The 233629-nt window shown below is 44.0% G+C and overlaps 2 protein-coding genes across 8 annotated transcripts; one reads left to right on the plus strand and one right to left on the minus strand.

Annotated features, from left to right (window-relative positions):
• The first annotated feature begins 82428 nt into the window (after positions 1–82428).
• On the plus strand, positions 82429–187995 carry jarid2b (jumonji, AT rich interactive domain 2b). Of its 3 annotated transcripts, none has more exons than XM_034600235.1 (19): positions 82474–83115; positions 132441–132567; positions 140480–140606; positions 156492–156718; positions 167159–167383; positions 170377–170621; positions 175850–177275; positions 178169–178713; positions 181217–181309; positions 181481–181599; positions 181709–181779; positions 181880–181994; positions 182143–182248; positions 182526–182708; positions 183599–183729; positions 183989–184175; positions 185002–185109; positions 185290–185374; positions 185408–187995. In XM_034600235.1, the coding sequence occupies exons 1-19, from the start codon at positions 83068–83070 to the stop codon at positions 185557–185559; spliced, it is 4320 nt and encodes a 1439-aa protein (XP_034456126.1). In that variant the 5' UTR covers positions 82474–83067; the 3' UTR covers positions 185560–187995. The 3 variants fall into 3 exon arrangements, with proteins under 3 accessions (XP_034456125.1, XP_034456126.1, XP_034456128.1); XM_034600237.1 differs by having other exon boundaries at positions 185414–187995; XM_034600234.1 differs by having other exon boundaries at positions 82429–83115; positions 185290–187995.
• An 840-nt stretch (positions 187996–188835) lies between these two features.
• Positions 188836–218693, minus strand: dtnbp1b (dystrobrevin binding protein 1b). Of its 5 annotated transcripts, XM_034600248.1 has the most exons (5): positions 218570–218690; positions 218288–218363; positions 196064–196231; positions 191359–191502; positions 188836–191007 (listed from the first exon to the last, which is right to left on the minus strand). In XM_034600248.1, the coding sequence occupies exons 2-5, from the start codon at positions 218331–218333 to the stop codon at positions 190667–190669; spliced, it is 699 nt and encodes a 232-aa protein (XP_034456139.1). In that variant the 5' UTR covers positions 218334–218363; positions 218570–218690; the 3' UTR covers positions 188836–190666. The 5 variants fall into 5 exon arrangements, with proteins under 5 accessions (XP_034456139.1, XP_034456138.1, XP_034456140.1 ...); XM_034600247.1 differs by having other exon boundaries at positions 218288–218693; XM_034600249.1 differs by having other exon boundaries at positions 191359–191493; positions 218288–218691.
• Positions 218694–233629: the final 14936 nt, after the last annotated feature.

Below are 233629 nucleotides of genomic sequence, written 5' to 3' on the forward strand. Positions count from 1 at the left end.
TGGAAAACCTTATTAAGTGGAATTATTTATTTATTAACAGTTAAATTAATGGAGATAGTTTTCCCCTATTGATGAAATAGAAGGTTTTGGATCTGGACAGGAGGCTCACAAGTGTCTTTTCTTTGTGTCACAAGAGATAAATAATAATCATCTGTTTATGTGAATATTACAATATTCGGATCTGTTTTTTCCTAAACCTCTTTTTAGAGAAATAAGGAGCAAGATACTAGATAAAATCAAATCTACTCTTTTCTTGTGAATCTTAATTTTACCTCTATTTCTCAGCAGCTAAATTAAGAACTATGAGAAAATAGTCTAATTCTCATATTGATCTAGATTGAGCTCAGTTTTTGTCCAGGAGAAAAAGTCAAGACGATGCAGAGATCTTATTTTTAAACGTCCTTTTCCTGTGGGTGGTCCTCGTTGCAGCTGCCCAGTTGTCATAACATTTTAAATGTGGACGTTGCGGCATGATTCCCATTTAGGCCTCCTGATATTTCTCCCCCAAACCAGTCACCCACTCCCACAGCGTAAGAACTTCTGTGAACCAGGGTGATGCATGTCTCAGACTTGCTGTCCTGCTTTACTACATTCCAGGCTCCCTGGAGCTGCCTGTACAACAGCTGCAGGTTTCAGTGCCCCCCCCCCCCCCCAAGCTACCGCTTGTTTACTCACTACAGGAATGTGTTGACCGGTTACAAACCTACAGATCAGTCATTGTGGCTGCACCAGTGTGGCCTGTGTGATTTGATGTAGTGGTGGGTTTGGTTTCATGTCCGTGTTTTGGATCCAGGAAAATTATATTACGTCATATTATTATTATTATTATAAAGACTGAATGTCATATTGTTGTGTTTTATTTCAAATCTCGTACAGTCAAGAAAGAATGTAAAACTCAGACATGATGATATGATTCTGGAAGATGTGACATATGGAGAATAGGTTTTCGAGCCTCCTCAGCCTCTGCAGCATGATTATTGTGACTTTTAAAAAGATTTGCGTTCATCTGTTAAAGTTATTTATCTATAATTTGTCAAATCAGACGCCCTAAACAGACACTTATTGCTTTAATACTCGAGCAAATAACAATTGATGCATATAGATAATAGTGTAGTAAATTGTGTGAAATGTATCTATTAACCCTAATTCACTGTATGTAACTTTTATATTGTATTGAAATTGGGTAAACAAGCTTATAGCGCCTACCTCAGGCTTATATTCCCTACTGCAAATATCTACTACAGGCTCCACTTTAACGATGCTATTAAAAAGCCTGCACGATTTTATGTGCTGCAAAATTAACTGGGTATAAGATGACATTTAGTTATTTTCATCATATTTTTTGCAGTGATTTCCATCAACAATTTATATCAACAATTAACATTATTGCAAAACGTGGAAGGTGGAAAGTTTGATAATGCACACATTTTTAATGATATATTAACACATTCTGTGCACACACATCTTTTGTTAGTGAACAAATATTTGATACAAAATTCAGAAGATGTAGCTGCTAGTTTAAACTATTGTACTAAATATAAATATATTAGAAACATATATATATACTTGATTAACTTTACCATTTTACCAAAACCTGGTAAAAGATATCAGTGGGGAAAAACGAATTTTAGTTAAAGTATCAGCTTTAGTTTTGATATAAACAACCTTCCTCTTAAATAAAGTTCCAGTCATACCATCAGATAAAAAACAATGTCCATGACCAAAATCACATTAAAACTGTAAGTAGGAAACTCTGCACAGGATTAATCGTAAGTCAGATCAGGAAGTAGCCAGGGAGCGGGGCCTAATTAGATCTCGTAGCATTAATTCAGTATGACTGTAAATCTCTTATAATTGTTTTAAAACATGACACAAGATGCTGCAGCTGCTTCGGGGTAAAAATCCCTTTGCAGTGAGGTCAGCACATCACAAACATACATGTGTCATAGGAGTCAAGATGAATTCTGACTGAAGCTGCTGTGACACATAACAAAGTCTAAATCTATTTACTAATATATGCATCAGAGAGTATGGAACTATTTGAGACTCAGTTAATTTGTCCCTGATTCATTTTTATAGGATGAATCTCACTTGTCTCTTTTTCCCTGATGGAGCAGTCCCACGTGTGACCAGCAGAGGTCAGCACACACCCACTTAATGATTACAGGCCTGTTATTCTTCTTTTTGATTAAAAAGGGCTTTGTCAGGTTCAGAGAGCGATGACGCAACTATTGCAAAGAGTGATTCTTCACTTTAAAACTCAGCTTGTGTGAGATTGATGCACAATAAAAAAAAGAACATTGAATAAAAGTTCAGTCAGAAGAAAAGGCTCCTTGTTGTTGGAGAGAAAGAAGAGATGGGAGAGTCAAGACCCAAGAAGAAAATAATGAGAATCTGGACCAATATAAGGTATATTCTTCAAAGTGTAGCATCTAATAAAACTGTGTAGGAGAGTGGTTTTCCTGTATAAACGATTTCATATGTACTTCCCTCTCTATTTACCTGTTTTGTATAGGTCCTGATCCTATATCAGTGGGTATGTGAACCAGATGACCTGAGATCATTAACGCTGTAATGAAAGACAGACGGCGAAGACAAGGAAATAATCCGCTGAGGAGGAGGAAAAAGAAGGGAAAGAACAGAGGGAAGACGGGGTTTGTGCAAACAATGGAATCAGGAGTGTGAGAGAAAATAAACAAGTGGCAGGAAGGATAAATGAAGAAAGAGGAGAATAAGGAGGGAAAGTAGGTTTTAAAAGAAAAAGGGGCTGAGTGAGTCATTGCATTCATTGTGTGCATGAGGAGCCCGGCAGACAAGTCACTTTATATTCGCAGCCCTGTGTGGTTTTAATCCAGCTCCATATGTCTGAATTCAGGTGGGCCCCTAGTGGTAATGTGAGAGGAGACGATTACAGCGAGATGAAGAGATACTCGCAGTAATCCATCGTCTGCGCTGAGACGGAGAAACATCAGGAGCTGGTTACAGGCGGGTATTTAGACGGCAGCAGTGCCAGCCTGGAGTCAGCCAGAGCTGCAGAAAGGCCCCTGATTCAACCCTCCGCTCGGTTCTGCTCCACTCGCTCTGTGATTAAAGAGAAAGGAGGGCACACACACACACACACTCCAACACACACTCACACTGCCTTCACATGCATCTCCAGGGCGAGCCCCGCATCCAAGTCATACTGAACAGATATTGCGGTTGTGTCTTTATAACGTAAGCAGAGCTGCAGCCCTTTTCCTGCGGACCACACTGAGTCATGACACACACCATCAGACTCTCCGATCGCCGTGCTGCCCTCTCACTCCTCCACTGGCTGGACAAAATGAAACGCAGGCACGGGGCAAGTTGCAAAATGGAAAAGTAATCTTTTTTTCTTCTTTCTCCTGCAGTTTCCATCACTCTGCTGTTCTCTCCTGCTGTGTAGCCCTCAAAGTGTATATGTCTGTGTGTTGGAGGGTGGAGAAGAGGAGGAGGAGGAAAAAGAGGATGGTGAGAGTGTGTGATGGAGGCAGAGGGAGAGAGGGAGAGAGGGAGAGAGGCAGGGAAATGAACACATGGAGTGTTGTTGGCAGAAGCTGTCTGGAGGGCTGTCACCTCTGGTACGGGGGCGACTTGATAAGTACTGCCGGCCACACATCTGCTGCCATTGCATTATAAAGAAAAAGAAAAATCTGACGGCTACATTTTGGTACAAGTGGACCTGAGTGCAGAAAATGAAAATGGTGGAACGTACTGCACATATAGGTCAGCAGTATGTCTTTCTGTCTCTTACAGCATCCGTTCTCCCTCTGTTAGAATGAAGACATTTCAATTACAAGGCCCCACACATGTTAACCAGTGAAACTTTGCTCAGGACAAAAGTGTCTGTTACATGGAAAATGTATTTTTCCCCCTAAGGTGGTCAAGTGTGTTGAGGGTGGGGACTCTGCATTAGTTGAGGAGCACACACACACACACACACACACACACACACACACACACACACACACCATACCATACCATACCATACCATACCATATATAAACACACAGACCACCGGAATGCACGTACCCTCATCACAGACTCCACCACCTGAGTGTGCCATTGTCATTCCAATAGCTACTCATGAACATGTGCTCAGGCACTTACACAGCGCTGTGAACTGCCCCATACTTTTACTCTCTCTCTCTCTCTCTCTCTCTCTTTCTCTCTATCTCTCTCTCTCTCTCTCTCTCTCTCTCTCTCTCTCTCAATCTTTCTCACACACACACACGCACACAATGCCACCTCTCACACGTCGCCGCCTGCTTAGTCTCAGTCCTGTTTGGACGTCGCCTCTCGTCCACTCTGTGATTTCGGGAATCTTTTGATGTGCTAAGTGGCGCCGACCTGCAGCTTGATCTGGATTCTGTCACAGTTCCCGAGGTCAAGCAAAGTCTGACACCAAAAAGCGAGTGTGTGTGTGAGGGCACGTTCACACTTGAAACAAAGTTCAAATCCAGCTACGTACATTTTGTTTAATTTACTCTTTTCTGACACGAGGTTTCTTTTGCACGAGAAGCTCCGAAAATCGTCAAGCAGCAGTTTCTCTCATTAGCAGAAATCCATATTTTCAGGTAATGTTATATCCCATTGCTTTCCTGGGAACCTCATTTCTTGACGCGGAATACAAATGCACAGCAGCCGGGCCTGATTCAGCAATAGCCCCATCTGATCCCCTGTTGATAGACAAACACCTCCATCATCCTTCAACACACTCGTCGTCCTCCTCCTCCTGTGATGCTGTGCAATGTGCTTCATTTCTTCTCCCTCCAGTATGAAAACATCAGCCATCTGGTCCAGGGGTGAAAGGTTAAATCTCAGGCTGGTAATGAGGATGGCGTCGCTAGGGGGATGTAGGAGGGGTGTGTGTGTGTGTGTGTGTGCGTGCGAGCCTCGCCGAGCATGTCTGCTTCCTGAGTGAGCATTAAACATTAACGAGCCAGCTCTGTGAGTCTGCAGCGAGGACGAGAGACGACATGAGGAGAGGGGAAGAGACAGCGCACGGACAAAGTCACTTCAGAGGGAGGAGGAGGAGAGCGAGGCAGGGAAAATGTGCAGGTAGACACTGGGCATGAATGCATGCACCCAGCACGCTAACACACACACACACACACGTGTACGATACACAAATGGAGAAAAAAAAGATGGAGTGCTTGTAGATACACTCCTTCCTTTCGCTCGCTCCTCAAAAAGCTTTTCCTCTTGTTTATTGACTCAGCCTTCTAACGTTCAGTTCATCAATAGCTCTGGTCGATGAGGGAGGGAAAAGGCACAGAGGCTACTGCTAGGAGGTATGAGGTGTGTGTGTGTGTGTGTGTGTGTGTGTGTGTGTGTGTGTGTGTGTGTGTGTGTGTGTGTGTGTGTGTGTGTGTGTGTGTGTGTGTGTGTGTGTGTGTGTGTGTGTGCGCGTGCGTGCGCGTGCGTGTGCATGTTCACCAGCCCTCTTCATCCAATGTATCCCATCATTTGTTCCAGTTATTTTCCACCATGACTGTGTTCATTTCCCCTGCATCTCTCTGCTGCCAGAGAGACGATAACATGCAGGTCTACAGGAGGACAAACTGTTAGATCATGTAGTAACAGGTCTCCTTTGGCCTCTGCACCACAGCGGCCTAATTGGTCGGAAATCACAAAGGGCCCCGAAAGTGAAAGTCAGCAGCGTCGTCATGCACAGTGAGCTCACGAGCAAACGGAGTTATGCTTCTACTTCCTCTTACGCTCTATCGAGACTATTCCTGTGTGTGTGCGCGCGCGTGTGTGTGTGTGTGTAGTTGCCATGGAGATGCAAACCCACTCTACCAGTAACCTTTGGGTGTGATGTTTCCGACTCTGTCCCCGACCGCAGAGCAGTTTAATCATTATATATGTACAGCAGAGGGTCCCTACATACATTACAGGTGTTAGTGCAAATAGTGATACATATGGTGTGAGGACAGACGGCCTTATGGGAAACGATTGGGAGGCGATGGGGCGGAATCCTCGTGCTCATCTCTGGCAACATCTGTGTGTGTTATAGAAAATCCAATAGAAAGAATGAAATACTGCACAGAACAACTAGAAATACAGCACATTGATACTGTACAGCTCATTCTACTGCATCTATACACTGGTGCAACAGGTTACTACAATAGAAGTAGTAGAATAGAGTAGTTGAAGCAAGTGTACAAGTAATATAAGTGTTTTGCAGCAATATCACACAGATCATGGATCTGCACAAAATAGAATGAACCATCCCACTTCAAAATATAAATTTCTGTTTTCATCAATTTCAGAATGCATATTTCGAATAATGCATTGGATCCTAAAACTATTTATTTAACTTTAAGCATTTTTCAGTTTTATTGACCTATTAAAGAAAACTTTATTGTTCACTTTCATTTGATAAATCACTGTAAATATGTAGGTTTTGACTTGTGGTTGTTAAGTTTGGCTCATCACTACGTTTGCTGTGAGTTACGGAACTCATAAAATATAAATCTGGATAGATGAATACCAAAACACTTTTTATATTCAAAGGTTTATTTATATTTTAAAGATATAATTGCACTCGATCAAATTTCCGGTGCTTGGTCTGGACAGTTTTTCCACAAGAGTTGAAATCATGTTTTTCTCTTGCAGTCTCGTCTAAACTCACTTGCTTGTACCCTTTAAATTTCAAGCAGGGACGACATTGTTGCAGTATCAACAGATTCTCTTACTGCTTTGCAGACTCAAGGGGGAGCTGAACGTCACGAGTATCTTGTGCTGATGCTGAGATGTGAATATTTGCTGTACCAGTGACAGAAAAGGCTTCTGTGAAGTGTAGCTTAGTTACTTTTTTTGCATTTATTGAGGAAAAGCATGAACGACTTGTAACTTTACAATGAGGCAGACAGATCTGCTCCATTCTTTTCTATTTGGCTCTGGGCTGTAGAAACAAAATCTCTCTTTTAAAACGTAATAATTAAACTACAGTATTTTGGGCTGATTTAACCTCAAAGTCCCAAACTAACGATGATATATAAACTTTGGATATTTAGTTTGAACGTCATTTTTATTTAACTGGATGTCCTATATCTGTTTTAGCAATTAAAGCAAATATAAGTCAAAGAAATAACTGATGAGAGAAACAATAGGTGGAGCAGTTTTGGAAAGTTTACATGCAAACCGCTTAACGGAGAAAAGAATGACAAATCAACAGTGCAGGATGTCAGCAAAGCAGTCGTGAGAATCTGAGTATAAAACAAAACGAGATATCAGAAATGTAAATGCATTCGGTAAATGTTAGAGAAAATGAAATCTGCCATGCATAGATGCATCTTAATTGAAAACCTGTCTGTACCACGTCAGCGTCTTAAAACAGCAGGAAAGGTGTTTACTGCTCGAAGGTTCCTGTCACTTGGTGAGAAGATCGGAGACGGAGACGGTTTGGAAGCCGACACAGTGTCTGGGTCCGTCTTCCTCCCTGCACTAAAGAGTGTTAATGTGAGGAGTCTGCAGTGTGAGCGCGTCCCACACGGCTGCCTGATTGAAAGAAAACAACATCAACCTTGCACCCCCCCCCCCCCCCCCCCCCCCCAAGGCCTTGAAATAACCGGCAGGCTTTAGATCAGATATCCCGTCCCCTCCCTGCTGACTGGACACACACAGTGAAGCACAAGGTTCTGCACACAAACACACACTCATGTTGTTTGTTGCCTATCACCTGTATGATATGAGTATATGTATATTATATAGGAATATCTATAGATTAGGGTTAGGGTTAGACACTGTGTGTGTTTGTCCACAGTGTTGTGTGTACCCACAATTCAAATTCTCGATTGCACCTATCATCATCTCCTCCAACACCCCCCCCCCCCCCACCAGCAGAATGTATTGTGACCACTTCCATTCATCACCCCCATGATGCTCAAGTGTCAAGGTTAGAGTGTGCCAGTTCTCTCCCTCTCTCTCTCTTTCTTTCTCTCTCACTCTCACTCTCTCTCACACACACACACACACACACACACACACACACACACACACACACACACACACACACACACACACACACACACACCTGCCAACAAAGAGAGGGGGCAGCAGAGGAGTGAGAGAGGCAAAGAAAGGGAAAAGAAGGAATAAGCACGCTTGAGTAATTCTTGTATTCAAAGTCGGTGGGTCCCAAACCCACTCTCTCTCTCTCTCTCTCTCTCTCTCTCTCTCTCTCTCTCCTCTCGCTCTGTGTGTGTGTGTGTGTGTGTGTGTGTGTGTGTGTGTGTGTGTGTGTGTGTGTGTGTGTGTGTGTGTGTGTGTGTGTGTGTGTGTGTGTGTGTGTGAGAGAGGGGTGGGAGGATGATCGTAGGTGTGGGCTGGAGTTTATCTCGATTTTGGAGCTTTATTACTACGCTGATGTTTACATGCATGATCTGAACAGAGTAAACTGAACAACTCCCTCCCTGAGCAATAAGCTCATTTACTCTTGGGTGTTTTTTTCATATTTTACTTGCTTTTCCACTTATGTTCGAGCGTAATTGAGCGGTAGGACTCTATTTTAACGATCTAAACTCACGGTATATATTTAGAACGTGTCCAAATCCATTTTTGCTTTTGTAATAGCAGAGAAAAAATGCTGCTATGCCCGGAACATGGTTTAGTGGTGTTGCACTTGTTTCTAATAGGCGATTAACCAATCAGAGTGCCACCTCACACTGGATTTATTTTACTGTAACAAGCGCTATTTCTCCGAATAGATTAATGCAGCACTCTGGACATTAATTATCTTCCATTTTTAGGAGAGAAGCAGAGGAGGGGAGGAAAGGATGCATATGAGGTTGAAGTTGTTCTTCATCCATCACATGAACGACACGTCTCCACTTCCTCCCACTATCCAGAAATGAAGCTAGATATCCCAGATACGAATATCTTATGCATTTTGAGTCACGACCATCGAAACACATGCTTGACCAATTGCGGCTCAGTCTCAGCTGTCAATCATGACGTTTCACCTTGTTTTTATAGCATCAAATAACCAATTAAAATCAAACTACACAAAACTAGATACTACATGAAATAACAGAAACCAAAAAAAGTGTATTTTGACTTTTTGACCTTTGGCCCATGTCCCATCCACTAACATGGAGGAGACAACTTTTTTTTTTTTTTTCACCTATACTGCAACCAGCCACCAGGTGGTGAGTGAGACGCTTTGGATTCTCTTCTCTGCAGCTTTCATATCGCACATCTTCATAAACAGTTTATTTGGGGCCAGTATACTTCACTACATACGCTGCCACTATGTAAGTGTGATACCACATTACAGGATGGCTTGTTGTTATCATCATGATTTCATTGAACCTTCTGACAAATCAAAAAGGGGCCTTGCTTAAAAAACAGGACCGTGGAGGACAACACAGCCTCCACCTCCCCCTAAATATCTAATTTTATCCCCCCACCTCAAAGTCCTCCCCTTTCCTCTTATACCCTGGTGAAGACCCCCTCCTCCCCCAACCCTAAAGCAGAGCCCCCCTAGAGAACAGAGGTAAACATGCCCCTGTTCCCTTCACCCCCACCCAGCTCCCATAGCACTCCTCCTGCTCCTCCTCCTCCTCCTCCTCCTCTCTTCTGTCTGTTTGCCGTTGGGCTGCTCTCTGGACTTTTTGTCCGGCGTTAACTCGGGGCACACTTTGATGCTGCTGTAGAAAAAAGGGCAAGATCAATTTGTATGAACCTTACAACTTAAAGTCATTTGATAGTAACTGAGGTGTGAATCCAGCTCTTAGTCATTTTCAGGCTCCAAACAAAGGAACGAATGACAGGAAAATTAATAGATTAAACCTTTAAAGCCGTAACTTGCATTATTTTATTTCTTTGAGAAAATATTCAGCATTCACTCAAGTTATGTTGACCCGAATCACTGTGACGACCAAGTCCTATTCTTTTAAAAATAGCTGACATGTTTACTGTATGTTCATGCCATGGTGAAGAGTAGAGGCTGTGTACGAGAGAGAAGTAAGCGTGGGAGAGACAAGCGAAGAGGAAGGAGAACTGCTGTTGGGGAGATGTGTGTGTGTGTGTGTGTGTGTGTGTGTGTGTGTGTGTGTGTGTGTGTGTGTGTGTGTGTGTGTGTGTGTGTGTGTGTGTGTGTGTGTGTGTGTGTGTGTGTGTGTGTGTGTGTGTGTGTGTGTTGTTTTCTTCCCTGAAGTGCAATTAATGCTCACACCTAGAAATAGAAAAAAAAAAAGAGTTGTACCACTTCTACAACACAAGCAAAAAAACCCACAATGCTAATTACAATGAAATCAAATTGTGATTTTATTCTAAAACCTCGTCCACATTTTCAGCTGTTCAGCAAAGTGCTACATGTGGGAAAAAAAGCAGTTTTGAAGTCACGAGCTTATCTTCTTCTCCAAGGGAAAGAAACAAGTCTGCATGCGTGAGCTCCTCACAAATTTGCATCTCATCCGTCTCCTGTGACCCCCCCTACACACACACACACACACACACACACATGAACACACACACCTTCACCGCAGATGTGGAGATGTATGAGACTTCATGCTGCATCTCTGTCACACAGTAATGCAGTCCGCTGGGTTACCTGGTAAAACAGCCCATATGGTGGGAGGTTTTTGTAACACACACACACACACATGCACACACACTCACTCACTCACTCACTCACTCACACTGTCACACACACACACACACACACACACTCTCATGCAACGAGAGAGGCTGCAGCTGTGGACTCTGCAGAAAATGCCTTCTATTTTTTTTTTTAAATGGAACATGATGCAGACCAGTCCCCACCTCGTCCTACACACACACACACACACACACACACACACACACACACACACACACACACACACACACACACACACACACACACACACACACACACACACACACACACTCACACACTCTCTTCAGTGTTATGAGGTGTTGCTGGTTGAAGACAGACGAGGGAGGTCTGGTTAGGATTAGTTCCCCACAACCCTGCCACCCTGTCCCAACAGTCTGGACTCGGCCTCCTTGTCTCACTATCTTTGTTCCACACCTGTTCCAGCGCTGATTTGTACGGTAGCTTTCTCAACACTTAGCTATTACATTTCCTTTGAAGCCCCAGTCTTGATTTCATGTGTGGATATTTTGCGGCTGCGGATACACAGCAGGGATTCGGAGCATTGGAGTTTAACACTTATCTGCTGCTGAGAAGTTACAGCAGCTCGGTGCGAGCCCTTCGAAGGGTCCCTGCAGGCTGAATTTATTTGCTTCAGAGCCTCCAGGAAACAACCTCCATTGTTCTAAAGGCTCCTTAAAGGCTCTGGGGGTACGCTACCTCATAAAAGAGACTGTTAATGTACTCTGACCTGGGGTGGGATTATTATATCGACAGTCTCTTGGCACAAGGGAAGTATTCAGCTCGGAGTGCGTCCCGCCCGGCTGGATCACTCACAGCCGGTTGGACGACGTGCCATCGAACCGCAGATGTGCGATCAAGCTATCAAAGAAAGCTAACTAGGTGGATTGGCTCAGCTTGTGACACGGCACGTGAGCGGTGGAGCGATGGAAATGAAACAAAGGAAATATGTTCAGAGGCAATCTGAGGGTTCTGCACATGCACACGAACAGAATGAGACAGTTTTCTTCCGTCTGCGACTGACTCTACTTTCTTTATGGTGTTTCCTGGAAGAAGGTTCTCTGGCAGTTCAGAGGACGTTGTGGCTTTATGTTGTCTGTGCACCAGACGCATATAGTAGTTCGCATTAGTGATGATACAGTTCAGTGCAGCATGGTGTAAAAACAAGTGATTATAAAAGAAAAAAAATACATGCCTTGGTTTTGCTAATTTGAATATTAAAAAAACTATGTAGGTGTACTTAAAGAAAAAAGTAACTTTTCTTTTTCAGATGACAATTTAAGAACAAGATGAAAATGGTTGATAATAGTAATGAACTCACTCCTCTCAGCTTCATAATGAGTTTTCAGTTGTCTCATTTCACTCTAACCACTTCCATAGTACTGTTTTCGTCTGCAGCAGACATCTGTTTTTAGTGAAAAGGCACAAACACTGCACGCCTCCTGTTCAGCATCAAATGTTGGACGGACAAAAGTTGCAACTTGCTGTTGAACACAGTGGAGCAAGTGGCAGCTAAAGAGCCAGATGATTCTGTCAGGAGGTGTTAGAGACCAAACACAAAGCTAAAAGAGAGTGAATGTTGGACCAAGATTCCACATGAATGGATGAATGAGCTGCTTATTTCCACTGCTGGATGTGTAAATAACAACTTTTAACCCACACACGGACCAAAACTTCAGTTCAGAATGTAATTAGTTCTGCAGAGACATTTCCCTGCACACCCTGCTTTGTGACCACGATGGTGTTTTTTTCCAAGTTACGCTTTCACACAGTGGCAAACTATTCAGGCAGTTTTTACAACACACACACACACACACACACACACACACACACACACACACACACACACACACACACACACACACACACACTGTGCTGTCTAAATGATATAAAAACAAATTCCATATAGTTTTCTACTGTTCCTTTTAATTTGAACTGGCAGAGTAGTGTAGAATTAATCTGCAGATTACAGTTGTGATACAGAACTTTTTATTTCTTTTTTGTGTGTGTTTTTTTTTAAATATACAATACAGGAAAATGTAAATTTTACAATATAGGGCCAAATATATTTTCATATACTTGTTACTGTTAAAGCTTCAACTTAAATATTCTAAACTACAAACTTTATAGAGAAATGAAATGAGTCATCAAACTATGATTTAGAAACAGTTGTTTCTATGTGTGATTTGTGCATTTCTTTGTGTTTGTGTCATTGCGTGTCTGCCTGAGTCTGTCAGCTGCACCTTCACTCACGTAGCTGACCGCACTTCATACAGCTTCTGGTGCACCTCGTCACAGGCTCACACACATACACTCGAGGTGCCCCTTGAGGAAGTGGTTTAAGGCTTTCTGGTTTCAAATATCTTTTTCAGTGTGTGCGCGTGTGTGTGTGTGCGTGCGTGTGTGCGTGCATGGCAGAGATTAAGAGAGGCCCAGCTCAAGGTAAAAAGACAGACGTGGTCACTCCTTCCTTTGTCTCTCTCCTCTGTTCTTTCTCTCTCTCCACTTCCAAATCTTTTTTCTTCTTTCTCCATCTCTCTCCCCAGTGGCACAGTGATGGATGGCAGACTGCAGGGGTGAAGGTGGAGGAGTGTGTGATCAACAGCCAGGCCTCTCCGTGTGTGTGTGTGTGTGTGTGTGTGTGTGAGTGTGTGTGTGTGTGTGTGTGTGTTAGGAAGTTCTCTCCAGGAACGGCTGTGTACGGAGGTAAGCAGTGTGTGGTGTGAAACCTGTAATGATGAAATGAGTCACTAATCACAGTGATTAGCGGGTTGATGAGGGGGCGGCGGTGACTGGCTCTGGGACGGCGCTGCTTTCAAACACGGGCACATATGTGAACAAAAGCTCGGAGACGAACGGCACACATGAACTTCTACCCACTGCACGCACACACACACACACACTCACACACACACACACACACACACTCTCTCTCTCTCACACCATTTAAATATGCGCAGACAAGTGTATGTCCTCCAAAGATTTAACCACTTAGAAGCCACACACACACACACACACTCACACACACTCACACACACACACACTCATGCGCTTGCATAAAATTAATTCATTGAGCTCATTTAATGGTCTGTGGGCTTTATGCTCTCACGTGTCACCATCGCTTACAATGGAAATAAAACCTGAGCACATTACACTTCAATTAGCCGTTTAATACGTCCCATTAAACGACTTCTATTTCAACGGGTGTATGATAACAGTTTGAAAAGTCATATAGGGTTTTATGGGCTATCCTCAGTAAATCTATATGATATCGGGGGGCTAAGGTGGCCGAGGCTAAACGTGGTGAAATTGAGCGGCGGCGGCGGCGAGGCTTGGAGGGGAGGCCACGCTAATGGAGAGTCATGAGTTCTAACCTGATCCGACAAAGTGCTGGTGAACCTGAGTCACTAATTTATGAAACGCTATTTGTTAAAGCTACATCTTGATGAGATTTTTAAAGAGGACTGTGAGAGAAACAAGATGAAACGTTCAGTTGTTGGTTCTTGAGTTCGTGTAATGTAAAACTGAATGTATGTACTTGTACATGTAGCTACTTACACTTACTCAATATCTGTATTTAACCACAATTTTAAAGTACTTGAACTCTACTTGAGTTTTTCCATTTCCTATTTTTCACTCAAGATTTACACAAACCCCACATTGGACATATACTGCACAGACTGTGTATATAGATGAATCACATGACAGCTCCCCAAAAGTGAAGCCGAAGAATCTTTATCGCTCCCTGGTGGATGGCTGCAGTATGCCTCCTCCATGTTAGTGGATGGGACATGGACCAAATAAAAAAAGTCAAAGATCACGATGAATACCTTTTTCTCAAAGATGGTTTGTATCATTCTTGGTAGTTCTTATCACACTGACGTGTTCGTTTTTCGGGTTAGTTTGGTTTTAGATATTTGATGCTTTAAAATCCGGGTGAGACGCCATGATAGACGGCTGAGACTGATCACGTGTATTAACAGGATCTCACCACCGCGGCTCCATCCCCCGATTGCTGTGCAGATTCTGGCTTTAAATGACGTGATCGGCACAGGAATGCAATGTTTGTTTCCGGGATATTTTGGCTTCTTTCTACAGCGGATAGGTCGAAGGCAGCGGAGACGCGTCGTCCCTCTTATCCTAGATACACCTATTGTTTACTTTTAAAAAACATGATGCATTGTTGTGCACTGTACTGGAAAAACTGCCAGACTATCTGTGATGAACCTGCTTGGTGTCCTGACTACACCCAAACTATGAATCAGATAAGGTGGTGACTTAATCTAATGCTTTGGGGCAGGATTTGTTTTTCTTTTTTTCTGGCTAATAAGACCCCATGCTGCTTCATATACTGGTATGGCAACCCTTCTTTACTTTAAGATGTGTCTTCAAGTCAACTTGTAAAATGCATGTAAACACCTTTATCTCACACAGGCTGCGCCTTACATCCTGTGTGTCTGTGTGCGTGTGTGTGTGTGTGTGTGTGCGTTTGATCACACGGGCGAATATATGTCAAACCACTGCAGTGTCTCACCCACACCTTAAACACACATGCTTCTTTGCAGATGCACAAGCACACACGCACACAGGCACACACACACACACACACACACACACACACACACACACACACACACACACACACACACACACACACACACACACACATCGATCGTGCAGCCGTGTAAGCAGCATGCAAAACAAGCTCTGCCGCCAGCAGCACCACCACGATGAGGCCTCAGTGTTGAACAAGGCACAAACACGACTTTCAAATGCCAAGCGGAAAATAAGCAGCTATAAAGATACAAGCTTGTGCCAAAAACACTGAGTGGTTGCTCCAGTGTGTGGATCTCACAAGCCGAACAAATGAGAACAATGTCCTGGGCAAAAATAATGTGCGTCACTAAATGATGATCAGTGTAACACATTTCCATTGCGTGTGTGTGTGCGTGTGTGTGTGTGTGTGTGTGTAGAGGCTGGAGGTTGTGTTTGTGTACGTCTCTGGTGATTTTTCATGCACCTACAAGGCTTTATGTATATCTGTGTGTAGTCATGTTTGTGTGTGTGTGTGCAGTTTATATGGCACACTAAACAGAACAGCGGGAAACAAACTGTGATCAATTGATGATTGCCTGCGGGCTATATTTATTAACATCTCCATCTTTGTGCAAATATTTCAGCACATATTCTCGAGCGCACACACACACGGAGGAGAGTGTGAAAGTGTGTGAGAAAAATAGTCTTGCACCATAATCACAGTCTGTAAATCAGCTTGACGTTTTATTTCTTTTTCCGACATCAGTTTAGCCTGAATTAGTCGATTTCCAGCACATTTTGTTTCTGCTGCCGGAAAGATCACGCTGTCTAATCAATCCTGTCACTCCCACCACTTCCACATGATTATGTTGTTATCACTTCCCATCGTATATTAATTTAGATGTCATTTGCCTCAGACAGCACAATAAGATATTGTAGTTCTTGATCTTATCCGGAGTTAACGTGTCTCGTGCAAATCAAAACCGCTCTGAAACAAAGAAAGACTTGACAGTTTGCTGATGCTCTAAAAGGAAAAAGGTACATTTGAGTCTCCGCAGTGAGTCGTGTTTTGACTGAACACAGGACAGATGTGCCTAATCTGAGGATCTCGTTTTCATTACCCACACTTTTCATACAGATGTTAACATGCACACAGTCTATACCCACATATTTACACCAGCACAGAGGGAATTCAGCACCAGAGGCAAACCTGCCACGCTGTCCCAATGCGTGAACGGCATTAGATGGATTACGAGCGCACCTCAGACATACCTGCAGGTAGCGAAAGGAATCCATTTTGGCACAGACCATCAAGCATAACATTTTATTTCGCTCATAAATGAAAAGGGGCCGCTAATGCATCCATCTTTATTCCCGTGCGGCGCTGCGAGCGAACAGCGTCAGACCCGATCGCTATCTGCAGAGGACGAGCTCGACAATTCAGAGCTCGTACGTCCCCCGTGGAGAGAAAACACCGAGATAAGAGTGAGGCCTCGTGGAGGCTGATGCAGCGAGCGGTGCGGATTGTGTGTGATGTAATTTGGTAAGAGGACACCGGAGTGGATGTATGGAGACATAAGGATGGTGTCGGGAGGGAACACGATTCCTAACCTGTCATGAGTTTCCAGGAGAGAAAGAATTGTGAGTCAGCTGCAAAGTCCCCGAGGAGCAGTTTACGACTCATGACATCGCCCTCACCTCCACAGGACACCCATTTTGCTCTGAGCTGTTTATGTTGCATAAAATATTTAAACTATAACAGAAATAATGTTTGTTTTCAGCTCAGGTTGCTCATTTTATCACTTCCACATCTTTGTTTTTATGAAAGGCCTAAATCCAGTGCTGGAGCTTTTGTTTCAATAAAAGTTGAACACATCTGCAAATTATAATCTAATCTAATATGTGATATATCTAACTATAAACTGTTTTGAGATTATGGAGACTGAAGCGCTAAATCCATTAACCGTATGAAGAGGCACATGACAGCTTCTCAAAAGTGACGTCCAATCATTACAGTCGCCCCCTAGTGGCCGGCTGCACTATAGATCATAAACCCTGCCTCCTCCATGTTAGTGGATGGGACATGGATCAAATTGAAAAGTTAAAGTAAACACATTAAATGTATTTTCTCGAAGATGTTTACTGTTATTTTAGTTCTTATCACACTGATGTATGTTCAAGTGTTCATATCCGATAAGCTTGATTTTAACGTCATGGTTGGCAGCTGAGACTGCTCAAGCGTGTGTATTGACGGGACCTCGCTACCATATGACGTCAAAAGCACAAGATGGCGACTCCTATCCGCTATAGTTTAGCTATACTCATTTTTTTTATTAAGTAGAAACTTTTTATACATTACCAAAATAAAATCAATTAATAAATGTAAATTCACATTATTGCATATATTTATGAAGAAGTCGCACCTACAACTTGCTCTTTTACTTTACTGGTAAAAGAAAACAATAGGCTGAGGGAGGAACAGTTTACTGTTGCTGCTACTCGTCCGTCAGTGTCCCGCAGACATTCCCCAGCTCACCGACGTCCTCCCAACACGCACTATTTTCCTCAGGATTTACGCCTTGTCGTTGGCAGACATGAAAAAAAGTTTGAAATGATGGATACGGCAGTGTATTACCTACGCTTCACTTGTCAAACGTGATCTCGCCGCCCTGTATTTGTTGATGAAAGGCCGATGCTGGCAGAGGGAAGTAAATCTAATTCCTGCTTAAATTGAGGAGACTGTCAGAGCAAAGTGGAGCTGACACACAGTCACAGGAAGAAACCCATCACATCCACTTCCAGGCAGACGGAGGGAGGCGGATGTCAAAACAAAGACACATACAGTAACATCGTTTTTTTACAGTACCTCAATTACATGAAGATATTACCTCACCTGAAAGCACAGGCTTCGTGATATTATTCAATCTGCTTGGTCTGCAGATCTGTGATGCACAGAGGAACTGGAGTGTGCGGCTGAAACTGACACTACTCGACTCCTCTGCTCTTCACACAGAGAGAGAGAGAGAGCGAGAGGGACCTGACTCTGCAACATAATACACGTTAATAAATAACATCAACTTAATGCAGCAAAATGCATAAAAGATTCAATCCCTTCTACTGAGAAAGACCTGTGTGGATATTTACATGAGGTGTAAGTGGCACCACCCAGGGAAGAAACCATTAAATTCTGGAGCAGATTTGGCTAAATGGGCGGATTCAGGAAAGGTTTTTTCACTTTCTTCAGCATGGCGAGATAGGGCTTTAGCCAGGGTGGACGAATATGCTCTCCGAGTGCCCTTCTTAGATTTTTGTGCAGCACACCAGATGATTTGGAGGTTTTGACTTTTTCTCTCATGTTTGATTTATGGAGATACTGGATCCTTTGAACATATATATTGAAGTAAAGTTTAGTGAAAGTCAGTAAAGGCCGTCTTCTGTTGCCTTCCCTCTAAGGGCCGAGCCCAGTTTCCTGCTCATTTACGTTTTCATCCAATCCGAACCTGACGTGCTCGCTTTCAGCCGATCACTTGACAGCTGTCAAACTTTAGAAACATTCTCTTATCCTCTCTTTCTTTCGTTCCTTTCAGTTTTCATCAGGATCATTGGGTGGTGACCCTCCTCCACCCCTGCACCGCCTCTACTCCGGATGCCTGGTCATCTTTTATCAAACCCTCCGATCGGGAGCCTTTCATGAGGCCCTGGGCTTCATTTCTCATGGGGACCAGTTACGGCATCAAAGCCTAATAGGACATTTTTATCATTTTAATTCCAACTAGGATCATGGTAAATAGAAGAAAATGCAAAAATGGCTCATGATCAAATATGAAAAGGTCTCTCTTCAAACAAAACAAAGCCATCTTGGCTCGATCTTCAACAGATCGAGCCAAGATTTAATTTGTTTCCTAAAATTTCCAAGTAAAAGTCATACAAGTAGGTTGCAGGTCTTATCTTTGCTATTCCGACCTTTCACATGTATGATATGAGTCCTTTTACATGACCTAGTGTTTAAGGACTTTTATTTTTCACCATCCTAATTTACAGTCTTCAATCAGTCAATCTTTTCTTGAAAGTCAATACCACATTCCGCAAAAGCTGAGCGACAACAGCGGTGCATACACAACAAGGAGAATCTGGTTACTCATAAACACACCACTGTGTAATATAAACATGTCACTTTTTCTGCTGCTTCTGTCCTAATTTATACGTGTTTGTTTCCTCCTTGTCGTGTCACCGGCGAGCGACATGCAAATCTCATTCGTGCCACCTGTATACCTCCTCAGTTTCATTTTCCTAACACAATGTCACCTTTGTCACCCGGGTCGCTATCCGCCATTGTCCCGCTGTCACCCAAACGCTCCCTCGGAGACACCTTTGTGTCACCTGTTAGTCTGACACGTCTGCGGCACAGCTTGGCGTCTCGTGTTACCGCGGAGAGGAAGGCGACGAGATAGAGAGAAGTCCTCTTCTGTCGTCTTCCTTTTGTCTCCCAGCGCCTCGCTAGACTCGGTCCTCCACCACCACCACCACCTCCACCACCTCCTCCCCACTGTGTCCATCTGTTCATCTCTCAGTGGAGCAGGGTGAGGAGGAGGTGAGACATGCATACACAAGCACACAAATACTTACATGGGCTGTAAACATGTCCGCTCTGTTGGCATGTGCACACACACACACACACACACACACACACACACACACATACACACACACACACACACACACACACACACACACACACAAGAGGCTACAGTAAAAACATCTACAATGGTTACTTGTTATTATGAAATCACTGTGTTGCAAAATCATATCAAACTGGGATAGCACTCAGCAGAGCGCATACGTCCACCAAGGCCCAACAGTCCCTTTAAACTCAGTCAAGCTGCACCAGACTTCACACACTCAAAGATCAGTTTACTGAATATGTTAGATTTTTTTCATCAAAAGCCATTGATTTTTCTTTAGGAAAATTGTGAAAATGTCAACATAAAAAACACATTATCATGCAACGTTAAAGAAGGTGAAAAGCTGTTTCTGGATCCGACCCCTGATCCGGATCCGCAGCCAAATTCAATAAGTTCGCTTACAAACAAAAACAAACCAACAAATAAGCGGAAAGGGGTGAAAAAATCTACTTTCTGTTCATATAGTGGTCTTCTATGTGAAACTTCATGGTAACACAGTTTTTTTTTCATTTTAACATCAACATCTTTTTTATTTACACACAAGTTAAACATTACTTGGACGGTGAGTTAATAATTAACGAGGATGAAATACTTCTACAGCATCTTCTAACACCACAGGATACATGTGTGGGAAGCCACTGGCAAAATAAAACATCTTTAATTTAGTTTAGTTTAATTTAGAGGCAAATGTGAGAGATGCAAAAGTATATGTAAGCGACCATCAAGTGATTTTACAAAATATTTTAAATGAACTAGACTGAAAGCCGGATGATCAGTGAAGTTTTTTTTACTTCAAAGAATATATCAAGTACTGGAAGTCCTCATCTCCTTTGAGCTCAGAACCTTCAGCGGCCCCTGTTCACCACACAGTCAAACTTGGGGTTAAACTGTATTAGTCAATTTCTTAAATTAGGACATTCTCTTTCATCACTTAAAGATAAATCAAGAAAAGAAAAATAAATGTATGCATCACTAGTTGGATTTAGTAACCTCACGCTGGTGGGAATATCCCCCCCCGAGAGCGATGTTACTACGGTGATAAGGCCGTGCCCTTTGCACTCTGGCCCCTGCCCTCTGCTGCCTTGGAGGGGGCATGTGCAAAAGGACCCCTCGCTCACGGTGTCGAGAGAGAGAGAGCCCCTGATGGAAATGGATGGTGCTGAGAGAGATTGTGTGTGTGTGTGTGTGTGTGAGTAAGGGAGAGAGAGAGAAAGAGAAAGTGTGTGTGTGCTCTTTTCTGCATTCATTTTTGAATGTGTGTGCAAACCATATACACATTTTATTCAATAAGTGTGTGTGTGTGTGTGTGTGTGTGTGTGTGTGTGTGTGTGTGTGTGTGTGTGTGTGTGTTTCGCACATGCACACAATAAGAAAGGGAAGGAGAATGCAAATATTTGATCAATTGACAGCTGCTTTAATCTGTGAGCCAGCAGCCAGGCAGCACAGGAACACTTCCTTTGTAAAATGAGATTCTTATTTCCTTTGCACACGATTGTTTTCCCTCCGTCGGGCAGAACCACACGTCACATCCACTCCGCTGCTCCACTTACGGCACACACTGAAGGTAATGCGAGCATAAATCACAGGAAATGTGTAATTGACATTTTCTTTAATGCAGGGATATTTTTCCTCCTCGTTGTTGATGAGGATCCTGTCACCGCACATCGCAGGATAAAGCTGATCAATCCGAATTGCTCTGAAACATTATTATGTATATTCTTTTGTCCGGACCACATACTGCAGAACGCCTCTCGCTCTGTTAAATGGTGTAATACACTCAAACTGGAAAAGTAATGTAACGTGCAGTTCAACCAGACTGAGGTGTCGCAGGATAATAACACTAAAATACCTTTTTTTAAATAATTAAATATAATAAAATAACAAAATTATAAGTATTGAATGAGATTTGTCCTCAGCAAACTGCTCAAAAATGAATGACAACACAAGACAAACAGGCCAGTTCCTGGGATCATTTAAATTTACTGTTATTCCTCATTTAAACGTACAATATGTAACATTGGCAGCTCAATCAATACGGTGAAAAAAGGCCCAGTTTGGTGACGTTGTGAAGCAGGTGTGGGATCCTGGGAGTTGATCACAACTGTTTCTTGCCCCATAATCGCCTCGAGTCACTTATTCCCCTGTGTTACTGTGTCTGCACATTACTGGGAGAGCTTTGGGGACAGAACACGCAGCAAATGGACTTAATGATCGTGATCCATTACGAGTGACCAATGACAGGGCAGAGACGGGCAAAGCCACGAGTAAAGTGGATATGATGCAATTTAAAGGCGACCAAAATGAAATGTCCAGTCACCTTGAATAAAATCAGGGATGGGTTTGAACATTGTCGGAAACATTTAGGAGGATGTACATCTACAAAAGTCAAATAGATATATAACATAGTCATTATTGGACATTTTAATGAACAATTTATACCAAACTTTCTATTCTAACAACGACTCCTCTTGTAACTTCATTTTGCACTTTTCAAAGTCGATTGAATGTATAAGAAAGAATATTTTAAAGTTGATGCACAGAAGACAAACAGATGAAATTTAATTCAAAAGAAAACTTAAAAGTGCTCTGTTAAAAATAAGCCTATCATGTCATTGTGGTGATTTTCTTTTGTACTGATTTGAATTCTCAGTATATTATTTGACCATTATTTTTAGGTTTTGCTAGACGGTCAAATATAACTTGGAATTGGGATTATAGGCGATAAAAGTATTCCAAGATGAATTAATAACCAAAGACAAATAATGTTATTTCTATTATCCTCTTCTGCCTTTACACTTAGAATCTGTCCATTTCTGATGCATATTTATAAAACAATCCTCGGTATTTGACCACAAGAGAAGGAATAACAGCAGCTGTAGCACGGTTACTATACGTCGACGTTTCTGGCAATAAAAAGATAAATTATGAGCAGGAATAGGAGGCAAGCGACAGGAGTGTTTTACACAGGCGATATAATACAGGAGCATAATGGTTTGTAATAGCAGCCTGGAGTCTGGCTCCATAATTTGGTCTTTGTTTGTTTGTGTATTTGTTTCCACGTCCTGGTTTATGTGTGTGTCGAGGAGCAGATTTGGGAAGATAAATTGATTTAGAGGGAAAATATTGTTCATGTGTTTGTACGTGTTTATTCGTTCGCCCGCTCGTAAACAATCACGGGCCGCTCCTTAATTTCGTTGTCACACATGCCCGCGTAAGAAAGGGAGGCTGCATGTGCGCACAATGAGCACACACACACACACACACACACACATTCATACACACACACGTGCACACACACCACTCGACCGCTCCTGCCATGGCACTAGCAGGGAGTGTGTGTATAATAAGTGTGAAAAATCTCATTAATGCAGTGCGGCTGCTGAGCTGCGGCTGCTGCTAAGTCCCTTGTATTGTCACTTTTCTCCAGGGCCCCCGAGCGCAAGCTAGCTAACTAGCATCATTGCCATGGAGACCCCAGCAGCTATGCCTCCCCACTCATCCTCGACACTTTCACCCTTACCACGCACACACACACACACACACACACACACACACACACACCCACACACACACACACACACACACACACACACACACACACACACACACACACACACACACACACACACACGTACACACCTTCGCTCTCTTTCTCCGTCTCCCCTGCCTCCCTCTCCCTTTTTGTCCTCTGACAAAGCTTGACAAACCGCATGTGACTTGGAGGGCTTAGCACTGGGGAATTGTCAGAGACCCCTCCACCCCCACCCCCATCTTCAATGCACACACACACACACCCACGCACACACACACAGTTCAAATTCTAAATAAGCAGCCATATTGATTTTTAATGATGCCAGCCAGTGGAAAGACCCTCTTCTGCTGCGAACCAGGGGGAAAGGGATGAGGGAAGGAAGTGAAGTGAAAATGGTGGAGCGGGGTCGCTGCTCTGCTTTTTTTGAAACAACCAGAGAAATGATTCATGACTTTTTTTGTTGTGTAAAGAGCGACAAAGGCCATATTAGGAGGAGGAGGTTGGGGTGTTCATGGATCGACAACACACAACTTTCACAAAGAACATCATCAACACATGGCTCAGGTGGGCGGCTGTGGATCAGGGGATCCAGAAGTTCAGCGGTTCGATCCCAGTCTCCCTCATTCTGCGTGCTGAAGTGTCCTCGGGCAAGACACCGAGCCCCAGATGGTCCCTGACGGCTGCGCAGGCAGTGTATGAGTGATGGCTGACAGAGGAAGTGCTGCACATAGATGGCACTTTAAGCTAAAAAACTACTGATATAAATGACATTACATCAATGTAATGTCACATCAGTGTCTGTAAAACACCTTCTGCTCATTTCTATCATCTGCAGACAAACATTTATTCGTTTATCTCGACTTTTTTGTTTCTTGCTGCTGAGTCAAAAGAGTTTGAGGAGCCCACATCCATCGTATACGGCTGAAACCCAACGTGTCGTCTCCTCCCTACGTACACAAACTACCTCAGTGCTAAAGACAAAGTGTGCGACGCATATGGAGGTGATTTAGATCAAAGTGTCGCTACAGCTAATTAATCTATATCAATGTTAATTAATCAACTTAACCTCAGGCTTTACAGGCAACCCCTAATCAGTGTGTGTGTGTGTGTGTGTGGGGGGGGGGGGGGGGGGGGGAGAGAGAGAGAGAGAGAGAGAGAGAGAGAGAGAGAGAGAGAGAGAGAGAGAGAGAGAGAGAGAGAGAGAGAGAGAGTGGAGTATTGTAAGAAATCAGTCACCACTTTGCCTTTTAAATACAAACAGATGTAATTTGCAATTTAAGAGACTTGGCGAGACAAGAATTTCGAGGAGAAAAAGAAAACAGCACATACATGAAAAACCCACACTTTCATGAAAAAGGCGACGAGGGGGGAAAATGATTAACCTCTGAGACATTTACCTAATTAATTCTGTCCGTGCTTTAAATGAAGCCGCTCCGTAGCAACTCATGTAAAATGTATGTCACCCTATAATATCGCGTCCGCTTCTTAATATAGTGACACATGTAATCTTTATTCAACTTGGACCCTGGAGGCGCGCGGCTTTGTTGCAAACGTGGAAACAACTAACCCTTCGCCCAAAGCTGCTGCTAAATATACTGACGTTGTATTGACACAGGTGGGAGCCTGTAAAACCACGTTTGCATGTAATTATGAGTGTTTATGTCGGCTAGAATCACTATTAATGACTAATAACAAGGAATTCATCAGGAAATGAGAGTGAGAGCTGGTATGTTGCAGATGTGTATGTGGACTGACTGGAGACCAGTGTCAACATCAAGAACTCCTTAAATGTAGATGCTTTAACCTGTAATGTAACCTGCACTTTATATCTTTATTCATAGGAACGATAAATATATGTTATGTTAAATGACTGATGGAATGTGGTGGAATCAAGGTATGGACTGTGCAGTGGATTTGTATATAGGAAAAACATGCAGCTTCAGATTAAATGAGAATAAAAATTTTAAAAAGTTAAATAACAGAGCTAAAACTATTTGGATTATATTTGAATAATCCATTTTATGTTTTATATACTATGAAATTCACTGTTTTGGCTTCTCAAAAAGTCAGGGTGAGTTATGTTTCTCAATTTCATATAATTTAAAGTAAAACAAAATTGGAAAAAATATTTAGTTTGAGGACATCACCCTAAACTCTAATTTTCCCAAATTTTCTGAAACACACACACACACACACACACACACACACACACACACACACACACACACACACACACACACACACACACACACACACACACACACACACAGCTGATTGCTGCTGCCGAGAGCTGCGGAGAATCTGCCTGAGAATTCCTGCGGTTTAACACTTTGAAAAACAAGAAATGACCAAGTCTCCCCCCCGGAGCAACCCGCCCTACGCCTCACCATGCCAACCCTGAAAACACTCCAGTGCTTGTGATGTAAAAATCAGAGAGAAGCTGGATCCTGCCCCCTGGGAAGGAGTTTTGATGTCAGTTGTGTGAAAAGTTCAAAACTGTGAGGTTCAGATTGGTCACACAAATTTGGAGAAAGATTTGTTGTCAAGTCAAAGGCCTTTGATGCAAGTCTCTCCACTCTGACGTTCTGATCTGATCTGGAGTCTATCTGGTCTGAACTCTCTGTGTTATAGTGAAACTTCAGTTTGGTACAAGTTGTCATTGACAAAATATTAAAATAGAATTGGGGAAATATTTATAGGAAATGAAGAAGTATTCCCAGTATCTCTGGCAACTTCCTCTCTGAGTCTCTCATGTACTGTATTTTTTATCTTGGAGAGCACATGAGGACAGTGTGGTGACATCTCAGCTGACTGCCGGCCATGTGTGTGTGTGTGTGTGTGTGTGTGTGTGTGTGTGTGTGTGAGAGAGTGTGACCACCCAGCACAGATAAAAGAGTCGACAGATGTGGACCATAGAATCTCAAACAATAGTAAATACATCTGGCTTTTAACCCATTCTGCATGTGTGCTACAAGCATCTAAAAATTCCAGATTGTGCGTTTTTTACAATTTGGCACTGTCACCTCAAAGTAAGACGGTTTGAATCCCGGCTCGACCGGGGCCTTTCTGTGTGGAGTTTGCATGTTCTCCCCCGTCTCTGCAGTCCAGACACATACAGACTGGGGTTTGGTTAATTGGAGGCTCTACATTGACTGTAGGTGTGAATGTGAGTGCACGGTTGAATTGCTGCCTCTCTAAGTTTGCCCTGCGATTCGCCGGTGATCTGTCCAGGGTGTAACATGCCCCCCAATGTCAAGGTCTTATGAATAGATGGAGGGGTGGAGGGATTGCTGTGTATGAGCCTCTGATAGATAGATAGATCGATAGATAGATAGATAGATAATAAAAGATGCGTCAATAATTTTTTTACCTTGTTTGGTCCACAGTTTGGACTCATATGACTGTTTGTTAACTCACATCTGCTTAGTGTGCGAGCAGCACTCGTCACAGCTGCACTTCGGTGGTTTCTGAACGCTGCTCTGAAGTGACATTATCATACGACAAATTTCTCTTTATTTAACTCGGCAGCACCGTTAACTCCCATCTGTTCCTCGCAAACACTCACCCAAAGTATACATAAGACACGCAGCCCTGACAAAGTATTAGTGTGTATGAGTAGGTTAAAGGATATGTGTGAATGTGAGTTAGTGTGTGTGTGTGAGTGTGTGAGTGTGTGTGTGTGTGTGCATGGGGGAGTGTGTGTGGGCGGAGAGGGTGATGTGTTCGTCAAAAGAAGAACCAGTTGAAGAGAGAGCACGAAGGATTTGACGAGCCCTGAGAAAGCGCCTGTGTTTGTGTGCAAGAATCTACACAGATTGACACTGAAAAACAACTTCCTCATAAAAAGTGACTAAATGAGAATATACAAAACATGTAACATGTTCCCCGTGGAGTGGAAATCGTCTTAAAGAAGCTCAGTGCAGCTTTAATAAATCCGTTATTTTCTTATTTCCAAGATTAGACCTAAAATCAGCTTTTACATCTGTAGTAATGTTCTTGAATCAGTCAACAGACAGAGCAGGAGCATTTGAAGCCCCAGGGGAGGTCTGTCAGAGTGTCAGAGAACATCTGTCAATTTTTTTATTCTTTTCATATAAAAACCTGTCTATTCTTTTCACCAACAAACCAACTAAAGATTCGTCCAAAAATAAACTATTGTTTCCTCATATTTGCTTTGTTTGTTGTTGTTATTTATCGTACGAGCGTTCAGTAATTTCATCAGCACACTGACCTACAAATTACCATCGCTCTGGATATGCCATCACAGAATTGCACTGAATAGCTGACTTTGAACCACAATAATTATCTTTTCCGATCTTCAACTGTGACTTTTAGTTGATTAACCGTAACCAGACTTGAGTTCATTTTCAATAACCACAATCCTCCACTAACCTGAACCACACTGTAGTCGCTGTGTACAGATAATGTAGATAGTAAGTATTTTGAAAAACGTTGGCCGGGTAGCAAAAGAACATAATCTGAGGTTTTGATATCAACGTGTCTAGAGAGAGCAAGGAGTTTACTGTGAATCCTGGTGAATACACACAAAATGAACCCTTTGACAGCCTGATAGTCAGCCTACTTTCCTTTATGTCTTGTGTCTTTGTCCACAGACTTTATTCTTAGTACGCCAACTTGTGGTTTTGAGCATATTGCCACGTGCAACGCGTTGACCATAAAACGTCTGTATGTTCATCTACGGAAGCCTGTGCACATATAAAAAAGGCTTAAGAACGCAGCGATTTCCATGTGTAAATCCTTTTGTGACACAATCACAGAAACACGTTCACGCTGATTCTGGGTATCAAAACCAATCCACGGGCAACTGTGCCACTCAGAACCACACAGCCTCCGTGGCCTGCCCCCGCTGCTGAGGCGCCGCTGCACCGCCTGCTGCAGGGGTTGGCACGGAGGTGGAAATGTCACGCTCGAGGCCTCGGCTGCCAGAGGAAATGACAAAAATGTGTTCAGTTTGACAGAAGAGGTGCGATACACTCTGCGCCGCTCTGCTGCCAAGCCGGCAGTGGCGAGAATAATTCACAGGAAAAAAAATGGAAATGTTCACTGAGACAATCTACTGGATAATTTTTTGGTGCAAATGAATCTGCTCCCCTCTCACTGGCTGCGGTTGTGGAATTATCTTCCAGGCCGAGGTGCACGCCGGCTCCCGTTCTGGTCAGACAGTGGTATTCTAATTTAATTTAACGGTATTGCATATTTAGGAGCCGCCGCACGTCTGCTTGAGGAGATTTCAAGCTGCCTGGCACCGTCGGATTAGTGGCATTATATCTACATTACAGAGACATTAGATTTCCTTATATGACTTTCAGTGGCAGTGATAAAAGCCCCTTTCAGAATATATGCACAGTGCTATCCTGGAATCAATCGGCTGATTTACATTTCGGGATGGGTACACAGCCCGTCCAATTTCTATTCAGGTCAGGCCTTGTGTTTTCCCACATGTTATGAATTCATTTAGAGTGGAAACGCGCTTATATATCTCAAGTGTGTGGTGTGTTTTTTTTTTTTTACGCTTCTCCCTTAACGCACACGCACACACACACACGTGCATCGACACATCATAATGGCATTTTCTAGCAGTTGTGCGCTGGCTAATTGTTGTGTTTGGCCCACTTCTCCGAGTACGAGCAGGCAGGTGGCAGGTTATGTTTTATTTTTCTGCAAATCTAAACAGCATTAAGTGTTGGAGACAGACAACTTCCCCAATTGAGCAGCCTGCAGGAGTCAGTGAAGCACAAAAGCTTTATTGTTTGTTAGGGAGGAAAAAGAGAGAAAGAGAGGGAGGGAGGGAGGGGCGGGCGGAGGGAGCGAGAGAAAACAAGGAGGAAAGTGGGAGCTGAGAGTAGACGGCGTTCGTGTGTGTGTGTGTGTGCGCACGGCCGGTCCCTGAGTCTAATCCCCCTCCAATCTCAGACCATAATGGGGGCGTTTGGTCCCCCCAGAGCCGGAGGCAACGTCCACTTCACTCGCGGGTTGCCGGGTGCAGAGCTGAGGTCGAAGGTCATCATCTGGATAGTTTTAGCTATTCGGGAACGTCCCCTTTAGCGCTGATTGAGGTCATGCCGCGCGGCCTCCAAACCTGTGACCCCTAATCCCCTCCGCGGTCATCTGGCTGTTGGCATGGAGTTTCCGCGCACAGACGAAAAGACTTTCTGACAACGCAAATAACTGAAAACCTCACGAGTGAGATCTGGGAGAATTACATTTTTTAAATTTTTTATTCTTTATTGGATAAAGATGTACCGTGGCATTTATGTTAGCTCTCTCAGCCAGAGGAAAGATCTCCAAAAGGAGAAACTGCAGGGGAATATTGAATTTCCTTTGTGAAATGGAATGATGTATTCCTTTGTCATGTGATCGTTTAGCGAATGCACTTTGAAATAACAAGCTATGGCAGAAAATGTTTCATACTCGCAAGACTCAAAAGCGAGCGGACCTATGGTCGTGCAGATTCCTCTTCTATCCTGAGATCAGTCTCCATCACGAAGGATTGCAGATTAATAATTGATTCCTTTTGGAGATGCACTAATTACCCAAACAAACCCGACGGAGAACGACTGACCAGCATCGGCCTGAGTTCCCCCGTTTGCACCAGCCAATGACCGATTGAGCTTTGGTGTTGCTTTATCCAATATACTTTTATGTGCTCCCACTGTGTTAATAACACGAAGTTTATGGAGTGTGCTCTGTAATTAAATAATGCAGGATGACTTTGAGGGGAGCACAGTGGATTTTTTTTTCCTTCTCTTCTTCATGCGTTCTGCACCACGGCCCTCTCGTGGCTCTAATGGGATGCAGATGGTGGCCAGAGTTTTGGCCGACAGGCGGTCGGCACCGCAGACTGAGACCAGCGGGGAGTGTCCTGAAACTTGTTCACCACATTACTGTGCCCCCACATGCCATGCCTGGGGCCGCTGAGTGTGTGTGTGTGTGTGTGTGTGTGTGTGTGTGTGTGTGTGTGTGTGTGTGTGTGTGTGTGTGTGTGTGTGTGTGTGTGTGTGTGTGTGTGTGTGTGTGTGTGTGTGTGTGTGTGTGTGTGCTTGTGTGTATAAGAGAGAGATAGACTGCTATTCTGTCAAACATCCGAATCATGCCAAAGAAAAAAACATGGTGGCAAAGAACCAAACCTCAATCTGAGAAAATAAAAAAAAACAAGTGTCACATTATATGGATCAGTGTTCTTTATTGGTATAAGATTTCATATAGTGGCACTCCATTAACCCTTCTTTAGTTCTGTCAAAGATAAAACAATTTCTTTCTATCACTAAATAATAACTGTTTCCCCTCGAGAAATGAATACCCTGGTCTCCCTCCACCTCCATCCCACCTCCCTGGCCCGGAGCGAGGCTAGACCATTAAAATATATTGCCACAGAAGCATCTGTTGGGTGGAAGGCATTAAACACAAACAACCTGACAGTAAAAGAGCCAATTTATCTTGAAATCCAGGCTACCTTGCTACTGGCCCACAAACCTGAGCTCCAGCGGCGGAACACCCCCTAATTGTTAACCTATGACTCCCGCCGGTTATTCTGAGATTATCCAGACTGTGAACACTTGGGTTGGATTTTTGATGAATGCCGTGCAAGAGGCACATATATTGAACGAGGTATCACGAGTTTGCGAAAGAGATTTAAACATTTCTAGCAGGAGTTTGTTTAATATGATTTGTTCAGGTCGGAGTATCCGTTATATTTCGATTCCAACACGCAGGATTTGACTTTAATGGCGGTATAAGTCATTATGATGCTGCTTTTTTTATCAGCAGCCGTAATTTGAGAAAACCCTGCTTTACTTTTATTGTATTATTTTTGGTTTACAACACTGAAATCCCCACCAACTGTGTAGCTGAAGAATAATGTGATTGTTTCTGAAGCACCACAGGCTCTTAACAGCACCAGCACATGTAGGTGGTGCTGTCTATGTGAAGGTTTATGAGGTTTCCCACTTATTTTCTCTGTGTCAGTACCTACATTATTTAATAGCCCACAAGTGTTGTGGAGGCATGAAGTTAATTTGTCGCGTCGAGTTGACTCACGGTGAGACGGAGCCTCGTTCTGGGGACACCGCGGCGAGAGGGGAAAAGCCTCTTTGATTAATCATACAAATCCTCCTCCGAATGCTCTAGAGCACTGATGAGATGTGGCGTTTCAAAAGATCCCCGCGGGTCAGAGAGCCTTTGAACTTTGACCCCTTGCACTGTGGCTCTTCACAAAGGCCCGGGGGGACAAAGAGGGAGGGGGGGGGGGAAGTTGCACCTCCTGCGCTTGCACAGCAGGAGCCTGCTGGAACAACAAGAAATCAGACATTTGGTGCGCGAGGAAATAAGAGCTGAGGAAGGGAGAGCGCCAAGAAGCTGAAAGTGCTGCAGCATCAGATGCAACGTTATGATTTTGTCGCTCAGGCTTTGATGGGATTATATTACTAATTGAAATGATGAAAACACATTCTATCAGCTAAATGGTGTGCATGTTAATCGTTAGATCTCATGAATAAATAAAGAAGAGATTGAGAAGGACGACTGAGCCGTTTTCAGACATGACCTGTGGGTAAAATCCGAAGAAATTGGCAACGGAGTTTACCGACGCGTGCACAACATTGGATTTCTGCAGACATTATACTCGGAGGCCAGGCGGAGAAAGTCTGCAGAACCTGCGAAGCGTCTCACTCAGACATTCGGGGTTCACACATGCAGGTTCTCCGGAGAAAATAGGGAACTCCGCATCCGTGCATGTCTGCAAGCCGCTCTGGAGACAGCTCCTGTTTGATTGGCCATTAGCCTCTGGTGATGGAAGTCACAGTCGGAGCGTCACTCCCTTTGATTACAGCACAAGAGAGCGCACTGGAAGAATACATCTCCCCAGCCAATACACATCACGTCAGGGGGCTGATTTGGCTTGTTGCTTTTTCACTCCTGCTCGTGTTCTAATCAGACGTGCTGTCGTTGTGGAGGGGGGAAAAAAAACTCCCCCATGATTCATAATTATACACAACCACAATAAGTAGAGTGAGAAGTTTTGAGAGGAAGGAGGTTGAGAGATGCTGGATTCCAAAAAGCTTCCTAATGAGCCAATAAACGCTCAAACTGTTTTTAGACGACGATGTTGAGAGAGACGAAATTGACAGATAGCTTTGCACATTGGGGGTAATTTTCGTGTGTGTGTGTGTGTGTGTGGAGGGGGGGAGGCCAAGTGCATAAATCAAAAAAGTCGGGGGTGTGAAAGTGAAAAAAGGAGGACAGGCCGAAACAACAGAGCAGATGAGCTTTTAGGGACCTGCCCCTGCTTGACGCTACACGGCAAAGCAACATTTTTACGACGCCAAGGACTTTGTGTTGACTTAATAAAGCTTCCCCCGTCAAGTAAACAGAACACTTGTGCCAAAACAGACAGAAACGGCTGATTATTTTCGGTCGGGGCTGTTTTCAAGAACACTTTACTTTCTCTCAAGGCCCAGCTTGGAATAACGGCAACAAAAAATTTGAAAAATGACAATAACTCCCAGCCAGCTCCAGGGCCACTGCTCCATGCTCTCATCTTCCTGAACGAGAGCTGGAAAGGAAAAAGAAAATTCTCTTCACGGCGTCAATTGAGGAAGCTCATTAATATAGAAGCCTAAATGAAAACATGTTGTAATTTTTGGGGGGGATTTTGACTGACAAGCGCAAATGAGAACACGGCAAATGGTTCGTAAATGATGCATCAATGTTGACGGCACCTGAGGTAAATCTTTGGCATGTGATCCCGTCCAAGATGGATTTTTTTTGGCATTCTTTATACTTTGGGAGAAGTGCAGCGCAGAGCACAACAGCTGGCAGTTCATGCCCCCTGCTATTTTCTCTCCAACACACCCCTAATTTCTTCTCGGCTCCCCCACCCCTGCTTTCATGCTTGACTTGCAGCAGCTTTTGTCCAGTGGCAGAGGGGCTCCTCGGTGAGGGAGGGGGGGGGGAGGATGGAGGTGGTGCTGGGGCCCACTAGCTGGACGGTGGAGGAGGTGGAGGAGGTGGAGGAGGCTTCCCGGCGCTGCTCACACCACCTTCACATGTGCAATCAACACAAACATGCACATTTAATTTTGAGGCCTAGAAATCACAACATCTGTCGGCAAACCCCCGAGGTGTTTCCCTCGTCCCCTCATGCTTTCCCTTCTACCCATCTTCCAACTCATCCCTCTTTCTTTTTGCTTCAGGGGTGCCCTCCTCTCTACATTTACCCCGTTACACACAGAAAAATACCTTCTTATTGACTGCAGTAAATTCCTGAATTAAATGGATGCAGAATCGTTGCTCCACGTCTTTTCCATCCACCATCTGCAGTCCCTACAGATTCCCTGGTGTGCATGCTTGTGTGTGAGCGTGCATGTGTGTGCATGTGTGTGTGTGTGGGACATGATAGCCTAAGGGCTACAAGGCTGACCATCAACTCACCAGATCTCCTGAGGCATTATCTTCCAGGGTTAAACAACCTGAGTCCTGAAGACCACTGTCAGTGTTTACTGGTGAGATGATCGCACATGAGGATCTTCCACTAGAGGCTGATAAAGCTATTACAACTTCTCTTTATGGCTGCTGCTCCACCTATTCCAGTGAATTAAACTTCCTAATTTAAATTCAAATTTTTACATTTGCTCTTATATGACTCATATCCCTTTTAAACTGGAAAAATCTATTCATTAAGGGTGAAAATGTCCTTACATGTGATAGTTATAGGAAGATGAGGCAAAACAGCATTTTGATGCAGCATCTGGGAACCACGAATGTTTGGATAAAATTCTGCGCAGGGAGATCTTGTAATTCACAAAAGAGCCCTCATCCTCTGGGGACCATGAACGCCTGTATCAAGTAGTTTGTGACCTGACTTTCCCAAAGCCAGGCCACTGTAATGGCTTTGAAAATGCACTAAAAGAAAAGCTGTCTCCAAACGGGACAGGAGCGAGACAGAGGAAATGGTCGGGCCGTTTGCTGACCCGCTCGTATCAGGGAGCACCGGAGTCAGACGAGACCGTAAAAGTGCCAGTCTTTAAAAGGCTGCGGCGGCAGCAGGACGTGTGGCTGTTAAAGGAGAACAGCCAGGTACACACATGCAAAGCAGCACGCACGCAGATGTACTGACACACACTGAGGACGTGGACTGCATGCAAATGGGCCAACTTTGCACCCCCTCCCCTCTACAGCAGGCCGGCCACGTGCTCCATCCCCACAGCATTGTGGCTAATTCCGCCATTGACAGCCAGTGCGGCGTGCTAAGCCATTACTAGATGGTGGAAATTGATTAGTGTGCAGAAGACTCCCCCCACGGTAATGAAGTTAGAGCTCCATCAGCTAATTATGCAGCATGTGACATATGTGTGTGTGTTTACATGGACGCAGACAGATGTGTGGATATTGGCAAACATTACACGCGCAGACATGTTGGTGTTCACATGTATGCTTGGACGTGCACGCAGCTGCATGTAAACATAAAAAAAAAGATTCCAAGGCAACATGATAGCGGCTAAAAGAAATTCCATCGGGAGCAGAGCAGGAGGCTCAAAGTCACGTCCGCTCTCACGCTCCTCGCCTTCACTGTATATCTGTCCGCACATCTCTTTCTTTCCCTCCACTTCTTGTACCTCTTTTTCCCCCCCCTTCCTCTCCTCCTCAGCGCGGGCCTGGCCGTCCATCTCCAGTACTTTAAGCCAGTCAGCCGGGCGTTCCACACATCCTTAATGAGCTCACAGGGGACGTGACGTGACTATGGCGACAAGCGCCCACTGCTGCCCGAAAAATCAGCATCCAGCTGCTCGCGTCTAATTGTCAAGTAAGTGGCAAATCATTGTAATGTGGCAGACAGTGGGGAACCCGGGATTTTACAGGTACACACACACGCGCACACACACACACACACACACACACACGCTTACACATTAAAAGAAGAAAAGGAAAAATACCTTATTTCCTTGATTGTTTTAAATTTATTCACACGTTTTCCACATCAGATGCTTCTATTTGCCATAAATTTTATAAAAAATAATAATTTACTTAGTGCGAATTCCTACTACAGCTCATTTCTTTTTTTTTTCCCGATTAAATCACAGTGAAGAAAACTGTCTTCACACTTCTAAGAGGCTTCTAAATAACTGAGACATGATGTGTAAGCTGTACAAAAAAAAACAATTCAAGACACTGTACTACAGCCTCGGTCTCGCTGCCCTGTTTCATTGAGGCTTTGGTTTTTGTTTTTTCTGCTGGATGCTGGCTACGACTGGACTGGTCACCATGGCAACACAGTCATAATTTATCATAACCAAGTGGCTAATATGCCCATAAGCACTCGGTGATCTTTGACCCCACTCTTACTGGCTGAAACACTTAATATTCCCATTCCATTGTCTGCTAATTCTACTCCCCCCATCGCTCTCTCTCTCTCTCACTCACCGGCTCTCGTTAAACGCATGTAATTGCCTAATTCAACATGCATTAGAAATGTAGTGTTTAAGTAATCATCTCAGATAAGATTGGGATAACATTTCAATTACCTTGTCGGTGCGTTATCTTTGCCGCAGTGTACATAACAATTAAATAATCAGCGCGGCTTGACAGCAACAGCTGCTCTGTACACATCACATGTACTCACATATTCATAAATCTCATTTTATGGGATGAACTTTGTCATTGTTTTCTATTTTAAAAAAAGTAACAGGAGTGAAGTTCGAATATTAGAAGCTGTCGATCAGCTCCACTGATGCTGTTGCACCAGATGCTGTGGAATGAGGATTAAACTGTGACATTTATTTAAATACCAAAAATGTTTTGCTTACATACTTGAACAAAACTACTTACAAATAACTGACAAAACAAAGAAACAAGAAATTAAATTCCCAGGCGGTTGATAAGAACAGATTTGAGAAAATCTTGTCGCAGTCCCTCGACAGGAAAGCGTCCTGCTGTTGAAGACGATCTTTCTGAGATGTAGTTCCCCTTGAACTTGATGACTAAAAGCTGCACAGACGACTTGCAGAAACAGAGGCAGATGTTTTCTGTTTAGCTGGGTTAACCTAAAATAAGCTCGGGTTGCCACTTCCACTCCGTCCCTGCCTCAGCTATACGTTTTATTAAAAGAACATGTGAGGAATGTTGGATGATGACTCGCTTAAACAGTCTTGTGACAAATCTTTTCCTGGAGATGTTGATATCAACGAATGCACTGCAATGGCATTTTGATAAGGCAGCAATTAACCCCTCACCTGTTACACACACACACACACACACACACACACACACACACACACACACACACACACACACACACACACACACACACACACACACACACACACACACACACACACACACACACACATTGCTTTGAACTGTTTCCTTTATGTGGCTCCAAAGCTGCTTACACTCATGCACTGAAGCCCGGACATTTTTCTGAAACTTTCCGAAGGAGCCGTATGTGAAAACGGAAACATCCGAGTCAGTTGCTCCAGACACTATCCTACCAGCCCACTGTCGTGTGTCTGGAAAATTCACAGCAAGCAAGTGGACTTGTTTATGACGTTTTTTGAGATACGAAAACGAGTAGAAAACAAATATTTCTGCATGAAAGAGAGGCGTCATCCACGTAGAAGCTGCAGATGAAGATGACAACTTGGAAAGACGACGAGATTTGAGGTTTTTGTTGATGTGAAGTTGTGCAGCAGTCCTACCCCCCCTCGCCTGAATGTTCTGAAATTTTTTCTGTGTCTGATCCGCACAATCACCTGCTGCCTGCTTCAGATGTGAAAGACAAACATATCCAGATTTTCCTGAATTCACCTCTGAAAACAGCTGTCGAAAGTTAAGAAGAGAGAGCAGGGGCCGTGCAGAGAGATGAAGGTGTAGAGATATGATGGTAAAATCTATGTTTATGCCAGTTTGATAAAACCAGCACATACTCTGAAATGATCGTGCCGAGCATGTGGGTCGGGACTGTTACAGCCAGAAATCCACTTCGACTTCAAAACTTGTTCTTGTTTGTTTTCAACATGCCTGAGAGACTGATAGCGATCTGAAACTGTTCACTCACAACTTCAAAGACGCAGGAGAGGGTTGGTATGAGACGTTTGAGATGTTTATTCTGAAAAGGTTCAGCCGCGTTGTCTGTGATCGCGGCGGCGGCCAATCCGGCGTCAGCGTTGGTGTTATCAGGCAAAAACAAAACGCCCATGAAAACCAAACTGGAAATAGAGTGGAAGACTGGGTCAGCAGATGTGGGCAAAAACACTGGTTTTACTGTTTAAATGATAGGCCCACTACAAATTGGTAAAAAGCCAGTGAGGAAGTTCTATTTATGGATTGACAGAAACACACACAGGCCCACATGCTCACTCATTTAGTTTGATTCAAAATGTGCTTCGTGTTGTCATGTTTACGGGAAAATTAACAGAATTTCATAAGACACAATTGCCCATGACTTCAGGGACATTTGGCACAATCGCAGAACATTAGTCAAAAATAAATAAAACATCGTTTGCTTTAGTACATTATAACTGCGTCGTTAATAGAGAAGAATGAAGAACGATCATTCACTTAATAAAACATACGATAATTATAGGAAACAGAGGAAGTCCCGAGGAGGAGAATATGTAAATGTTTTCTCCTCTCAGAGGAATCCTTTCTTTTTCTCTTAATTATGAAATCTAATTTGTTGCACTGTTATATTTAGATCATGATCATTTGCTCTGTGACAACAAGTCTTTATCTTTACATTTGCCGCAGCCAAGCTTAACGTGCAATGAATTTGAGAAGAGATAGCTACAGGTTTAAAAAGGTGTCCCCCATACGTTTTCATAGTTTTTATGTTTGGCTTCTTATGAGCACAGAGGGAGAAAAAAAAAAAGACACACACAGAGCAGTTAGTGGGTCCGACCACAAACTTATATTTAGATCAGGGAAACCACACTGTCTTGTTTCTCAACCGTCTCTTCTTCTCTCACATGCACCATGGAAAGAAATGTGCCCTTCGATACATCGCAGCTCTCTTTATCTCCCTCCGTCTGCCTCCCTCCCTCGTTCCCTCTCTGTTTGTCTGTTTCCTTCTCACACATTCCACCTCTTTTTGTTCTCTCACCTTCACGGACTCCGCGCGTCCTGCGCCTTCGCATCTTTGCTTCTCGCTCGCTCACCGTTTCTCTTGTTTCCTTCGTGGGGCCGACTTCTCTTTCCCCCTCAGGTCTCCCGTTCTCCTTCCATCTCACCGGGCTTTGTCATCCTATCTTCTTCCTCTTCATCCGCAGCTGCGTCTGAAATGAGCTGAGCACATCTGCCTCCGGAGAAACCTTAAAAAAATCAGGAGAAAAGAAGAAAAAAGAAAGACAAGGTACAATACTCGAGGGTCGTGGCCCCTGAGGGTTCATCACAAACTAGACAGAACGCACCAAGGGCCTTTGCCTGGAAACCTACTGTTCTCGGGCCTGTTTCGGGGGGAAGCGTGTGTGTGTGTGTGTGTGTGTGTGTGTGTGTGTGTGTGTGTGTGTGTGTGTGTGTGTGTGTGTGTGTGTGTGTGTGTGTGTGTGTGTGTGCGTGCGTGCGTGCGTGCATGCGTGTGTGTGTGTGCACCTTAGGCAGAAGCTGAAAGACAAAAGGATTTAAGGGAGCACATTACCTTAAAAGGAAGGAAATCAGACATGTTTGACCTGTGAGAAGGTGCAATGTCCACAGCGCCTCTCACCGTCCTTCAACCTGTTTTTTAGTAACGTTTGCTCTCCCTCTCACAGGCCTGACCCCAAATCAGTAATAAATATGCAACTGTTCAATGTGATGATTTTTCTAAAAAAGGGGGTGAGAGATGAGGAGAGAGTGAGAGAGGCAGTGATGGGGGAGGGAGGGAGGAATGCACATCCAGTGATCCCATGATTTGCTCACAGACAAGCCCTCTATAGCTCTTTTCAATGCAGACACAATGAGCACTCTATCGAGGAGCTAACCAGCCATGTCAAGCCATCGCCTGTTTGATTAAAGGGCAAGAAAGAGAGGCTTTATCTGCTAATGATCGGGGGGAGAACAAAACTTATTCTGTTTTCGATTGGTATTGGCTTGAGGAGGACTTTTACTGTGCAGATCTTTTCTTTTCTCCTTTCTTTTCTAGTCGTGCATAAGGAGAAAAAAAAATGTCAATGTTTGACCCGATGTTTTTCGGTGGAAGGATATCGTGGCTTATCCGCGCAGAGGTCAGCGCTCGAGCCCAAGAAACGTCAATATGAGATACGGAGATGTATGCAGGCATTCAGGCTTAAGGAAACATGCTGTCGGAGACAAACACACACACAGACCCCTCCGAGCGCACAGTCAGATTCTGTCTGCCCCCCCCCCCCCATCGGTTTTCCCTTTTCAAATACGTAAACCGATGCATAATGTTTACACCGCTAATGATGTTCAAGTTTTCTCAGGGTATTTCCACTCCAGACAGAACAGCTTGGCAACACGAGGCTCCCATCAAGCCACCAAATTACACTTTATTCATTTATATTTTACAAATGAATCATCCTAAACTAGATTTTTTTAAGGTATTGTTGGACTCTATGGCTTTTATTAATAGGACAGAGTTGAGACCTAAACGTGCACCTGTCTCCGTAAATCCTAATCTCAGTTTGAACTGGAATTTAAACTTCTTACTGCCAGTCAAACCTTTTTTAAATGAATATGTCGTAACCTAATTCAGACCTAAATTAATATTAAAGTCTTAAATATTGATCTTAAGGCCCAATACTTACACTGTTATTGCTCTAAATTATAAATTCAACCGATGTTTTTGACTCGGAGGTGTCTTTTTCTTTGACTTGTCACAGAAGGAAAAGCTCAGGTGTGAATAATAGAGGAAGGACATGACGCATAAATCTCACTGTGCAAACCACGTAGTTTGTTTACGGCACATCTGCATCTGTGTCATCTTCTCTTCATTTAGTTTTTTCAGTTTTACATCCATAGATGTCATCAGCACACCCACTCGCTTGTTGTGAATTATTTTCTACATTTTTAATCTCACATCATTGGGACATTTTAGTTGGGGACTGGCAGGAAAAGATCTGGAAAAATGTCCAGAGCAACTGACTCGGACTCTTGCGTTACAACATGCAGCTTTACATTTGGTTTCCTGTTGTTGTGCAATGCGGCCGCGCTCTCCCGCCGTCATGGCTTACTGAGCACTTCTGTAATTACTCACATCTGATCTCTTCCTATTACAAGTCAAAATGTCAATTGCTCAAAGACACTGACACATCTTTTAATCTGTTATTACGAGCTGACATTTTGCCTCCCGTGATGAGCTCTGAGTGTCTTTACGGCTCCGACAGAGACCGGAATCTGTGTATTTAATTACTAGCTCTCTAATCCTAATGGGACCTTTAACTAGAGCCTTGTTGAAGACAGGCGCAGTGGAAAGGTCACTGGTCATTTAGATGGTAAGACAAATATATGGTATATTTGCTGTGGATTGATATCTTAATTAAAATAATGTGTTTTCTTCCTCACATAGTTTAGGTATTTACAAAATGCACATTTTACGTCCAATATTCAGTGTGAACAAGTTGCAAAAAGTAGATTTTATTAAAGCTTCTAAAAGTCCACAAATGCATTGGGTAGAAAATGAGCAGTGCCTTCATATAAAATGCAGACACACACTTTTCAAGAACAACCCATAGCTCTCTGAACTCCAAGCGTGTTGCGACCTATCTGCATGCAATATTAAAACCACTCTTTACACAGCGATGCCCCTTTGCTCTGCAGTCAGACTCCTCTTCCTCTGCCACACACTAAAAATGCCATCTCCTCAGTCTATAAATCACGGTCACCGACCTCCAGCCTTCCGACTCCTGCTGCATACATTTCCCCCCGTGCTCTTAAGTTCCCTCCACTCCTGCAACAAAAGCACTCTGTATGCTTTGCACATAATTATCCTCCGGGCTGTGTCAAAGCTCCTGCCTTGATGATAAATGTCTCTAATGTTAAGTATGAAGTTCTCTGATGTTCATCAATACCAACGCAGAGACGCAGCACTTCATACATCTCCTGCAGGAACAGATGGTGCCAGTCGCTTCGACGATCCTCAAGCTTTTATAACACCTGTTAAAATTAAGTCTGCAATGGGAATGGATACAATGACTCTTTTGTAAACAGCTACAGCTCTGATTGACAGTGACGGAAACATGTGACGGGGATGAACGCGTTAATTTCCTCTTCTTTACTCTGGCAGTCTAGACTCCCTCTGCACCATTTCCGCCACAATATTATGATGCACGTTGAACTTCCGGGTGTTGGCACATAAATATATCCATGAAAATTTGTGTACTTATTGTTTTTTGACATTTTGGGAACATGCAAAAGCTATTTTCTCTTTGTATCATGTAAGATGCAATACTGACAAGACAGTGTTGGTTTCTGACGGGTTGGTTTTCTGCAGGTGGTTTGTTTCCGTTGGTTTGGTTTTCAGTGGTTTGTTTCCGATGCGTTGAACATGACTCACTGGGTGGATAAAACTGAAAGGCAGACGTCACTACTGACAATGGGAAAGGTGTCAATTACCTTTATTTAGCAGGTTAAAATAACCTCAAATTTCTTCTAAAATTGCCCATTCATGTCTGCTGGTAGAGGAGCTCCCTGACCTGTTGGACAGCCGTCGCCTCAGAGTGTTTCTGCGGCCGTCATGATGAGTTGCGATGCAGAGGTTTGACCTGCAGGTCAATACTCGGGCAAAAGCCGAAAGAAAAAAAAAGGAGATAACAAGCAGATTGATAGGCTCGTTTCTGTCTTCAGTTCACGCTGAGAAAAACCCACCAACTTTCAGGATTCTCTGTTTCATTGAAGTCATAATGCTGCTGTCAAACGCTCCAGTAAGTGTGTGTGTGTGCGTGAGAGAGAGTTTGTATGTGGTGTGTGTATTTGTGTGCCTGGGCTATAATTCATAGTCTACTCACACGCATATACTTATGTCGGTGAGTCATAGAAATTCAAACTCGTCAAACTTAATTCCTAAGAACAATACTATTTAATGACATCATATAATGTCATGAAACAGTCAGAACGCATCAAGCTAAATGTGTGTGTGTGTGCGGTGCAGGTAGTCGTGTCTTGCATTTCATTTCCTTTCAGTTTATGTGTCGATGAGTGGCAGGTTTCTAAAAGCCTGTTGGCCGTCGGGCTGCTGTCATAACCACGGCAGATGTGTAAACACTCCTGACTTCCTACTGAGGGTTAAACGTTGCGACGTCGCACTAGTGTGAGTAATGACACGACATCTGAACTGAACATAGTGTGGTTTGAAAATTATGGGGGATAGATGAGAGGATCATAGGGAAAAGGGTCATTTTTTTTCTTAGAGGAGTGTAATTTATATATATCTCTGATTTAAATCTAATCAACACGAACAGATTTGAACAGAATTGTCTTAATCCAAAAATAACATGTCAGCGGAGGTGGAGGTCACAGCAGCTGTGTGACTATATATCCTCCTGAATTAGTATTTATTCTTCGATATTTTGTCGTCTGCTTATGTTGAACTCTTTATTCTTTTATTTAAATGAATGTAATAATATATTTAAGATATCAGAATTTTGGAGTAGATCTGGATGAACGAGAGAATCCATGATTTTTTCCCCACTTTTCTAAACAAGGTGAGAAAGCCCTTCTACTTTCACTTGTGCTCGTCTGTGACACTTCAAACTCTTATTTAGTTGTTGTCAGCATAGTACTAACTACAGTCTTTTTTTCAACATACCTTAAAGAGGTTCTTAATTTTTTTGACCCTCAAACTATTCCAGGAACACCCACATATACGTCCCTTGGAATAAGTGGACATGAACTTTTCTTTACACATTTACTTAGTTATGTCAAAGAACAACACAAGAGAAATGTCCTACAAATAAATAAGACTTTTTACCACTCAAACACAGAATACCCAATTTATCATGATCATTTCGATGGATGTCCTACTAACAAAAGACAAATATAATCATAAATGCACAAATGATGCATTATATAAAACCTGCTGCCCAAAGGCTAAAACATTAAGTAAACCTCAACTGCTGAGCTAATACTCCTCGGTGTATTCATGGACTAGCACTATTGAAAAAGAGCTCAATCTTCTTCATGATGTGCTTGAGTGATTTCAGGAGGCCACGTGGTTCTGCAGCCGCCGGTTTGTGGGTGTATCATTTGAATGAAGCCATAGGGTGCTTTATTTTACAAGCTGGGCCACTGGAGAAAGTTTTTTTTTGTGAGGAACGGGGGCCGCTCATTTGCATTTGAAACGGCTTTGCCCTGCCCCCTTTTTTCTGCCTCTCACCCTGCCTCCATGGCCCTGGGCTAATGCTCTCTTTTCTGTCCAGAGCCGGCCTGTGTGCACCTGTGGATCACGCACACACACACACACACACACACACACACACACACACACACACACACACACACACACACACACACACACACACGCTCTCTCCAGGGTCCAGCTGTGGGCTGTAGTGCACCGCTCGGTTTAGCTAAGATAGTAGTCCAGGCCTAATGATTCACGACGGGCCATCTGTGATCCTCTGCCCCGTGCGATAGGGAAGAGATGGAGGAGAGCAACTGGTCTTCCACTTCATTTAAAGGAAGCACCGCTAATAAGGTCTACAAAATAACTGCTTCTCTGTTACCGCAGCTAAGTTCGCTATGTTTCCATCTGTATTTGTTTGTTTGTTAGCAGGTTTACGCAAAAACTACTTGACGGATGAAACTTTTATAAGGGGACTGTTGGGCCTTGGTGGAGCTGTTTGCTCTACTAAGTGCAATTCTAGTCATTATAAATACAATGGTAGGTTTGAATGGAATAACATTCAAAATCACGTTTGAAAACCCTGATTTTCAACATCATCATCAACTGAAACCCCTTTCCAGAATGTACTGCAGCTCTTGACATTGTAACTCCTATTGTTGGCCGCCTGTTCACATTCATCACTTATTATTGTCAGTTATTAACACTGTTCTCTCCCTTTTTTTTATTTCAACAGCCCTAGTTGTGGCAAAACAGCCCAAAGCCAGATTTATAGGGACCATTCAAACACAAGCTCTCCTGTCCACTCCGTCAAAATGAACTCATTCACTTGAATGGAAACGCTCCCTGTGTCACGCGCCTGTACTTTTCCTCGCTGACACTAATGTGATTCAGGGGACCACCTCGCCGTGCCAGTTGTCTGAGTGCCAGGCAGATTGGCACTTGGGGCACTTAACCATTTAGGGCATTGGTATGGCACCTGTACAAGGCCTCTCATCCATACGTCTTGGCGCTTGCTGCCACTCGATGAAGCCAAAACACAGAAGCCGGCTCCTTCAGGATGGTGTTTCTGCTCCAATCCATTTAAGGAGAGATTTATTCAGAGCTTTCATCCACAAAAAAAATGAGGATCTGTCCTGTCCTTGCACTTTTCCTACTGAACCCTCGAAGCGTCTGTATCGCTATTATCCCTTCACCCGTCTATCTCCAATGAAATTGAGCTTCATGTATAGTGTTAATTGAAATGCTGTGTATTTTTCTTTTCTAAATACACACGATGCTTTCAGAGCTTATTCTTTAAAAAAAACTCATGAATTGAAACGTCAAACATAGTGAGAGACTTCATGTACGGTAATTACCTTTAAAAACCTGCCCCATCTTTTCTTTTATCCACAGCCGACTGTGGAAAATCAATGGCTTTACATATGGGTGTTAAAGGAATGCCTGGCCAGATGTGGAATAATTTACAAGAGCCCATGTGGCCTTAGATGTAGAGTCAAGGAAGTAGAGACAAATGGTTTCCATGTATGCCGTGATTATTGACCCCATGTGGGAGTGCAGCAGGAAAAATGTCTAGAAAATGTACAGCAGGTGAGTTGGTGTGTTGATGACGTTTCTAACATTGAACTGACGAGACACTGGAAAAATACAGAATATCTATGAAAAACAGGAATCATACACTAAGAAGACGTTGATGCAGAATTAACAGATTGATAAAAACACAGTCTGCACAGTGGCAGGATAATGGCTGTGGGCTGGGGAAGATCTGGCCTATTTACACACAAGTGCCTGCTGATACACACACACACACACACACACACACACACACACACACACACACTCACACACACACACACACACACACACACACACACACACACACACACACACACACACACTCACATCTACTTCATCTTTTCTCTGTCACTCTACTGGCAGGACACGGTGCTTCTTACATTTCAGACAGTCGATATCCACGTGCTTACACATTCTATAGCAACATGAGCAGGCCTGGATTGATGAATGCTGCGTAAAAGTGTGAGAGAGCTGCGGCCACGTCGAGCTCCGAGCCCTGGGGGGACGTCCGGCCGCTGCAGGGGGCAGGACAGGAATCTGCTGCTGCTTCGCTCCGAGGCTTTTCTCTCCACTTTCTGTGAGCCTGTGAAGCATAAACAGACAAAGTGAATGACCAGAACACGAGTTTCCGTTTCCCCCCTGAAAAAGCGAAGCAATTTATGCTGAAATATCCCAAAAGATTTCCTAAGATTTATTGGCCTAAATAAACCTAAACAATACATGTCTCATTTTGATAATGGGATTGGGGAATATGGGACACGACTATGGGACAGGGGAATAAATATTTAAACATCTTTCATGCTGGTCTGGAGGAGATATTATTTTAAGCATAAAGTTTACAGCAACTTAGACTGACTTTTTACAAAGGAGCCGGCATGTTAAGTACATTTATTGTCTGTTTCATATGATTTGGACATTTATGTTCAAACAGCTCTGCTATGTAATATCTAGAAAGGTTCATTGTGGCGCATTGACTGAAATGAATCAGCCGTCAGCTTTTTAATATATCTGCTTTCATACTGAGATTATAGAAATGAGTCAAAAATGTTGTCTGGACCTAAAACACTTACATAAAGAATCACCCTCTGTGTTCTGTGTGGAGAAACATTACCTCGTGTAAACAGTGTAATAAAGTGTAGGCTGAACAGACGACAGAGACACAAGCTTTCATCTTCTAGCAAGAGAAGTCTGAAGCTCGGAAGTCTGAATTTCTAGTTGTCGACTCGTTGCCGCCTTTCTTCCTGTCAAGTTAAGAGAACAAGCCAACTGCTGCTCCCTCTCTCTCCAATCATTTTGGAACAATTACACAAAGAAGTTGGAAGTGTAGTGGCACTATGATTTAAGCTGCCATCAGTCACCGGGTCTTAATCTGTTGAGTCCTGCTCAGTATTCCTTTGGGAGAGAAAGCCTATTAGATTTCACTGATCTGATCTCTCACAGTAACAGAAATACCAATGGGCCGACTGGGATTTCCAAAGAACTCTCTCTTCTGCTAACACGTTAGAGCCGAGAAGTCTTTTTACATTCCCAGACACATGCGCAAGCGCACCTTCTCTTGTTCATACACATACATACATGTGTGCGGCGGCGCTGTGAACACAGCCGCGCCGGCGTGTTACGGCTGAACAGCTGTACCGAAGTGGCGGATTCTTACTCGTGTTTTACAGGCTCAAAACTCAGTGTGAAGGATTATTTCTGCTTTAATGATCTATGCACCGTGGCCTTACCAAGTGTATATGAAGTGCAGAGCTCTTATTGCAGTCATGCATGAAAAGCCGTCGCTTCAGATCTAAATGAGGGTCTGGTGTGTATCAGCTTACACTTCCTGGCTTCAGCGCAGTGGTCATCCAACCACCAACCTAATCCCAAAACCCCAAAAGCCTCAGCCGCTCCCTTCAGGGAAGGTCACAGGCCAGAAATCACTCAAGCAAGACACAAACATGAACAGTTCCTTTCCGCTTAACCGCCACTTCTTCAGGCCAGAAGAAGTTTCTTTCCTTTTTTGGATGTGTTAATTTTTGCAGAAGAGACAAATTGAACTTAATTTCAGGAGAGTGTGCTGGATGACTTATAAAAATATAAAATATTTAGGGTTCCTCCTCCTCTGAATGCTCTGTCACATTTGCATCTCTCCCCCATCGGGCTGTCACAAAGACCAATGAAACTGAATGCGGGCGTGTCAGCGGGACAATGCCGACCCCAGTCCATTTATCTCCATACGTCAACAGGCCTGGTAGAAGAGAAGCTTTCAGTCGGCCACATTCTGGCCAGTTTAAAGAGTCGGCTCCAGCAGACATGAGTTAATGGGCTACTGATGGACACTGAAAAGCAGGTGTTGTTTTTGTTGGCTGGGGCTTCGGACACAAAGCCAAAGGCTGCTTCCAGACTTAAAGCTGTAGCGCTCGCAAAGAACTGTGCAATCTGGGGAGATCAAGCAATAAACTGAAAGAGAAAGTCTAACAGTGACTTCAATATATTGTTGAGCTATTTACTTATATTTATCCAAGATGTTTCCAACAATGTTCAAAGCTAGAGAAATCACAATTTTTTTTCCAGGTAACGTGACGTTTTGTTTTTTCCTTCCACGGTTTTTGTTGTTAACTCTTTTGTTGTTATTTTATTGACGTCTTTTCAGCATTTTTGAAGAACGTCTTCGTCTTTAGCTTTGCTGAAAGGGAGACCAGACCGTCTCATCTCGGTTCGGCCGACCCGGTCTACGCAGCAGTTAAAGGATGCAGCCGATGTTGGCTGCGTAGACCGGCTGCCGCTGAATTGAGACACAGCTTTGGTCTTTAGCCATTGATTTCGATTGAGAGACCCCTAGTGGCCGAAGTTACATATTTTATTTTAGGTTTAAATTGAAAAGGTCATATCTGGAGAGGTGACATGTAGAGCGTGATCAACATGGCTATAAATATCACTACATGTTGTTAAAACTTCAGCTTAAATGACTGAGGCAGTGGGAACAAATCCCCAACTTCTCTGATTGCACATCGCAATCATCACAGTCGATCACACAGTTACGCAACGCACTAAAACTCAATCCAAGATGAAACAAGGAAACTGCCAAGACAATTTGCTAACAAAGACCCGGGGAGACTAACAGACACTGATTTACAACAGAGAGAACAATTAGTGTTGAAAAGGCTCCAATTAAAATGACTCCCTTTGATCGGCACAGGGAGAGGCTCCGCCGCGCACACCATCTGCAATTGCGCAGTCAGATCAATCTGAAATGAAATAATTATGGCAAATTAATGGGTGTAAAAGTCACCGATTGATACGGCGAGGGTGATTTCATACGTCTAATTGGGCGAGGGAGGAGGACGCGCACGAGCAGTGAGACATTTTACAGGATTAAGGAGACGGAAGGGGAGAGACTTCCAAGAAATAAAAGAGAAAGGGATAGATGGATAGATAGATAGATGAAAGAAAGAAAGAAAGACCCCTCTCCTCCTCGGGATATGTCTGCAGACAGAACATTGAAGAAAACCAACCCTGTCACCGCAATATTCCATAAAGGTGCGATAAATTCATTATGTATTCAAGAGAGGCTGTAATGCTTTCAAATCATTCCCAATACTCCCGTGATCAAAACCAACAGCCGCAAATCAGATTTGGGCCAAATAACTGTCAGGAGACGCAGATTAATGAACGCAATACGAGCCCTTTGACGTGAAACGATGCGGCGCGAGAGTTAATGCCGGAAAAATATGTGTTCATATCTACTTTGGAAAACAAAGGAAAAAATATACAGCAGCTGCCAAGGACCGTTATTGGCTTGTATATTTCTGCTTGTGCGCTCACCTGAAAGCTGTGTGACAGTCCTGGTCGATATTCAAATGCAGACGCTCAAGCATTCTGCGAGGGAGAAAAAAGAGAATAACTGAATAGCTAATGCACCTGACAATGGTGTTGACTTGTTTTGTCGCTTGCTTTAGACACTGAGAAGAAAAAGAATCTGGAAACTATGGCTGGGAAGAGAATGAATGTACGGGGGGAAATCAAGCTGTTCAGACGGAGGAATAATCAGCAAATGAAAACCAGATTTGTACGGTGTATTTACATTTAATGCATTCCTGTCATTTCTGATCAAATTACCTCAGTCTCAGATTTCCACGCTTCCTATTTCTGGAATTCTCTCTGCGTTTTTCCCGCTCGGCAGAGACGCACGGGAACACCTGCTGACTGAACAGGTGTGTAGATCTTTCAGGAAAATAAATAAATAAGTAAAACAAGCTCCCGCACGCTTCCTCCGAAGGAAAACCCAAACACCCCGAGTAACTGAGGTGTTAATTAAATAGAAAAGGGAGACTGTTAAAACAGTAGGAAAAAAAACGCCCGCTTCCCCTCTTCAAGTTCAGCTTGGCTTGGCAGACGGCTGAGCCGGGACGGGAGGTTCATGCTAATTGTCGCGGCCTTTCATATTTCGGGGGGTGGAGGCACGTCAGAATCCTCAGTGGAGGCTAATTTGTAACTTTCCCTCTGAGTACATTCAGTCGCTCCTGTTTTATGTCATGTCACTTTTTTTCCCCGTGCTTTTCTCGATTTCCACAAATAGCCCAAAGAGAGCTCTGATCTGTTACGGTTGTGGATAAATGGGAAATTCGAATAAGATGCAAAATCTGAAACCTCCTGGATTTTCTTGAACTGCACTGTTTTTCTCTAGCTTCGTCGCTTTTACTCCTTTTACAGTAAAATTAACTTGTATATGCAGTTTTTAAAAAACGGGGTAAACATGCTGAAGAGGCAATTGACTTTTATTATCGTTGCCAAAAGATGAGATTTGCCTTCCTGTGTTTTTTTCTGGTGCATCACGTTCAACGTCTCAAATTTGACAGAAAACAGGGTTTGTAAACAGTAGAACGCAACATGGAGAATAATGACTGTGCCTATGCAGTTGTATTTTTCTTCAGTCTTTTCAAACTCAACTCTGACTGAACGAAGTGAAAGCGCTGCCTGAACAGAGATGTTTAATCTGCTGCTGGCTGATGGGTAACAGTGGATTACATAATGATTTCGAACTCACTGCTGTAGATGGAAAGTCAGCGAAACATCTTTTTGTTCATCTGACAGTTTCTTCTTTCGGCCAAGAAAGAACTTTTGGAGCCGATTCCATAAAGAGTCGGATCCAGGATTTTTTTCTTCGATGTTGTGAGATAAGGACATTTTGAACATTTTGATGGATTTCTCAAGAAATGATGCTGAGATCTTAATAAAAAAGATTCTATATTTAGAGGACTGGTATCTATGAGTCTGTACATTTCAGTGCGGCTTCATTGAATTGGATTGTTGGGCCTTGGTGGAAGTGTGCACTCTACTGAGCGCCATTCTAGTTTCTGATGCATTTACAAGAAATATTACTAAAAGCCTCATGGCATCTTAACCTCAGCATGGATGATTCAACATCATTTGAATAAAAGGGAGTTTGAAAGGTATCTCTACCCATATGAATATCACATTCATGTATCTGTCAGTATCAGGAGCCACTATGATTAGGAAGCAGTTGGTTGCAAAAATACTGCGAAGGATTTATTTTTTTTCGCACTATAATCACGATTTGAAACTGTTACCAAAAATGTCGGCGAAGCTTGGCATTCACCGTTGGTAGTTGAGACTGATAAGACCCAGTGAAGATGCAGACGTGGGTTTCTGTCTCACCTTTTCCAAAAGTCTCAGTACTCCAAACTCTGGATTAGTGACACCAGGCATAAAGGTAACAAAGAGATATGCTGTCAAACTAACTCAGTCTAACATTTGATTTAGTTCACTTATAGTTGCCTAAACTTGTGGCATCAGTGGTTACGCAACCTGCAGCTTCACAACGTGCACGACATAGGTGCGCTCCAGTGCTTCAACAAATAGCACTGCACCTCTGGAAAGGGGCTTTTGATAAATCACCACAGTGCATCGCTTTCAATGCCCAAAATTGCAGCGTGTGCATGTGCATGTGCAACCGTGGAGACAATTTGCTTAGATGGAGAAAGAGCTTCATATGGTCGAGCCATGTCCAGCTGTCAGGTGATTTATCAACATGTTTGCAAGGATGGAATTGGGAAAAGAAAAAAGAAAGAGTGCCAAGAAAAGAAATGAGAAAAGTTTTTTTGGGGGGGGGGCAGCTGTGATGAAATGAGGCCCGTGAGTAAATGAGGCATATGTGTGTGTGTGTGTGTGTGTGTGTGTGTGTGTGTGTGTGTGTGTGTGTGTGTGTGTGTATTGGAAGGGTGGGAGGGTGACATCATCAGCGCCACAGAGAGGTTACCACGTTACTCAGCAGCCGGACTCTGCATTTCATTCACTGGAGTACTCGGATCAGAACACACACACAAACACACACACACACACACAGACGCAAGTCCTCCACTAAAGGAGTTCCATCATCAGCGATGTGGGAGGCTTGTGTGTGCGTGTGTGTGAGTGGGGTTGTGGTGAGCTGAGTCACTCATGCTCACATGGAGGCAGGTACACACACACACACACACACACACACACACACACACACACACACACAGACATAATGAGTGTTATAGCGTAGTTAAATTGTGGTCGTCGTGCACCCCTCACCCCTCCGCCCCCCCCCCTCCTCTCCTCTGTCTGCCTCCTGTTTACTTTAAGCTCATGTTTTCCTCTGTGGCTTGTTTGAAGGGGGGAGGTCTACCCGCGGAGCCGCACTATACCCCCAGGAGCATGTGTCTGATGTGGCCTGTCATCCATGTACATGTCCTCATGTGTGAGTGTGTGTGTGAATATGGTGGCTTTTAATGGAGGTTATAAACATCACCTCAAATGATTTTTTCTCCGCCGCTTTGGAGTGTGTAAACTCTGCCCTGCTCTGTTTAATGTCAACTTTGGAGAGCACGCAGTCGATGTGTCATTTAATCCTCATGTATATTTCTGTTGTGTTTAACAACAGAGGACAAACACAGACATGGTGGCCAATCATCCCAGTGAAAGCCTGCTCACGCTTCATATATCCAATAAAAAGATTTGTTTTTTTCGGTTACAAAACACGCGCAGATTCGTGTCTTTTCCTGACCAACTGCTCATGAATGACACACAGCTCTTAAATATCTGTTTCTAAATATCTGTCGGATCAAATCATTCAAACTTTAAGAGAGAGAATAGATTTTGAAGAAGCTTCAGCCAGGTGGTGGCAGCTCTCTCTGTGTGTGTGTGTGTGTGTGTGTGTGTGTGTGTGTGTGTGTGTGTGTGTGTGTGTGTGTGTGTGTGTGTGTGTGTGTGTGTGTGTGTGTGTGTGTGTGTGTGTGTGTGTGTGTGTGTGTAATGCCATTATATGCATCTTTGGAACACAAAGCGTCACACAAGCCTGTCTCTTAAAATTAATATTCAAATACCAGTAAACTCTTTTCCCGAACTCCACCTTGGTGGCAACTTTGGCTGGATCAGGTTCAAGAGATATAAATTCAGCACTGACCCATATGTGTTAATGGAAGCAGAGCTACATGGAGGGTAGGCTGATGGCTGCATGAAGTACATCACACCAAAGATCAGGATTCACAGTTGGGTTTAGACAGAAAATCCCTTTGGTTGAAGTGAGAGAAAGATCATATGACCTTATGTAACCTTAACCGAGTCCCTAATCAAACCCATAAAATGTGTAACAATGCACGTATTGTGACTTCATGTGGAGCTGGTTTCCCTTTTCAAAATAAAATTCATGTTGAATGTTGCTGCTTATTCTTACTCTTTAATGCTCGTTGGGTTGCTGTATAATTTCCCCGTCTGTTATTTCTCCAGTACAGAGCAGAACTATAAATCAATGTATACATGCACATGCAACGGTATGTACAGGGTGTTATTAGCTGTGGGTCCTTCCAGGATAAACAACATATCTTATCAGGGTTTTCTGAGGACTCATGTGGAAAAACAGGTGTTATATGTTGTCAATAATTACTGTGTACACCGCTTCCTCTCACGACTGTGACTGTGTGTGTGTGTGTGTGTGTGTGTGTGTGTGTGTGTGTGTGTGTGTGTGTGTGGGGGGGGGGGGGGGGGGGGGGGGGGGTCCAATATGGTTTTGATGGGTATTTGGACGAGTAATAACATGCCAAAAAACTTTAAAGGAAAACAGCAGGCCTGATGCATTCCCTTATGGGGTCTTTTTGGAAAGAGCGATTTTATCTCACAGCCAAAGTTGTTTGTTTTGTTACACATTGTTGTTGGTTTTCATTTCAAGTGTGTGTGAAAGTGTGTGCGTGTTTGATTATGTCGTGCATCTCTGGATTGTAAGAAGATGAAAAGAAGCTATGAACTCATAGCCTTAATGCCTTAATCCTATTTTTATAATACAGTACAATACATAAAATGCATCAACTAAATCCTTTAATAACTTCACAAATAAATATTTTAGCTGGCAGCTGTGTGTAAAATTGCACAATAAGGTAACCAACGTCAGGCCAGGCAGCTGAACTGTGATGGCACCCGCTCAACAAGTGGAACCACAAGCATCCCAAAATGACACTAGGCTCTGAATGCAGCGCTCAGTGTTGAGTGTAACTTTTTTATGGTCTGGCATTGTGTGTTCTCATATGCACACTTCCTGTAGTAGTCTCTCCAAAACAAAGCCAACAATGCTACTGCTGGTACAACCCCACCTCCGCCTTCCACGTGTAACAAATACTTCCCCCGGCGGACTCTCCCTCGGTGAACACAATCAAATAAACAATACGGCTTCTTTTACTGAAAACCAGAGTGCCTATTAGAGAGAGCAAACGACCTGATTGTTGATTGTGTTAGCATGTCTGAGTGCCTCGCTAAATTGCCCACAAGGGTTGAGCGCAGGAGAGTGAGTAGGTACGGGAGCGAGCGGAGAAAGAAAAGAAAAGAAAAAACAACAAAACTCTTGACTTCTAGATGAGAGGGAATAAAACGAGTGCTCGTTTTTTTCCGAGACACAGGAATAGATTAGCCGGGGTTGCGGGGCTGGAGCGTGATTACAGAGCTATTGTTGTTGTTGTTGGAATATATCATATCGCAGCGTCTCCTGCAGCCTCGGCTAAATAAATCTGTCGTAATCCCCTCGGTGAGCCCCTCGGCTCCGTGCGCGCCTACTTAACCAGGCTAATTAAAACTCTTCCCTGTCTCGCTCTCCCTCAAATTTACATGCCAGCTTCTGCCGGTGAGGTTGCGGAGGCTCCATTGGTGGGATGCATCTCATGAAGTGAACCCACCCCCCCACCCCCTCTCCTCCTTTCCTTTCCTTTCCTCACTCTCACGCAGGAAGAAAAAAAAAAGGAGAAACAATGTGATGTGAAAACTTGCCAGGAAAATGTGCAGAGGAATCGTCCCTGTGTGATCTAAATATGGGGCATTTCATTGATGACCCACTTTATCAGGAGGCATGAGAACGAATGTGGAGAGCACACACACACACACACACACTCAAGCACACTATCACTTCAACAATTATTGTCACCGGGCTAATTATGAAAGGCAATTAGTACTGCTTACATGGCAGGGGGGCGGGGGGGAAGAGAGGCCTGTTTTTTTTTTCATCCTCAGCACAACATTTAAAGACGTGCATCTTGAAAATTGGATGGCGGGGAAGCGCCGGGGTTTCCTGGGAAATAACGCATCCTCACGTGGGAGTGCTTGTCACTTAATCATCTGGATTTGTTCAAGGTGACATGGCGAGGCACTTGGGAGCCCGTGGTCCAATTCCTCCTCCGGGGGCCGAGGGGCTTAATGAATGGATGTGTCCTCGGGCAACCTGCGAGTCCCACTCCTCCCACCATGAGAGATGGATGAGGAATTTTATGACATTGTTTTTTTTTTTTTTTCTTAACTTATTGCATTGTACACAGTGGGGAGAGACGAGGATGATGGGAGATAAAGAGGATGACATGTGGTCAAGGTCGTGTTTCAGGTCTTAATCCAATGGACTGAAAGGGAAATAACTGTCGTCTCTCATCAGGCGATCCCGACCTGATAGGGGAAGGGATTTTTCTGCCGTTAGAAAAAGCAACGTGTATAGTTTTTTTAAACAGTAACATTCTTTCAAAGTTGTGTTGCTGCCTGTTTAATGAAAACGGCGTTCAACCTTGACAAACTGTCAGGTGTGGTGACATTCTAAACTCCCGCTGCCGTCTGACAACAAAGCAGAACAAGATGTCACAGAGAACAACTGTAAACATGTGTTCAGCTTCACTGAGACAATGATCACAGACAGTCGAGGATTTAACCTGCTGAGACTAAAGCCATTTTCTGACATGAACTCTGGACATTTTCTTGACTTTGCCTTTAAGAACAGCGCAGCAGGAGATTCTCCAGGTCAGACGTGTTCACAACAACAGGAAAATGTCCAGAGTGTTAAAATGAGGGCCTGTGCTATAGGGTAGAGCTTAAAAGAAATAGGACATGACGTATAAATTCTGCCGTGCCAATAACGTGGACACCTTCGTCTGTCCTTGTTGCCAAAAGCTCTGAAATCTCCTCGTCTTTTCAAGTTCGTCGGCTTCTATTAGATGTATGGCACTTCTTTTATCATGAAATATAAACTGTCCCGTTCTAGAAACGTCGTCCACTCGCTCGCAGTGAATTCTCCGGACATTTTACTGGGGGGGGGGGCAGCAGAACAAACTCTGGAGAATGTCTGCAGCACCGGACCGAGCGATCAGCCCCTCCAGATAATTTCAGGAGACTGTCCAGAGGTCAGTGCATGGCTAAAAGCAGCTCAAGTGGATTACCCAGCCATGACTGTCACGATACTGTGTGCACAGCATATATTGTGTTACTTCACACAAACGTCCCACTAGATGCTCTGTCTTGATGTTTTTTGTGAGCTTTATACTAATGGTGCTTGCATGTCATCATAAAAGAGTCACAGGGAACCGATAAACCCACATGAGCCGATTCTTTCTCCTCTGTTCTTCTATTAATCGTTTGCACCCTTTATTTAAAAAGTGACTCCGCAGCCTCAAGCTATATCAATTTTGTTGATTTGTGATTGTGAGTGTACAGACGAAACAAATATTAAGTGCCCCATTAGATCCACAGTTATTTACGGCTGCAGTCGTGCCACACATGTGTAAATGATTCCTTCGTGCACGGGGGTATTAAATCTGGACACACAAGACAACTTTTTTTTTTTTCTCTGCCTGTAATTTCAATCGTTAATCTTCAGAAGAATAGCATCTCCAGGAGTCTCTGTTGATGTGAGTGTATGCGTCGCTCTCCAGAACAGTAGCAGACAGTCGCCCTGCAGTGAAAGACAAGCACAGACCAAACATGACAATGTTGATTGATTGGACGATAGAACCTCAGCTCCCTGCCAGACCCCATTGTGTTGAGACGTAACAATGGACCATGATGCAAAATACAGGGCGATTGCACACACAACACCGTCACCACCTGATCTGAGCAGACAGAAATAAATAAATAAATAAACAAAAAGCTGGCCTGGACTATTGGTGGAACTGCTGCGCCTCAGTGGAGCGCCCGGCCTAATTGGAGCGATTGGAAATGGACACTCTCCGCCATCAATCACAACACCTCGGACGGGTTCTTGGAAGGATTTCAACAAGGGAAGAACGAGACTTATGGGCGAAGCTCGGGCAGTCAGGTGTACGCGTTTAGTGTTTGCGTGTGCAGAATGTGCGGCCCGGTGGGAGCCGAATCTGACGCCTCGCCAAAGCAGGATTTTCCCCGGGTGAAACCTGATACATTTGAAACAGCGGGCTGCCGAGTCGGCAGGCCTGGAGGTTTTAGGGTCGCGGTGCTCGCCGAGGTTGGGGGGGGGGTAGAACTTGTCATCTGTAATGGAGGAATGTGGGGCCGTCTCACTGGGGCAGGGTATTCCCTTTCACACTCGGGCTGGAAAGAAAAAGGAACGGGCAGTAGGGCTGGCTGGAGCTGGGCCTCTTTTCTCAGACATTGGAGGGGCGGACGTTGTGTTCCAGTGGCCTATTTTCACTTCCTAGACAAGCTGCGCCCGCTCAAGGATACACTGCTGAACAAACTCCTGACTAATGCCATCTGAGCCCCCACTACACATTCACTTAAATCTGTTACCGCAGATTTGGTAAATTAGAACCTTTTTGGTTTATTCAAGTCTAATCAAGTTAAGTCAAACCTGACTAATCATTTCCTATCCAATCAGTCAAATACAGAGTACGGCACAAAATGTGGTCAAATATATTAAAAGCAACATTCGTGCAATTCATCCAAAGCAAAGCGATGATGCTTTGACAACATTAAAAGAGTAAGTTTGAAACAGGCAAGCTTTTATTTTTGCATTTATTTAATATGGTGCAACCCTGGAAAAACATCTAAATATTTTTAAACCATTGCAGATAAAACTGCAGCTCCCACACTGGTGACAGGTTTGCTAGAAAGAGAGAATGAAGAGCTACTGTCTGTGCTCTCTGGAAGACACCAGCTCTGATTCCTCGATCGTTGCTTCAGAATCACTAAAACACTCACACGCACTCGGCCTCAGCTGCTACGGGACAGTGAAAGTGCAGCTCGGGGTTTCACAGAAGATGTCCCACAGATGTGAGCCCACATGTGTTTTTTGAAGGATGTGTAAGCGTCAACAGCTCTGGATCGGCTCCCAACGTGGAATGCCATTAACAAGATCAATGCCTTCCTCTTTGAATATGGCATGTTTTCATGTTTTACGGTTACGGGTTTGAAGATGGAAGTGGCGATGTCAGGTTGAGTGCCAGGTTGTGGCGCGGGTTCATCTGTGGTTCATTTCATTTGAGGCTTCCTCCTGCGCCAGCGGCTCGGCGTGACTCTCCTAGGTGTGTGTGTGTGTGTGTGTGTGTGTGTGTGTGTGTGTGTGTGTGTGTGCGTGTGTGTGTGTGTGTGTGTGTGTGTGTGTGTGTGTGTGTGTGTTTGGCTGTGGGTGTGTGAAGTGTTCAAACCGTGATTCATTGTTATCTGTTGAGCCTCTGTATCTCGATATGCCCACTCTTGCTTTGTATCCTGCGTAACTGACACACACACACACACACACACACACACACACACACACACACACACACACACACACACACACACACACACACACACACACACACACACACACACACACACACACACACACACACACACACACACACACACACTATCCTTATTAGGACTTTGCATTGACTTCCATTCATTGTTGGTTAATGCCTTGACCAGCCGATTGTCCTTTAACCTAGCTGCTCAACCTAGATGGCTCAACGTTCTGGATCCAACCTGAGAGGCTGAGCCTGAACGTCGGAGATATGATTTGGTAGTTAGGTGATACGGGGATGGAGCGATATCGACTGATGTGCGTCGGCCAGTGCGTTGCCTTGGCTCCACATTTCCCAGTCGATGGACGAGGCAGGGGGAGTCATGAAGAAACCTTAACACTCCCTAACCCTGCCCCTAATGCTAACCTAACCATAACCATGACCAATTCATGCCGCACCTTAACCTTAACCTAACCACACTTCACATCTCACCCCTAACCTTAAGCAGGACCTCAGAAATTCAGTTTTGTCTCATTAGGACCAGGCTTTGATCCCCGTGAGGTCCACTGGTCCAGACAAGATCTGTGTATAAACTGGAAAAGGTCCTAAAGAGGCATCACAGTACACACACACACAAACACACACCTCTCTCCTTTCATCGTGCTCTTTTAATTCTGCATGATTACTTTTAGATAAAGATAAGGATAAGATATGCAATGAAATGATTAGTAACACTTTTTAACATGTGTTTGGAAGAGTAAACAACAACAAACAAACAAACAAACAAACAGGAGTTCTTCTGGATTGGAGACCTGCACTTACAACCTTCCGACCTGGCATCTGTTTCCAAGATCAAATGAAAAACTTAAGAAAAATGCAAGCGAGTTGTATTTATTTCGGTGTAATCATTCGGATTAAGCCGGTGCAGAAACGCATTAATTCCTAATCCCTCCCGTGTCCCCTCTCCCTATATCCCATCGTGTCCCTTGTTCCCTCCTTCTCTCCTTTCTCCACCTCTTTCTTCCCTCCCTCTCTCGCCCGTGCTTTACAGCACCAAAAGCTTTTAATTTGTCAGGGAGGGATGGAGGAGCCGGGGTGGTGGGGGTCTAGTTAGAGGCACTCGTTCAGAGCAGCTTTGAGCCTCTGCCAAGCTCTCGTTCGCATTGTGCTGCTTACAGCTGGGCTTGCCCTCCGTCCCCTCTCTCTCTCTCTCTCTCTCTCTCTCTCTCTCTCTCTCTCTCTCTCTCTCTCTCTCTCCGTCTTTCTCCCCTTCTGTTCTTCGTCTCCCTTTCTTTTTTTCCCCCTTTTCTTTTTTGTGTGTGTCTGCTTTTCGCGATGGTTTCTGCTACAGCGAGTCGGGGAGAAGAAGGGGGTCACTTGTCATGGGGCCAACTTTCGGGGTTTCCATCCCCTGTGCACGGACGGACAAACACACACACACACTCATGCATATGCACACACACACACACACTCATATACACACAAGACCAGTGGCAATAAACACCGGGGAGGCAAGACGGGGAGGAGGGACACGGGCTGTGGAGAGAGACAGAAGGGGGGGAAGAGGGAGGTGAAGGGGGCAACATGGCACACTCTCTTTGAGACGGCAGCTCTGCTTTCACTTTCCTCACTTTCTCTCTTTCCTCTTTCGTTGCTTCCTCACTTCCCCATATTTTTAGAGAAGTTGAATCAAACAGTGGGAAACATAAAAACCTAGAGTGGAAGAATCTAAAACTAGTAGTAGATCGTCAGCTCCTTCGGCCCTTATTGCCAAAAGCTCTCGAATGTAGTTATCTTTCAGTTTACATTTTTGTTAACGTCTTCTTTTTCATCCTGAGATACTCTACTCAAAAAAATACCTGGGCCTTTTGGCACCTCAGTAATACACTTATACCTTTTCTTGACAGTTCCCATATACACAGTAAATTGGTAATTTCGTAAATAGGGCTGGGTATAGATTCTAAGGCCACATTTGCTATTGTAAATTATTCCACATTTGGCCCAGCTTTCCTTCAACACCCAACTGTGAAGCCATTGATTTTCATCTTTACTCTGGGGCTGGCAGGAGATGTTCCGGAAAATGTTCATTTGCTTTCTCACACATCACTCCTCCAACTCCATTTCAGGAACATGTCCAGAGTTTAGTGAATCACTGAAAGCAGCTCAAGACAACGACATGATCGGAGGATGGAATAAAGTGAGAGGATGAATGAAAGAGGCAGTTTCTCAGAGACAGGAACGCTGCGGCAGAAAAGACAAGAGATAGAGGGGGAGACAGATGAAATGAGAGAGATAAAGAGGGCAAAACGAGACAGGGAGGCAGCAGAGAAACTCCAATAAAGGCCCAGATCAGATAACGGCGTCTCTGAGGACTTCCAAATGTCCCTTTATCTCGGCAAGAAAATACTGATATTAAAAACCAGACGAAGATAGCACTCCGTCATTTACTGCCTTTACCAAGTACTGAGTTATTACTGTAAATTGGATCAGAGAAATACTCAGCGGGCCTCGTCTCCAACACGCGCAGTGACTAAAGTTTCCTCTTCTGACGTCTCATCGTGTCGTTGTGGCAACGTATAATAGCTCCGGAGGAAAGAGGCCTGACACATTAGCTGGTTGAAAACCACAAACTTTAGTCAGGGCTTACTGACTCACTCTGTGGGCTGCTCTGCCAGTCGGGTTATCCCACTGTTTGCTCTGTTGGATGCCAGATGTCGCCTACAAATGTGAGAGTCACGTTTAGATCTGTTGTTAAAGAGCAACAGGGGAAAATGTGTTATATCAGAGGAGATTATGTCTGATTCAGAGCTTAATTTACTTGAAAATCCTTTAGCTCTATTGTTAGTTAATGATCTAATAGGTGAGTAATGGTTGATTTAGTGCACGATGACCCAGGATTATTTGAATGGTCCATCTATGCACCAGTGAATCTTTTTTGTAAAATGTGTGACATCTTTAAGATCAATTTAATGTCTGTAGTTTTCAGCTGCTTTATTGTACTTATATCTTTTCCATTCTATTTTTGTGAATTTAGAGAATAGCTTTAAGGAAATGGAGATTGCAAGAAAGCTCACATGACATCTTCGTCAAATTTGTCTACTTCTTCCAGTTTCGTGTCCATCGCATGTCATGAAGACGGCCACTGAATTTTCACCACATTTTCACATTCCCCGTTCAGACTTTTTTACGAGGGGGCCGGCAGGAAAAGCTCTGAAAAAAGTCCAGAGCAACTGACCCCTCCTAAACATTTCAGGAAATTGCCCAGACTTCAGTTCTTGGAACGCACAACCCAGCCTGTGCCCTTTGCCAAGTGGAAATTCTATTTTACGCAATCTTTAACATGTTTTTTGCAAAAATCAGCAAAAAACAGATGGCTACGAAACAGGAACAACATACCGTGGGAGCGACACCATGACTGAGTCGCTGTCAGTCAAAGTGATGAGTTCCTCAATGTAATGTCTGTACAACCATCAGCCGGTGTAACACATGCAGCGCAAAGTCTGACTGCCACAGTAGAGGAAGGAAAAAATCATAGATTCATTTGAATAACAAATGAATCCATTTCGTGGGAGTGCAGCAATTTTCCTCAACATTTGTCGATAACGATCCGACTTCCTAAGGGGAGTCAGGTAAAGGTTGCATTACCATGACAACTTGAGGAGGCGGCAGTTGGAGTGTAGGTGCAGATTTCCCTGAACACAGACTCATGAGAGTCAGCGGTGCAGGACAGTGTGGCTTCGCTCGTAGGCCAGTGTCGGTCCAGGCATCAAAAAAACAAACAGAGAATCGTCAAGTTTACAAGCAGATGGGTACGCGAGTCCTGACCTGACTTTCTTTTTGCCTCGCACTTTGTCGTACGACGTAGCCGCAGCTCGCACATGTAGCGGCACCGAGGCCTAATCAACGACGTAACACACACGCACTCAGCAACGCATGGGGGGAGTTAAATGAAACAATGTGCTCGGCAGCTACTCTCATGTAAATTTCTGGCTCAGGTCAGCTCGGCTCAGCTCGGCTCAGTGCAGTCCGTCCCTTCTCCTCTCGCTCTCTCTTTCTCTCTCTCTCTTAAAAGCGCAGGAGGAAACATGACCGTGCAGTGACTCCTCCAGGCTTACACTTCGCTCTAATCGCCTGGGAAAACAGGAAATTGCGGTCTTGGAAAATGTAATGTTTATACTTAGGTCACATCTATACTAGAGCCCCCCCCCCCCACCCCACCTCCATCCAGAGCCTCCTTTTGTTATATTTCTTCATCTTCTTGTTCTTGATCTTCTCATTTTTTTTTTTTATGCATTTGAGGTGATTTTTAAATATGCCCCCTTTTTTCTTTTAACGACCCTACAAAAGTTGTTAGAAACCAGATTTAAAGGCAATGAGAGGAGATAACTTTGATTGCAGCAGATGCATCTAACTACGGCAGTGGCTTTGCACAGGAAATCAAGTAATCCCCTCTAGCTCTGCTTCTAAATGAATTAAAAACTCGCAAACTGAAACCTTAGACTTCAGACATGATGCTTCACTGAGGTGCGAGAGGCTCAACCTTTCATGCAAACGTATCATTAGTCAGCGGAGCATGATTCGAACCTGTTGCTCCGCTTTGCCATCATGTTTTTCATCCTCTCAGGTTTTATACTTCCACGAGAGGCTCCAGCTCCCATGGCCAGAGTTGGCGCACATCCAGTCACAGGCTTGCTCCGTTTCTCTGGCTACTTAAAATCATTTTTAGTTTTTAAAACACATAGATGTTTTACATCTGGCATCCCGAAAGCTCCTGAAACAAGAAGTGCTGCAGACCTGGTTTGAACCATTGCATTCACTTCCTGATTGGTTCTTATCAGTCACCACTCAACTGGCAGTGAATGCAAATCACTCTGGAGATTTAGCTGTTGTTGTGAACACATCTGACATGGAAAATCTCCTGGTGCCTACTTTTTATGTGAAAGGCAAACTCTGGACAAACTCCTTTTGTGGACATTTTCCGGACTTCATGTCTGAAAAGGGCCTAAGCAGCCAACTGCAAATAGATAATCTGCTTCCTGTTTACACCAGCACACGTCTATATTTGGATATTTGGGTGTGTAGCCTGTGATTCACTCTACACTTCAGTTCTCACCAAAGTCTTTCCACAATCTCCATTAACGCGTGATATTTTACTCTTCCTTCTAGTATTGTTTCTCTCAGCCATTACTTCATATGAGCCTGTTTTCATTTCTTAATCCAGATTGTTGCCCGTATCTCCGCCCACATCCCGCGGCTACCTGTAACACTACCTGCACCACTTCCTGATCCCTGCCATCAATCATGCCGCTCCCTTCCTCTCCACAGCTTTCACATTGGCCCAAAGCCCTTACTCCCCATTTCATGGATCACGGACCTCCTGCATACTTGCATGCACTGTTGTGCGTGTGTACGTGTATTTGCATGAATGATGAGAAACAGAGAGAGAGAGTGTGTAACGTGATCTCTGGACATCTTGAGTGCCTTGCCTCCGTTTTGTTTTCCTTGAGGGGATTTGAATGGCAGACAGGTGAACACACCTGGAGCCCTGCGGCATGTCATGCACGCACACACACACACACACACACACACTCCCTATTCCCAAGCCAGCTCTAAAGCCTCTCTTAAAGCCCTGGAGTTAAAGGGCCAGTCTCTTTGGTGTCTCTTTTACAGGGTTGTGAAGTGTTGACAGTTGCACATTATGGAGACAAATTGAGGCCCCGCGTTTGGTGCGTCTCCAGACGTCGTAGATGGATGTTTCAAAACACTCCGAGGATAATCTAGATGGAGCCTCAGACATTTTCGGAGGAATCTCTCTTTGCTCGCAGAACGCCGGAATGACGAATGATGACATTGATACAAAAACATCCAAATGATTTTCTCAGTACAACGGAAAATACCGAAAGCGATGTGGAGCGTACAAATAGAAGTGGGCAGAAAAAAAAGAGAAGAAGCAGAGAGAGGGCGATGACAAAAATCAGAGGAGTGAGAATGTAGAGCGGCAGTGAAAAACACAAATCTTTTAGTTTGATATATTGATTGAGGTTTTTTGGTACAGAAAACAGACTGTCTGGGTATTATTTTTACTTCCATGGCTGAAGTAAAGTGGGGCTGACTACATGGAGGTCAGGTGGTCCCCTCACATTTGCATAAAAATACAGAGAAAATTTTATGTCGGTGGCAGGGGGGCGGATGAGGGTTAAGTGGTCGCGCCGTGTTGGTTTACCCAGCGAGCCTTGATTTAGTCTGTGGCAAAGGACAAAGCTATCATTAGGAACTCACCAGGCTCACCGCCACTACACACTGATAATACACCAGTCTGCGGGAGAAGAGCCGCCCAGAGCGAGTGTGTTCCATCGCCACAGAATTTTACATTAGAGTCTGTTTTTACACAGAAGAAATGGTCACTAAATCTGCAGTGGTTTCTCTGCTGGAGTTTTTTAATAAGCTTTGTGATGTTTATAGAATTTCTATTTTCACTTCTTTTCATTTTTTCCCATATTTATCCTCCAACAGTAAAACTGGTGATTTTTCCCAATATTTGCTCATAATCTACAGTATATTTTTTAATTCTACTTCTTTTACAGGTTTGACAAGCAAATAAAATAGTTTTTTGTTAATAAGTCAATTAACAATGATACAATGCTCATATGAATTGTTGATTTACATTTACATTTGTTTGATCGTCTTTCATTCAGTTGTTTAAAAGAGGTTCAAAGAAAGTTGTGTTAAATAATTAATTTTACTTTTGAACAGACAGAAGTGAATCAGGTATGTGCTGCTCTTTTCTTGATCTCTCTTCCTTTGGCATGATTATTCGTGCCTCAGTGTGTGTGTGGGTGTTAACCTTACCACTATTTTACAAATTACAATAATATTCCACTTTTTAACATGTATTTTACATGTTAAAATACACGTAATTATTCAAATTCCCCTCCCTCTCTCTAAGGACAGAATAGAAAAAGAAAAAAGACAACAAAACCAAAACAAGGTTAATGAATTGCGTATCATATGAGACAACATAACTAGACATTGGATATTTACAGTTGCAAAGTGATTCCCTGGAAATGTATCAAAAGTTTCCAAAGCTTTCTCAAGTTCACAGTTTTCTAAAAATGTAAGAAAATATCTCCAATGTTTTTTCTAATCCAGTGATTACTGAATTCGACAATGAAACTGTGTAGCAAAAAGGCCACTTGATGTTTATCAGTCACATTAAAGATGTTAAAGACGTCACCTTTTAAGGAAGAAACAAATAAGATTGAATGAAAAGCAGTTAATTATTTGTAAATACGTTTTATCTACAGTATTCATAGCCAGAGCCGCGTGTTGATTACAATCAGAGCATTGTATCTATGTGTGGAAGCAGCACATTGTGTGTGTGTGTGTGTGTGTGTGATGTGTGTGTGTGTGTGTGTGTGTGTGTGTGTGTGTGTGTGTGTGTGTGTGTGTGTGTGTGTGTGCGCGCTAAGGGACATGGAAGAGCTTTTTCCTGCCCTTTAGCACCTCTCTGCCTTTGTCTTGCGTTTTTAGAGGGTTCAAGCTCATCGTCGACAATAAACACTAAAAGAGGGACTCACCATGGCCTCCCTCCCTCCCTCCCTCTCTCTCTCTCGCTCTCCCACACACACGCTGCTCCTCAAAAGGCATAATTTGAATTTAAATAGACGTGTACAGTATTGTGCACTGGTGAGTAAAGTGCATCATCCATTAGTGAGGACATCCTTAGGTCTCCTTTAAATAACCCTTTGCTCTGCCTCGCCTGTGCTCTCTCCCACTCCGGCTTTGTTAAGAGATGACAGGACAACAATGAGAAAATTATCACAAGCCTTATTCAGGGGTCTTTTTTTCTCTCTCTCTCTCTCTCTCTCTCTCTACTCCGCTTGCTTAATATTAGATTGTATTAAAATAATTAACCTGGGATGGTAGAATTAAACAATAGTCTCTTTGGAAACAAACTTGGGCTTTGAACACGAGGCCCAGGCGTTGATTTGAGTGCTTTTACTTGATCTACCTCACCAGGCTTCACATATGATTTACATTATCACTGACTCTGAACACGACTTGACCGGCCTGAAATATGCGTGAAATCCAATAAAATTATTCAATTCTTGAGTGATAATATCAGAGAATCACACTTAGAATACAAGCAAAAAGCAAACATGGAGATCTTAGCTAATTCCTGCAGTATAAGAGTTGTTCTTTATCTCTGAAACCTGGTGCATAACTGAGAAGAACTTAGGTGAACGTTTCTTTACAGTCAAGCAAGTTTCCCCTTATTGGAAGCAAATGGCTGCAAAGAAGGTAGAGTAAGGGTTAGGGTTAGGAAATAATCAATTAAAGCAATAAACCATAAAACCATCTTTTTTTTAACCAAGTATTTGATCATTTCTAGACCTATGCAGACTGGGACTAACCCTATCCCCTGTCTCACAACCTTAATTGCATGTTTATTGATCAAATAACGATGAAGGGCGGTGCGGTGGTGCCTCACAGCAAAAAGGCTTCTGGTTCAAATCCCCTGTCGGTCGCGGCCTTTCTGTGAGGAGTTTGCATGTTCTGCCCGTGTCTGCTTTGAATTCTGTCGACCACGCTGGCAGCTCTGGCTCCCTCCCACAGTCCAAGGACGTGCAGACTGGGGTTAGGTTAACTGGAGACTCTAAATCGAGCGTCGGTGTTAATGTGAGGGCAATGGTTGTCTGTCTCTGTATGTCAACCCTGGCAACCTGTCAAGGGTGTGTCCAGCTTTCTCCCCGGCCCACCAGACCCTCAAAGGATAACCCGTCTAGATAATGGAAGACGAAGGTCCAGTTGACGCGTCCGTGTTGCCGCTTATATGGTCAGTAAAAGCAGCTTAAAGTTGGAGTTGAACAGTAACCTCTTTGAAAATAAGGTCCTGCTTTTCTACATTGAGGCGGACCCCTCATTACGCCGCCTTCACTTGTTTACACTGAGCCAAACAAAGCCGGCCCCCGTGTGTGATTTTCGATAGCGTGCAGGCTTTAGGATTAAAGACGTGTAACACATCAGCATCTGTCCTGCCGTTTACATACTATAGATGAATCTGGATCCGTGACAACCGTAGCTGGAATAACAATGTCCTTCCCTACTGTGTTTGTACTTTTTATACAGAACAGCAAGGCAGACTAGAGGCAATCCATTCCCGTAGAAGGGGAGAGAGAGGCTGATATTCATAAAATAATATTACAAAAAAACACTGGATTATATTGCATGGATCATTGGCTCTGAATCCCCAGTGCACAGATAATTAAATTGAATCCATTTCACAGTTGGTGAGGACTCTGCCACTAAACCAAGTATGAAAACTATACCAGAGAGAAATAATCACAGAATTTAAGCACATTTAATGGCTATTGCTGATAAAATACTGAAACTTGTGTAAAGGAGAAGGATTATAACTTTAAATATACATAATGAGGTAGTGCAATAAAGCATTGAGTTTAACTGCAGATGTTTTTTTTTGTTGTAGCCTATATGCAAGTGCTTGGACCCTGTTCTTGTTATTTTTTATTGTCACACATCCAGGATGTTTTCAGTTCAGGGGCAAATGTTTTAAATCACCAGAGAGAACACAGATGTCTTTAACCCGAAATGAAAAAGACCAGAGTCTCTTTCTTACCCATCGGCCAAAAACCCAAACCAGATCACTGTTCATGTCTCTTTGTTTGAAGTGGATCACATCAATGCTCGGACAATATACTCCAGATTGTGATCATTTGTTTAAAAGCCTACATGCACATGTATCTTCTGCACTGCGCTAACTCCCCCCCAGCCGACCCAGATTGACGTTCTGTGGCTAAAATAATGTCAGGGACAGGAAAAAGCTGTTATGTTATCTTGTCAAAGCATAGGGGCCGCGCAACAATGGCGAAACGTGTCCGCTGCCAAAGGAAACGTTTTATACGCAAATTGGGGGTCGATGACACATATTTGATGACCGGAAACGGTTTGAACTATGAGCCTGACACTTCAAAGCGATCGGGTTTCCTCACAAGTTTATTTCCAGTTCCTCTCTGCAATGAGTCTTTTAGTAGCGTGGGCTTGGCTGAGGGAGAAAGGGAAGGAGAGGGAGATTTCGCACACAAGGATGGACAGATGTACGCTCACACACACACACACACACACACACACACACACACACACACACACACACACACACACACACACACACACACACTCAAACATGCATGAGAGCTTAGACAGAGTGCTTGCACTTCAAACAAATGGGACTTCATCAGTGTACATCAGTAATGGTTTCAAGCTGCACCAACAGCTCTAATCATTTCCAGAGGGAGACATTGAATGAGAGAGACAGAGATTTTTTTTTTTCTTAAGCTAAAACCTCTGTTGTGAGTGTACGTTGAGCAAATCTAAAAATTAGAACATGTGATCATAGGATGAATTCTGGCCTGCCAGCGGAGACATGTGAAGGACACTGTGAATAGAGTGTAAAGAGGTGTGCTTTTGATTCAAGGCATGCACTCTCTGCGGAGCATTTTCTCCGTCTGCGTGTTTTGGTGTACGTTCAACCCGTGCAGGATGCAAGGTTTTAAACATAATCCCCCACGGTGACTACAAGTTAACCTCGTGGTAAGTCAGGTAAGTCGTTCAAACAAAGATCGGGAGAGGTTGCGTTCAAGAAACCGCAAAGGAGCTCATTGCTGCGAGCAGCTGGCCGTGTGCGATTCAGAACAAAGTGTTGTCAGGTTTTGCCTTGAATAGCGAATATTTGATCTGAATCCTGCTGAAGCAGAGACGTCCTTTTCTTTATGTCCAAAACAAACACTGTGTTTGTCGTCCCTGGGAAAGTTAATGTAGTGTGACTATCCAGAGCAGGATCTCTGTATCTACAACCAAATGAAGATATAAATGACCAGGTGCTGTATATACAAAAAAACAAGTCATCCATCGCTCGAGTCAATGTGGGCTGCAAACAAAGAATGTGATCGTGTTTGTGCACCTGTGGAAGATCTTTTATGAAGGACACACTGTGGTCTTGATTTTGAGTTTTTGAAAAAGAGGAGAGTGGGATGTCCTCGCACTTTCATTCAGGCAGTTGGAAAGCAGAGAGGAAGGCACAGGAGAGCTCTGGCAGGATTCATCGCCATCAGGGGAGTTTGTGCAGCTCGAGAAGCAGCAGATTGAAGCACTTAAGCATCTGAGGCACAATATGTAGGTACACACTCAATGTGCGTACAGGATGAAGAGGAGGAAGAGAATTCGGCTCCTGTTAAATTCAACTTTTTAACTGGAGGAAGTAAAAAAACGACAACAAGGATAAATGGATGCGTTGTTCCGCAGACACAAATGGACAGATTTGAAAGAGAGAGAGAGAGAGACCATGTGTAGTGACAGTTGGTTCCCCCCCCCCCCCCTGGCAGAACAGTGAGATGTGGGTGTGCTGGTTGGCTGGCTGGCATCGCCGGTTCATGTCTGATTGGACAACGGTCAACGACACAGCCACACCCCTCTGGGAGTAGGCTAATTTCTAGGTAGCAGGTCCACAAGATAGAAGGCAGTGTGTTTGTGTGCCTGCATATGTGTGTGTGTGTGTAAGAGAGAGAGAATAAGAAAGATAGGAGCAGTGGAAACTTTCCTATCTGCACACACGCACACACACACGCAAATGCATTATCTTCTACACCAGCCACCTTTCCAGTTGTCATCCATCCACATGTTTGTGGTTACAGCTCCATTGCCGTAAAAAGTGACAACATAGAGCAGATCTTGACAGTAAGTTATTTTCTCAACTTGGCAGATGAGGGAGCAGTGAGTGTCATCAAACAATGGCTGTGTACAGTGAGCTGTGTTTAAGGTGATGTACCACTCAACACATTGTCTCCGCTCAGCCGTCATGTCTCAGCTTGTTTCTCCAGGTTTGATTTCAGTCCAGCTCAGTCTGTCCCCTTTTATTCCGTAAATCCTTTCTTTTATGTTTCTCTATTCTCTCCTTTCTTTTCCCAACGACAAAGCGTGTACATTCATTTTGTGTATCGTACAACCAAGGAAACTGTTTTCCACGATGTTTAGATAAAGCCTCGAAAGCCTTGAAAGCTAAAGAGCCTTGAAGAACAGCAGGAAATTCCCTGAAAGCACTATATATTTGTCTTTTCTTTTCTTTTCTCACTTTCTTTTACTAACAAGGAAAAACTGGAATGTCCCTCAGTAGAGCTCAGACCTCCACCGAGGTCCAACAGTCCCTTGAAATTCAATCAAGCTGCACCAAATCTCTCATAGATATCAGTTCCCCAAACATGCTGAATTTTCTTTCATTTGAATACATGAATTATTCCCTGGGAAAATGTTGAAAATCTCTCAAAGTAAAAAAAGTCATTCTGGATCTACACCAAAATTGGTTCTTGCCTGACCCTTATCGTATCCTTCCACCCAGTATCATGGTAAACCGTCCGGTAGTTTCTGTGTTGTCTTGTTTACAAACAAACAAACGGACAGGGCTGAAAACATAACCTAATAAGTCCTTGTTGGAGATAAAAAAAGCCAAAGTTTATGGAAGTTAACTTTGATAATGTACAGTGTGAAGGGGCTGGTCATTTTGTTGACTGACCTACATTGTGATCAAATCGAGAGCTGGTTAGTGGCACACTTTTAATTAAAATAAATAAAACTCTAATTCTAAACTTTGTGGTTCTTAACATCTGGAATGGATGCAAAGGAAAAACGTAATTTTCCTAATTCATCAATTAGAGAAAACCTGGTGAACAGACCCACTGAGCCGTCACTCACACTGTATTTGAAGCCATCAGGTCTCGTTTTGTGTCTTCAAAATGACTTAGTCATGACATTGAGAAACTCATGTCCAGTTTCTTCCTCTTTCTCTACCACAGCTTCTACTTCCTTCATCAATGGCACTTCCATCACACCCTCCCACTATATTGCTAGTGTGTGTGTCACGCTTGTCACACGCTCTCTCTGACACGCCGAGCGCGGCTGCTTATCTGGCCCGCTCGTGAAATTGGCCACGATGCTCCAATGATGTGGTCGGACAAGCCGGCTGTGCACAAGACAGGCAGGGGCAGAAGGCGAGAGAGAGACAAAGAATCAGAGTGCGGAGGCCTGTTTCCTGAGAGGAGTATTGATCTTATCGTCTCTGCCTCCACTCCTCCAGCTCCAGCGCCTCCACTTGGGCGGCCGGCGGAGGAGGAGGTTGAGTGACAAAGACAGGGGGAAGAGGATAGAGACTGAGAAAGAGCGGAGGAGACGGCGAGGAAGAGACAGATAAGGGGGTGACGGCGCCACAGCACTACTGTCTCTCCCTGTCGGGCCCACAGTTCTGCACTATGCGATGGCACACGGAGGCAGATTAATAATATATCCACACAATCTCTCAAGTGGTGTGGCTCCCAAGCGCTCCATTACAACCACAAGTGCACAAGCTGCAGTGAAGCACTTTAGTCAGCAAGCCTTCAAAATTGCTCTATCTGTCCGTCTAAAACGCACACTCCTCCTGCTCAGGTCCATCTTTATCAATCACGAGCTTGGCCAGAGGAAAGAAGAAGAAAATAAAAAGGGTCGCGGCGGATCCCTTCAGCGAAGTGCATTTTAATTGATGCTTCCACATCCATCCTTTATATCCCCGCGGTGCAACGATGACGTGATGTACAAGCTCATCGGGAGGAAATTAACCAACTCAACAGGCCCCGTTTCGTCCGGTGAGACAGACCGAATGAATATCCTGAGCCATCTGACCGATCGCGTTACGGCGCCCAGCCCACTTCCTCTCACTCTCTTCAATTTAGTGCCACGAGGGAGGCAAGTGTACACTCTCAATCATCTTTATAGCAGCATTGTCAAAAGGATCAATGTACAGCATTAGAATCATCAACTTCACTTTTGCCTGAGATAAGTTTATATGCAGGATGGTGATGCCGTGGAGTTTGCATGTTCTCCCCATGTTCTGTTAGATTAACTGGAGCCGTTTGCAGACATGAACTTTGCCTTTCACATATGAAGAACGCTGCGTTGCATGACCAGGAGATTGTCCAGGTCACCGGCATCACCTCTTATCACCTAAAGCTCTTGAATCTCGTCATATTTCCAAATTGACGTCGCTGTGAATTCTTCAGACAATGTCCTGCTCACTTGGGCCTTACTCTGACATTCTCTGAAGTTTTTCTTGGGGGAACTGGCAAGAACTTGGCTTGGACATTTGCCCCCTTCTGATAATTTCAGGGGGATATCCAGAGTTTAGTGCAGCTCAAGTCTCCAAAAATATGTCTGGTAATGATTAGCACGCAGGAAAATAATGCAGAACCCTCAACATCTCATTGTAGTTTATATTGACGTGCACCAAAATGAGTAGAATTAAACTGTCATACCGATTTGGAGAAAACAGACTTGAGTCGCCCACCTTCCAATAAATTCAAGCCTTTTTACATTTCCCTTCCGGAGGTCATGCAACAGTGGTCAGGTCAAAATGTAGCTTACATTTTAACTTGTGTTTCACAGGAGGAAGAATACATGTTGGTTGGACTAAGGTTAAAACATGAAAAATGACACCTAAAGCTTATGATACACAGTTTTAGACACGAGACACAAGCGTGTATGACAACTTATACATGAAACTACGCTAAATACTGAAAACCGGCTGCAGGCTGGGTTAATCAGACCCGACAGGTTTACGGGCCCATTTGGTGGGGCCAGTCCTCCCTGCTATCAATGGCCCTCGCCCAATGCCGCCTCTCTGAAAACCTGAGCCTGTCCCCCTGCTGCTATTGGCATGCATGCTGCTAACCTGTAAACAATTCATGAGGGCCCTCTCCATATTTCATGGGGCGGAAATGGATGTTTCATGTCAGGAGTGAGGGGAGAGTGGAAAAGGGGGAGAGACAAAGCAACGAGACCGAGCGAGGGACCGGCGACAAGGTCTTGAGCAAAGAAATGAGAGCTGAGAGAGAAAGAGGAGAAATGAAATAGGAGGTCGGAAAAAAGGGTTGGAGAGAAAGAGAAAGAGAACTCGGGAATCTGTACAATCTGTGCCATTGATTCCCTCACAGCTCATCTCAGATCTCACCACAATTAACTTCCACCTCACCTCATTCATTCACCGGCCTACCCTTGACAAGTATGTGGAGCTCCATGGACTCGCTGACACCGGCATGGTGGAGGAGCGAGGACGGAGGAAAAATAGCAAGAACGAAACAAAGGCCGAGAGAGGGGGGGAAGAAAGAGAAGAAGAGAGACGGAGATGGAGAAGGAGTGAGACCCAATCACTCTGCTCAGCTAATGAATGTACGGCGGCGGGTGGCGGCGCCTCCACAGGGAGCTGCCCTCATAACCGACAGGGCCTGGCTGGGTGTAGTAATTGAAAGTAATGATAATTAATATCATCGGCATAATCACCATTCGTTATTACAGAGGGGATGTTTATGGCTTCTTCTCTGAACGGGAGGAATAAGGCACAGTTTGTTCAAAAGAAGGGAAGAATCCCATTAACCTTTCAGCCATCCTAATCTTGTTTAATATCGGGAAGCGGGGAAAGTGGTGACGGTTTCTGCAGGAGCGGCGGGGCTGTTATTAATAAAGATTAAAAAATATATAACATTAATTCATATCCAAGTGCTTTTCCTCTCTGTTGAACTGAGAATTGATGTTAAATCTGGATAAATTGGGTTTGATGTCATGGATAACAAGTTGGGATTAACACACACGAAGACTCGCACCGGTGGAATATGCATTTGGCAGATATAGGCAGCCGTAACGTCACACAGCCGAGCATTTGAGAGGCAAATCATGGGAGTCAAATATAGGAGATAAGCAGTGGGCTGTGACCAGGAACAGAGACGGTCCTCAATAAATGGTGGCTCCATGGTTGGTGATGTATCAGCCCCACTAATGTTGTCGGAGTCTCCGCGGTGTCGCCAAGGAGAATGTCAAATTTTGTGCAGAATAAGCGAATGCATATCATGAATACATTTCCATTTGTTTGAGTCAGATATATTATGTATTGCCATGGGAAACATGGAGGCAGATTAGTAACATTTTGAATTCGGGGGGAATGTCATGCTGGCCGTCGGTATATTTATCACATGTGAGCAATTAAGTCGACTCCACTCACTGTATTTTTCACTATTCCCAGTAACCACCCGAAGAGGAAATGCATTGTGATTGATATCCCACAGAGAGGATGGCACTCAGAGCTTGAATCCAGCATAGAAGAAAAAAAATCTTTCCCCCTCACGTACCCGAAAAAAAAAAAAAAAAAACTATAGTTATTCAGTTAGTTCAAGTACAATTACGTGCCTTTCAATTGCAAATCAGAGCAGACCTGTGAATCCGAATAGACAATCAAGCGAGGTCGCTTCCAAAAACACAAACCTCGCGTTAAGCCAACTCCAGCCTATTAGGGAAGGGACATATGTAGCTAAATTACACCGTGCACCCCGGGGATATGCAAATGTGCAGGACCTCCCGCATGACTTACCTTCTTTTTCTTTCCTTTTTTTTATCATGCAAACCATGTTGGCGTAATAAGCCTCCTATGAATGAGCACGGGGATATTGCCGCACAGTTTGCAGGCGAACGTTTCTCTTTTGTGAGGAGGTTATCAAACGCTTTCCTAATAACCGAGGCACGCTAACGTTGCTGATGCCAAATTCAATTACATTGTTCCGATAACAGCAGCTTTTTAAATGGTCACTGCGAAAGGTGGGGAGAGGAGGTGAGAGTGATTATACAACTTTCTGTTTAGTTCATGTGAGCGTGAGGTGAATAGAAATAGTCAATTCTCCGTTCAAGCAAAACGGAAGAAGCCAGTTTTTTTATAATTATCGTCCAATCTTGAGGTGTCGTCACTGATTTTAAATATTCAGCGGTTTGTTTTTGCTCGTAAAAGTGACTTCCCGTGCATTTTGAATTACACCTCTTCTGCTAATGAGTCCACTGGAGCAAGAGCTTCTTCGAATAATTAGATATTGACGCGTATCGATTTGCCATAATTGCAGGGATAAAGGGAAAACTCACAAATAGCTGCTTTCCCCTCAGCTGTTTTTCACGCCTCCTCCTTTTCTTCCTCCACTCTACCTCATGGCCTCTATTTTCAACGTCGCTATCCTAACCCAAGCCCTCTCTGTGTCTTTCATTCGCACTCATTTCTCCTCGGCTCACACCCTCTCTCTCTCGCTCCCCCTCAGACCACCCAGACAGCCGTCCCTGTGTGCTCCAGCTGTTCCCCTGCTGTGGCTCGAGTTTGTGTTACTTTGTTTCCGCATGGCTACGATGGAGGCAGTGCACGCCCAACCCCCAACCCCCCCAAGTCCATTTCTTTCTCCCCCTTTTGCTCCTGTTCTCACCCACGTCCCTTTCCTCTCTCTTTCTCTGCTCATGCCCTCGAAGAATTGGAGAGCGATGGCTTTTGTGTCCGGTGCAGGTGTCCCTGGGCGGGTGAAAAGGGGCGCCGGGGCTGCGGCTGCCTACTGTCAGGGAGGGGAGGTTATTCAGCCTGGGATCCCCCACCTGTGGCAGGTCCTGACCCACATGAGTCAGCCAGTCTCTCCTGGGCTATTGAACCTTTGTGGCTGGACGCTATTACTCTCTGTGTGGCTAGATACACACAAGAGACCTGGCAACGCTGCAGCGCTGCCTGTTCCTCATGAGTGATTTATGCTTAGCTACTCATCCACGCCGTACACTCCAGTCCAGACTGGTTCGAGGTGAGAGAAAAGGGAACGAGAGTGTTGAATTATTTCAAACTGAATGGTGAGACTGGAACTACAGTGGAATGGATGAATAAATGCAGATGGTAAAAACAGTGTGCATGAACGAGAGCCACATGGTGATGTTATTAGTTTTCAAAACATTGGATATGTAAAACAAAATTGAGGCATGAACTAAAATGAGATAATAGATTGTCTCACAGAAATGAGCTTGTTTTTTTTTTACGGCCCAGCAAAGTGTTTCTGACTGTCTGGCTCGTTGGAATTAATGTAGTAACATTACCAAGAGGTGTTGCTCATAAAGACAAGGACAAAGCCAAGAAGACTTAAACACGGTGGGTGAAGAAAAAGCTAAATATCTTTCCTTTAAGCCTGAACACCATTTTTCAAGTAGTATGCTAACTAATCCAGATCACTCTAACGTCTGCAGTTTACCAGGTTAGTCTTGTCCAGGTTTGCAGTCGCAAGGTGAGCTTGGGGATCGCCGCCTCATTAGTGAAACACAACAGCAGCCTTGGGGGCAGAAATGACAGCAAGTCGTCCCCTGACTCTGATCTTCACACAGTTTTTGCGTTTAGCTTCAAGATGGGTCAACTTAGGGCGCGGCGAAGTGTGCGCTGAGCCTGGTAACATGCCCCGAGGACAACTTCACCCTGGAGCCCGAGGGCGTGGATATTCCTCCTGCTGATCGCGCCCCTCCACACCACAGCCGCCGCAGCTCAGGAAGTACAGACGTTCAACATGTGAGGGGAATTAGACCGAACCACGCCAAAGGGGTTTGAGTGTATCTTTCAAATCCAGAGCCTTGTAGTTGAGGTTCGACCGAGCCTCGGTCTGTCTCCGTCTCGTCCTCGCTCATATTTGACAAACTTGATGTGAGTCTACGCGGCTGGTGCCCGTTTTGTTTTGGCAGGGGATTTCTCATGCTGGAGGTGTCCAATTATCCATGGTAGTAGAGTGGGGACTCTCAAGTCCCTCCAGAAGGGGAAGTGTACATCTGTGTGTGTGTGTGTGTGTGTGTGTGTGTGTGTGTGTGGGTGCAGGAGTTGTCGAAAAAATAAATTGTGTTTGTGATCTCAATGAGTCCCTGAACACTGTATCGGGAGAGGTGGGTGGGTGTGAGGTGGGGGTGGCTGCGGAGAAGGTTAACCTCGCTTTAATGAGAGTACTTACGAGATTCAAATTTCAGCAGAGTAATTTAAAGCCACCATGACCCCCCAGTCTGTCTACCTACCATCATCAACACTGCAAAAAAAGAAAATGACACCGGGATAGAAATGACTGAATGTGTTGAAACAGGGATAATATGAAGCCTCTGCAAAGCACAGTTTGACTAGAAGAGTTCCTTAAAATGCAGCTGCAACTTTAGAATTGTGTTACAAGTGTTAAAATGTTTCCTTTCCTTCAGAGTAGGCTTTAAGTTACACAAACATCTACAAAAATAAATATTCTCTTCCTCTTGTTCGGAGGAGTGTCACTGAAAAGGATCAGCCTCAGCACTTCCTCTTAAAAAATGTATTTCCCAGAATTTGAAATTAGCCTATTTTTTTTATTTCAAATAAGTATGAATGGCAAAGTTTGCTGACTCTTGTTTGAAAAAGCCGCCAAAATTTTATAATGAAATGATTATTTTCAGTAAATATCTTGTGTGTTTTATCGAGATGCCCCTTGTAACTATTTTAAAAACCAAACAAAGACTGACAGTACATCATTTAAAATCTGAATATCCGCCCTTACTTGGATGTATAGTTTTGCAGTGTAAAGCTTTATTCTCTCTCTTTCCATTTGCTCTCTTACTCTCTTTCACTTATACGCCGTATTCAATATCCTCAGCGCTCGTATTACTTAAGAGTTTTAACAGGCGCCGTGAAAAGGAGAGTGTTCTATAAGCCACGATTTTACTGCTTCCTTATCCACCCAACCTGCCCTGCCAACACTGAGGCTGGCTTGTCCCACAGTATCACACTCTGCGAGTTAATTCCATCGCCCACACACACACACACACACACACACACACACACACACACACACACACACACACACACACACACACACACACACACACACACACACACACACACCTTTACTGTTATTGAACAATAAACATAATTTTATGAACCCAGTAGACAATAAGTACACTGAAGAATAAAAGGCAGGACTGGATTTCATGACTTCTCCAGTATATGTTATATTCCATTTCATTTGAGTTGTTCTTCTACTCCATCGCTGTACTAACATCTATAGGAACGTTTGAACTCTCAAGAACTTTTGACTGCAACATTAATATTTTCTTCTGTTCACAGTGTCGTAGGAATTTCTTTAACAGCTGGATTCTGCAGGGTGAAGCTATTGTTTTTACGGTGTAAGTTCATGGGAACTGATGAGTGATTAAAACATCACGTCATTGTCAAACTAAACCCAAAGGAAGCATCTCCTGAAAGAGGAAGCAGAATTTGCTGTGATAAAAAAAAAGACATCAAACCCTGTTAATTACTGGCGAACAAAACAATAGTTGGCTGGGAATTTTCCTGTCTTTATTTCTTCTTTTATTTTCAGCAGATGTGATTACAATCGCTTGATTTTTTATTTATTTTCCTTTTCTTTTGAAGGAAACTCCTTTGGGTTTATTTCCACAATGTGCAATATTTAACCATTCAATCTTTCAACATTAATTTGGGATTCGTTGTCCCCCTTCCCATCCATTCTGCTCAGTAAATCAACCCCACCCACCCAGCGTCCCTCCCTCACTCCCTCCAGCACACACACACACACACGCACACGCACACGCACGCCCTGACTCCCCCTCTTCTTGGCTATCGGACATCAATCTAGCCAGCACCGTCTGCTAAGCCTCACTGGGCAATTAACCACATTGAGAGTGAAAGCTCTAATCAATCCCTGGCCTTCTCCATCACACACATTTACGCACACAAACACACGCACATACACTTAAATTCATTGGCGTAAATGTCTCCATCGCTTATACAAGTGTGCAGCAGTCCAAACAGCACTCGAGAAACCTGCCGTCCCTTCAAGGACACACATAAAGACGACAAGGTGAAAACCCATAACGTTGGACTGGAGCTTGTATGGACGTGTGCGAAATTGAAGATGAAACTATTTGTAAATTTTTCCTCATATAGACATAAAGCTGTTGACAGACACACGTCGCACTTCCTGATGATGTAATCGTACCTGCTCCACTAGCCAATGGTGTTTCTTCGTCAGTCAGTCAGTTACGGCAAAACACAAACACACACATCAATCTTTTGTGGTTTTTACTTGCTTGGATTATGAATAAAAACAGGCCAGTCGTGTAAATCCTCACCTCCAACAGGTTTAAAGTTCATCATTTACTCCACACATCAGCCTCTAACGTACACACTGAGTTATTTTACCCAGATACTTAATCTTAGTCTCATAAATGGTTTCGATTTAGTCAGTGCAGAAATACAGTTCTTCTCCGAGTTATGTTTTACACCCTCTGCACAAGAGGGATTCAGGCTAAAATGTCTCTAATTCCCTGCTTTTCCCTGCACATGGTGTGGGCTAACTGTCAACCGTGTGAGGAGGGTTATCTGCTGTGAAATTCAGGCATCCCTCCACAGCTTGTCTCATTGATTCATGTGGGCCTAAATGTCAGCACCAGCAGGGCAGAAGACCCTGGCAAACCCCCTGAGAGCGCGGGGTGATGGGGGCTAAAGGCAGTGTGTTCCACTGCGTCGTCTCAAAATAGCCTCCCTGACTTCCACACAGCCAGAGGACAAGACATCATTGATTAGAGGCAAAAAGAATACGCTCATATTAAAGGGGCAGCCGAGATTTTACAGTTTTTTGACATACACTGCCCATGGATTTACCTGTAAATAAAAGATTAGGATTCATTTTACTATATATTAAACATGCAAAAAATATTGACCCGTCAGCTATTGATTTGGTGCCTTTGTTCATGCATTCATGGGTAAGTTTAGTGCTTTGATCATTTGCCGCGTTATGCTAAATCTACATCAAACACAGGGGAGCGATCGATGGCTCTTCCTCGTTACAGGAATGATAATGAAATCAGCATGATTGTGCGGATGCTGGTGATTGATTGTAGGAATGTAGCTTCGAGGGGTTCAGGGTGATGCTGAAGCTGCTCTTAACGTTTCTCACTCATACCCATGAGCTGGTTTCCTCAGAGCAAAGACATGTGGGTGAAGAAGTTGTGATGTTGGAGAACTGCCTGTGGATGTGAGTGTCCGGGCCTCAGCCTCTCAGCCAGCAGGAGCTGCAGGGAAGCTTGAGGGGGCTAAACATCCTCAGACTAATAAAGAAGCAGACTCACATGAGAATGTGATAAAAGAAAAAATCAAGCTCATGATGTTCTAGAGGAAAAGTCAGGGGCTCACTGAAACTCTGTAGGATTGATTCTCTTTGAATCATGTCAGTACATTTAATTTATGGTGTATCACCATGGTGGATTGACAGACAGACGGTCTGGTGCTTATGGATAGATTGGAAACTTAAATACAGTTTTCACACCAACTTTCTCACCACACACACACACACACACACACACACACACACACACACACACACACACACACACACACACACACACACACACACAGTCATGTCTCAATGACTTCAGAGGACACTGACTTCATTTCCTGGAGATATACTCTACCCTTAAACATACTACTTGCCTATGCCTAACCTAAATGTAAACCTAAATCTAACCTTACTCTAACTTTAAAACAAATCTTCACCTTAGTATTTAATTATTTATGTTGTGGGGACTTTCTTTTTGTCCCCGGCAGGATGATGATAATGTAACTTGAGTAATACCTGGACCACACATGCATAGTGTTAACTTACCTCCAGGATTCATAGAGCCATCCTGCTCAGTATTACCAGCAAACTGGGTCAGTTATGACATTACCAGTAATTTGAGTATAAACTAAACAAATAGGCACCAGCGAACATACACATGTTGTCTCAAAGATGTCAGTGTGAGCTAAGATATTCTAAAAATTGTGAATATATAATTGCACTTGAGTAAAAGCAAATAAGGCTAACAACGTTCTCCCTGACTTTAAAACAGATTGGGGAGTAGATACCACTGGGTGTTCTCCTGTCAGGCTCCATAGGAAAGAGATTCATCTGAAACAGGAAACACATGTGTAAGAATTACTCTAAATTAAGAATCAAGAATAATAATTATGGAATTCAGGCAAAACTATATGTAACTAAATTAAGTGTTCTGCAGTGAAAAGATCCCTGAAAGCACAGCCCTTCTCAAAATGCAAGTCTCTGCTCTAATGTGTAACCGCATGGTTAGGGTTTGTGGGGGAGGTGCGGGGGTTGGGATCGGACATTTACATAAGAAATTGTGAACCTCCACTTTTTGTATACCTTTTGTACCCCTATAGTTTCTTCTGAATATTCTTTAGGTTTTTCACTAATAGAATACTTATAGGAGCTTGACGAAAAAACTGGACCTTTTGGGGAGGGGTATTTATGATCAGAATCTAGTGCAATTAAATCTGGTTTCATAAGGGCCTTGGTGGAGGTATTTGCTCTTAGGGTGCAGAGATATGTCCCTAACATCCGCTGGTGGTCACTAGCATCCACTCACATCAACTGGTGGTATAGGCATTAATTAGCACAGTAGAACAAACAAGGGATATTCTCCATCTTGTCCTATGTTCTAAAAGGGGACAGTGTTTACCACATGGCTTTCACAGTACTGCCATACAAGCCAGTAGCAGATTTACCTTTAGCCTCAAATTCGGCCTGTGTTCATTACAAGGCCAAAACACTTGATGACACAACTGAATTTATGTCCCTAACATCGGCTGGGGGCCACTGAACACCGAACTTAAATTGTGCAGGGGAACTTCAAGCATACAAGGGACATTCACCATCTTGTCCTGTATTTTAAATAAGGATACCTGGAAAATATATTAAGAACTTACATTATCTCCACAGATATAGGGACACAATGAAAAAAATGGATTTAAAGAATGAAATGAATCATGGCCACATTAAAGTGTAGAGTAACTGGGGGACCGATCAGAGGACATTTAGACTAAAAACATGGTGTAAATGACGCCGTGCCAAGTCAAATGTTAATGTCGGGGCTTTTGGGACACTTGGAAGACACCACAGGAGCAGTGTGGGGCCATTTTCTGTTATTTTCTGTCGTTTTTTTTACATTTAAAGAATTGGTCGCCATTTATTTCAATTGTATTGGATTTGGCTGCAACGCTGTTTACCCCTGAATCTCCAAAAGTGTTTTGTGGACTCAAACACTTCACCCACCCCTCCATTGGCATAGTGGTGAGTAGACAATGAGTGGAATTTTCATTTTTAAGTGAACTATCCCTTTAACCTTAAAAACTGACGTTATAGGGATGCAATCTCACCTTTTCACGTGAGATCACTGTACACAGTCTACCCCAGATACCATAAATCCAGTACAAATGCACGAAGGGACCCGGTGAGGGCAGATTACGTGGTGTTCAGTGTCAGACGGATTTTGAAGTTGCCGCTGAGTGGTGCAGGATGTGATAGGCTGACGGGGGCCGAGGCTGGGGAAGAAAGGAGCTGCTCTCCGTCAGTAGAGCAGTGCCGCTGGAGAGCTCACTCCCGTCGACCGCAGGCTCCAGCCTCAGAAAAAAAAAAAAAACCCAGAGAGAAAGAAAGGAAGGAAGGCAAAGGACGCGAGCTTTTTATTTTTTAATTTTTATTTATTCGTTTCTCGTCGCAAGATGTAACTTGTTGACATCACGTCGCGCACATACATGCATTTGAAAAGAGCCGGGAGCGAGTGCGCAGCGACGAGGGGAAGAAGAAGAAGAAGAAGCCGCCGACCGAGCCGCTGCTGCCCCGGCGCATGGAACTTATTGTTGTGCGTCCTGTTTTTGACTATGTTACCCCCGAGTGAGTTTGGGTCTCTGCTCGCCGTCGTCGACCCTTGAATCGTTATCTTTATTTTTTTTGTGTGGGAATATAGTCGAAGGAGAGAGAGACGCCGAGGGAAGGATTGCGAGAAGCCAGCGATCTTTTTTTTCCTACAGAGCCGGGGATTTAAATCGTCGCTTGTGGCTGGTGGTGCTCCGGGAGAGAAAAGGAAAAGACATTCATGTGGCCATTCTCTGTTTATTTTAAACTCCTGGGGATTGCATGATGAGCAAGGAAAGACCCAAGAGGAATATCATTCAAAAGAAATACGTAAGTACCCAACACCTATATCCGTGCAAATGCGCTCGCTCGGTTCAACTTTGGCTTTTTAGCTCGCCTCGGCGAGAACGCGTAAACTTTGATCGGGGGGGCTGTGAAGGTGACCAGCACCACCATCGCCTGTGCTCGATGTGGGTCGAATACCATTTTCTTTTTAAAAAGACAAGTTCAACGTGTTTGCACTTACATGCCTTTTGATTTAAAGGGACAGGAGTGTTTATCCAGTGTCCGTGTTGCAGCGTTTCTTCGACACCAGACATGTTTTAGGCTATTTGAACATTAGGGGGGGGGGGTTGATGAGGCTATTTTGACCCGTTTCTACAAGATGTGATGTCGTGGTGGGGGGTGTGTGTGTGGCCCATCGTGTGTCTTGGCTGCGTGCTAAAGCCACGCAAGGGGGTTCGAAATGAAAGGACTTGGCAAAGTGTTAACAGGAAAAGGGGCTTTTGTTCGCTCCCCCGCCGGTCCCTTCCCTATTCACGGCCGCGAAGACGAGCCCGTGTCGGCCATGGCTCAGCGGCGATGTCGGCTTTCATCTCGTCCCATTCTCAATGTTTTCCTTTTTGTGTTACGGACATAACAAAAAAAAAAAAATACACCCCCACATAATAGCTCACACCTTGAGTTCACGGGAGCGCTGCGTGTTCTTTCCCCCGGTGCACCGACATGTTTCCCGGCTCCTCCAGGCAGAGCCGGGGCGAAGGGGGTCAGGCGATTCAGCACATCCGTCCAGTTTCCACCACTTGGGGGGGGGGGGGGGGGGTTCGGCGGTTGTGCGGTTGTCTTTGCACCTTTTTTGCCCCACGAGGGTCCCTGAGATTTCTTTCTGCAGGTGACCTCTAGTGCAGCAGCCCTCCGAGGGGGTAACACCATCTTTTTTGGGGGGGGGGATTAGCTCTCACGCGTTTGGGTCTCGTCCCCACTGAATTCACATGGCTGCATGAGACGGAGCCACACGGTTTGTGAACGATCAGTGTGCAGTCGCATTGCAGGGGCTCATGTATGAAGCGATAACCCAGAAGAAGAAGAAGAAGCGACCATTTTCTCTCCGCAAACACATTCGTGAGGAAAAGGGGGGGTTTGTGAGATAAAGTAGTCCCGGCCTCATCTGGGTTTGAATCGTAGTCTCGGTTCAGGTTTTGGTCTGGTGAACACATGCATCCTCCTCCAGGATTTAAAGACAAATCAGCATTTTGCTTCCACTAAGTTGCCATGTATCCCTTTTCTTTTTTTTGGTCACGAGGGGAGTGGGCTCCGTGTCGGGGCTTTAAAGTTTGTTGCACTCCTTTGATGTTCTTCTAAAATTGTTGCCCTCACGCGCCCTCGTGGACACATTGTTGTGTTTTTAATTGCACGAGGCGTTTCTTTACCCCCCCCCCCCCACCCCCTCTCTCTCTCTCCCCCCCTCCACCGACACTTACCTAAACAACATGTGGAGCTTCTTTCAAAAAGTCTGCTTCTCCCTGCAGACGCTTTAAACTGAATCGACCCAAAGCTGAACAATATATATCTTTTTGTTTTTGCTAAAATGAAACGACACACAAAGACAAATGGAGCAACAGGTTTGCATGAGCAAGCAAACAATTAGAATTTATATAAAGAACTTAATGTGTTTAATCTGAACTTGCTGGTTTTTTTTCTGTTTCTCTTGTAAAATGAATAAATTTCAGGCAAAGGCAATTAAAGCAGTATTTCTGATGGCAAAGGTCAAGAACATTTTTCAGTATTTGAAGTTTCCACATGGTTTCAGCCTATAATATTTTACCAGGTAAATATATAAACGTGTAGATCTGACAACACCAGAAGAGCACTTCATTGAGATTTCAATTGACTGCTTTTGTATAGGTTTGCTGACCTACTTCCTGTTATGCTATTATCTTATAACAGAAAAATGCTCCACTAAAGGGAAGCAATTTAAACGCATCTCTCATGCTTCTGAATACGCTCTGTGTATAAATAAATTTATGAGCTTCCACATTTATTTGTTGGAGAGTGACACAAATGTAAGTCACTCCAACAAAGACACTGATCTAACATGGCACGCTGCATCTCTCCAGTGTATTAAGTGTTACTGGATGCAGTCTGCTGCAGACATAAACATCCCATAGTGTTCCTAAGTCATAGTTGGCATTTAATTTGTTTAATGTTCATCCATGACAGCTATGTTTTTCAGGTCATGACCAAGAGGTTTCAGTTTAACCAAGTATAATTTCCATGCATTGAAAAAGTGGGTGGAAATTTGCAAAAATGTAGATCCTGTCAAGTTGTTTTTAAGTCTTCCTCTGAATTGAGGAAACAGGATGTGCCATAGAAATAATGACTAACTGAGACAAAAGTCCCCACTTTAAATTGAGCCAGACTACGACGGACAACAGTGTCACACTCCCTAAAACTGGATGGGTCTTTTTTCTTTATTTGTTCTATTCATAACTTGGTGGTATAATTAGAACTGGAGCCAGAGAATCAGGGTTAGGGAAATGATGTGTCTGTGTGCCCTACTGCAGGATGCACGTTTCTGTCGTCTGTGTGTGTCTGTGCACGCATGTGTGTCACATCTGTCGTGTTTTCGGCCTCTGCAGCTGACGCATTACGTCTGTCCTGGACCAATAAGGCTCACAAACGTGCATTTCTGCAACCAACCTGGAGGAGTCCAGATCCCCAAGCCCCCCCCTCCAGGCTTTGAGACAGGACTCTTGGCCCCTACTGATACCCCCCTCCCCCTCTCCTATCCCCCTTTAATTAGCGTAAGACAATTATACATGCTTGGCTTAACCATTTCCCCTGAAACATGGGTGTGAGTTGTTACCCCCTCCCCACCCCCACCTCATGCCCAACAAACACCTACTTTCTGCGAATGATATTAAAATCCATCAGTCATAAAATTACACAGAAGAAAAGGGGAGGGGGGTCCTTAATAAAAGCAAACAAGGCGAGGCAATTGTCATTTTCCACTAGGATTGATTCATTGTGAACAGAACCAAAAAGTAAAGCCAGATTGCTCCGTCAGATTTTTTTCTCCAAAGATGCTTCGTCACTAACGTCAACTAAAAAACTCGGAGCTCCTTTTTTGAAATAATAATAATAAAACAATATTTGTTTGATAGTGTTTTAGGGGAAGATGCTGTGTAATGACTGAGGTACCAAGAGCTAATGTGCGGCAGTGTTGTTCGGCCTAATGAAACATGACACACTGTGTGTGTGTGTGTTTGTGTTTGTGTGTGTGTGTGCACGTGCATGCATGCATGTGTTTGTGAATGCATGTAAGCGAGAATAGCAGAAGAGCACGGCAGAGTGCAGCCAGGGCCATTTTGTGCCGAGTCTGCTCTTCCTGTAGGCCCCAGCTGGGGCTAGGCCTCTGATTCAAAGGTTGTGTGCGAGTGTGTGTTTGTGTGCATGCATGGTGTGTGTGGGACAAGCACAGCTGCTGCAGGGGCCTTTACAAATGTAAAGAGGCTGTCAGTGTTTGTTTCATCAGGCGCACAACTGATGAGGGCCAAGTTGAAAATCCATTGCACTGCGAGTGTGTGCGTTGAGCATGCACAAAAAGAGGAAACAAAAACAGAGAGTGGGGGCAGAACGGGGAGTGCAAAGGCACAGACTCTCCCCCTCCACTCCTCCTTTTCCCTCTCTTTATCTCCCTCTCTCTCCCCGTCTCTCTGTCTCGCTCTCTCGTTCTTGGGCTGTCCAAATGAAATGTGGGCCTCATGTAGGACCATGAAGAGAGGGTCACAGGGTTGTTTTTCCACCGTGCCTGGGCGTCAATGCGCTTCATTTAACCTTATGTTTCAATGCAAATTCTTCTTTCATAAGCTCCCCTCTCCTCACGTGTGCAACATGGCAGGGTTCACTTTTCAACCTCCCCGTCACTATGGCTACCAGGGCAAACCAAAGTGTACTGTGGCAAAAGCGATGTTTTACTGCCTGTTTATTTGACTACGTCCATTACGGTTATATTCCACGTGGCACCAGTGAAAGTCACCATGGTAAAAGATAAAGTGCTCGTTCAATTTCTCAGTGTCGCTTTTTACAGGACAGTTTTTCCATGAAGGAATCCTCGTGCAAAGTTTAAGGTGATGAGTGTATTTCAGGTTTTGAGACAAGCAGGATGTAGCGGGACAACAGGTTTTAATTTCAAAGTAACATCAGCCAGCTTCATTGTTTTTATTTTAGATTTCAGTCCGTGGGGGGGAAAAAATCAAAGCAGGGCTACTTTGATAATGTTGCCAAACTGTATCAGTGAGAAACTGCCAAGAACATAAAAAGTCCTCATGAAGACTGCCAGCAGTTGAAACACAATGGAGCCGTTTCTGTGTCACACATACTCTGCAGAGAAAACCTACTATACTTCACTGTGTGGACGAAGCAACTCGACACATAAGCAGACGTGTTCCGCTGCCATAGATCTCACAGTACTGAAATTTGCCTGAGTAATTAATGATTGCCAGGCCTCAGTTCATGTCCTGACCTTACTGTTGGGTTAAAGCTTGGAGGAAGCCGTCCTTCCCACGCTGCAGGCACAACCTCACGTCCCTCCGGCCTCGTCTCTCCTCTACGCTGGGCCTGCCCACTTGACAAGCACTGCCTCTGCGAGCCCAGCCTCTTTTTAATTCAGTCTTATTTATGTATTTATTAAGTGCTCAAAGGACGAGATGGGAAAACTCCCCCCCCCTTTAAATAATGTCTGCTTTGCCAACAGAAAGTTTACTGCATCATTACAAGCGCTCTGAGAGCTGCCTGTTGCAATTTGGAACGCCGATGGATGTTCAGCGGCCAAATGCATCAGCGCGTAGCTTCTTTTTTTCCCCCTTATGACATGAATACAGACTCTCTCCATGTTTACCCTTTACCGTCTCTGCCTCGCTGTTCTTCTCCAACGCCTGTTTCCTCCAGAATTATGTCACATACATGCCACAAATTCCCTGTTATGCAATATGACCTTTTCTTTTATCAGCTGTTGGCACTGAGAAACCATCTCCGGCATTTTGCTGGCACCAGCGCACGCTCGCACACAGAGGCAAAGGTCTCTAGGTGTACACATGCCGGCAGCAGGTGAGATAAACCGGTTTCAAGTCCAACCTCGTGAGCTGTCAGCAGCGTAGGTTCAGAGGAACGCTGACATAAAACGGGGGCGTGACTGTCTTTGTTGGACACGACGTGTGTTACCGTCACGAGCAGTTTGTGAGTAGGCCTGTGTAGGTGTGTTACAGCATATGCTCCAAATGTTGGACACAAGGCATGGTTGGACCCAGTGTGAAAGTGGGCGGCCAACGCAGGCGCGCGCGTGTGTGTGTGTGTGTGTGTGTGTGTGTCTCACGTACACCACATGCGCTCCCTCTGCGCTCGTCTTAATTCTGCCGAGTGATTTATATCCTCCTGCTCCTGTGGGTTTGGATGGAGATGGGGGAGCAAGACAGCTGGTCAGGCCCTGAGAGGCTGTGTGTGTGTGTGTGTATGTATGTGTGTGTGTGTGTGTGTGTGTGTGGTTGCCACAGCTTATCCGTTCAGGATCCCTATGAAGCTGAATCAACACTTTAGCTTTGTCTTTGGTTCGGCCTTGCAGGCTTTATAGGGGCCAATGAAGGACGTTTAGAAGTACAAGACAATTAACAGTCTCTTTTATTATTTACTGTATCTTTCTCCAGGCGTTTTGAAATATCTCTTTTTGTTCTCAAAATATACACAAAATAATCAGACAAACGTTCAGGTACTGTTGTTTGTAGCTCAAATCAAATTTCAGCTTAGCCCCTGGCTTTCCTCTAAGCTCTCTAAAGCTGGAATAGGAGACATTAAGTTTTTTTTTTTTTTTTTCACTCCTATTTTTTTTTTAGAATCACCAAGCTATTGTAGCTTAGACTGGCATTAGCTTTTAATGACCATTATGTACATGTTTGAGACAACCTCTCGACCGATCTGCGCTCGGCTTTCCCCCACGCTTCATCTCGGCTACATCAGTTTAATAAACACTCCTTACATTTTCATCCTGTGGTCAATCCCATCTGATCCCCTATTGTGACACCGTCGTCTGTACACATCCAGTGAATTAAGCCTCGGGGGATGAAGCAACAGCGCGGAGGCTCAGTCGGTATTGATCCTCCATTACTCCCTCTCTTTCTGCCCGGAATACCACAGTTTCACCGTCAAACGTATGCCGACAGGGCTTTGCAGGCAACATCCTGAAACATCTGGACTGTGCCGCTGAGATTAGTAAATCTTTCTGCCATTTGTCTTCTCCGGCAAAATGCTGAATTATTTTTGTTCTACCAGTCAGTGTACATTCATAACTGTTCTTGTTATGATGCAGTGTTTCTCCCTGCCAACAAGCCACTGGCCACTCCTCAGGTCCTCTTGGCTGCCTCGTTCAATATCCCATGAGGGTATTTTCCCGTGATAACTGACAACTTGTTTTTAAATATTTAACTCATTATCCCTCTTTTATTTTTTTGGACAGCCGTGATTTATTGCTCTCCAACACACATTGGCCAGTTGTGGAACAGTGACCTCCCTTCTGTTAAAGAGCTCTCGAATGCAACCCTGTTTTTTTTTTTTTTTCACAGAGCATTTGGCCTCTTAGTGAGACCTTAATTTGGGGTGGCACCCCCCTCCCTTCCCATCCCACCAACAGAGTAATGAGCCAGCGGTTGGAGTGACCACAGTTGCTGCTGCAGTTCTACTTTTCAGCCCCCGAAAAAGTAGAACTGTGGCGAAGGTGTCATGGTGTAAATAGGTTATATGCAAAATTTGTTGATTCAAGGAGGAATGACCGTTGTAAATCTGACTGAATACAGAGAAGGTGTTAACTGCATCGGCCCCCACTCATGCTGATTATGCAGTCCAGACTGTATTTACAGGACTGGGCAGGAGCACGTTTTAATGCTGAAACATGGTACGAGGGGAGGGGGGGGATGGGTCTGCACTGCTGCTGCTGAGTTGTCGGATGCGCTGGTTCACATGTCAGCTTATATGTGAGAAAACAGGAGGTGGCGGTTGGTGGTTGTGAACTAAGAGGCAGAATAAAGGGTTTATTTGATTTGTAGGTCAATATATACGCAATTCTGTTTGCGTCCATCCCACACCCTCATCCTCCCTCTGCCGTGAGAAATGCTTCGACCCCCCCCACCCCAATCTTGTGTTGTAATAGAATACCATGTGCATTTTTTCCCCTCCGTTGCACTCTAGCTCTCTCACCTCCTCCCGCTCAGCTCTTTCAATCTATTACTCAGCGCAGCTACAAAGTGAGGCAAGAGGCGTTGGGAGCGGTGCTGTGGGATAGCGCTGGAGAGAGGACGGGAGAAGTGGGGCTATTTTCTCCTCGTCGAGCTGCAGAATTGACTCGGTTGCAGAGGTGGAGGTCGTGCGTGATCGGCAGCACCTGTTCCCTTGTCTTTGCTTTAGTTTTTCCCAACGGGCGATTTTGTGCGATAATTGTTTGCCTGAAAGATCAGAATGCTGAGCGACATGATTGCTAGTTTTGCAGCTCCCTCCTCTCTGTCTCGTCGCACTCAGTGGGCATCTCGTGTTCTTTCATCCGTTTTGTTTTGATTTGGTCCGCCAAAGGAAACTTTAGAATCCCTCTCCAGTTTGATCCTGCACAGCTGTGTGAATTAACCCCCTCCGCCAACACCCTGCAAGACACACACACACACACACACACACACACACACACACACAGACACACACCACAACATACTAACATACATGCAAATGCATAATTTAGCCCTCTGTGGTCATTTTCCACACGGGAAACTACTTTCCTTTTTGATGCTTCATTGCACACATTACAATAACAGTGTTAAATGCCTATTTTCTTGCCATTATCAAACACGGTTTATCCATGCTGTGATCTTCTTTTTCATCTTATGTGGTGCACTTTGGTGGTATCCTTCCCCTTTGTTCCTAATCTATTCATATAAATGAAAAGCAGTATTAAAAACAGTATGAGCTGACAAGTCAGTTCAGTAGCATTGATTTTTCTATTCTTTTTTGCCTATTGATTTTTCTTTTTTTATGAGCAGTAGGTGCTTTTAAGTTTTTTCCGCAGAGTGAGTCAAAGGTATTGTTCCCCCCGTTTTTAACCTCTGCTCAATGGATGAGGGCTTTCTATTCTCCTGGCTGCATGATTTCCTCCAGGCCTCACAGCAGGGGGCTAGAGTGCATGGTACACTGAGGGAAGGGCGCCATAGTCTGGGCTGAATGTCTGGCCGGCCTCCCCTGGCCCTGGATCAAACATCACAAGGCCCACGGTGGGGGGAAGAGGGGGCCAGCCCTGGAAATCACAACCTGTGATTCAAGAAGATAGAAATAATGAAATTAGGCACCATCCCAACTGGAATATCCACAGTGACGGCAGTATAGGTGAGGCCTGCCTGCTGATCGGTGGTTATAACAATATACAATGCAGCACATGCAAAGCTCACTCAGCCCTTTGCTGTTTTGGGGAGTTTGGACAGGAAATGAGGTAACCACTGGTTGACTCAGAGCCTGACTGTCGTACATTCACGCTCACTTTCATACATTGGAAATGAGTAATGCATGTGTTGTGTAGCACTGTGTAGCACAAAAAATCGAAACAAACTTACTGTAAAGCGTACTACAATTTGAAAGCCCACAAGCAGGAAGTTACCATGGTGACAAGAAAGTACCATCACCCCCCTCTTCCCCATCCTCCAGCCACTTTGCGCTCTCCTCTATGGCGATGTTGTGTATGTGGGATGTGAGTGAGTGTGATTGTGGGGCTTTCTATAGAAACTGACAACATGCTGCTGACAAGGTTTCTGAGCGAGTGGAACAGCTCTTCCTTTTTGTTTCAGCTCATGAGGGTGTGCGAGAGCGGCAGATGAAGATTAAAGTTTTATTGTTGTTGGAGCATCTGGCTCCCGGCTGCTTTCTGGGGAAGTGACTAGATCTGTTTTCCAATCACGCGAGTCTGAGAAATCAGGTGTGAGGCACTGGAAATGAAAACGGAGAGAAAGCAGAAAAGGACATTTTCATGTTCTATCATTAGCATCCTATGTTTGTTTAATTTCTTTCAAAATTTGAAGTAGAAATGTACAGATTCAAGACTTGATCTTTTTACTAAAACTGATTAGAATCGAATGATTCATTTCTAGATTCTCTTCAGAGAATAGAAAATTAGCCCAATGAGACAAATTGTGATTTGTGAATATGGGCTGTGTGTATTTTATAATATTGTTCCACATTTAGCCACCAGGTCTTCTTGTATAACCTTGCTGCTGTGACCTCTGTTCAGCAAATTTCCTTAAAATACTGGAAAGCAATTTTTTTTGTGACCTCTTTGGACAAACACCTTCACTACTCTGATGTCAAGTTGTGGAATTTTGTATTACTCTTAACATTCAGTCAGAGAGGACAGTTGATTTTAATCCTGGTTTTAATTCTTGTCTTGTTCCCGAAAAGGAGATGTGATGCATGAATTCATTACATGTCATCCACTAATGCATTAACAAATAAGAATTGGAACCGAGTAGTTTAATGATTCATTCTGGTAATGGATTGTCGACTGGTTTCCACAACTTTGGACTGGAATGGAGACTGCTTGGTCTAACCTTTTTTTAAAGTTTTCTGAGTCGGCTCCAAACTAATTGAAACCTTGTCAAAAAAGTCGCTGCATTTGGTTAAAACACATGCCCAAAAAGCTGCAGTTCTCAACAACCAGCCGTGCACATCATCAAACACAGACTAACTTCTCTCAGTTACGATGCTGAGACTTCGAGGGTGAACGTATCAGAACTGGCATATTTGTACACACTGGAAAAATGTGGTCATGAATAAAATGGCAGGCCTTTGCAGGAACAGGTGCAAGCAGTAAACCTTAAGCACTGGCCACAACCAGGGTGGGCTGCAGGTCTGATAATGAACCAGAGCTTTGACTCTCAAGGTTTATTATAGTGCCTGATTAACCATTGATAAATTAGAATGAATGAGACCAGTGTGATGTCTTTTTCTGTTTGTTTACCTCCAACATCATAATGTATTTATTTGAAAGGCTCACTCATAGAGAATATGCACATTCCAGTAATGATGTTATGTAATTCGTAGATGGCTACCAGTAAGCCAAGTGACTCATTAACAAACCCACTACTTCTACTTGTCATCAAAATATCTCAGAAGTAAAGATGAATCTCCACCTCGCTGAGCCCTGCAGCTCCAGCTTGAGTTGTTCCAAGGTTGACATTTTTTCTCTCTTCTCTGAGCTTGGACCTAAATTAATTAATTTCACTTCCAATCCTGCTGCCCTTTCAGGTCAATTACCAGTGATGGAAGCTGCTATCGGCATGTGAGCACGTCTCTCTCATCTTTAGGTTGCTAGCTATACACGGACACCATCTAATTGCCCCTCATGCATCACCCTCCTTCTTCATCCCCGCTGAACTCAGGCCATTACTCACAGCTTTCTCATACTCTTTTGCTTTCCAATCCACTTCTCCATACACTGCATGTTTCTTCGCTTTTGCAATAAAACTTGTCTCCCTGCATTCATGCATCCAGCTCTCTTCTTGCCATCTCTCTGTACCCTGTATCCCATCAGTCTCGACCCCTGCCTTCTTTTTTCGGGCCCCTCAGGCACCAGAGACTTTGCCTTTGTGTGCAGTATAGTGGAGTGAGGTGGGGTGGAGGTACGAGGGTTTTGTCCCAAGCTGCGAGGTGAAAATCATTTCTTAATTGCCTCTTGTCTGTTTTTGTGCCGGTGGCTGTGCCAGGGAATGGACTCCTGCAATACAAGTCCCTTAACAGAGGAAGTCCCTCGCCTAAGCCTTGGCTTTGTTTCATAATGTTCTCTGGCTACACTGTAATCTGCAGACACACACACCGACACGCACACACACACACACACATGCACACACACAGCTTTAAAAGGCTTAAGATGTTGGACACAACAGAATACAGAGAAAATAGGCTTTGGATGTAGCACTATGAGGTCTAGGTGAGTTGTAAATGAACAGTTGTGCTGCTTTGTAAATGGACTCCATGTGGGAAGCACAGTGTTTATAGGTGTGTTAGATGTTGAGTTGGCAGTTTGAGTCTTTTGCATGGTAAATTTCAACAATGTCTGGGATCCTGACTAACACTTGTACACTGTTGCTGATGTTGTTTTGTGATATTTTTGTTGCCTATTTTAAATTCTATTCAAAAAAGTTATCCATATTGTACAGCAGTCTATTTTTCATGGCTTCCATCAGTGATTTAGTTTCTCTTTGGACAATTGTAATCTGGTTTTAAATCTAGACTCAATGTTTTACGCCCTGTCAACATGACTGTGCATATTTAGCAAAACTAACTTCTCCCTCTGCATTTGGGTCCCTGCCCTCACAAAAACAATGGTGTATCTATGTGTACATGTAAAAGGGATGGATTGGGAAACGATGACTTAAATGTTATTTAGCCGTTCAAGTTCCAGCTCATGTTCTCCCACGTCAGCGATGGTTGTGTCGCCAAGGCTCTTTCACATTGACCACAGAGGCAGGTTAAACTCGTCACCGAATGTTCTAAAAGTGGGTATTTTGTGTGACCGTGCTTTAAGGCCCCGCTCCTGCTTTTCCTGTCAACTGTCAGTGCAGGGCTGCGGTGGCTTCTGTTAACCACCACACTAACTTGTAATCTTATCTCTCTGACAAAATGCATTAGGCTCAGCCTGCTGCTGGTTAACCCTTTCCAGGCCACAACGCAAGTTGGTGGTGCAACAGCGAGAGGAAGCGTTGTCGTTCTGAGTTTAGAGTTTGACTCGTCGAAGCGGCCCGAGCTTCGGTTTGATTGGCAGGTCGTGTTCTGCACAGGATCAGTCTGTCATAACTGCTTGGACATAGAACGAGTTTCTTTCTCCTGAGTCATCCTGCTGTCAATCCCATAAAGAGGGTGTATACTTTTAACAGCCGGCTACTTGCTAATTTCAGTGAGCAGCAATTTACTTTAACCAATTTCTATTTACGAAAAAAATCCCAATTTCACTTGGCTGCAATGTGCCACCTAGACCCTGATTGTTGTTTTCTGAGCACCGGGGCAGTGTTGCTGAAACATAATCATTTAGTCTCCCTCCTGTAGTTCTGGCAAACTACACGGCGAAATCTACCCACTGCTCATTTTTATGGGGAGCAAATTCACCGCAGCTACTGTGACTGCTGCTGGCTCGCCCCCCCCCCCCCCCGCAAAACATTTGCGAGACGACACATGTTATGTTCTCGTTTAATATTCCCCCAGAGGTCATGCTCGTGAATTTGATTACCCTGGCTGAAAAATGATGGTTGTGATATCGAGTGACATGGCCTATATTTAATGTTTTATCTCAGTGTTAACTTTCGGCCTACATCAAGCATTTGCTTTTAAGGTTTGAATGCAACTGTCATTGTGGTGTCATGAGTGGAAAATACAAGAGGTTGTTGAGGTGATAATGTATTTTTTTCCCCCCGCTCAGGTCAGACTTGTTGACCCTTATTTGATTCAGCAGAGCAGTTAAGCCTGGTGACGCATCATCTCGAGTGGAACTAGTGGCCAAGGTGGTATCATGGGAAATGAAGCTGCTTGAAAACGTGCCGTCTGCTCCTTCCTTCTGCGTGCACACAAATCCACCCGGCCTTTTTCCTCAATATGTCTTTTCTTCCTATGAACGTACAACCGCGCACACTCACCTTTCCTTTCCCTGAGCATGACACCAAATTTATGTCAATCATCCGTCCGAACGCTCACTCGCACGGCTCTAAATCTCTTATTCGCTTGTCTTGTTATTGCGTCTGTAGCGCAAGCTAAATCCCATTGATTACTCCTTTCACTCGTGTCACAGACGGGGGGCGCCGTGTGGAGAGCGGGGAACCTCGATCGATTCAGGGGGGCCCAGAGCTGCACAAGAGCCCTGTAACATGACAGGGATTAGATGTTTATTGTTTTAGACCTGGAGTGAGCTGTTGACAAGAGGCCCAGAGTTCCTAGTTGTGCCTGTGGTTACGAGATCATAAGAGTGTTTTAAAATCTATTTATTCCTCTAAACTCTGCTGCAGCGAAGAGAGTTAGATTTAGTTTATTTCAAGTAAAATTTAACGTCGGCCACATTTAGCTCTATTCCATGTCAAGACTTCAGAGCTCTCCAAGTTCCTGCAGTTAATCATTCTCTTTCCTCCATAAAAATCATCTTTTCTCCTGCACTGAAAGAACAATCAAACAATCCCGAGGGGGGAATTGAATGAGTCAAACCCTTGTAAATACATCTTGTGCTCGACGGCATGTTTGCCTATGATTTCCATAAATGAGGGCGTTGATGTATGAATAACCTGTCAGACGGATTGATTCGCCAAGGCAGCTGTCACTCAACGGTGGAGTTTATTCTGAGCGGGCCCAACCTGACCCGTCGGCGGCTGACTGACTGTGTGATTGAGTGACTGCATGGCTGACTGATAACCAATGCTAGTTATATCTGCATCCACCGCTTCCTCTTTTGGGTTAATTTCAGTACAGCTCAGCTTTTTCAGGAGTGGACTGTTTACGTCCTAATGAGAGGAGAGAGTAGTTTCTATGGGGAAAGTGATCGGCAAAGCACAGAGGTGAATGAATATCCATTGACGGGCTGTGGTGCCGTTTTCCTTCCATTTCTCTTTGTCCCTTCTGTGTGCCTTCACCCTCCCCTTTTGTATCTCAGTAGCCCGGTAGGTGTTATCGCTGCAGCTATTGTCAGGGTTTGAAAGAGCAGGGGGGGAACTCATGAGACCCCCTGACAATGGGCACATGCTCTCTCCCCCCTCTGTGGGCTTCCTGTGTCTTGGGTCGGTGTGTGTGTTGTGGTTGGAGACCTTTTGTGAGTCTGGGAAGCACCTTTCTTCCTCGCTCATGTTCACCTGTGTTAGCCGCAGGTGTCATGGCACAAACAGTTGCCATCAACCAGCTTTGAATCCATGACCGTGGCAAATCGCAAGGGCCATTAAATACAAAAAAAACACACCACAGCTGCACAGTAACATGACTCTATGTTGATTTAGGTGGAGACTTCATAAATATCAAGTTTTATCTGGAAATTACCTGGAACTCCATGTTTAACCTCCAGAAGCAGAAGGTCCATCCAAATGTGGCTTAATTTTAGGCGGTGAAACCTGACACATCGGTGCTTTTTGGGTCACACTGGTTGGGCAATTTATTTAAGGCTACTTCAGGCTTGCTTAGTTTTCTCTGGGTTCAGACAGAAAATTGCACTCTATAATTAAATTTGACTGCCTGGATGTGAAGATATCAGTTGTGTGTGGAGAGACCATTTTCAACACAAGAATTTACTAGCTGAAACTAACTTCCAGGTGTTAGTCATAACCTACAAACAAACAGAAGTGGACCCGAGGCCGCGCACACACACACCTGGTTTTCACATCTGTTTTTGTGATCCGATCACAAGTCGACAGCTATAAATACAGGTGTAAACGCACTCAGATCGAATTTGGATACGATCACGCCAGACCACAGTCGGAGGAGGTCTGGACCACATATGAAGGACCTCCTACTCAGCTGACATCCTCTGAGCCGCTGAAGTTTATTTTGCTTGCTTGTGCCCGCACGCACTCACGCACGCGCGCACACACACAGTGTAAACTCGGACTTCCTCAAAACAACATTGTCTGGTCTTAACTAACACAAATGACGTGTTAATTTGCATGTAGAGCGGGGAACTGAGATCCGATCACAAGTGATCACAGGAGACACAATCAGGACGCATGTTAATACCAGGTGTGAACACACGTACACGCTGGCCATTTGTGATCGGATCTTTCAGGGCGGATGTAAAAACCAGGTGTGTACGGGGCCTTAGAGAGGTGAAGACAACGTAGTTCATACTTGAAGCCCTTTGAGCTCGATATCATTCCGGAGAAGAAGAAGAAGATGTAGTGACATTGGCAGCGCTAAGGCTCCTTCCATCACAAACATTTTCTGTTTCTAAAAGGGAATCACTAAAGTACGGCAACAGAAAAAGCATGTCAAGGCTGTTTGTGGTCTAACGCAGTCTGCAGTGAAAAAGAAAAGACTCGCTGTCTTAGGATGATCAGAAGATAGAATTAAAGATGCAATCTTAAAAATGATGCCAAAAATGGTGACATTCATTCAGGATAGCTGAAAGTTTAAAAGGTGCCCGTGTGATGATAGTAACACACGCCCCAACTCCAGAGGTCTTTCTGCCTCATTTTTTAAAACTCTTATTCTTCCATTCTCACTCGCACAAGCAGACAAGATGGCTGCTGGAGGCTGTTTCGCTGTTAACACCTCCAGTCGAGAGAGAGAGAGGGGGGCTCTTTTTGTTGCTGACTCCTCGCCACAGGTTAAAGGAGGGGGTGGGGGCCCTGAGGTTAGGAGCCCCCTCTTGATCCTAAACATTCACACAATGCACACAGTGGTCTTTAAAGCAGAGTTCGTGTTGAAGGCGAGTTTGCCCAGTGTTTGCCCCTGAGTGACAGTAAAGAAGTAGGTCAGCGAAGAGACGCCGCTCAACTCGAGCTGAGCCGCTTGTGAGCGAGTGCATACGTGTGTGTGTGTGTGTGTGGGGGGGGGGGGGGGGGGGGGGGGCATGTGTAGTGCAGTGTGTAATTTGCTTCCTTCCGCCAGGAACCAACCTGACCTCCCCCAGCTTCTAGTGTTTGTGTGTGTGTGTGTGTGTGTGTGTGTGTGTGTGTGTGTGTGTGTGTGTGTGTGTCTGTATTTGATGGCTGAAGCGCCAGCAGAGATCTGTTCAGTGTCCCTGTGAGAAGCAGAGTCAGCAGTCATATGCCGACTGACAGCTGAGGGAGCAAGGGGGCAGAAGACACAGGGCGAGGGAAGCTCTATTTTAGAGTCAGAGCGAGTGTGCATGAGAGAGATGCAGAGAAACACAGGAGGTCTCTGGCACAAGCGCTGAGTGAAGAAGTAAAATACTGGTGGAGGCTAAACTGGACGAGCAAATTCTCTCCGTCTCTCATGCTCACTTTCACAGCACGCTGCTGTTGTTGGGGGATGGCTGAGCTGCTCCACCCCTTTCCCCCCCACGAGCCAATCCACTATCATATTCCTCCCCATTCTGCCATTTGATTGGTGGGCTGTCGGAGCCTGTGGAATAAAATGGGATTGATGGGTAATCTGGGACCAGAGCAGGGGAAAGAAGGGCTGAGGCTCGGGGCAGGGGTAAGGTAACACTGACTTGGCCACAGGGACAGAAGATCACACGTGCAAAGACACTGTAATACAAGATAAAAAAAATAGCAAGTGTTAAATCTATATAGTTAATTCAAGGGTTTTATTTTCATTCTGTAAAAGCGTATGACCCCTCTGCCCCCGTGTTTTCCCCAGGGTCACTAAGGTTGGAGGTTGAATGCCTCCTTTCACATGCTCTTTCCTTATAATGAGCGAAGATAAAGTATGGTAATTAATTTAAGTCAGACATTTAGCGAAGAATATCCTCATCCTGCAAAACATGTGCGTCCTGGAAGAGTTGGTGGGGTGTATATATAACGAGAAATGACTTTTGCGAAAGGCCTTTACAGAAGTAAAAAGCCAGGGCTGCACTGTCTTCCCCCCTGGGTATTGTCATGGCTCTGAATGGCTAATGGGAAGTGAAACCAGAGCTGGAGATTGCCCCGTAATGGCTGCTGAGCGTCCTTGGGTATGCTGTACACTTTGCCAGAGCTGCATTTGGTTTAGCTGTGTTTATAAAGGCAGAACAGTGTATAAACATAAGCAAACATCGTGTAAATGCAAGGTGGATATATGCGAGGTTGAAACAATATTTGTTTGCTTGCAAAAAAGTCTTATAGATGTTGTTCAAATACACTGGAAGCCATTTGTCTGTGCGGTTTCCGTCTTTGTAGAAGTTGGTTGGTTGAATGCATATGAACGCGAGTCTGCACATGTTAAAAATGGTCCTGTTTTTTTTTTCTCTAAGTGTGTCTGAGTGTAGCTGTGACCACAAGCAGCATTTTTTCTCCTTAAGATGCTTTAAGCGGCCAAATGAATATAGATGAGCACATGTTCAAATCAATCGTCCGCCAAATACAATAAAAACCGCTGCTCGCTACCAGTGGCGTCAATAAAACATTGATTCGGAAATGCTGGCCCTTTGCTGCGGCTCTTTACTCTCATCTCCACTTAGTGACTGAGGGTCAGGAAAACTTTGAATATGTGTTTGCTTTTACTAGCTTGAAAGGAATTGCGTTGCTTTGACAATCAATGAGGCAAGGCAGCGTATCAACTAAATCTTCAGTGTTGGTTGTCTGTCTGTTTGCAATTTTAACCAAATATTGATAGTAGAACAGGTTTTCCATTAATGTCACTGCTGCTTCTGCATATTTCTCATATGTGTATTATTGTCTTTGCCTACACCTTGATCTCAAAGAGCACATTTAGCAGAAATCCCCATGTTTTGGGTCATAACAGATTAGAGGTGCTATGCGTCATCTTATCTTGCAGAGGGAGTCTTTTCACCTTCTTTAGTTTCTTTCTGAAATGACCACAAACCGCAAACTTTCACACCCTGCAGACGAGAAAGTGTGTGGTGTGTCTCAGCACAGTCCCATAAGAGCCGGTGCCGTTTCCCCCCCTGTTTTTAGCCAAAAACCTGGGGGAATTAAAAAGCTTGAGTCAACGGTCCAGCAGCTCTGAATGAGCCCAGAGGATAAACAGGCCCCAAGTTAATTATTCAAACCAGCAGGAGAGATGCTTGGCACGCAAACATGCACAGGGTTTCCCCACTAATGGGGCAGGGGCCTGCTGCTCGGCCTCCCGTGGTTTGGTAGAGCAAAATAGTGCTGTGGTAAAAAATAGTTTGACACAACAATGCACATCTTGATCCTGTTTTTAAGGGTAAACCATGTGACGGATGTTTTTAAAGGGAAGAGCTTCTGTCATGACGATGCTCTTGCAAAAAAAATTACTTTCAGATAATTATTTGTTATCTTAGTCATCTCTACACTTCCCCTGCGCCACCTCCTCCTCTGCACTTTTGACAGTAAGACTGCCTGATTTCTGAGGAGTTTCATTATGACACGGCTGGCAAGAAAAGTCTCCATCACCCAAAAAAACATCAAGAGATTAGTGAGGGGAAATACTGCAACACGTCAATGCTGGTTTTCCAAAAGTCGTCATATCCACGGGTCCACTCATCTTTTTTTTGCTACCCTCAGGTTCCAGGAATCCTGCATCACTTTTAAAGTTTGCCCTCTGAAAAGTTCTTATCAAACAAAATACAGACAGACTGTGACACACTTTTTTTAACAAATAGTGCTGTACACCGTCGCACTGTTTTTGAGCAGTAGCTCGGAACAGAACCCATCATTTTCCCCTGTATGGTTTTCCTGTCTTTGATCCCACTTATCCATTCATAACAAAGGAGAAATGGCACCATGCTGTTTCCATACAGCGCATAGCATCATTACGTCTTGTTGATGGTAATTTTAGAGGACTGCTGTTTGTGTGTGTGAGACGGAGTGAGTGACAGCGTGTGCGTAGGTGTGTGCGAGCAGGGGGACCAGCGTTTCTTCACTGTATAGGCTTCTCTTTGACTTTAGGAGCTATTCACTTTTTTACGGAGGAAAGTGGTGGATGTACTGGGTGGTGAATCGAGGTGTGGGAACATGTGAATGCACCGACACGTACTCCTCCAATGTGATGAGTAAAGCTGAGATGATGCTAAGCCACACACTCGCACATACTCCTCCATTGTGATGAGCTGTACTGATACAATTCAAAGAGTCACAGCAGAGACGCTGGGAGTTTGCGTAGGTGCTAATGTGTTGAAATGCTTGTTTACACCGGAAAAAACACCAATCGGGTGTTACATCTAGAAAGTACAGCATCTCGATTCGACAGTCATTAAATTGAAGCATATTTTTTTTCGTTGCTTCCCAGTACTGCAGCTTATTTGTAAAGTACCTCCAATTCATTCTTGTAGGAAAAGTGTCCAAAAATGCAAATATGCAAAATCAGACTATGCATAATTTCCCAGATTGTTGAGTCTGCTGTTGATTAAACCGTTGTCTCATGATGCAGCGCACAAAATAAATGAAGGAACCCGGCTCACAGCTGGAAGAACAAAAACAGTCTGTGGTCCGCTCCAGAAACATCTTTGTAAACAAAAAATAAAGTGATAAATCTTTGAAAAATCCTGCTTTCTCTTAAGTTTAATTGGCATAATTGCTGTTTGTTTGAAATGCATCTGTGCCGTAGCTGCAAAACACCAATACTTAAATAGCGTGTTTTTTATATATATATATAATGTGGATTTGGGACACGGCTCTTGTCCCTCCAGTCATAAGAGCGTATCTGTATCTGCTGGCCTAGAAGCACGTGTGGGTGGCTGGCTGCCTCACAATGGCTTCAGTGTACCGGCCTCTTTTTCCCCTACTGAGTCCTTACTGTACTGAGCGCTCACACAGAGAATTTCTGGCTCTGTCTGACAGGATACCATCCTCCCCCACACTAACGCAGCGTTAGTGGGAAAAACGAGTGATCGCAAAACTTGGGGGGGAACCCTGACGATCGTCAAAATTCCTGCATCTCCCACTTGATGGTCGCACGGAGGAAAAAAGAAAACACAGGTCTCCTGCGATTCGCATCATTCTGCAGCAGCGCACAGGGATCGACTGTGTGGGAAAACAATCTTGGGAAGTGGAGCAGAGGACAAAATGGGGCCTTTTCATGTTGTGCATGTGGTTTGTGTGGCTATCAGTAACACACTGTCAAGGCTACACTGAGTCAAATAGGCTTCCTCACCACACATACCCACCACTTACAGGGGGGGGGGTGGGAGGCGAGGAAGAAAAGAGGACTTTTAATTCAGAGTAGAGTGATTTTTTTTTTTTTTTTTTCTGGTGGTCGAGCTGCTGACTGACGTAGCTTGGCAAAGACAGACGGGAGGGGCAGGGAGTGGAGGCAGAGTGAGTGGTGGGGCAGAGGGGAGAAGGTGAGAGGGAGCAGGTGTGAGGGAAGGGAAGGAGAGAGAGGGAAGGGAAGGAGAGAGAGGGAACAGATGTAGAGAAGGAGGCAGAAAGGGAGCAAGAGGGGAGGGGAGGGAGAAAGAGGGAGATCAATGGCTGTTCCCTAAATAACGGATGTTTGGGGCGGCAGTCTTCCGTTGTGTGCAGACACTGGCAGTTAACCTGTCTCCACTGCACAGGAACACACACACTCACACACACCGACACACACACACTCACAGACACTCCCTCATGGCCTTTCCTGTACTAATTCTGCTTTGCTCCCCCGGTTGGTCTGGTTTGAGACCGTGTCAGCTCCCGACTCCCAGACTGCCCCTGTGGTCAATAAATCCCCCAGAGCCTCCTGGGAGTTGTGGTTTTAAAAGGCCAGAGTCACAGCGCCCCCACACTCCTCACCCCTTTACTCCGCGGGCGTGTAGAGTTGATAACCAGCCCAGCAACACTGCCTATAGCTGATGTGTCAGAAAGAGACTATTGGTACATCTCCCTCCTCACCTATTCTTCCTCTTCGCTGTCAGGTTTCTCAGGTCAAACCCAACACTTAGCCTCAGGAATCCCAGGAATGCCGGCGTGTAGACACACACACGCCTAATGCCACGTCATTGTCGCCACAACACATCTCTCTCCTATTGATTCAGTTCTCCTCCCTCTCCCTCCGTCAATGTGAAATGAAAGGGACGCGATAGATTAAGATTGATTATTTTTTTTTCTCGCAGAGACGGCGAGTGTGAGCATTTTGCTTTCAGTGCCACACTATGATTGATTGCTGTCTGTGAACCCCCCCTTTTTGAGGAGGGAGTGGGTGTGCGTTGTGCGTAAAGGTGTTAAGTTTTCAGGGCGGGATAAACTCGTCGCAAATCATGGTGAACTTGTTACACCTGCCCAGCCGAGATAAGGATGCGCACAACGAAACGCACACGGGCGCACGTTTGATTGTTTTATTACGTGCTCTCCGCTTCTTTGTGGGTGAGATGTATGAACGGCAATGTGAAGTTGAGGCCGATGCAAAATGACATTTGAGTGAGAGATCCATGTAAGTCATTATCTGAAGCCCAGAACGTGCTCTACCCCACTGGAACTCTCTTCTCTCCTCTTCTCGTCATCTGGGGGAGGTTACTGCTGGGTTAAATCAAAGATTCATGTCTATTTCTTGGGGGGAGAGCATGACAAATCTGGAATGAAAGTCTACGAGCTATCATCACCTGCTTTCAGATATACACTGAAGTTCAGGCATTTTCCGAAGGAGCTGCTTGTAAAAATGTGAAAAGGCAGAGTCAATTGCTCCGGACATTTTTTGGAACTTTTCCCGAGTACAAACTCCAGAAAATTCCGAGTCAGCCCACGTGACAAAATGGTGCGCGAGTGGGTGTGTTGATGATTTCCTAACGCGTGACGGATGCAAAACTTAAAAAGCAAAAAGAATACAATTATCACTGGATGACAAAGAGGTTTCATAAACGTAGAAGACGCCGATAAAGATGTCAACTTGGAAAGATGATGAGATTCGGGAGCTTTGGCGAACCAAAACACGTGAGTTCCACAGCGGAATAGATTCATCATGTCCAGACCGGATTATCTTGATATTTTCCAAAGTTCATGTCTGAAATCAGTTAGTGCAGTAAAATCTAAGGCAGAATTTACTAATACCTGACTACTGTGGTTTCAGTCCCTTCTTAGTCATTAGGTACAACAATCTGGCAGCAGTGTGCATGAGCAGTGGAATATCTTCTCTGCACAGAAACCTGTCTGCTCTGTTTCTCATAGCTCGATGACGACATGCCCACACAGCAGCTTTTAGCACAACTTTTTCCCCCTGCACACTTGATGCCGTTCTTTTCTCATCTCTCTCTTTTTTTTTTCTTTGCTTATTCCATCATCATCATACCCCGACTCGCCTGCACATCAATATTTCCTCGTGATCAACCTCCTTCTGGGTTTCATAAAATTATGACGCGGACATGAAAGAGTGATTCAGGGGATTCTGACTCAGACTCGGATTCTCTTATAACCCCTCAAAACTTACATCACTGCGTCGTTTTCTCTGTGTGTGTGTGTGTGGGTGTGTGGGTGTGTGTTTTAAATAACCGGAACAGGTCACTGTGCCATGTCCGTGACCCAGATTTGAGTCAGCTAAACGATTTCCTGCATGTGCCGCAGCAGCTCCTTATCCACAATAAAGGCATCAGGCTTTGTTGTGGTTGTTGTAATAGCGTCATTTTCCTGAGACGAAACACGAGGAAACCCCTGGAGGTATTTCCCCGACGCCGCATCGGTTCGATGATGTAATGGGGACCGCTGTGACGTGGCCAGACAGAAAGTTGTGCGGAAACAAAACACGAAACTCTGGCTTTGGTTTTCAAAATGTGTTTTCTGTTTTCATTATTATTAGCGCTGCAGTTTGTCACTGCGGTTTGACCCATCCTCCTGAGTATACAGTTCCCCAGCTGAAGACAGGCAGTAAAAAGGCCCGTCACAGGGTGGGCTGCACCAGCGGGGACAGAGCGGGGTAGAATTTCATTGAAAGGACAAAACACGGCCAAGTTTTTTGGGGGATATTAAACAGACTGCTTTGGCTCGGTCTGTGGTGAATATCAAAATCTCACTTGTGGTTCGAGGGGCTTCTGTCTCTTGTAGCTGGTCTGAGTCACAGCAACAACTTTGTTTCAAACTTGAAGGCGGAGATGACGCCCGCTATTAATCCCTCATGGAAAGATTTTGTTCCTCCCTTCAAACAGTGATACAAATGATGTGAGAGAGGCAAAAAGACAGACACCTCGCCTATTGAACTATCGCAGACTTTTAACCAGACACTTCATTCGACCCGTGACACGAACCTGACCTCACGCACCCTCCTCTCCCCTTCCCCGGCTGGTGTTTCTCTCAGCCATATCAAAGCACGGCCTCATCTTACTCACCAGTGACACCGCAGACATCGCATAGGCCTCTCTCTACCATTTCATTAAGAGCCCATTTGGCTGGAGTCATTTTAAATTGTCCACATAAATCGAGGGGGGGTTTAATGTGGTTAGGACGCCATATGAAGTGTTTTTATGACAATACGCAGACAGCCAGGAGTTGAACTGGCGAGCCGCTCACTCTGTTTCTAGTGTGCTCTCCTCGTCCCCCTCCCCAGTGCTTACACATCACTCACCCGACCGTGCTCCTCCGGTTATTTAGGTTCGCCTTTGAGCTCGCTTTGATCCTGCCGCATAAAAACCCCACCCCCACCCCCACCCGCTGCACATGGTCGATGGTTAAATCAAGGGTCACGGAGTTTGGTCGGGGAAGTTGTCTGTGTTTGCGTATGTCTAAGAGTGTGTGCGAGCACGAATTTGTGTCAACGCAGGGGTTTGAGGAGGATGATTTCTAATAATAGCCTTTGTAAATCTGTTTCAACAAGCCAGTTGGGCAGTGAGGCGAGATTTGCAGATATCTGGTGAATATTTCCTTCCTATCGGACCATTGGAAAAAGAAGGAAATATCCGGACACTCCATACCAGGGGGGGTAAATGTAAAGGGAGATGGATGGCCACAGCTGGAGCCAGTGTGTCTTGTCCACGTTTTTGTAAAGTGGGGACACGCTGAGGTCGGAGCTGGAATGCAGTTTACACTATGGTGCGGAAGCGCTGATGCTCTTATATGGATTTATAGCAGGCAGGGGAGTGTTGAGTGCAGAGAAGGGAGGATTATTTTAAAGCTTTTTGTTGGCTTTGGAATGTAAAATGTTTGGATCGCCCTCTCTTCGAGCTGCAGGGGAGTTTGGAGTGTCCTCTTAAAACATGCATCTTTCTTAAAGGATGGTAAATCAGGTAGTCGCTGAAAGTTTGCTATGAGTAAAGAGTTTTGTGAAACAGATATACGAGTGTTTGACTGAGGCAGGAAATGCAACAGGGACAATGAAACTGATAGGTCTGAGCTTTTTCATGCAGCTGCCCCTAAAGTTTACAAGTGGAAAACAGTCTGTACCATATGATATTAAACTGTTTATAGTGTTTCCAAGAGATCTGGGGAAATAGACCAATAAATTACAAGAATTCAGGGAGAGCCATCTCCATACGTGTTTTTATATATATTTAAGAAGGACTATTAGTGACTGCTGCCGATATTGGGGAGTAAAGAAATGCTGGTACAGCTAAATTGGCCTGTATATCAGAGGTTTGATATTTTACGGTATTACTTTTACCATTAAAAACACAAATACCACCAAATGTATAGAACTTCTATTAAGAAAATAAACATAAATGCACATATTGTCTGCATGGTTTATTCAGTAAAATAAGTTTTCATATAGGTGCATATCAGCAAACATATCAGATATATTTTTATATGGATTTGTGGGGACCGATGGTATCATTTGGGAGTTAAAAATTTCAGATATGGGATATTGGTGGATATATTTATTCAAATTTTTTTGAACTGTATTATAAAACTGTATTATAAAAAACACAAATACAACCGAATATATATATATAGCACTTGTATTAAGAAAAATAAACATTAATATATAAAAAGTAAACATAAATGCACATCTTTTCTGCATTGTTTATTTGGTCAAATAAAAGTTGAATATGTCTGTCAGGCTGCAATGTATTTGTGTTTTTTTTCCCGGGCTGTATGTGTGAATGGAGAAACGGTCAAATGTGCCAGCTGTACTGAACTGAGGTGTACAAGATTAAAAAAGTAATACTATCAGAAGAGATAATCTGGTTTTACTGTGTGTGTGTGTTTTAGTGAGGCTATCCGAATGAAGAGTTGTGTACTTGCTCAGTTCTGTTGTGAAGAAGCCACATTTACTGGCTGCACATCAAGATCACTTCTCCCTCGCTCAGACCCGATTCCTCTCTGTCTGTCTGCTCGTCAGCCTGACTCACACGGGTCCCCAGCACAGATGCCTTGGCCCACTATGCATGTGTGCGAGCATGTTTTGTGTGTGTATGTGCGAATGTGAGTGTGTGTGAGTGCACCTCCTGCTAGCTCTCAGCAGGACTGCCAGTCAGTTGGTGACTTTACTCCCACACATCTTTATCTCTTCTGCTTTCTCACCATTCCTCTCGCTGCTTTGCTTCCTCCTTCCCGCCTGTCCTTTCGCCGTCTTTAATATCCCAACGAACGCCATGAATCACGTCCTCCACGCTGACAAATGAGGTTATAATTACACCGTTCTCCATCTTGCCTTCATTTGCATGACTTCTATCTGCAGCTTAATCCATGTGGGTTGTTGTTTATGCTCGAGTGGAGGGACGGGAGTTTGGGATTTGGACGAGGGCCGGACAGAAATGTGTGAACTGTTTCTTTCTCAGGCCGCGCCTCATGATGTAATGTCTGCCACGCTGACGACAAAGCTGTGAGATTGTGTCTGTATCAACTCGAGCTGGTGTTTTGGGGAAGTTGATGCAGATATGAATGTCTCTCCGAAGCCACATCGTGAGCACAGCGTCGGTCCACTATTCATTCAGCTTCCTCCCGTCAAACCAGTGCATCCACACTCTTGATACTGGCGGGTGTCGACTCCCAGTAGAGACACTGTCTCTCTCTGCTACTGCTACTGAGTACAAATAGACCGACAGGACCTTGCACACTCACACACACATGCAGCCTTCTCTCTCTCCCTCGCTCACTTTGTCTCAGTAATGCACTATCGACCTCTCCTCTACTTTGCAGACCTTGGGCTCTCCAGTGGCCTCAACCTGTTAAGTACACAGACGCGCACACATGCACGCCATGACCACACTGACCTTTCAGCTCTCAGAACGAGACTTGATTTCCAATATGGGTTTGTCTTACAGCACTCCGCTCCCTCCATCCTTCCTCCAGTCACTGTTAATGTGATTAGGCTTGTGCGCCTGCTTCCGCCATGTTCTTTCCTTTTGTCTTCCCGTCTCTCTCTCTGTCACTTTGTCTCCTTCTGCCTCACCCGTGTTCCTCCCTTTTGCCGATAAAGCTGAGGTAATGCCACGCTGGGGTTCTTCGCTGTGCACCTCTGCTGTGTGCTAATTCACTAATTCACTTTATCAATCCCTCTCTTCATGGTGGACCATTCCCTCCGTTCTTAATCTAATCTCGCTTACTTCTGGCCTGTTCTTCCCTCTCCCCCTGTGGTCACTCCCTTTCTCTCTCAACACTCCCTCCACTCGTGGTAACGCTAACACAATGTAATTTCCTGTCTAAATTGGGTAAACGTAGCAGGGCCAAAGGAAACGCAGCATGCTCAATGAAGCTTAGAGGCCACTTTACCTGATAGAAGCCTGAGCTCTTTATCCCAGCATTATGTGTATGTGTGTACATTATATTGTGGCTTTACAACCTCGTATTCCCCTTTGTTTACTTACCAATATAATGTATACGAGTCAATTATAAGTTCAGAGTGCTGCTGAACACGTGAGGAAAAGTGTGAGGGCCCTGCGAAAGCGGCTCACCAATTCTAGTCCTTGCACTGTTTGGCTGCACAGTTGTCGTGACCTTTAAAAAGCCACTTGCAGGAACCCCGCTCCAAAATGTGGCTCATTTCTGAATTTGCTGAATATCTCTTTTTTTCTTGCCACACAGGAAATGCCACCAACAGTCAGTCGACACTTCATTTATCAAAATAAAACCCACGGCTAAAATGCTCAAAAGCGGTGAAGAAGTTTATTGAAACCAAAATGGTCGCTTCGGCTTCACAGCTCATTCATCCCCTCCAGTGTTCCCAAATCTCATTAAGTGGCGCAGGCCCCCCATGGTTGGTGGGAGTAGTAGAAGCATATCCAGCTTTGACACACAGAGAGGCAGGTTTCATTTTTAAAGCGGAGCCTCGTCAGGAATAGTCTTGGCTTATTTTTGGCTGCTGTTATTTTGATGTGCAGAGTGGGAATAGGAAGAGGGCATTAAATGGAAGGTGGGGCAGACTGAGATACGGTGAGAAATGACAACCAGGGGGGAAAAGGTGACCTCACTTAGGAGCCCTCTGTGGCCGGCGCCTCCTGGATGTTTCTGTTTGTTCATCTCTCTTTTCCTCCGCATCCCCGCTCCAACCTCTGGCAGCAGGCGCCAGGCTGGCAGACTTCGAGTGTGTGTAGCCGTGTGTGTGTGTAAGACTGTACCTATATTCAGTCGCCGGACAGGAAATTGTGGGCAACTGGAATCCCCTGCGTCTCCTGAACCCGGGGGGGGGCGAAGGTAATAGCGAGAGCCTGGCAAGAGATGGAAATTTCATGCTGCATTTTCATTTGGCGGCTTGATCATTTCATTGCATTGTTACTGCAGGTATTGCATTGGTATGCGTTTGTGCTTCCTGCCAGAGTGCATGTCAGAGAGGGGCTGAGTGGAGTCAGACGGGGAAGGGCATGTGTCTGGGTTGGAGTGGGCGAGGGAGAAACAACCCCGACTCTGTGAGGGCCAACAGCCTATTTGGCCCGAGAGCTTCAGGCTGTTCCCCGGCCAGCCGCGCCTGCCTACAGCAATATTTACAACCATTTTTTTGGCAGGTGAGAATAATTGAACATGCATTTGTTATTTGGCAAACAAGCATCTGGCTGCCACGCCGCGCTCAGGAGAACGCCTCTCGTGTTGTAGTTTTTAACACTCCGCTAATTGGGCCACGTTCAAACAGTGGTTGTAATGTGTTTTAAATGATCAGATGTAATGTTTTACTGCTGAATGTTTTGCTACTGGTGGAAATGTGACACTTACGGCCCCCTTTTTAAATATGCAATAAGTTACATTTGGGTTCTCTCATATTTTATTCAAACTGACAGCTGATGTTGTTATTAATGTGTAGGAATTGTGTTATGTCAGATGTGGTCGATTCATGAGTTTGAATGTCACTTTCTTGGATAAAATGGCTGAAATTATCAGGAGAATTGTGCTGAGAAAAGATTCTAGGTCAACTTTTCCACTTCTTGCCTTATTCTCATCAAATGCACAAATGACTCGGCTGGAATATTTTTAGGAGAGGAGGCAGGGAGTTGTACCTGCACGAGAGCCTGCCATTATTTCCATGTCGTTGTAGATATTAGTAATGATTGGAAGGCGAGTGCACAGCAGGGCTTTGCTTTTACTCACATGTAATGGCTAGAGGCACCACACTTACATATGGAACAGGTTTTAATGTTTTTTAATGCAATATTATAATTTAATTCCTTATTTCTTAGCTCTTTTTTTGCCCCTTGTCATTCCACTGCTGCTCTGCCGCGCTCCCTTCTCTCTCACTCCCTCTTCTCCTTTTTCAATCCACACTTATAAACGACAGAAGAATTAAAACCATTGACGGCTCCTCACTTAGCTAATACAGGAAAACGATTGTGAGCGTTTGCTAACAGAACACGGGCTTAAATTAAATGGCACATTTTATGAGAGCTCCGTAAATCACGCAACCAGAGCTCCGGAGATGTAAAAACACAAGCTTTCGTTTAAATGGTACATTGGGCACAATTAAAGGTACTTAACACTGATGGCACCTTCATTCTGGGAAAGGTGGCGGATGGAAAACTGCTCTTTATGGCCAGTCAGCCAGAAGTGAAGTATATATATTGTGACTGTGTGTTGTTAACAGGAGCCTGGTCCCTCGTAATGTGTGTCTCCGCTGTTGTGAGGGTGAATGGGCCGTTTTATCATAAGCTCTGTTTGTGGGAGAAAGAGGGAGACGGGATCGTGAGGACAGGGTGTCACTGTGCCGTGAAGCCACCAGGCTGTGCGGGTGAACCGGGCCAAGAGCAACAGCTGACCCACATACAGCTCACAAAGAACCCCCCCCACACACACACACACACACACACACACACACACACACACACACACACACACACACACACACACACACACACTCTCTTTCACAACAGCTCGAGGGGAGCGTGGTTTTCTACTGACATAATTTTCACGAGCGGACCCACATCAGCTGCAACTGTCTGTCCTCTTATACCCGAATGCTTTGTGCACTTCTTTTTCGCTCTTGCATCTGTGCGTCTCGGTGGCTGTGGCACGGGGGTCTTCAAAGCCCCACATTGTTCTCGCTGCTCGTCGGCTGATTTCATGTAACAGGTGCATTCCTCCGGGTGGGGTAGAGCGGGAGCGTTTTTATTAAAACACATGAATCAGTTAAGAGGCACGGTGCTGTGGGGCACAGGGACGAACATGCGCACTCTTCCCTCCTATGTTGAATCCTGACAGGAAATGAGCCAGCGTCAATAATGAGCAGAGCGGGGGCTGGCGAGTATCTAGACTGGGCGTGTTGTGCATGGCTTGGTGTCGGTTACCAGCCTGTCCAGTGATAAGTGAGGTTGCCATGGTTGATACTGAGGGTCTGAGTCATAAAATGAGGTTTGGCAGGATGAACAGGTGATACGCCATTATCTTGTGAGAATTCATGGTCGGTTGCTAACAGAGGCGTATCGGGGAAACGGTGTTGGCACCGAGGAGTTGTGACAAAACAATTTTCTACTTATTAAGAGCTACAGTTGTCACATGTGAAAGGCCATATTGTAAAATGTTTCCCAGTTGTGAATAGAGATGTTCCGATATCATTTTTTCCTTACCCATACCAATTCTGATACTGAGACTACCGATCCCATACCAGTGCATTTAAAACCATAACAGCTGTATGCTACTAACCCTGTATAGATGTCAGGATTGCTATCATTGTTGTATGGCCTGGCTCAGGTGAAACCCTTTAAAAAACAAAAGCATACTGAGAATAAATGCCATAAAACTTCTTTTAATATCTAGTTTGACAGTCATAACTGAAAAAGAACTCAAATAAATAACTCTAGGAATACACAACAATTACCTCCATTGAATAGCTGGTTAAGTGCATCCACTGTGATCATCCATCCGTTTTCTATACAAGCTTTTCATTTTGAGGGTCGCAGGTGGCAACGAAATGATTTCTGGTAAAAGAAAAAAGCAGTTTTATCAAGGTGAAACCAATTTCTTTAAAGACCTGGTATCAGATCAGTACACCGGTTTTCGGTTGTATCTGAGACATTACACAAAAGCATAGTCAGGTTGTAACAGTTGCGTTTTCTATCTGGACACAGTCAGAAACACTAAAGTATCAATCTGAAACACTTTACTACCGGGAAATACATGCACTCGATGCGAAGCTGTCGGCTGCGGACAGGGAAACACTTTCAAATCTAAGGAGAGATTACAACACGGCCTCAAATGTTTGACTTAAACGGATATTTATTTCAAGGTATATGTACTTTTACAGGTCACAGCGTGCACACAGACATTTAGCCCTTTCTCCTTCTCTTCCCTCCTTCCCTCTCTCCCCTCCCCTCCTCCTGCTGAGTCTGTGGCAGGTTAATAAAATAAACATACATCCAGCAGTGGCGGTGGCAGGCATGTCAGACTCCCTTAGCTGTCATCGTGTGTGTGTGTGTGTGTGTGTGTGTGTGTGTGTGTGTGTGTGTGTGTGTGTGTGTGTGTGTGTGTGTGTGTGTGTGTGTGTGTGTGTGTGTGTGTGTGTGTGTGTGTGTGTGTGTGTGTGTGTGTGTGTGTGTGTGTTATTTGATGTTTGTCTGTGAATCTATTTCCAACACAGACTGTCACTTTTAGCCGGGGCTTGTCTGTCAAAGCCTTCTCTCAGTTAGCGCCCCTCCCTCGGTGCAGCGGAGCCCATATGGGACCGGGCATTAGCTTCGGCACACTGTGTACCAGTCCAGTTAATGGCTGTTCATCCGAGTTCGCTGCTGTAATTCTATCCTGGTGGGTTAAAGAAAGTAAATCTTCCCGTTGGAAAATTATGTGTTCCCTGTCATTTGATAGCTCTGACTTGGAGTCGTCTACTTTATTATTGTGTTTTTAAAAATCTTGTACATTATGCTTCAAATTGAATATCCTGAGAGTGTATACACATGGGGTAGTAAATTAAAAACTACCTGCAATATGTGAGTGAAGCTAAAATGTGTTTAAAATCATGTGTTTTTGAAGCTAGATGCCGAATTCTTCCTGAATATTTTCAGGTTTTCTTGGTTTTCTGTGATATGTAATTTAATAGTTTGCAGGGTTTGAACTCTCAAAGCTCACCTTGGGCATTTCCCGCTATTTTATTTCATTCCACGGACCAATAAGGAGATTATTCAGTAATGGAAATAAGTGTTAGTCGCGGCCCCGGTGTGTATTGCTTTGCACAGTGTCGGATTTGTTGTAAATTGATCAGGTCTTACTGTACCTAGTTACTCTTTCTTTGGAGATTAACTGCGGAGGGGATGGTGAGGATTTGAAAGAGTAGCGTATGTGTGTGTGTGTGTGTGTGTGTGTGGGCCCTTGTCCTCTATAGGCTTTATGGTGTGGGCCAAGCACAACACAGCTGCCCACCCACCCAATCTGTCTCTCCCTCACACACACACACACACACACACACACACACACACACACACACACACACACACACCACCTCTCTCTCTCCCTCTCTCTCTCTCCCTCGCTCTCTTTGAAGTTCGTCCCAGTCCAGTAGAGTGGTACAGGGTCAGGATGGAGAGGAGGATTAACGAGGCCCCTGGTATAGACGGATGAAAGGATGGCGGGATGAATGGTCTTTATAAAGTGTTAGATGAGAGGAGCGGAGGCCAGGTGATGACGGCCGGGAGACTTTGGTTCTAAAGCAGACATGGCGATAGAGAGCCCACATCTGAGGTTCAGATTAGAGGCGGGATCAGTACCGACAGCGCTGATATCAGCACCAGGGGCCTGATGTACTTCTCTGTGGTCGTATTTACAGTAGTGTTTAACGCTTCTGTTTCACCTCCGGCTATCGTTGAATGTCTCAGGTTTCTTTGTAGGATAAAATCTATAATTTAAGATGAACCTTTTTTTCTGCTGCCTTTTTAAGGTGATGGACTCAAAAGTCCAATTTGCTTGGATGAGGATGACATGATTGTGTCATGTCACCAAATGCAGACAATAGAGAAGTAGTCCTATTCATAATTTTTCTCAGACGCAGTGGTGTGGTTTTCTCTGGCTGTTGGGTTAGATTCCTCCTCAGCAGAGAGAAATGGCGTCCGTTTCTTTCTGTCTTTCATACGCTGAAAAACAATATGCACGCCGCAAACTTGCAGGAGCACACAATCCACTGTGCCGCTCCGCCGCCACTCGCCTGCGCGGCATTAAACAGACAGTGATTGATCTACGGTATGATTGTTTATTTTGCAGTGCTGTCAGTGATGGATGAAGATTTGCACGCGTTTGAAAAGTCTCGGTGAAATATGGAGAGAGGAGAGCAGGGGGGGGGGAGGGGGTTGTTTAAAATCAACTTCCCCCCAAGGAGAAATCCCAGCGGGCTTGTGGGACAACCTGCCATCGTACCATCACCTCTTTCTCAAATGAAATGCCCCCCATAGTGCAGTGGTAAGTCTGCAATTGTCATTTTAATAACTCTAAAGGATTGTAAACAGGTATTTGTCTTGAGGTTTAAATTGTTTGAGTGTCAGAGAAACCAACCAGTCTGTGGGCGTATTTAGTTTTTCAGTAAAGCACAGCGATAAGTCACCCTGAGCCTCGCTTGATTTCAAACCAATAGTTTTCCATTCAAATATCAGACTATAGGCAAAGGTGACCGCATGATCACTCGCTAACATCTGGCTTTAATCTGCAATGGGAATGGATTAAATCGCCATTTGCTCCCAGGTCATATGACTCTGCAGTAGACACAGGTTTTTATCGGCTCTGACGGAAACGTGACACCTGAATGAACGCGCTAATTTGGCAAGACGGCGAGGTGAGAGAGTGCTCAGGTTTCTGTGCATTCGTGACATCGAACATGACCCACCGGGGAAAACAAAAAAGAAAGGCAACCCCTCAATTGGCAATGGGAATGGAGTCAATCGCCTTTATGTTGCGGGTTTGCCCCCTTTTGAAATTAAGACATTTTAAATCCCCCATGTTCACCCTTTAAATTTGGTGTGAAAGAGGTATTTCTGTCTAATGCAGCCCTGAATTTTTTTAACTAAAACTGGGCAAGCAGAATTTCCAAACTTCTTCTTTTTGGACGCTCTAAAACTCCAGATTAGTGGAGGATGGGCCTAAATATAGGAACAGTGATGTTTCAAAACTAAAATGTAGTAGTGTGAATGTAGCCTTTATCTGTATTGGCATTGCTGCAGCATTTTAACATACACTCAGCAAGCACCCCATGTCTCTTTAAGTCCTCTGTCTATTGATATTCAGTGGGCCCTGTTGTCTTCGACAGATGCCAGTTGATTGCATTCCTTCATCCCAACACAGAGCACAGCAGACAAAACGTCCCTGTCCACAGATGAGAGCCTCCAAGCAGCAAGACATTTCTAACACCCTCTTCAGTTACCTTCCCCCAAGAGGCCAAAAAGGAACCAGGGTGAATGAATAGAAAGGGGAACTTGAGGCACAATGCTTACCTGTCCTCCCTCCCTCTCTTCCTCTTACCAACTCCCTTGTGACATCCCTTCTTTTCTTCTTTCGCTGGCAGAAATTGTCTGACTCCTCCGATTCCTTGGCTACGGTTTGGCAGATGGCTAGCTCAGGAGTTTCTCCAGCCCAGACTCAACAACAAAATCAAAACCCCAAATCCTGCCTTCTCTCTATACTGATATATTTCTTTTTTTGTCTCCCAAATTTGACTCATAACAGACGCCTCGTTTGTCTGCCAGTTTTTTGTAAACCATGGAAACCAGGCTTCCCCTTTTCTCACATTTTCTTTCTCCCTTTTGCAAAAATGTCCGCTTTCACGTGCCAATACATCTCTCCGAATCCAAGCTCATTTGAAGACAAAAGGAAGATGGTTTGCGTCTGTTTTCCTGTCCCGTTTTTGAAGCACAAACAACTTTTAACATATTTCACATCATTAGCGAGGGCGAGGTTCAGAGCGAGGTGAGTGCGCATGCAACTGCGAGCTAAATTTGTAACGCGCTGTAGAAGGAGCTCTGAGTTGTGTTGTTCAGAGACTCGAATCGAATTGGTATCTAGTGTCCGGATTGTTTGCTGTTCCAATGACCAATCCTGAGGTTTTTTTTTATATCGCAACTGCCTGGAAATGGATAAAATAAAAGAATAGTTTTAGGACATTGTTTTCCCAGCTTTAAAGGTCAGAAGCAATGATTCAGGACAACATGGCTAATTTCTGATTTAGACACTTGATATGATGCTGAGCCAGTAAAACCAAAGTTCCCATTCCACCTTTCAGTTTTAAATTAGAACCATGTGACCATAACCTCTTGTGGGCAGAGGATTTGCGCCCCATCAGCAACTGAAAGGAGCCTCTTTCTTTTCTCCGTGCGGGTCTTCCACTGCACTTTGTCATGTAAAGAGGCCCTTATCTGGCTCTGGTTGGGGGTAAAGAGGCCGGGGAGAAATAGCTAACTGGATCCCTGGGGCCAGCAGAGATCCACGCATGATAAATAAGTGACTGTGATTGACGGGTCCTTTTTGGCAGAGTGGCTCAGGCCCGCCCACCCCTGTGTCTGCCGGGAGGTCAACTTTGACCCCCCCCTCCGGCCACCTGCTTGCCCCTGACCCCTGACCTTTAGCTGGACTTCTCTGCTGAAAGGCCCAGGATATCCTTTGATGAGAAATTAGGCGGTTGATTTGCAAGTAAAATGTTGCTTGTGTTTTTGTCTTTGGTTGACCATATATACATTAACCATTATATAGTATAATACATACCTGAATGCAGCTTATTCTTATTTCCTTCCTTCTCCTCTCAATCCACTTCTAAGTTACAATGGTTTTTTTCCACCTGGAAATATTTACATGACCTAATTTTGCTGCTAAAAACACTCTTATTAAACGTTTCAGCTAATGATTTTTCTTATTTGGCCCAGGTACCCCACCTCAGTGTGCTGCAATTTCCGCCCATGTCCTCTGGCTTTCCGCTGTGCTCCTCCAGCGTTAACATTTGTTTCGCGGCGTCTCATGAATAGCCGGCCAACAATGACAATTTAATGGACGAAACGAGGGCCGGGAAGCGTAGCGATTTCACACGGCCTGATTTAATTTCCCTCATTCGGGCTAAATTGGGCCGCAGTGATGGGGTAAATAAACAGAATGCGTCTGGACTGCAATAAAGGGGCTCAAACGGTGAGACGCTCTGTGAGTAAGAGGTTGTGCCGCAAAGGTTGCTTTTTCCATTCCCCTGTGAACGACTATTGCTTTATTACATAGTGCTTGTCTTGCACTTTGCTCGTGGACCAACTTAGCCGTTTTTGAATGGCGCAGTAAATAAAACTGTAGGTGCTGGTGTGTGTTGAATTGCTCGTGAGCATGCTTGTGTATCACTACCTCTCATTACTCATTGTGGTTTGCAGCTTCATCTAACTTTATTGGCTGTGATTGGTAATTTTGGAAAGCTTGAAGTACATGAGATTATTTTGGCTCCGCTCCACTAGAGCACACTCGATATATATTACCGCTCATTTAAGATTTTGCACACCAGTCACAGCTGCCTTTTTTCAGGGTTTAATACTGAGAGGACATGAGATGGTCTTTGCTGCCAGTTCCTAAGAAACCCTCATTGTGTGTAATAAGAGGCCATAAAGCAGCCATTTTGTTGAATAAAACACTCGGTCATGTGTCTGTGTTCACGTGTGCGTCTCCACTCATGCACTCGAGTGTACTGTTCCCACCCATTCAGGATGAATGATATTTCCATACTGGGGCGTTAAAGACAGGATGAGAAACATTGTGTTGAGTCGTCACAGAACAAGCGACATAAAACAAAAGAGTGTTACGACACTCACACCCTCCCTCCCTTCCTCTCTCCCCTTTGATTTGAAATTAGCTGAATGACCAGGAGAAGGAACAAAGTAATAACAGGCCCCAGAGTGTCCCTTTCGTCAGCTCCCTGCTGTTCAATGCAAGCCTCAATGTCCACATGGAGTCTCATTTCCATAGGAAAACTAGTTCAGTTGACTCAGAGCCAGAGAATAATTATTTGCTGTGTTAGATTTAGATAATTAACTTGTCACCCGAAGTGATATTTGTGGCTTGTTCGCAACAGTTTGATTTCCCCCCCCACACCCCATGTTTAGCAATTGGAGATAATTGTGTTTATGTAATAATAGTCGCATTGCCCAATTATTGCTTTGTTGGAATGGTCTCATCAATCTGGCTTGTTTCATAAAACATTGAATTGCTAAGTGCATGTCATCAACTTGCCAAGATTTTCAAGAAACACATAACACATGTTCTGAATTAGAGTTTGGAGTTATCCCTGTTTGCACTTAAAGTTTGACCTCAAGGACCCGGTATTAACATCCGTACTGCGTGATCGGATCTCAAGTGGTCAGTACCGGTCTTAACGCACACAAAGTTCGTCCTGAGATAAGATCACAAAAACCACATTCCCAGGTGGCCACATTATTTGCCCTGTAAATGCCACATATGAAGAACTGCCTACTCAGCGGACATCCTCTGACCTGCTGCAGTTTAAACATGCGTATTTACCATACGCTGATTGGTTTGTAACCACCACCACAGTATCAAGACCGATCACAAATTGGTAAAAATCTTTCTTGATGATGACTGACATCTTTATCTATCCATGTTAAAGCCAGGTGTGAACACACGTACTTAGCGCAGACCACATGTGATCGGATCTCTCAGGAGGGATTTTAATTCCAGGTCTGACTGACGCCTTGGTGGATAAGGCAAGCTTTCGAAATATTCCTCTTCGTTGCAGTTGAACAGGATGTTGTGTAGGAGGCACAGGTTCCCGTTTTACGCCTTTTGTCTCGGGTGTGATTCCAATAGAAGCTGCAGTAGAAGGTATATAATTAGCAACCCATGGCTATTCGTAAGTGTGCGTTCACTTTCAGACGGGCACGCACACGTACATGTATAGCACTGAATTGCTTGTCAGAAGTAGCTGTTGGGAGCGGGGATGGATATGCACCACTTGGCCCTGACTGTGTGTGTGTGTGTACATGTGTACATAACAGTACACAGTCTGCATGTAATGATCCAGACAAGCACTTGTATAGCTTGATCCTTTAAGTCCTTCAGTGGCAGGCTTGTTGTATCTATGTGTAATATGTGTGTGTGTGCAGTGTAGAAAGAGCTCTGTGTTTTGATGTGCTTGTTAGTGAGATTGTCAGCCAGAGAGAGACTTGACCTTACATGGGCTCTACAAGCTACTCTGTTGTTGCTGTCATCAGCCCGAGTCACACTGGTGGGAAATGGGTCTCTTTGCTTTGAAACTAAGTTGTAATATAGCTTTTGTTTTACTGTAGGATTACATTAATTATATCACTAGTGTGGGATATCTGGCTTTAAGCTATTGTAAGTATCAGTGCCCAGAAAGAGTCAATTTCACTATCTAACTTCTTTCAAATAGAGAAACTGGCAAGTTTGCGTGAAGTCAGATATCGCACTAGTTTTTACCTTCAGTCAAACAAAGCTTGTCTGCACAGTTGTGAAAACGTTGTTATTCTGGAGTGAAGATAGAGCCTGGGAGTCTGACCTTTTGGGAGATAATATCTTCTATTCCAAGGTTATCCACAGGCCTGGATCTTTGCACTGTGTTTTTAAATGGGATTTCTGGAGCGGCAGCCAATATTTTGTCATGTTCTCATCTGGGCTCGGTTTTGGTTTGTTTATGGTCTGTATCCTCACACCATCTTCCACTGAAATAAGCTACATTTAAGACACACACACACACACACACACACACACACACACACACACACACACACACGCATATACACGCAGCTGGGGCATGTGCGAACAGTTGCACAAAGTCGGACTAACCCTCAAATGACTTACCCACAAGTGTGCACATGTATCATGGCCAACAGAGGGCATCTCGGGACACACACACAGCACTGCCCCACCTCCAGCCTGGCTAGTTGTCGCCCGTATGCCCCCACCAGCCGCCTGCCAACAGGCGGGTTAATATTGCCACCAGCTGCAGAGGGGGTGATGCCAACCATTGCCAAGCGGGAACCAGTGCCAGTGTGGCCACACAGGAGCCACTGTCTCTTCTCTTCTCTTCTCTTCTCCATGACATTGCTTTTTTCTGCTTGTTCCCACTTTTTTTCTGCTTGTTCCCACTTTTTCTGCTATAACATACGTCACTGCGTTAGTGCACTTTCATATATGGGGCAATGTGACTGCATGGATCCAGGTCATCCAAGGGCAGTCATCCATCTCATTGAACAACACTGGACAGTGTATTGGTTGCGTTTTCTCTTGTGCTTTTCTTGAAAATGTTCATCACAGAAGCTCTTTGTTTCTCTGCCTCGTCATTATTCTCATGTGTATTTGTGTACAAACATCAATCTCTCGCTGTGTTATATTTATCTGTCGTGGAGGTTGAGACATGCTTCTGTTTACCATGCTGAAATATCATTGAGTGGGTTGCAGAGGAATAAATGTGCACACACCCAAGATATCACCGACAAGGATGTAGCACTGAGGTTAGGCCAACACCCAACATAGCAAGCAAAAGCCCACAGATAAGACATTTCTCAATCTGTATTCAATATTGTAGCTGACTTGAGTGGACGCTAAGTGTAAAAGTGTTGGGCTGGGTCACTTTGCAGAGTATCTTTCCAGGTCAGAAAGTGTGAGGAAGTTCCCATTTATCCAAATGACGTATGTTCAGAGACGCGAGGACACACCTGTAAAATCGGCAGAGCAGGAGAGAAAGAAAGATTCGATGGGGGTATAAAGAAAGAGTTAATTTTGCTGATACAAAAACAATGTATAACTTTGCTCGCTGGCCTGGCCAAGACTACTGCTAAAGTGCTGCAGCAGCAGCTCACACGCACACACACACGCTGCTTATAAATCTTTTAAACACTTAATTGCACTCGCATCAAGAGACGCTACCACTCAGTGCATCAGAAAGGGATTGTACCGAGATTGAACTTTCGTTTGGATGTGAGCGATGTGAGGAGGGTGCAGGGGATGAGAGAGGGAGGTGCAGAGGCCATCTGTTGTTCCTCTCCTCTGCGTTTGTTAAATCTCAACAGAGACGCAGGCAGGATTTAAACATTCACCGACAACATTTTAGTCATCTCCGCGGAGAGATGCTGCTGAAGTGGCTCATTTTTCCACAGTTGAACTCATTTGCGTTGCTCTAAGTAGTGTCTCCCAGTGCTCCGTTATTTAGCTCTTCTCTTGTGTGGGCAAGCGGTGGCCTCTTTCACACCATCACTATCTTTTTTTTGTTGTTGTACTGGTTGTGGAAAGGAGGAATTAATGAGTCTTTCTAGGAAAATAGCTTTGTCTGCGCCCGTGCAAAAGTCTGCGAGGGGAAATGAGTTTCAAGCCTCCGGCGATGCGCTATTGTTGTTATTGTGTGAGTGTGTGCCGGTGCTCGTGTGCGTCTTCCTGTCTGATTGTTTACAGCCTTACCTAACTGCATTCCAGATGTAATCCTACAGTCAGTGTGATGATTTCGACTATCCAAGGCTAACATGGAGACTGTCTAGAAGCCCCTCTGAGGCGTTGCCCCTCACCACAGCTCCACGTCCATACAAATGGCACCTTCCTCTCGTAGCACACACTCGAGATGCTGCATAAACTGACCAAAGGCCGGTGGTTCTCTGTATATTCGTACGAGCCTGCAGGCGGTTCCTGTCAGACGAGGCACGAGGCTAATGAGGTTACTGTGTTTCCTGTTTCTACTTTCCTGTCCCCTCCTTGTGTTTGTTGGAGTGGGGGGGGCTTTAGTTCTGTGCTGCATTATGTGTACACACGAAATAAGTTGTATATGTTTTGAAACGTATTGCGTGCATTTAGACACTTTAAATATTTACAATAGCGTGTTAGTACCCTGCCCAAGGACTGGAGGTGCCGGGAATCGAACATACGTAGAAGACCTAAGCTTTCAGCCAGAAAAGTATAGTATAGTTTCCGCTAATTTATCACTGCTGTCATAAGAAGTCCTGTTTTTGTGTTTTTTATTTAAATCAAGAGGTGACATCCTCCTCAACATCTTTAGGTTTATTTCTATATATATATATATATTACTACTGTCATATGTTATATTTGTTTTTATAGAGCAAGAAGGTTAGAAAAGCAGTTGTTTTAAGAAGGAGCAGCAGCCTACAGCTCCTGAGGGAATCGTACAGAGGCGTATGAGCCAGTGGCGCTGCGTCCATGATGACTGATAGCACAGTCGATCAGAACGCACTGTGCATGTGACCATAGTCTGCGCGTGCGCGTGTGTGTGTGTGTCAGCCCAGGGAATTGAGTCAGCCCTCTGGTCAGCGGCAAGCAGCCAAAGTAAAGAAGATGGGGGTGTGAATCACATGGTAACTCACGATATGATAGAATTTGATATCACAATACAGTGATTCTGCCTTAATCGATGTATTGCAATGCAGTCATATAACGATACATCATGATATCTGTCTAGCTGAAGAACAATTCAAAAATACACAGAGGTCAAGTGCAGGATTTCTTTATTATTCACTGCAGCATATTAATAATCGAATCTCATGAGTCAGGACGACGATATATTGCTATATCGATATTTTGTCCGACCCATAGAAAATGACAGTGTGACAGAGTTTGAGGGTAAATGTGTTGAAAGTGGCTTTTATTGTTGAATGGGATCCAGTTGTTCGGCAGCCTGTCAAATACGAGCACACATACACACAAACACATTTTTGCTTAGTGCTCTATTTTAACACATTTCTACCACGAGGCCTCTATGTCAGTCTCTTGTAAAACCAGACGTGGCCCCGAACTCTCAACCTGCCAAATGCAACTAATAGAATATGAAGAATTTCCCTCAGCTGAGCCCTAAAAACCATGGCAACGAGGCTGCGAAACTTGACTGAGACACTACTGCAAAGCTAATGCCGCACTGTTACATTTAACATTTGACTTTATGAGAGAAAATTCCCTCTACAACAATCCACCATCCTCCCCTCGCCTCCGTTGCGCAGAATGAACCGTTGCTTTGAGCTCTGGGTCTTTTTGCTGTAACGCTCCTCTGGTGCTGCGTGCCCTGAGAAACCTTTAGAAACTCCTTCTACGTACTGTTAGATAATCTGTTTTTAAACTGCTATAAAAGCAGTCAGTGTCACAGCAGTGTGATGAACAAACCAGCCGCTCAGATTATGAAGGAATCCAAGGGTTTGTTTTCTTGTTTTTTTCATTCACAAATTGATTCGGTCTGTTTTTGACTTCTCAAAATGAATAATAGGTTTGGTTGAAATTTGATTAATAGATGACTCAAGTAAACAACCGATTGCATTTTGGTAACAATGTTAATCTGGAAAGTTTGTAGTCTAATAGTTTCCCTTTGAAGTGGTTTGCTGCACATTCCTGTGGTGGTGGAAAGGTCAGGGTGTTGATGTCTTTCAAAGTGATGGCAAACCATTGATTTATAAAAAATGAAACCAAGAAGACAATCAATAAAATAAATACTCAGAATGATAAATTCTGGAATGCTTTAGTTGGTGGAGAATGAGAGCTGTGTGCGTGTGTGTGTGTGTGTGAGAGAGAGAGCGAGAGAGAGAGAGGTCAAAGGTCAGAGCTGAGGTCAGTTGGTCACATAGCCAGTGTGGGTCGGTGTGGGTGGGCAACCCACTCAATTTCAATCTCTAATTATGCAGCCAGCTGGGCCTGTTCTGCACACACACGCACACGCGCACACACACACTGGATCTTCAGAGCATTGTGACATTTATTTCTCTCAGTCAAAATAAACTCGGTCACCGTTTTAATTTAAAAGCTCTCTCTCTCTCTCTACCTTTCTCTCTCTACCTCTCTCTCTCTCTCTCTCTCTCTCTCTCTCTCTCTCTCTCTCTACCTTTCTCTCTCTCTCTCTCTCTCTCTCTCCCTCCCTCTCTCCACGCTCCACTTTTACCAGGCTGGTCGCGTTTTATGCTCCACGGGGCTGAATGGCGCTGGCAGTCTGTCACTTGTGTACGCTCAGATAGATTCAGACGGCGTGCGTGCGTGTGCAAACGCAGACAGCTGATATGATTGACAGCGGAGACACAGGAGGGTGGGTGTGGGGGGGGGTGGTGTGTGAGTGTGAGTGAGCTCGGTAGGAGGGACCATCATGACCAGGCTGCAGACAGACAGCATTGTTCTGAGAAACATTTATCTGCCTCATGTTAGAGTAAAGAGGATTTAAAAGTGGACATGCGGACCATTAAAACATTACCTGTTTGAGGTGGAGTATCCAGAAAACAGCATCGTCTGGTTTCATCATTTTTTTGTTTTGAAAGTTCTGGTATATCACTGTTAGTCTAAGGAAGTTGTGCTCAGCAGTATTTCCGCTTAAGGAAAGTTTGGCTACATGAAGGTACCTTCAGCCCATGTGGCGTTCCTTTCCTCTCCTGCACATGGAAATGCTCTGGAGCTGTTGGGGCTATCCCAGCATGTCTAGTTCAAAGGGAAGGCCCTGTGGCTGCACATGCACACATGCATTCCAATGCACTGAGCTTTCGGTGTAATGAGGAGATTATATAGGGCCTCTTGTCCCCGGCAACCCCACAAACCCCTTTTCTCTTCGGCTCGTCTCTTGAGCTGAGCATCCGGTCTGTACTCGAGGCTGTAAGGGACATGGGACCAGGATGTAGTTAGGATTGGAATGTGAGATTTGTTGAGCAAACGCGTGGTTCATGGTCGAGGAAGTTGACCTTGTTTTACCTCGCTGCTCAGCAGAAAGCATGGTCCTGTTCGAGCTGCTACAAAAAGCATTTGTCTCTTGTTGTTACTTGGTTGTTTCTAGGGAGGAGTAACCATCACTTTGACCAAAAGTGAGCGTTGAATTTGGAGATACTTTCTTTTTAACTTCTTTGTTTAAGATACAAAGCTGTGAAAAGTTTCCTGTCAGTTTTCTAGTGAATATCTTCTTTGCAAACTGGTGAAAAAACCCACTAACATCTGGCTTTTGTCTTGATTGAGCATGGATTTAATCAGCATTCACTCCTGGGTCAAATGACTCTGCAGTAGACACTGGTTTTTATTGGCTCCGGCTCTGATCGGCAGCTATGGAAACGTGACACCTGGCTGAATGCGCTAATTTGGCAAGACAGCGAAGTGAGAGCACACTCCAGCACGTTTAAAAAGTATGTTTGGGTTTAAAAACGTGCATATACCCACTACTTTTGGTTTATAAGAGGTATTAGATGTACTTGTTTGCATTTCAACTCTCTATTTGCTTTGAAGAGCCCTCCCTTATTGTTCTGGGCATCATTTGGACCTCTTCAAGGCTTTTCTTTAATAAATTGCAATTGTTTTTGTTTCTCCGCAGCAGCATAATAAAGCTGTCTTACATGTTTTTTCTAATCCGCAAACTGCCGGTCATGACCCGACGAGAGGGTACACATATTTGGCAATTAAATAATTGTTATCACTGTCATGTGCAGCACTTGGGAAACCCTGAGCAGTCATATTCTCACAGCCAGTCATCTGGGACCCATGTGTCGGGGAGAGAGAGAGAGAGAGAGCGAGCGAGCGAGGGATCGAGATGGGGAAGGAGGAGGAGAGAGGGTAGTAGTGGGATAGAGAGCCTCCTGACCACTGGGTACAATAACCCGGGCTTTATTAAAACAACATCTCTCGATCCTTCCATCTCTCCATCCCTCCTCTGAAGGGAAATGTGTGTTAGAATAACAGATTTTGGGCCGGTTGTGTAGAGCAGATCGCAGCTGGCGCGTGGCCCACATTCCTCTGCCATGACATCCTCTCAGTCGGCAGCAGCACGGTGCTATTTTTAGAGCAGCTAGTGTGAACGCTTACATAGACGTATACACAGAAATGTATGGATATGCAGACATGTGTGAATCTGTATGTATACATGAGTTCGCCCCAAGGATTTGCTTTACATAAGTTTCTTAATACCACAGTAGCTATAGACACATACCAATATTTGGACTTATTGTTGCTTTGCCACCTTTTGTGTCAAAACCAAATCAGTTTATCAGACATTTAACAGATGTACACAAACTGAAACACAAGAAAACAAATGTGCAGTTCAGTCAGTGGATTCTTGTGCACTGTAAGCAGCAGCACGTACAGGAGCTGCAAAGCTGATGCTAGCGTTGCTTGGCTTTCTGTCACACACACAAACACACACACACACAGTGATGTTCTTAAAGGCACAGTGTGTGTTTTGACTGAATGCTGTTCAAAGCAGTTTCACACACATTTTCAGTTTGTATTTTACAAAACGCTGCAGCAGTGCAGCTTTAGATTTTCAGTTTTTATACTAAATGCAATAATAAAACAAAGCCTGGGCTGGTGTTCAGTGTGTTTTATGTTGTGGAAAATGAACCTATTGTTTGCGCATGAATCTACTATGGGACTTTAACTTGGTTATAAAAGGGGCTTTGTATTTTGTATTATTTATTTCCAGTGGTCAGATCTGATTTTGATAGTTTCTTTGTCTCCAAGTTTTAATAACTCTGTCATCCCCCTTCCCCTCATCCCTTAGATCTACTCCTACATTCAGGATCTTTTTTTCCAGCATCCACTGTTTCACACAGCCAGCCCAATCCACTTGTTTCTTCATCAACCATCAGGGTTATTGGCTTTGCCTGCTTTGCAGAGAGGAATGTTTGAACAAGGCGGGGGGTTATGAAGTGGAACCAGCCCCACTTTTCATCCAGCAAGATGAACAGATACAGATGCAGTGATGGATTTAATCCTGCTCAGACTCTAGACCTTGTTTTTTTTATATTATCCGCACATGGAAGCGAGCGGTTCTCAAAATTTAGTTTACTCCTTTGTGCTGGCACTGATTGTTTTTCATTGATGGCGAAACTCGAGCTGATATTAGATGTTTTTCTGGGTTTTTATTCGGCTCTTTACTTAATCTGTTGTGCATATTCTCTATGTCATCTGGGAAAGGACTCATTAAGAAAGAGATAAACAGACACTGTAGCTGGGGATGACATTTATTTTGAAGCACTAAAGCCTTGCTGTGAAGGATCCAGTACAATGTCAAGAATTTAAATGTTGGAAGAATTTGAAGCTTTTAGATTACATGTTCTTTTGCAGATCATTTATTGGGGAAAGTGTTTTTTTAGAAGCCCTCTGGGAATGATATAATGCAATTTACTGCACATTTCGGATTTATTGAAATGTGCATGACAGACACAGTGGACCTATAGATGTCTGTCTGTGTATTTATGTGGTTGTTGCAGGTTGATTTAAGAGGAATTCTTAGGGTTCTACTGGGATCTGCTATGATCTGCTACAGTATGCACGGACCCCTATGCAGGCATTTGTGTGCAGCCCAAAAGGCAACCCCTCAGACTGTACGTGTGAACTGCACATGCCCCGGGTACAATATATCCACCTGCTGGAATGGAATGTGGGATCGGGTACCATGAGCATGTGACCGGAACAAATATGCAACTATCGGCAGATGGGGAATGAGGAAAGTACGGTCAACCATATACCTGTGTTGTATTCAGGTGGAGTTGGGGGATGGGCTTTTATAAGTGACAATGCAGCCACACAGCGTTCCTGATCCAACTCTTGGTTACATACACACACACTCGTGCACAGAAAAGGTCCTTGCGCTCATTAGTGGAATTCCACCAGCCCGATGGAAGCCGGTCGTGCTGTAGATGTGTGTGTGTGTGTGTGTGTGTTGGTGCCAGGTAGTGCTCGGCTTGCATTGCTCTCTCTCCAAGAACTCTGGCAACACCTCAAAAAAGCACACACAAATATAGACACACACAGCGTCTGAATGAGAAACTGAGACGCAACCCAATTTGGTTTTATTGCTTATTTGAGTAGATGTTTCCCTTCCTCTGTCATGCTACACTTACCCTCTGGCAGGCAGAGGGATACAGAGGGATATTGAACGCTGCCGCTGTCCATCGCCGCTCAATTTTACACCTGGAAACCTCCGACACATTCAGTGAAGGAGCCTGGCTTTTGTGACGGAAAATCCAGTGAAAGGAGCGGAACGCCTCGGCCAAAAAACAGATTTCAATCCACCTCTCTGGTCAAAGAAACAGTTAACCTGCAGTTGAGCAAAGGTTGTGAAAACCCATTTAAACGATCTTCTGAAGAATGAAGGACTATTGAGGTGGTATAAAGGTGCAGCAGCTGTAAATGGAGCACGGCTTTAACGCTCACTCTTTTTCTCTCAGCTGATGAAAAGTCGGTCAGCATTTTTTTTTCTTCCCAGACCTTGTTGCTGTGTGTGAGTGTGTTTGAGTGTGTGTGTACACAGCTCAGGAAATATCTGTGGCACGCAGCCAACGACTGGGAGAAAACCAGAGAGAAAGTGAGAGAAGTGAAATGTAGATGAACTTTAAGATCAGCATTTGGGGGGAAGAACATTTTCAGCTTGTTTTCACTCTCAGTACGGTTATGTGTTCTGTCTGTGTGTTTCAGGTAGAGATATGGATACCATAGAAGCTGGATGTGTGAGGGTTTGTTACCCTGTTGTGTGTGTGTGTGTGTTGGTGTGCGTTTGGCCTTGTGCCACACCACGAGGGAAAGAATGCCAGTGAACTGTCTAGGTAATTGGTGCTTACCTGGCAGGCTTTTACACACACACGCACCCACACACTCACAGAGACATGCACACACACACAGAATGGATTAGATGACATTAACTACAGGAGAAAATGGCATAATTGAACACTTGCACTGTGTGCGTGCGTGTGCGCGTGCGTGTGCGTGTGCGCTCATATGTGACAGTGTAATGAGGGACTGCATACTACACACAAAAAACACACCCTATCAACCTCTGTCAGAGGCTGCAAAGCACCGGTGCGCCGAACAGTCCGCCCGCTTGTGTGTGTGTGTGTATATGCGAGTGTGCGTGTGCATGTGCCAGCATGCCGGCTGCATGCAGGCAGATGTGGCTGTCACCCGTCAGCTCCATCATGTGCAGACACCCAGCGTTTAATCTTGCCCCCCCCCCACCTCTCCCCTTTTTAGCTGAGTGCTGAGGAGACCTGGGAAATCAAAACAATATTCTGCAAAAGCTTATTTTTATCTGTTAAAGAGACAAAAATAAGAAAAATACAGTAAACAAGCAAAATTTCCAGCCTTGTCAATATTGTCAGAACATATTAAGACTCATAAACTGATTCAAGTGAGTGAATGAGGTCGTGCCAGTTTTGTTTTAATTACTGAAGTGTTTCATTTACATTAGCTGCTTTCAGACATTTCCTGAAATTTTCCAGAGGGGGCTGTAAATGAGAACGCGAGTCAGTTGCTCTGGACATTTTCTGAAACTTTATGTTCCGGGCCGGTTTTTAAATATTTGGAAAATGTCGGAGTAGTAGAAGTTGGAAAGACAAGGAGATTATGTTTCCGACATTTTCCTGTTGGTGTGAACGTGTCCGACCTGGACAAACTCCTGCTGCTTTCTTTATATGTGAAACTCTAGGAAATATCCAGACCCCCATAAATAATCCACTGACCTTTCACTATATAGTTTATACCCAACACATTGTCAACTATGAAATGCAACTGAGAAACATTTGCACACACCTTATGTTGATGCTGCTATAATTATCAGTGGGTTGTCTGCACCATCGTGAGGGATATTTCATGGATCATAACATCTTTACTGTGCGCGTTTGACTGGGTGCGAGTAGAAAATTCAAGACAGGGAGGGGATCGACAGCACCAGCAGAGAGAAGACATTTAGGATGTGCAGTCATTTCTGTAGCATCACTTTCACTCGCTGTGGGAAGATGCATAATATTAGGACGAGATTAAGCTTCTCTCTTTCATACACCCAGAGAAAAAATACCGGCTGACACACAGTGTGTAACCCCGACCGCAGTCATCTGAATTCCTCTCTTATTTATTTATTTTTCGAGAGCTCACTCATGCACCCTTATTGGAATGCTGTGACTTTTATCTTGTTATTACAGCTGCGATAAAAAAATCTTGTTTTAATAACTTAAGCGTGAGGTGGAGACTTTTTATTTTCAAAATACCTGCAGCCCCGCGCAGATGTCACCGAGATGTCTGCCAGCCACTTAGCCCGAGCCAACTGCACTGATCTCAGTCAGCTGGATGATCAGAACGCGCTCCCACTCAGGTCTCCTCTTGCATTTCGCCTGACTCAGACTGAAGGAAGCGCGCTGCCTGGGATGAGTCAACAGGATCAGAAATGTGTTTTTAATTCACATCATTAGCATACATTAACTTTTTTTTGCACAAAGCCACAAAGTGTTTTCTTCTCTCGAAACCTTACAGCTGAGATCGACTCGCCTCGTGGCATGACGAGAGAAAAGCATCGTTCGCGTTCCATTATTTATTAATACCTCTTTGTTGTTGCTCATGTCCTAATCTCATTTCCTTTAGTCATTAGTGTTGTTCGACATCAAACACAGCTGCCAGAGCAGTGAGTGCAGGCAGCGAGGGGAGGCGGGGGGGGGGGAGAAGTATGGTTATTGCAGTTGGACGCACTCTAAAGACCCTTTTAACAATGCATGTTGCAGCTGAATATTTTTTTTTCTTTCTATTAAGCTGTTTAAAGTCTTTATTAGTAATATATTGCAGCTTTGATGTGTTATGCATTGTGCCGTCTCGTGCTCGCTGCTCGGATGGAAACCGACCGGGGACGTGTCTTGGAAAAAGGATGTGTTGTGCGTATGTGTGTGTGTGTGACTTCTGTTGACCCCCTCCGACAATAACGTCCTCTGTCTCAGTCTCGCTGGGAGAGATTAGCAACACATGAACTTGCAGTCCCATGATGCTTTTTTCATTTGCTTCCTACCTATTCATCACCATAACGCTCTCCTATCATGGCATTGTGCCGAGATGCCGTCCGTCGCGCATTGTCATGCTAATGCATTGCCTTGTGTCTATAGCTGCAAGCTAATGCTATGTTATGCTAATGTTGTGTCATGCTAATGTCACGATGGTGGGAGAAATGGAGGGATGAAATCGTAACAATGCACATGGAGATTCCTCTCATAGTCAAACTTTTGTTTGTTTTACTAAAGCTTTCTTTGGTTTTCATGCGTTGAACACAACATTTTTGTGTTTCCCAGATTGACTTGTTATTCTGACAGAAAATTATATAATATAAAAATCCCCCTGTTAAATTCCACCGTGCTCTGCTCGGTGCAGTTATTGGTTTATATTGATGTGAACAAATATTATTCCAGGCTCTTTTTACAGAGATACAGAATAACAGAGTTAAAATTGTACAGGCCATACTGACTGGAAAGGTTTTGTTTTGACTTAACAAAAATCTCCAGTAAACATTTCCCTGACCTCAACTCAAACATTTATTGTGTGACAATAGAAACAAAGTAAAACACTCAACATAAACTAAATCCAACTTCCAAAGCTGCCGTCCATATTAATGGACTGTTGATTGTCTTGTATTTTAGTTGTACTTTTAAATTTGAATGTCGGGTTAGTTCAGACACTCAGTTATTTTAATTAAGGAGGAGAAAGAAACCGTTCCTGTCTGTGATAATGCTCTGTACTCATGTTCTCTCTCTCTTTTGGATGTTTTCACAGGATGACAGTGACGGGATCCCATGGTCGGAGGAGCGGGTGATGCGAAAGGTGCTTTACCTTTCCCTAAAGGAGTTTAGGAGTGCACAGAAAAGGCAGCTGGATGGCGATGGAACCACAAACTCCAATGGTGAGTTCATCCACATCCTGCACATGTACTGAACCTGCACCTCAGTGGCCCTGCTCAGACCTGGTGGGGACAGCTCTGAGTTTGTCAGTTCACACCTGATATTAGAATGCACATCTCACTCCCTCTGCAAATGCTCTTAAATGTAATTTCTGCTTGCAAAAACAAAATAATGCTTTTTTAAAGCTGTCCGACTTCTCACATGGGTTTGTTGTCGATTTGTTTGTGTGTTATTCTGTAAGAGCGAGCAGGGAAAGGAGGGGCTGAGTGAATCAGTGTGTGATTATTTTGCTCCTTCGTAATCATAAAAAAACCCATAGAAAATCAATATCTGGCGGTATTGATATGTGGCAGTCAATGTTAATATTGATAGTGACTGCAAATAAATCTATGTACGGGCACAGAGAAGTGTGAAAACATTTGAAACTGTCGTGGCTCAGAAAACTTTAGCTGAGTAGGCGGTTCTCCGATGTGAGCCAGGATGCATTTGCAAGAATATGGCAACATATTGGCCAGAACATCTCTGAATTTGATCTAAGTGATCAGATCTCAAATGCATCTAGATTGCGTTCATGCAGTTCTTCCAGTTGTCCATTTGTGATCATATCACTTGAGATGGGTGTTAATCATGACCTATGACATCATCTTCCCATCTGTTTGTACGTTTTGTACTTTTATTGCTTTCCATTTTTCCACAGTATGATATTTTTAGTATTTTAGTGGATTCCTTGTCACATTGTTAAAGACAGGAAATAAAATATCCTGACCTCCAAAATACCATTTCAGCCAAAGGTCCAATGTAAGAAGTTTTTCCCCTTGTATTTGTTTTTAGCTGAAATAAGGACTTTGCGAACAGTGTCTCGTGAACAGCCCTGCAGTAATGAAAGACTTTCAACGAATGCAATAATTTGACATGTTGAAAACGTTCATGCTGTTAAGACAAAATGAAAGAAGCATGGGATTTGCCCCACTAGCATTTTGTGGACTAAATGTCAGTGTTGCCAATTCTGTCTGGCTCTGCTGAGGTTAGTGTCTCAGTTTCGCTTTTTCATTCCCTTTATTGCAAGCGACAGTTTTATTAGTTTGTTTGCAAGTGAAAACTAAGCAAGTTTTCCTTTGCCCGGGGCAACCTGATCTCACTCACTTTACATGGAAGGAATCCAACGAGAACAAATGATCAAGGACCCTCCGTCGCCTTTTGTTGTGGGTCAGCGGGCTGCAGTCTTCTGGCTCCGCTTGTGCAGTGTCACATCCTCAAAGGGACCCTCCAACTGAAAGCTTTTCCCACTTGTTTTCAAATGTTGACACTTCGCACAGAGGGACTCTGATGAGGTCTCCCACAGTATCACGCACAAGAAAAACATGTGTGGACGCGTTGTTAATCTGTTCCAGCTCCACTCTGGGGTCCAGGCTCATTAAAACCCAGACTAATAGAAACCCCTTCCGAAATGAATTAATACTTGAATTTGCTTAGATAGACAGTAATACAATTCCAGGTGGAAGTCGGCTGCAGGAACAGTTGAGGGATTTTGCGGTTGTAAACCTGAAACAACACGAGCAGAGCGAGAGCACAGGGGGAAAGATGAACGGCTTGTTTTGAACCGAGCTGCCACCGTGTCTTTTGTTTGACACCGGTGCTCCCACCCATAAAAAGCCCTCAGCCAGCCAACAGCGGAGATTTGAACTTCACACGTGCCTCAGAAGCTATTCTCAGCTGACATTAACACAAACCAGACACTGGAAGAAAGGAAACAGGAGGAAAAAAAGAGAGCCTCTGAAAGTTCACGCCCAGCCGAGGAAGCCAGCCAGTCACCCAGCGAGGCAGAAGAGAGAGACAGGCAGACAGACAGGAGGGAAATCTCTTTTGAAATGTATCTTACCTTTTTCTTTTTTTTTTTTTTTTATATTATATATTTTTCACACCTTTCCTTCCTTCCTTTCTTCTGTCTGTGCCGAGTGCCCCTCCCCTCCCTGTATCTCCGTGTGTCTGTCTGGCATCTCGCGGCTGCCACTCCACAGCTCCTCAGGGCCTTTTAAGCCACCGCGGGTAGCTGACCTTATCGCCTGAATAAAAATGACTCATTAGAAAGCATCGGCGGCCCGTCGCACCGGGGGTAACGACAGCAGCCCGCGCTGACACAAAAGGGAGCCGGGGCTGAATAGACGGGTCCCGCTGTTTTAGAGCACCGTGGGTTAGCGAGGCTTTGGAGGCTGGGCGAGCGGCACGGTTTCCTGTTCTCGCGTAAAGACGCCGTGGTGAAACTGTCAGCCATTTTGGAGGATCACACTCAGCGTGCTCTTCGTCCTGAATGGGCAACCCCGCTGTTTTAGAGGACTGCGGGTTATAGAGTCTGGGCTTATGTTAAAGGCAGACATGTGCCACAGTTTGCAGGCTCACACAGACAATACTGTGAAACTATCAGCCATTTTGGAGAGTCAGGCCATGCATGGACATAATCATCACACGTGTGAGACAGAGTTGGAGCAAATGACAGAGTGGAGATTATTTTCATTAGTCAGTTAACGAGTCACTTACCAGCAGATAATTAATCAAGGAAAATGTTGATAATTTAATCATAGCTAAACCAAAAAGGGTAAAAGTTATAGGTATATTAGGTTTTATTGCTTTTCTGTGTTTGAACTCATAAATTAAGAATATGTGCGATTTAGATTTGTTTATTGGTCACAGTAAGCAATCTTAAGGCACCACCTTGGGAAAGTACAACTTTTGTAGGTTAATAATAATCTTTTTTAATCTTCTATAAAAAAAACTATTGACATTTAACAATTATTTTGTTTTCAAATTGTAATTATCGGTTAATAAATATTTAAAATGTCAATCATCAGACTCCCAGGTGCTTTTTTGCCGAACTTAAAGCCCTGAACCCAAATATATTCAGTTGACAATCATCTAAGAAAAGCACTTTAATTATCGAGCGTTCCCACTTAATCTTCTGTCAGTATTTTGTTCATCTTCTCCTCGTTAGACAAGGTCATCTATTTCAAGATGAGCGTCCACCATTTTGGAGAAAAAGGTATCATCTGATGGAAGGAGTTTAAAGCGATACCTGGCTCGATCCTCAGCGGAGCGGCATTTGTCTCCCTCCCCAGGTGGCTGCCTCTCCGTCTTTCCCTCCCCACACATACCTCCATCCATCCCCGGCCACCTCCTCTTTCCTCTCTCCGTGACTGCGTGACAGCGGTGGCTATCTGTTTTCGAGGGGGTGTGGCGCTCTGTCAGTCAGCTGTATGTGTATGTCCGTGCGTGTCACTCTATCTCCCCCACCCACCCAGCCTCTCTCTCTGCCCATAACCAGCAATCATGCCGTCTCCCCCGGCCACTTTACCCCCCTCGCCGTTGGCAGACGTCCATCTCCGCGTCCATCACACTTCCTGCCTCTCGTGCTCGTTCCGTGCATTATTTACCAAATGACATTATGCCCTTCTGCGTGCCAGCTTCCGCTCATTCACCGCACTCCCTCCATCACGGCCACGTTTCTTCCTCTTCCTTTCTTATTCCTATCTCCCTCCATCCATCTGTCCTTCCGGTCCCCCCCCCCCCCCCCCCAATGCAGGGTTTCATTACACATCAATAGGACTCTGGTTACTGCGTTCTCCGCATACTCCCCCCTCAGCCCCCCTCCCTCCTGTTCATCAATGTCCTCGATTATGTATCTCCAACCCCCCCCCTCTCACCGAAGCCCTTTTCTCCTTCCTGCTCCCTCCATCCATCCATCTCTGTCTCCCTCTTTCTCACCCTCTCCCTCTTTTCCGCTTTGTCCTTCCTGTCCTCTGCCCTGTCTGTCTCAACTATCTACAGTATCTGTCACCCAAACCCTCTCTCTCTCTCCCTCTGTTTCCATCACCACCCCTCTTTTCCTTCCCCCTGTCCTTTCCCACCCATCCTCTCCAGCTCTCCGAATCGTTAAAGCTGCATCTTCTTCCTGTGCCTCCTTACTTCGCCATCTCCCTCCGCTGCGCTCGTCTGTCCCGCTCCTCTCCTCTCCCCTCCCGTCCTTTCCTTTCCTCCCTCTCCATTTCCCTGAGTGCTATTGATGGAGGATCTGGCTGCCGGCCAAAACCCAGGAGGGGCTGAGGAGAGGGTTTGCCCATTTCTCCGACTGTCCCCTCTCTTTCTCTTGCCGTCCGTCTGGACCTGCCGTTCCCACCCATTTTGATGCATGTCGTCCCCTTTCCTTCAGCACTCTGTAACTGTAACTCTGCTGTCAGTCTGTATTCCCACACGCCGCTTGCTTCTTTTGCGTGGCCAGAGTGGCAGCCGTGGCAGCTAAAGCCTCTGCGCCTGTGGAGAGATGAAGGAGTACCAGCGGAGAGAGGGATAGAAGGAGGGATGAAAGGTGGTGAATGAAAGAATCTCAGCCAAAAGAGGAAGAGTTTAGGTATTGAATCAAGTGAGTGAAGGAGATTGCATCTGTTCCGTTCCCATGTGCTCCTTTTCCACAGCAGCTCAGGCCATTACCAAATACCATCTTTGATGCTGTGGATTTACAGCCTTGAGCTGCACAAAGCAGATGCCATGTTTCTAACTGCACATTGCTGCATGCTTTTGTTCTGGCTTGTGGTGAGTGTCATGCAGTGTTGTGGGGTCCAATTTTGGAAGGAAGAACAATATATCTGGGGCTTTTTTCAAATCCTATTTCCAGGCAGTCAATTTTAGTATCCGCTTCTACTTCTAGTATCAAATAGAATGGATACTATTGGGGATTTCACCAAAATAAAAGTACCCATTGTTTCTTTTTATACTTCCATCCTTTTTTAATTACATACAGGCACAGGGGATTACTTGCACGAAGGACATGAGATATAATTTTAGTGCTCTTGTCTACAAGAGAGAAAATAAGATTAAAGTCTTGTATAACAGTAGAGATTCAACTGCAAAACGTACAGAATTGTTTATTAATGAGAGGGAAGTTAAAAGGAAGATTATTACCATATATCTGCTAACCTAGAAACAAGCATTTTATCCTCGCTGTATTCGCAGCCTTTATATCATTCTCCCTCCATTAGGTGTGGCAGAGCACTCATTTTCACACTTCAATCTTTAAGGGCACCCTCTGCCCCGATGATTGTCTTTCCTATGCCATGACTGCTCCACCATACCTCCACTTATTACCGCAGCTCCCACTAATAAGCTCCTCTCAGCCCTGTGATGTGCCGTGTTACGGTATGTACCTCTGCTCTCCCCTCTTGTTCTCCCGGGACTCTGAGGTGAACGTAGCGAGGCGATGGGCTTAGTTAAGCATGCGTAAATCTGATTAGAAACCCACCCCCAATGGAGCAGCAATTGGGATGGCACACTAGCACGACCCTCTGCCCCCCCCCCCCAGGTCTTAAGCAGCCAGTCGTCGCAGTCCTCCACCACCACCAGGATGGTTGAGTTACGAGCACAGGACCCTTGGCTCCCCGCCTGTCTCGCCCATCCCCAGGCCTCTCTGCCTTCCCCAAGATTCCCCGCTCTGCCCCTCAGAAGAGCACTCATGTGCAACCAGCATATGTCAGACAACTCTTTGGAGGGATTGTGGGGGGGGGGAGACGAAGAGGAGGGGGGTGGTGAAATGGGCCTCGGCATGTTTGTTTGCGTCCTGTGGGGACATCATGCGTCAGTCATTTTCTGAGCACAATTAAAGTTAATTAGCTACTTTGCTTTTTTATTTTTTGCTCCGGTGGAAGTTTCACTGACAAAACACACTGTCCTGAAGGTGTGATTAGAGCCGTTGCTCCGTCTCCCCTTTGTACTGCCTCGACTAATTATCATTTTGGAAATCGTCTTCTCGAGGAAACATATTTTTTCATCGCCCCACATTAAGTAATGAAATGTCTTAATGAGTCCTAATCTTTGGAATTTGACTTTTTTATAAAATGAAGGGAATGCTGATTAATTGAATTTTCCATTTGAATTTTTCTCCTCTTCTTTGTGCGATAACTTCAAAGCGCTTTTTCTGAAACTCATGATTGATTAAGGACACACAGATGTAAGCCTTGCATGCCAACCAAGGCATTTTAAGTCAGTGATTCACCCACAGCATATAGACTTAGTGGCTCTCCAACTGCAACTTTAAACATTGACAAAAGTGCGCTGGCGTTAGTCATCACGCCGGCACTTGTTAACTCTCTGACCGCAATGATGTGTATTCGATGACTGTACCTCCGCGTTCAGGTACTGACGTGCCGTGCGTGTGAGAAAACCCAACATCCTGTCTTTGCAGTGATGAGAACATTTGACTGCGTGTGAGCTCATTCAGCTGACAGCACATTTATTAATCTGTTAAATCATAAAAAATATCTCTTACCTGCTCCACAATTGCTCATCTTCATCCTGTCACCTACACTATCATTTAATCTTACTACTCCCCTCCTCGTTCGCAATTTCTTTTTTCTTTCTCCGATGACGCAATGCCCGGGCTTGTTTAACAGGTAGCGTCCTCGCAAGCAGGATATCATTCAAGTTGCCAGTTATCCTCACCCGTGCTCCACTGGCCTTGTTATCTTAATTTATGTTCCTTTTGACACCCACCATTAGGCGTGTGTGCGGTGGAGTTTGAGTGGCACGTCCCTGTGAACCTTCCGTCAAATGGAATTTCACTGGGTGTGCCGGGTAGGCAATGAATGCTCATGCAGTGAGAAAGAGGGGATAGTAGAGGGAAGGTGTTGATGGAGGAAAAGATAGCAGAACTTTGAACTTGCTTTCAGACATGCACTGAAGCCCAGATGTTTTCCTGAAAATTTCCAGAGGAGACGTATGTGAGAATGAGAGCCAGTCGCCCCACACATTTCCTGGCAGCCCTCTGAGTAAAATGAGATAAATAAGAATTCAACATGAAAATGTCTGCAAAATTCAGTGGACGTGTTGATGACATTTCTGACACAAAACTGAGAAAAACAGTAAGAATACAAATATCTCAGGATGAAAAAGAGGTGCCATACACTTGCCAAACACCTGATGGCCAAAATTGTTGAATACCGTTAATGTCAAATCTTGACATATCCATATAAATCTGGTGTTATCTCACCAGCACAATTTTAATCATGTGACTGACCCTTTGTCTCTGGTTGGTTCACACTCTAAAATATTTTATTGGGCCTCTATGACACGTTCCAAAAATTGCAAGAAATGCCGATACCACCTTGTGCAACTTATTTAATTTTCTTGTCTCCCTTAATTACCAGTGACTTCCACTCCTCTGTTTGACCTAATTTGAATTCTCGGAGCCCGTTGTTGCTTTTGATTTAAGAATCTGTCCAGGGGCCGGTTTTGTTTGTGTGTTGCTTGCTAAATATTTAATTAGGTCTCTGTCAATTGGGCTCACTGAGAATGTCAAGTCCAGCAAAATGCCTTCACTTCCCTTGCTGCCTGGGGCTTTTTATTTTATAAATTCGTTGTCAAGGGACACACATCCTTTACGTCAGCAGCATTGGCATTCAACAAGAGAAAATGTGGACGAGCAACTCTCCGATCGCTCTGAAACTAGCCTCCATGATGCTGCAGACACTGTCAGTGTTGTAGAATTGTGTCATTCCTCGTGTATTTGTATTTTTCAGTCTAGATGCTTCAATTTATTTATTATCTGTTTTCACTCTGTATTTGTCCTGTTCACTCTGACTGTCTTTCCATCTTCTCCTGTATTCTCTACACTGTCGGATAACACAGAGCTCATCTTATCAATAGAAATGTATCTGCAAGAAATCAGAAGCAAAAACAGAAGGCTATAATAACACCGTCAGATAAAAACCTTGTATATTCCCCAAATATTTAGGCCCATGTATCAAGCCCCAGGAATGGCTCACTGACAAAGGGCCATGCCAGATATCCGGAGGTGGAAGGTTTCAAACAAGTGGTCTGTAAAATATATGTTGGCCCTGACTCTAAGCCTGTTTGGCGCTTTGTGTTTTCCAGGTTCCCTCGCCAATGGGCAGCTGAACGGCTCGGGATCAAAGGGCAGCCACAAAGAAGATGGGTCCTTGCGCTCTCAGGGCCTGGTCGGGAGCAGGGAGTACTGCGAGGGCGGCCCACCGAAGAAGAGGTGAGCCGAGATGCTTATAAGGTTTTTTTAATCCTGTTTGTGAGTCAATGGGTCATTAAAGAGCTTTATAGAGCCCTGGCTCTTGTATTAGTGGAGACTTGTGTGTGTGTGTGTGTGTGTGTCCGTTGGCATCTGTGTGTGTGAATTCATGCCAAAGACGGCTGCTGCTGATACTGTGAGTGTGAACAGTTGAGTTAGCGGCTGTGATGGGGAACTTAGGACACATGTTGCAAACTGTAAGTGCAGCTTAAGCCAAGTTCATACTCCACAAAGTTCCAAGTCGTAGGATCACAGTGCAGTTCATACTACACAACTGACAGGGGGCCACACACTGCACTAGTTTGACTGGTCTACAAACTCCACACGTTGAGTCCTGCTCTTATGTGTCACCCTGCTCTCAGAATGACACATCGAGCTGGGGGAGAGGTGAAACGCCTTAGTGGACGTCACAGTTCGAAAGAGTTGAGAGTGGCCGGGGCCATATTTTTCTGTCCGAAACCGAGAGAAAACCTAACAGAGTCTGACCCGAACCCGACAGGCATTCGTTTTTTTTCCCATCTGAGCGGAGCCAGATGCTGTTAATAGCTGCACTGGGTTCGTTACCCTGTCCTTCACACGCATGGTTATTGCAGGTTTTTCCCGATTACAGATGTGTGCATTGTAAAAAGTCAGAGGGCATCTCGCCACTAAATGATCCTTCACCCTATTCACCCTGTCCTGCACTCTGATTGGCCATAGTTGTTGCTGACTTGTCCAGATATTATCATCCTAGAAATCTATGCGAAACTCATCAGTGACTGGAGTGTGAACTAGGTTATAGTGGTGACGAGTTAAGGTTTAAGAAGCTGCCACATTTTACAAACTCTTTCTTATTGCCCTCTCTCCCTATTTATTGTCTTTGTCTCCCCATGCTTCCATTTATCCTGTTCACAAGATCTCCTGTAACAAGCCTCCTTTCCCTCATTCTTAAGTGTGCGCGCAGTGAATTGTTTGGAGAGGAGCAAGTTGCCCATTAGTTCTGTAATAGAAGATGACAGTCAACAAAGAAGTGTAAATAGTATCAGCATTTAAAGAGCACGGAGTCCTTTTAATGAGAACACCCCCTCATCTTTCAACACAAATGCCGTTTCAGTCATTTATAATCAGCCACTTAAATGAATGTTGCCATGAATTTCTTAAATCAATTATTTAGAAATTTAAGTTGTTGCACAGAACAATAAACCACTAATTTCTGCCCGCCATAATTTTTTCATGAAGTCGTTTGGATCATGAGTGAATCATTGAAACAGATTTGTTTTGTTGTTGTGAGAAATAGCAATTTTTGCTACAGAGACGCTGCTCTCTTAGACAAATGTTCTCGAAAAATGGAATAAAGGAAATTTGGAAAATATGACACTTCTGATGCATTCAGCGTCAAGCTGGTTTTGAAATCACAAGCTGGAAAATATGATTTAGCTGCAAATACTCGCGCTCTATAGAGTGAGCAGATTAAAATGGATGTTGTGTGTGTGTCTCAGAGCTTATGTTTTTTCCTCTGCCTCAGCACCACATGCAAACACACACACAGCAGAGGATAGAGTGCACCATTGCATTCATGCTCGTATTTTTAGTTTGCAAACCAGCAGCCATAAACCTTTTTTCCTTGTATTTTTATTTATTTTTCAAGCGGCGAGCTCCTGTAGGTGGCAGGTGTGTGTGTGTGTGTGTGTGTGTGTGTGTGTGTGTGTGTGTGTGTGTGTGTGTGTGTGTGTGTGTGTGTGTGTGTGTGTGTGTGTGTGTGTGTGTGTGTGTGTGTGTGTGTGTGTGTGTGTGTGTGTGTGTGTGTGTGTGGTGCGAGCGAGCCTGTGTGTTGTTTTGTTCTGCTCACACACACATTGACAGGGCATCAAAGCATCAGTGTAAAGCTAGGGGCGGAGCCTGGGAGCGCGGACAGCAGCAGATGTCCCTCTGTAATGAGCGGCCCATACAGGCTCCATTCACAGCGCGTCAAGCACCTGCCTACGTCTCATCCGAGCCGTCATTCGATACTGTAACCTCCAAATCTGAGCTCGGTCATTACCAGCTTTCATCTACCTGGCTTTGAAACAGAAGGCCAATCGGAAGAGACGATAAGGAATTGAAAAACTTTCCAGGAGGTCGTTCCAGAGTCCAAATTTTGTACATTCCCGAATTTCTTTTTCAAATTATTCTTTCTGCTACTTGCTTTTCCTGCAAGTAGTAAGAGATAAAGACACAAAGTGCAGAATTGAAACCAAGTGACCTTGTAGATTATAGTATAAATTGGAGTCTACTCTTTAGCAGCTGAGGAAGAAAAACGCTGAAGGAATAAGGTAAAACGAGGACTGTCTCACTCTTTATATTCTCTCTTGCGCCGATGGCCTGCAGTGCTGTTGAGAGGAGTTTAGTGAGAGGCCAGCCTGCTCCATGGTTTTCATTAGTTCACTACACACACACACACACACACACACACACACACACACACACACACACACACGCTGAATGAAAAAAGGCTTTCTATCTGATGCTAATGAAACACAAGCCTAGCCAGTACTTGGCAATACCTCATGCCCTCTTAAAAAGCTTATTTTGTGTGTGAGTGTGTGTGTGTGTGTGTGTTTTGTGTGTGAAGGCTGACTCCGGTGCCCCTGGCATGGGTGCCGTGCTCTGTTCCCGAACAGGACCAACTAAAGACGATGCCAGGAGCTGTTACACCTGGCACTGGCCGAAACAGAAGGGAGGAGCGGTGGCGTAGAGAAAAGAAAAAGTTTCACACTGTGGAGAGAGGGGAAGACTGGGAGGAGCAGGGAGAGGAAGGGAGAGGAAGGGAGGCAGAGACAGAAGGACAGGTGCAAGTGATTTTTGGCAGGAAGCGACCTCCTTTAGAAGTCTTTGAGATCAACTCTGTGTTTGCCTTCCCATGCTCCTGAGATCGGTGGATATACTGGCAGCACATCCCCTCCAACATGCCAGCTCATTGTAGTAGCCCTTTATCATGACCATATTCTCCAAACGGGGTTCCCCTGCCAAGTGTTGGCCCTGCACACACACACACACAAACTTACATTTACAACCTAAGTCTCGTCTTCACTGCCTTGGTTTACTGACCTAGTTATTTTCCTGTACCTCTGTGCATGAATACAGCCTGTGTATTCACCAGTGACTTCAAGGCTGTCCCCAGAAAAAACCTCTCAAACTGTTTTTACCATGAAGTTGTTGTCTTGGCTCTGAAATACAGCAGGTCATGTTTATTCGCATCTGTGATCTAATTATTTTTTCGTAATTTTCCCCCGGTTGTTTTGCAGATGACAATATTTTTGTGTTAGCCATAAAGGAAGTCGGGTTCGGTCGTAAAACCAGACTGCTGATACAGATGCGTCTTCATTAAGTCAGCGTCTCGTAAATCTTTTAAAGTCATTAATGAAATTCATTGGTATTTTAATTTTGTATTATGACTGTCATGGGTGCAATCTAAACGTGAGTCCAGTGTGGTTTTCTTTCAAACGAGCAGGAAATCGTTGCAGCTACAAAGGAGAATGTTATTGAGGAATTTAGCTTTTTCAAAATGTGTCAAACAATGTGCTATACATTTAGTAGCCTCTACAATCTCGAGCACTCTATCCGATGAAACAAGAGCCAGAAGAGTGAGATCAATATGCATCTCACTTCAGCTCATCTAATTAATGCTTACGAGAGGTTTTAATGGTCCCTGGCAACTCGGCTCGTTTTTCTGTGTGAGTGTAAAAAAGAAAAGAAGTGAATACAAACTTCTGAGGCGCTGTGAAAGTGTGTGTAGAGTGTGTCTGGATCAGAAGTTGAGTGTCCCTCTCAGACAGAGTTCTCAACTTAATTTCTTTGTTTCTCTCTCTCTCTCTCTCTCTCTCTCTCTCTCTCTCTCTCTCTGTCCCTCTTTTCTTTTCTTTTCGTCTTTCTTTTTTTCCTCGCTTTTCGTTTTTACTCAACCCCACTTTTGGCTCTCTCAGAATCTGTTCTCTCTGTTGTCCCGGCCAAGACACACATTCAAACACTCAGCTGCTGCCGCTTGTTTTGTTTTGACTTAATGAATTCCAAGTGTGTGCGCGCGCGCACAGACACACACACTTGTCTTGTCTAGCGTAACCAATGACTCTTGTCAGTAATGCATAATCACCATTCCCATTTATGAGGGATTAGGTGCATGTGTGCCTGCGCGGACACACACACACACACACACACACACACACACACACACACACACACACACACACACACACACACACACACACACACACACACACACACACACACACACACACACACACAGAGCGAGTGTGTTTAATAGAGGGCCATGATGTGTGTATTGATTTTCTTTAGACGCTATTGCAAGGGAACCTATATGCAGTGCAACACCACGCTGTACTAACACCTAATGATTAGATGAATACAAAGTGGAGTACTTATATAAACAAGCTCATGCACACTGGACTTTTGACTGAGAGTCTTAGAATGCTGGACGAGCTTTTAGCCACTTGATCAGACCAGCATTTGAAACTCTGTGGGTATGTTTTCGTCTGCGTTTGTTTATTAGCAATATTACGTAAAACTACTTTACTGATTTCCATTAAATTGTGTGGAGGGGCGAGGGAGAGAACCAAGGAAGAACATGTTGAATTTTGGTGCGGATCTGGATCAGGGGGCAGATCCATGAATTTTTTATTTCCACTTTCGTCAACATTGCGAGATGTTTCGACATTTTCTTTGATTTCTAGGAGAATAATTCATGAATCTCAATGAAAGAAAATCGTGGATATTTAGGGGACTGATATCAATGAGTGCAATTTGGTGCAGCTTGATTGAATTCACGGCGACTGTTGGGCCTTGGCGCTCCACTGAGTGTAATTCTAGTTGGTTGTGCAGCCAAAGGAAGGCTCTGGAACACCAGTAAATACTGTGTCTGTGCTCCTGTACAGTACAATACTCTCTCTCTCTTTATTTTACTGAATCTCTCTGTCTCCTGTCAGGCTGTCAGTGACTCACCCCTCCTCTGCATGTCAGAGTATCAGTCTGCAAAATCTTCTCTAAACTCTCGTCTCATTGTTGCTGCCTCGCCGCGGCTTTATGAAAAGCCTCCCGCTCAGCTGGAATGGAAGGGGCGAAGGAGCATTAACCACCCAGCACAGTGTGTAATGTCTCTCAGCGCACAAACCCGCTCCCATAATCGCTGTCAAATACAAGTGTTGGCACTGTGATCGTGAAGCAGATTAGCCATGTTACAACTTGTGTGCACGGAGCCTTTACGGCACAATGCAAAAAGGGAAATTCTAAATGCTTTAAGGGGGTTTGCTGTTTCATTGTTAGAATACCTGTTGTTAGCCGAGGGCAAGTCGGGTCTAAGCTTATTTATATTGCACAATATCGCAAATTTGCCTCAAGGGGCCTTAACAGCTGTACACTCTCTGTCCTTAGACCCTCGAGTCAGACAAGAAAGAACCTCCCAGGTGTTAAGATGCCTGTGATAACTGTAATATGAGTATTTCATCATGCCCGTATGTGGAAAACAGAGCATGATCTCATAAAATAACTCATTTTGAGGTGTTCCCTTAAATGAGAAGCATAACTTCACATATTATATTTCAAGTTGTGTATTCAGGGTTAGTTAAAGATAATCCTGCTTTGCTATTCTAAGCGGCTCAGCTGGTGGTTATGTGTGAAAGAGGGAAAATAGTTTCAGAGGTGTAGCAAGAGGAGCTCCACTGCACAGAGCAGTGACCTATTATAAAGGTCAGTGTTGTCATCGCAACCTGGGGATCTTCACTGAATTGGAAAGACACACAAGAAGGATTGATCAGTTAAGGACAATCTGTGACAATGTGCTTTCCCAGCATAAACACTGCCCTTGTCAGGACCAGTGGACATCATGGGAACCAAAGTCTGGTCCTAATGAGGCAAAACTTAATATCTGAGGTCATGGTTAAGGTTAGGGGTGAGATGTGAATTGTGGTTAGGTCAAAGTTTGGGTTAGACATGAACTGGTTACAGTTAAGGATAGGAAAAATGTTTTGGTTTGGCTGTCCAAAATGAATAGAAGTCAGTGCAAGGTCCTAATAAGGATATCTGTGCAAACCTATTTGTTCTATTTTTAAGAGCCTAGATCACATGTGGATCCCAAGATATTTTCAACATGTTGTCATGAAACAGAAATTTTGTAGGAATAGTTTGAAAAGTTTGAAAATCAATGTTAACTATTCATTTTATCTACCCTCCTTTTAATTTATATGAAACACTGCACACTGTTTAATGGCTGATCCTTTGTCTGAGCCACAGCCCTCTGCAGCCTCAAGGCCTCAATCCAGTCCACTCCAGCTCTGTGAAGGTCAACATATGGGACTCAAGCTTAATTAGACTGATTGCTAAACACAAATAGCACCGTCCCTGATGTTTATCGACCTAACCTGGTTGTGGTCAGTCGCTCCCAAGGGTGATTTAAGGTGGACTTCAAGGTCAGAGGTCAAAGGGTTTTAAGTTCCACATGCATGGTGGAGCTGGGGCGGCAAATAGCCCCGAGCAGTGGACCTTGACTAACAAAGCTTCCATTTCAACCTTTGGTTTTATTTAACTTTTTGGCCTCAACGTAAGAAAATCATGAGTCATTGTGCATTTCAAATTCACAAATTAAAAACCTCTTGATACATTAAATGTTTTGAAATCATCATGGTGACATTTAGCTTAAGTGCGGTGCCACTCTTGTTCGATGCACATTAGCATTTTTAAGGCGACAAAGGGGACAATGGGTGACTTCCATCCGACCTAATATAGCATGTATATATTCACAGAAATACAGCTAAGCTCGATCTATTGTCAAGATGTCTTTTCTCTCCACATCTGCCTATCAGGCCATCTCCCCGTCTCTTTGTTTCATTCATTCATTCATTTAAAAAAAAAAGTGTCCCAGCCCGTAGCCAAGGTTATATTTAAATACGCACCCGGGCCCTGCTGTATCTTTTATCTCAAATGAATATCAGCCATATTGTGACGGCTTGAAGCATATAGCTGTCAGGGCTGAACTTGGACAAACACTATCACACCTCTGGAAAAACCCAGAGTCACATTAATCTTCATGTCAAAGCAGTTTAGCATTAAAAACTGAATATACAGAAATACTTGCATCTATACATCACTATCATGGCAATTAAAGCTTGTATAGAAAACTACTGGGTCTCCTTCCAATATAGTGAGTGTGCATATGGATTTGTTCTTGACTCGCTGACTAATGATTGTGTTTATTTGTGTTTGGGGTACATGTATTTGCTGTGTATATGCAACTGGGGGTCTAAGGAGGTGCTGTTTGCATATGTGAAGGTCACGGGGTCAGCGGGTCAGTCCACTGCAGGGACATATCTCTCTTCTAAATGCACGGAGACAGAAAAGCAATAAACACATCAAGTAAAGTGAGCGTCCACTTACGACTGTTTGCGCTGAACACGCATCGGCCATTTTAGGGCTTTGTGTTGGGAAACAGAGGGTTTTGCAAGCTGAAGTTGAATATGTCATGGTGGACTTTTAACCCTGGCAGAGTGGGAAGTCTGGAGTATCTGTATGGACCAGTTTCTACATTTGAGACACAGGCTTAATCTGCTATAATTTCTGACTTGTCAAAACAAAAGGTAAAAGTCTGGGTTTCTGCTAAACACAATACAAGAAACTCCCCCCCCCCAAACAGTAACCTTGGAGCTTAGACTCATGCTTTAGCACACATGGTGTCAATTACAGTGCGATCATCGCTTTCAACATCACATTTTAAAGACTGAAAACTCTTATGGGCTCAAGAAATTGTGCAAACACTGAATCTCTTGTCATTTATGTGCTGATGGATTTGATCTGAACACGCTGCCAGACACACAAACGTAAACACACACACAAACACAGAAAGAAATATAGACAGACACACACGCACAGTTTTAATACACGTTTCGCTCTTATCTACGTAAACATGTACATTTAGGCTGCTCTACTAAAATACATGTGCACGCAAAGACAGACAAACATGCACCCGCACATGCATACACACTCGCATACGCAGAGCCAGATGCAGTGAGGTAGTCTTTTATGAGGACCATGTGGGCCATCTGGAGCCAATTAATACAGTCCCCCAAGGAACAGACTCTGGATCAGTGCTCTTCGCCTCACACAATAACCTTTACCATGGGAAGGAACACAATGTCTGACTGGAGCCCAGCCTCATGCCAACATCTCACAAACCCGGAACACGCTGCGGACACGCTCAAGGCTCCGCTTGATTCGCGTGTGCCACTTTCGAGCAAAAGGCCGAAAAGAAGTAGCCAGGTTCTGAATGTCTGACATGGCACGAGGATTACTTAGACTGGTGTAGGGATGTATTTGATACATTCCTGAAACAGTTGGGATTGCAGAAATACATCCATGTTGACTCTACGTATTGTCTTTTTTGTGTTATCTTTCGGAAAGTTCTGTCAGTCTAATGCAGTGATTAAGGAAGTTATTTGGATTTCGTAACTGTTTTATTCTTCATCAAAACTTGTTGTGTTTCTGTGGATTTGTTTGTAAACAAGATTGCGTAAAAAGTACTAGATGGTTTATAGCAAAACTTGGTGGGAGAATGCGGTGTGTCAGGGAGGAACCCATTCACTTTTCAGCAACATTTTCAAAATCTTTGTTGATTTCTCTGAGAATAGTTTTGGATCACGATGAAAAAGAGCTGACATTTTTGGGGAACTGATATTTATGTGTGCTGATCCAAATAAACATCTGGATCTTGTGAATTTAAATGTGGTTTCGTTAGAGGAGTGTTGGGCCTTCGCCATTTTAGTTTTGCCATGTTCCTTGTCACTCTCACCTTAGTGTCTGTATTTCTTTCTCTTTCTCGTGGGCTATGTCGAGTTTCGGAATTAATGCATTTAAGATACACAATAAATTGTCCATCTTATAGTGTAGTGTAGTGTCTGCTTGTATCCAAAGAACTTAACAGTATTAAGAATGCAGAGAGCTATTAGTCAGAGGCTGACACATTTGCACAAATCAACACCGGCTCTACTGGCTCATGTTGCACTCGCCAGCCGGAGTGGACAGTTCAGGTTTCAATGGTACAGCAAATGTCTGAAACCAAACCAGACAGCGACTGGCACACACACATAACAGCCAGGGAACTGGGTGTCGTCTACAAGGGACACAGTGTACAGTACGTGACCCCGCGACCTCTGACACACGTCATTAAAGATCCTCTCACGTTAAGACTAGTGACTTGTTCATTGTGTCATTTTACCCAGTAATTCGTTACAGGATTAGTTCTGATGCTGCATTAAAGATATAATATCCAACAGACCTATTCAAGGTAATGCAACATTCTATTTTAGTGGCCTTGTAATTGCGTCATATCTGCTTTACCCGTGACTTGGCTTGGCTCTGCTAAAACTTCCAGGTATGACGAAGGAAAAATACACTGCAAGCCAGTCAGCTAGTTGGCTGGGTTTTTTTGGGATCGGTCATACGTAAAAGGTCAGAATTTTCAGTTACCTCCTCCGTGAACATCGTTTGTATCTGAGTCACATTAGGGAGATATTCATTGGAAATGGTGGTGAAGACAACTCCCAGGATCCACGCTGTCTTTTGCTGTTGTTTGATTGAAAGACTCCTAGTGGCAAAGGTTAGTATAAAAAAACATGTTTGGTGTTTTAGTTATAGTGAATCATCCTGGTTTTCGAATTTCCCCAAGCTTGAGCAATTTAAAACATCTAGAACATGCTGTTGAGTTCAAGTCTCAACAGTCTTTAGGTCTCTAAATTACATATGGCTTGTACTTGCACATATTGGACTCCATTCTTCAATATTTAATAAACATAAAGTATTGAAAGATGCTGCTTTGCTGAGCCAGCAGCTTATTCAATAAATCAAACATGCATGGGAGACTATCAACGCTGCCTAATTGGCCTTTAAAGTTTTTTTTCCTACTGTAATTGTTATGCAATTATTGTAAGTATTTTATGCACAAATGGATTGATGTTCTGTTTAATAAATCAGCCATTGTCAGCTGCACAAATACACAAATGTGCTGAGTCAGCTGCACCCTGCTGATGTGTTTTGGCCGACACTAAACTGGAGCCATGTTGGGGAGGAGGTTTCTCTTTGTGATGCTCTTCTCTTACACTTATTGAGTTATTGACCGAGTGCAGAGGAGAAATTCAGTTTTTACGTCCACGGCCACAGGGGTCAGAGATGCGGGTCAGTTACTGATCAAACATCTGGAGGTGGTGGACAGTGTAGGAAGTGTCTTGCTCAGTGACACTTCAGCAGGCAGGATGCTTACATAGACCTGTGAAGGATAAATCGAGACGACCGCACTGGGAACTCCTGCCAACGTCAGGGTTCCCATGGAAACGGTCATTACTGGGAAGGTGTTGATAAGGAGACTTTGATTGACAGGATGCATGTGTGTGAGTACAGTAGATTATCTTTGCCGTAGCTCATCTTCCTCTCGTCCCTGTGTCTTCATCATCAGCGCCACCCCATTTTAATCTGACTTCACTTTATATGTTAGAGGGAAATAACAAATTGCCCTTCATCCTCTTCCGATATTCTCCTTTTCATCTTCCTTTCCCAGGATCGCCGGCTGACGGGACTGTCAGATTTCCTCCCTCCGTCTCTCGCGGAGATAATCAATGCTCTCGCAGCTACGGTGGCATGTGTAATATTAGACATTAGAGGAGCTCTTTGAAGGGTAGATGGCTGGGGGGGGTGGCAGTAAAGGGATGGAGGGAGGAAGGGATGGATGAAAGGTGGATTAGAAAGGGATGAATGGGGACATCCTGTTGTAATCTCTTTGCTTTTTCTGCCGCTGTTGGATCTCGGTTTCCTCTTTTCTCTCCCCCGTGTCTCCGCAGCTCTCTCCTCTCATTCTCCTTCAATCAGGGCGATCACTCTAATTTTAACTTGTATAAGCCTCGCTTGCTTTCCTACACTGGAACCGAACCAGTGAGTATTCTATAGCTAAAGACGCACATGGGAACATAGTGTACCATGAGTTAGCACACACACACACACACACACACACACACACACACACACACACACACACACACACACACACACACACACACACACACACACACACACACACACTGAGCAGACAGGGGGCTAAACCAGAGGCTCATGTTACCTCCAGCCTGTAACTCTGTGGCAGCACTTACAAAAACACTCATGTCATTGCAAATTGTTCCCATGCTGATTTCCCAATATTTACCTGATCCTTGGCACTCTGAGGTGTTTGTGTGTGTGTGTGTGTGTGTGTGTGTGGGTCTGCTACACTCTCATGCCTGTTTGTCTCCCCAAATGAAATAAATGTGGCTCAGCCCTGAAAGAAGATCTTTGGGGGATGATCCACAGTTTCAGAGGAAGTGTTACTGTAATTGGCTTCAGTTCCTTGTGCCTTTTAATAATGATGAACAACCCTAATTCTGTTTTGCCACTTGAGGACTATATTTCCAAAGAACGGAGCCGTCTGTCATCTTTTAAAATAATTACTTATTACTGAAGTTGTTGCCCTTCGTAATGTGAGACGCTCTGGTTTTATTTATCTCCTCCCTGCTTATATAGATATCCTGCCAAAACCAAAATGTTCCCATCATCAGTGAAGCAGAACAGTTTTTATCGCAGCTCTATTAGCCACGACGCTGCTGTTTGCATACCTTTTTAACAAGGAAAAATAAGTTCACAACTGAACATGCATAATGGAAACAGAATTAAATCTAATCACTACAGAAATATCTGTAACAATAAATGTAATTTCAGTGTTTGAGTTTGGGAAAAGCCCCGCAGCGTATCTCCCATGTAAGTTAATAGGTAACAGATAACAGAGGATTGTCCCAGGAAGACTCTGCTGAAAAGAGGCTCTCTGTGACCGTCTAGACAGGATGTTGTAAGCACATCGCTTTATTAGCTCATCTCTCTCTGTCCTCATTCTTTTTACACAATAGCTTTTGCTTTATTTCTGTCGCCATCCTCCTTTTTGGTGTGTGTGTGTGTGTGTGTGTGAATCATTTATCCCCTCTGTCTCTCTTTCTTTAAACTGTTAAATAGGACCCTATTCATCTACGGCTGAGGCAATAAAATCTATCCAGGGTTCGGCTTTTATGGAGAGCCCAGTCTCCCCTCTCTCTGCCCACTGTTTCCTAAGTGTTCATAGCACAGTTTAGTCTGCGTCCCTTCCTCGTCCGCGATGCTAAATCTCAGTCGATTGAATTTAGAGGGATGACAGGACAGGGTCGGGTGGCTGCACATTTAAACTGTGCATAAGCATAAGTGTGCTCACATGGCCGTGGTTAAGTCAACTGAGGGATTTTATTAATTCAAAAGTGCTATTTTTTTATAAAGGCGCAGGGTGGAGAGAGCGTGGTGTGACGTTTTGTGAGTACAACAAATAACTGCCCTGTCAGGGTTCGTTTGAGTCTACAAGCATGCATGCACTCAAACAGCAAACACACTCTGACACTGAATGGTTTTCTGTCTCCGGGCAAAGTATGAACAGAGGAGGGGGAAAGCAAGATGTCAGGTGAAAGAAGGAATTATATTACAGCGGGAAAGAGGGATAAAGAATGCACCAGAACATGAAAGAGAAGCTGGACAGCGAGAGAGGAAGCTTGACTTGAGGAATCTCAGTCGACTGAGGGGGGTCAACAATTTTTAAGATTCATTTCTGGAAAACAGACTGGTTTCACTGGTTCAGTAGTTAATATCAGCTTTTAAAGGGAGTACTAAAATAAAGAAGTCTAAATCGACTTTTTACATGTAGAGTTAATATTTGATAACACTTTGTACTAAAAAAAAAACCTAGAGTGTGAATAAACTCAGTTAATATATCTTTAGAATATCTTTAAAGTTTAAATGATCTGTTTGCTTTGCCTGTGGTGATGCTGGTTTCAGCTTTATTTCTAAAATTGGGATAGTGACCTGCAGTAATTTTGTAAGTAAAGACCGGCTGCTGGTTTCAGTCTGCAAAACCCTGAAGCTGCTTCACCGCTGCTGCACAAAGAGCCGTTCACCAGTTTGTTCAAAGTTCCGAGAAGCTCGACTGAAACCCAGAAACCGAGGGCTGGAGAATTTTCTCGTGGTTTTATGTTTCTGCTCGTGTGCATCTTAGCCTATATGTGCAAATATATATATATATATAAGAATGTGGCACGTTGAAATGCTTCAAGGGATGTAGTGTCACACTTGTGGTAAAACTTACCCCACTGTGGCTGCATTGTCTGTGTGTGTAGTGCGTCTTTCTTTCTGTCACCGTTTCCTTCCCCTCTGCCTCGCATATCATCTTCTCACACACTCTATCTCTCCCAGTCTTCTAGTCACACAATCCTCCCTCCTGCTTTCAACTTCTCTTTGCACATCACCCGTCTCACCCTCCACCCCCAGCCCGCTCTCCCTCCCTCCCTCTCTCCATCCCTTCATCTCACTTTCTGGCTTCGGCCTCGTCCCGCTGCACACTCCTCTCTGTCAGTATCTCCTGCATCCTCCATCCCCAGTGATCACACAGTTCTTTATTACTGCGTGCGTGCCAACCGAGAAAGTAAAAGTTTCATGAGGATAGGCTTGAAAATCGAGAGAGGCGAGAGCATAACTATGTATTGCGTCTCACTTCTGTGTGTTTGTATCCGTGTACTTGTTCGATCTCTGCACTCAGAAAACAACGAAAGGCCAGCCTTGCAGACATAATGTGGATGTGTGAAATCAAGAGGGTGTGCTCTTCCTCTCTACCTCTCTATCTGTTTATCACACCTTTCTTCTGTTACTAACTTCGGACGTGTGACTTTCACTCGTTCATTTGCTGGGTTTCCCCAGTTTTTGACAATTTTTCTTGTCGTTTCTTTTCCCCTTTTCTCACATCCACAACTATCTTTTCTCATTCTGTGTCTCTTTCTCTCTTCTCTTCCACTCCCCACACCTGTTTTTATGCTTTGCTGCCCTATTTCTTTATTCTTCTTGTTTTCCAAATAAATCACATCACAGCATAGCATGAAATGGCACCTGCCCCATTGTGTTAGTTCATATTCTTTGTTCTCTAATACCAGGGGAAACTGTTCCTCCTCCTCCTCACACCTATCTATTAATGTTTTGTTGAAATAAAGCAGCTTTATACATCTTTGTATTCAGTAAAATTAGTGATTAAACTCCTCACTGTGACGTTTGTTTGGGGACTAAAAGTTGGTGTTATGTGTGTCGAGGGAAATTGCTTTAAATGATGTACGCACAAAATAGAAGCTGATTAGATTTGTGCAAATGCAGATCACTTTTGCATGCGATTGAATTCCAGCTCAACGGCGACGCTGATCATTCATGTGATTTTGTTTACCGAGCGTTTGGCTGTAAACAAACTGGGCTCGTGCAAAACAGTTGTTTGTTCAGTTTTCTCACACATCACGTCCAAATGCATCGCTTTGTGTGCAATCATCTCTCAATTTCTCACATATTGAGCTTACACCCATGTCGCGGCAGGAAATTGACACGTTTTGACACCGGCGCTGTTCCCTGATTGAAGTGTAATCGCAACTCTGCACCTTTCAGGCGGCTGCGCCAAATCCATTGTGGGTGTTCTCCAGACATGATCCTATCTTCCCTTATACTTCAATCCTGTCCGCGGCAAATTGACAAATAATACCAGGATATCACATTGCATTTAGAGCGTAACTCCTGTGCACGCACACACATATACCCACAGCAGCACTGATCGATTGAGGGCACTTGCTGGTTCATGTGGCCCCTGACGAGTCTAGAACTTTTATATGTGCGTGCGTGTGTCGCCATGCCAACGGTGTGCGTGACTGAAATGTGTGCACGTGTGTTGTGTATGAGCGAGTCGGTGCGGCAAGTTCGTCCATCGCCTTCTCTCAGGCATCCGCTTCTTTAATATTCTCCTCCGTCCCTGCCACACAGTGTGAAATAAAGAGAGGAAAGAGACGAGCGGAGTGAAAAATGAGAGGGATGTCTCAAAGGCTTGGTAGATGGCGGAGGGAAGCAAGCACAACGTCAGGGGAAAATAAAATGGTCGAAAGTGTGAAAGCGACAGGAGTAATGGAGAAAAAATGAAGAGAGGCCGAAATATAGAAACCACTCTGCAAGTTGTTCTCTGGCAGTGTGTGGTTGTATTTGGCAGATGGTTCCTGTTTATTTGGTTATTATCAGCCGTCACTGACAGCTCCGGTTCTGCCTTATACACAGCTTCATTATCTTTCAGCAACTTCCTCGTGTGTGTGGATCTGTGACTATGCAAATTACAATTTGTTTTTTTGCGTGATTTACTCAATGTCAATATACACATTGAATGCACACACTCACCGGCTGGCACGGTCGTTCAATGAGTGTGTGGGTCCCCGCGCATCCCAGCGATTGTGACGAGCTCGCACTTGATCCGTTCTTCACTACAGGTTAATTGTTTCAGTGATCCACTCTAAAAAGAGACAACAGGCACACAGAGCCACAGGAAGTGTGCGTGAGAGTGTGTAAAAGTGCACGATTGTGGTTTTAATCAGCTGCAGACGGCTTCCTCTCACTGAGATGTATGTGTGTAAATGATATCCACACCCCTTGCATCATACGACATACTGGGTACATGAAATCTGTTGTAATTACACAAGGCTTGATTCGACTTTTGTCATGTATTTCATAATGTATTTCAGTGATAATTTGAAATCAGTGATTTATTACACTAATAAGTCCATAGTGTGTATTTTCATGTGATTGTTGAGCATAACATCTGATGAACTTTCATCTCAAGTAGTCATGGCAGTCTTGTCGTGGCCGCCCTCCCTCTCAGTTGTAGTCCGCTATGCTCATCTGTAATTATAATGCCACTCATCACATCCTTGTTTCTTTTCTCCCCCTCAGACCTCGGCTCCAGGCTCAGCGGAAGTTTGCCCAGTCGCAGCCCAACTCCCCGAGCACGACGCCCGTCAAGGTGGCCGAGCCGGTCAGCCTGAGCGCCGTCCTGCCCGCGGTGCCCTCCTCCTCTTCGTCCCTCCCGCTGCTCCCGTCCTCGTCCTTGCCCTCCATTCACGACCTGTCCCGGCGCAAGCCCAAGACGGAGGACTTCCTCACCTTCCTCTGCCTCAGAGGTAAGACGCGGCGGAGCGGAGCAGATGGAGACATAATTACATGCGCGCTTACAGGGCGACGGTAGAGCTGGGGGGGTGTTGTTGAACAAGCAGATACGTCTTGTTCGAACGTTAGACGGTTTTATAAAGGGCTCTGCTTCTTATTTCCTCTGAGGCTGGACAGCATTTTGCTACTGTTTAGCTGTCTTTGCATAGGCCTGCAATATGTAAGCATCTAATAGCAAGCGTAATAACTGGCAGACATCAGGTCGAAGCCTTCCCAAGACCTGTCAGTGCTGACATTACTCTGCATTTTCTCATATTAGAATCTTAAAGGAAACCTGAACACTTTGCTCTTTTTTTTATATTTCAGACATGCACATAAAGATGCACACATAAGCATCCAAGAGAGAGTATGTAATAACTTTTATTAAGTCGGGATTTAATCACCCTCCACCTGCTCATGCACACACACACACACACACACAAAACCACACACACACACTACAAATAACTGTCTACTTGCCCAAGGCTAAGATTATCCTGCATTTCATCAGCTCACACATCTCCACCTCCCACCTTTCAACAACTATCTGTCTCTTTAACACTCTGCCTATCACCTTCTACCGCAGCAGCTGTGAATGCATAGTGTAGTGGCACAGTCGCCCCCCCCCCCCCTCTACACTACAAACACTGGGTTCATCGACACTATGTAGCACCTTGGATGTCAAATGAACTGTAAAAGCCATAGCCGAGCAATTAGCAGCTTTTCCTGTGTGTGTGTGTCTGCTCTACAGGCTGCAGCATTGTGTATTGGGATTGATTTAACAAGGGAAATTATTTGGGCTAATTGACACTATCACACTCCTAACACGTGCACATATACACACTCACATGGCGATACTTACAGCAACCACACAAGTCCTGTTCTCTTTACTTCTGAGGTTAATTAAGTTCTCATGTTTCTTATGATCAATGCTTTGCCGGCCGGCGCACACACACACAGAGGGCTCGTCCACTGGCAAAAGTTTCATTTCTATCACAGCTCCTTAACTTCTGCTTATCAGAAAGCTTCAAGACCAAAGACACATAAATCCCCCAATCTCAGAACTCAAGCCTGGATAAAACCTCTTTTAAAAAACGGTTTCATCATTAAAGCTGTTTTCAAACATCGCCTTTCGCATATGAAGAACGCAGCTTGAGGTTGTAGCATGGCGTATCAATTTTGCTCCGGCACATCAGCGATCCCTTATCGCCAAAAGCTCTCGAATCTCGTCTTTCCAATTTCACATGTTCATCAAGCTCTTCAAGGTGTTTTTAGAAACGTCATCAACACGCCGTGAATTGTTCAGACATATTCCTGCTGTATTATCAGATGGGCTCGCTCAGACATTTTCTGGACATTTTGCGAGGACATTTTACGTTTTCTATTTCCATTCCAGTCTGTTTAAAATCGTCCTCTTTCTTGTGGAATACAAAAGACGAGGCAGTTTCGTATCCAAGGCCTGAATAATAACAAGTTTTGGCAATTTTCTCAGACAACCTTGGCTGTGACTTCTCTCTGCTATCTTAATATTATCCTTTTTGTTCAACGTCCCACTCACCTTTTTCTTCAACATGTCCTCGCAACCAGAATTAACTCATTTGAAAACCCCTTTGCTTCAGATTAATTTGCTGTTATCATTATTAACCTCCGGCCGTCGTACAAAGTAGGCTAAAGATTCAGGGGAGGCAAATTTAGATTCCAGTCTGTTGGGACGTGGTGGCTATACGTCGACTTCCTATCATGGAATGTCATTTAAACCTGTCAGGGCTCATTCAGGAACATTTTAATTGGAGGTTTCTAAAAGTGACTGAAGCCTTCGTTGAGACGGGTTTAGATTTGCATATATAGGCCAGGATGTTACATAGGTTAATGATAAAATGTACCATATTCTTTGAAGTCGGGATTATTCTAAACTCAGGGTGCTAAACTAACCCCACCCCTTGCACGCGGGGTGGCAGACTAATGAGGTGCAGGTGGCTGGTCCTGACTCAGTTTCGCTGCTTTCTTTCTTTATAATTAAGGTCGGGAACGGCACTTTGCGATCCGGTTTCTGGTCCCTGCGTGTAAGATCAGCTGTACCCCACCGCAATGCTACTGCTAAATTTAGAGTTGGGCTGCTAAGCTAATGATTGGACAGTTTTCCACTGGGCTTTTTCCACTCTGCCGCTCCCTGCTTTACTGCCTATTTATAGACTCTTTTTAGCTGTGCGTGGGTGTGTGTGCATATTATAACTATCTATAGTTATGAGGGCCAATTATGGTTCAATGCCATCATTCTGAGGACATTATGACGTCGTGAGGATATTTTGCCGTTCCTCACAAGTTTAAAAGCCATTTTGAGGGTTAAGACTTGGTTTTAAGGTTAGGATTAGAATTAGGTTTGGGTTAGGGTTAGGCATTTAGTTGTGATGGTTAAGGTTGGGTTAAAGTTTAGGGAATGCATTACGTCAATGAGTGTCCTCACAACTATAGAGACACAAGTGTGTGTGTAGTAATTTTTGTTAAAATGAGCCTGGTCCTAATTTGGTAAACACGCATTCCTGAGGTCCTAGTTAATGTCTGGGGTAAAATGGTAGTTAAGTTCAGGGTGAGACATTAATTGGTCACAGCTTAAGTTTGGGATAAGGTTGTGATTAGGCTGTCCACAATGAATGGAAGTCAATGCAAAGTCCTTATAAGAATAGCTGTGTGTGTGTGTGTGTGTGTGTGTGTGTGTGTGTGTGTGTGTGTGTGTGTGTGTGTGTGTGTGTGTGTGTGTGAGATCCATGCTGTGAGGATGACATTCTCCTGTGCGGGCTGTTCCGTTTTTATCCCTTGGCCTCTTATGTGACCCATATGCTGGGACCTTTACCAAGACAGGGACATGGAAGAATGTCAGGAGAGCCCTTGAGGTTGTGTGTCTGAGTGTCTTCAAGCGTGTGCATGAGCTAAAAATCCACACCGATCACTGATGTTGCCCGAGTGTGCGTGTTAGTGTGTTCTTGTGTACCTGCACACACTCAGTACCCGGGTTGATGAGGCGACGCAGCCCGTGAGGACGTCCGTTACACTGGTTAATCTTTTCAAAGAGGTTCAGGTCTCTGATATCGTCTGAAACCCCAAACCCCCCTTTAGGTTTCTGGTGATCTGACCCCCTCACCCATCAGTCTCCTTCATGTCTACTCCCAAAATACCTCTGACAGATTTACTAGCTCTATTACAGAAATGTCAAATCCATTATGTCCCCAATTCTCTAATATTTTTAATTTGAGTCTGACTATTTATAGCTTAAATGGGGCTACCCCGACACCCCATCAGTGGTGATTTCTGAGTTTCGTCCCAGGTCAAACGTTCACCATGTGTAAACACATACTTCCACACCCCCACACAACTCACACACCCACTGCAGTATTTGCTTATCTTATCTGGTAAACATTACACATCCACCCCAAAGGCTTCTATCATCACTCATTCTGACAGACACATAAAAGTAGGTAAAACATGACGGATTTGGAGCAATAAGGTGAGCAACAAAAAAAGAAAGACAAAAGCAGGACTCGTGTGTCTCAGCTAACTTTGTATCGTGCTCCCGCGTCCAATTGATCTTGTAATTGATGGCATTTTATTAATTTGGGAATGAATTGGCTGCTGCTGCTGGTGGAAGCATTGTTACTGTATCTGAGCAGACGTTATTTTGAATTCCTTCAGGGGTAAGCAGGGGTGCCAGATTATTCTGATGCAACGTGGGAGTAACAGGAAAGAGAAGTGAAAAACAAGACTTCTGTCTCTATAGAAGGATGCACACACTTGTATACGCTCACCACCCACACTGTCTAGGGTTTATAATCTGTATTTATCTCACTGCTCATCTCTTTTTCCTGCACACGCACACACACACAAACCAGAGTGCTCAGTCCTCGCCAGCGTGCTCAGAATGGTGTTTATGTGTGGTCCAGGCCTGTAGTTGGGCTGTTTATATCCATGGAGAAAGCCATTTGGGTGGTAGCCAGACAGTCTGCCTCTGGCCCTGTCTGCCTCTGGTAACCTAGAGGGTGCAGTGCGGCTGCTGGCAGGCTGAGGGCAGCACTGAGAGGAGCAACAGATTCAGATTGAAGCGCTCGGTACGTGCCGCTGCCTCCTCCACTTTATTACAAGGGTTTCATTTCAAAGTGAAAAACCTACTAATTAATTATATTGACAGCAAAATCTTTCAGGAACAAGAGAACACGTATTTGTCTTGGAAATATTTGACTCAGAAAATCGCTAATCTTTGTATTCTACTATTTGACTCATGCATTTGGAAAACGAGTTAAACAACACATGTGCATTCACACACCCCCACAGAGCATGCACACCGGCATAGAATAGATTAGGAAGTCGATAAGGAACTGTCTGCACACACACACACTCCTGGAAATGGGTCTGTTAAGTAAGATTCTTTTCCTGCAGTGTGATATATTCTTTTCCCCTGCGTTTCGGTGTGCATGTGTCTGCGTGCCAGTTTACCAGTGTACATGTTGCACCACTGCTGTGTTTACCTCTCTGCCCTCCGGGTCTTCGATCGTGGCTGCCAGACCCAGCGTGGTGCCTCTCTATCTCAGGTTCAGTGAGGGCAGCCTCTCTGCTCTGCTTACATAACCCCTGAAGCTCTGACCTAGTGAACCAAAGACCTCGGAGTCCCGGTGCGTGATCACACGTGTGTGGGACAAATATAGAATATAGGGAATCGTGCTCGGGACCTCTATCTTTGCTGCGGGACTGCTAAATTCAATTTTTGTTTGATTATATTTATACTGGCTTAGAATCCTGCTTAACTAGAAACACATTCTAACTCCTGGGAGTAGAATTTAAAATCCAACAGCTACTCGTGTGTCTTTCAAGTGCGTCGCCGCTGTGACAAGTGAATTTCCCTCAGGCACGAGGTGCTTCTCTCTCCCTCCAATGTATGATTGCAGTTTGATTAAAACGTGGAAACTGTTTGTGCGGAGGTGTGACATCCCATGCCAACGGTGATGCCACGTGGAAACCGGTAGCGCATCAACAACTGATTCTGCATTCTCCTCCAAGAGCAGAGCCGCTGTTTGTGGGGTTAATGGTTTTGCTGTCATCTAGGAATGTCAATTGGTAGATGTAATCCCTAATCCTCTCCCGTCTCTCTCTCTGTTTCTCTGCTAAAAGACTGATGAAGAGTTTTTGGCACGACTCGGCTGTACGAGATAACCGCGCCTCCCCGAGCCAGAAAACCTACATTTGCACTCACGCTTCCTGCAGCAATTTGTACCAAGTCAACACGTCCATATGTCCCAGTGACAGCAAAACCATCTTGATTGAGTATTCAAATTGTCCTCATTGTTTCAGTTCCAGTTAAGGGGACAAAAGAAGGGTAGCCAGAGAATGGAGGGTTTGTAATTATGCCCCCTCCCCATCCAGCTCTGTTAAAAATGACAATCCTAATGGACTCTTTCAGACCTAATTATGGTTTGTCTGCGGCCGGAATGAGGTGGATGAAAAGACGTTGTAATTGGGGGATTGGGCTCAAGCCCTGTTGGAGATCTTGGTGGAGGACAGAGTTGTGTTATTTCCCCATGTTTGTGTGTAGCTGATGGATTTCACGTCTCTGTGCCAGAGATGGGTTCTGTAAATTTCTTGTATTGGCCCCAGAAGTATTGCTGCCACTCCTGTTGTGGTCTGTATTGGACCAATAGATCTGTTGGACAGGGTTGCTCTCTCTCTCTCTCTCTCTGTTCTTCTCTCTCTCCCTCCCCAGACTCCGAGACTGTCTTATTTTTGAGGTTTTAAAATTTGTAGCTGGATACATTTGTGCTGGCCTCACATCTTCCTCTTTTCAGTTTTTGTTCCATATGAACACTTCTCTGTCCGAACCTCTGAGAACCTTGTATCGAAGGCATTCATCCCAAACCCACAACCTTCACCTAGATGAACTTAACTTCCTCTGCTGGGTTTGTGCGCTCTCACTTGTTCATATCCACACCCCTGCACCCCCAAACAAACACACACATCTCCCTCCATGTTCTGCCCCAGGGTGCCCCTGAGGTCTGTTTGCCATTTGCCCACTGACCCCTGTTCAGGGCAGTAAATTACAGCCATTTAGCTAATGATGCGAGTCATTAGATGCTGATTGGGCCGGTGTGTGTGTGTGTGCCGCCTCGGTGTGTTTGTTTGGTCTAAGAGAGGAGTGTTTGCGCTGTCGCCAAAGATAAATGAGGTGTCCCTGCTCTGTGTTTGTGGGTGTGTTTGCTCATCTTTAGGTGCATTAAGCAGCGGGACAAATTAGACTGTGGATGCCCGGCACAATTTAATTGGTCCGGCCACAATTTTACAACGAAGCAACGTTTTCTGCACTTCAAAATAACATAAAATCATCAATTTGCTTAGTCTCTCTTTTTCTCACTGACACACTGACGACAGACCTTTCTGTAACAGTCGGACTGACCATTAGAAACACTGGGAGTAATCGCATTGCATCCTTGGCCCGTCCTCTGCAGACAGAACTCGCCATAACATTGGAGGTTTCCGCTGTAGCTGTGAACGTTCCTTGTGGCAGGCACCAGCCCTCTCTCTGTACTGGTGCATAACCCATCACTGGTTTGTATGTGTGTCACCCACCCCTCAAGACCTGATCCACTGAAAGCCAGAAAATTAGAGTGATTCAAAGTGACACTGCTCCGTGCACTTTTTCTGATTCCTATTTGAGAACAACAAAAGACTGATGTCAGAGCTACTTACTTGCCAGGTGCAGTGAGAGAATCGCTCTCTGCCTGCGGAGGAATAGACCCGACCATGTGGGTTACAGTGGCTATATAAAGGCCATATTTCACAGGTATTAAATGGGGACTTCTTGCCCTCTAGACCTCCTTTAGAAGTTAAAGAGAGCAGGTAAAACTCTATTATTATCGGCTCAGGGAATCTACTGCAGCTACAGATATTTTTTTTTCTCTCCCTCCCACTCTCTGAGGAGACATTAGAAACTGGCAGAGCTGCTGTGTGAAAAGTGTGATCCAAGGCACAACAAGATTTATTATTACCTCGCTCTACTTTTAAGTGTTTTTAAAGCCTTTATTTGACTATGATATTTTAAGCTAAGCCTGCAAAATAAATGTGAAGTGACATGTGGTTACCACAGGTCCCCCGACTGGCCAATAATAGTTGTAAGCGCACTTTAAAATGAAAATGAAGCAACGTTCAAAGATGCAGTTTGTTCTTTAGAAGAGAAAAGGATTTAGGAGCGATGATTTTGATTTGTTTATTATTTGATGTTCTCATTTTAAAAGGAGAAAGCCATCAAATAACATTATGTACAATGTGCAGAGAGAACAGGGACTGTCCAGCCTTTGCACCGCTGTATTCTCTTAAACTTTATTTAGCAGTGGAGGCTATTTAAAGTCCAACGTTTCAGTATTCAACAGCAGTGTTGTCTGTGGGGTGTTGGTTAACAGCAGTTAAGCCTTGCATCACATCTTTTCCTTTATCATTAGAAAGCCCAGGCTTAGTCAGGGTGTCATTTAGGTGCAGAGTGTATCCTCACAAACACGTACACACACACACACAGGTTTAGTATATCCAAGCCAAGTTCTGTACTGCAAATGTGTCTGTGTTTTTCACATTGCACAGATATTGATTGCACAGGGTTGGTTCCTAAACAGTTATTTGTCTCACAGCCGTGTGAGTGCAAGGCTGCAAAATTGTCACTCATGGCCTAATGAATGGGTTTATTGTCTTTACGCTAAAACAAAGGCGGGGAACCTTTTTTCTTATAAAGAGTCATTTAAATGTTTATAACATTCTTCACAGGCCATACTTATTATTGACTATATCTATTACACTAACCTCTGTGATGCAGTGACTGGAATTCTGGTCAGGTGTCTGATGTCAGATGGTAGTGATGATGACAATGACGACGCTTCTCACATTTGTTTTTAGCCAAATCAAACAAATCCTCACCTTCGGCAGTACCACACATGGCCAGATTGGCCCTTTTTATCACATGCTTGTCTTTTATTTATCCTGCATCTACTTTTCTTGACAATTTACCAGGATTTTTGTCAGCAATGACATGTAATGTGTTTTCGTTAACCCTGCCTGTGACCTGACAGGCACACAGCTGGAAGGCACCCCCCTGAAGGACATTTTAATCTGCTGATTTATGTCATTTTCATTTATCATTGAAAGAATTAATAGCTGACATGACATTTCTTTGTATTTATGAGGTGTCTCCAGAGCTGGCTCAATTTGTCTCGTAGGCTTCAGGCTTCAGGCTCCTCGCCCCTGATCCAACACCCAATGTCAGAAACCTTGTGAATTACTAATTACAGTTTTGTTCCGATCATGAATATACCTTGTGTAAGTCTAATCGAAAATTGAATTATTTTGATGTCCGCACACTTGTTATCTCCATATTGCAATTAGGCCACTTAATAATGTATTGAGTGTGTAAAATCTTAAGATAAGTATCCAGCAGCGCCCCATAACCAGTGCGCTAATTAAATAATTGGCTCATCTAATTCTAATTTTAGGTACTCTGTAAAGCTCCATGCGGGCTAACTGAAATCAGCCTGTTTTTCAGAAGCTTAACATTATTCTAACTGATGTATAATCACACATTGCTTCTCATTAATGCCCTTTAAACACTGTACCCCCCTAAAAGGGTCATAAAAACCCCAGTAGTTGCTCAGGCCATGCAACTGATTCAGTCATAAAGGTCTCACAACTTCATAAAATCCACTGTTTCCTGCTCGTAAACAGCCCGATTTAATCAAAATTATGAAGATGTTGCATTCGACTATAAACTAACGACCACAAAAACACAGTTAGACATTTACGAATCCTAATTGTACAAATTAATAATAATCGCATTAAAATTTGACGACCTTGCCAACCTTTTATGAGTCACTCAAAGCCTCATAAACATGCACGCAGATACACAAGCTTTCTGTTTTGAGGAAAAGTTTATGTCCTTCATTTATTTGTCAGCGGTACACGGCTAACGATAAAGAATATGCAGTGTTAGTAACAAGCTGGGTTTCTGCTACTTTGTCAGTGTAGAAGCTAAATGTTTTTGTGGCAAAGATACAGCAGTTTTTTATGGTGTTTCTGGAAGCCCAGGGAAGCAAGATACAGTTTAATAGGAAAAACATGGAGCGTTATATGACTCTGCCCGTGTGTATGTGTGTACATACTGGGGTCCAAAAGTCTGATGGGAAAGTGGCCTCAGACTTTTGGACTCCACTGTACATAAATCCGCCTCGCAGTGCCAGTCTCTACTGCCGCTCTCCACAAGGCCGCCTTAGTGTTTTTCATATTCCCGCATCTGCATGGCTGAACCAGCTGTTTGCACGCTGATTTACGGGTGCAGCATTATGAGATTTAATAACACAGCTTTGGGCTTTATGACCTTTTACGAGAGCGTGCGTCTACATTCAGCTAACTGAGGTAGAAACATTATAGGCCATCCACTGCCAAACACCATTTACCTCCTCCCAGCACGCATCGCTCTGGATCTCCCAGCGATGACAATGAAACTGATTGAGTGCGGCAGAAGAAGGAAAGAGCGAGAACATCCGTTTTCTTCTCCAATAGGGGCAGAGATTGACAGTAATCCTGTTTAGGAAGAGTGAAAGCGACAGATTTGGGATTAGCTCAGTGGCAAGAGGAAGTCAGACTCTTTGGATTCTTGAGTAACTCTGATAGTTTGATATTTGAGCACATGTACAGTGTATATATATGTCTCAATAAAGCTGTCAACATGGAGAGGCTATGTGAAATGACTCCTAATGCTCTGGCTTCAGCTGTACGTATCAGAATGTGCTGCAGAGTCGCCCCTCCACTTCCCTATCACCAGGGATACAGGTGGAACCAGCGCTACTATTAGTAAAGAAACCAGAACAAAGGACTGGATGAAGGGATAACAAAATTAAAAACCATAAAAAAAAGCTCAGTCATATTTTAGACGTGATGGAGGATTAGCCTGATTCAGACTAAGTACAAATTCTGCATTGTTTTGTAAATCTTTCAAACATTGTGCTGTGTGTTTGTGTGTGAATGCGACAATGACGCCGTGATGTGCAGAGCAGTTTACAAAGCTTCAATAGGCCACTAACTGGGATAATAACATGAAAAAACTGCTGCACAATCACCACTATTCCTAAACACTTCAGCGACTTCTATTTTACATGAATATTTCAAGACGTACACGTTGATGTTGATTTATGGGTAAAGTCTGAGATTGAAATAAAAAAGGGATGCATGTATTTTTTTTTTTTACTTAACCTACAGTGAATCTGTGTTTTAACTTTGTCATTTTTCCTTTTCTTTCCCCCCTCCTTCCTCTTCCCCCAACCCACCTCATGATTATTCATCTCCCCCGTTTCCTCCCTGTCCCTATCGCCACCCCATTTTCTCCACCTCTCTGCACTCAGGTTCATCGGCCCTGCCCAACAACATGGCCTATTTCGGAAGCTCCCAGGAGGAGGACGACCTGGAGGAAGAGGAGGAGGAAGAGGAGGAGGAGGTGAGGAACGGCGGTGGTATCCACTCTCACAGCGGCGGCAGAAGCAGCAGCAGCCTAGCCTCGGCCTCCTCTTCCTGCCACTCAACGCCCCGCAAGGGCAAGTTCCCCACTAGGCAGCCGCTCAATGGGCATGGTAAGGACGGGACTAGCGCCTGGAACAAAGCATGTCATGTTTTTATCACTAACACATTTCTCCTGTCGTCACAAACTGGACAATTAGTGACTGTGACCACAGGGATTGTCAGTATTAATTGTCTGAGGATAAGGGGATGAGATGGAAGACTTAAGGGAGCAGAGAAAGAGAAAAATAAGAGGAGGTGCAAGAAAGCTTTGTGAAGGGGATGAAGAAGAGGGAGAGAGAGGGATGAAGAGAGAGGTGAGGGCAAAGGGAGAAGAGGAGGAGTGAATGATGATGCACCAGCAGAAGAGCTGCAGAGGAATGGAAAGATTCGGAGAGAGTGAAAGATGGGAGAAAAAAAAAACCGAGGACGAGAATAACTTGGGATAAACAGGAGCAGAGAATGAATCATGGGACAGGAGACAGAGTAGTAGTAGCACTTGTCTGTGTGCGCGCGCATGTGTATCCCCCATTTGTGCGTGCATGTGAGTAGTTTCCTAGGATTGCACTCTTGTTTTCCACTGCAGCGACGGGGTAAGTCACATGGGATGGCAGAGCAGCTCATCGAGTCTTTCCACCCCAATTAACACTTAGCTAGCTAAGCCCTAACAAGGTGTTTATGCACACTCTGCAACAGCTGTCCGGGGCCCTCTGCGCACACACACACACACACACACACACACAATGCAGTGACAGCATATGTACACCCCTTGGGGCACATAGACATTCGGATGAATACACACACTTGTGAACAACATTTAGGAAATTGAATGCGTGCAGCTGAGCCTTTGCCAACAGACTCGTATGCAATCCTAACATTGACAACTCCTGTGTCACATGTTTATTTTTAGTGGCATGTCACACGTTTCTGATATGTGTTGTAGAGCTGAATCTACGGAGCATTAGAGAAACCGTTTTAACCTGGAGGCCCTCCCTCCCTTAGAGACACACAATCCTTCCGGCCTGGCGTCCCCCCCCAACAAGGGTTGGGTTTCATAGTTCCTCCTCTCTGCCCTCCCTGACTCACTCCCTCTCTCCCTCCCTCCTCCCCAGTCTGCACAATCACTGCTAGAAAGGTTCAAAAGGTGAACGCTTTGCTCAGCCCTTTCGTCTGTCATCCTCAAGTGGAATGTGGAGGAGGAGGAGAGACTGGTGGGATTAAGAGAGGAAGACGGAGAGAGGTCCATAGATTTGCCTGCATTGAACTGTCTCTGTAGCGGAACTGCTTTTGTGTAGTTCATTCTAGAGTGAACTGCTTATTCTCTCATTCTCATAAGAACATATGTAGCTGCGGCGTGAAACACAATCTGTACATTTGCACAGTTCTGCACAAGGTGCACAGACAGCAGGACAGTGAGACCTGTTTGAACAAATCCAGGCTTGTTGTGCACACGAGGACGACGTATTCTTCCCCCTTATCTCGTATAGCAGTGCTGTTTGCAAAGCAGCTTGGCGCCTTCACTGTGATATGCTAAATAAATAGATAAGAGGGAAATAAGCAGATATACTGTGTTGGGGGACAATAAGAGATGAGGGGGTTAAGGACACGGAATCGGACGTTTGTGTACATAAGTAGGTGTGCACACCCTATCAAGACTGGGTCATTGCTGCAGTGTTGAGACTGTGTTTATACTCTGTTGGATATCAGGCGCGCACACACACCTAGCTTTGTACATTTTGCTGTATTGAGATTGGTGTCAAACGTGACACTTTAATATGCAGCTTTGGGCCGCTCTCCAGCAGAAGCAGGGGTTGTATGGGCTCTCAGGGAGGGAGGGAGGGTGAGGGGGTGAGGCAGTTGAGGAAAAGGAGAAATATAATTAGCGACGGAGAGAGAAACATTTTATTCTGGGAGGTAAAGAGAGACAGGAAGGGCCCCGGATCGTGGGCCATTCATCAGCGCTCCGTCTCTCCGCTCCTCTCCCCTTCTCTCTTTCTCGGCCATGTGCCATGTTGACAGAGCTAAATTAAACAGCTTTTATTGAGCTCACTTTTCTTGCTTAGCTCACTTCTCAAAATGTCCGGCTTCCTCCCATTTTTCATTGCCCCCGGAGTCTGGGAGACCCACAGGCGCTCCCTCGCAGTCATGACTGGATACACACATATATATATATATAACACACACGTGAAAAGTTCTGCAGACACAAACATGCACTGATGCTCAGCAGCGTATATACAGATCGTCTAACACCCTCACTGTATATGCTGTGTATTGCACTGCGTGTGTGCTTGTGCCGTGGCCTCCTTGTCATTCTTTCCACTCGGCCTGTTGCCTGTTGATATTAAAATGCCATGAAACTCCAAATTGACCCTCATAAAATCTGAGGAGAGAGAGAGAGCTGCCGAATGTGAATGTTAATTGCCTCGCTGCTGTTCGGCTCGCTTAGCATCATCCCTGGGGGGGGTTGATGTAGTCCACGTCCATTTTTGAACAGGTTCATTGACATGTAGCATAAAGGCGTTTTCATGCACGCCTTAAATCATGCATATTTTACTGATTGGGGGACTATATGTCAGCCAAGAGCTTGTCACTCCAATGTTTGTGTGGGCTTTTCCACTTGGTCGTTTGTGGTTTTGGTGCCAAGGGTTTATAAGCCATTCTACACAGTGGGGTGGGGGGGTTGAGACTGTCTACACATTGGCGTTGGCACAGGTACACAGTAGCCTGCATATGTATATAGTGTAATCTTCCACAGTGTCTTATTTTCTTAAGAGTATAAGTTTATGATTGTATTTATTGGTTTCAGCCCAGTTGCAAACATTAAGAGTTTTACATTCACACACAAAAGTTCACACACCGATGTCTGCTTCATATACTGACGGAAGTGTAGGAGAAAACGGTAGCTTCATCCTCACTGATCACTTGTTCAATGTTACTACCTCCACTGCAGTTTTCCTCTGAGACCGTCTCTACTAAACATAATCTGATTTCACTTTTCTCCTTGAATTAATTAGAAATCACAAAGGCAGCACTCTTGATTTCTCTGTTTCTCTCTCTCCCCCTCCAGTGTTCAACAGCCACAGTAAAGCAGGGACCAGGGAGAGTCCGAGGCCCAAGGCGGGAACCTACGGCAGGGACGCGCCTGCCCCGCCGCTGCCTCCCCCTCCACCCCCGCCTCCGCCCCTACTGAGGGAGCGCAGCGAGCGGGCGGAGGCACGGGAGCACACCAGGGAGCTGCAGGCCATGGCCAGCAGTCGAGGCTTGGCCAACGGGCTGCCATCGAGGAGAGCTGCTGAGGAGCTGCGCAAGCAGGTACTGTAAGGCCAGGAGAATCCAGGCTGCGCTTTCAGAGGGGAAAAGAGAAAGTGTTTTTAAATGCTTCCCTATGAGGGCTTGTAAAATGCGTGGAAGGCGTGAGGATGTTTCTATGGCATGTCAAGGGTTTGCATTAGTTGCAATACAACTGGAGAAATCTTAAAGTGTAGCGTCCTTGTTTGGCTAATATGTTAATCTGAAATCCTCCTTTCTTTTTACTCCTTGTGTCATTTACTCATCTGCCACATCCTCTCTTTTTTATCTTCCTCCACTTTTCTGCCTGTCTCATCTCCCTCCTATACTTTTCTTTTATTGCTCATCTCCTCCTTCTCCACACTCTCCCTTTTTACTTTCCTCTCTCCGTGCTGCTCCTATCCTCTTGTCTAGCTCACTTTTATCCTCTCTCCTCTCTTCTCCTCTTCTCCTCTTCTCCTCTTCTCCTCCTCTCCTCTTCTCCTCTTCTCTCCTCCTCTCCTCTCCATCGTGTCTGGGAGAGTAATGATTGTGTTTTGTCCTGCCGTGTCTGCAGCTATATTTAGTCGTGCTGGCTAGGGGCTGTAAAAGCCTGCCTCCCTCTATGGCACTTAGCAGGTTTCAAGGAACCCCACAAAGTGGAAGAGGAGGATGAGAATGGGGTAGAGGTAGCTTTAGTCAGAAAACTGGCATTGTTATCATCACATTAGTTAATTAGAAGAATTGTCTGCTGAGGCAGTATGTTTTATTCTGTCTTTCTCTCTCATAATCCCCTACTTTTCTCCTTTTCCTCTTTTCTGCCTTCTCTTCCATTTGCCTCTTCCTTCTCGTTGAATGCCAGCCTCTCGGCAGTGTTGTTGTTGTTGTTGTTGTTGCCGATGCAGACTCAGGCATGTGTTTCGGGTTTTTAAAGTGGCTGGAATTGTCCAGTAAAACCAACAATGAATCTCAATGAGAGCGACCGCCTGCCAAGACAAACTTCAGCCTCACTTACTCACTGGTCTTTGTTCGGCAGCTCTTCCTCTACACTCGCTCTCCTTCCTTTTCAATCCACCGTTGGCACCCTGCGCGATTCTTTTGACTCCTCTCCCACTGTGTGTTTTGTTTTTCCTCCCTCACTCTCGTTCCACCTTTCTCTCTTAATATATCCGTCTCCTTCGGTCTCTTTCACTCATTTTCTCTTCACGCTCCTCTATCTCTCTCCCTCTCTCTCTGTCGCTCTCTCTGTTCCCGTGTCAAACAGACGGATCTTGCCCTTGACAACATGGCTCCAATCATTTGGAAGGATTAGTGCTTTTTTCTCTCCCTTCAATTAGCATGAACAGTAGGTGTGTGTGTTCACGACGTGCACACACACACACTCACATTTACACACTGTGAAAATACAGGCTAAGCCATATAAAAGGTTAAGTGATTATGTAGCCGTAAAATAAACTGTGTGTGTGTGTGTGTGTGTGTGTGTGTGTGTGTGTGTGTGTGTGTGTGTGTGTGTGTGTGTGTGTGTGTGTGTGTGTGTGTGTGTGTGTGTGTGTGTGTAAAACCGAAGGGTAAAGGCATTATCATAATTTAATTCACCGTGATCTAGTTCTCCCTAATTTAATAGTAGCTTGTATCAACTAAATGCATGCGCCGGAACAGGGCTTTTTTAATAAAACAATATGATTCTATCCATTTTAATTAAATAACAGTGTCAGCAAAGCAGCTGCACGCAGCAGTGAGTACAGGTGGGGTGTGCAGGGCCAAAGCGTTTAGCCGACTCGGCTTCATTTCAAAAGAACTCTGCACTGTTCTTGTTTTGTTGTTTGTCCTCAGGCATCATCAGTTATCCCCCAATACATGTATGAATATATATATATATATATATATATATATATAGCAAACCAATAAGAAGGAAATGCCCTTTGATTAAATGCTTTTTTTTGCTGTGTATCGTTCCCTTTAAGGAGTTTTTGCGCTGTGTGTTTCATAAGCAGCAGCCTATGGTGACCTTTCTCTAGCTGCTTTAAAGTCAACTTGCTCAGGGCATGATGTGATCCGGCCCTAATAGAACAGCGGAGGGGACAGAGGACTTTCTTCCTCATCGTCGAGGTGCTCTGGTCTCGCCTTAAATAAGTGTGTTAAAGGAATGAACGATGGCTGCACCTGATGGAGGGTTTGGATGAACTCAATGCACCGCTACTTAAGAAAACAAAAGCGAACTGAGATGATGCATGCAAATTTAAAACGAGCTGCAAATGCAAAACAACCCAAAAAATCAACACACTACTCAATACTCACGACACAGAAAGTGAATTTCTGAGCTTTTTTTCTAATTGCATGTTGCCTTCACTGTCGGCATCTGAAACCTCCTTGAAGGAAACACAAAGCCGAGCATCAGCGTCCACGCGGTGACTTTGTCGTCCTGATGTGTTCTTAGACTTTTAAGAAGGAGCTTGTCAGAGCTGTTAGTGAAAGCCTTCATTCACTACATCCTGACAAAGGAGGTAGAAATGTGGCCGTGATCACCTGTGAAAGTGTGACTTCTCTTCAGTCATCATAATGATGTAGTAAACAGAATAATGCCACGTGTGCCATCTCTTCCTTCATCTCTGCAGGATTTTCAAGGGTTAAACTTCCTCCTGTCGTCTTCTATCCTCTGGCTGGCCTTCTCTCTCTCCGTCTCTCTATCCGTCTCTCTCTCTCTCTCTCTCTCCCCCCCCCCTACTTCTCTTCAGGGCTGGCTCCTGCAGATGTTGCCTGTTAAAAATCTTCCTGCCAGGCCTCAGCTGGGCTATAGCAACACATGATGTCATCTAGACCCACCTCCCTCTCCCTCCCCTTTCCCCGCTCACGTGCGACCGAAATCCACTCCAGAACAGTCTCTGGCTGCCTGCCTGCGTGTGCGTGTGCGTGTGTGTGTGTGTGTTCTATTTTTTCTCTTTGGCTTCATTGTCTTTCTTGTTCTGTTCATCGTCCTCGTCATCTCTCTCTCTCTCTCTCTCTCTCTCTCTCTCTCTCTCTCTCTCTCTTTCTCTCTCTCTCTCTCTCTCTTTCTCTCTTTTTTTTCTCTTCTTTCTCCCTTTCTCCTTCCCACCCCCCTTCCTTCCTTCCCCAGCACACAATCTAAACTACCGCCTCCTCACCTCTTTATTCCATCTCCTTCTCTCCTCGTCCCTCTCTTCATCCATCCTTCTTTCCAAAAGACCAAATCATTTAACAGAGAGAAGTGAGGCTTCCCTAAACACAGTCAGTGCACTGAGCCCTCCGGTGGCCAGAAGTGGCCACGGCAGCATGTCTCTCGTACTCGGCGCTTTGTCAGCAAACTGTGGTTTGGACAAATATAGCAGCTGTGTGGACAAGTGCTGCTTTAGTTACTATTTCAGCATCAGTGTGTGACACTAAATAAACACACACATTGAACTTTGCATTGCTCTGACTGACGTGAGTGAGATTATGAGCAGATCGGTATTTAAATCTTAAATAAGTAAAATCACAATGACACAGTTGTGCTTTTTAGGCACTGAAGCCTTCCTTCATCCAATCATATCATTGCTGCATTTTCTCTTTCACCCATTTCCTCTCCTCACGCCTCTGAAAATACCCCCCTTTTTCCTCACTCTCGGCCAGTCACCTTTTGTCTTTCTATTGTGTGTGTATGTGTGTGCGCGCATGTGTGTGCGTGCGCATGTGTGTGGTGTTGGGGGAGTGATTGACGGAGACAGGGTTAGGTTTCAGTCCCCCCTTATCTTTTAATGGCCTGGTCTTTGTGTCAGCCCCCGCCACCTGAGACGAACACAATACAGTACATGCACATTGCGCGCACACACACATTCACACACACACACAGCGACATGAGAGCCCTTCAAAGGCAAACCTGTCAATGGGCCGGCTGTCACCTCCCTCCTGTGGCGCCCTGACTGTGATTGATAACTCTGTCTCTCCCCTCCTCCCTCGTTTCTTACGTCCCTGATTCACTTCTAGCTGCTCTGCACAGAAAGTCACACAAATACTCACAATAGATAAATGAGAGCGAAACGTGATTATATTTGCAGGTTTGTTTTAATGATGAATTATTTAATAGTGTTATTTTGACATTCGAGAAAAGAAGGCATAGATTCCATAAAATACCAATTTCTTGTTAAAACTAGTTTAGAAAAGTGACCCCCAGCTTAGCCTTTTCAGATATTGGCAGCCAAATACTAGTCTTTAACTTTACTATAACTTCGGGCTGGGCCTTCACTCAAAAAGGAAAGGAGAGAAGGCGAGGACAGAGGGAGTGAGAAACTCCTGGCACCGCTGAAACTGGGCCATGAAAACAGAGAGAAGAGGGATGGAGAGAGGGAAACTTTTATTCTTAGAAATGCAAGTATGACTGAGTAAAAGGAGAAGCAGGGAATAAAGTGATGGTTAGAAACGAGAGTGAGTATGTAAGAAAAATCCAGACTTTAAGACCGACACAAATGGAAAGACAGAAATACACAATGGTTTTTAACATGTGGCTCTAAAGCAAGAGGGTGACCACGTTTCTTGCCACAGCTGTAGCCAGCGAGCCGACCACCGAACCAGACACCACTGTCCCAAACCTCTGATCTACAGCTGGGGGCCTCAAAGGCTTCACACACACACACATGCATGCTGGACCTTTAATTCATCGCACAGAAATTGAATTATAGCATTTAAGGAAACCGATAGCAAATAAAAGGCCGTTTTTATGTGCTCAGATGGGATTTAATTCCACCTCAACGACCCCACCTCCTACCTCATACTGTCCAGCCATCTGCTAACAGAAACCACGGAGCCAACAACCCTGCTTCTCCTCTCATGTCTACCAGCTCCTCTCCCCCCCACCCATTCTAAAGGGTTGTTTATCTCGGGATGTAGCGGTTTTGACAGCAGTTTACAAAAGTGTTCTGCATTTGAGAGGATAGTAATCTTGACAGTTGATTTGTTCCCTAATGAGTAGCGTAGGTTTCCATAAATAGCTTTGGTCAAATGTTTTACTGCAGAGCTACAGTCTGGATGTGGAGTGTGGGTGTGTATATGTGTGTTTTGTGTAATTTTATCTGTGTGGGTGGTTTTTTATTATATTCTTTGTATAATATAATAGTAATTTTCTTCGACTATACAATCTGATCAGACAGGATAATTTTTCTGAGATTGAGGCCTTCTTAGCACTCAATTTTGCTCACATAGTATTTCATATCACTTTCATGTATAAGATTATCTATTCTGGTATTTTAATGTGTATCATCTTTCCTTTCTCCCACGCTCAGGTCTCTAAAGTGAACGGGCTGACGCGGGCGGGCTCCGCACAAGGTGTCGGCGGTGCCAGAAAGAGCCGCGACTTCCGGCTGCCGTCCAAAACTGTGAAGAAGTACACAGCCACCGTGTCCAAGGGCCACGTCACTTACACCAAAGCCAAACAGAAAGAACTGGGCAAGAAAACCAAACTCAGCAGCAGCAACAAACACAACAGCGCCGCCTCGGCACCGTCGTCAGCGAACAATCACAATCAGCACAGCCAGTCAGCAGCCAGCAATGGGCTGGCCAACTCAGGAAAAGCAGCGGCACCAGCCCACCACAGCAATGCAAAAACCCGCAAACAGGTGCTACTATCCAATGGGCTGCACAAAGCTGCAGCCGGCGTCCGCCTCAACGGGAGGCTAAATGGGCTGCGGCACAACAAGGAGGACGAGCAGAGACAGTGGCAGCAGAGCAACGGGGAGTGCACAGGACGAGAGGGACTGCGTAACTCCAAGCGGCGTCTGGAGGTGGTGCTCAACTCAGTGGGGACAGGTGTTGTAGAGCAGAAAGCCAAAACCACTGGCACTGAGGCCAAGAAGGCCAAACTTCAGCCGGCTCCTCTGGAGACGCGCAGCAGCAGCAAGAAGGTGGCATATCACGAGAAGGCCGCCGCGCAAGCTACCGCCCTTACCACTCCAGTTTCTAATGGACATGAATCAGAAATGCCCCCTTCTCCCAAACAAGTTACCCCACCTCCGACTCCCCCCCCTCCTTCTACACCAGCAGCCAATACGGAGCCGGTGAACCAGCGACCCAAGCGGGCATCGGCCGGCAAGCTGATGTTGATACGACAAGCACAGCAGCAGCAGAGCAGGTCTTACGGTCGCAGCTTCTCCTCGTTGTCCCCCTCAGCCGGCCAGAATCAACCACAGAACCCCAGTCGTGCCAGCACTACCTCAGACCCCCAGCAAACCTCTGTGTCCGCCTCCTCCACAACCGCCTCTCTGCTTACAACCACCAACAGCCCCGGACAGCTCAAACCAGCAGCGGCGCGTCCCGCTGAGCGTGACAAGGACTGGGAATGCGAGAAAGAGATGTCGCGCCAGAAAGAACACGAGCAGGAGAAAGAATGGGAGCGCCAGAGGAGCAGGCCAGAGGGCTGGGCGGCGCTCGGCGAAGTCCCCATCTTCCGGCCAGCGCCACGGGAGTTCCAGGACCCCCTGGTGTACTTGGACGCGGTGAGGGAACAGGCCGAGGCAACTGGCATGTGCCGCGTGGTGCCGCCCGCAGACTGGCGGCCCGAGTGCAAGCTGAGCGAGGAGATGCGTTTTGTTACACAGGTGCAGAGGGTCCATATGCTGGGCCGGCGCTGGGGCCCCAACGTGCAGCGTCTGGCCTGCATCCGCAAGCACCTCAAATCTCAGGGCATTACCATGGACGAGCCACCGGTCATTGGTGAGTGAGACAAACACAGAGACACGTATGTAAGCATGTGTACAAGATGTTTGAGACAACGAAACAAAATACAAAACTGGACTGAATTGACGAAACAATAAACAAAAGAGGAGCAGAGATATTGATTCATGGGAGTGAATCAAACTGGGTCCTCCTCTCACGCCTGTTTAAACTGTTTGAAAATTATCACATTAGCTCCTCAATATCCAGCAAACAAATATATATTGTTCATTTGTATCAGGGGCTTCTTCCTGATTTTATCTTCTGCTTTATAGATTACAATAACAGTGTGGAATAACTTGGCGAGAGGCCTGACAGGCGGCAAGAAACAATGTTTCCCTCAGTTTACCTCGTCACCATCCATTAGTCACCACTTTATGAACATTTTAACAGCCCCAGTTCAGACGGAAACTATGAGTGAATTTTCTAAATACTGATTAAATACTTTGTTATTGAATATTAAGGTTTTTACACTGCCTGGTGTTGTTCGTGTGCTGGTAGCTTTGTATACAGCGGTGTGCAGATTAGCTCAGTGTGAGTACAGCTATGTGGCTGTCGGCCAGACAGACCTGGCAGCCAGTGACCCACAGCGGAGCGGCTTCAGCCAACCAGGAGGCCCGGTTCCAAATGACTTCCTTTACTGTGCCCAGCAGATCAGATCTGCATTAACAGTAATTTGTGTCTCTGTGTGGCGCAGTGATGGTCCAGATCATTTCGAAAGCTGATAGCTCAACTGGCCGTTTCAGATGAAATGAAGTGGGCTGGAGGAAATGGCATGTTTAGCCACAGGAAGATGGCAGGCCTCTTCATTCGATTTGAAAATTGAAAACGGACGACTTCCTGTGTTCATTTTCTCTGAAGTAACCTCGTCTTTGTGTTTCCGTTCCACACAGGTGGCTGTGAAGTGGACCTGTCACGTTTTTTCCAGCTCATCAACGACATGGGCGGCATGCAGCAGGTGATGGACCTGAAGAAGTGGACCAAGCTGGCCGACCTCCTGCGCATCCCTAAGTCAGCGCAGGACCGGCTGGCCAAGCTGCAGGAGGCGTACCTCCAGTACATCCTCTCCTATGACTCGCTCAGCCCCGACGAGCGCCTCCAGCTGCAGCTCGAGGTGCTGCAGGAGAAAAAGAAGCTGGAGGGTCGCCGGGGGCCTCTGGAGGGTCTTTTGGACTCCACGGCACCTAGTGCCCTGGTCTTGCCACGCTACGAGCCCAAGAACGGGCTAGCAGGTGGAATAGTGGGAGGCCCCACGGGGAACCAGCGCACCAATGGAGTGTATCACCATCTGAAGGAGCTGGAGGCTCAGGTCAAAGCGGGCCGGCGCCGGCTCTTCGCTCAGGAAAAACAAGGCAAAGAGGACAAGCAGCATGGAGAGGAGCCGCAGGAGGAGGAGGACAGGGGCGTTCTCAGTGACCAGCACAAATGTATTTACAAGGTGAGGATGAAGAAGACTTTCGCTGTTACACATTTGAAACATACACACGAGACACATGTAAGTGGATCTTTTTGTTATGTTTCAGTTCTTTTCTTTCTTAAAAAAGGTTTAGAGTTTACCTTTCACAGCAGGAGATTCTCTGCAGAGATGCGTTCACAAAAACACTGAACGTTCATCACTGAAGTCCGGAGCGTCTCACTCTGACATCTGCATTCTCACCTACAGCCCCTCCTGAGAGCATCAGGCGGGTCTGCGGAGTTAAGTGCATGTCTGAGTGCAGCTTTATTCGTTTTGAGCCTTACAGTTAATCATTGTTACATCAGCAGCGGCACTGAGTTATAAACACGTCTGTGGATGATGCCCACGTACTGAACCGTCTGCCTTCTCGTCATGGTTGCCCTTCTTTTCATTACAGAGAATAGATTAGTCATCAGAAAAACACCTACACGCAGCTTGTTTGACTTTGTTTGTGTCAGGCCTTGTTTCATCTCTTCAATCTATCAAGCTGTTAATGGCATTCCTCAAGAAATACCTTGTTGACATCTCACTTCTATCTACACCTATAAACAGTCTACAACTTCCATACTATCACCACTAAAACAGCTTGTTTTGATATCACTTCATAAGATCTGCGTCCTGTCTTTAAAAGGAGCTGAGCTGTGCTATAAATTGTTACAGCTATAACTGGCTTTCTCTTGGGGACAATGTTGATGATGCCAATTGAAATTCTTCTGCAGTTTTCTTAGTAACATCATCGTGCTTTTTAACCGTAGTAGTTTTATGGTCTATTACAGCAAACCGAAAACATTTGCACACCTGTTTACACGCAGCGGCACTTGTAAATGTGTCATGCAGCTGTAAAGACCTGGTTTGTGGTGATTAGCGTGAGGGACGGCAGGTTCTGTACCTTGCACGTCTGGTGGTGTTGTTGAATGTTGCTGTGTGTGTGTGTGTGTGTGTGTGTGTGTGTGTGTGTGTGTGTGTGTGTGTGTGTGTGTGTGTGTGTGTGTGTGTGTGTGTGTGTGTGTGTGTGTGTGTGTGTGTGTGTGTGTGTGTGTGTGTGTGTGTGCGCTCGAGCTCATTCGATGTGCTCCCGCCCATCCAGCCTGCGAGCAGCTGTGTTGATTCTGGCTGGCTGAAATGTAGGTCAAAGAAAAGGCAGCCCCCGAAAGCAGCCCTGCTCCGCCACGCCTCCCCCCCGGCTTCAAACCCCACCTTCCTCCTGCTCTCTCCACCCTCTAATCCAGCCCTCTCCCCACGGCTCCTCTCCTTCAGCCGTCGCTCGTAGCCATTTCCTCAAATCTCCGGTCCTCTCGCCACAAACCCTCCCCCTCCCCTGGAGCTCTGTCCACTTGCCAAACCCCTCGACCGAGCCCCTCTTTCTCTGGCCACAGATGCACATGTAGGCAAAGGCTGGCGGTTCATAGTCTGCATGCCAACATGAGAATCCAGGTTGTGTCATACACCCTCTACATTTGCCACAGCATCTTGACGAGTAATGATTTAACATAACTTTGTCTCTGTGTCTCTCCCACTACATAACTCTCCTCCCATTGTCAATTTGGATCCAATTAGATTTTTTTCCCCCCCCTCCAGTTCATTTGGAGACTAAGTCCGTCTGAAAAGCTGAGATTACTCTGAACAGACTCGACCCCCGTACAGTCCACAGACGTCTGAGTTATAGAAGCACCATTCAGCGCGGTGACAGGTGAATGGCCGTCACCGTGCGGACGGGACGAGCCTGTCTAAACACGACCCATCACTCCTCTGCTGAACTCAGATTTGTATGCATTTTTCATCAGCAGTGCTCCCCGAGAGGAGCTTATATTTCATTTTCTTGTATCCAGAGAACAAAGTGCACGTCAGGGGTGTAATTATCTCTAATTACAGCAGGAAAGGCTCAGAGAAGTGAGCCCCTCACTGGCCCAGAGCACAGCTTGTCCGAGCTCACCAGGTCACTACAGGGCCCTGTTTTATTAAACTGCTGTATTTTACACCTCTGTGGCTTTTTGAATAACAAAAAATATATCAGTGATTTCTAAAAATCTCTTCTGTGCTCCTTCTCACATGAGAAGGAAAAAAAGGAAAAAAGACAAAGTGTCGCTGTGAGGATGAATTGGCAAGGTCATCATTCAGCAGGGTCCATTCATCCCCAGAGCTGGAGCAGGCAGATTTATGGCCACCTTCAGAGACTACACCTCCTCTGTAGCAGCTGAAATATATGTGGGACCTATAGAGGAGGCACAGAGGTGGAAACATATTGAGGGACGTGTAGAGATGATACATTTCTGTGCACGGACATGCATTCGTTTGACCTTAATGCTTTACTGACTTTTGTCCAGCACTATTGTCGTTGAACATTTTTATTCGCACTCGATTCATATCCCTTATAGTTGTTCCATGAGGGAAGACCATAAATATAGAGTCTGGAGTTTTTTTCTCATTCCCCTCAGTTTCCTTCAACACAACATGACTCATGATGTTTAATGTCTTTTGCTTTCAGGGGAAATCGGTGTCTTTGACGAACTTCTTCAGGATAGCCCGGAACACCATGACCATGTGCTTTAACAAGGAACCGGGCGCTGCGGAGGTTGAGGTTAGCACGCTCATATTTTCTTATCAAACCGCAGTTACTAAAACGGCCTGTAGTGGCTTGGCTTGAAATGTATGACGTCAGTTCTCAGATGAATTATCACCTGAAACCTGCACCGTGTTTCATGCATTCTTCAGCTAATCAGCTTTCCTTTTTTTTTCTTCTTTCTTGCAGCAAGAGTACTGGAGCATTGTGGAGCATAGAGATAGCCACGTGGCAGTGCATTGTGGGAAGGTGGACACCAGTACACACGGCAGTGGTTTCCCCACAGGAAAGTCAGAGCCATTTTCAAAGTAAGTCGCCCCTTGACCTTCCACCTCTGTCACTGTTGACTCAACTATCTTGTCACGGTATTGTTTAGTATCCTAGAAATTATAATTTTTTGTCTTCTCTCTACCTCAGACATGGATGGAACCTCACTGTCCTCCCCAATAACTCTGGATCCATTCTGAGGCATCTGGGAGCTGTGCCTGGTGAGGACACGTGGGAATTCAGCTGCAAAACTAAAAATGAAAGCTGCATCTCAGTCTGTGTGATCTACAGTGAGTAATAACCAATGCTCTTTCTCCACAGGGGTGACGATTCCCTGGCTAAACATTGGCATGGTATTTTCTACCTCATGCTGGTCTCGCGACCAAAATCGCCTTCCATATATCGATTATTTACACACTGGTGCTGATTGCATTTGGTGAGTATCCACTGGTATTTTTTTGTGCAAGATCACAATGAAAAATCTGCCTGAAATTCTCATGTAATGTTTTTAATGTATCAAAAGCCAGTAGAGCCAGTTGAAAAAACTTTTGACTTATTTTTCCTTATGCATCTTCCTCCCACAGGTATTCTGTCCCTGCTGAGGAGAAGGCTAAGCTGGACAAGGTGGTCCATACACTGCTTCAGGCCAATGGTACCCCAGGACTAGAGATGTTGGAAAAGAACATCATGGTCAGTGTTTTCTCTGTTTATCATATTGTTATGTACAATCCATCTTTATCTGTCATGCATTGACCACAAGTTTGAATCCCTGTGCTAACAAATGAGAAACCTAACCCGGCCTTTAGCTCTGTGTCTGTCCCCATTCTCTCTCTCTCTCTCTCTCTCTCTCTCTCTCTCTCTCTCTCTCTCTCTCTCTCTCTCTCCCCATTTCACGCTTGCACTGTCCCGTCAGTGAAATGCCTCAAAAAATAAAGTAGAAAGTAAAACCTTTCTCTTCCTCCTCCAGATCTCTCCAGAGGTGCTGTGCCGTGAAGGTATCAAGGTTCACCGCACGGTCCAGCGGAGCGGCCAGTTTGTGGTCTGCTTCCCCGGTGCCTTCGTCTCTAAGGTGTGCTGTGGCTACAGCGTGTCGGAGACCGTGCACTTTGCCACGCCGCACTGGATGAACCTGGGTTACCAGGCTGCAAAGGTCAGCATGGGAATAAAGGAAGACGTGCACATGTGGAAAACAAAATGTGTATCTATAAATAATATATCTAAAATCAAATGTGTTTGGCTTCTGGAGAATGTTTTTTATTTGATTTGACTCCACACAACACTGGCAGTTAAAACTCAGATTTATGTAGAGCTGATTGAAAAGAGAACCTAGAGCATAGAGCTTGATTCTCTAATCAGCCGGTGTGTTGAACTGAGGAGTAATTGTGGCAGGAAGTTTCCCCGGGAGGTGAATTTAGATTTTCTTTCTTTTGTGATCACAAGCGAGCCCGGACCTCATTATAGCTCTGCCAGGTTTATGGCCACTATAGTGATGAAAGAACACAAACCTTCATCCATACCATCATATGCATAGCAACAGCAAAGATTAAGGAGTAATATTACTCAGGAGTAATATGACATTTATACAGTATACTTCCAAATAATGAGCATTTTCATGCCTGGCGACATCTGAGAGTGATCCCTCCATCCCATTCCCGTGACCACAATATCTTCATTTACAAACTACTACAATAAACGACGCTGAAGAATGTCAAGTCAAATCTGTTTTATTTATATATCCCTATATCACAAATCAAAAAATACACTTAATTCCTTCAATACATACGAGTCTCAACAGGCGTCCACAGTTACACTGCAAACCCACTTTAAGGTATTATCAGCACTGTTGGAGCAGATCTGTCATATGTATTTAAATGTTTTAAACATTGAGGCAAATTAGTTTTAATCACACGACTTGTGTTGGGGGAGAAAAAACATGTTTTTGTTATTAGAAATAAATAGCACATGTAAATCCACCAGGAAATCGTCTGTTGGTGATTTACAGAACCAGAATTTGATCTGTTCTGATTTTTTTTCTTGCAGGACCTGAAATGTCGTCGCATTGCTAAACCCTTCTCCATGGAGAAGCTACTGTACCAGATCGCCACGGCCGAGTCGAAGAGGGACAACGGCCTTCTCCTCTCCACCATCTCCTCCCTACTCAAAGATCTCAGGTAGGATCCAGGAGTGCATACTAACCATTACTGCATATTATATATAATATGATATAACTGTTCAAAAGACGATAATTCAATCTGGAGGTGAAAACTTGTCATTTCCACATCAAACGTAAATCAAACGTAGCAGCCGACCTGTATATTCATGCTTTCCCTTCCTCTCTCTTTTTTTTTATTATAGTCTACACTTCCTGTTCTGACAGCAAAGGTTTTACTTTGTGTGTTCTAACCTAGCGTGCACGTTTTTGTCCAACAGGAACATAGAGATGCACCAACGGCAGGAACTTTACAAGGCAGGTCTGCTCTCCTCTGCTCGCTACGGCACGCACGACGGCAGCCTCGGGCCCGGCGAGGGCCGCAAGAAGCCCCGCGGGAAGTGGCTGGCACTGGAGTCTTCAGAGAGACGCTGCCAGATCTGTCAGCATCTCTGCTACTTGTCCATGGTGAGAGCAGAGAGCGGAGGAGTTTAACACACTACGGTTATAAGATGTGACCACTTGCATTCCTAATTGCTGTAGTGTCAGTTTGGATACGTGTTGGTGTTTTACTTCAGTCCCACACGATAACAAACACAGTCCGATTTTATCTTCTAGGGAAGTTTGTGAGTTCAAGAAAGTTTGAAGTCACAAATACAGCGTTTCTGCTTCGACTTAAACAGTGAAAAATTCAATAAACTGAATTTGAGGCCTTATTACTGTTATTTAACTATGTTCCGTCACACTTTGTGTTTTTAGTTTTTAAGAAAGTTGTCTTGGTGGCATGCATAGTTTAATGTTTCTGGGAGTTGTAGTTTCTTCCTTATGATGCAGATATTAAAACAATGTAATAAAACTACTAACAAGACCAATTTGAAACTGATCTTAATCTGGACACACGTCGGTCAGAGCTCAAAAAGCTTTAAATTGAACTTGTTCAAACACTGAAGTATTTATTCATGAAATCATCCATTATGCAATAGTGACTACAATTTTTTTAAGTTTGCATTATGCCCGGGAATAACAACAAATGAAGAAAACAGAAAAATTAAGTATGAAAACCAAATGATAGAATGAGACATTTTACAATAATTGTACCAACTTTAACACCATAACATTGTTTTATATGCAAACTTACAAACTAACTTGCTCTTGTTATGATAAAGTAGGAGTATAAGACATACGTATAAATTATTGATCATGTTTCCCACCACAGAATCTCAGCAGTAGGAGAATTCCCAGTCGCGGGTCTGGTTTCTATAATAAACGTCTGTGTCTGGCTTTGTGTCTCCAGGTGGTTCAGGAGACGGAAAACGTGGTGTTCTGTCTGGAGTGTGCGCTGCGCTATGTGGAGAAGCACAAGTCCTGCAGAGGCCTTAAGATGATGTACCGATACGATGAGGTGAGCTGCTGCTGCAGCTTGGCTTCTGCTGTGGTGCACTTCCCTCTGCGTCCAGCTGGGGGAGACATCAGACTGCTCGTAGATTATTCACCATGACAGAGTTCATGTACTTTCTTGTAACGGTGTAAAACAAACAAAATGCACATGATTAATTCTTTAAACCTGTGTCTTTCCTTCTAGGAGCAAATCAACAGTTTGGTGAACCAGGTGTGCGGCCGGGCCCTGTTAAAGAACGGCAGAGGCGTTGGTGCTGGGGTCGTGGTCAGTGGAGGAGGAGGAGGAGGAGGAGGAGTAGGAGGAGGAGTAGGAGGAGGAGGGGAACCCTGTCTCGGCTTGAGCCCCGCCAAAGCATCGCCGGCCAAGCGGGGCCCCCGGAAGCGCGCCACTGTGGAGGTGTCCCTGTCCCGTCTGTCCTCCAGCCACATACCCAAGGCTGCAGCCGTGTCCTGAGGCGGGCGCCTGCGACATGGCCGCCGCCGCCCCCGTGCGCTGTGCCCACGTCCGGCCCCTTCACACCCTCTCCAATGATTTTTTTCTTTTCACCTAAAGCAGGATTACTATCAATCCACCGCTCCGATATTTAAAATCGATTGTTTTTGAGCTCTGGAAAATCCCCTCATCCCCAAAAAATTAAAATTCACCTCCCCCCTTAGTACGACAGGCTTGTTTATATAAAAGGAAAGAGAGAAAAGGAAAAAAAAGAATAACAAGTTGTCTTTTTTGCACTAGTGTGAAAGAAGAATTTGTTTTTATTCTGGATGATTTTAGATCCCCCCGCGCCCCCCCCCCCCCCCCCCCCCCCCCCCCGCCTGATGTTGTCCTCAGCTGCATCACGAGCATTAAGTTCACAGGAAGACTCGATGCGTCCCTTCACCCTTCTTTACCATTTTCCTGCATCCCCTCTTTTCCGACCTCCTCCAGAGACTGAACCCTCCGGAGTCCCCCCCCCCCCCCCCTCTCTCTTCTCATCGTGCATCACTCGACTGTGAACGTGGGACGAATGATAAGGCGGACCTTTTTTTTCTTTTTACCTCCCTGATTTTTTCTGATATGAAAATGATATCGAGTAGATGCCCAAAGTTTCTCCCTGTCCTCGCTCTGAGGAAGAAGAGTCCTTTCTTTTTTTATTGATTTTAGTCGTGATGCAGCTCCTGCATTGTGTGTTTTTGTTTTTAAAGGGGTGCTGGTGACGCGAGGTAAAAACTTGAAAGACGATGATGTTGGTTTATCGTTGGTCGGCTTTTGTTTTTTCAAGTTCTATTCTGAATTTTAGCTTTGTTTTTTCTAGTTTTTGTTTTTTTTGCGAGAAGTCTTCTGTGTATTTTTATTTTTGTCGTCATTGTGGATTTTTTCTCTTCGTTGGTGGACGTGAGAGAGGGGAGGGGGGGGCAGAGCTACAGCTGCTTTGACCTGTGAAGGGTCACCACTCACCTCACTTCCTGGTCGCATGGAGGGATCCCTCCTTCGCAAGCGAGTGAAAACCGTGCCTGATACTTAGCGAGGAGATCCATTTTTATTGGTGCTGTTATCATTACTGTATAACAACACAAAAATTAAAAACCTGGGGGTCGGCGGCGCCTGCTGTTGGCGAACGGCTCGCTCGCGCACCCCCGCCCCACAGGGCAGGAAAGCTTTTCAGGCTTTTCTGGTTCTAGATGTGCAATCGTGTTAACATTCCATTCTTCCAGTCCTCTTGTTTCATCTGTACCAGTAAACATTAATTATTATATTATATTATTATTATTATTGTGTTCTTTTTTTTTTTCTTTTTTTTTTACTTTTGTTGAATCTGATGTGTTATCTCGAGTAGAGCCACTAGTCAACGAGTGTTAAATGTGAAATATCGAATCCAAGTTTTTCTTTTTTTTTCTTTAATTGTCTTTTATGGGGTTTTGTTTTGGCTTTTGCATTTGTTCCCTTTTCCAGATATATTCTGAGTGATTTTTTTTTTTTTTAAGAGAGAGAGAAGATAAAGTCCAACACAAACAAAACATCAACTTTTTTTGTACATAATCCTGTAAATTTCTTTAAATACTTGAGCCTTTTTCTGGGGTTAAGGAAGAAAGAAAGGAAGGAAGGAAGGAAGGAAGGAAGGAAGGAATAAAAGAGGAGAGAGAGAGAGAGAGAGAGAGAGAGAGACAAAGTTCCAGAGGCGTGCGCTCGATGAAGAAAAAGCCTTACATTTTCCCTTTCTTCATCCGTGTGAGTTTGATGCTTACAGGGTTGCTCTGGTAAACGTGTATAAAATGTTTAAGTGCTGCTTATATCACTAAGAAAGAAGATATTGAGTAGCCGACGACTGCCCCCCCCCCCCAACCTAGTTTTGTTTGTTTAGCTTTACTTTTTTAAAGAAAAGGGAAAAAAAAGATATGTTCACTAAAAAAAAAAAAAAAAAAGGGTTTTTACATTTTCATTACTGAAAATTCAACAAAAATGTAGTAGCTACTCATGTTGCACTGAGCTTGCCAGTGGTGACTGTCAAGGAAAAATCCTATAATCCAGTTTGTTGGTTGTCGTCCCTCGCAGAAGACTGAACTGTTTTAGGACTATTTAATGAAATACCAAGTCGGGTGTTTTCAACATAAAAAAAAAGTGGTTGTCAAGTTTTTATGGCCTTACAATATATTTTATTCTGGGATTTTTTTTTTCTGTCTTGTTTCTCAGTTTTTATTGATTTTGTTTTGTTTTGTTTCTTCCATTTTCTACAGTATAAAATACTTGCTCACAGTGGGGTCTCTGGTGACTTAATTTATTAGTGCCGCATCTCGGCCTTTCCCTCCACTCGGAAAGAGAGTCTCATGTTGGTTATATTGACAGTTTTTTACTTTTGCAGTTTGTACTTAAGGTTTAATAAAAACTTACCGACAATTCACTGTCATTTCTTTCCAACCTGTCGTGTGTCTCTTTGTGTGCGGACGATGAGAATCAATGGTTTCAACAGGATCATTACACTTAGATTTCATGGAAGCAGAAGTTTAGCTTGATTGAAAAATACTTTTCTCTTGCCTTGTACGTAAGGGTATTCAAATCTAATCTCATAAATCAACGAGATTACCTTCTTTTTTCATTAGGAAAAAATCTCAGTTTTTAATAAAATAACCTTAATTCAGGAAAAACTGAGGTTTTTTTTCTCAAGTGACAGCAATTCATGTACGTACTGTTGTGATGTCTAATAAAGAGCTGAAAATGTACCTACAAATTTACATTATTAATTGGTTTCAACTTCTAATATGTGATGAATCCATTTTTTCAGTCGTCCTGGAAAACTATTGAGAAAATAATAAGCAGACTAAACCATCCATCCATTAGCTCTAAACTTTATCCATTGGTAGAAAGTTTCAATGTAAAAAGTCATCGAAACATCTCTGTTGGATTAGATCTTTTTCACACTGTGATTGTTGTGGGATCTGCGTTTGTCAGACACATCCATGGAAGTGAGGAAATGTGTTGTTGTGATTTGGGTGAACGAACCCTCTTACAACAAGACAAATGTCAGGACCCTGCAGCGAGAAAACGTATCTGCAGATGGAAAAGATGCAAAGCGACTGAACCGTGACATTATCGTGTTCCACAGGAAGCAGCAGGAGGCGCAGGATCCTGGAGGAGCTGGAGGAGCTCCTCTCACACACTGTAACATGGAAGCTATCAGAGGATCGTGCAGTTCTTCATCAGCCTAATTAAAGATCATTTACTCTTATTCACTCTTTACAATGAACCGACACACACTCAGCCTTTAAAATCCATTTACTCATTGTCACACTCATATTGCTTTTCCTTATTTTTCAGTTTAAAAAAAGAACATTTAACTGTAATGATGAGTATATACACGGTGAAATATGCTCCCCACAGAGAAAACAGTTGTATTTCAAACCCCCTCTCCACTCCGACTGAAAACTCCATCCCTCCCTCCCTCGCTCGCCGTGTGTGTGTCAGCTTAAAGAGCTCGAGCAGGAGGATAAATCAAGAGTGAGCGCTCGGGGACCGTTAACGCGCTTGAACCCTAAATCCTGCTTCACATCTCATTCTTTAACTTGTTTCTGAGACGCTCAGACGAAAATTAAACAATGCCGGGGGAGAAACATTTATTACCAACTAGTCAGAAATTGTAGAGGAAAAAAAGGAAAGGGAGAGAGTAACGGCGTCACATCATACAAATGTCAACATCTCTGTACAAAAACAAAAAGATCTGGATACAGTAAAACCTTCTGTGTTTTCCAGTGCATAGCACACGGTCCGTGCATGGATTTGGTCCCTCTTCAGAAGGAAATATCTGGGTTTCAAGGAATGGCAAAGGGGAACTCTCCTGCATGTGTGTGTGTGTCTGTGTGTGTGTGTGTGGTAAATCATCACTATCCTGGCACCTGACGACCCGTCACCTTTTAAAGTGTGTAGGTGACTTCCTGCCATGTTGATCAGCTCCACTGCCACAGGAGTTTCATCTAATTTGTGGTGCACATTTCAAATATTGCAGAATCCTGCACATAAACCACTTAGAGCAAATGCAAGAAGCTTTGGGGATTCAGCTTATCCATAAAGTCAGGGAAGGAGAAGAATCATCCATGTGGCCCCTGCAGATAAAGTCCTGTTCTAACTGTTCAGCATTTTCTCTATTAAAGGGTCAATTCACCCAAATTACGATTATATAAGCCCAGTATTTGAAATATCAAAAAAATAATAATAGATCTGTACATTATTTGGAGTAAACAGGACACTGTTTATGGAAAGAAAGAAAACAGAAATCGCACATGGACACGTCGAACCCTGGGTCACGGTTTTTATTTGGGTGAATGAATCCTTTAAGTGATCAGAGGCATATAACTTACAAGTCCAAAATAAAATACACTTTTATAGATTAGAAAATGTGTTCACTTCTGCAACTTGGAAAAAATAAAATGTCTTAAAGCTGGCAGGGTTGGTATAATTGCTGTTTGTTATTTGGGAGCATTACACAAAAACTACAGGACAAATTGCTACGAAACTCAGTGGCCGGATGCAGCAGGTCAGAGAAGAACCATTTCAAGTTTGGATGCAGATCCAGAATTTTATTTTCTTTCTTCAACACTATGAAATAATGTGGTGTTTTTTCCCCAGAGAACAATTCATGGATCTTGATCGATAAAAAAAATCAGTTGTGTTTAAAGGGACTGTTCATTCATATAAAAAATAATATATAATAGTAATTACCACATGAAAGAAAACATGTATGCTGAAGTATCAATACGTGGCGTTACCTGAAAAGGACACATGGATGATTTTAAAGTTCTTATTTTCCCATTGACTCATAAGTTCCAGGCCAAACTATTCATGTGCTTGTTCAACCTGTTATTCTTAAGGAAACTCAAACCTATTTTACAAGATTGAATTCAAATTGAAACCCCAGTGGTCTTTTAAGGCAGTTCAGTTTGTGGCAGTTAGTGCAACCTCAACGTGTTTTCCTTTGGATGTTTTCTCCTCTGTTGTGTGAAAGGGATTTGAGAAGGAAGCCAATGTTGTGTAGTGTGTGATTTGGCAGCTCTGCATGTTTGTGTGTTTGTGTTTGAATCCAGTCCCACGCTCCTCAAACCTTCAGCCCCCTCTCCTCACAGTCTTTACTGGTCTGCTCCTGTTGGTCCGCCGTGTCCAGCAGCGCCGTGTCAGGGTGCACCTCCTCTTCGTCCAGGGTCACCACTACCGGCGGCCTTCTTCTCCTTCCTCTTCCCCCGGATCCTCCGACACCACCGCCTCCTCCTCCTTGCTCGGCCTCCTCCTCATCGTCTTCCTCGTCCTCCTCCCCGGCCTCCGTGTCCTGGCTGGCAGAGTCGGTGCAGGTGGACGACAGGGAGGAGAGCTTGTGGCGGAGCTCAGCATGGGTGGGAACCTGAAGACAGATCTCTGTGGTGAAGGTCTCCACATCCGGACCTGAGGGAAAGAGGAGTCGATCAGATGAATTCAGACTTCAAAAGGACACAAACCAGCATTTGGTCGGATCGCAGGTAAATACGGAGGCTGAGGTGTCTCAAACAAGCGTAGTACAGGTGCGTTCCATTATTATTAATTTGCTTTCTCAGGCCAAGTGCAAAGACAGGCAGAGATCTCTGGATTTCTGATTTCAGTAACGAGACCAACAGATGTGGACATGCACATCTGGGGCATCACATCCAAACATTATGCTTTTCAATCTTCTGAGTCACATGTTACGGTTTCAGCTCATTGTTTGAAAAGATGTAGCTGCATACATTTATTTTAGTTCTCCTGTGAGCGTCCACCTACCTGTGACGGGGGAAGTGGCGCTGTTGTCCTCCCCGCCCGAGTGCAGAAACACATCCAGGGCCTCGTGGTCAGACATGTCCATCAAATCCATCTGCTCCAGCATGTCCACGTTCACCTCCATGGAGGACATGCTTCCTATTGGCTCTGGATACAACACGGGACAACAGGTTAGGAGCGTCCACAGGTCGGCAGCAAGGAGCTGAGTCCAGGAGGGGACGTGCTTTGGGAGTTGTTGTTTTTTATTCCAAAAATTCGCCAAGCAGAAGCAAATGAGCACATTCAAGCTGGATGGCATTTGACATGGACACGCTTGTGCACATAAAACATTTTGTTCAGCAAAGCATGAACACAGAAAATGGGCCGGCAGGTGTCAATGTGTGTAGGAATAAACTTCTTAATAGGTTTTCCTTTTTACAAGTTTTTCTAAATACTAGCAGGCCAACATGTACACAGAAAGAATAATAAGTCACCATACGTCCTCAACTTCTACTGGAGATTCATGTTATACCTCTTACAACATCTTTCTTGATTACATACGGACGTGGTGAGCGTCCTCATGTACATCAACAGACGAGAGACATGAAAAACGATGGACAGATTTCAGTGGCTCAGAGAAATAGAGTCGTCTGAAAGAAAATTCAAATTTTGCAGGTTCAAAATCATGGGATGACCCTTAAGAAGAGTTTAATCCTAATCTGGACCCACCAGGTCGATGAAGGTCCAGGTGAGCCTCAGTCGATCACACACCTCAAAGGCCCAACACAAATTTCACACACTCATAGACATCAGTTCCCTGAAAACGCCTGATTTCTTTTATTCATGAACCATGAAAATGTTGAGAAACGTTCCATCTTGCAATGTTAAAGAAAGTGAGAGGAAATTCCTGGATCCTCCCTTTGTCCGGATCCACACTGAAATAAGTTGTTTGTGCGTAATCCTGCTGACAAACATACAAACCAGCCAACACACCAATAGACAGGGGTGAGGATTTAAACTTTTTGATGGAGGTAATTAACAAAACAATACAATAAATGCAACAGAAGATTTAGGCTTGGATCTGGATCAGGGGGTGGATCCAGGATTTATTTGTCACTTTCTTCAACATTTTCATGGATCTTGATGAAAAAAAATCATTAATGTTTATGGGGACTAAGATTTATGAGTCGATTTGGTGCAGATACAAATAAAAAAACTCATCTACTGAATTTAAATGTGGTTTCATGGGGGCTCTGTTGGGCCTCGGTGGGATATGAACTCTACTGAGTGCCATTCTACCTCTGACATGTATTGGGGGAGTTAAGTTCAGTTAAGTTAAAGATGTGACTCAAACAACACGATTTCTGATTTAGTCTAATATCTGTGTCAATGTGCTATATGAAAATAAGCAGCATATAACAGAAAAGCATTACAAACCCTTATACACAACCACCACGTGAACTACTTCAGTCCTGGATTCACCACCTTGCACAGGGAGCATACATCCCCCCCCCCCCCCCCCCCCCCCCCATGTTCACCATCATGATGAGCTGCATGCGTCACAAACAGCCAAGTCAGTGCGACAGCGGGGATGGAGGCAGAGGAGCGTGAGGGGGGCATGGGGAAGGAGTGGGGAGGGGTCGGGGTGGGTGGCAGATTTGGAAGCACAAGAGGAAGGAGGGAGATGATTGGCCGGCGCACCGCAGGGAGAAAAGAAGCCATTGGCTACCGTACCTCAAGGAAATGAGGAGAGCAGAGGAGGGCAGCACGAGGAGGGAGAGCAGAGTGAAGAGTTAAGAGAGCGAGAGAAAAGAAGGGGAAGATTATTTCAAATGGACACTGCCCCCCCCCCCCCCCCCCGTCCTTTACATTGCAACACACACATCATCACTCAAACAGAGTGGAGAGAGAGACAGACACACACACACACACACACACACACACGTTTTTCAGATGCAACAACCTTGAGAATTAATCTGAATGTGCAGATGAGTATTTTACACATATTTAAAAAAACACAAATAAATAAACACAAAACCCTGAACAAATAAAATGCATAAATAATGGAGATGATGTGTATTTAACTCAGTCCCACACACACACACACAAACACACACACTCTTCTCCTCCCTTCTCTTTCTCCGCGGAGTCAGCTGTGGTGGGTTTTCTGCGACACATCCTAGAGGAACTGGCGTCTAATGCTCGTTAATGACTTCCCAGTGTGCAGCATCCTCGTCTCGTGTGCGTTTCCTCATCTCTCCTGTCAGCTCCGCAATTAACCACCACGCAGCAGCAGCAGCAGCTACTCACACTCATGACACATTGTACGGAGGGATGTTGATTTTTCAGTTTGTCAGCCGCAGATGACGGCCTTGTTTCCAGCACGTGAACAAAAATAAAGACACACACACACACACACACACACACACACACACACACACACACACACTATGGTTGTGTTGTGAGAGCCTCCAGAAAGCACTGCATTGAGAGCATCTTTTCCATGTGACTGCCTCCAACATGTTCTTCTTTTAGCCCAACTGTGACCTTGCCTAAAAGGTTCCCCTGCTGGGAAGGACTGTTTTTGCCCACAGTGATATTGCAGAGAGAATACATACGTGTGTGTGTGTGTGTGTGTGTGTGTGTGTGTGTGTGTGTGTGTGTGTGTGTGTGTGTGTGTGTGTGTGTGTGTGTGTGTGTGTTAGAGAGAATATGTATAAGACCCTTGAGACTGGCTTCACAACGCTCAGTGGCTCACAGCTTTTTCTCTCCTTTCAGTTTATTCTCTCTTACCCTCTTTGACCGAGGTGAACCTGGTGCTTCAGGGATGGTTCTACTTTTGAACCTTTTAAAGCTGTGCTAGGCAGCAGATCGTCTCATTGAGTAAAGGTTCCATAATAACCTTTCAATTTATCGTATAGTAAATCAAGTGATCCGAGAGAAAACGAGACTTCTACGCTGCCTCTGGGCTCCATTTCCAACCGTGAGGAAATCAGGTGCGTGACGGGTGAGACTCTGACCAATCACAGGGCGGCTCAGAAAGAGGGCACTCCTATTGGCCCTTCTACTAAGCAGCTGCACATGCATGGCCCTGAATCAATGGAGGAAAATCCTACAGGAAAGGTCACTGTGCCAGCACTGGCAGCCTCAACCAGCATTCGCCAGCATTGTCTCCTAAAACAGGAAGACTGAACAACGGCGAACTACGGAGTCTCTTTTCCAGTGTGGTTCCCGGCTTTGGAAACGTACATTTGGGCACAAGACGGGTTTTTTAAATGGCGGTCACAATGTTTTGGTTGGTCTTATTGGTATTGACGGTCCCAATAATCCCTATTTAAGTGATTCTTTCTTCTAGATCAGGGAAATGTTAATTCCGGAGTTGAACATGTCTTTCAGGCTGAGAGACGCTTTGAAACACAAAGAACTGGTTCAAGATTAGGCGCTGAGGCAGTGGTGCCGCCCTGCTGTACAGATTTGTAGGTGCAGGATAATAAGGCTACATCCGCTAAGTTTTTGGTACGGATTCGCCTGGCAAAGAGGCGCTATAACTGAGAAGATAGGAAACGCTGTTGGCCCTGTTTTAGTTTGAAAACTCCAGGGCCGTATTTAGTCTGGATGGGCAGAAACGGAGGTGCTTGGAAACGACGACACACACAACTGCTTGCTGTTTGTGTCTTTTTAATCACAACTCAACCTTCTCTGATTCGTCAGGCTCCTATCATCCTGATTCCAAACGGAAAGTCTCTTTGTGCTGCGTCATTCATCTCTCACACAATATGCACATTTTCAGATATGTTCCACCACAGTAACAGTGTTAGCAGCCTCCTCTGTAAATCACTGCAAACACTCACACATTTATAAGTGATTAATTTGAATTTGCCTGCCGTGGATGCTGCTTTCTTCCTGTGAATCACATCACTTCAAGTGTGAAATCTGAACGTAAACATCTCCACTGTCTGTTTTTTACTATGAATGGATGGCGGCCACACATGATTCTGACACGTCTTTGGATAATGAAGCTTGAATATTTCACTCACTGCAACTCAGTCCTTGTTCTCGCTGTGGGCGTTAATTAAAAAACACAAAAAAATGTGAGTGACAGCGAAAGCAAGTCTGTCCCTCTCTGTTTTTATGTCTCTCCATCTCTCCTCCTTCCTTCCTGCTCCACAATCCGCTCTAATAAGCCATTTCCAGAGGATTAAGGGGGGAAGACAGATGAGTCAAAGAAGAAGAGGAATCACATTACAAACTTTACTACAAGAGTCCAGTACATCTCTGCTGCAGACCCTCTGTTCAGCACGTCCTTAAAGGAATTTCAGCACAAGACATTTGGCAGTAACGCACGGAGTAAACTGCAAAAGGATTCTGTTACGATCCCAGTGGAAGAGAAATGCCTCTGTATGGAAAATACATCGGTGTGGCACGGTAGCATTTTTCAAAGTAATGGCTCCGGCACTGGGCGTGTGGAGCCGCAGAAAGCTATTATGGCTCAATCTGGTGATATGCAGTTGAAGTGTGAAGGCTTCGGTTGATGGTATCAAGACGTTGGAATTAATTTGTTTGAATGCTGGATGGCTTTTGCATTCACCCTTGAATAACTCCTCAACGGTTTTTTCCCCTTTTCCCTCTGCAGGCATGAGATCACAAGAAATGCTTCATTTCAAGCAGTTTAACTACGATCAAAGAGCGAGAATACAATCACTGTCAAGGGCCTCCTCCCCCTCCTCACCTCTCCTCTCAGCGATCTGCAGGTAGCCAGTGGACAGGTACTGCTCCATGTCTTGCTGGAAGGCCTCCTCGAAGAACTTCTGCCTCTCCTTCAGCTTCACCTGGGGGGTCGGGACCCCTCCCTGCTCTGCCCCGGGCACTCTCTGCGGGTGCTCCGCTTCCAGCTCCACTGCAAACCACAAAAAGAAGAAAGTTTTTTTAACGCAAGACTCTGCAACTTTCGCTAAACAGAGAGCCCGTGTGGCCACAGGGGGTATGCAAATATGCAATAAAAGGTAAATGCTGTAACAAAGTGCAGCAGTGGCGTTAATAGAAAAGAGTCATGAAGTCAAAGAATTCGACTCATTTGGAAATGAGGAATGTGTTACTGACAGTGTTCCTTCAAAGAGCTGTGGAGAGACGCAAACTCCACAGAACTAAACGATTTCTACAAACACTCAAAATCTCGAATCCAATTTATATTCCTAGTTACATCCAAAATAAATGAAAAACCTTGACAACGACTTAGGTTCAGTATTTTCTTCTTCGGCTCAAGGTCTAACTGATGCAAATACAAATCTGTTTGCAACAGGCAAATAAAGTAAGAAGTAATTTAATTTAGATAAGTTTTAATTAATCCCCAACAAATTTAATTTAACAAAAAGAATCCAAATGCTGCTTCTATGAAATGCGCTGTGGTCTGATATGAATAACTCTGACATCAGACATAAGGACAAACTACAAGGCAACAACCTTTACTGAAGAAAGATGATGAGCTCAATGCAAACACATCTTCACACATCCTGCGATTCTCCTGAGTCTCAACAACTCACGACTGTTTCTTGTGAGTCTCACACTCACTGAAGTCTCCCTCAAACATCCCTCATGTGCCTCACACACTTCAGTAAACCAGGCCTCACCTCCTGCTGTGGCATTAAAAGGGAAAATCCACATCACATATAACTGAGATTCAGCTGTAAATTCTTTGTTGAATTTACAGATTACAGTCACTCAGTTGAGTTTGTCCTACATGAGGTTAAAATGGTCCATTTGATAGATGATGTTTAGTTCTGCAAAATTACATGTTCTTGTATTTTCTTACTATTTAAAATAAGCAATTATTTTTATAGAACCTCTGCAAATCATCTATTGGTAGCATATAAAAATAAAAAGCAAATTTAATACGCTGACCGTCTTTTCTTAGATGTGACTTGTGGCTTTAACAAGTCATCTGCTGGATCCTGATTGGCCCAGACACGACTTTGGGGCAGACTGTGTTGGTCAGTTTAAAGTGTCTGTGTGGACAGGTCAGCAGTGGGAGGAGCTTAGTGAAAAGACGGGCGATAGAAGCGACCCTGCAGACAGAGGAGGGCTCTCAGTTTGTGTGCATGCTTCTTCTTGTTCTTGTGTGCGTGTGCAGCCTGGAGTCTCGGACAGGCTGTCTCTTTAGTTCTATCAGCTCCCTCTGATAGACGACAGCGTTATATAAGACCACTCGCTGACACTAACTACTGTGGCCACTACATAGAAAAATGTCTGATCGGACCTGTATCCTGGTTTAATGTGGACAAAATGCACATCACATTTAGGGTATGTTGATTTTAAAAGACATGAATTTACATCTGTTAATTTTCCCACTGTTTAAAGCAGATTCTAAGTCTGTAAGATCAAGCATTGCTGGTTTTTGGTCTTTGGTCACTACCTTTAAAATACATGTGGTAACTACAATATTGCATCTTGCATTAATCTTCTTGAGGGTCAAGTGAATCCGGAAAAGTTACTGCTGAACTTTTTTCTCTCCAGCATTACTATGCATACGTGAATCAAAGGGAAAATGCATTGGTTTCTTGATTATTTGGAAGCATCCAATAGAACAAAGAAGAAAGTTTCCCAGTAACAGTGGTCAGTCAGTAGATGATCAACAATGTCTTACCAGAGCCAAACCAGAGCCTCTACACCATTCTCTGCTTTTTCTCCACGAACACCAGCTCCCACAAAATCAATATCAAAATTCATCATAAAAAGAAATTCAATATGATACACTGCTCAAGAAGTGTTAACTACAGTCGGATCAGAGAGCGGGCGTCTTCACACACACACACACACACACACACACACACACACACACACACACACACACACACACACACACAGGTAGAGAGAAAGAGAGAGAGAGCTTTTATTTTCTAAGTCTCCAAGGGCTGGTAGGGCTGTTAGTGTGACGTTTATCATTAGTGAGAGATGTGTGTGTGTGTGTGTGTGTGTGTGTGTGTGTGTGTGTGTGTGTGTGTGTGTGTGTGACTGTGTCACTCCTCACTCAGTGTCCAATTTATCTTCATAATATGACTAACCAGATTTTTCTCATCTTTCCCTCCTAATGCTCTCCTTCTCTCGCTGTTGGCTGGTGTGTGTGTGTGTGTGTCTGTGTGTGTGTGTGTGTGTGTGTGTGCGTCTTGTAGAGACTGCTCTACTGGATTACAAACCTCAGGGAGGCTTTGTTCAGATTGTGAGGGGTTAGTAACAGGGGATCCAGACGGAGTGAGGAAGAAAGATTGGCTAATCTAATTCTCAAATCCATTATTAGCCGGCACTGTCTATTTGTTTAGACTATGAACCTGCTGAATGTGTGTGTGTCATTCTGTGTGTGTGTCTGCTCGTCTGAATGTGAAAACCTGTCCCTCCTCTCTCCATCAAATCTACATGAAAACAGCTCATAAGTCCCAGAGAGTCACATGTCTCGACCACATGGTTCATAGAGAAAGAGAAAAAAGGAGAGTGTATACCTCCGCCAAGGCCCCTTAAATCCGACCAAGCTGCACCATATCGCACACATTCATAGAAATCAGCTCCATAAATGTGTCAGATTCTTTTCATCTAGGTCCATGAATGAACTTATTAACCTTCACATTACAGGAATAGTTTATTTCAGATCCCCTTCAAACACTCAACACTCACTTTCTACGTTTAAGTCTTTATCTTTCTTTGGAACATATAGCCACCTGTCTTATATAAATCTCCCTCCCTGCTTCCTCTTTTATTTATTAATCTCTCCTTCCTCCCTTCTCTTGGGGTCTTTTCTTCCTCGTCTACCAGATAACCATATCCTGCTACGCTTGTTACTGCAGCTTCAGGGACTATTTTTAGCTCCCACTCATCATTTAGCCTGCAGGATTAAGTTTGTGCGGATGTCTTAAGTCATTAGCTCCAACACTTTCTACCCACTTACTATACAGATTTAAACAGACCCTAAGATTCACGTGCATGCACAGGAAGAGTTGAAAAGACACTTCAACACACAAATACTCGCACAACTTCACACAAGCAGCCGATTGCACACTTGTGCGATGATTCATAATAAATTGTGAGCACAAGCATCGTATAATCATCTGGTGATGATTCATAGGAGCTATGGAAACTGTATTGTTAGTTGCAAAGATGACGTCAAATGAAAGAACATCATTGTATTTTATGTTAAAAAAACAACATGAACTATAAATTCCAGTGTATTACCTGAGTTTGTATTTGCAGTCTTACTCACTGTTTCTGTTCCTGCAATCATCATGTGGGTAAACATTTTTTGAAAAGCAACCGTCTCCTCACAGATCTTTGTGTCAGTAGTCGTCATGTACTCACAAAGTGTTGTGTGTCCTCCTCACCTCTCCACCGTGTGACCCAGAACCCAGGACATAAAATAAAGACATCAATAATATGAGATAATCTTGTTCTGCTCGTTCAGACGACTGTTTGTGCAGACGGATCGATGTGAAATGAGACTGTTGATGTGCTTACTCTCGTATCCGTTTTCAGCGGCAACAGAAAGGTATGTGAGATATATGTGCTATAAAAACACAGGAAGCAGAACCCACAGAAAATAGGCTGGTATGAGAGTGTGTGTGTGTGTGTGTGTGTGTGTGTGTGTGTGTGTGTGTGTGTGTGTGTGTGTGTGTGTGTGTGTGTGTGTGTGTGAGATCATGCACCTGGTTCCTATATACCAATTCCGCATCCGGGCACAATAAACAAGCAGAGAAGCATTTTCCTGCAGAAGAACTCTGTCATTAAACTGCAGTTTGCATCTGATTTGCCGACTTTACAAGTGTGAGTTTGTGTGCGTGCGTGAAGACGAAACAGAAGCAGAACTGTGAATGCTCTTTTATACCCTATGTAAATGTGTGTCTATATATAGAAGCGCAGAGACCAACCCAAAAGAAGTGTCTGCAGCTGAAAAGTAGCCATCCAGGCAGATTCAAGTCTCCACGATTCAGCTTCAGAGCTTTAGATTTGACTAAATGGACTCAATTTCTCACAGCTCGGCTCCCACAGCCAAAATGCAAATCTTAGCGTTAAGTGTTAGTCATACAAGATTGGTCACCGCGTCTCTTTTGTGCGCGCAACGCTAATTGGGGGCTTACTTACAACAGGAACTAATTTTATTTCTTTGAAGCCGTTTGAGACTTTATTTCAGGCGGGAAGTGCTGATTAGAGCTTTTTCAGGATTTTGTTTGGCGAGATCCGTTAAGTACAGAGAATATTTTGTTTCGGGAATTGATACACTTCATTTAAGTGACCATACTTGATAACAAGCAACGCTAACAGCCTCCTTTTCCAACTGGAATACAGACTGTATTTGTAGAAGTCATCAGCAGCTAATTCAAGTCACTGCAGAGCTGATCCACACTGATTTACTGAACCTTACAGTTAAGGCTGGCTCAGGTCTACACTGGACGAGCTCAGAGGCTACATGCTACTACTAATACAACGTTTTCATTTGGAAACTAAAATGATCTCTGTCCACACAAGTGTTTTGGCTGCTCATCAGTTTTAATCCAAATCCTAACACGCCTGAAAAGGCCCAGAGTAGTGTGGACACACAGCGTATCTGTAGCAGAGTTCATGCGTTTTAAAATGAAGATTATTAGTGTGGATGCAGCCTTAGTTATTCTGTTACGGGCTTAGATTGTCAGAGGTCACATGATACGTGCAATTTCTCTTTCCTCCTTCCTCTTCAACACATTCATGTCTCATCAACACAGGTCACTGACTTGACTTCTTCCCTTGAGTCCTTACTCTCTATCATTGCAGATACAGGATTGCGGCTGCGGCCACATCTTGATTGTGGATTATGATGACAACTAGATTGCTTAGATATACAGTATGCCTACTCGCATATACTACCATTACTGGCAATACCTCAATCGTTAGAATTGTCATTGCTGCTCCCTTCATTTTCTTTAGTATGAATACTTTAAACATTGATACACTTCATTGTGATGGACACTGCCTTTTTCTAATGTTGTAAATATAGTTATTTTGTTGATGTGGCTCTTCTGTCCCTCCTGGGAGAGGGATCCCTCACATGCAGCTCTCTCTAAGGTTTCCAAGTTTTATTTCCCTGCTAAAAAGTTTATTTTAGTAGTTTTTCATCACCTTGTGAAGCCCTATGAGGCTATCTGTCATTTGTGAATATGAGCTACACAATTTAAAATTGAGTTGATTGATTGGTTGACTTGGTAGTAGTAGTAGTGGTACATTACTTTGATGCTTTGATAGCTGGATGGATGGATGAATAGATGGATGGAAGGATGGCTGGATGGATGGATCAGTGGACTCCCTGACCAGTTTGCCATTATGGTCGGCCAAAGGCCCGGGAATAGAGCCAGTGTTTGTGTGCAGACAGTGTTGGATGTGTGATGGTCCTCGGGGACTGTTTGTATATGCGAGAGAAAAAGACAGAGCAGTGCACAGAGAGACAGAGTGAGAGTGGGACGGCTGTTTGCATGCAGGATTTGTGGAGGGGTGAACTTTTATACATGTGCCATTCTCGGAGAAAGAGATAATAAGAGACGGGGGCATTGTGACATCTGCCTGTTAGAGAAAATCCCCCGAAAAGTGAAGTGCAGTATGTTTATGTTTAAGGTCTGAACGCTGCTCAGCATTTCAATTCGTTTTAATTAATCAACAAAACAGTTTCTGGCATTTTTCAAGCCGGGATCAAACTATAACACTAATCACTCATGAGCCCAAATGATCTTTGTTTTTTTCTTCTATTTTGATTACGCCTCAAACAATCCACCCCCAATCTCATTATAACCGTTTCACACACTTTACATCACACTGCCTCACCACACAGATCAAATGTTCGATATCTGATATAAAATTCCCCTTGTTCGAGCCGTCACTTTAAATTAGCTGTCTGGTCTCAGATGGATTTGTTTCCGTTTGCCTATAAAGGCCTAATGTTTCATTCTGAGACAGCAGCGCCGAGCCCCAAGACCAAGAGGCAGAGCTGACAGTGGAGACAGACTCTGCTCCTTCTTCTTCTTCTTAAGCCCCGCTCACTCAGCCGTGGCATTTTTAGATTCTGTCCGCCTCGCTATAACTCTCAAGTGCTCAGGTTTCCGCTAAAGGCAGCCCCCGTGCTGTAAATAACACACACACAATCACCTCTCTATCATTCTGTCACACACATACACACACACACACCAGTAACTGGCACGTTAGGTGACAAATGATACACAAACTGTGTGTTCCAGGAGGACTGAATGAACTAGTTTTGTACATATATGAAAGAAGCTCGAGCATGCACCGGCACATTACACATAGAACAAAGAAGGAGTGAGTCATTACTGTGGCTGAAGTGTAACTAAACAGTGTAGAATGACCCATCCAGTCATTTATCTGCATCCCTACTATCCTGTAATGGCTTTCTGGCTGCTGCGAGTCCCAGGACTCACTTTGCAGGATAAACTAAATGTGCACATAGCAAACACATGCATGCAGTCACTCTGTTGGTGTTATAATGACTTCACACTCCTCCCCAAACTGACCACAATCAAGAAAAGGAAAGAAACAAAAAAGAAACCGGAAGACAAAGACACGGAACCCAATAAAGGCTGGGAAACAGAAGACAGAACAATGTCATCTGCATTAAGGATATCTTATCAAATATAACATTCATGTATGTCAGCTAAACTAAACACTAAAGGTCTTTGCACATCAAGTCTGTATTTTTTGTTGAAAGAAAATATATTCGACCTCAAGTTGTGTCAGTCATGTTTATCTGTTGACCGTCATTTTAGTTTTCGGATCAGTGGATGAGATTCGTCTGGTCCCTGAAGGCTTCTGGGGATTGGATGAACCCAATGTTTCCCCTTTCTTTATTCCAGAGGGGAAAGGAACACAAAATCCTCCTCACTGCTCGACTCCATTTAATCTCTGATTTAAGACAGAATATGATTTTGAATACACGACTGTTGCTTTAGAAATGTCTTGTGAATTGTGGTTAGACTGCAGCATCTAATATAAAATATAGGTCTGTGTTGCTGAGACTATACAAAGTGAAATGCGCTCTGCACTACATGTGTGGGTGTGAGTTTACTACAAACTTTGTGTTCCCCTCATGTTTTACTTGACTGCACAGCTACAGATGGAAACTAATCTCTCTGTGGTTTTGTGGTTTTTCTTCACTCTCTTCCCTTTACTCACTTTTCAGGTTAACATTCTACCCAAAGTCAAAGTTTTGCAAAGATGGTTTCTGGGGTTTTGGGGAGTAGTTCTTGTCACACTGTTACAAGTTAAATTTTTTTTAGAAAGTTTGGTTTTAATTTGTTATTTGATGTGTGTATCAGAGGTGCTTTGCTATTGTGGCTCTCTCCCCAGATCTCGGATGTGTAAATGAAAACCAATTTAAAAAGTGCTTGTCAGCTTTGATTATTATTGATTGAAATACCACCCAAAGTTATAAAATATAATCAGTTTAATATTGCGATATGAAAAAAAAAAAACTAATCTGCTTTATTGGCTTATTTTGTTCATATTTGTGCAGCTGTCGTATTTCCAGTTGTCCCAAAACTCAGGGCTGCAGCACAGACATTTGTCCACTCATGTGTAATCACGACTGTAACCATGTGCCAAGCATCCAGAGCCAGCAAGCAGATGAGTATCTGATGGGGGGGGGGGCTACATCGTGAGGAAAGTAACATAATAAAACACAGAGAAAACTGCAGTAATATGAAGAGTTTTACACTTACTGCTTATGTGACTGAATACAAGATATTATTGAGTCGTACATCTGGTGTGTTGGAAATGCTGAGTGGCGATCTTCAGTTACGCTTCTCATGCTTGAAGCTGTGTTCTGAAGATTAAGATGCAGACACTTTGAGAACAGAGTAACAGTCAGGAGCTTGTTAAATATTTGCCCGGTCCACATGATTCACGATGGCACACATTCTCTCTCTTTAATTCTGTCCCCCAGTATCCAATCCTCTAATTTGAGTGGGAGTCAAACACGCAGACATTAAACCAGCTCTGCTAGTTACACATGTAACCAGGCAACTGTACAGCAACATGTTGGGCAAAGCTCAGTAGGAGGGCTTCTCTTCCTGCTAAGTCATGCACAGTCTGAACACCAGAGGATACAACATCACAAATTATTACTTATAACATACTAAAAAGACACCACATGGCTGATGAGACTCGATACACAGGGAAATGCCCAATTACACCACCTTGAGTGATCGTGTAAATGAATTTTGACTGGTTCTATATATGAAGGCATCTCGCTAAAGTGTCAAAACAACAAGCTGCCATGTTGTTTACCTGCCTGCCAATTAGTCCAGGAGAAAGAACAGAGGGGTAGAAAGACAAAATGCTTAGACAGGCTGGAACGTAGGTGCGCACACACACACACACACACACACACACACACACACACACACACACACACACACACACACACACACACACACACACACACACACACACACACACACATGCACGTTAATGGATAAAGTGGATGGATCACGACGGGGCCTAGCAGCGAATCGGAGGTGTCAGCTAACTGCTCGACCATCCACAGTAGATGACAGCGGGATTAGGACTGTACCAATTAGATGTGAGAGGGGGTGAAGGTCTGAAACCTCACTGGACACGTTTAGAAAAAGCTGAACATGTGCTGAGCTCTTTAAAAAATGTCCTTAATATCTATTATTCGAGTTAAAATGTTTCGGAATAATATCATGTTTGTACTATTAATCAAGCTATTATCATTAACTATTATTATTAAATAAAAATCCACTGAAAAAAAAAGAAAAAAAAGATAAATGTGATACAAGTGCTCCTACTTGCCATTACAGACCCTTGTTTACCGTCCCACTGATGTTTATGGTTATATCTATCTATCTATGTTTTAATTCTACTTGATTGATATGGTCTACATCATGATAACTCTTTGAAACATGTGACCTTTGTGTTGTTATTAATATGCACTGTTTCCTGAAAATAAAACATTTGCCCTCCTCAGCTAATGCTGCTGATGCTTGAACCCTGAGGAGATTCTGTCAATTAAAGAGTGAATGCACTGCAGGGGATTTAACTTCAGCCTCAGTCCGTATCATCTGAAGAGCTTAAAGCTATAGATTTGATAGAAACCCAAGAGGCTAACTGAGCATTCCAGCTTTGAAGTTAAAAAAAGCACTGGAAATATCAAACGTTTGGGCCTCATGAGGCGGCAAATAAATAAATGCAGAATATTTTGAGGGACAAAGATAACCTGAGTCTGACATGACCTCTGGAAACCTCAAAGAATAGCTCGTTTGACTTCGTTGGCTCTATTTGAATGATCTAAACGCATGAAGCATGTACATTGAGACCCTCTGTCCCAACGATGCACCTGAACACACCTCCCTTGGCCACAGGTGCTCACATTCTCTGGGTGCATTTGCTATTCAAATATACACACATGCTTCCTGAATCTCATGCATGCATTTATCATTTTACCATTTTTAAATCAGATTTACATCAACGGTGATGCAAGAGATTCTGTATTATACTTTCAAATGCTTGGAGACATTCAAACTTGTTTAACCAGAACTGCCTTGTTGATGCACATAGAAACACAATGAGTAGCTGTACTTGTTCTATCGCAGCCATATCTGCCAGTTTGTTTTGTTTCCAAAGTGAATGAGTTCAAAATCAAAATATTGTGGGTAGGAGAGCCTGAAGCACAGTTGATGGAGGGGGAATGTGAGCAAAATATTTTCTTTGTAGCCGATGTGAATACATATTCTGTTCCCACCGCTCGCTGACATTTACCTCCAAACATTAACATGGCTGCGAGGCATCTGGCCTTTTAAAACGTGTATATTCAAGCGTAGAATATGTGTGTGTGTATGTTAGCATGCTGTCACACAACACACAGGATCGGAGAAACAAGTTTGCACCAGCAGGGGCCGCTTGGTTAGAAAGAGCACAAGAGATAAAGGGCATGGAGCACATAGTGTATGCATTGTAGTATAGTATAGTATAGTATAATATAGTATTGCCATTGACACAATCCTGAAGAGTTTGTTCTTGGATCTGCAGCTTAGTGGCCAGGCAGGAAGATGAAAAGTTAAAACACTCACAACAACCGATTTGTAGACAAGTTGTAAATCTGCTGAGTGACTCCCCGGCCACTAGACGAGTCTTCTGGGAAGATAAAGTCGCTGTGAGCATTTCTTAAAAACAAACTTTGTGCTTTCAAAGAACCTCGACTGAGAATCAAGAACCAAGATATTAAACATTTTGCAAAGTTTTCACGAGTTGGCCCTCGACTGAAACTTTCTCAGTGTTAAAATCTTGCTTGGTGCAGAAAATTAGCCCAATAGACACATTGATATTTTGCTGGTTATTGTGCCGCCATGTCTCAAATGCCTCATATATAAACGTGTATTTGAACACCAAAATATAAAATTCTGGTTCTGTGAAAGATTGGCAAATAATTAGACTTGGGATTTGCACCAGTGTATCAGAGACTGATAATGATTTGAGTGTATAAGAGGGATAATGGAAGTTACAAATTAACTATTAAAAGATGTGTTACATTTTTGATGACAAATTGGTTTCGCTCCGGTGATAGAATTTAAGTAAAAACACTTTGCAGCCTGGTGACCTTCAATTACAAGTGATCATCGAACGCAATATTATGGCTAATATGGCTCTGGGGCTTTGAACCAGTATCTTGATAACTGGCAACAGAGAAAGACAGAGACAGAGACAGAGATAGAGAGAGAGAGAGAGAGAGAGAGAGAGAGAGATAGAGAGAGAGAGAGAGAGAGAGAAGGAGAAGGAGAAGGATAGAGTGGGTTGTTTTATCTGACAGCACCTGACAGTACATTTTCAAACAGAGGCTCCATCCATCAAGGAGACAGAGTATGAGGGGGGGGGGGGGACTACATGATCTCAGAGGTCTCTCAGCTCTTCACAAGCCGGTCAAACCACCCACCCTGCACATTCCTCTGCAAACACAACTTTATAGTTTGCCAGAAAGAAATGTACTCTTCACTCTTCAGGATATCGTTTTATCCGACTGAATCTGGCTTCACTTCTAGTGAATATGCCACAGATGAAGGCTCCGGTGCAGGGGTCTACAGTGTGAGTAATTAACTGTCATTTACATCTAATAATAGATGCGTGCAAATAGATGCACAGTGGCCCGGTGCTGCAGTGGTTGGCTCACTGTCGCCTCAAAGCAAGAAGGTTCTTGGTTCCGAACCCCGGTTCAGTCTTTTTGTGATGAGTTTGCATGTTCTCCCCAAGTCTGCAGGGGTTTTCTGCAGCTTCCTCCCACAGTCCAGATACATGCAGACTGGGGTTCGGTTAATTGGAGACTCCAGAGTGCGTGTGAGTAAATCCTTTCCTAACCACTATTCTTCTACAAGGATGGAAATAATAATGAGATCAAGGAAATACCACATAAATATTGATGTAAACGTACACACAAACACACACACACACACACACAAACAGTATAAACATATATGTAATAAATAGTAAATATGCATGTAAGAAAAGTATTACCTTTTCACCGTCCTCCTAAATTTCCTGCAGCGTAACTAATATTTGAGGCCTGGCTGGTAAGTGATGTCACCTAATATGTGAAAATTTAATTCTTACTAATCAAAATTCTGTAGTTCCAGTCCTGATTCATTCGTCATTCAAATGCAGCTAAACTCTCAAGCAGGGATTAAATGTGTCGTACTGAACAATGACAAACTCGCTCCTGCACTCTGAGATAAATATGAGAGACAAATAATCCCTGCGCTGCCAAATAAATCAAGAGTTCAACCAACTAAGCAGCAGACAACAAGGAATCGAACTAGAGCGGGGCTGGATACAATTTATTACCTCCACGAAGACCTTTACCATATGCACATACAATGTAGTACAGCTATGTCATCATGCATTAGTGGAAAGAGATCATAAAAAATCTCGCTGCTCCCCAAGAGACAATTAAAAAAGCTTACATCACCAAAAATCTGTGTGAGCTCTTAATCGAGGCTGAATGTGGAGTAAAAGGAGGAGGAGGAGGAGGAGGAGGAGGAGAGGGAGAAAAATGAGGATAAGAGGCAGGTTAATTAGATGCCTTGAAGGGGGTTTTAATCCCAGCGATAAGGCTGATGTCTTGTTCAGCGATGGCCAACGTACTGATGACTGTGCATTAGCCTAAAAATTAGGAAACCTGGCCAAAATTATCCTCCACATTATCCACACACACACACACACACACACACACACACACACACACACACACACACACACACACACACACACACACACACACACACTTTTGATTTTGCCTATATTGATCATGCAGGCATTATTAGGACCAGGCTTTGGTCCCCATTAGGTCTACTGGTCCTGACATGGTCACTCTCAAAGGTCCTAAAGAGGTAATAAAAATGAGTACACACACACACACACACACACACACACACACACACACACACACACACACACACACACACACACACACACACACACACACACACACACACAATTTCGCTGGGGTGTGAATATTTCAGGTTTCTCAAACATTCACACTGCAGGCTTTGATGCATTATGCAAGAAATCTCCTCCTTTTTCTCCACACCACAACAAATACAGCCTTAAATCAGCCAAACCCAGTGCGAGTCTTCTGTGAAGACATCGCTCAAGAACGACCTGCTCACCCTTTTCTCTTTCTGTTATTTGATAGATCCGAGGAGAGTGAAGAGAGGGGGAGAGATAGAGGAGACAGAGACATGAGATGACATCCATCTGAAGCTGCCTCCCTTCTACACTGACGTGAGGAGACAGAGTTCTGCGCAGAATACTGTATGTGGTAAAAAACAATACATGGCAAATTATTAAAGACTGGGTTTAAGATCCTGGAACATCACCTTGTTGGTTTCCTCTAGAAGAGAAAAACGTGTTTAAATATGAACAACTGCTCTAACAAACTTCTATAGGAAGCGAGAGACTGTGGGGTTACACAAGTACAGTTAAGTGTTAGCCCATTGACAAAAGCATATAGACGTATACATCTCCTTGGAAAAAGGTCAAATTGAGCCAGTACATATTATATTAACCTTGATAAAGTTAGAGGTTTTCACTCTTTTAACATACTCTATGTATATAACCTGAAAGATCTTGTATAAATATCCCTCCGTGCAGAACAGGCCGACACACGTTACCTGTGATCAATCTTTCATTAGTACTCGTGTTGGATGTACAAGTCCCCTCTGCAGGTCTGTTCACATAAGGAAGCTGATAAATGATAGATTAGTTTACAAGCACAATATCTTGCTCAACCAGAGTAAAAATCTCAGGCAGGTGTTCTGACATATGTGCAACAGGGTTGTTTTATTATTTAAACTTAATTTAATCAGACAGATCACCTTGAGAGAGTGTATGGGCCTTTCGAGAACATGCCGACTTCACCCGGCTTCAGGTTCAAAACCACAAACCTCTCCTGAGGGGACAGTGCTGCACTGCAACACCATGTATCAGTTTGTATTTGTCAGGCCTGCCATCTCACTGTTGAACGCGACTCTTCGGTTCTCACGGCTGAAACAACAGATTTTTTTTCTCCTTCCGGGCCCCATGCCATCTCCAACCTGTGCCTTTATTTAGCAGCCTCATTTCCCACTGACACAGCTCAACAATAACAGACAAGCTTCCAGCTGCAGCTGCTGCTGGAGATGTGTGTGTGTGTGTGTGTGTGTGTGTGTGTACAGACGTATGGGTTAAGAGGCAACCAACTGAGATAATGGAACTATTGTATGAATATACAATTGTCATTCCTTCATATCCCCAAGAGCTGATCTGCTGTCATCCTGTAGCGACCTAAGAGAGGAAGATATTCTGTGTGTATGTGTGTGTGTGTGGCTACATTATTCTCTTTCAAATAGCTACTTCCAGCAGGACAATGACACAACATTTCCTCTTTTCCAGTCGGTTCTTGGAACATGAATTTACTCCAATGACCTGCACAGTTACCAGATATTCATACAACATTTCCCATATGGCTCAAATATTCACAACAGCAAAATTGAGAGAGCTCTGTGGACTTCAGATATCTGGAGATAAAGGTGCCTACCTCAGTTACCTCAGCTAAATTAATTTTTGAGAACGGAACACGAGGGCTCCCCAAAAGTGAAGCCAAAGCTTCTCGATCACCCCCTGGTGGCTGGCTGCAGTATAGGTCATAAATCCTGCCTCCTCCATCTTAATGGATTGGACAAGGACCAAACTAAAACGTCAAATAAATATTTCTGTCATTTTGGGTAGTTCCCACTAATGTGCGGTCCCCAAGTCGCTATGCAAGCCGACCCCTAAACAAAAATAAAAGAGTTATGTTTCTACACAAAACATTTCTTATTCGGCCTGGACGTTATTTTAAACATAGAAGTTATTTTGTCTTTTCCAGTTATTTACATTAAGGTGTTGTGGTTATGATGTGAGCATAAGAAGGTGTCATACTCACTCTATCCAGACAATTGTTCTTTTAAGAACTCAACACATTCAGCTCTGTGGATGAACCCTCAGACAGAGAGCATGTGCTCTTCATAAGTGCTGAACTCTAACACTAAATATTTCAAGGCTGTTTTTGTTCCATCCTGACAGAGATATCAAAATCCATCCGCCAAATCTCTTGGTTTTGCCGAGCTCTGTATCTCCTCTCCTCTGTATGTTTTCTCACAATTTCCCTTCATTCCCTCCCTCACTGATCCTCTTCTCCCTCTTTTCACTCCATCATCTATCTGCAGTCGTAGTGCGCCCTCCTGTTCGACCCAGCATGAATTGTTAAAAGCCTAATCTTGGCCGGGGGAGGGAACGTTACACAGAGCGCTCGCAGAGAGATGAGGCAACATCGCACAAAACTGCACACGCATGCACACACAACCTCTCTCTCTAGCACAGACACACACACACACAACCCCTCTGGGTATGACTAACTCCATATATTCTCCTCTTTGATATCATCTTCCCTATATTATTTCACTATTTCACTTTCTTTCTCTAAAGCCCCATGTGTGCTCCGTGTCCTGGAGCATCCCTGTATTATTGGGCAGCTGCTGCATCATGATCATGTGGTTTAGTGCTGTTGTCCAAATATATATATACCAATGTCCTTGTAGCTCCAGGTTATGCGTACTCACCTCTAAATTATCATCTTTTTTCACTGAATATTTTGTCCATTTAAAACCAGAATAAAAGAGAGAAATGTGCCAATTAGACCAATTTCTTACAAAGAATAGGAGATTAAAGTTAGATATATTTTCATTATTTACATATATTGCAAAGGTTATTGCCAATATGAGGTAGTGCACATGTTCATTCCACAAGACGGATAGCTTTTACCTAATGGTTAGTATCATATCTTGGGTAGAAAAAACCCCAGTTGATTAGCGGCCCAGTGATGATGCTGTGTTGTGAGTCCATCTGTTGTTTTGTTGTACCTGACTTCTAGTTGGTCCACACACAGTCACCTGGCACACAGCAGGAAAGCCTTCCCTCCCCCCACACCAACCTGCCCTGCCGTCTCCTTTAGTTTTTTGTGTGTGATGCACACATACACACGCACCATGAAAATAGCTGGGGAAATGACCAAGAACGGACACAATCGCTGACATCCTCACGCACAATACAGATGTGCACTTTTTGCTTCTGATATGAAACTTTAGAGACAAGAGAGGAAAAAACGAGGAGAGAGAAGATGTGTGGTCCATGACCCCAAGTCCAAATGAAAGGACCTTGAGAGGTTTACCTGTCTCTGCCTGACCTGAGTTATATACCCTTACATAAGGCAGCAGGCAGGGGGCTGGAGGACAGAGGGGTGGGGGTGCAGGCAAAGGAAAGGAAGCTGCAGGAACTTGAACAGCACGTGGCAGTTGCAGGAAGAAAACCACAGCATGTAGACCAGCATGGAAAAACTCATTTTCCAGTGTATGCAGCAGAGATACAGACGTACAAGGACACGCATAAGCAGGATGGTGACGTGTCTACGTGCAGAAGCGTTGAACTCACAGTGGCTGTCAGTATTAACTCTAACAGACTCCCTCTGTGTCTGAGTCTGTAAATACTCTCTGTTCAACCATGGACCTAATTAGAGCAAGTCTCTGGCTGTCTGACCACACTGTTACTTTTCTCCCCATCCTCTCTTTCTCCATTTCCCAGAAGAGTGGGAGGAGAGGAGGGGGGAAAAAGCGATAACCTACCTGCTGTGCATCTCATCACACAGACACAGAAAACACAGTTTCTGAGACCAGGATGAAACACAGATTGTAACTGCTTCTTTTTCGACGAGCAAATAGATTTAGAATTTTGATCTATAGAGATGTTTATGAAATACGCTGGGGTATTTGTTAATCTGTGTGTGTGTGTGTGTGTGTGTGTGTGTGTGTGTGTGTGTGTGTGTGTGTGTGTGTGTGTGTGTGCAGTATGGTTTCAGACACTCAGTCATTTCATCCCTCCAGTTTTAGATGCTCCCCAGGCTCATTTGAGGGGGTGTTTGAAATCGTATGAAATCTTCAATTCAGATCCATCCCTCTCACTCTCACTTGTACCCACTGAAGAAACTGGAACACACAGTTAAAACAAATCCACTGCTCTAACCGTGTGTGTGAAATCATACACCAGTCACTATTGTCCCTTTAATTGCTATTATTATGCTGCTCGTAGATCATTTTTCAGCATTATCTCATGATATTGTGCACAAAAAAAAAAAAATCTGGATCCCCTCCGTGTTATTCAGAATCTTCCAGGCCTTCCTGACCTTCATCAACAAGCAGCTTCTGTCCAAAGATCTGCCGCTCACTGGATCTTAGCTTTCCTTTTTTTATGGCATTCAGAGTTCACTCTAGATGCTGTTGTTCATGAAAATGTTTCAGAAATGCTCAAAGCAACAGGCATTCCAGGATCAGGAATCACTGAGATCATGAGTAAGCATGTGTTCCCAATAAATTGCTCTGTACATGTCCGTTAAAGATGAAATTATAGCACTTACTGTATATGAAAAGTTCCTATCTTTTTCAGTTTCCTCTGTCCCTGATTTTAAAGAAGAATAAAAGCATCCTGTTGTTCTCTCTGCTTTGTTGGGCTCAGTCCTCTTGATTCCACCTCCTCATCAATATCCTGTGTCTATTATTCTCCACTCACTCTGACTCTCTGTCTCTTCACCCACTCTCCTTCAGCCTCCACCTGTTTATCTCAGCCCTTTCTATTTTACCCCTCCTCGGCTGCGCTGCTCCCTTCTTCATCTGCTCGCTTCGCTCTCATCCTCTTTCCTTCTTCATTGTTCATTTCCTCTCTTTCTCCCTCTGCTTTCTTCTACCCAACAATTTCCTCTGCATCCCCCCCCCCTCGCTCAGTCTCACATTGTCCCCCTTCCTCCCTTTGTCTCCTCTCTTCCCTTCTACTTCTGTTGCACTCTTTGTGACACTCTGAATGCAAGCATCATCTTTGCCGCGAGACAGTTCCTCCTTATCTAATTAAACGAAGATGATCTCAGTGTGAAGACATCATGAGAAACCCAGACACAGGCGCAGTAAACAGTGTGAGGTTTAGGAGCTGAGATTACATAATCTGAGGTTTGTCCACCTGTTCAGCCCGGTGGACGCTGCTTGGAAGAAAGGAGAAGAGGGAGTGATGGAGGGAGGGAAGGAAACACTGTGAATTCCAATTTTAAAGCTGACATGTAACCCTGAAGAATAAGTGAGTAACAAAAACAAAAGGACGGATTATTAGCATCACTACGATAGTAAACCACTGCGGCTAAAAATACTGTGTTTACAATTTATGCACTTCTGTGTGTGCATATTTGTGGGTATGTGCATGAACGGACAGAACAGGATTTATGCAACTGCACACATGCATCGGTTATGTAACATCGGATGCTACACAAAGACTCGATTTTCACACGACACTTAATGCAACGGACTGAATTACTGTTTCATGTCACATGCAACAAAATGGAGAAAAAAAAACGTGGAGTCAGTCAAGGTTAAAATGTGATTATTGTGTCTCGTGAAAATCGAGTCACGCTCTGTCCTTGACTTTATCCTTTGACAGCAGAGAGTCTTTCATCTCTTGAACCAGATCTAATTTTAAAGATAATTAATACCATCACACTCGGTCTTAACCTTCTCCAGTTGTTTCCCAGACAAGACGAACAAGCAAATTATCACACAGCGTCTGTGTTTACAAGCTATGTGTGTAATGTTCGAGTATGTTAATTTGCAGCCGAATGCCATTTAAGTTACATGAGTGAAAGGTGCATGGAGAATGTGTGCATTAAAATATACAAGCACGCAAACACACACTGGGAGGGAGATCTTGCAGAGCAGAGGAATTCAGTTTTTTTCTGGAGAATGATGATGTTAAGCAGAAGTCTTAAGCACCAGGGTTGTCCTTGCAAAAACGTTTCATAAAAAACTATTAAAATCTTCCCACATACCATTAGTCTACACGTTGGACAAATACATCTTTACCCTGACTCATCTCGCCAAACCTTTGTTGTATTTTCTCTTTTTGTCTCCAAGAAAGTCAGAGTGCCCTCTCGCAGAGATATTACCTTCCTCCAGTTGTTATCAATCTCTTACTAACTCAACCTTGGGTCCTGTGAATACTGAAAATATAGAAAAGAGGACTCAGTATTATAACACAAATATGTGGTGGATTTAGATAATCATCTTCTGACTTCACTCTTATTGTGAGAGAGGCCCCAAAATAAATTCACATTAAGTGAATAAGAATAAAACTTAATTATGTGCTTCCCCTGTGAAAAGGGTTGTTCGGCAGTTATCAACTGCTTGATGACGTCTTCGAGGGTAAACAAGTAGGTCGTAATGTTGACGTGAGTAATAATCAGACTATGCTCTGTAACATGTAAACAGGAAATTAATGGAATAGTCTATTAGAAACTCATGTTAACATCATAATCAATGGCATATTCAGAATAAGGTCAAGAGCTGGGAAATTGCTGTCCATGTTAATATAGTCCCTGGTTAAAAGATCAACACAGGAATTAAACATTTTCACTTGACAGCCATCAAGTCTCTTGCACAGTAAGTGCTGTTCAGCACAGGAAAATATTTGCTTGAACATAAAAAAACTTGAGCACCGTCTGTGCTGCTGCCTCGAAATGTCACATCTCAGAAACTCCCACCTTTCCTGTTTATCCACTACTTAGCAATTTGTTATCAGAATAACTCCAGTGCATGTTAATTACCATTTTAAAATGTCAGCCAAACAATGCTCTTGATACATCAACAAACACATATACCTTTAATGATATTATCGTAATGACCATTAAACACTGTTTTCTCAATAGATTATATAGATTTTGAAATACTGAGTAGAGAGAAAGAACCTAAAACTTCAAGAGTACCAATCTTCTAAGCAACATTTTTTTGTTTAATCCCTGAAAACCTTACTTTTTGGAGTAAAGACGGATTTCTTCTGGTAGCATTAAAAGTTGAGTTTGGCTTCAGCCATCAGAGACAGTGCAGGAGCGAGCTACTGTACCCTCGTTCAATAGTCCAGACTCCCCTCATTAAAGCAGCACAAAAGCCTAATCACATCTGCAGCGTTTTGATTTACATGCAATTAAAGTTTCATGTGAACCAAGATAAACCAGACGAGAGGAGTGGAGAGGAGGAAGAGGGGGAGATGAGAGAAGAGGAGAGGAGAGGAGGAGGAGGAGAGGAACAAATGAGACCACCGGCAGAGAAAGAGAGCAGGTGTGTGCAGCAACCAGGCACAAAATTAAAGGAAGGTTGGGACGCAGACAGAGAGAGAGAGAGAGAGAGAGAGAGAGAGAGCGAGAGAGAGAGAGAGAGAGAGAGAGAGAGAGAGGTATGGGGGAGAATAGGGGTGAGGAGCAGAAAGGTGAGGTGAGACAAGAAATCATTTGGCAGGAGAAGTGATGACACAGCACATCCATCTGGGTGGCAGGTGCCTGCTGTTGCTCCTTTCCAGAGGACACTAACTACCGGGGGGAGCGAGCTCTGCACCGGCATTACACTGTGATAATACTACACTGAGCCCGGCTGCCAGATTAAAAATACCACTGATCGTTTTCGCTAAAAATATAACTGCTTTACAAATAAAAGGTCCATAAATAGTTCATAGCTATGGTTTATTTTGGTCTCAAGTGGTGTGGTATTATGCAATTGCACTCTTATAGTCTTATTTACTGCGTTGTCAAAGACAAAAGGACCCCTCTCAACTCATTAAATGATTTAACAAAATTTAATCTCATATTCAACTGATCTCCATTTTTCCTTTCAGCTGTTGTTTAGCCGTGGCTGTCTTTCCTCAGATGGTTTAGTTGGTTATGTAACTTTATGGTTAGTAGCTCAGTAATCAGAGCCTGCGGCCTCTTGATATTTCCACGTGAAGGCACCGCTCTGAGACACTGTGATGGATGTATCTTGACAGGGAACAAACAGGTCAAGTATAGAGCCGAGCAGCCAAGAACTAGAGATAATTGTGTGCAATGGGAGTTTTAAAACAATAAGCTTGTGTTCAATGATGTAATCACCAAAGAAAAATCTGTCGTAAACACACGAGAAGCTTCTGCCGTGGATGTGGGAGTGTAAGTGTGTGATTATTGACACATCACCCAGACACACATTTCCAGGCGGGTTGGTATGAGGGGTAGGGCAGTAAATAACATCCTCATCATCACAGTAAGGGGGGAGAAAAAAGGGGGAATGAAAGCAAGAGGAGGGGGATGGTGCAATCATAATGAAAGCAATAAAAGGAGACCCATTTTCCTAGATGTGATCTGTGCCTCAGTCACGGCCGTCAGTGTGTGGACGCGTGTGTGTGTGCGTGGAAGAGAATTGCTGTTTGTGTATGTTCCCACACCGGGCTCTCAGAGGAGTTCAAATGAGTCACATCATCTTATCAATCACCCACTTACAGTACAGTAATGTGTACGTGTGTGTGTGCGTGTGTGTGTGTGTGTGTGTGTGTGTGTGTGTGTGTGTGTGTGTGTGTCTGTGTGTGTGTGTGTCTGTGTGTGTGCACTGCTTCAGGCCAAAATGAAGTCAAACATTGAAACCGCAGAGTAGTCCCACACACTCTCACTCACCGAATAACTGATAGACATCATATTATAACGATAAAGCCATGTTCCATTATCACAATCATTGTACTGTCTAGTCACATCAGTAGCTACCAACACACTTCAATCAATAACTCAACAGAAACATAGAAACTGACAAACTCATCCTCTGTTGTCTTTCCCAGATAAAACACTCAGTAGAGCAAACATGATATCTTAAACTAATGATATCTTCAACATAACAATAATTGTCTTGTGGTTGATTCTACACTTTCCCCAAAATTGCTACCTCACATTTGAGATTTTCACCAACTAACCAGGGAATAATTCATGGCACCTGATGAAATAAATTAGACATATTTAAGGAACTGATATCCATGTGTGAGCAAACCAGCCAACAAACCAGCGGAGCGGGGTGAAAACATAACCTCCTTGGCGGAGGTAATTAAATAGTCATCAGTTTGACACTGGTGACTGACATCCTCTTACTGAAAAGACACAGCTGGCCTGGCTGTCGATTGACTCCAACAGATCGACAGCTGGAGAAGCTCCAGGGATGATGTCAACAAACTCGTGCACGATCCAACAGACGCCCACGGTCCACACCTCCTCATGTGCTCCTTCCATCATGAGCCCATTTGCAACACACAAGAATATATTTATATCCCCCTCTGTACTTTTACTATCATGTTCTCCTAAACGAAAAGTGCAGTGCTACACAACAACAACATACAATTCTTTATTTCACTTGTGACATCCATATTAAGAATGATAAAATGTATTTGCTGTTACGTTGCCTTGAACTACATGTTGCCCGTACTGAAACCCACACAGATCACCACTCCCAATCACAGGAGAAGAAGAAAAGTCACTTACAGGAGTTCCTCTGGCTCCCGTCTGTTGCACCAGGCGAGGTGGACATCCCAGCAGGAGGCTTTTAGCCCTCACAGGACACCGCCAAATGGGAGGAAAAGGGGGGAGGCAGACAGCAAAAACGATTGTACACACCGAAAACTCCGCCGATCACAAGAGCACCTGCCCACCATGCATCCTCACACTGACTCTCACTCTGCACACATGCCCCTCCATACAAGAGATGCTCCAGGGATGCTCACACGCACATTCTCGTGCAGACAAACTCGCACACACTCTGAATACCGAGCGTCCTCAGGAATCCAGCAGCCAAGAAACACACACGTGCGTGTACGAATCGTTGCTGAACCAGTGTCGAGCTCCGGTGTGAAGACTGGCGAGGCTGACCGTGGAGCGAGAGAGAGAGAGAGAGAGAGAGAGAGAGAGAGAGAGGGTGGGAGAGAGAGGGGGGGGAGAGCGAAGATGAGTGGAGCATACCACTGGCTGCTGCTGAGCGAGGGAGGAGGGGGAAAGAGGAGGAGAGGAGAGAGGATGGAGATGGGGTGGGAAAGAGGATGTGTGCGTGAGGAGGAAGGGAAATAAGGAGCAGAGATCATTATGAGTTTGTGTGCATGTGGCTGTGCATGTTTCCATGACCCATGAATATTTGCATCGGACTTTAGAAGCCACACTCATGCCTCTTAACCCAGTCTGCATACTTTATTCACCTCTGCTGTTTATTTGAATCAGGGGCTGAAAGCTATTATAATAAACAGGGATGAGTACCTAATAAAGTGGATAGAGTCCATTTGCTGGTTTTCTCATGCACACACACACACACACACACACACACACACACACACACACACACACACACACACACACACACACCACACAGTCGAAACAAGCTTGCCCCAACACGCCGCCCGTCTGCCTCCATTGCCTGAGGGCAGGGGTGGGGGTGGGGGGGATAGGGGGCATAATAATCCTCCTCATTAGCATGTCGCTTTGAAGAGCATCCCAGTTCCACCTCCTCCTCTCCTTCCCTAATGTCCTTCACTAACTCCTCCCCTCTCCTTTTCCTCCGAGATGCCCACTGTTAAAATTGCATGGAATTGATGGGAAGGCGCATTTCTCCAGCACCCAGTGATATAGAGCACTGTGGATGTTCTTATTATTGCATTTATCATAAAGTATGAGTGTTTCCTGTGTCACCAAATGGTTTCGAATCAGTGCGGTGGAAATGTATTAAATACCTTCAATCAAACAAAATATGAGTAAAAGTCACAAAAGTCTAGTGAGTCACTCTGAGGAGAAATTAAACCCTCGAGCTTATACACAGACACACAAACGCACACAACCGAGACACACACACACACTAAATCCACATAATGTCAACTCCAGCCTTCATCTTTATGACACATCTTAGTCCCCGATGCCTGAGGGGCCGTTGTGCAGGAGGAAAAAATAACAGAAGATACAAACACCAGCAGCCACAATCAACAGCTTCTGGATGCAGCTGTACGAGTCACACTGCAGGGAGTGGAGCAGAAATATCATAAGCTCCTTAATTAGCTATGGCTGATTATAAGTGCGCCACAGAATGGGCTGTGCGAGGGTTGAAAAGTGCACCAGCTGGACTTCAGGGTGGACTCCTGGAACATGACATCAGCACAAGAAGACAAATCACTAGACTGATAATTGGAAGCTTTTTGCTCACATCGCGAACCAGCGAAAAACACTGCACTCATCAACAATACGACCACAAGTATGTGTTGCTTAGCGACTCCTTTTTTTAACTGTTGTTATTGAATACAATATAACAGTTTATAAGGATTTTATTAATGCATTAAAAACCTGTCAAATATACTCTTACATTACTGTGTTTTTACTATTACAGTAAATTCTGCAGAGAGAGTGCAATGTGCGGCCAATTGTGCTGTGGTCGCGTGCAGTATGCATACAAAAAAACATTTCAAGGTTTTAACTGAGGATTTCTTACATATCTCTCACAAAGCCAGCAACTGCCTGAGTCCCGCACTGAAATGTGAGAGATGTCAGCCAACATCCAATCCCCTTTATCCCCAGCACTCCAAACCACTGACGAATGATAATGCCTTGACAAGTAGGAAAATGTCAACCAGTACATAAACGCGATTGTCCAACGAAGAACTGGGTGACAAATGTCTGATTCATCAGCCATGGGATGGGAGTTCAGGGGTATGATGGATATAAGACCTTTTTTAGAAATAGTCTGCAGAGATGCGGTTTGCTTACTTCATAGAAATAGTTTTAAGCTTTGTCTGACAATTATGAAGGGAGAGACGAGTGAAATTCCCAGGAGAGTAACCCTTCATATTTCCCTGCCAAGTGGATTGATAATAGAGAGACAGGGACAGCATCTGGTATCTTCTGACAAATCTTCCCTCTTATAAGAGGACTGGACTCCCCAAGTTTCTGGAAATATGCTACCCCCCATTTGTTTGTTGTATGAATTCAAGAGATGGCAAATTATTACACATTGTTCCTTTAAGCAGCATTGCCTGACAGATAATGAGATTTCCCATCAGTCTGTGAACTGCTCATAAAGTTTATATAGCAGCACATTGAAAGATGCATGCATAGAGAGACAGAGGGATCCATATCCTTATGATTCAGAAGGAAATTTAACTTTTTCCTACTTTTTTTCTGTGCAAACAATACTTCATTATTTCAGCTCTTTCACTTTCATGACTTTGTTTTACCACGTTTTCAATTTGCCACTTAACCAAGCATCACTGGGACTTACCAACACGAGAGGCCTCTATTGATAAAAAGCGCAGAGAGTACTGTGGGAACCGACAGATGAGAATGAGAACAAAGACACAAAAATACAGTCGCCTTGGAAACTGACATTCTGCTTTTCGGTTTTATGTAATCTATGCGCAGACGTGCCAAATTCTCCAGGCTGTCCATAAACTTTTCAACTTTTCGGTCCAAAAGCCTAAAAGAGTTGAGAGGCAAACAGTCTCTTCTGCCATGTGATTGACGTCATACAATTAACTGGGGAGCTGACCTAATCTATTCTCTCAATAGGAAACAAAATAAACAAAATAGGAGTATTCATCTCCCTAAATATTTAACCCAAAGTAAGCATATATGGTAAAACATGTGATGAATCAGTGCTTTTATTGGTTCCCTACATACTTCACTTTTCAGCTTTTGGTTAGTAAACTTCAGTCTCATGTCAACAACTGCAATTGGGACAAATTTATCTTCACAAAACATGTAATCTTACAAATCGCTGCCCTTTCAAATGGTGGCTAGCTGAGAGCTTCTTCTTAAGACTTTCACTAAACACTTTCCTATGAGGAGTGGTGGGGATGAACCTGTTATTGTGGAGGACATGACACAAACTAAAGTGGGCTGATGGATATATATGGATAGATTTGAAGGCTCAACTACCACTAGAGGGCTTATTTTTCTGACTTGGGTCTGTTCATGCAATAGTCTATTCCAAAAATCCACTGATAGACTGAGTAGACTGTCAACTTGTGTTGTGTTATGTGGATGTTAACAGGTGAGACTAGACACAAACACTGGACTAAGATGTTACTGTCACTGCTTCAGCCTTGGCAACTATTTTTCCCTCAAGTGGGAGACACTGAAATCCCTGATATTGCCGAATTAAATTCCACCTCAGAGGCTGACATGAACACTTAATGGTACTAACGGCAGTGTGTTTGCTACTGAATGGCAGACAATGGCAGTATCCAACTTTCGCATCCACTTACAAGCCAACTGCCTTCACCCCTTCCTCAAGAGTGTGTTGTACCATTATTTTATTATTTCATGTTCAGATATGGTAATGCTCCATCTCTCTCTCTCTCACTCAAATAGTCTGTGATCGCGTGCAAATCTGCTGCGCTCCTGCTCAGAACAGTTTGTCTGCACTCAGATACTGTTGCTCGCACAAATGCGCTTCAGTTTGAGCACTTTCTCCTCACGCTCAGACTGCTTCTGTGAGATCTCGCTCTTGGATTTACGTCCAATCCCCCTGCAGCGGCAGAGCGAATTTGCACACAGGAGCAAGTTTACAACTGGTCGTGAGTGGCCTGCTGTAGTTTATACACCCATCTGTGAGTGTTTAAATGTGTAAAATAGAGAGCTCACGATTAACGAAAAAAGAAACTGACATTGTCCAAATTCAATTGTCAGTTGGCCCCTGCATGTGGTTATTCTGCAATTACTCTGCAGCAGTTTGTTTTGTCCTTCAGTGTGTGTGTGAACTAACTTTTATGCCGGAGTGTTTCTAAATGTCTTTGCTGCAATCTGATGAAGGCCAGCTCGTACAAAAGGTGGGAAGTTGTTGCCAGGCAACTCGACACCTCAGCCAGTTCTCTTTAGTTTTCCTTTTTTCCCCTGTTGGATCACACTTTCTTTGACATCACCACAAAATAAGAGCAGTGTTGTGCTGCTTCATAGTCCCAGAGTATCTCATTGCCAGTGAAGTCAAACATAAAAAGACAGAGGGGTTTTGCAGGGGAGAAGCCTGAAGGGTTGGCAGCGACTGCAGGGATTGGATCCAGGGGAAAGTGGGTGGAACAAGCAACTAGGGAGAGTTAAGAGATAGAAAAGTGAACGATATAATATAATGTAGAATATAATAAAATGTAATATAATGACTCCAGGAGAAAACCTTGATAGTCTCAATAATTACTCTCCTACAACAGATTAAACCCCAATAAAGTCATTTTTGAAAATTGCCTTTAAATTGGATGTAACTTAACACTCTTCCATCATTGAGTATTCAGGAAATGTATAGATATGTTAATTAGTGCCATATCTATCTCCATCCATCTCTCAGCTGCTTTCCTGTTGCTCCGTCTGTGCTCATCAAACAGACAGACTGCTGCTTGTTTTGTTTTGTCAGGTACGGCCTGCTACAGAATGTCAATGTATTAAAGGTAAATTTAAAGTAGTGTACGTTTACTCCAACATTATGTTTAAAAACAATGAAACACGATCATATTAGACTTAAACTCTATCAACTTTTTCTGCTTTCTGTGATACGTCATCCTTCTTTCCTCCTCTGTCTCCGCTCGTCACTTTTGCGTGCATGTATTTTCTCACTTCAGTGCCCACATATGCATGTGTGCACTTGACAGAGTTGAGAAAATTCATGCAGGAGGCGACATGCTCGACATTTTAGCTTCTGTCATGTCGTCTGGCTTCTCTCGCGTCATCAGGTCCCATCTGCGGGGGGTCGCCGAGCTAGAGGGTTGACTGACACATTTTACGGCACCTGTAACTGTTTCTGCCACAGTCCTGTCAAAAACAGGACAGTGACTCGACAGCTGTGAGAAAAAGAGCAGCAGAAGTGAAGTAGACAGAGACCTTTACGTCTCCTCGGCTGCATTTGATGTGGATGGAAGGAAATCCACTCTGACAAGAAATGCACACATCCTCCCAAGAGCCAAGCTCCACAGATAACGTATGTTTTAATGTTGCCATACAAATACACAACTCCTAAAACATGCAAACACACACTGGTTCCTCTTATTCTTATGTAACCACACTTTCTGACTAAAAGAACATTCTTATTTAGAGCAATAGCCTGCAGGAGCAAATGCTGGAAGAGAAATACAACACACGGAGAACATTCATTCATATATACACCAATGTTGAGACATAATCTGACTCACAACACACACACACAATTTTCAAAGTTGTCACAGGCACAGTGAGCGTGTGTCTAGATTCCCCCCGTGGGGCCATCTGTTCTTGCTCTGGCCAATTTGAGGACACACTAACTTAGGAATCATTAAGGATGCAATATGGCTCCAATGTTAATCACCAGCCTTCATCCTTTCCACTGAAAGTGAGCCACTGAGAATACCGGGGAAGAAGGGACAGCGTGTTGTTTACAATCTGTTCAGGGAAGCAAAATTGTATCGAACATTTTCAGAACAGTGGATTTGACTGAAGACAAAAGATGTAATGAAACGGACAGGGCCGGTAAAAACTGCTTCACATTGAATAAAGAATAAGTCTGTGATCTTAAAATCCAAACTGCAACACTGCGATATTATAAACCTCACCTCTACTGTGCCAAAGTGTTTCGTACAATCTGACATTTGGCGTTGAACATCTGAAACGCATCTCTCAAGGTCACATGTGCGTGAATGCGAAGCGAAGGTCGTGGGCCAGAGTTCACTAAAGCTGATCTCCACACATATCCACAGTGCGATTTGATTTGCCACAGAAAGCAAATGTTGTACTTGGCCGCTCACTCACGCTGATTGGTGGTAAACTGGGATGTGAAGGTTCCCCACTGATACAAACATGACCTGGCCCTCAGAGTTGTGCAGCAATACAATCAAAACTGATGAAAATCCACATTGATGTGTGTTTAGCGATAAGGGCCAACTCGGCTTTCTTAAAAAAGGTTTTCATTTGCATTGAGTGGGTGCTATGATTTTGGTCTTTCCGAGCACTATTGATTGCCGGGAATTTTGATTGATGGAGCTCATCCAATAGCATTAGCATTATACTGTATGTCTGAAAAAAAAAGAAAAAGAGCTATAATGTAAAAAGCATGAAATTAATTTAGATTTGTATTTGTCTGTATTAAATGTTTTCTTGGCCTCATGGTTTGCAGAGAGAACAGATTGTGAGTGAAGTTTTTCTCATTAGCTCTTCCCACTCAGCACCTCCCTGCAGAGGCCTGCTGCCACGTCCCTACAAAACCACATCCTGAACTCAATCCTACACATTTAATCTCCTCCCCTCATGTTTTTTTACAGTGACACCATCTCTCTCTACAGCGACTTGAGCCTCTACCCTCGTTATCACTTTGAAGTTTCTCCATTTCATGCCAAAGATAACCTTTTTGATGAACTATTACACTTTGTGCTAATAACTGGTTGACTAATGGCTCATTTTCTTTTGTAAAGATTTGACAAGATATATAAATACAACATGAACAACTCAGTTATGCATGACTTAAATGCTCGTTAAGTCATGCATATGTGAGCGACATTTTTACTGTTATCGACATCAATTATATTTGGAAATTAAAGCATCAATTAATTTTGACTTTCAGACAGCGATGCAACTGCCAGCCCAGCGCCTTATCTGAAAGTTATGTAAGGCCGATCACAGCACAAACGCTCAGATTTACGCCTAATTTATTTCAAGTATGTACAAAACACGGTGGAAAATGTGACTATACCGTGAGAAAATGATAATTGCTCATGAAAAATGCATAACCTGCAGTTTCCTCTTTGTCCCGGCTGCTGATAACAACCCGAATAGGCTTATTAAATCAGTGCAAATATCACAAGCCTAACAATGCAGTGTGGTATCTTTAAATTTTGCTCTTTAACACAAGTCCCGGGTCACAGAAAGAGCAAGAAAAGAAAAAAGGGATTTGGTAATTACCCTCGTCGCACAGCTCGATGATTTGTGGATAAATAAGCCCTCAAGTTTCCGCTGAGAATTATCTTATCTGTTATTACTCCACTTCTTCCACCTGATGCTTTTGTGATGCCGCACAAAACAATATTCTGACCTCCAGCTCACACAACCAGAGGAGAATTGGTTTGCTCAATCTACTTCCAGATGCAGAGTTTCCTCTTGTGCTACTTTTAATTGGTTTCTGACTTGTGCAGCCACTGAACATGTTTAATTAGAATTTAATGACATCGGTTCTGGATGACTTGAAGCTGTGGATTAATGGCACCGAGTTGGTAGGCAACATGTTGCATCTTTGTTTTCATTTTCGGTTCAGCAATATCGCACTGAACGGCCACACAACAGAGGAGAGTGTGTGTGTGTGTGTGTGTGTGTGTGTGTGTGTGTGTGTGTGTGTGTGTGTGTGTGTGTGTGCGTGTGTTTACATGGACTGGACGAGTCTCATGCTGGCAGAGGTCTGTTTATCTCAGAGATCTGAACAGCTGGAGCAGGTGTTTTCTTTAAGAGGTGCGTGCTCGGTATAAAAAACACACTGTTTGGCAACACACTGCATAACAGCACAGTGCTGAGCAGAGACTTCAAGATGGCACGAGATAGATAATCCATCACGCGTCCACTTTCATTACTGTCAAATGTGTAATAATTGTGCTGTAATGCAGTGCAGCGCATTTAAATCAGGCAAACTCTCACTGTGATAATAGGTTTACTCTTGACAAAAATAAAAACAGACAGGAATCTTTACCATTTTAATTTGTTCGCAAAGTTCATCTTAGATCTTTTTTTTTTAAGCTATAATGAAATCAATAGAAACCATTATCTTGGATGAACAGTTTATCAGTCTAAAAATCAAGGGGCCTGTAGAAATGTTTCTCAATTATGTCAAACATGCACAATTTTCAGTTGATCAGCTAAAGATTTTACCAAAACATTACTTTGTTACCTGGCTATGGCACTTATTGTCACAGGACAGCGCCATCTAGTGTAGGTAAAAGAAAACACTTGCTCTGACAGGGCGTCAGGTTAATTTTTACCTGTGGCCAAAATACTGTGTATCGGTAAATGATACTGAAACAAATGCTAAACAATAAGTGTAGTTTTCCACTGGCTCAGCAACGGGCCTAACAATACTCAGGGTTATGTAACATTGCTTATATTTAAACGGTAGCAGTAGGTTCATCTGAATCGAAGCAGGTATCTTGTCTATTAAGATTCTCGTGTACATCTCATATTTTCATGATTGCATGAATCATGTAATAAGTCTACAGATAAACAACAGTTTCTAGGTGTAGATGTAAGCATCCATCTTTTTTTCTGAAAGGAGAAATGAGTCCAGGCAAACTGAAATCATCTGGTTCTCTTCTTGACAGAAACGTCAAACTCTTGACACAGTCTCTGTGTGCGACATGTGACAAGACGCCCAGTAAAGTGTCAGATCTGGTGTCATGTCGCTGGTGAGACAAATCGCCCACGTCAAGAAGCTGCTTGGCCCCGACCACATACACACAGGGACAGATAGAATTACATAATAGATGCTCTGATAGTCATTCCGATTTGATTCAAGGGGTTACATAACTTTTATTACTCTATGCTGGTCAAATATGATGAGGATCCATTTCTCTCTGCCTTGACGCATCTTTGCTGTGGACCTATTTTTGTCTTTAGACTTTTTTTTGAATTTCACTTGTCAGTTATTCAAATTAAATCACAGTAAGTACTATAGCAAAATTACCACCCTGCTGTAATATGCCTGCACCAACCAGAGCAGTTACATACATGACCTTTGACCCCCCAAATCTGATCTGTTAGTCTGTCCAAGTGAATGTTTGTGACAGATGTAATGGTATTTCCTGTGGATGACCGTGAAATATCACGTCTACAAGAACATGAGGTCACCGGGACCACGACGTTTGAGCTTCGGCCACCAAATAGAATCAGTTCATCTTGGAGTCCAAGTGAACATTTGTGCCAGATTGGAGTGGTGTTCCACCAGATGTTGTGTTCACAATGAGCCAAGCAACCTTGGTGTTTGACCAATACAATTTATTCCCTCATCCTTAAATCTAATTGACCATTTGCATGAAATTTGAAAAAAATTCCCTCAAGGAATTCTTGACATATCGTGTTCACAGGAATGGGACGGAGGGGCAGACAACATGGTAAGGCTGAAAACATGCTGCCTCTGGCCACTGGCTGTCCCTGGCTGAAGCCCCCTCCTGAATCCAAATTCCCTTGACAGCGGACAACAGGAGAAAACTGACTCGTACAGCTCCCAATTGAGGATCTATTAAACTGTATGGTTGAATTGTATTAACAAAGTGCAAATCAACCTGTCTAAAGAAGTAATTCTAATTCATTTCACAAGGATAAATGTATGAACACAGATGAAAAAGTTCAAATGAATAAAGCAGGATGTTGGAGGTTTTGGAATCAGATCCACGGATTCATGTCTTGGGTTTATTGAAGCATCACATCCACAGGCAGCACATACAATACACTCTGCTGTGGAGGGCTCACAGGGAATTCAACTCTTTCCTATTAACATCCCCATAGACCGTGTGCAAAGAAGCTGTATAAAGATTCACTCAGTCAGCTGGGATAAAGTCTGCATTCAAAGCAGGAGAGATTAGGAAAAAGAACGTGTCTCTCGCTCTCTGTGTGTGTGTGTGTGTGTGTGTGTGTGTGTGTGTGTGTGTGTGTGTGTGTGTGTGTGTGTGTGTGTGTGTGTGTGTGTGTGTGTGTGTGTCTGTCTGAGCACGTGTGCCCGTGCATGCTCCCATATTAGCGGAGGAGAGAGCGTGTTTATTCAACAGACTCTAGCAGAGTGTGTGAGTGATGTGACGAAGCAAAATGAGAAACGAGAAGAAAAGTTGTCCCTGGGGCTCGCTCCCTCCATGCGAGCAGTCTACAGCTTTTCTTTAGCCAGAGAGGGTCTGTCACGGCGTATTCCACTGAGACTGCCCTGACACAGCCCGAATCAAAAGCCCTGCATGTCTGTTCCACAGGGCATCACACACCATGCAACACACACACACACACACGTAGGCTAACATGTGCACAGGGTCTGAAAGACACAAAGTGAAAGGAAGAGGGAGTCTGGGGACGTACAACCACACGTTACACGATTGATGTTCATTTACTGATGTACAAGTGAGAAACGGTGGAAAAATGGACAGAGGTTATACAGATGCTGAGACAGACACACACTTGTTTGTAATAGTACTTATATATGTGTGAGGACCATTATGAGCATAGACCCTACGGATTGAGGAGATTTGGGGGAACTTAGGATATTTTTTCAAAGGCTTGTTTGAGGGTGCACACGTACACACACACACACACACACACACAAACAGCGTCACAGCAGTGAGAGAAAGTTAATTCAATCCACAATTCACCCATCACATTTGAGAGGTATATTGTAATGTGACATTTTAATTTGTGCGATACAATATCAGTATTCGGTAAAATGACAGAAAGTTTCACTCCTGGAGAGAAAATGTAACTTGATTATATTCTCATATTCATGCTGTGCGTGATTCTCAAGTCACCATTCGTCTTCTTAATTAAGTTCTTTATATTAGACTGAACTAGATCCTGTGTAGCCTGGATTTCTGTCTGAACACAAAAGACGAGGAAGCATTTTAAGTTTCAGTTTACATTTGAAGAACTGCACTTAATTTAGAAAGAAAAACTGTATTTAAGCAATTACACACATGACAACTACACATAGGGATAGTAGAACAGGGCAGCACATATGTGAATATTATTTGTCATTAAGCCAAAGTGGCGGTAATCACTTTTTGGTACCTTTAACAATAGCTGTGAATGTAAGGGCACCAAAACACAATGGTACAATTTAATCTGGAACTGTTTTAAAATAGAAATAACAGGTTTTCAAGAGCCAATGTTGGACCACTGGTTTTAAGTAGCTCAATGGCTCCATCTAGTGGCTTGATGTCTTAGGAAGGAGGGGGATTTGACGGTCTAAGATTGCAGCAGCTAAGGTGTAATAAATTCTACTTCTATATAAGCATTCCCCAGTTCCACACATATTTCTATATACATCTCATCAGAGGAGGTGACAAACATCACTAAAACTAAAAACTGTGTTTTAATTATCCAGCAACAAGTTGGAGACACAGTCCAAATGTAGAAATATGAAAATAAGGATCCCATAACTACCTGATTTAAACCGGGGGTTTTCTATAGAAGGACAACAAACTACATATAAAGATGGAAGAAAGCACAAAACATTTTCTGAGGACTGCAGCGCCACCTGCTGTAGCTTGTGTGAGATAGCTCTATTGTAAGACGATTTTGATTAATAAGCTTGTCAAGCTCTATCTGCAACTGCAAGTGAGTAAACTTCGAGGTAAACAATGCAAGATTCAAATGTTCCCCTCCCCCCAAAAAACTCCTAGCAACTCTATTTAAAAAAATGAATCTCAGTGGAACGTCACACCTTCAACTCATAAACGCAATTTCTCCTAAAGAAGGATTCAAGCCATTTTTCAAGCCAAGTTAATCAGCAGAGGATACGTCCCATTTTCAAACACATCCAGCCTCAGAGTACCAAAGATGCACAGACAAGCAGGACTTCAGCAATGGTATTAACCTTAACTGTTTAATAACATTGCTGTTTACTGTAAAACCACCAGTCAGATCATGTGAATGCAGCTCAGAGTTTTTCCTGCCTTCAAACAAATCAGCTCTTTCCTCTAATTCCCTGATGAGGGCAGTATAGCTTCGAAAAAAAAGTTTTCAATCACATCATCAGCACTGCTCCTACCTCTTTGACTCTCTTACCTCCATATAATACAGGTTAATTAATCCTAATAATTCTTTCACATGTTTCTGTTTCTGTTCAGAGCTGTTTGCAAATAATATCAATTGACGTAGATGTGGTTTTTTGGGGGGGTACTATAGTAAATACTGAAACATAGTTACTCCCTAACTGTTACACCCTGCAGCCTTTTTATGAATTTTAATGCAAACATAACATGTTCTTGTTCTTCACTCCCCCTCACCACAGGAAACACATTTCGGCACAAACTCATTTTGAAGAACTGTGTTTCCCTTGTTCAACTGCAGCTAAAAATAGTGTTCTTTCTAAATTTCTCATTTAAAGAAATTAAACATTTACCACCGGCACGCTGGTTTCCTCATGAATAAGCGATGGAACGTGAAACAAGGAAAAAGAGCGCTCCAATGAGCTGACAGATGACCCAGCTAAATAAAGCATTAACACACTTCTGCTCCCTGAGAGAAATGTGAAATCTACAGTGCATCTGAAATGTGTTCCTACTACTTGTCTGTTTCACTGACCTAGAAACATCCTCCTGACTCGGTGAACTCATGCACAGCGAAGCGAACGCTGCTTCTGTCGGAGGGGACGGAGGTGTTCCGTGTTCATTCTGGGGAATGTGGAGCAGGTGTTATCTACTCAGCTGCAATTACGCTTGTTGTGTAAAGAAAACCTCACGATAGCAGTGGTGAGGTCACTGGTGGAGACGCACAGCACATGTGGCAGCTGCCTCATGTGCTCAACAAAAAAAGGTTGTTGGGAAGAAGTCCAAAAGTTTGTTTTTTACTTTGTACTACTTTAAATTATTCTTATGTTTAGATATGATGCATTGTAAACTCCTGGTGACTTGAAGTTATTCATAATGTGAATGTGAATTGTCGCAGCTTTGGCAGGATTATGCAAAACCTACAGAACTGATTTTATTGAAACTTGGTGGAAGGATGCAGTCGGGGCCTGGGGAGAACCAATTCAATTTTGGTGCGGCGCTGGACAAAGGAGCAGATTCAAAATTGTTTTTTAATCACTTTCTTTTGCATTGTGAGACAGGATCGTTTTTTTCACTGGTTTCCCAGCATGGAGTATATTTAGAGGTCTGTAATTCGGTGCAGATCCAAATAAAAATGCGGATGTAGTGAATTTAAATGTGGTTGCATAAGGGGACTGTGGGGCCATTGTTTGTATTGCTGTTTGTCGAACAGAGGATTTTTCTTTTATTAGCCAATGGGGATTTCTGTGACCTTTTTGTGAATTTCTCAAGAAATAACGATGAAATCTTGATGACACAGTTAGAGGACTGATATCTGTGTACAATGCTGTGCAGCCTGATTGAATTTAAGTGGACTGTTGGGCTCTGGTGGAGGTGTGTGCTCTACTGAGTTCCATTCTAGTTAGTTAGTTTTATTGTCCCGGAAGGAGACATTCAGTTTCACAACACTGTACATTCGCCCCCACGAACCACAACCAATCGAGAAACACCAAGCAAACAGTACAGATCATTGAGCGGCAACAATAACAAACAAAGACATCCCATAAACATTAAACATTGACGGACGGCAGAAAGTTCTGGCGGTGAGAGTTGTCATTAAGTTCTGCTACGGCTGCAGGTACGAGGCTTTTGTCGAAGCCGGCGCCCTGTAATGTTAATGCCTTATCCTTCTGTGTTTACCTATTAAGAACATGTCCAGTGCTTTTAACAGTCATCAGAGACGGATCACATGGAACCCGCAGAGCTGATCCAGAGCCAGAGCTGATCATCCATGGTTCATTTTGTTTTTGCACAACTTAGCATCAGCCTGAAACAAGGAATTCCAATTATATACACAGCAAGTATACAACACGGATTGGCTAGTGCTCTCCAGCTGCTCTTCATCACCCGCTCTTGATCTAATTTATTGAAATTTCTAATTCCAATGGTTTATTTAATTAATGCTCTATTCCCACTAATTCCGAATTAAGGTCACAAGGCCTTTCCCATCATGCACTGGGGGAATGGCAAATAAACACAGGGCACACATTCATTACATTGCTCCTACAAGTCCTCACAGTTATAAATGCAGAGTTAGGTTATAAAGCCATCAGTCTGAAATAAGGCAGGGTTCACTATCTATCACATTAGCGTTCGTTCATTCATTCCTTAATTGCCAGTGAATCAAGCGCAGCCTTTCCACTTTAATTTGTAGCTGTGATCCGTCAAACAATAATGGACTGCAGAGGGAGCTGTGCCCCGGGACTTTAACACAATGTGAGGAGATTGATATGTGGCCGTATGCTTTGTTGCAGTCCACACTGCGTATCGCAGACCCCTATGGGCAGCGGCGTTGGCAGCTGTCACCAGGAAGTGTGCCAGTTTGGGTCTGAGCCAACACGACGCATCACACACAACAAAGCAGGGTAGAGTCGCTACCCGCAAACTCAAGGTGATACATCCCCAATACGTCCGGTTAGTCAGACAGGAAAGAAAAGCTGTGTCTCAATTCAGGGGATTCATCCTTCAGAGGCTGCATTTGAAGACCAATTGCGACACAATTTTCACAACTAGGCTGTCCCAAGTTAGAGGGCAGCTTCAAATGCAGCTGATAAATGTGCCCTTTAACCTCCAAGAAACAAAGACTCCAAAGTGTGGTCCAACCTATTGAATTGAGACACAGCTACAGACTTACTATACCATGCTATAGTGTTTGATATGTTTTTTCTATCCAACAGCATAATTCATTAGCGTTAAGTGAACCTTCGGGAATATCAGGGTTACACTCTCCCGTTGGTGAAGTGGTAATAATGCAACGGACCTCGGCTTCAATAGCAATCTCTATTCTAATTTAACTTCATTGTTCAAAACGTTCTTCAGGAAGAAGATTGTGGAGCTCATTCTCTTTCCTCTCACACAGATGAGATATATTGTTAATTAAAATTAAAAGCTCCGGCTTTATGAAGATTGGCAGCAGAACCTCGAGTTAGAATAAACCTTAAGAAACTATCCAACGTTTTTATTCTATTACGATAAATGCAAGTTCTTTTTATTAATGCGCAGCTTTAGTTTGAAGAAATGTGAAGCAGTCATATTCTTTGAGCACTTTCATTTAGATAAAAATAAAATAGAAATAGACTTC

This window comes from Hippoglossus hippoglossus, chromosome 11 (assembly GCF_009819705.1).
Source record: "Hippoglossus hippoglossus isolate fHipHip1 chromosome 11, fHipHip1.pri, whole genome shotgun sequence".
Taxonomy (NCBI): Eukaryota; Metazoa; Chordata; class Actinopteri; order Pleuronectiformes; family Pleuronectidae; genus Hippoglossus; species Hippoglossus hippoglossus.

Excerpts from the sequence above, each read along its gene's own strand:
- dtnbp1b (XM_034600245.1), bottom strand. The coding sequence starts at position 199,666 with ATGACGACTACTGACACAAAGATCTGTGAGGAGACGGTTGCTTTTCAA. Across the intron at positions 196,232-199,551 it reads GACTGCAAATACAAACTCAG|TGGAGCTGGAAGCGGAGCAC; the intron begins GTAATACACTGG and ends TGTGGTTTGCAG. Across the intron at positions 191,503-196,063 it reads GCAGATCGCTGAGAGGAGAG|AGCCAATAGGAAGCATGTCC; the intron begins GTGAGGAGGGGG and ends TGTTGTATCCAG.
- jarid2b (XM_034600234.1), top strand. The coding sequence starts at position 83,068 with ATGATGAGCAAGGAAAGACCCAAGAGGAATATCATTCAAAAGAAATAC. Across the intron at positions 182,709-183,598 it reads TGGGTTACCAGGCTGCAAAG|GACCTGAAATGTCGTCGCAT; the intron begins GTCAGCATGGGA and ends TTTTTCTTGCAG. Across the intron at positions 184,176-185,001 it reads ATCTCTGCTACTTGTCCATG|GTGGTTCAGGAGACGGAAAA; the intron begins GTGAGAGCAGAG and ends TTGTGTCTCCAG.